We start from the raw sequence: 288,358 nt of genomic DNA on the forward strand, positions 1-288,358 counted from the left end.
AAGAAAAAAGAATTGTTTAAGTGAGACTAAAAGTGCCAGAGTTTGCCAGGAAAGAGTGCAACTTAGAGGAGAGGGGAACTGTGTAGTTGCGAAGAAGGTAGGAGCTAGGCTGAGCGGGAATGGCATGAGGGGAGGAGAGGGGGACTGAACAAGAAGGAGGACTGAAAGCAGATGCTAAAACTAGAACAGTTGTGGGCAAATTGGGACAATTGGTCACTCTAAGAGTGCCCCAACTGGCTCCTAAATGAGGGCAGCACAGGAAATCTTTTGTTACCCTAGTCACTCCCCTTGCAGAGTGAAGATGTGCTGTGTATACATCCGAATGCATTGCACTGGCAAAGTGAGCAACTGCAAGGGTTAAAATTCATGTTCACTCTAGCTGTTTATTCCAGTGACGGTGTCCTGGAGCATCTTGCCAGGGTGCTAGTGTTGGGCTCAATAGCTTCCTTTGGGGTGACCACCTCTCCCTCCCAACCCCTGCTGAGACCTCCTAAAGTGATTTTGAAGCTTATTTCTTTGAAGAGCTTCTTAGCAATTCCCTCACTGCTATTTCAATCCCCCTCCCACCGTTGTGTTAAACAGTACTGCAGGGGACTTCACAAAACTGGCTGGCTTCAGGGATGGTGAACAAGGGCTACCTTTAAAAAGTAGGCCAGAGGTGGCTGAGGGATTGCCTATTAGGAACAGACTGGAGGTATGCTGCCCTCTTGTACCTTCACAATCTCTTTTTTACAAAAAGAGAAGTATGGGTGGGATATATTGGGTTTACAAAAATAGCACAGAGAAAATCCTTCTGAAATCATGGGGAAAGGCCCATGGTTATGCTTTAAATTGAATAAATTGAGTAGTCTTAGCTGTACCCCTGAAAGCCCTCATAATTGTTCTCGATTTTTTCTTAATATCAGCCATTAACTAGGGGGCAGCTATAGTGCATTCTGAATTAAAGCAGTAGTTTTCAAAGTGTGGTCCCTGGACCACCAGCAGCATTGTTAGAAATGCAAATTATCTGGTCTCACCCAGACTTACTGAATCAGAAAATCTGAGAATGGGGTCCAGCAATTTGTGTTTTGACAAGGCTTCCATGTGATTCTGATACAGGTTTATGTTTGAGAAGTGGATTACAGAGACTATGTCCTTAGAAGGTTCTATAAAGAAGAAGTTGTCCAGAGCCTGCCCTCTGATGCAGGATGAACAGGAAAATGGCAAGGCGAAGAAACTTGTCCTAACCACTGAGCCATTGTGGGGGTGGGGTTGACAGTTGCTTAGTAAAACAGGTCGTGTGACAGGAAAGAAAGCCTACTAACAGAGAAGAGTAAAATCAAATACAATCAGAATGACTAAGCAGTGGCCAAGCCAATTAACTCACGTCATTACAAAATTAGAAAGTCATTATTCAAATGACTGTAATTACTAATACATACCTACATAACAAGGAATTGTATGATATGAATTGAATTTTTTAATATGCTGTATTTGCTTTCACCTTGGAGATGTGGCTTTTGTGAAAACATTGTGTCTAGTAAGCTATGGTCAGTCCTTGATTGAAACTGTGTGTTGACAGGAAAACAGAAACTTGCTGAATTTTAAAAAGATGATTTGGCTGTTACAGTTTTATTTTCTTGGAATTACATGGTAAAGAATGACAGATGTCAAAAATGTGAAAAAAGTTATGATCTTAGTTATAATCTTATCGACCATAAGAACAACAGCAACAATAATCATAACTACAATTACTATTTATTGAATGCCTACTATGTGCAGACACTGCTGTGTGTTTGACAGTAGGGATAAAGTTATAGATAACCAGACATGATCCTTTCCCTATGAAACAGTGGTTGCCAACCTTGACTACACGTTAGATGCACCAGGGAACCATTAAAAAATAGCGATGCCCAGGCCCCGCCTCCAGCAATGCTGATTTAGTTAGTCTAGAGGGGGACTCGGGAGTTGGGATTTTCACAAAGTTCTCCAGTGAATCTAATGTGCAGCCAGAATTGAGAATCCCTGGTATGGTGGAAGACTTAAGCATGTAGATAATGAATTACAATAGCTTTAAGTGATATGAAGAAAAAGTTTAGAATGCTGTGAGGAGAGCCAGCTACTATGGGGTTCATGAAAGGGGTCTCTGAGGCGTCCTTGAAGAAGTGACTTTCAGCTGGGATCTGCAGGCTGAGTGGAAAATAGCTAAGCAAAGGGAAGGGGAGGAGAGTAAAAAACACTGTCTTAGGGCCCAGTGCCAGGGGAAGAATGGAGAAGTGAGGGCCGAAAGGAGGCCAAAAGTGGGGGAAGCGTGGTGATAAGAGAGGCTGGGAATCTGGGAAGGGGCAGAACATACAAGACCTCTGGGTTATGTGAAGAATTTGGGTCTTTATTCTAAAGTAATGGGAAGCTATGAAGTGTTTTAAGTAACTAGTGAGTGATGTGATCATATAGACACTTTATGAAGATCACTCTGGCTGCAGTGTGGAATGCAAATTGACAAGAGGAAGACCAGTTAGGAACCTGCTGTGGGAGGTGGTGTTGGTTGGACTAAGAAGGTAGCAGTGTGATGGAGAGGGATGAGTGGGCATCAGAATCTTTGGGAAGCAGAATCCAGGGCTGCACACAAGTTCTCAGTAACATTTGCTGAATGAGTGGGTTGCTTGGATATGAAGGGCGAGGGTGAGGAAGGAATGGAGGATGATGCCTTGTTCTTGGTATCACAACTGGTTGAGTAGTAGAGATGTTCAGTAAGCTATGGATGTTGAGCTATGGAAAGCCGGAGGAGGAACAGGTTTGAGGAGAAGGGGAAAAGCATGAATTCTGTTTGGGCAAACGGGTTTGAAGTGCCTGTGAGTCATCCAAGCTGAAAAGTCAAGGAGGCCGCTGAAAGGGCAAGAATACATATGTCTGGGGGCCAGCCTAGTTGCCTAGTGGTTAAGTTCAGCGTGCTCCACTTCGGCAGCCTGGGTTCAGTTTTCAGATGTGGACTTACACCACTCATTGGCGGCCATGCTGTAGCAATGACCCACATACAAAATAGAGGAAGATTGGCAACAGATGTTAGCTCAGGGCAAATCTTCCTAAACAAAAAAAAGAAAAAAAAAAGACATATGTCTGGACTAAATTTGAGTTAGAGTGTTTCCCACATAGAGACAGTAATAACTGACGGTTGAGGCCAGTTGGGTTCACCCTAACCACTCTACTCATTAGCTCACTATGTCTTCACACTGACTTCCCAAAGTAAGTGATGGGTGTTTTTAAAATTTCAGTCTAGAGAATGAAAATTTAGAAAGGTTAAGTAACTTGCCCAAGTCACATAGCTGGTAAGAGACAGGTTGAGATTCCATCCTTCTGGATCATTACATCATCATAAATAAGGAGACGCATTATTACCTAATGATACTGCCTCTCTTTAGTGAGAGTGACTCATTCTCAGAGACAATGTAGAGTTAACCATACTTACTTAGAAAGGACCAGCTTTATGTATAGTTCCTTCTATTATAAACATATCATTTGAGTCTATTACTCTTGGTAATTCAGTGAGAAAATATTCTGTGGAGTTTATGACAAAGCTCTGTGATCCAGATTTGTGATTTACTGCCCAAACATCTGTCTTCTTGTTTCCTACAGTACATGCAAACTGAAGTTGAGATTGCCTGGCAGCTCACTAAGAATAGTCAGAACCATGGAATCAAGAAGTTAAAACACACTTGGAATAATCCAATAAATTTTCCCCTTTTATTGATAGAAAACATTGTTTACTAAAAATTCAAATCGATCTTATCCATTCATTTATTCAAGTGACATATGGAATACTGACATAGGCCAGACCCTTTGCTGTTTTCTGGAGATCTGAAAGGTTCACTCTTTTCTCAAGGTACTCAGTCCCATAGAGGAGATTAACATAGGTTACAGGCCATTATAGCATTGTGGGAGGGATGCTATGAGACAGATGCTGGGAGGGCATTTAATCCGTCATTAGAGGAGGGGTAAGAGGCTTTTAGGAAGACTTCCTGGAAGTGGTGACACAAACAGATTACCCTCAGCCTCAACTTCCTCATAAGGTGGAGTTACATATAAACAGAAAGGAGGAAGGAAAAGTATTTCAGGAAGAAGAAAGAAGCAGGAACATTGTACAAGGCATGAAGATATGAAAAAGAAGGGCCAAGTTAGAGACTAACACCTTGAATTATACTGGATTGTGGGGGGCATGGACTTAAAATTGTTGTTAAAGAGTTTAACTTTTATTCTGAGATGGGAATCAGTGAAGAAGTTCACACTAGTGGGGTTGTATAATCAGGTTTGCATTTTTAGGATGAGTGTGCTAGCTCCAAAGTAGAGGATGGATTGGAAGGGGAAGAACTTAGATGTGGGGAGGCCTCTGCAGAAGCTGTTGTAGGAGTCCAGACAAGAAATAAAGAGATAAATGAAAGGATTTAGTGGGTTGAATCAATAAACTTGGAGTTTGATTGGAGGGAGAAAGAGGAGTCTAGTGGGACTGGGGTCATGCTGGTGACCTTCTCTGAGCAGACTGTGCAGAAAAATTGGCATGGGAAAGAAAGTTCAGTTTTAGGCATGGTGATTTTGGCTGTAGAAAATCAAAGCAGGTATGTCCAGTAGATGACTAGAATTATAGATTTGGAGCTCAAGAGAAAGTCCTGGACTGGAGATACAGATCAGGGAGTCATCCCCGTAGAAATTAGAGTCATCACCATTTAGTCGGGTGTCTGTATATGAAGTGAGACGAGCCAAGCTTCCAAGATGGAGCACTGTGGACCATCCCTATTTCAAAGGTATGCTGAGAAAGAGAAGCCAGCAAAGTAGGAGTGAGAGAAGTAGGAGGACTACTAGAAGAGCCTGCTGTCGTGGGAACCAGGAAAGGAGAGAGTTTATGTAGTAAGAAGTCAACAGCGTCACATTCTACAGGAAACCTCAGTACTGAAAAGCATCCACCGGCTATTTGTGTGCGTGGCTTTAGTGGAATGGTGGGACAGAGCCAGGTGTGGTGGATCAAGGAGTGAGTGGGTGGTGAGGAGGTAGAGTTTAGGAACGAACAGAGTACAAGGAGAAAAAAAACAGTTAGAGGAAGTCAAATCCTAAGAACTGGTGTGGCATGGATCAGCTCACTGGGGATGCTGGAGGGAGAGCCCTGCAGGCGAGCAAAGTGAAACGAACATACCAGCACCATATGAAGCTCTAAGAAGAGAGGAAGTAGCCTTTCCCCACCCAGTCCTGAGAGAATAGGTAGAGGGGGGACCCAATAATGTCTTTGTTGTCTAACTTAACTATCCCATCCCTAAAGATGGGTCTACCAGTGTGTCCTTCCCAGAGGTCAGTTCTAGGCTACAAAGGCTTTCCCAGAAAGTATAAAATTTTCCTCTTCAACTCATGTGTTCCCTGGAGTCTTTGGGTTTGCAGGAATTTCTGTAAAGAATTTCAGCTATTTTAGCCATCATTTCCAAGACCGTAATGTATGCTTGCTTTTTTGTGGTATCCTGAGCTTTTGCTAAGGTGGAGACACTTTCCCCTCCACTCAGAACATTATTATAATTCCAAAGAAGAGAAAGCATATGGAATCACTCTTGTCTGCTTTGGCTCCCCAAGTCTGAATCCTTATCTGGCTGCACCCCTCCTACTTCTGTGAGTCTGAGCAAATCAGAAAAGTAGACCACCTGAGTGTGAGCAAGAAGTACACAGAATGTGCTGTATATGTGGCTCCTGTGGTCTCTGTGTTGCATCTATATTCTACAGGAGCCTATGTCTTATAGGGAAAGGCAATGTATTTCACCTTGTGGAATGAAAAAATTAGAACCCCGTGAAACCAAACATGCAGAAGATGAGTATATAAGGCATAATATCCATTTATTGTTTAATAATGACCAGCTCATTTTTTTACCCTGCAGAAAACTCGTGGAAAGATAGCTTGATGAACATGAAATCACAGTGGCGGAAGTTAGTTTGATTATCTTAGAGGGGTCATCCTTCATCACTATGGAGAAAGATCTTTCATGGAAATGGCATACTTAACTCCATGGCCAAGGTACCTTCTCTCTCGAGACCATGCTAGAGATAAACTGCACTGACCAATTCTTTTAGTTGCCTTTTCACTCCATGCAGATGACCACACCTCACCATATTCACACATTCTTTCTTCATTCAGGGTACAAAATTGAGTAGGGCACTACTTTCTTAGTCAAATTCTGGATGTGAGGAAATGCTCAAGTCACAAGACATTTTTTTTTAAGTGTAGGTGATTTTGGTAGGAACTGCTGTCTGTTATGTATTGGACTTACAGTTTTGCTCTAGGAGGACACTCCTTTCTCCAAGATCCAGGGACCTTTCTGTAACCTCTCCTGCCTTCCACTTCACTAAATGAGTACAGAAAATATGCTTTAAAAAAATCTAGAGGACTCTTAGATTGTCCCTCCCAAATTTCAGTTGTATCTATTCCTTAATCAATTTAAGATTGAGTTCTCATATAAGTATCTAAAGTGCAGATACTCTGTGTTGATGGTTGAAGAGAGAGCTAGCTGCTTAGATACTAGATGAAATATGACAAAGTTACCATGGACATTTAGAAACTTGACCATATCTTATCCAGAGAGCTGTTCCCTCTTGGATTGATACATAACAGCAGAGGTGCCTGAGAGGAGGTGCCAAATTTCCCTCAAAATGAAGCTTTGAATCCACCCAAAGCCTGGCCAAGTGAGACCTAATGATTCTGCCCTAAAAAATATGAAAGAGATGACATTGATCTCAGAAAAATGAATGAGTGGAGACCTGGCGACAGCTGCTTGGATTAATCAGGTTGGTGAGTGGCTGGCAGGGTGGTAGAGTGGGCAGAGAATCAGCAAAGTCAACATCAAACCACCAACGCACAGCTTCCCATTTACCCAATACTCATCTTCTAGGCTCCTAGCATCTTTGCCACTTTACTCCAAACTGGAAACCCTCTGTAAATTTTTCTCTTCAACTCAAAGCCTTTGGGATCTCAGGAATTTCTATTAAGAATTTAAAATTGTTCAAAGAATTAAGAAAGGAAGAGGGGGCTGGCCCCATGGCCAAGTGGTTAAGTTTGCACACTCTGCTGTGGCGGCCCAGGGTTTCACAGATTCGTATCCTGGGTGTGGACATGGCACCTCTCATCAAGCCATGCTGAGGCGGCGTCCCACATGCCACAACTAGAAGGACTCACAACTGAAAATATGAAACTATGTATGAGGGGGCTTTGGGGAGAAAAAGGAAAAAATAAAATCTTTAAAAAAAACAGGAAGAGAGTGTGGGGGACTGGAATTGGCCACCCCAAGATATGTCTCTTTGGCATGAGGATTATTTTGGGCTGGTTACTTTTAAAAACTGTAAACAGGAAAAGAAACTCTGAAAAGTAGAATTTACTTACCCTTTGTTAAGAGACACTTACATTTGTAAAGGAAATCTCCATCTGTAAAAGTGTCTCCCTCTCTGTACCAGGAAGAAGAAGCGATGACCTTATCTCTAGAAACTTTTTTTTTTTAAAGATTTTTATTTTTCCTTTTTTTCCCAAATCCCCCCAGCACATAGTTGTGTATTTTTAGTTGTGGGTCCTTCTAGTTGTGGCATGTGGGATGCCACCTCAGCATGGCTTGATGATCAGTGTCCTGTCCACGCCCAGGATTTGAACGGGCAAAACCCTGGGCCACTGAACCAGAGCGTGCGAACTTAACCACTCGGCCACAGGGCTGGCCTTTTATCTTTTTTTTTCTCTTGAGGAAGATTAGCCCTGAGCTAACATCTGCTGCCAATCCTCCTCTTTTTGCTGAGGAAGACTGGCTCTGAGCTAACATCTGTGCCCATCTTCCTCTATTTTATATGTGGGATGCCTGCTACAGCATGGCTTGCCAAGCAGTGCCATGTCTGCACCTGGGATCCAAACCAGCAAACCCCAGGCCGCTGAAGCAGAATGTGCGCACTTAACCGCTGTGCCACCAGGCTGGCCCCTAGAAACTCTTAATCAATGCAGAAGGCAAGGAGTCAAGTCTGCATAATAACCTGACTCTTTTTTATTGTACTTGTTTGGTAATCTCCCATAACTGACTCCCCACAACTGCAACATCCTCCTTTGTCTTTAGCTGAACGTGTTATTTAAGATGAGAACTTTCCACTGTTTGGTGAGTTGCTCAGTTTGCCTGAGCCTCTCCCATGTATACATGTTATAAAGCTTTGTTTAATTTTCTCCTGTTATTCTGTCTCATGTGAATTTAAGTTGATGTCTGGCCAGAAGGACCCAGAGCGGGTAGAGGTACTGTCTTTCTCCCTGCAAGAGGGAAGGAGGAGAGGAAGAAAGAGAACAAAGAATGGTGAAAGAAGGGGTTGGGGGAGTAAGGAAGGTCATATGGTAAAATATTTTAGGAATTGCTCAGTGCAGGAGGAAGGACTGCTGAACTTGGGGAGACCTGCTTGCAGGGTTGGCCCTTGGCTGCTGTCTGGAGCTTAGATTTGGAGAGGGTTCTCACCATTCTGATAATTGATGGGGATGGCTTGCTGTGCCTAGACTATTTGTGCAAGTAGTGTGGCTTGTGCTGGGCACCTGCTTTCCTTCTGGGAGTCTGGAATATTGGTGTATGCTGGATGGCAGGTGCCTATGTGACTGGCCCCATGTGAGAGCCCTGGGTGCTGGGTCTCTGATGAGCTTCCCTGGTAGACAACATTTCACACGTATTGTCACATCTCATTGCTGGGGGAATTAATTGTGTCATGTGGTCTCCACTGGGAAAAGACCCTTGGAAGCTTTTGCCTGTTACCCCATACTTCTTTTCTCTTTGCTGATTTTGCTTCATATCCTTTCACTGTAATAAATCTTAACCATGAGTATGACTGTATGCTGAGTCCTTAGAGTCTTCCTAGTGAATCTGTATCTCTCCAGAGATGTCTATGCCTTGACCCAGTGGGAACATACTATACACATTGTTCCACATGTTGCTTTTCACATATAAAATGTTTTGAAGATAGTTTGCATCAACTCTCATAGATTTCAACCTTTGTCATGCCTGCATAGTATTATGTATAACTGTACTAGAATTTATGTATCCAGACCTCAATTAATAAGACCTTTACTCATTTTTAGTGTTGCTATTACAAATAATGCTGCATTGAATGTCCCTCTACATGCATCTTTTCATACATTCATAAATATTATCAGCAGGTTAAATTCCTAGAAGTAGAATTCTTGAGTCAAAGCATATATGTACTTTTGCTCTTTGATAGATATTGCAAAATTGCCCCCCACCAAAGAGGTTATATGAGTTTTTACTCCCCCCAACATGTAAGAAGTGCCTGTCTCCCCACATCCTTGTCAATATATACAATTTCTTTTTGAATTTTCAGTAGAATTCACCCTTTTTAAGTGTGTGGTTCCGTGAATTTTAACAAATGTATTTAGTCATTAACTACCACCACAATCAAGAGAGTATTTCCGTCATCTCAAAAAGTTCCCTTGTGGCCCTTTGTGGTCAATTTCCTGTCCCTGAACCTCTGCCCACTGATCTGATTTCTGTCCTTAGTTTTGCCTTTTCCAGAATATTATATAAATGAAATACAGTACATAGGCTTTTGAGTCTGGCTTCTTTCACTTAGCATAATGCTTCTGAGATTCATCTATGTTGTTACATTTATCAGTAGATTATTCTCTTTTCATTGCTGAGTAAATTTCCATTGTATGGTTGTATCACAATTTGGGTACATTCACTAGTTGATGTGCTTTTGGGTTGTTTCAAGTTTTGGGCGATGAATAAAGCTGTTAGAAATATTTAGGTATAGGTTGTTGTTTGGACATATCTCTTCACTCTTCTTGGGTAAAGGCCTAAGAGTCGGATTGCCTGGTGATATGGTAAGTGTATGTTTAACTTCGTAAGAAGCCACCAAACCATTTCCAGAGTGTCTGTGCCATTTTACATCCCTAGCAGCAATGTACGAGAGTTCCAGTTGTTCCACATGCTTGCCAACATTTGATATTGTCGGTATTGTTTTTTTAATTTTGGCCATTCTAATAATTATGTAATAATATTATATATATTTATCAAACTTTTAAAAAACTTTGCTATTCTAATCTCACAAGGTTGTAATCTATCATAACATTAATAAAAAAATAAATAAAAAAAGAAAGCTTAACAATCTAAAAAAAAAACTTTGCTATTCTGAAAAGTGATAAAAGATATCTCGTTACTTTTTCATTTACATTTCTTTAAAGGTAATCAGAATACATTTAATATGTTGAGAATATATTTCTTTTTTCTTTGAATTGCCTATTCATGTTTTTTTGCCCATTTTTCTATTACACGGGTTAATCATTTTCTTAATGATTTCTAATGACTCTATATTAAGGAAACCAATTATTTCATAGTTGTTGCAAACATTTTCCCCAGTTTGTCATTTTTTCCTTTGTATATGGCATATTTTGCTGCAGAAATATTTTTATGTTGCTTCTGACTTTTATACCTCTTAGGTACAAAAATGAGGAGATAGAAATGAGAGAACTTGTGAATGTGAGGTGTAGAAGATGGGGGAATGTAAGGCTAGGCAGCCTGGGTGAATCAGTTCACCTCACCTCACCCTGACCCCCACGCTAGTGATATATGGCTGGAACATTTCTCAGTCTTTCTCACTGGCTACGAATAACCAAGGCTTGTTAACAAATGCAGCTGCTTTGAGAAAGGGTAGAGTTCCCAGGGCACAATTCTTTGTTTTCAGATGAGGAAGAGGATTTGTTTAGTGGAACCAATGTACTTATTTCAGGGCCTATCAATATACGAGATTGTTACACTTGTTGGCTGGGACAGGAGAATTCCTGTCTGCAGTCTCAGTGATATCACTTGCCGGAAACAACCCTCCTCCTTGCCAACCCTATACTTGAATATAGGATTCCATGGTAACCACAAAGGCCTATTGTGCTCTGTGTAATTTATCGGCAAGAGAATTGAGGAGAGGCCAGAAGGGGTGTGGGTGAGGAGGTAGATGGTGTGGTGGGGGGGGGGGAGAGAGGGGGAGAGCGAGGGAAGGGGACGCCTTTGCTTCCTTATTTCCAAAACACGGAGCTCCTGTTGGCATTTGACTTTTGAGTCATTAACATTTTTAGAGTCAGGCACATCAAGTGTGAAGTCACTTACTTGTTGCTGATCTGAGAAGAGCACAACCCACAGCAAGAGCTGTGTGGTGGGGAACGTGGGGTTGGCAGAGTCTGATTTGGACGAAGAGGTTGTTCTGCACTCCCACGCCTGTTTCCGCTGCCTGGGTGTCACTGGATGGGCTCTTCCCATGCAAAGCTGAGCCTCTAAGTGGTCCACTCAGGATCAGCCAGGCTACTTTGTTAAAATGAATGCACTCCTTTTCTAACTAAAGAGCTGTGAACTCAGAATAACCAGCTAATTAACATTTTAAAGAGTAGAAATAAAAGATCATAAATGAAAGCAAATAACTTTCTCTAAAGTTGGTGGCTCAAGATGTCAGTGGAACAGGACAGAGGTTATTTACTCAATTACCATCTCTCTACCTCTCTTTCCAGTCCCATCCCCACCTCTCCTGTAAGCCCCCTTATTCTCTGCCTCTGTCTTCTTGCTGTCTCCCCCAAGCCTGTGTTCATCTTGTTTTCCTTCCCTCTCCTTTGCCTTTTAGCTAACTGGTCATCATTGAGGCCTTGAAATTCATTTTTAGCATTTGTGTATTTATGAAATAGAATAAGATCTTTCCGTGTGAACAGAACTTTGGGCAAGTTCTTTTGCATTGAGTCAACTGAGAAGGACCGAGCTGAGTAGTTTTCATACGTCCCTAATGCAGGGCAGTGGCTGAGGCAGTGGTGTGGAGTTGTGAGACTTGGGTCAGATCCGTGCTCTGCCATTTATAAGATGTATGGCTTTGAGCAAGTCCCTTAACCTCCCTTAGAATCACAATCTCAGCCTCTGCCACTTAGCTGCAAGCTTCTAACTATCAGAGACCAAAGGCTCCATACTTTAAAAGGTACAGCATTGTCTGGTGCCATCAGTGACAACAGCCTAGACAACCCTTCCAGCCAAATCCTCAAAGTCAGTCACTTTTCACTTCTGGATGAGGAGATTGGCTCCCACATATAGCACTAGTACCATGCACCAGGCAGTGTACTAGCCTCAAGTCATGTAGCGTAGGGTAGGGTGATGGTTAAAAGCCTGGTCTCTGGACCCAGAATACCTGTGTTTAATTCCTGGTCCCAACATTTACATCAGAGTAACTTTGTGCAACTTACTTAACTTCTCTGTGACTTAGTTTCCTCATCTGTAAAGTGACAATAATAGTGATGATAATAGTACCTGTAATTATGACCTTATTTAGAAATAGGGCCTTGGGCCGGCCTGGTGGCACATTGGTTAAGTACGCACGTTCCACTTTGGTGGCCTGGGGCTCGCTGGTTCAGATCCTGGGTGTGGACATGGCACCACTTGGCAAGCCATGCTGTGGTAGGCGTCCCACATATAAAGTAGAGGAAGATGAGCACGGATGTTAGCTCAGGGCCAGGGTTCCTCAGCAAAAAGAGGAGGATTGGCAGTAGTTAGCTCAGGGCTAATCTTCTTCAAAAAAAAAAAAAAAAAGAAAGAAAGAAAGATATAGGGCCTTTGCAGATGTAATTAAAGATCTTGAGATAAGATCATTTTGGATTTAGGGTGGGCCCCAAATCCAATGACTGGTGTTCTGATAAGAGAAAGAAGAGGGAAATTTGACATACAGACACAGGAACACGCAGAAAGAGGCAGACTGGAGTGATGCAGCCACAAGCCAAGGAACTTCAGGAGCCACTAGAAGCTGGAAGACACAAGAAAGGAATCTCCTCCAGAGCCTTTGTGCCTATTAACACCTTGATTCTGGACTGCTGGCCTCCAGAACTGTGAGAGAATAAATTTCTGTTGTTTGAAGTCACCAAGTTTGTGGTAATTTGCTGTGGCAGCCCTAGGAAACTGGTACAGGTGATAACAGTACATCTGCCTCACAGGCTTGCAGTGAGGGTACATTATTTGCTCTATTTAGAGTGCTAAGAGCAGAATCTGGAACACAGTGAGGGCTCTTTAAGTGTAGGTTCTTGTGTATTGTTAGCTCATTGAATATTACCTGGCAACGCTATTAAGTAGGTACTGTTATGACTCCCATTTTGCACATGGGGAAATGGAGCCTTAGAGAGACTGAGCAAAGGTGTGCTTTGGATTCTGCTCTAGCTGGAGCCTCCCCGCAGAAATCTGTGTGGCTTTCTGCTGATGGATCCTGGTGACTGTTGGCTCGGCAACCCCAATGATGATGGTCTCTCAGCAAAGATTGTCTAGTCTTGAGCCACCAAGACCAGAAGGTATAGAGAAGACCTCCTATGTGATGATGTTTACTCCTCCTGGATGCGGCTTCTCAGCCCTGCTCTTGGCACAAGCTCTGCTCCAACAGAGCCAGGCTCTGTCCACACTTGGCTGTGTGGTTGTCCTATGACCTGACCTCATTGTGGCAGCCTCAGCACCTCATCACAAGAGGCAGGGGTGTGCTACCTACAAGGCCAAGCCCTCCCTCTTCAAGAACTTCAAAGGCCCCCAATAGTTCCTTGTTTACCCCTATGATGTTGAGTCTAGATTATACAAATGACTAGAAGTAAGTCAGATCACTTAGAGTAAGGCAAAGCCCTCACTGGAACCTGCAAGCAAGCACCCCAGTTACCCCATGACCATTTCTTACTATTCTCCCCCTCATCACTCTTCCAGCCACACTAGCCACCTGGTTAGGCACTGTCTCACCTCAGGGCCTTTGCACACGCAGTTCTGGTTGCCTTAAATGCTCTTGCCCAAGAGGTATGTATGCTTTCTCCTTACTCCTTTGACTCTTAGGACCACCATCTCAGAGAGGCCTTTCCTAATCACCCTATTCATCCTCTTCACCTTTCCTGCTTTTTCCCCCTCCTTAGCACTTATAATTATGTAACATAAATTTTACTTATCTTGTTTATTGTCTTTTCCTCCAAATTAGAATATAAGCACCATGAGGATGGGGATGTTTGTCTATTTTGTTCACTGCTATAGCTCAGAACCTAGGGCAGGTCTAGTGCATAGTATAATGTATTCAATCAATTTTTTTGTGTGTGTGTGGAAGATTAGCCCTGAGCTAACATCTGCTGCCAATCCTTCTCTTTTCACTGAGGAAGACTAGCCCTGAGCTAACATCCATGCCCATCTTCCTCTACTTTATACGGGGGACACCTACCCCAGCATGGCTTGCCAAACAGTGCCATGTCCGCACCGGTATCCAAACCGGTGAACCCCAGGCTGCCAAAGTGGAACATGAGAACTTAACTGCTGTGCCACCGGGCTGGCCCCATCAATAAATAATTTTTGAATGACTAATTGAAAGAATGAATGAAGCACAGCTCCTCCCCAACAACTGTAGAACTCCCAAACTGAAATGGTTCAGTCCATTAAATATCTAGAGGTAGCACATGAAGAGAGAACTACCAGAACAATTGAGCTTTGAAGCATATGGAGGGGAACATAGCCTCCTATTGCACTTGATTTTGAAGGAGACAAGGAAAAAGACTTGGTGGAGAAAGAGGGGAATGGAATTCCAAGTGAAGGATATCTCAGATATTTTCCAGGAAAAGTCAGAATCCAAAATTCATTTATTCATGAATGAACTGGGTATACAGCAATGACCAGGGTAGAAAAAAAGTCCCTGTACTCAGGGAACTTACATTCTAGTGGTAATAATGTCAGGCATTGTGAGCTTGGACACAAACATCTGCTTATTGGAATGGTGAGATGGGAAGGGCTTAAATTTCTGAAGGGCTGACAGGCCAGGTAGACCAGTGTGGCTTTCATCTGGCAAGCAGTAGGAAGCTACCTTAGATTCTTGATCAGAAAGAGCCCTGGGAATGTCGCTTATGGATGATTTCTGCAGCCCCATGACAGATGGATTCTGATAGGGAAGGGACTTAGAAAGGGTGGGAGACACCAAAAAGGGCTGTTACAGAAGAGGTGGGGGTGACTGGAATAGGTGGATATCTTCATAAAAGAGAAAGGATAAAAGCAACTGAGCACAGATCTTGCCCTGAATGTGAGAACAATCTAAATACGTGTCACCAAGAAGAACTTCCTGATGGAGAGGAAAGAAGATGGTAGAGATGGTGCAGACTTTGACTGTGTGGGTTGGGGGAATGGTGAGGGCAGATTAGAACCAGTCCCCTGAGCTTCAGTGATTATTCCATCACTGGCTGTGCAAACACAGGAAGGACCACAGCAGTCCACTGACGTTTACTTGCCAGTGCTTGTCTATGTTGGCTGTTTTGTTTCTATGTGACAAGCCAAGCTTAGTCCAGATGTGACCCATCAGAAATTGGAAGTGGTCTGACTCTGGTGAGTCACGCTCATCTGCAAAGCAAAGCTTCTGTTGTGTTTGCCTGAAACCCATCATATCCGTCAACACTAAATCTTTTTATTAATGGAGTAAAATTTTAAGGTATTATATCTTTGATACCATGAAGTAGAATGCTGGGATTTCTCTGTTCAGCAGAATTTTGAATAAGAACAAAATTAATTTTATTTCTTTATTTTAATATTTATTTTAATATTTAAATTTATCTTTATCTTAATAGGATGCTAATTGTGCATGTCATGATGGATGTTTCTGAAAGAATCAGGTCTTTTTATGTTTTTTTTTTGTTTGTTTCTTTTGTCTCTGATATAACAACTGGCTTGAAATAAGTGTTCTCTCAAAGTTTGAGTTTCTTTCAGTTTTGTCTCTGTCAAGTGAAGAGCTGAGGTTTCTACCTGGCTCTTTCACCTTAAACAGAAAAACCTTCTTACTTGTCACATGAAAGGAAGAAAATGGGAGAGAAGTGGCAGTCTTGAATTCTCCAGTATAGTATGGCAATTCAAAGGAAGACAAATCAACACTTTGCCATTAGATATGTTTTTTAAAAATGTTTCTTGAAATTGTTTTTTGAAATGCAGTTTCCCATTGAATGATAGAAACCACATTTCTGTTATCCAAAAGGCAAGTGAAGGGCTTTTCCAGGGGAAGACAGTCATTGTGAATTTTCCATAACAGAACTTGACTGTAGCAGTCACAGCATCTGAAAGATGGGGGCCCAAGAAGAGGAGGCAGTTACCAAAGTGATTTCCTTTTTATGAGCACAGCCCGGATAAGTCCATCTGGACCCCCACATCTAGACCCACTTCCTAAGAAGAGCCTGGCTTCCTGCATGTGATAAAAGCTTTAGAAGACTACCTGCCATAGTCCATAGAAAACGTGGTATTTTAATTACTTCTCTCTGGGTAATCTAATTGGTTACATGAGAAGCAAACTTAGCCATTATTTTTTTCATAATAAAGCTTTTGAAAATTGTATATGAAAAATTCCTAAACTTTCTCTCTGATTTCTTATATTTTTAATAAGACAAGTATGATGAAAGGCTTGAATATGTTCTAATAATATGGATATCATTGCAAAAGCTGGGCATATGTGGAAAAGTACACTTCCCACTATTCAGGGATAATAATGCGTTAGTAAATATTCCTTATTTATTCATTAGGAAAAGAAACAGAGTCACTTCAAGCTGTTTCCCACCTCAGGGCTCTTGCAGTTGCTGTTCCCTCTTCCTGGGAAGTTCTTACTACTTCTTGTAGCTGGTGTTTTCTCATCATCCAGGTCTTAGCTCAAATGTCACCTTCTCAGAGAGGCTTTCCTGACCCTCAGTTGAATCCTCCCACCCCAAATCTGCTACAAGTCACTGTATAACATTCCTGGGTTTTAATTTCTTCTTAGCACTTATGACCTGAAGTCACTTATTTATGTACTTCTTTTATGGTTCTTCGCAACTAGATTGTGAACTCCAAAGAGCAGGGGCCTCGTTGGTCTTTTTCATTGGATACTAAGATTAGTGTCCAAATAGATATGGAAGAAAAATGAGGTAGCAGAATTGTCATATTTATGAAAACAAAAGAACTAAATAGGTAGACCTTTTGAACAGCTCGAGGGAGTGACGCATTCAGAATTCCATTATAGTAGAAACACTGCTGCCATGTGCTGCCAGTGGGTTTTAGATTTGTAATTGTTCATTTAAAGCAAATGTTTCTATGAACTGTGCTTGTCAATATCACAACTTTGGGAACCGAGATAGGTAGTACCTAGGGGGCTCTTTTCCAGGTTGCGGAGCCCTAGCATCAAACAGGACATTTCTGCCACACTAGTCGTATCAGGATGTTTTGGCTTCAAGTTATTAAAATCCTTACTCTAACTAGGTCAAAGCACAAGATTCATGGGAGGACTGGATCAGGGTTGGTTATTTTAGCAGCTTAAAATGCCATCAAGGATTCAAGTTATCTCCATCTCTCTGCTCTGCCATCATTGGATGTCATCTCATCCAGGCAGAACAATGTCTGAGGAAGAAGAGAGAGCGCTTCCTTTCTTTTCCTAGACTTGCCCCAGCGGCCTTCCTCCAGGGTCTCATGGACTATTTTCGGGTACTTATCCATTCTTGAACCAATCACTGGTGAAGGAATGAGATTATGCAGAATAATCAGGCCCTTCCTTGAGCTGAGGTTGTAGCTCTTTCCTATGAGGCATGTGGGCTGCTTAGCAGGCATCTGAACAAAATTGAGGTTCTTTGGGGAGCAGAGAAGGGGGAAGTGCTGTATATTTCATTTATTGATCCTTTTTTTGGGAAGCAATAGATAATGGTGTTGTTAAAACTTTTTCTCTTGAGTTTTGTACTCTTTGACGGTTAAAGACTGGTTCAAGATTCTGGAGGTTGATGCAGACTGGAGACCCATACAGTTACAGTCCATTGGATGAAGTTCAAGCTTCTGCTCAAGAGCCTGAGGAGGAGCTCCCATTTCAGCCTGCAGCTGCTGCTGCTGACCAGGAGGGGAAGAGGAGGAGGAGACTTGGGCTCCTCTTTCAGCTGTTTTAATCCCATGCCCTATCCTTAGAGAAGTGCAATCTGTTCTGCAGCGCCCATCTCATTTCCACATGCTGCTTTATTACTTTGTCCTATCCTTCCTCCCCAAAGCTTAAGGAAAAAGTTTGGGAGTTTGAGAGAGGAAGAGAGTGAGTTGTTAGAATGGAGAGAATGGGGCAACCATTCCATTTCCTGTTTACCTCTGCTATATGCTCTGTTCTGATCAAAGTAACTTTTGCCTTTTATATAATTCTCCTCTTGGAGCTTTTTTATGTACCATGATGGAGTGAGACTAAGAACAGAATAGATAAGATAATGTAAATGATGACCTGAAATGTTCAAAACTCCACAGCCTCTACGCATTACCAATTACTTAACATGTAAGTGTGGTTGGAATGCAAAGGCTGTGTCAAGACAGCAAGTGTCCTGGAGTAGTGAGACTCTGATGTCTGATCATATATTCTGAATACTTTTTAACATCTTCAATATTTTGTGATGGATTTTAAAAATGAGGAGGGCTAGTCTTGCTTTTTGTTATTTTTCACTTGTACCTTGATAGAGATGCATGACCTATTAAACAAACTGCCAATTAGGGATTCTTCCCTATCCTCATTCCATATCTGATCACTGACCAAATCTGTCTATTCACCTTACCACAGCCACTAACTAAGTCTTGGCCCTTATCAGAGTACAGACAAATCCTTTTGTTATTGAATTATTTCCCAATTACTTCACAGATATCTCATGGATAAAGATGAACTTTTATCTATCTTTGATGTCTCCATGTAGCTACCACAAGACCATACAGAAAGGGGAGGAAAATCAATGTCTGTTGATTTCTTATTTTCTCTTCTGCTTTTGGTTTTAGATTCTGAACTGAAGAGATTTTGTTCCAGAAATCTACTGGTCATCCTTGGCTTCTCCTTTATCCTGGCTGTGGTTGCTTTGCTTGCTGTGGGGTTGACCCAGAATAAATCATTGCCAGAAAATCTTAAGGTAATTCAAATCTGTGTGTTTGTGTGTGTTTATGAGGGAGGCCGGGAGGGGCCAGCAGATAGAGGGAGGTTATGGTGACTCAGACCATACAGGAGGAGGTGAGGTTCTGGCAGCCCAGGAGCTAGTCAATATCCATTGAATTAGGAGAGTAAAATGGAAACAGATGCTCATTCTGGAAGAGGGTGTGCCTTGAGTCAATTAGTGGTGGGAAGAGAATTGTCTTATAATTATTCAGCAAATTAATTAAATCGATCGTCTAACTGAAACAAATACTTTATTCACCACATCCAGATCTGTGTTGTACTGTGCTGATATCCTACAATCTAGTATAATCTGTACTTCTCACTCATAGTTTCACTGTGGATATGTCATAACACTGCACTCTGTTCTTCTTTCTCCATAATTATCACAATCACCAAAATAACATTTATTAGACAGCTCTATATAAAGTACTTTGGAAGTCAAAGATTGTGGAGAAGACTTGTTCCTCATCTCCAAAATATTAAAGATATTAAATATTAAATAATATTAAAGCAGCAAAATCAATTAAAAAACCCCAGAGAACACATACATGTATCAAATATAGTAGTTTGAAATGAACTCATGGATGGACAGATTTCCTGTGGAATTTCCACATTTGAAGAGCTGGTTAATGTCATTAAAAATAATTGGGGTTGTTAACTCTGTTGTGATTTAGTTCTGCTTCCTTTCAAATTCATCAAAGTAAAATTTGAAAGACATGAATATCTCACAAGTACTTTGTAATATGGTCCTTATTTTGTTTAATCCATTAATTTAAAAGCATGGTAAATTTAAATTTATATGATAAATACACCATTTGAAACTTTCATTGAAATTACAGTAAATAAATCTGCAAGGGCCCAGAATATACCAATATGCTAATTAATTAGCACGTATGTACTGTGGGCAGTGACATAGCCAGAAGTTAACTGGACCATGGAGGCCCTGGAATACATGTGAAGAAGTATATTTTCTTGTATTTGAAGACACTAAACTGTGAGCCTGGAAAGACGGAAGCATATGCCAAGCCTCTGAAACTTCTGCCACCCATCCAGATCACTTGCTCTATAGCAGAGGCCTGGATGTTACATTGGCTTCAGTTTGACATAAAAATTCAACTCGGTGGGGCTGTGCACAGCAGCCCCTTTGTCAGCATGGAAGGCTGATACTTTCTCATTGTCAGTGGTTTCTTGCCTTTTAATATTGAGTGATGTCGGCTTTCTTGGCAAAACCTCACTCACAGTTGAAGCCTAATGACATCTCAGTTCTGCTGTTTGTTTGCCAGCTCCAAAAGTACATGATTGCCTTCTTGATTTGACCTTTTCACATGTTCATTATTGCATCATTGGAGAGGAGGACTGCCTAGGAGGCAAAAGCCATGAGACTTGAGCTCTGTGTTCCCTCTGTGTTCCCAAGACTGAATACTTGCGGTCATGGGTGACCTTCTCTCATTCTCAGTGGTAGTCTTCAAGTCTGTTGTGATTCATGTTCTTGTGTTGGCCTGGTAAAATGGAACAAGTTCTTTAGCATTCTTTAAATAAAAGCTATGAATATCTGAAGAACAGATACTGGCATCTGAACTGAATCTTTATAGTAATATCACTGGTTTATTTTACGCAAAGATCATTTTATACATTCCAACTAGTCATTTGTTGAGGTTATACACTAATTTTAATAAGATGCCTGGCATATATTGAGGGCAAAAATATTTTAGGAACTTGTCTTTGCTGATGGCTTTAAGCTACGTAGGCTGTCCAATTTGATAGTCATTAGCCACATGTAGCTCTTTCAACTTAAGTTAATTAAAATCAAATCAAAGAGAAAACTTTGTCCCTCAGTTGCACTAGCTACATTTCAAGTGCTCAAGAGCCTCAAGTGGCTGGTGGCTACTAAATCAGACAGTGCAGACATAAAGCATTTCCATTCCTGCAGAAAGTTCTGTTGGACATTGCTACTTTAGAGCATACTCTTTGATAATATCTCTGAAATAATTCAAAACTAAGTTTGATGCGTTAGCGGTATGATAAAACATTTTATAAAATCTAAAACAAGGATCAACAAATGAGACTTTTTTCTTGTGTAGTTTATAAGCTAATAACCAAGATCATCCCAAATATCATGAGCTACTAAATGGTTTTGAGTAGTGTGTTGGAATAAATGTATTTCCTTCCAAAAATGATGATAAAAAGATAACATTTATTTGGATATTTGTACCTGGTACATTTGTTTTAAAAACACACATCATCTCTTTACGACCATACCTCATTCAGCATCTCTTCATTCATTTGTTCATAAACTTAGGCATCAACAATTATTTTATTAAGTGTCTGTGTCGGGCATGGGGCTACACAATTGGGAAGCCAATATAGATATGATTGAGCTTACAGCCTGGATAAGTAAACACATCTAATAGATGACACAAATTATTAATTACAATTGTTATGATGGCCACCAAATGAAAGTTTTGGAGGCCAGGGAAGTCCTCCCTGAAAGAAATAATATCTGAGGGATTATTAGAAGTTAGCAGGGAAGAGATAGATAAAGAGTATTCCAGGTAAAGGCAAGTAAGTACAAGAATCTCACAGCAGGAGGTAGTTGGATACCTCCCAGAAACTGGTTGGCCAGCAAGAGTGGGCCATCAGTTGGATAAGGATGGTGAGGGAGGTGGTGCAGGTATGGCTTTGCAAGACAGGGTGAGGATTTTAGTTTTAATCCTAAGAGCAATGGCAAGCCAGTGACATGATCAGATTTGTGTTTTGAAAAGATCACTTTGGCTGCAATGAATTAGAGGGGGGATAAAAGCAGATGTAGGAGATTAGGTAAGAGACTATTACAGTAGTTTGGAAGGAGGGGAAGATTTTGAGTTCAACTTTTGAGGAATTGTTTTTGAGGTACTGGACATCCAAGAGGAAATGTCAAAGAAGCAATTGGATAATCAGATCTGGATGGCAGAGAAGAGAAATGTAGACCTGCACTGCTCAATAGAAATATAATGCAAGACACATTTTAATTTTTCTAGGAGTCAGATTTTAAAAAAGTAGAAGGAAAGAGGTGAAATTAATTTTAATAATATATTTTATGTAATCCAATACATCCAAAATATTATCATTCAACATTTCATCAAAATAAAGAATTTTTTTTTTATTTTTGAGGAAGATTAGCCCTGAGCTAACATCTGCTGCCAATCCTCCTCCTTTTGCTGAGGAAGACTGGCCCTGAGCTAACATCTGTGCCCATCTTCCTCTACTTTATATGTGGGATGCCTACCACAGCATGGCTTGTGAAGTGGTGCCATGTCCAAACTCGGGATCCGAACTGATGAACCCGGGGCCACCAAAGTGGAATGTGTGCACTTAACTGCTGCGCCACTGGGCTGGCCCCAAAATAAAGAATTACTGATGAAATATTTTACATTCTTTTTTTCATCCTATATTCAAATTCCACTGTGATTTTTAACTTAAAGCACATCTCAGGCCAGCCCTGGTGACCTAGTGGTTAAGTTTGTTGTGTTTTGTTTTGGCAGCCTGAGTTTGGTTCCTGGGCATGAACCTACACCACTCATCTGTCAGTGGCCATGCTGTGGTGGTGGCTCACATAAAAAAGAGGAAGATTAGCAACAAATGTTAGCTCAGGGCAAATCTCGCTCAGCAAAAAAAAAAAACACAACCAGACTAGCATTTCGAGTGCTCAGTAGCCACATGTGGCTAGCGGCTACCTTATTGGACAGCACAGATCTAGACTAAAGATATGTCTGTGATGTCATTGATGTATTGAAGCCTTAGAAATGGATTAGATCATAGGAAGGGGGTAAAATGTGAGAAGAGAAGAGGGTAAGGACCAAGTCCTGAGGGATTCTATCATTTAAAGGTTGAATAGTAAAGGAATTCCTCCTAAAGCATAGTGATGACATTATTTTATATAGTGCTTTGCAGTTTATAAATCGTTTCCATTTTTTCTTCCCAGGAGTGCTGTCAAGAATAAAAGATTATCCTCATTTTATAGATGATAAAATGAGTGTCTTCAAGGTTCTCTTGAGCTAGGTATAGGTGAGGCTAGGACTAGAACCCAGTTTTCTGACCCAAAGACTAATGTTCTTTCCATTTGTCTGAGTTTTTCCAAATGACACATCCTAATAACAGAAATTGAACGCAGGATGTTTATTTTGGGAAATGATCCCAAGGAAACAGAGAAAGAGGGCATTATGAGTAGATCACCACATTGGGCACCTGAGGCTTGATCCCACTAGGACCCTCTGAAGAGCTGTGGAGAGAGCACTTCAGAATCGTCTGCCTTGGGGATTGATCCCCTGGTTCTCATCCTCTGTTGGTCAAGGGTTGCCCCATTGGGTGTTAACTCTCTGGCACTTCCAGGTTTACACATCTGTCAGAGGGGCTGTGTGGGTACCATGGGTGACCTAACAGGAGAGAAGTCCCTGGGCTGAGCGATGAGAAGGTACAGCTGGTCCTGGAGTAAAAAGTTGGCCAAGAAGATGTGCAGTGGCCACAAGAGGTAGCTGAAGCATCACTGCACCTGTTGCTTTTCGTGGAAGAGTCATTTGTACAAAGAGTTCCAATACATTAGAGACATATTAATACATGAAAGTCCAGAAGAAGGAGCCACCAGTTGTGCCTGGTCACATGAAGACTTCATGGAGGAGGCGGCCTTGGGGCCAAGTAATAAGGGACACTAAGGAGTGGGTGTCTCATCCATTAAATTGCAGTAGTGCTCAAGCCTGTTCCATATTAGAAGCACCTGGGGAGCTTTTAAAAAAATACTCGTGTCTGGGCCCTACCCTAAGGTCAATTAAATCAGAATCTTTAGGGGTGAAGCCCAGGCATTGGTGTGTTTTAAAAGCTTCCCAGGTGATTCTAACGAGCAGCCATGATTGCAAACCACTGCTTTGAAGGCTTTCAGTCAGGGAGGTGATCCCCAGATTTACGTTCCCAGGAGTCCTTTCATCTGGAGAGCAGATTTGAAGAGGAGAGACCAGTTAGGATGCTCCTAGGCTGTCTAAACTGCCTTTAGACAAGGCAGATGAGACTGGAATTAAGCTATTGGCAGGGGGGTGAGGGGATAATGTCAGAGACACTTAGGTTGACCAGATCTTAGTAATCAAATTCCTTTTAAGATCAAGATGGAACACCTTGGGACAATAATGTTGAGAACAACCTCTGCATGCTTCTATTTAAAGGGTGGTGGCCATAAGCGTCTCTTGGTGCAACTTCATAGATGGATAGACTTCCAGCTGTCTCTCTACCACTTCCTCTGATTCCTCATCCCTGTTCTCCTTGCAGGGATAATTCTTCTGCCTGCCCAGAGTGCGACACAACATGGGCCTTGGACTCACACTGCCTGGGGTTGAACCCCAGCTTTGCTCTTACAGTCCCAGGACTTAAGCTCTCTGAGCCTCAGTTTCTCCACTTGTAAGATGGAAGTGATAATTGATATCTTGTAGACTACTGTAAGAAGTAACTGGGATAAAGTAAATCCAAATGCAAATTGCAGAGCCGAAGTCCTGGCCCACTGTGGACACTCAATGATTGGTAGCTCATATATTATCATCTTTGCCACCTGTCTACCTGGTGACAAACTGCCACTTACCTGTATCCCCAGTTCTTCCATCTGACTTGCCTTTGTCTAGCCCAGCTCAGGTCAGCCCTCCAGTCCTGATGATCCAGTCTTGTTATCTTCCTGTCTGACCCAGTTTGGGTTCAGCCTTTCTGGGGAGGTGATAGCCTTAGGCCTGGGCCACATCTGGCAAAGCACAGAACTCTTTATTGTACTGATGTGGTTACTTGCCCAGCTACCAGCAACCTGGCAAGGTTGTAAGCATATTGAGAACAGAGACTGGGTTTCATTTGTCTTTGCATACATTTTATTATTCATTCACTCAGTTCATTCATTTAATAAATAGTCATTGACCATCTATTCTATTTTAGGCCGTAGGGATATAGCAGTAAGCAAGAATGGCAAAGGCCTTAACCGTTATGGAGCTTATAATCTAGTGGAAGGAGATAATCATTAATCAAATAATCACAAAGTAAATGTTAAATTACAACCAGCACAGCATATGACTTGGGTGGTTGCCTCATAGAAGTTTGCTGACTCAATGAATAGAATGAGCATCTTGAACAAGTAAAGCTGGTCTCTCCTTGGATGTGAAGAGCATGGGAAGGACCAGCCTGATGGCAGGGTTTGTCAGTGTGGGAGGCAGGCCCTGCCTCAGGATCCCCTAGAGATCTTGGTTCCCATTCTCACCCCCAGAGCCTACTCATTTCAAACCTCCGGGCTGCAGGGCCTGGGAATCTACATGTTTAACAGGCACCCTGGGGCATTCTCATGCCATTAGTCTGGGAACTACTGCCCTCTAGATACGCGATGGCCATTTAAAAAAGACATAGGCCTTAATGAACTGAAGAATCATTAGCTGTCCCTAAATTTCCCTTGGGAAAGTGCCTTTGTCCTGGTGGATGTGGGGAGAGAGGTAGCTTTGAGGTCTGCCTGGTTCACCACTTCCTTAATTGCCTGCTCGTCACTGAACACTAGCAGTTAGCAAGTTGTCAGACATTCCTTTTAGCACAAACGTTCTACATTCTGGCGCACACAGAGCCCCACAGGGTTCTCTCGGAGGCAGCAGACTACCCTCATACCAAAACACATGCCTTCATTAAAAGCTGCCACTTTTGTGGAATGCCAGCTTAGGGACCAGAAGGCTTTTATTTCAATCCGAGATCTGCTACTTTCTAGCTGTGAGACTTTGGGCAAGTAAATTCCTGTCTCTAGGCCTCAGTTTCCTTATTGTGTAAAATGGAGATAGTACCTACTTGGAAGATGGTTGTGAGGATTAAATGGAATAATACCTGTGACTCACTTATCAGATCCCTCAGTGAAAGCCAGCTGTCAACACTGTTTTGAGGGAGATGATTTCTAGGGAAAACCCTTACCTGTAGTGTGTTATGGTTACTAAGCTAGCACTCCCGGGATTTCCAGCTGCTGCTAGAGTGATGACCTGTCCCCATGCCTCTGCTTTTTCCTAAGGAACTAAAAGTACTGTTCTTAGATAAGCATTTGAAATTTTATCTTTTTATGGAGAATTTGGAAGGATTTGCTCCAAGTTTCAACCTAAAATACTCCTGGAAAATATCTATATTATTTTTACTCCACTGGATTTTAACATCTGGTTTAAAAAACAACACCTGGAGATGGATGGTGGTGATGGTTGCCCAACAATATGAATATACTTAATGCCACAGAAGTGTACACTTAAAAATGGTTAAAATGGTCCATGTTATGTTCTGTCTATTTTAACATAGGTTAAAAAATGAAAACAACAAAACTGTGGTTTGTATTTTAAGGGTCTAGTTACTCCAATTAAAGAAAAAAGTAAGAAAAAAAAAGGTCTCTAATTGTTTATAGGCCTTTCCTGCATCACTGTAGCTAATGGAGACCTGATTTGTTTAAAGAGTACTAGAGTCACATTCAAAGGATAAGCTTTGTTTATTCAAAAGGACTCACTGAGACAGACTGATGAGGTTGCCAAAGTTATGTTAAAGCCACAGGGACTTTTAAGAAAGATTCACAACTGATATGTCTGAAGGGAGCAAAAGAATTATCACACTATTGCCCATGTTACGTGGCTTACGGGGTTTTTTGGGTGGGATGGTAGTGGTGGTGGAACTCAACACCAATGGCACTCTTTATATTAGACTGTGAATATTAACCTCTTTTTGGACTGGAAGGAGTTTAGGAACCATATAGTTCTAACCCCTCTCCTTCATTCATTTGATTCAGCAATTGTCTGTCAACTTCTTCTTTGTGCCAGACATACAGTAGGATATATACCATGGTGGGTGCTGGATATACCACGGTAAGCAAAACAGACCTGCCCTAATGTAACTTACAATCTAATAGAGAAGACAGACATTAATCAAATAGCCACATAAATATGTTAATTGCACCTTGAGGTAAGTGCTGTCTTTAGAGGAAAAATACAAGCAGTCTAAGACTTGGATTAGGAGGGTAGAATTGAATCTGAGAAGTTCAGAGAAGCTTGGGATCTCAGGTAAGGGGCTTTCTGGGCAAAGGCTCTGGAACAGAAGCCATGTGGCCCGTAGGAGAAGTGAGAGCAGACCAGTGTGAAGGCAGTGTTTTCTGCATGAGAAGACTCAGAGCAGAGGGTTGAACATCCCACTTCTGCAGAGCCAGGAACAGAAGTAGATCATCTGATGCTCCAGTTTTCTCTCTTTCCACATCTAGGGAGACTTACCCAGAAGCCTGGACCTATGACATTTGTGCAGGTAGAATTATTTTCATCCTAAGGCCACCTCCACATGGCCTCCAGTCTCTGTGAGCTCAGGGTCTGTTGCCATCCACATCTTCAGGTCTACACCAACGCCCCTACATTGGTGTCTCCATGAACCAAGCAAGGTCATTTCTACTGTTCCTTCTTCTAGATCACTGCTTCTGTTCAGTTGACACAGCTCATGAAGATCAGTTATGATCACTAAAATCATATGTATGATCAAAACTAACAAGACAAAGTTGTAGGCATAGTAAGATTACAACTATATAAAAATTATCATGCATTTAAAAAATACTGGAAGGAAATAAATAAAAATAACAGTGAAATCCAGTTGGTGGAATCAATTTTTTTTTCTGCTTCCCTTCATTTTCTAGATGCTATTTGATAAATTTTTAGTACTCTCAAAATAGAAAGTAATATTGAAATTATAATACTAAAGGAATGTCAGATTTCTTCCTCATCACCCAAATCTTTGATTTTTCTTTAATGTGGAAGACATACTTTTTGAAATATTTTAAATATGAGTTTAAACATTGGGTAAACACGCTAGCATGGCAAGACAGCATTTCTGTAGGGTAGAGATTTTATTTAAAACAGAATTCTGTTGTCACTGAGTCTGGGTTTCTCCCACTGTCAGACTTCTCTGAAGTATTCACTACCTAGTGGGTTCTTGAGCCCAGGAGAGAGAAAGCATGCAGCATTCTCCAAACTTCTGGGAAGGTTTATTCACGCAGATCCTTGCAGACTTATTGCTTTCTGGAATACACATTGGGAAATGCTGGTGTGGTGAAAGAGAACAAAAGGTGGTGGCTACCTGGGCTCTGGATCTGTTAAGGCATTAACTATCCGTCCCCGTTAGGCAAGTCCTTAAACTGTTCTGGACACACTGTCTCATCTATAAAATGAGAAGATTAGATGGAATGAACTCTAGCTCTAAAATGGGCCAGCTATGAAAAAGGAGTGAATATGCTGACAGTTTTATAACAACAAAAGGCAAATTCCCAAAATGCTCAAACTGAGAGTTTTCAGACAATCAAGCTTTATCTGTCCTTCAGGCAGTAAGCGATGCCAGTGTTTTATTCTGCAAACCATTTTAGAAGACAAAAAACATTTGGCACAATTCAACAGGTTAGTATTCCAGTCTGCTGTATACACAAGGTGAAATGTCCTCAGTTCCTGTGTTAAAGTATGCTCTATCCCCTTCTCAACCACTTGCCAAATGAAAATGTAGTAAAATCTTTCATTTCTCAACCACCACACTGTGTAAGACCTTCGAGAAACAGACTGATAGAAGCAAGCCTGGTTCCTCTGCTCTATTTGAAGAGTGACTTTCATGTCAACAATGTCAGACAGACTAGAACGTCCTGATTCCAGATAAAGGCTGCTTGCTGCTTCTGCCTCACTACCTTTTATCATATGCTGCTGTGGTTGGAACATTTTCTGGCAGGAAGAATTCAGGGGCCCTGCTAGGGAACAAGAGAGTTTTCTGCTGTGTAATCCTTGAGCCTCTTTCTCTGCCATGGGAGGTTTCCCATGGGTCCAAAGGCCCCAGAACTCAGTCAGATCCCTCTCTGCCCACAACAGTCACCACCTTAAGCCAATTCTTGGTTTCCTCTCACTGCAAATCTAGCTGCAGAGGAGTCTGTCCAGCTTTCTTCCTCGCCATGCCTGAAGCAAGTATGCAGGCCTTTTTCTTTGTAAGGGCATAATGCTAACTACCACAGGGAATCCCTGCCGTGCCTCACAAGACGGAGAACACTGGGGGGGTTATGGAGGATCAAGGATCCTCACCCCACCAGCATGGTGATACTCTCTGGTCTGTGGTGAAATGGAATAAAGCTTGATGCCTTGAGAGGCTCTACTTTTACCTATTCCCAGTGGTCTGGAAAGATCTTTTGAATCCTCACTACTGTCTCCTTTTCTCCCCGGAGGTTCTTAGGTTCTTACCATGTGCTAAGACAATATGAAGGGATATATATAAAACAGCTACTGAATTAAGCATTATCAATGGCAGACCACCTTTTGGGGTCCACAGCTCAAATGAGCCGCAAAGTGTGAGGAGAGTAGTTGGCTCACATTTCAGAAGTGCCTCCTCTGCTTCTCTTCCTTTACTTCCCTGTTTACTTTCCTCCATGCTTTTCTCTAGTATAGGGATGATAAATAAAGAGTCATGTGCCACCATGCTCTCCTCAGAAGCCCATGGCAGACTTCGTTATTCAATCATGGCATTTTTTTTCCTGATTAAACCCAGGGATATAAGCAAAGATGAATATCAACTGATCAAAACAGGCGTTTGTCTATCAGTCTACTCCTGGGTAAACACCCCAAAAAAATGGGAGCTCATGTCCCTAAAATGACATGTACAGGAATGTTTCTGGCGGCTATTTTCCTAATAGTCCCAATCTGGAAACAACTCAAATGTCCATCAACAGTAGAATAGATACAAATATAGTATATGCACATAACGAAATATTCTACAGCAATGAAAAAAGCTGAACTACAGACACACTCAGTTTGAATGCATCTTAGAGACATAGTATAGAGTGAAAGAAGTTAGACATAAAGGAAGCACACTATGTCAGTCCATTTACTGCAGTTCAAAAACAGACGAAACTCATCTATGGTGATAGAAGTTAAGACAGTGGTTACCCATGGGGGCAACTGACTGAAAGGGGCACCAGGAAGCCTTCTGGGGACTAGAAAATGTTCTGTGTCTTGATCTTGGTGATAGTTTATATGGATGTGCACATATGCAAAAATTCATTGGGATGCACACCTAAGATTTGCACACTTTGCTATAGTTATCCCTCATTAAAAGTTCTTACAGGGCCAGCCTGGTGGTGCAGCAGTTAAGTGCACATTCCGCTTTGGTGGCCCGGGGTTCACTGGTTCAGATCCTGGGTGTGGACATGGCACCGCTTGGCAAGTGTGGTAGGTGTCCCCCATATAAAGTAGAGGAAGATGAGCACGGATGTTAGCTCAGGGCCAGTCTTCCTCAGCAAAAAGAGGAGGATTGGCAGAAGATGTTAGCTCAGGGCTAATCTTCCTCAAAAAAAAAAAAGTTCTTATAAGGGGGCATCAATTTGAAAGCTATTGTCCAGCTCTTGTTCCTATATTTCTCTGATAAGGAGCATAAGGTCTTGAGTCTGACTCTGATCCAGATCCAGGCTCTGTCACCTATTAGCTGTGTATCTTGAGTAAATTACTTAACTTCTTTTTCGCCTCTGTGGGGGAGAAAACTAGTACCTACTTTACAGCACTGTTCTGAGGGCTAAGTCAGATAATTCTTGTAAAATGCTTCATACAACGCCTACCTGGTACATTTCATGTTCTCCTGAAATGTGAGGTGGTGACTTTGTTCTTCTCCCGTTCTCCTCTGACCATTTAGTTCTTCCTTGTGCTGTCTTTTTTCCTCTTCTCCTACCTTTTTTCTTCCTTTCATCTCCCCCTACTCTTAAGAGCCAAAAACATGAAGTTAAAGTACATAGCTTTTAAATTTTATTTAATACAATTTACAGGTTTTTGTAATTAAAAAGCAAGCACACTTAGGATCTTCCATGTCTCTCTTCCAAAGCCCAGGCCACATTCAATCCCCTATCTGGGGGCTTGGACACAGGCATCAGTAGCATTTGCAGCTCTCCAGGTGATTCTCATGATGCTGATGTGCATACAAGTTTGGGAACCACGGGATGAATGGCTTTCTATTTCCTGCATATTGCCTCAGCTATTTCAGCATATGGTTCTGAATCTTGACTGCACATTAGAATCACCTGAGAAGCTTTTAAACGATACCAATGCTCGGGCCCCACCTAGGGTAAGGCCTGGATATTTCTAATGTGCAACCAGTATTGAGGGCCACTGTTCTAGAGGAGTTGGTGTCTTGGTAGATCTTGTGATCAGGACAACTCCAGGCGCACATGCCCCCCTCACCCATGTTCCTCTTGAATTAAAATACTTTCTCCTCATGTTTCTGAAAACTCCTATCTTTGCCTTTTTTCAGTTGCAAGCTGAATATGGAGAAGAATGATGTAATGTTGATAAGTTCTTGGTTTGTTTTGTCCTCAGTATGGGATTGTACTGGATGCGGGCTCTTCTCACACGAGTTTATACATCTATACGTGGCCAGCAGAAAAGGAGAATGACACAGGGGTGGTGCATCAGATAGAAGAATGCAAGGTAAAAGGTAAGATGAGGAAAAGGGGAAGGGGAGACAGTGGGGCGGGAGAACGTGAAAGGTGTATGGCAGGTGGAACACACGGGAAAAAGGAAGTCAAGTGAAGCACATATTGGAGCTGCTATTGTTGTTATTTTATTATCATTATAAAAATAATACTGAAATCAGTTCTTAATGATCAAGCCCTTGAAGAATAAGCAAACTTACAAATAATTGAGTAATAGTAACTCCCATCAACGAGACACTTTTGTGTGTCATGCACCAACTAAGTGCTGAAAATACGTTATTTGATCTTCACAATCTCCCTTTGAGGTATGTATTATTTTTCGCATTTTTTAAAATGAGGGCACTGAGTTTGAGAGAGGTTATACCACCTTATTTAAAGTTGCTTAAGCTAGTAAGTGATAGAACTGGGGTTCAAATGGAGATGTGCCTAACTTCGAACCACGTCTTAGCCAGTGGTTCTCAAATTTGAATCTGCTTCAGAGCCACCTGTAGGGTTGGTTACAGCGCCTAGGCCCCACCCCTAGAGTTTCTGATTCAGGAGGTCTGGGATGAGCCCTCAGAATCTGCATTTCTAATAAGTTCCCAGGAAATGATGCTGCTGGTCCATAGCTAGCTAAAGGCTTTCAAAAATTTCTTCCGAGCTGTAGATTAGAGGACAAGGATTAAGAGAAGCAGTTCTATGGACCCTAGGCAGAGAAGGCCAAATCATAGATTTTTAGGGTTGGAAAAGGACCTTGTGGATCATTTAAATCTTGTTTTACAGAGAAGGAAGAAAACCCTGGAAGACTAGTGACTTGCAAGTAGCAATAGAACCAGGACAAGAATCAGGGTCTCCTGACTGCAGTCCGGGCTTCCTGCTGCTCTGAATCACTGGGTTACATAGTCATTTATTTTCCTGGTTAGTTGTCTTTTAAGGTCACAAAACAAGTTAGAGTTGTTGACAGTTCAGTTCTTTTCACTTCTTCCCATCCAACACCCCAGCATGCACCCAGTGTTACCACAACGCACCATCATCTCTCTGACCATTCTCTCTTGGCCTTTTGAGCCAGGGACCCATTGTTTATTTTTACTCAGACAGGTAACCTAGACCCCAGAAGATAACTGACTTTTAATTGTGTGACCTGTAGGGTCTACTAGTTTTCATAGTTTGTCAAAAAAGCAGTCACGAGGAGATGTTTCCAAGAGAGCAAATAATTCTACCCAGCAGCCTGATGGCCTTAGACTTTGGGCCCCATGAATTCTGAGACAGTAATTCAAGCATTTCTTAAATCCCAAATCTCTCATTTTATTGACTTCTATTTAATTCACTGCTTCTATTTTTCAAAGTGTTGTTGTTGTTGTTTTAATCTAGTATATATCCATCTTCTGAGATTCACCCTGGGTATCTGTCCTAACCAATGCAGTCATTTTCCCCTCTCCAAAGAGAAAGTCTCAAATATTTAGATAAAAGGTGAGTTTAAAGCCACCAATTCTTAAAGGCCAGACTTTTGGAATCAAAACAGTTAGCTGATAAGTTAGAGCTAATTTTCTCTTTATGGTTAAGTAAATAGGCTGTTTAAAAACCTGTGGATAATATGGATAACATATTTGGATAGTTATCTTAAAACAAATCCTCACTATAAATAGCATTGATGGTATAGATGTTCATCTTAAAGTGAGCTGAAATTATTAAATGTTAACTTCAAAAAGCTTAGGGAATCTTGGCTCTAACCCTTTCCATAGCAGCACTTAGTTTTGCTCTAAAACTGTAAAAGCAATTTTACTAGGGAGGCAGGGTATCAGAGTAGAAAAATCACTTAGGAGACATGGATTCTATTCCTGTTTCTTCTAACAAAGTGTCAACGCAAATAATCAAAATTGGAGTGAGTTTATTATGAGCCAGATCTGAGGCCCATATAGCCCGGAAGAGTCCTTTCACAAAGGAATGGAGCACTCCAAAGGAGTAGGGGTTGAGAGATACACGTCAAAGAGCATGTATCACATATGATTACAAAGTCCCTTTTACAATAGCCATGATTGCTTTGCTGGCACAGTATTTCACACAGCAGTTGATGAACACAGCAGGTAGCAGGTCTGTGGTCTCAGCTGGGTGGTCACGGGGTGAATGCAGCAGGCCAGATATCAATCCTTAGTTTAGGGAGAGATGCTTATCCATAAGAAAATGCTAATGTGGGGGAAGTTACAGTCTTATCTTTAAGGGCATTATTCTTGTCTTTGGGACATAGTAAATATTTAAAGCAGATATACAATGTATGCTTTCTGGCCACGTCAGGCCCTTTTGGGAAAACAAGTTCAGGCCAAATTAGTTTTACAGCAAATGGCTTACTCATATACTTCAGTATATCCTATTGCTTGTCATTTATTTCTCAAAAAGAAAAAACTCCACTTCACAAATTTTAGGGGACTGGTCGTGATCACATAGCTAGTTAGTAGCAGTTTCTATCTTTTAAGTAAAAGCCAGTGTGCCTGGTGTTTATTTTAATTTTTGTTTTAAATGTCATATTTCTCCTTTCAGGTCTTCTAGGAATTAGTGTTGTTAATTATAACTTGTGGAAGAAACATCAAAAAGAAGCTTTATATAGTACTATCTATAAGATCCCCCTTAAAATCTGAGACCAGTTAGGAAGGTTATGCAACTGAATGTGAAAATTGCACCATCCAGTGGCAAATTATTGAACAGCAGACAGACCCAGCCCAAGGTCTGAAAAGTCCTATGAAGGCGAGGTTCAGTGAGTTATCCTCTGAGTACAACAACCTAATATATATCACATCAAGAAATTGTCTTCTTGAATTTGCTCAAAAAACACCAGTAATTTGCTCTAATATTGTCAAGGTTATGTCCTATACTTTTAAAAAATATTGTCATCTGCTTCTACATCTTTCCCTAGGTCCTGGAATCTCAAAATATGCTCAAAAAGTAAATGACATAGACCTTTATCTGGCTGCATGCATGGGAAGAGCCAGGGAAGTGGTTCCACAGTCCCAGCACCAAGAGACACCTGTTTACCTGGGAGCCACGGCAGGCATGCGGTTGCTCAGGTACAGCAGCACGTAGGGATCAACAGTGGCTGGGAGTTGGAGTTGGCAGTGCAAAAGCCTCTGAAGTTATGGGAGAAAGCCACACTTGCCTAAGACCCCAAATTCTAAACATCGTAAATGTCCACACCTAAGAAAGAAAATCTCATTAAGTGGGTAAAACTCCCAAACTCTTACTGTGAGTAATGGTGGAAATTTCAGTGTTGAAAAAGCCCTCTTGCCCATCTCCCCACAGGGAATTCAAATAGGTGAGGGCACAAAGAGAGAAAGACTGAGCCTATATATTCTGGGATTTGGGGCTACAGATTTAGCCATTCAATATCTGTGAGGAGGAAGACCAGAGGAGACTCATGGGTGTCCCAAGACATAAATAATCACAACTAGCACATCTTTATTTCTCACCACTTAGTACTTGTGTGCATTATTTGTTTGTTTGTTCTTCATTCATTCAGCATGTACTGACTGCCTACTCTGTCCTGGGATATGGAAGTAGGTGCCTTCAACCCTCAAGGAGATCAGAGTTTCAATACAGGGTGATCAATTCTTTAAGAGAAGAGTGCACAGAGCTGCTATGGGAGCACACTTGGCCCTGCCAGAATGGGAGGAGGTCAGGAAGACTTACCAGAGGAGGGGACATATGAGCTGAATCATGAAGGATGAGTTGGAGAGTTGGAGAAGGGCACTACTGGCAGACCAGACAGTGTGCTTTCCATAACCCATGTTTACTCAGCACCTGTTATGTGTCAGGCATTGTTCTAAGTCCTAGGGATGCAGCAGTGAAGAGGACAAAGTCCCTGCCTTCCTGGAGCTTGTGTTCTAATAGATGTGCAAAGGCAGGGATGTGTAAGAGACCAGGGCATGTTCAGAGGACTAGAAATAGTTCTGCACGGATAGAACATAGAGGGCACAGAGTAAAATAATAAAAATGAGGAGGAGGAGGAGGATGGCAGCTTGTATTTGTTGAGCCCTTGCTTTGTTCTTGGCATGTGCTTTTAATTTATTCATCAAAACTCTATGAAATAAGAGGTATTATTAACTATTTTTAACCAGATAAGGAAGCTGTGGCTTACAAATGTTAAGTAACTTATCCAAAGTCACACACCTGGTAAGTGGTAGAGCCAGGATTCTGAGTGGGATTCTGAGAAGGCAGCGTCCAGATCACAAAGTGCCTTGTGGGCCACGCTAGGGAGTTCATCTGGGAGATAATGGGAAGCCATTAAAGGGTGTTACACAACTGGTGACACTGGAAAAGAAGGTGGACTGGAGGGGAGGAAAACTAGGGGTAAGGGGGCTGTTTGGGAGGGTATGGAAGCCGTACTGATGAGAGATTACAGGGTTCTAGTGCAGTTGGAAGGCAGCATCCTCTGACAAAGGCTGTCCATGTTGCATAGCCCAAATCCTGGAAGCAATTACATCCCATCTTTATTATGACAACTTTCGAAGGTTCCCTCTAGGTCTCTCAAATAGACCCAGGAACTGAAGCACAATATGAGGAAGATTTTTTTTCTGATCTGACACCAAAGGAGGTTGGGTATCTGTCCCAGGACATTTGCCACCTGGTGTCTACTAGAACCCTAATTAAAAAACCTCAAACAGAGCCTGGCTATGTAAACAGCTAGGAGCCACCAGCAATGGCTAATGTAGCATTCAGCGCTCACTGTGGTGATCAAACAACACCTAGTTGCCACTGCCACAGTCATTTAAATGACTTTGATGATTTTTAAGAGCCAGGGAAAACATTGAAAATGGCATTTCAGGAAGACCAACCCATGCAGGGATTGGAAGGATTTGGATTTGGAGAGAGGCAGCCAAAAGACTAGTTCTGCCTCCCCCAAAAGGAGGGCCCTTCAGATAGCAATGTGTGGAGATCTCCATCTCTCTGTTTATTTTAGTGACTTATGGTTCACTTCCCAGGAGAACTGACTGGAAGCTGTGGCTAAAATGGGTAGTTGTTGGGGCCGGCCCAGTGGCACAGCGGTTAAGTTTGCAAGTTCCGCTTCAGCGGCCCAGGGTTCACTGGTTTGGATCCCGGGTGTGGACATAGCACCACTTGGCAAGCCACGCTGTGGTAGGCGTCCCACATATAAAGTAGAGGAAGATGGGCACGGATGTTAGCTCAGGGCCGGTCTTCCTCAGCAAAAAGAGGAGGATTAGCAGGAGTTAGCTCAGGGCTAATCTTCCTCAAATAAATAAATAAATAAATAAAATAAAATAGGTACTTGCAGTTATTAAAACGAAACCAGTAATTCAGCTCTTCCTTTGTGCAGGATAGAAAACGAACCATTGGCAAACAGGGTCCTGAATACGGTGGTGAAGAGCCTTAGCAGGTACCCCTTTGACTTCCAGGGTGCCAGAATCATCACTGGCCAAGAAGAAGGCGCCTATGGCTGGATTACTATCAACTATCTTCTGGGCAAATTCACTCAGGTGACTATCTCAAGGACCCATGGAGGTGGCCCCCTGGAGGCCAATGCCATCAATATCTCAGGCACTACTTGGATTGCTAGCCAGAATGAATGATGGATGAATGAGCAAATTAATTTACCCCCACATTTGCAAGGGTCACCAAATGTATAATTCTCTTAAAAGAACTTTTACTTTTAGAAAATAAAGAAGCCCTATCTTCACGTTAGGTAGACATAGAGGAAATTAAAAATCTTTCATTAGAAATAAGAATAGGAGGGGCCAATGCAGTGGCGCAGCAGTTAAGTTCGCATGTTCTGCTTCAGCAGTCCGGGGTTCGCCAGGTCGGATCCCGGGTGCAGACATGGCACTGCTTGGCAAGCCATGCTGTGGTAGGCGTCCCTCATATAAAGTAGAGGAAGATGAGCACGGATGTTAGCTCAGGGCAGTCTTCCTCAGCAAAAAGAGGAGGATTGGCAGTAGTTAGCTCAGGGCTAATCTTCCCCACCCCCCCAAAAAAAGGTATAAAAAAAAATAAGAATAGCTGGGGCGGGCCCCTTGGCCGAGTGGTTGGGTTTGCTCGCTCTGCTTCAGCGGCCCAGGGTTTCACCAGTTCAGGACCTGGGCGTGGACATGGCACTGCTCATCAAGCCACGCTGGGGCGGCGTCCCACATGCCACAACTAGAAGGACCTACAACTAGAATATACAACTATGTACCAGGGGCCTCTGGGAAGAAAAAGGAAAAGTAAAATCTTTAAAAAAAATAAGAAGAATAGCTAATATTTGCCTCATGCTATGCATCTTGTGCTGTTAAGCACTTTTCATGTACTGTCTGATTTCATCTTCAGAACAACTGTATGAGGTGTTCTTTCACGTTAGAGCCCCAAATTGAGGCCTGCAAAGGTAATTATTCTGCTCAAGGTCACAGCTAATGAGCAAATAAGTGGGGATTTGAACTTCAGTCGTTTGGACCCCAGCCCCCTTCTTCGTGAAGACTGGCTATACTGCTTCTATGTTGCTTCCGTCTGAGCTACGTCTTTGAAGCCCTTCTTTTCTTGCTGTTGATCTGAGGTGGACTTAGGAACTTCCAGCGAGCTTTGTGTCACCCCTATGCCCCTGTTCCTTTGCCTTAGGGAGTACCTGAGTCCAAGAAATAGTGATCCAGAGACTTCCATTGGTGACTGTTCTCTCTTTCAGAAATTGCGATGGCTCAACCTGATGCCAAAGGGAGACGATACTCAGGGAACCTATGGAGCTTTAGACCTTGGGGGAGCCTCTACACAAATCACTTTTGTGCCCCAAAACAAGAGCATTGAGTCTCCAGACAATGCTCTGCACTTTCGCCTGTATGGCAAGGACTACAGTATATACACACACAGCTTCTTGTGCTATGGGAAGGATCAAGCACTCATGCAGAAACTGGCCAAGGACATTCAGGCAAGTATAACTGAATCCAGACCTGCCCTCCCCACATCTGGGCTACCAGCCCCCACATCCTGTTGTTTTCTCTGTCTACTTCAGTAATTGGTCTGAAGTTGGTTACTGTACTTTCCAAACCTTTCCAGGCAGGATATCTAAGCACATCTGGTAGACCCCTACGATATTCCCTCCAGACATCACCTCCTATGTTTGTTTACTGTACTATCTCCAAGGACATGACTCGAATCCTTTCTCAGGAAATAATTGCTTACCCCTGTAGGGCTGACAATGAAAATTATATGCTAGTCTATTGTTGGGGGGTGGGTGTGTGCAATTTATAAATTCTTTACTACTTTTTAATTTCCATTTCCTACAAACTGCATTTTGAAGGCAAGAAAAGTTAAACATACTCAAAATCATGTGACTACCAGGCACTTTCTGACAAACACACACAGAGCAAGGATGGCACATGCAGCTGTTCCCTAACCCCACTGAAAGGACAGCCAGTTCTCTGCTCCCCTCCAAAGTGCCTTCTCTGGTTCTCAGAAGCACTGTCAATAAGACGACCACCAAGGGGGTAGGTGCAGCTGAGAGATGCCTACTGAGCCTATGTGTCTCTAATCCACAGCAGCCCCTTTCTTCACTTGAACATAGTAGGCTGGGGGTTAAAAAACATTTTGATAATCCTGGTTAAAGGATCTAAGGTATCTCCAGCTCTCAGAGCTTCTGATTTTTTGCTTGGAGGTGGGGGCAGGGGTGTAGGCAGACTCCTGGAGAGCTACCTCAGGTTAAAGTTGTGAGAGCCTTGAGAGTTTTCCTTGTGAATCCGCTTCTAACTATGTGATTAGTTCTCAGGAACAATCCAGGCTAATGGCATTTCTGGGCTCAGCTTTAACTATATTAGCTTTCTATGAATAGCGAAAGTTCATTTACATCTGATACCCCTTCTGTGCCTGTTAGACAAATCTGACTATTCTCAAGGGTGAACAAGGCAGAGCAGGGGCATACTGATGCTAATGCTGAGTGCTGGGACGTGTATAATTCCTACACATTAATGAAGTCACACTGGTACTTTTCTGCCCAGAGAATTCGTACATGATGTCTTCAAGTGATTTTTCCATTCAGGGTACAAATGGAACCCTCAGGGACCCATGTTTTCATCCTGGATATGAGAAGGTAATGAACATAAGTGACCTTTACAAGAGCCCCTGTACCAAGAGATTTGAGACAACTCTTCCGTTTCATCAGTTTCAAATCCAGGGCACTGGAAACTATCAACAATGCCAACAAAGCATCCTTCAACTCTTCAACACTAGTTACTGTCCTTACTCTCGATGTTCCTTTGATGGGGTTTTCTTGCCACCACTTGAAGGGGATTTTGGGGTAAGTTTCTGAAATGGTAAGGTATATTGGTTAGGATGATTTTGGCTATAAGTTATAGAATATGTGCCTACAAAGGGTTTAAATAATAAGATTTACTTTTCTTTCACATGATGATAAGCCTTCAGGTAGATAATTCAGGGTTGGTTCTTCAGCTTAACAATGTCAGGACTTGTGATCAGCTTTTTCATTTTCTTTTTGGCCTTCTTGTGGTGCTAAGATGGGAGCTACTGCTCTAAGTTTCCATCTTCACGTGCAAAGCCAAAGCAGGAAAGGAGGAGGTTTCTCTTGCATACATCTCTCTCCAATTTCACAAAAGTGCAAACAAACATCATTTCAGATGCCACTGGCCAGAATCTGGTGAAATGCTCACTTCTAAACCAATCTGTGATAAAGAGGAATGGATTAACATGGTTGGTTTAGACTAATCATTGTTCATGCCCTGGAACTGGGGAATCTTTCCCGAGCATATTGCTTTCCACTACCTGGGTAAATCAGGACTCTGGGAGTCAGAAGAAGGGGCTGACTGTTGAGTAGTCCCCCAATAGGATCTGCCTCAGGTGGCTTCTCAGATGTCAGAAGAGAGAGAAGCAGCAGTTAGATGTCTCTGCTGATGGTTTTCCTCTATAAAGACATTTAGGAAGTAGAAACTCAGAAATCCCAGGAAACATTGAAGATATTCACATTTTGACTATTTGAATCCCAACTCCAAATTCCTTCTTTTCTTTTTTTTTTTTTTTTTTTTTTTAAGATTTTATTTTTTCCTTTTTCTCCCCAAAGCCCCCCGGTGCATAGTTGTGTATTCTTCGTTGTGGGTTCTTCTAGTTGTGGCATGTGGGACGCTGCCTCAGAGTGGTCTGACGAGCAGTGCCATGTCCGCGCCCAGGATTCGAACCAATGAAACACTGGGCCGCCTGCAGCGGAGCGCGCGAACTTAACCACTCGGCCACGGGGCCAGCCCCTCCAAATTCCTTCTTTTCTAAATGACTCCAGATTAAGATAAAATATGTAAACAGAGTTAGAAGAGGTTCCCTTAATCTACTCATTGTTCAAATGTCATATTTTGGTCCTGGAGATTAAGCATTAACATAATCACAGTTTAGTATATTGTAAAATTAGCTACCATCAATCACGTGCCAATTATTGACTATGCACTATATATACATTATCTCACTTAATCACTTAAGATATCATTCAAAGAAACAAGCACTTTTGTCTGCCTTCACACTCTGTCCCATTTTCAGAAAACAGATCAGCCTGGAAGGAAGGAGGTCCAAGTCTCCTTCAGGACCCCAGCAGGAGAGTTCCTCTCAAGGTCTCCTGCCCCAGCCTAATGTCACAGAGAGCTCCCTGGAGAGAGCACAGGCCTGTAGTAATCATACCTGGTTTAAATGCTGACTCTGCCACTTGTGAACTATATGAGCTCTTCATTCCCTTGGTACCTGGGAAAACAACAATGGGTAGTACTGTGAATCCAGGCTTACCTGAACCATGGCACAGGGTACACTTCCCTTTCCCCTCAAGGTTCCTGAAGGAAATACAGGACAATGATTGGCAAAGTAATATTAGGTTATTAGTTGGCTTCAAATACAAATTCAAAACAAACTAGAACTTCACCTGGATGCCCTATAACTGGGCTGGCACTGGCTGCCCATCTTGGGCTTTTTTGGGCCAAGGCCCTTGTCTTGAATCCAGCTTCTGGAAGAGAAAGGAGGCAGGGAGGAAAGACACAAAAGGGAGGAAGGTGGCCAGGGATGCTGGACAGCCAACGGCCATTTCCATTCCAGTCACTGCTAAGAAGTACAACTGAAGGAAAAGGAATATACTCTTGTGTGTTGACTTTTTAAAACTTTTCTGAAATTTTTGCCTCCTGGGAAACGTGGCTCGATTCCTGCCTTCAAGCTTGAGCAAACCCTTCTTTCTTGGGAGGCAGGGTGGCGGTGGAATTTCTTGCCTTTGAAGTGATTCCTCCAACCAAGGTAGGAGGAGGAGTTGGAAAAGGTTGGAGGAGCCTTGAGCTCCCCCTGGAGGCTTTTCTCTTGGGTCCCTTAGTCCCTCACTGAAATTGTTCTTGCAGCCTTCTGAATCTCAATTTGGCAATCTCTTTAGATTAGCTCACTGCCTTCCTCTGAATAGGATCTTTCTTCTCTGAATATAGCCCTTAAGGTCAGCACTGTACCTGGACCTGTTCCTGGTCTGGCAGTTTCTAATTCACGTTTGTCCCCTCTGTAATTTCTTCCTAAAGTCTAAAGATTTTTTTTGGCTGTTTCCTCATATATAAAATGAGGACAGATATACGTATCTCAGTGGTAGTTGTGAGCAAAAAGCAATAGTAAACGTCTGGTAAGTGTCTAACAGCCAGCTCTTTGAGATGGAGGGGCTGACTTGTGGCATTTGCCAATTTGCATGGTACAAGTACTCCCACCATGGCCTATTTTGACATCAACCTGACATTAACTGGCTCTCAAAAATCCTGAAATTTTAACAATCAGCTCTGGTGAGTGGGTAGGAGCCAGCTCTAGCACATCATTGAAAATAACAAACAGCTAATTATCATACCCTAGTACCAGGTGGGACCTTAAAAAGGTTACTTCTTCCTCTCAGTCCTCATTCTAGGCTGTCATTCCTGCAGGAAATCCCCAACGCTAAGTCCTGCATTTTGCAGCATATCTATTTGTAACACAAAAATCCAGTTGCATTCCCATTATTTCCAAGACAAGTTAGCCTGGGTATTCTCCAGCCACAGAGAATTTACAGGGAAGGGAATTTTTTTCCACAATTGCATGCTGCACTCATGATCTAACTCTTAGTTTGTAGAAGAATATTAAAAACTGTCAGTATTCTCGTCAGTTGGGCTACACTGTAGCCTTGGTTGCTAGACAGAAACCAATTTGCAGGCGAATTAGAAACATCAAAAAGGAAGAGGGAACATCTGTGGAGAATTACTTATGAGGTCACATAGGAATTTTTTAAAAGATCACATTGTACTGTTTATATAAAAAAGAAAGGTTATAAACAAATTCAATAGGGAACTAGAATTAAAGAACATCAAAAATTTATTTATTTACATATGTATACGTGTGTGTGTGTGTGTGTGTATGTGTGTATTTAGCTCTGAGCTTCCTAGTAGCCAAGGAAAAAAATAAGACAATCAGATACACACTTTTTATTATACCCAGCATACCAGGCCCTAGGGCAAAGCAAAGCTATTCCAAAAGTGAAACCCAAAGATATTTTACACAGAAGATTTTATTAGATAATGTCTTTGACCACATTTTTTAAAAACTTTTTATTGAGATTATGATAGTTTACAACCTTGTGGAACTTCAGTTGTGCATTGTTGTTTGTCAGTCATGCTGTAGGTGTACCACTTCACCCTTTGTGCCCACCCCCCACCCCCCTTTCCCCTAGTGACCACTAATCTGTTCTCTTTGTCTACATGTTTAACTTCCACCTATGAGTGGAGTCATACAGAGATTGCCTGTCTCTATCTGGCTTATTTCACTTAACATTTAATACCCTCAAGGTCCATCCACGTTGTTGCAAATGGGACAATTTTATACTTTTTTATGGCTGAGTAGTATTCCATTTTATATATATATACTCTATCTTCTTTATCCAATTAACAGTTGATGGGCACTTAGGTTGCTTCCACATCTTGGGTATTGTAAATACTGCTGCAATGAACATAGGGGTGCATGGGACTTTTGGAATGGATGATTTCAAGCTCTTTGGATAGATACCCAGTAATGGGATGGCTGGGTCATATGGTATTTGTATTTTTAATTTTTTTGAGAAATCTCCACGTTGTTTTCCATGGTGGCTGCACCAGTTTGCATTCCCACCAGCAGTGTATGAGGGTTCCTTTTTCTCCACAACCTCTCCAACATTTGTTACTTTTTGTTTTGGTTATTTTTGTCATTCTAACGGGTGTAAGGTGATATCTTAGTGTAGTTTTGATTTGCATTTCCCTGATGATCAGTGATGATGAGCATCTTTTCATGTGCCTATTGGACATCTGTATATCTTCTTTGGAGAAATGTCTGTTCATGTCCCCTGCCCACTTTTTGATCAGGTTGTTTGATTTTTTGTCGTTGAGTTGTGTGAGTTCTTCATATAGTATGGAGATTAACCCTTTGTCAGATATATGACTTGAAAATATTTTCTCCCAATTGGTGGGTTGTTTTTTGGTTTCAATCCTGTTTTCCCTTGCCTTGAAGAAGCGCTTTTGTCTGATGAAGTCTCACTTGTTTATTCTTTCTGTTGTTTCCCTTGTCTGAGAAGACATGGTGTCCGAAAAGTTCCTTTTGATACTGATGTCAAAGAGTGTACTGCCTATATTTTCTTCTAGAAGCCTTATGGTTTCAGGTCTTACCTTTAGATCTTTGATCCATTTTGAGTTTGTTTTTGTGAATGGTGAAAAAGCATGGTCAATTTTCATTCTTTTACATGTGGCTGTCCAGTTTTCTCAGCACCATTTGTTGAAGAGACTTTCTTTTCTCCATTGTAGGCCCTCAGCTCCTTTGTTGAAGATTAGCTGTCCACAGATGTGTGGTTTTATTTCTGGGCTTTCAATTCTGTTCCATTGATCTGTACACCTGTTTTTGTACCAGTACCATGCTGTTTTACTATAGCTTTGTAGTATGTTTTGAAGTCAGGGATTGTGATGCCTCTGGCTTTGTTCTTCTTTCTTAGGATTGTTTTAGCAATTTGGGGTCTTTGGTTGCCCCATATCAATTTTAGGATTCTTTGTTCTATTTCTGTAAAGAATGTCATTGGGATAATGTTGAATCTGTAGATTGCTTTAGGTAGTAAGGACATTTTAACTATGTTTATTCTTCCAATCCATGTGCATGGAATGTCTTTCCATCTCTTTATGTCATCATCAATTTCTTTCAGGAAAGTCTTGTAGTTTTCGTTGTATAGGTCTTTCACTTCCTTGGTTAAATTTACCCCAAGGTGTTTTATTCTTTTTGTTGCAGTTGTGAATGGGATTGTGTTCTTGAGTTCTTTTTCTGTTAGTTCGTTGTTAGAGTATAGAAATGCTACTGATTTATGTATGTTGATTTTATACCCTGCAACTTTGCTGTAGTGTTGATTATTTCTAATAGTTTTCCAATGGATTCTTTGGGGTTTTCTATATATAAGATCATGGCATCTGCAAACAGTGAGAGTTTCACTTCTTCATTGCCTATTTGGATTCCTTTTATTTCTTTTTCCTGCCTAACTGCTCTGGCCAACACCTCCAGTACTGTGTCGAATAAGAGTGGTGAGAGTGGACATGCTTGTCTTGTTCCTGTTCTCAGAGGGATGGCTTTCAGTTTATCCCCATTGAGTATGATGTTGGCTGTGGGTTTGTCATATATGCCTTTATTATGTTGAGGTACTTTCCTTCTATACCCATTGTATTGAGAGTTTTTATCATAAATGGATGTTGGATCTTGTCGAATGCTTTCTCTGCGTCTATTGAGATGATCATGTGGCTTTTGTTTCTCATTTTGTTGATGTGGTGTATCACACTGATTGACTTGCGGTTTTGAACCATCCATGTGTCCCTGGTATAAATCCCACTTGATCATGGTGTATGATCTTTTTAATGTATTACTGTATTTGGTTTGCCAGAATTTTGTTGAGGATTTTTGCATCGATGTTCATCAGTGATACTGGCCTGTAGTTTTCATTCTTTGTGTTGTCCTTGTCTGGTTTTAGGATCAGGGTGATGTTGGCTTCATAGAATGTGTTAGGGAGTGCTCCATCTTCCTCAATTTTCTGGAATACTTTGAGAAGGATAGGTATTGAATCTCCTTTGAATGTTTGGTAGAATTCTCCGGAGAAGCCGTCTGGGCCTGGACTTTTATTTTTGGTTTGACCACATTTTTTAAAATTGCAATTTCTTACAGCAACTTTAACCCAGAGGCATAATATTAAAAAGCCAACTCAGTGATAGCAATTCAGTGATAGACTGAGGCAATATAGGTTTTTGATACTCAACGTGATAGAAAGAAAGAATTCAGAGTAGCTGGAAGAGGGGAGAGACAGATATCCTTCAAATCATCTTCCATAAATATTACTTATCTAAGCTAGCAATTGAAAGAAGATGAGGAGCTGATCTTTTGAGGCTATGTTCTCCGAAGATGGCCTAGAGTGTTCCTATTCTGAGTTGCTGCTTAAATATGGACCATAGGTTATAGACACCAATCAAGTAAATGTTTATAAAGTAAGATTGATTCCTAATATGGAAATTAAGGATCCAATCACAGATTTTGATCTCAGTGGTAGGCCTAGCATCGCACTTGCACCAAAAGGCAAAATTAGGAATTCCTGGAGCTGAGTCAGCATTTCCCTCAAGAATTGCTTTTGGAATCGTTCTGGCAAAAGATCATCTGATAGATTGAGTCTCCAAAGTCCTACCCTAAGAGTAAGATCAGGATGATTTTTTTAAAAAAAAGACTTTTAAAGAGTTACCTACCACAGCCACAGGAAGAAACTTGGTGATGTGTCCTTGAACCATCTGATTTTGAGCAGTGTATCTTCCTGGGCTATTAAAAGAAGGTCGGTTCGTCATTCAGTGTAATTCTTGGGATTAAAAATGGAAGCATTCTGAATAAGGTTAAGGTTTCTTTTTCATTATACAATATATGTAAATCAAGGAAAAAATATTCACTCTAAACCCTATCATTCCATCCCATCAGCACTTTATTTTTCTGGGTTTAATTCCAGTGCACATTGATATAAGCAATATTTCACTCTAGAAGAGACTTTTCCAAGGGATGAGGCCAGCTTAGGTGTTAAACCCAATCAGGTGGATTTCTGAAGAACACATGCAGACAGGAAAACTACCACTTAGGCTCTGACACATGGAAAACATTCAAAAAAGACTGACAGGTAGATGGGATGAAAACATAAATGAATATGACTATGAATGAACTGGTCCTGGAGCAGGGGAAGAGAAACAGATGACCTTATTCTGGAGCACAACTGTCTAAGAAAGAAAGGTGAATAGACACATTCCCAACTCAACCAGCAGGATTTGCCCTTGACTCTAAGACTTGATCTCTACCGTGGCTGCAGAGAAATAGTCTATTTCCATATATGTGTTTTTTGGAGTATAAAAGTAACATGATTATCTTAGAAAGTTTTAAAATGTATAAAGGAGAAGAGATTTAAAACATTAATTCAAATTTGACTCAGGTGTTTGTAATAGTTAGCAGGCCATATTTGTTAGAAGGCCATATTTATTTTATTTTCTATTCCTTACATAATGGCACTGTTATATGGTTGCATATGGCTTATTTGATTCTATTTTGAGAGAGGACTCTAAATCACAACCTGCACAGTCAAGGCAACAGCTAGAAGCAAAATACTGAGGCTGTCTAGACCAGTCATTTGTGTGTGTGTGTGTGTGTGTGTGTGTGGTAAAATATACATAACAGAAAATTTACCATTTTAACTACTTTTAAGTATACAGTTCTGTAGCATTAAGTACATTTACATTATTGTACAACCATCCATCTCTAGAACTTTTTCACCTTCCCAGACAGAAATTCTACCCATTAAACAAAACACCAACTCCCTATTTCTCTTTCCCTTCAGTCCCTGGCAACCACCATTCTACCTTCTTTTTTTTTTTAAAGATTTTATTTTTCCTTTTTCTCCCCAAAGCACCCCAGTACATAGTTGTGTATTTTCAGTTGTGGCATGCGGGATGCCGCCTCAGCATGGCCGGACGAGCGGTGCTATGTCTACACCCAGGATTCAAACCCGTGAAACCCTAGGCTGCTGAAGCAGAGCACGTGAACTTAACCACTCGGCCACAGGGCCGGCCCCCCATTCTACTTTCTATTGCTATGAATATGTATTCCAGATACCGCACATAAGTGGAACCATACAACATTTGTCCTTTTGTGACTGATGTATTTGACTTAGCATAATGTCTTCAATAGACCAGTCATTCTTAACTCTTCAAGGGATCATAAGACTCTTTGGAGAATGCAATGAAAGCTAAGGATCACAGCATCCATTTATGATAAAAACTCTGAATAAAATGGGTATAGAAGGAAAATGCCTCCACATAACAAAGGCCATATATGACACACTCACACCTAATATCATTCTCAATGGAGAAAACTGAAAGCTATCCCTTTAAGAACAGGAACCAGACAAGGATGCCCACTTTCACCACTCTTATTTAACAAAGTATTGGAAGTCCTAGCTAGAGAAATCAGGCAAAAAAAAGAAATAAAAAGGATCCAGATTTGAAAGGAAGAAGTGAAACTGTCAGTACTTGCAGATGACATGATTTTATATATAGAAAACTCTAAAGAATCTGCCAAAAAAGTTTTAGAAATAATAAATGAATACTGTAAAGTTGCAGGATACAAAAATAACATACAAAAATCAGTTGCGTTTCTATACACTAAAAACAAAGTACCAGAAAGAGAAATTAAGAATACAATCCTATTTACAACTGCAACAAAAAGAATAAAATACCTAAGAAAGAACTTAACCAAAGAGGTGAAAGATCTGTACACTGAAAATTATAAAACATTGTTGAAGGAAATTCAGGAAGACACAAAGAAATGGAAAGATTCCATGCTCTTGGATTGGAAGAATTAACATACTTAAAATGTCCGTACTTCCTAAAGCAATCTGCAGATTCAATGCAGTCCCTATCAAAGTTCCAACAACAAATTTCACAGAAATAGAACAAAGAATCCTAAAATTTATATGGAACAACAACAGACCCTGAATAGCTAAAGCAATCCTGAGAAGAAAGAACAAAGCTGGAGGTATCGAACTCCCTGATTTCAAAATATACTACAAAGCTATAGTAACCAAAACAGCATGGTACTGGCACAAAAAGAGATCAATGGAACAGAATCGAGAGCCCAGAAATAAACCCACACGTCTACGGACAGCTAATTTTTGACAAAGGTGCCAAGAACATACAATGGAGAAAAGAAAGTCTCTTCAGTAAATGATGTTGAGAAAACTGGATAACCACATGCTAAAGAATGAAAGTAGACCATTCCCTTACACCATGCACAAAAATCAACTCAAAATGGATTAACGACTTGAATGTAAGACCTGAAACCATGAACCTTCTAGAAGAAAACATAGGCAGTACGCTCTTTGACATTGGTCTTACCAGCATATTTTTAAGTACCATGTCTGACTGGGCAAGGGAAATAATAGGAAAAATAAACAAATGGGACTACATCAAACTGAAAAGCTTCTGCACAGCGAAGGAAACCATCAACAAAACAAAAAGACAACCTAACAATTGAGAGAAGATATTTGCAAACCATATAACTGAAAAGGGGTTAATATCCAAAACATATAAAGAACTCATACATGTCAACAACAACAAAAATAACAATCCAATTAAAAAATGGGTAAAAGATCTGAACAGACATTTCTCCAAGGAAGATATACAGATGGCCAACAGGCACATGAAAAGATGTTCATCATCACTAACTATCAGGGAAATGCAAATTAAAACTACAATGAGATATCACCTCACTCCTGTCAGAGTGGCTATAATAAATAAGACAGGAAATAGCAAATATTGGAGAGGATGTGGAGAAAAGGGAACTCTCATACACTGCTGGTGGGAGTGCAAACTGGTGCAGCCACTATGGAAAACAATAGGGAGATTCCTCAAAAAAATTAATAGAACCACCATACAATCTAGCTATTCCACTGCTGAGAATTTATCCAAAGTACATGAAAACACGAATGCATAAAGATATATGCACCCCTATGTTCACGGCAGCATTATTCACAATAGCCAAGACTTGGAAGCAACCTAGGTGCCCATCAAGGGACAAATGGATAAAGATGTGGTATATATACACAATGGAATACTACCCAGCCATAAGAAACAATGAAATCTCGCCATTTGTGACAACATGGATGGATCTTGAGGGTATTATGCTAAAAAAAAATAAGTCAGAGGGAGAAAGTCAAATACCGCATGATCTCACTCATAAATAGAGGGTAAAAAGAACAACAACCACATAGAGACAGAGATTGGATTGGTGGTTACCAGGAGGGAAAGGGGGAGCGAGGAGGGCAAAAGGGTGATTAGGCACATGTGTGTGGTGATGGATGATAATTAGTCTCTGGGTGGTGCGCATGATGGAATCTACACAGAATTGAAATATAATGATGTACATCTGAAATTTATATATTGTTACAAACCAATGTTACCGCAATAAAAAAAAAGACAGCTAAGGATCTTGCAAGCAGAAAAATGTATATATAAAGGTATATCAAAATTTTTGCATAAAGTTAAAAAGACGTCATCATCCCTTGAGGTAGACCCATGAATCCAGTGTTAAGAGCCTTTAATTTAGAACGAAAAGTACACAGAAACTAGAGATTAAAGTAGAACCATGAGCCCAAGCAGGGCAGTGGCTGGGATTAAATGCCACACAAGTGTCAGAAGTGAAATCTATTTAGAAGTACTGAGAGCAAATACAGACACATAGTCCAGAGACAGATGACCCTGAAATTGATGCTACTTCTGCCTCTAAAATTTTTCTTGCAAGGGCAGGGCCAACCTAATATCTAGTAATACAAGCAGATAGGCCATGTTAGAGAAGCAAGTTAGAATGAGTAATCAAGTTAGAATGGAGGTTGGGGAACATGTCAAATGGTCAGTTTGGGCCAGAATCTTGAGACTAGACTAATGCCTAGTCCTTCTATGACTACAAATGCTTCATTTAATCTTTACTCCAAAATACTATCAGTATGTTTTTGAGTAGATCTTTGGAAAATGGTTTAACAAACCTTTTTTCTTCCTTTATGGACAAATTTGGCTTTGGGTTAACTTTCTGGACTTGTTTTCCAGGAAACCTGATAAAGGCGGAATGTCAGTTACATTACCAGACAGCAGTTCTTTTTTTTTTTTTTCTTTTTGGTGAGGAAATTGGCCCTGAGCTAACATCTGTTGCCAATCTTCCTATATTTTGTATGTGGAACGCTGCAACAGCATGGCTTGATGAGCAGTGTGTAGGTCTACACCTGGGATCCAAACCCACAAACCCCAGGCCACCGAAGCAGAGTGTGCGAACTTAACCACTATGCCACTGGGCCAGCCCCTCAGATAACAGTTCTTAACGATAAAAATGACCCCTGAAATAAACTGCATCTGGACTGGAAGAAATTATAAATCAACTATCCCTACTCTGTGGCTTCCCTAATCTTCATAAAGGCTCTATATATGTGAAATATATAACAAAAGTCTTTATCTCTATAACACTTATCATTGGTCATACTGTTATTTATTTGAGTTCTGCTGCCTTCCACTAGAGGGCAGGGATTTTCATGTTTCAGTGATCACTACTGATCACTACAGTGATCAGTACTCAGTAAATATTTGTTGAATGAATGATATGCAGCCAAAAGTCAGGGAAGAGAGAAAGTGAAAAAAAAATGGCTTTTAGTTTTGGTAGTTAGGAGGTTACCAGTGATTTTAATGAGCACAGTTTCAGAAGCCATGTCAGAATGGACTAAGGCCTCCTTGGGAGATGCTTCAAAATTGGGGGAGCAGGGAAGGTAGGCGGGTAACTGATATTAGAAGAAGGAAAAAAATTTGAGAGAGGATAGAATACTGGACTAAGACTAACTCAATTAAATTGAACAGGAAGACATGTATTGGGTATTGTCTCTATAGGTCGACATGTCTGTGTCCCCAACTATGTCCTGAGACCCTGGATGGCAGGGATGGTGTCTTTTTCATCTTTTCATGTCTGGGCCTGCCAGAGTGCCTGGAATATTGTAGATGCTCAGTAAAATAACTTTAGCATTTGGGCTATTCTAGGGAGAACCATGCATGCATAGAAGGCTGGAGGTGGGAAAGAATGAAGCCTGTTAGAGGCCTGCAAGTAGTTCAGTGGGTTTCCCTGTGGTCCAGGCAAGAGGCTTGCCTCTGGTATTCTAGAATACAAAAGTGGAACCAAAACAGGAGAGCATAGGCCCCAGCTCCCAAATTACTTACTCATAGAAGCACATGTGTTCATGCATTTTTGTTCATGCCACCATCCAGAACATATTTTGCATAAAGCATAGTACTCTTTTCTGACATGGACTCTGTGTGCTCAGGATGTGGTTTATTATTAAGCCCAAAGTGTTGGCAGCTATTCTGACATGTTTCTTATCTAAAAATAATGGTGTTTCCAGCTTCCTCTTCCCTTATTCACCTCTTTGTAAGAGCTTGGCAGTTAAAAGTTTATGATGAGCTAGAAATGGGATATTTCTGGACTTCTTTCAATGTCAGCTTAGCTTTCTCAGGCAGCTCTGATGTTTCAAACCATGCTGAGATCGTTTCCCTTTTGGTATCAGAATCTGAAGGAAAAGTCACCAGTTCACTGTCTTTGAATCAGAGGTTTAAGATGAACTGTGGATGCTATCCAGTGATCCATACACTTCTGTAAGCTGTTCTAGATATATTCTCAGCAACTTGGGAGGGACTCTGTTTTGTTATCTTTATTGATATTAATAGATTCTGCATTAATCTGTCCTTAGCCACAGTTGAACTCTTAAACTACAAAATCTTAGTGTTGGAAGGAATTTTAGCACATATGCTATCTAACCTCCTATCTCATGCAGAAATACCGTCTATCCTACCATATCCCCAGTAGGAGGTTTCCCAAATGTTGGGGTATCTATAATGACAGAAAGCACACTACATCACAAAACCTTTCATTTTATCTTAGAAAAGTTTTAATTTTTAGAAAGTTACTTTTGTTGGGCTGAGTGTAGCCACTTTCAAATTTTGTTATGTTTCAGCTTTTTGAATCTACCCAAAATAAATCTAAACTAGTAAATCTTCCCTTCTAACTAGTAAATCTAAATCCGTTTGCTTAACACTCATTACTGTTATTTCAATTACCTTAGTCATCTTTCTTAAAATTATTTGTATATTCTACTTCTTGGAGGTAGCTGATGGCTTTTCTCCCAAAGCTTAAAGATCATCTTTCGATCTTTAGATGCCTTTGTTTAAGGTTTATGACCCATAAACTCAAGTTTCTATAGTGCAGGAAAATGGTGGTGATTTTAGGAAGACCGAGGATGAAGATATGGTTCAGGGGTTTGGAAAGACAATAATTCCAGGCTGTGGAGGAACTGTATAGCCCTGTTTAGGGGGTCATATAAAGGACCATTTTTGGGACTCAGAAATAGAACATATTTTAAGCTCTAGGGTAAAAAAAAGTTATCTCCTGCAGTTGTAAAGTGATCCAACCTTTTTGAAAGAGAATCTGACAAGATATATATAGATATTTAAAACATACTCACCTCTGCTTTTTAAAATTGAGGTCTAATATATCTGCAGTAAAGTGTGCACATTTTAAAGCCAGAGATTGATAGTTTTTAAGGGATATACCTATGAGCTCATCATCTAGATGAAAACAGAGAATATTCCCAGAACCCTAAAAGGCTCCCTTGTCCACTCTCTCAATTGATAAGGCCCCTGCAAGGATAACTACCACTCTGACATCTATCACTATATAGTGCTACCAATTCAGAATCAGAGTGTGTATTCTTTTGCATGTGGCTTCTTTCACTCAGTATTGTCTGAGATTTGCCTATGTTGTTGCATTTAACAGTAGTTCACCTTTCATTGCAATGTAGTATTCCTTTGCATGAATACACTAAAATTTATCTATCCATTCTATATTCTATACATATATATTCTCAAACATTTATGAACATTTGAGTTGTTTCCATTTGGGGGCTATTATGAACTACTGTATGAACATTCTTGTTCATGTCTTTTAGTGGATATTTCCAGTTATAAAATATATTTATCCCAACAAAATTATCCCAAGGCAAAGGTGCAAAGATGCATGTACATTGTAGCATTGTTTATAATAGTGAAATATTAAAAAGCCTAAGTACTCATGAATAGGAGATTAAATAAATTATGATATATCCATACACAGAAACCTTTTATAGTCATTTAAATGGGTGAGGTAAAATCTACATGGAAACCTGCCCATGATGTATTATAGTCAAGTGAAACAAAGCAGGATTATAAAACATTGTGTCTAGTATGATCACATTTAGGTAAAAATATATACATATACTTTAATATTTTACATATATTTGCTGTAGATATTAAATAATAAGTTATTAGAAGTGTTTTTCTCTAGGCAGTGGTTAGGTTAAGGAGAGACTTTCATTTTTAACTTATAATATTCAAATTCTATACAATAAACATGTGTTTAGTTTTGAATAAGCCAGAATTTTAAAGATATTTCTATTTTTAAGGAAAAGAAGTGAAGAGGACAACTTTCATGTGTTGAGAAGTGAATGGAAGCAAGATTCTGAGATGCTAAAGGGAGGCTTCTGAAGGTCAGGGGAAAATTTTCAAGAGTCCATGGCATGAGAGCTTTGAATGTAGAGGGTCACGTGAACCAGGAGGCCCCGCTGACTTGATTGCTATGTATCCCACTGAAGGCTCAATATTTTGCTAAATGTACCTCATAGAAATTTTCTGTTTTTTTAAAAAAATAACTTTTACTTACTTTAAAAAGCAATGTTACACCTCAGCAAAAGCAAGAGAATTTCTAAGTGCTTAACTCATTAAGCCGTTTGTTGGTAGAAGGGGTTGTAGGAGTAATTTCAGAAAGTCTTTTGAAATGTAACAATTTAAGGAAATATTTATTATAAAAATGAACACATGCTTATTACTAAAAAACTGTATAAAAAGTTTAAAGATCCAACTATATGTTGTCTACAAGATCCAACCATATGCTACCTATAAGAGACTCACTTTCGATTTAAGGACACAAGTAGGCGGAAAGTGAAGGGATGGAGAAAGATATTCCATGCAAATGGCAACCAAAAGAAAGCCAGGGTGGCTATACTTATATCAGACAAGATAGATTTTAAGTCAAAAATTGTCACAAGAGACAAAGAAGGACACTATATAATGATAAAAGGGTCAATTCACAAGGAAGACACAACAATTATAAATATATATGCACCCTAAATCAGAGCACCTGAATATTTAAAGCAAACATTGACAGAACTGATGGGAGAAATAGACAGCAATACAATAATAGTAGGAGACTTCAATACCTCACTTTCAATAATGGATAGAACAACCAGATAGAAAATCAACAAAGGAAGAGCAGACGTGAACAACACTATAGGTCAAGTGGACTCAACAGACAAATACAGAACATTCCACCCAAAGCAGCAGAATATACATTCTTCTCAAGTATGCATGGAACATTCTCTAAGATAGATAACATGTTAGGTCGCAAAACAAGTCTTAAAAATTTAAGGAGACTGAAATCATACTAAGTATCTTTTCTGACCACAATGGAATGAAACTAGAAATCAATAGCAGAATAAAACTGGAAAATTCACAAATATGTGGAAATTAACCAACACACTTTCAACAACTAAAATCCTCAACAAAAGACTAGCAAACTGAATTCAACAGTTAATTCAACATTAAAAGGATCATATACCATGACTAAGTGGGATTGTACCCCTAAGATGCAATGATGGTTTAGTATACAAAAATCAGTTAATGTCATATATACCATATTAATAGAATAAAGGATAGAAATCCCATGATCATCTCAACAGATGCAGAAAAAATGTAAGACAAAATTTAGCACTCTTTTATGATAAAAACACTGAACAAACTAGGAATAGAAAGAAATTACCTCAACATAATAAAAGCCATATATGAAAAACACAGCTAACATCATACTCAATGGTGAAAACTGAAAGCTTTTCTTCTAAGATCAGGCACAAAGCAAGGATGCCCACTTTCACCACTTCTATTCAACATATTACTGGAAGTTCTAGCCAGAGCAATTAGGCAAGAAGAAATAAAAGGCATCCAGGTCAGAAAGGAAGAAGTAAAACTGTGTCTGTTTGCCTATCATGTGATCTCATATAAAGAAAACCCGAAAGATTTTACACATAAACACACACACACACACACACACACACCCACCCTGTTAGAACTAATAAATGAATTCAGTAAAGTTGCATGATACAAAATCAACATACAAAATTCAGTTACATTTCCATACACTAACATGAACTATCTGAAAAGGAATTTATGAAAACAAGCCCATGTACAATAACATCAAAAAGGATAGGGGCTGACCCCGTGGACAAGTGGTTAAGTTCGTGTGCTCCTCTTTGGTGGCCCAGAGTTCTCTGGTTTGGATCCTGGGTGCAGACCTAGCACTGCTCATCAAGCCATGCTGAGGCGGCGTCCCACATAGAGAAACTAGAAGAACCTGCAACTAGGATATACAACTATGTACTGGGAGGCTTTGGGGAGAAGAAGGAAAAAAAGAGGAAGATTGGCAACAGATGTTAGCTCAGAGCCAATCTTCCTTAAAAAAAAAGAGTAAAGTGCACAATTCAGTGATTAAAAAAAGAAGAAAACAGGAATAAAAACTAAGGAGGTGAAAGACTTGTGCACTGAAAACTACAAAACACTGATGAAAGAAATAAAAGAAGATACAAATGGAAAAACAAGTCATGTTCATGGATGACTTAATATTGTTAAAATGTCCATACTACTGAAAGTGTTCTACAAATTCAATGCAATCCCCATCAAAATCCCAGTGGCATTTTTGACTGAAATAGACAAAAATATATACAAAATTTATTTGCAAGCACAAAAGACCTTTAATAGCCAAAACAGTCTTAAGAAAGAAGAACAAACCTGGAAGCATCACACTTCCTGATTTCAAAATATATTACAAAGCAATAGTAATTAAAACAGTATGGTACTGGCATAAAGACAGACATATGACCAATGGAATAGAATAGAGAGCCCAGAAATAAATCCACATGTAAATGATCAACTGATCTTTGACAAGGGCGCCAGGAATACACAACAGGGAAAAGATAGTTTCTTCAATAAATGGTGTTGAGAAAACTGGATAGCCACATGCAAAAGAATGAAATTGAACCCCTATCTTACACCATACAGAAAAATCAGCTCAAATGGATTGAAGATTTAAACACAAGACTGGAAACTAAAATTCCTAGAAGAAAACACAGGGTAAACGTTTCATGACATTGGTTGTGGCAATGATTTAATGAATATGATGCCAAAAGCTCAGGCACCGAAGGCAAAAACAGACAAGTGGGACTACATCAACCTAAAAAGCTTCTGCACAGCAAAGAAAACAATCAACAGAGTGAAAAGCAGCCTACAGAATGGGAGAAAATATTTGTAAATCATGTATCAGACAAGAGGTTAATTTCCCAAATTTATAAGGAACTCCTACAGCTCAATAGCAAGAGAAATTAACCCAATTAAAAAATGGGCTAAATACTTGTATACACATTTCTCCAAAGACGACATACAAATGGCCAACAGGTATATGAAAAGATGCTCAACATCACTAATCATCAGGGAAATGCAAATCAAAACCACAATGAGATATCATCTTATATCTGTTAGGATGGCCATTATCAAAAAAACAAAAAAACAACAAGTGTGGTGAGGATGTGGAGAAAATGGAACCCTTGTACAGTGTTGGTGGGAATGCAAAAACGGTGCAGCTGCTATGGAAAACAGTATGGAGATTCCTCAAAAAATTAAAAATACAACTACCATATGATCCAGCAATCTCCCTTTTGGGTATTTTATCCAAAAGAATTGAAATCAGGATCTGGAAGAGATATTAGCACTCTAATGTTCATTGCAGCACTATTCACAATAGCCAAGATGTGGAAACAACGTAAAAGTCTATTGATGGGTATTGACAGATGAATGGATAGAGAAAATAGAGTCTATACATACAATAGAATATCATTCAGCCTTAAGAAGAAGGAAATCGTGGGGCTGGTCCCATGGCCGAGTGGTTAAGTTCGCACGCTCTGCTTCGGTGGCCCAGGGTTTCGCCATTCGGATCCTGGGAGCCGACATGGCAACACTCATGAGGCCATGTTGAGGCAGCATCCCACATGCCACAACTAGAAGGATCCACAACTAAAAAAAAATATATATATATATACACAACTATATACAGGGGGGCTTTGGGGAGAAAAAGCAGAAAAAAAAAAAAGAAAAGAAGATTGGCAACAGTTGTTAGCTCGAGTGCCAATCTTTAAAAAAAAAAAAAGGAAATCCTGTGATATATGACAGAAATGAACCTTGAAGACATGCTAGGTGAAATAAGCCAGTCGCAAAAGGACAAATTCTGCATGATTCCATTTATATGAGGTATCTAAAATAATAAACCTCATAGACTCAAGAGAGTAGAATGGTTGCCAGGAGCTGGTGAGAGGGGGAAATGGAGAGTTGCTAATCAATGGGCATAAAGTTTCACTATGTAAGATGATTAAGTTCTAGAGATCTGATGTACAACATTATCCCTAAAGATTATAATACTGTATTGTACACTTTAACATTTATTACGAGAGATATGTTAAATGTTCTTATACAATAACAAAATTTTAAAGTAAAAATGAGAAAGTCCACCCCTCCCTCCTGTCCCACAATCAGTTCACTAGAAGAAAACACTCTTTAATAGTTTTAATTACTGGGGGGAGCCCTCCAGTCATTAGCTATGCATATCATAGCAATCCATTCTCTGGATATATTCAGTCTCTCAATCAACAGAGATTCACCAAGTGTTTCTTAGATTCTAGTCAATGCTCTAGGAACTAGAGAGAGAGAGCGGTTTTCTGTCACTTAAACATTTATAGAGCTCTTCCGTGTCCCAAGTGCCATGTTAGTGCTGCAGATTCAGCTAAGAACAAGGCAGATGTGGTCCCTGCCATCAGGGAACTGGCATTCTAGAAAGCAGGCAGACAAGAGACCACAAATGCAAACCAACCAAAGCAAATCGGACTGTGGCAACTGCTGGGAAGAAAGAAACAGAGTCTTATGAAGGGGAATAACAGAGGGTCCTAGTCTAGATGGGTGATTGGAAGACTTCTCTGAGGAGATGTGGAAGTCAAGGGAATTCTAACATAAGGAAGAGCAAGTGTGCAACCCTGGGCAGGGGGGTGGGAGTGGGGAGGGAACCTTGGGAGTGACTGAAGGCCAGGGTAGCTGGGGTGTGGTGGGCAAGGTGGGCAGGGGTATGAGATGGTATTGGCAAGGTGGGAAGGGTTGGAGCATGCCTGGCCTTGAGAGGCCTGGTAGAGTTTGGAGTTTATTCTTGGTATAATTAGGAGTCACTAAAAGCCTTAAGCAGAGGAGTGATATGACCAAATTTGTTTTTAAAAGATTCCTGTGACTGCCATGTGCAGGATGGATTGGAACAGGTCTAGAAAGGTAATGTGGAGACCAAATAAGAGGCCATTGCAGTGTCCACACAAGAGATGATGGTGGCTTGGGTTAAGATGGTAGAAATAGGGCCACACCAAGATCTTGTTCTGCAACTGGCATACAATATTTAAAGTGTTGGAATTCCCAAGTTCAAGGGATGTGGAGGCTGTCTTTCAGAGCTCCTAGGGAGCTCAACTTCCTCAAAGGAATCGGCATACCAGTCCAGGGGCTAAATGTCCAGAGGTACTTATAGCAACATTGCTCATAGGCAGAAATACTGTAATCAAAGGAATGCCCACCAGTAGGGAGTTGTTGAGTGAATTATGATACATTCACACCAGGGACTCTTACGAAGCCATTAGAGTGTTCCCTGCTGACTTGGAGAGATTTCCACAAAGGATTGTTGGATAAGAAAAGCAGCATGCAGAATATGTTTAAAATTTCATTTAAAAAACAAATCCTTTATATATGTGTGCTTGTATGATTATATGAGCAATGTGGAAAAAGATGGAGGCTTCATATTAAGTTGGGCTCCCATTGAAACTAGAAGTAGAGGAGAAAATTAAGCCAGGAAATAAATGAAAAAGCAAGGAAAAGTTATTAAAAGGACAAATACACTCACACTTATTCATTTTTGTTAAATTAGATATGTTATATATCTACAAAAATATTTTTTTAAATAATGCATTTTTGGGGCGAGCCCAGTGGCGCAGTGGTTAAGTTCGCATGTTCCGCTTCAGCGGCCCGGGGTTTGCCAGTTTGGATCCCGGGTGCGGACATGGCACCACTTGGCACGCCATGCTATGGTAGGCGTCCCACATATAAAGTAGAGGAAGATGGGCACAGATGTTAGCTCAGGGACAGTCTTCCTCAGCAAAAAGAGGAGGATTGGCAGCAGTTAGCTCAGGGCTGATCTTCCTCAGAAAAAAAAAAAAAGTTAAAAAAAAAAGAAAAGAAAGAATGCATTTTTTTAAGAAGCTGACATTGGACTTATTTTGGCTGGAATTGAAGTATAAACCCTGTTTGCAGCAGGAGCTTGCCTGGTAGAGATAGCTTTCCTATTCTCTGAGTCAGAATTGAGCTCCCAGTGGGATCCCCACTAACTCCTGTTTCTTTGCCCTCTGGAAGCCTGTTTCTTTGCCCTCCTGTATCTTTGCTCATGAGAATTACATAGGAATGTTGCTTGGCTTGTTTGAGAATCACATTTCTTTTCTACTTTCACTTCTCGTTTAGTAACTTTACAGAAGACAAAATATAATCCCTAATCCAAACCACTCCTAGCACAGGGAAAGCTTTTGTCCCCCTCCGACAATCACAGGAGACTCCTTGACGCCACCCAGAGCCTAGCACGCAGAGCTCTCAGTGTGTTTGTCGAGTAAACAAATGATGTGCTCCTATGACATCCAAAGTGATTTCCCCTAAAAACTGGCACCATTTAGGGCACGGGAGAGAAAAACCACTAGAGCTGGGATTTGAGTTGCCTCATCTAGCAAGCTCTGCTCAATTATTTTCTCCTCTTTAAATTCATGCCATATTAAAAGGGTCAAAAAGGCAGCTAGAGGGTGGTTTAAAGTATAATAAAAATTATATGTATGTATTAGAGTGAAGGAAAAATGATTAGAAGCCTATATATCATATTTAATAGTCGTCTCCAAGTGGTAGAATTTTGGGTCATTTTAATAGAATGTTTTATTTTTTACTCACTTGTACTTTTAACTTTTTCAGTAGTTCTCATGCATGATGATAATAATGATTTTTAAAAACTTTTCAGTTGTGTCTAGCTCCTGACAGACCTGCAATAAATATTTGATAAATAAAGCTTGGCTATTTAAAGAAAGCAGTACATGTACATTATAGAAAATAGGCTTTAAAAAGCACAAATAAAAAGGAAAAAAAGTATAATTTTGCCATTCAGAGATAACTCAATACCTTTATATAGAATTTTCCAGTTTTTATTTATTAAAAAATTCATATATAATAGCTTTTTGAAGATGGGATTTTTGTAACCTCTTCCTCTTCTCTTCTCTTCCCCCATCTTTCTTTCTCCCTGAATCTACCATTAAAATTATAGAGAAAATTAGCTACCAGGTGGCTTGGAAATGCATGTCAGCAGCAAAGTGACCCCTCTTCCAGGAAGGACACAGCTCTTGGGTCTGGAATATCACATGGTCCATTAATTCACTCAACAGAGATTTCCAGGCACCTTCACTAGGGGTTTGGCCTTCTGGAGAGTAAGTTAGTGTCACTTTGTGTTGGACACAGAGAAAAACTCTGCATTTTTCTCTTGCAGGCATTTTCAGCTTTTTACTATGTGATGGAGTTTTTAAACTTTACATCGGGGGAAACTCCCTCCCAGGAAAAGGTGATGGACAAGATGAAGGAGTTCTGCTCTCTGCGCTGGGAAGAGGTATGTCCTTCTCTTATATCTCATCGGCCAGGACCAGCTGGAAAAACAAGGTGCAGGATTAGAGGCCCTGGAAGCTCGCTCAGAAAGGACTGCATCTGGCAGAAATTCTGAAACATTTCCGGGGATGGAATTGCAGGGGGAGACCCAGATCCTCGATTGTTGAGATGGGTGTTATGACTCAGTTTTTCCAACTGCATTGCCCATCCATATGGAAAGCATAGTTTTTGTCAAGTGCCCTGTTACAGGGTATCTCTTTTCTTTTTCTGCTTACTTCAACATGAGGAAGGAGTGCTTTTCTGGTGTGACTTGAGTTTGGGAATGTCCCTTGTAGAACCTTTGGCAGAGAGAGAACTAACAACTGTTAAGCATATATTATATGCTGAAAAGTGGGCTAGATGCTTTATACATGCTATATTGTGCTGCCTGTCCCTGCTTTAGCAGGGGAAATAATGCAAACTGCACCCACTGATGTCCAGCAGGGTGCCCCAAATCCTTGGGTCCCTGAGGTAGAGAGGCTAGGAAAGTGAGTGGAGGGGGCAGTTCACACTTGTCTTCTGATAGGTTAATTAGAGGGCTGGTGAAAGTCTTTTGGCAACCGGAACATAACGACTTTTCCACTCTGAAAATCTGGTCATCCAAGATATGGTTAGCCCAAGAGAACAATGTTGTAAAATTCTATGTATAATAACTAGGTATTTCTCAGTATACTCTGGGTCCTGACATTCAACCTCATGGACTTTCAGCCTTTCTAGGGCAGTGCATCCCATTCTTCAAGATTTGCCATGCCCCTTCATCTGGGGGGGTGGTGAGGGGGAATGGGTGAGGAGGAGAGAACCTGGTACTGTCCCACGGCCCTGGGAATAGAAAAGAGAGAGGGGCAGAGAGGAGAATGAGGAGGGCAGACTATCCTCCCGTTTGGAGAGCACATAGTATTGAGTCCACAAGCATTAAAATGATCAATTCTGGACTGATGAACCAGGTGGATGTCTTTGGCTTCTATATTATTGGCTACTATCATAATTAATCCTTAGCAGGTTAGACTGCATAGCCAATGTACAGCTTTCCAGAAAGAGGAGGGAGGTGGGAATGTTGAAGAATTCAGGGAAATTAGGCCCAAATGGCATTTCCTCAAGGGATAAGCCAGCCTTCAAGAACCTATGGGGTTGCAGCATTTTCAAGTCGGACCCAAGTAGATTCTTAGAATTCTGTATCCCACTGTGGATTTTTGTTTGGAAGGCCCACTGAAACTACATCAAATGGGAAAAGAGGTCTTTCCACAAAGGAAAAGCAGAGTGCAGTTACTGAAAGAAAAGGGACCTGGATAGGCAAAGTCAACTGATGTCACACCAAGGTCGCAGGAGAATGTCACATGCAGATGAACTGATCAAAGAGTAATTTCCAGGACTGTGATAAAAAGACAGGTTCCAAGCTGGGTCATTCAAAGAATTCCATCAGAGCAGGATGAGGCAGGCTAGGTGTGGACTTAGTCTTCCAGAGATTGGGGACTGACAGAAGCCAAGTAAGAAACAAATCCCAGGCAGCAGTTAGGGTTTAGAGACGGATGTTCTTTGGGAGGAGAAAGAAATCTGGGCAAAAGGGGGTTGGGCAGGCAGCCAGGAGACCCTACATACAAAACATCTGGCATAATTCCTAGTACATGATCTATGCTTAACAAATGTTAGTTCTCCTCTGCCCAAGGTGTCCAGGAGGGAACGCCTATCGCAAGGGCTGACAAGTAGGGCAGCAAACAGAACTCTGGGCTGAGCTAGAGATGTCCTGGCCTGTTGCCCTCTAATTGAGGGCAGGAGAAGAGCAGAGCAAACTGTGGGCATCTGGGTATATATTTACAACAGCCAGGAGAGGTAAGGGCAAGTGTCGGCAGGCAGCCCTTCATATTTTCATTTGGCAGTAGGGTGAGTAAACACATGAAGGACTCAAGAAGACCCCTTTGCATGACTCAAATGCCCCAAAAAAGGATGTCAGGTAAGGACAGGGGACAGAAGGTGAGATGTTGGCACTTTGCTTTAGTAGTTCTGAGCAAAGTGCTTCCTAAACTGTATTCCAGAGCTGTGTTTCTCAAACTTTACTGTATACAGGATCACCTGGGGATCATATTAAAGAGCACATTTGGCACTGGTAGTTCTGGGGTGAGGACTCTCAAGCTCCCAGGGGATGCTGATGCAGAGTGGCAAGGCTTTTTATGACAGTATTTCCTAAGATGCTTATAAAGAGCATATGGAAAACTCTGATTGAACAAAGATTAACAAATTCATTCATGTAAGACTTGTTACAGCTTTTAATATGCTAATGTAATTGTGAAATTCAAGTTCACAAGGGGTGAAAAGGTACACATTCAGTGTTTCTAAACCTGCTAGACCACAGACACTACTTTTTTCTTAGAGCACTTATTGCTATCTCATAGAGCCCCGTGGAGGAAAGGTTTCCTGAACAGACCTTCAACTATAGACCCCTGAGCCCACTGAAGGAGTGAGGCACCACTCCCAAAGCCCTCTGGAGAGGCCAACTCTCAGGGCCGTGTGAGCTGGGGCATTCTCCTTTCTTGATCAGCTCTAATAGTGAAAAAGAGGGATATGGAGAGGTGCGTGTTGTACAAGTATGATATTTCCTTCACTTCACTTCCAGCTGAAGACAAATTTTGGTGCAGTGAAGGAGAAGTACCTGAGTGAATATTGCTTTTCTGGCACCTACATCCTCTCTCTCCTTCTGAACGGCTATCATTTCACAGCTGATTCCTGGAAGCATATTCATTTCATGGGCAAGGTAATTTGCGTACTTGCTGGGTTGGGGAGAGGTTGGGTGATAGTGACTGAAGCAGCTTTGGGCTTGAAAGGGGTAGGAATCAACCTGATTTAATTTTTGGCCTGATGTCCTGTTCTACCACTTCATCTCTAATCCAAGCCGGCATTTTGTGTCAAGCCCTCCTGGGTATGTCTACCAGCCAGTTGTGGGTATCCTATCTAAGGAGAGCTACCTGCATTTTCAGCCTTGCCTTTCTGTTTACACAACAGTGACTAATTCCTTATAAAACAAAAAAATGAGATATTAAAGTAACACAATAGTATTTCAGAAGTAGCCACAGAGATTCTGTGTGCTGACTTCATTTCATCCCAAAGGCCCCTTCCACAAATCTGGAAAGGGTGATGCACGGTTTCTTATAAGAGATGAAGGCCTTGTTAGTTGTAACTTCAAGGTTGACCAATCTGGAAGCTCAGTGTGAAGAACGGGATGAGTGGCTGTGAATGGGGGTCTTTGCTTAGAAACCAGGTTTGGCGGGAGCCTTAAAGAAGCAATCTCACTGTTGTGCTTTACCATAGCGCCACCTGCAGGCAGTCAGGCACAGAGAAACATTTACGCCAGCTGCGGGACTCATGGGCAACTCATACTTGATGAAAAATATCAAGAGCAGTGTTTGTCTACCTTTTAAACTCATACCACTAGTGGCAAAAACAATTTACCTCCTTCATTAAATACAGTGATTTCAAGCAAAACAAAGCATTGCGGCAGAGGGCTGTAGCAGCCTTGAGGATGCTAGTTTCATTACACTCTTGTCAATACTGACCTTGCTAATTCAGACGCAAATCTTTTCGTTGTTTTAATATCCCAGTATTCCTGCCAGTTCATCACAGTTTATTTTGTCTACTTAAAAGATATGTCTATGTCAAACATACAAGTTATTTATGTTCTTTGAACTCCAAAAAATGGTCCAATATTTCTAAACCCTAGATGATAACTCCTCTAACTATGGAGCCTTCCTTGACACATGCAGTCAGATAAGTTCCAGTACCCCATAAAGGGAAGTGGACCTTTTACAAATTATTCATTTCCAGTACTGGTAAGGGTTATGAGGAAAAGAGCATTTCCACATATTACTGGCTGGAATATAAACTTGCACAACCTTTGGGGAGACTGTTTTGGCAATATGTACTAAGAACCTTAAAATACGTACATCATTTTATCCAATTATTCCATTTCTAGGATTTATATATAATTGGATAAAGTGAGTAAAAATAAATGTTTAAGGCACTTCATGCCAGTGACGTAGAAATCCCTTAAGAGACATGGGATGATGTTTATAAGGTATTGTTGAGTGAATAATTCTACATACAGTTTAATCCCATTTTTTGTAAGAAAAAACATGCACAGAGAGGACTGAAAGGATATGTCACAAAATGATCATAGCAGCTTCTGAGTGGTGAAGTACAGGCGGCAGAGTCAGAGCATGTTTTATCTCACGCATATGTATAGTCTTCCAACTTCCATAAAGGAAGATTGACTTGCAGGGATTATTCCCCAGTTTTTCCCTAGTTAAATCATAAGCAGTCCTGGTTTTGTATGTATGAGACTCCTGGGCCTGAGATACATGTAAAAGGCCAGGGACAATCACTGTTCTCTCATCCTCTGCCTGCTTCCTGTCACCTCCCAGCCCCTCAACGTTCACACAAAAACAAGAGGAAGGTAAATCTCCCAAGGCCTATTTGAATTAAATTCTTCTAGGGAAGAGAAGTGGGCTGTCAGTCTCCAAACTCCCCTCTGAATTTTGGGAATACAGTAGTGAGGCTCCAAACTCTTCTTAATCGCTTGCTCCTGCTCCGTTTTCCCCACTACCATATTTCCAGTTTAGAATAGAGAGGTAATCCATTTAGAGAACTGAACTTGGTGCTCTCCACCTCCTGGTTGCTCAGTGTTATGGAGAGGACTGCATGAAAGCTCATTTAATACTTGCACCAGAAACAACAGACTTTCCCCACTGTTTGCAGATCAGGAGCAGCGACGTCGGGTGGACTTTGGGCTACATGCTAAACCTGACCAACATGATCCCAGCTGAGCAGCCGTCGTCTACACCTCTTCCCCACTCCACCTATATCTTCCTCATGGTCCTCTTCTCCCTGATCCTGGTCATAGTGATTGTCATAGCCATGTCTGTCTTTCGCAAGCCTTCGTATTTCTGGAAAGACACAGTATAGCAGGAGCAACTGAAATCTGCTGGCTGGAGTGAGAAAAAAACTTCCAGGGAGCACGTTCCTCCACAGTGGTGTACAAGATCATCCTTCCTTGCTCACCAAGGCCTGTCTTGACCAGCATGAAGCTTCCTTGGCTTTTGCTGAAGCCTCTCATGGGAGGTATTCGCCACCTTCTGCCTCAAGGCCTTTCTGGCAGACACTGTCTCTTTTGTGAGTCTTTCTCAACTCCCCTCTCTTTTGTACTGTGTGCTTGTGTAGGTCTTAAAGACCTGCCACCTTTCATGATCTTTGCTTTATAAAAGAACAAGAGTGACTTTGTCCAGAAGAACTGAGAGTCCTGAGTCCTGTGCTGGAAGTTGCGCTGGCTAAAAGCATCATCTCAGGAACTGTTCTGTTTGTATTCTTACAGACCCTTTCTCTCTCCTGTTTCCTATTATTAAGAAAGCCATACAATGCCTTTGGAGAGGGCAGACACACATCCAATTCCCAGCCTGCCCTTTGTATGAGAGAATTTTCTAGACTAGGCAAATATGTGCTAGGGCCAAAGAGTCTTGCAAGGGAATTTATGTGCTTGTGCAGTTAATATAATACTTAAGCCAATCCAAAACAGGGATGTGGATGAGTGACATATTCCTTGGTGATATCAACATGCTACAGAGTGGAACACCCAGACCAGAGAAAAGCTGATGTACATACAGGCATTCAGATATCAGGGCATACTACATGGTAGGTGTATACATGTCAGGAAGAAAAATACAGCTACAAACAGGGTTGGGAAAATGCATTCTCTGATGCATCTATTGGGGTTTTACTTTTATTGTGGTAAAATGTGTACAGCATAAAATTCACCATTTTAACATGTACAATTTGGTGGCATTTAGTACATTCACAAAGTCATGCAATCATCACCGCTATCTAATTTCAGAATACTTTCATCACCAAGAAATTGGCTGGAGACAAGACCATCCCTGGGTAGGCCTGAACCACCAGCCTTTCAGTTAATAGCCAAACATGCTAACCAATTGCACCACAAGGATGCTCACTGAGTTTTAAAGCCATGCCATATGTTATTGTCCCAGGGTTTGATTTGGTGAGAGCTGCATTAATGTAGAGTGGCATGCCTGTTCGTTGTCATGGTGTTTACACATCAAAATGTGCCAGAAGCCAGATCTTAAAGTGTTGTTGGCCACCCCTGTCACACAAGTATGGGCTCTATTTACTTCCTCCATGGAATATTTTATGGGAGAAGCAGCAGCTACGGAGCTCGTCACAGAAACATTAAGAGACCCTGTGCCTTCTTCCTTTAGGGACTGTTGTTAAGAGTTGCCTGTTGAGAGGATGCAGTGGTGATGTGTCTGACCTTGTCCCAGGCTCTTCATCTCTGGATCTGGGAACTGACTGTTGAGCTGCTGCAGAGTGGAGGGGAAGGAAAACCTCTTCCACAAAATAGCAGCCAAATGTCCCTATATCTCTTGAACAATCAAGTCATTTTTGACAACATCCAGGTGACTATAAGCTGAATAAAGCTGTGGACAGAAACTTTTTTTCTGCTACTCACAACTGAACTTGCTGTACCTCGATTAGGAATGAGAAGCCAAATTAGGACACAGTTAAACTCTCTTAGTGGTAGTTGGTTCTATCATTATAGCTAGTATTTACTGAGCATTTGTTGTAAACCATGCTCTGCGCTCAACTGCATTACATTCATTTTCTCATTTAATCCTCACAATACTCAGAAGGGTAGCTACTAGCACTCCCACTTCCTAGAAACAGAAACTGAGGCTCGGAGAGGTTAAGTCCCTTGCCTAAATGGCTTGGCTAAAGCCTGGCATGCACTTCACCATTATTTTCTCTCCCAAATATACTAGACTGTCTCCATATGACTTCTAAGCACACACGTAACTCTGCGTGAATACAGGGCTTATGGGCATGACCTGTTCCCTGATGGACTTGAGATGTAACAGTGCTTTAAGTCCACAAAGGCCGTCATGGCAACATCAAGATTCTGTTCATGTATTTTGCATTGTAACATATGTGGCATATGATGCTAATCAATGATTCCCATACTCCTGGCTTCTTAATTACACTGCTTGCTTACTGCACAGCAGTTAAGCATCAAATAAACAGTAGTTGATGATAATGATGAAAATAAAAGGTCTATTTATTAATAGAGCCAATAGCAGCCCCTTTAATCCTTATGTCTGCATATACAAAAGACTGTCATGCACATTATTCTGATCCTAAATCAAACCCCAAGGGTGTAAGTGTTATTTCCATACACAAACTAGTACATGGCAGAGTGGATACTCAAAACCCATGTCTTCTGCTCCAAGTTTACTGCTCATTCTTTTCTAAACACTGCCCCTCAGCAAGTTGGAATTAGAATTCACAAGTTTCCTTCAGTAAACACTGAAATATTTTCTTATTCCATTTCTGTCTTGTTGCCTGGGTCCAAAAAAAAAAAAACCCTTTAAGGTATTCGGGAGCCAAACTCCACTTGTTAAAAAATCTCAAATCATGGAGCCGATCAGCAGGCACAACCTAATCTCATTTCTGTTGGAGGGAAAGTTAGTTTTGAGGCAGATCTGAGAATCTGCTTTGGGCCAGTCTGGATGAGGAAAACCAAATAAAATGGATCACTATCAGCTAATTTTAATATTGGCTTGGCCACTGGTTATAAGTGATTACAGTTACCTCCTGGACTTTCACCCAAACTTGGTTCTGGTGATCACATTCCTTTAGGTGGTGGGAAACTTTTTTTATGAACTCATGGGGCAAAAATTAGAAGCTGTTACTTCTGTAGATCAAAGAATTAAGTTACTTAATTAGGCTGTGTATGTATGTGTGTGTGTGTGTGTGTGTGTGTGACAGAGAGAGAGAGAAATACAAAAGTTTCACCTTACCTAATTCTTAAATTAATAAGAAATATAAAATGCAATATGAATAAAAGTTTTTAAAAAGTATACTTCATTTTGATTTGTATCGATCAAGATCTCTATAAGAAAAACATGGCACAAGCATACTGGATAACAAGGGGGGTTTTAATAAAGTGACTATATCCAAAATATTATCATTTCAACACATAATATAAAAATATTAATGAGATATTTGTTTTTCCATATTAAGTTTTTGAAATCTATTGCGTGTATTACATTTACAGCACATCTTAATCAGGACTAGCTACATTTCAAGTGCTCAACAGCTGTGTGTGACAAGTGGCCACCCTATTGGACAACACATGTCTAAAAATACATTCAAAGCTAAAAAGAGATCGGCAATAATCCTTTATCTTTCTCTTAAGGAGGGGATTTCCTTTTAACAGAGATACTAAAACGTTCTTGACAGTATTTATTATATATGAAGTTTAACATTATTTTTAAACAAGCTTTTAAGAGCCAAGCTCAGAATTTCACTTTATTCTTCAGGTTTTGTTGCCTTTTTTGTGAAGGCAGAGATCCCTGTTATTCAAGGCCAAGAAGCCTGATGAAAGACTTTTGGAAAATTTAATCTGTACTCAAAGATAATACAAGATAATTTTGATGCCTATATTCTATAGTCAAAATGTAAATTTGAATATTAAAATAAAGATTAGTCTCTTAATAGCTCACAGAGCAAAGTTTACCATATAATAGTAAAATTACTGTTAAAATATATTCTCATTTATTGTCAGTTGGAAGATGAGCTGAATTTCACCCAAATTGGTCTGGTCCCTCTCTGATTCATATCCTAGTAGCTGGTATCTTGTTAGAACATGACAGTTGCTCATAGTTAGCTGTGCTCACTAACCATATGCTTCTTTCAGCTGGTGTTAGTTTTATTTTTTAAATTTCTTACAACGACCTCAAAGTTTCAGTGGTTCAGCACAGTAAACACTGATTTTCATGTTTGTGGGTCTGCAAGTCAGCTGAGTAGCTCTACTTCAGGCAGTAGGTCTGGTTCAGGCCTGCTCCATATATCTCACATTCTCCTTGTCTGGTGGCTTCCTGAGCCATGTTCTCACGATGAATAGCAGGGGCACAAGAGAGTGAGAGCAAACACAGGATGCCTGTTAAAGCCTTGGCCAGGACGCGCTCCCTGTCACTTCCACCCACATCGTATTAACCAAAATAAGTGATATGACCAAGCCCAACATTAGCAAGTTGGAGAAACACTGGGAGGGATGGCAGTGTCATATGGCAAAGGACATGGGTGATTAATTCTAACACAGTAAAGGATTGAAGCATTGGACACAATGATTCAATCTAGCATGTGTCTCATTAGCTAAAACATAAACTATGTTTTCAGTAAATGACAATCTACTTATCTTGCCAAGGAATGTTCTTTTTTAAAAATGTCATTACTTCTAAGACGACATTGATCTGCAGCTTCTTTCCACAGCCTGAAGCAGGATGCTCCGGCAGCTCCCAAATTAGCCTCACATTCGAAAAGGGTAGATTTCCTAAGAGACCATGCATCTATTTATTTTCCTTATGTTATATGTTTAGAACAATGTATAGTTAACTACCTAAGTTATTATTTGCACGTGAATCTAATACAACTGAACACAATTGTGGTTTTTTTAAAGATTGGCCCTGAGCTAACAGCTGTTGCCAACCTTTTTTTTTTTTTTCCTTCTTCTCCCCAAATCCTCCCAGTACATAGTTGTATATTCTAGTTGTAGGTCCCTCTGGTTGTGCTATGTGGGACGCTGCCTCAGCATGGCCTGACGAGCAGTGCTAGTTCCACACCCAGGATCTAAACTGGCAAAACCCTGGGCCGCTGAAGCAGAGCACACAAACTAAACCACTTGGCCACAGGGCCAGCCCCTGAACACAGTTGGTTTTATCACAGGTATAATGGAATTTTTAATAATGAGGACAGGAGTATCTCCATGAGCCTTCTCTTTAGAAAAGTAGCATTTAAGACTGTACATGTGATAAAAGCATTGCTATATTTTTGCATTTTATTTTATAACATTGCTATTCTTTTGCATTTCTCTATTTTAAATTAATTTCTAGATTTAAATTGTTGATACAATGATGGTATCACCCTCATCAGCACCTGAGTTGACTTTTTGTCTTTATATCCCTTTTGCATGTATGTTGAATAGCAAAGCTCATCAGAGAACATGGGCTAGTCAATGACAAGTGAGATACAGTCACCTAAGAAACAACATCACTCGTTATAATGAAGTTCTAAGAAGAAAGGGGAGGAAAGTCTTGGGAGCTAGGTAGGGAATAGTGTGTATTTAGGATGACCTCAACTGAACTCTGTCTTTCCTCCTAAACCTGCCCTTACTCCTGCATTTTATCATAATTAATGCTACTACTGTGTCAAGTAACCAAGATGAGAATCAGCTTCATCAACAGGACTGGCCCATTCTGCCTTTGCAACATTGTTCATTTTGATTCCCCTTTCCAATCTTACTGTACCACCCCAGTAAAGACCTGATACCAGGAATGGTGGTCTTGTCTCCAATCTATTACTGCCAGATTAATCTTTATAAAAAGCAGGCTTAATCACTTTGCTCCCCAACTAAAACTGCTGGTGGCTTTCCACTGCCTACAAAATAAGATCAAACTCTCTTACAGACATTCAAGCCCTGTGATCCATGCCTAGAAGCTCTCTCCAGGCTTACATCCTACTCCACCCCTCTGACGTTTCCTACACTCCAGCCAGGGTAGACTGATCCTTCACCCGACACTGTTCAAGTTATTTGTTCAACCTGCAACACCTCTGCCCTGCTCTACCTTCAAAGCTCAGCATAAACACCCCTTCCTCAGTGAAGTCTTCTCCAAAACTCCAAGCTAGAAAAAACTGCTTCCTCCCTGTGCTCCCACACCCTTTGCCTGGGCCTCCATTAGAGCACTCCGACCATCTTGTTAAGTGTTTGGGTTAAGCTCCTTGGGGGCAAGAATATGTGACCTATTTCCCTCTGAAAAGTTGGGCTCAGGGGTCCTTTAGCGGGAACTAAGGTAATAGTCCTAGTTAGTCTCCCCATCCACTGCCAGGCAAGTTGGTCCATGCCACTATTTCTGCTTCAGTATCCTTCTTTATGTTATCTCTCAACATGGTCATCCTCTTCCTCCAGTTTTCAAGGACCAGCTCAACTCCTGATTCTTCAATGAAGGCTTCTTTGATTACTCACAATGAACTTTTACTTCTGGACCATGAATTTAGTTTCTGTATAGCTCACCACAAAACACATGATTGTACATATTATTAAAGTAGAATTTTAAGGATTAGAACGCACCTTAAAAGGTCATGCTTATCAAAATTTAATGTGCATCTGACTCACTCAGGGATCTTGTTGAGATAAAAATTATTTAATTTTAATTAATAAAAAATGATTCAGTAGGTCTGGGGTGAAGCCAAGATTCTACATTTCTAACAAGCTGCCATGTAATGCCAGTAGTACTGTCTAGGGACCACACTTTGGGTATCAAAGATGTGGACTACTTTACCATTCTGTGATAGTTTCTTCTACTGGCTCTCAGATAAGTGGTGATCTACTATCTGACGGCTGTACATAATTTGGCAGCTTGTTCCACAGTGGGCCAGCTCAACTGCCACTTAAAAAACTTATTCCTTCTCTTACACGACAATCCTCAAGTGTTTCTTTTTTCGTCAGTTTCCTGTACCTAAGGAAATTTCTGTTTACCCTGCCCTCTGCCTTTGGGGAGCTACTCCCTTGCACTCAGTGAGATCCTGTGTACCTCAGAGTGATTTCTCCCAGTCTTCTGTCTTGCCTCTAGCTTTCCGTATACTACCGCTGTGCTCTTGGGGAGAGGCCCACAGGAAAGAGCTGGTAGGTGAACCATAATGCAAGCTACATGCAACCTTTAAAAATTCAAGTTCAGCTGGTTTCTTTTATCTCTGTCTAGGATGGCTTTTTCCTTCTCCTGTCACTCTACCAGGGATGAAAGAGCTAGTCACTTTCAGGAATTTAGTTATGATGGGTTTTTAAACACTATGATTTTGTTGTTTAACCTGCTCAGTGGAAGCTACAATCTCTTACCATATGCACACAATAATTATTTGTAAAATGAATAAATGAATCATAAATTATTTTTTTACAAAGTTTGCAACCAGAAATGCAATTCATTAGCATATATAACTAAAAACAGACCTTCAAGAAATCAAATAGATTTCTAGTTTTGAAAAAGCAATAATTATATGTACTCCACATTGTTAGTTTCCTTATATTTATAAATACTCTTACAAAAAATTAAAAGATGTTGATGGCTAATTTTATAATAACAAAAGTTGCCTTTTGACATACAAGTTATTTTTTTGTTGTGAAATGATTTTTGGCCCAGTAACAATGAAAAAGGGGCAAATACAGATAAACAGTGGGCAGTTTTTAAAGCAAACTGCTCAGCACCAATTGCAGTTTTTCTTCATGGTAAATCAGAGTATTCCCTTTCTCTTCAGCTCCGCAATCTACAAGCATACCATAATTGTAATCAGTAGGTTAAAAATATGATCTTTTGTGCTGTTCCATATCTCTTATACTTTTACCTCTATAATAGTCAACTGAACCATCTTCTTGGAATACACGTGAAAATGGAAGTCCCTGTGAAGAATATGGCGTGAATATGCTCTGTCTCCTGCAGTTAAATCCATTTGAAGGATGTATTCTTTGATTATCTTCTGGAAAGATCAGTCTAACAATATAACAGAAACAAGTTATTTTTAACTTTTTCAATTTTCAAACATAAACAAAAGTAGAATCATATAATATACATCCACATGCCCATTACAGAACTTCATCAACTATCATCTTTTGGCCAATCTGGCAGAAACAAGTATTAATTATAATCACAGATAGAACAGGATTCAAACTTCAGCGAGGGCATTGTGCTAAAAGAAGAAAGAAGTAAATGGAATATTTTACTAGCAGTCAAATGGTGAAGGCAGACAGAATCACTGCATGAGGAAACACAGTGAAAGTAAACAGAGGGTTAAGGTCTTTAATTGTATAGAAGGATGCACTTTGCCTGAAACGAGGTAGACACATTTTATAGGCCCCTCTTCATCCTGCAGGGAGAATTAGGACAACAGATGGAAGTCCCCCTGAAGAATGGGAGGTGAATATGCTTTGTCTTTTTTTGGTGTAGCAACAAATCAATGGGTTATGTTACTTATATATAGACAATCTCTTCTAGAATATTTAATACTGAGAAGCTGAAGAAGCTAATGAATCACCTATTTTAAATTGTAATGTTTGCTTTTCATGTATGTTTAAACCTAATACCTCTCTTTTAATAAGCCTCTACTAAAATACTCATTTGTGGGATAATTCTAGCAGGTTGTTTTTGGCAATAGGGTCAATCTTCCTCTTTCTGCTTGGGGAAGATTGTTGCTGAGCTAACATCTATGCCAATCTTCCTCTATTCTGTATGTGGGATGCCGTCTCAGCATGGCTTGACGAGCAGTGTTTAGGTCCGCATCCATGATCTGATCCCGTGAACCCTGGGCTGCCGAAGCAGAGCATGCAAACTTAACCACTAAGCCACCAGGCAGTCCTAGCAGGTTTTTAATGTAGGTATTTGATAGTGTCTATAAAGAACTCTATTTTTTTTCCTGTTGCAGTTCCTTTTTATCCAAATTGCTAATATGCTATGTTACTTAGGCCTGTCAGCTGCAGGTAAGTTAAAAGGAAGAGGGCAGGAAGAATCCTGTCTTGGCTGTCATCTGCCTTTTCTCCTCTTAAACCAAGGTTTCTTTCGATCTATCTAAATTTTTCCCTTAAGTCTCTCCACTTGAGTGGAATACCTTTAAGCCATTTAATCCTGTCTACAGTAGATGAATAAATTAGCGAAGTAAGCAAAACTAGGTAATTTGAAACAAAAAATCCAACCTGATTTCTATTAAGTAGTTTAATATAAATCAGTATGGAATATCCTTTTCTACAGAAACCTAGACTCTTTCACAGAGGATACTTGGAACCCTGACCCTGCATTGGTACTGAGTGACAAGATGGGGGAGAAAAAGGAAGCCAAAAAGGCATTTTCTTTTGCATGCCCTCTTATGAATATTATAATTCTCCCAACCCAGATCATCATCAGCAATAGAGAGGTTGTTCTAAGGGAAGTGAGAGATTTTTATTGACCAACCTTGTCTTTTATCTTGTCCAATGGAAGACAGTGGGCTGGGGTTAGGATGTAGATTTATAATCATGGAATAGAGCTAAATTATCATAAAGGGAAAGAAGCTTAAGTTTCTGGTTTAACTGGTACCAACTGCTAGCCCCTGGAAATCCAGGTGCAGATCAACTGATTACTTCGTTTTATAACCCCAAACCATAAGTGATGGTCATTTCAAAAGGTCATGGCCAGGACCTGCAGAGGTTACACAGAACCCTGAATACATGTGAATTCATGTTTTCTAACATGTTTACATGTCACTGGTAGTGATTAGGGATAGCTTGGTTGAAAAAGATGGTTTCACAGCTAAATCAATATTTCTCCCTTATTTCTGCCTCTGCAATTATCAGTGTCGAAGTTCCTCTGAAATGAAGAAAGTGAGGAAGATAGATGAGCTGTTGGTAGAAAAGTTATGAGAGAAAAAAGAATAGTTTCTCAAGAAAAACAAGATAACTCATACTAGGTTCAGGCAAGAGTTCACATGCATCCATATGAATGTAGCATCCATATGCCACATGTAGCATAATGTTATATAACTGGAAAAAACATTCCAAATCAGAAAAAAAGGCACGTAATAACTTTCCCTATATATAACTCTTCATCTCCTTTCTCAAACCTTCTCTCTCTTTTGATGGCCTTTTTTTTTTGCTGAGGAAGATTTGCCCTGAGCTAACATCTGTGCCAATCTTCCTCTATTTCGTATGTGGGTTGCTGCCACAGCATGGCTGATGAGTGGTGTAGATCCATGCCTGGGATCCAAACCTGCAAACCTGGGCAGCCAAAGCAGAGTGCACTGAACTTCACCACTAGGACATTGGGCCAGCCCCAAGTGATGGTCTTATTTTCTATTCCAGCACACTACTCTTTTCCTGGCTTCTCTTTTTATTTCCATCCCTTTTTATAGCCTTTCTTCCTTATCTTGTTCTTTCCCTTTAGGACTTCATGCTTTACCTTTCTCCTTCTTGTCTTGCACTTCAATTTCAGTGGGGTCAGTGCTCTCCTGATGCTTCCACCTAATGACAAAGATAAAAAATTACTGAATGACATAAAAAAGCACTACTGGGTTACGTATGTTAAAAATAACTTTGTAGCACATCTAAAAGAATATTTTAAAAAAATCCTTGTCTAAAAATCATGGTATTTCCATGAAAAATCTGTTTCTGATACTTTTTACTTCAAACTTATAGTTAAGAATTAAACTATTTAAATCTAATTTGTTGTATTTACTTCAATCCTGGGAAATAAAGGTAAATTTCTAATTCATAGCAATCAGAAATAAGCCTTTATTATAAATTGAATCTATACAAGAACAAATCTGAATTTTAGTTTTGGGTGATAATTTATACCACTTGGAATGTTTATACAAATACTCTAATTTGAAAGAAGTCCAAGTGTTTTGTTGGAATCAAGTACCATTCCTCACTGTACAAAACAAAATGACTCACTTATCTAAATTCCAATCAGGATTTATGTTATCAGGAGTTGCGTGGTTATGAGAAGATCTTGATCTTTGTAAAGATGTTTCCTGTTCAAAGTCCAGCTGTTCCAATAGCATCTGTTCTTGTGGATCACTAGGCTGGCTGTTACAGTAGGACACTTGCCTTGGTCTGGTTCTGCTGTTGAAATCAAAACTTCTTAACTTCATTTGTTTTTGAAACTTTTGAAAGGGTGGTAGTCTTTGCCCATGACTTCTATGAACATTTTCAATGGTATATCTCTGAGAAGTCATTGTTGGAATGGTCACGTAAAGGTCCCAGTCTGTGCTCTGATGCTTCATCAGCATATTCTACATCTTCCAAATTCATTTCATCATGAGAACAGTGCTGGCGGAAAGGTTTTTGCCTTTGAAAACCACCTGTATTGAGGTAATTAAAACCTTGCACAGGTAAGTCCTGGTCCTGAAAATCACCATGAGGTGGGTATTCATGGTGGTTAGACAAGGTCGTCGTTTTTGTCCCCGGCTTCTGTTAACAAAACCAAAATCTTTTGTTGGAAAGTGTTCCCAAAAGTTACTATAGGCCTGATGGTTCTGAACAGAATGTCTCCTTTGTCCACAAAGCTTGCTAACAAAATCAAAATCATCTTCAGCATCTGGTTCATGGAAGTCACTGTGAGGGGGGTGACCGTGAAATAGTCTTGGTCTTGTTCCAGGTACTTTGTTATTGAAATCTGTTTCCTCTTGGGAGACATCGTAACACTGGTGATTAGCAAAAAATGAACATCTTGGTCCTGGTTCTTTTTTACCAATATCCCAATTTCTCAGGGGTCTCCTTTTGGGCATGCTGTCACAACACTGGTGTTTATAAAAATCTCCACACCTCTGGGCAGGTCCACTACTGACATAATCATAATCCTTTATTTGTACATATTTTGAGGCTGCTGATCATTAAGAAGGCTTGACCTTTTCCCAGACTTGTGGGGGGAAAATATGCTATAAATGCTTAGTATTTTAAGAATAAATAAAGGGTAAAAGCTATGCTATTAGCAAAATCGCCCTTTATTCAGTTCAACAGGACATAATTTTGTTGTGATATCCCCTAAATTGGATTGTGCCTCATTTTAATTTTTCTCCTTTGTGTGTCTGCTTATAAGCCCAAAATACTCTTTTGCAAGTATCAACTTGTAAATTTCCAAACAAAAGTATGCTGGGGTTAAACAGTAAATTTTTTCCTAAAAACTGGTGAAGAATGCATTTCACAGCATCTCTTCATTTAAAGGAATATGTCATAACCAGATCACTTTTACCACAATTTACCTGATAGGTTAAGGAAGTAATCTTACAAGTAGAGCTGATGACATGCTGGATTACTGTACTGACGTCATGTCAGAAGAAATAATAAAAAACATATATGGATTTTTATATAATTACTCCTAAGAACTATTAACAGAGCTTATAATGTAAAATATTTAATTAAATAATACATGTGAGCTGTTTCCAATTTTTGACCATTATAAATAAAGCCGCTACAAATGAGCATTCATGTCAGGGTTTTGTGTGAAAAAAAGTTTTCACTTCTCCAGGATAAATGCCCAAGAGTATAACTGCTGAGTCATATGATAAAACTATTTTTAGTTTTATAGGGAACTACAAAACTGTTTTATAACATAAAAAATACACCAACTTGAAAAATAGTTAAAAAGAGGAATAGATAGCATTTAGAATGAAAAAAAGATAACTATTAAAAAATCCAGGATAAGATACTATAATTGACTACAAAGTTATAACTTTGCTTCCTAGCAACAAAGAACAAAAAGGAAAGTTTCATTAAAAACAAACAAAAAAACCCCAAGGTAACCAAAAATAAAGAACAAAAAATCCCCAATAATGTTTGAAAAAACAATGACCAGAAGTTGGTTCTGGCACTAACTTCTAAGAGAGATTTTTCACAAGGGTTTTATTCATAAGGAACAGGAACGTAAATAGCTATTTTGAATAGTGAAAATAAATGCTTTCTTAGAATGGAAGCTCAGAGATTACGTGAAAGAGAGATTGTGTCAAGGCAGCTATGAAATGCCATGGTAAGCTGAAGAGTTCTGTACACCACCTCATATATTTTATGCATATCCTGTGATGCTAGCTAATGTCTAACACATTGCCTGGCACTGCTCAAGTATTCCTTCTCCTGGGGAAGAGAAAAATCAGAACTGTTTAGGTGGCAAAATGCTTCACATTTTGAGGTGAGAATTGAGGCTGAAAGAACAATAAAGTGGAAGAATAGCCCATTAATATCTATTCTAACTTGTATTAAATCAGTCCACAGTAGACAGTTTCAATTTATTGGAAATAACAGTTACATAATATTTGTTTTTCAAAAAACGAAACCAAATACAAATACCAAACATTCCTCATGATTTAAAATAATACTGCATATTCTGAAATTTAAGTTTATAGAGAAAAATGTCAGTAAAGAGTGTAAAAACTTTTTAAAGTAAAGATAGAGAAAAAACATTTCAAGATAATTTTTAAATTGTCTCTATCAGTTTATCAAGATGAATATATACGTCACAGAAGAAATTCTAGTACCATTTGATGGCCTTAATTCACTTCTGATATACTGGTAGAATAAATACAATCTATCACTTAGAATAATAGCATTTTAAATTTTGAAGGGATCATAGAGGTTACCTAGTTCAATATTTGCCAAATAGTTTGGAGAACATTAGTATCCAATATTGTATTAATTTTTGTTCTGTAGGGGAAAAAAAGAGTTCTGTGGAAATAAGTTGGGGAAATGCTGGGTTTAATAAAATTGAATGAATTTCTTTGCTTCAGGAATTCTAAGGGCTTTTCATAAGCTAATATTCATGGTGATAGCAGTTTGTGTTCCCAAAACTTATTTGACTTAAAGAAAACCTCTTTTTATTCCTGTAAAACTAATAATATCTCATGAAGTACTAGTTTCATATGTTCTTAGAATACAGCTTAAGAAAACCTAACTGATCTGGTCCAATTGCTTTATTTTACAAATTAAACAACAGTGGCCTGAAAAGGTTATGTCACTTGCTCTAGATTACATACAATTCGTTAAGTGGCACAGCTAAGGTCTGAAGGCAAATTTCCTGATTCCAAGTCCCATGGGTTTTTTCCCCCTCCTACCATTATCCAAGAATATGCTTCATAACTTTCATAAAATATTCATCTAAAATCTTGTTAATTTCACCCATGAAAGTATTCATTTGGGGGTCAATCCCCGGATTCTGCCATTGAGTTGGATGGGGGATTTGCATCTTCATCAGAATCCTAGACATCCACTCCAAGGTTACTGGAGGAAAAATATCAAAAAGAAATTTTAAATTCAATCATAAACAGGGTCATAGGCTTTTAGACACGTTAAGTTGAGCACAAAATAAGGTGGGAAAAAAAACAAATCTGCACACCATTTGCATCTTAGAAAAATCTACGGATATTTTGCAATTTTGCCTTAGTGGAAAGAATAAAACTTAAGAATTATGAGGTAAAAGTCATCAGGCAAACAAAATTTTAGAGAGAAATTTCATCTGTTAGGATGTAAACATTATCTCCTATGGCCAAGAGATCATAAAAATTAAGGGCTTAAGGAATGGGCAGTAAGAGGAAAGTTAATAGAAGAGATAAAGAGGGAGTGGGAATAAGGTCAGGGGTCCTAAAGTACTGAACACCAGACTTACCTAACTCCACTCTTCCATATCCCTTCTCTGAGCACCCATACTTTCACTATCTGAAATTACCTTATTTGTTGATTGCCTTTCTCCAGCACCATCCATCCATTCATTGATTCATCCATTCAGCGAGTATCTCTCAGGTGCCCAAGATGTGCCAGGCACTGTTTACACACTTAGAAATACAGGTAATGACCAAATCAGGCATTCCTTGCTCTCAAAGGAGAGACAGACCATAAACAAGTAAATAAAAGATATCATTTCTGCTTAAAAGGATCTTTTCGAATACCATGTCTTCTCAGACAAGGGAAACGACAGCGAAAATAAACAAGTGAGACTTCATCAGAGCTTCTGCAAGGCAAAAGAAACTAGGATCAAAACAAAACGACAACCCACCAATTGGGAGAAAATATTTGCAAATCATATATATACAAGGAACTCACACAACTGAACAACAAAAAAACAGCCCAATCAAAAAATGGGCGGAAGATATGAACAGACATTTTTCCAAAGAAGATATACAGATGGCCAATAAGCATGTGAAAAGATGTTCGACATCACTAATCATCAGGGAAATGCAAATCAAAACTCTAGTCAGATACCACCTTTTGCCTGTTAAAATGGCTATAATCACTAAGACTAAAAATAAGAAATGTTGGAGAGGGTGTGGAGAAAAGGGAATGCTCATACACTGCTGGTGGGAATGCAAACTAGTGCAGCCACTATGGAAAACAGTATGGAGATTCCTCAGAGAACTAAAAATAGTGACCCAGCCATCCCACAACTGGATATCTATCCAAACAACTTGAAATCAACAATCCAAAGTAAGCTGTGTACCCCTATGTTCATTGCAGCACTATTCACAATAGCTAAGACATGGAAGCAATCCAAGTGCCCATCGACTGACAATTGCATAAAGAAGATGTGGTGTACATATACACAATGGAATACTATTCAGCCATAAAAAAGACAAAATCATCCCATTTGCAACAACATGGATGGACCTGGAGGGTATTATGTTAAGCGAAATATGCCAGACTGAGAAAGACAAACACCATATGACTTCACTCATATGGTGTTACCAGGGGAAGGGGGGTGAGGGTAGGCACAAGGGGTGAAGGAGAGTACTTATATGGTGACAGCCAAGAAATAATGTACAACTGAAATTCACAATGATGTAAACTATTATGAACTCAATAAAAAAATTCTAAAAAACCCAAAACAAGCAAACAAACAAAATTAACTAAAAATGACTCAAAGACCTAAATTTAAGAGCTAAACCAATAAAACTCTCAGAAGAAAACTTTGGGGAAAAGCTTCATGACTTTGGATTTGGCAATGATTTCTACACAGGCAACAAATGAAAAAATGGATAAATTAGACTTCATCAAAATTAAAAACCTTTGTGCATCAAAGGATACTATCAAGAAAGTAAAAAGGCAACCCTCAGAATGGGAGAAAATATTAGCAAATCATATATCTGATGAGGAATTAATATCAAGAATATATAAAGAACTCCTACAACTCAACAAGAGAAACAAACAGGATTTGAATAGACATTTCTCCAAAGAAGATATGCAAATGGCCAATTAGCACATGAAAAGATGGACACATAACTTCTAGTCATTTTGTTGTTGTTGTTGTTGTTAGTACCATCGAGTTGAATCCAACTCCTAGTGATCCTGTGTACAACAGACTGGAACCCTACCCAGTCTTTTTGCACCATCCTCTCATCTTTAGGCACCATAGCAAGCAATGATCTGCTGCTATTCACAGGATTTTCATGGCCAATTTTTTCGGAAGTGGGTGGCTAGGTCCTTCTTCCTAGTCTGTCTTAGTCTGGAAGCTCTGCTGAAACCTGACCACCATGGGTGACCCTGCTGGTATTTGAAATACTGGTGGCATAGCCTTCAGGATCCCAGCAACATGCAGCTGCTACAGTATGATAACCAACAGTTAGGTGGTGTGGTTCCCTGAGCGGGAAACGAACCCTGGGTGCAGCATTGAGAACACTGTATCTTAATCACTAAGACCACCAAACTAGTCATTAGAGAAACGCAAATCAAAACCACAATGAGATATCACTTCATTTCCATTAGAATAGGTATTAAAAGAAACAAAATAAAACCCAGAAAATAACAAGTGTTGATAAGGACATGGAGAAATTGGAACTCTTGTGCATTGCTGTGGGAAATATCAAATGGGGTAGCCACTATGGATAAAAGTATGACAGTTCCCCAAAAAATTAAACATAAAATTACCATATGATCCAGCAATTCCATTTCTAAGTATATACCCCAAAGAATTGAAAGCAGGGATTTGAACAGATATTCATATATTAATATTCATAGTAGCATTATTCACAATGGCCAAAAGGTAGAAACAACCCAGATGTCTACTGACAAATTAATGGATAAACAAAATGTGGTATATACATACAATGGAATATTATTCAGCCATAAAAAGGAATGAAATCCTGATATATGCTACAACACAGATGAACTTTGAAGATAGTATGCTAAGTGAAATAAGCCAGATACAAAAGGACAAATGTCTGATTCCACTTACATGAAGTACCTAGAGTAGTCAAATTCATAAAGACAGAAAGTAGACTAAAGGTTACCAGGGGCTGGGCAGAGGGAGGAAGGCAGAATTACTGTTTAATGGGTAGAGAATTTGTTTCAAATGATGAAAAAATTCTGGAAATGCACAATGGTGATGGTTGCACAACATTGTGAATATACTTAATGCCACTGGATTGTACACTTAAAAATTGTTAAAATGGTGGGGCTGGCCCCGTGGCCGAGTGGTTAAGTTCGCGCGCTCTGCTGCAGGCGGCCCAGTGTTTCGTTGGTTCGAATCCTGGGCGTGGACATGGCACTGCTCATCAAACCATGCTGAGGCAGCATCCCACATGCCACAACTAGAAGGACCCACAAGGAAGAGTATACAACTGTGTACCCGGGGGCTTTGGGGAGAAAAAGGAAAAAATAAAATCTTTAAAAAAAAAAAATTGTTAAAATGGTAAATTTTCTGTTATATTTTACCACATTAAAAAAAAATCACACACACACACAAAGATATCATTTTTTATAGTAATAACTGTTTTGTAGGAAATCCAAGATAACGCAATAGACAGTGACTGGGGGAAAGAGACACTATTAAATAAGATAGTCAGGGAAAGGCTGGCTCTCTGAGGTGGTGATATTTGAACTGAGAAGTCAGCCATAAAAAGATAGACCATTCCAGGTAGTGGGAAGAGCAGTGCAAAATCCCTTCATATAAGGCCCTGCAAGTCCACACAAAGACTCACAAGAATCATGAGGAAGGGAGCTGGTCTGTCTTGTTCACTGCTGTTTCCTCAGAGCCAAGCAGAGTGCCAGGACACAGTAGGTACTGCATAAATACTTGTGGAATGGAAAGGAATGGATAGTGTGTCCTGTATCATAGCACTTAACACTTAATTATATTTGCTGGTTTACTTAACTGTCCCCTTGAGGGCAAGGGCTCTTCCCAACGTCTGTAGCCTGTGTTTAGTACATGCCTGGCATACAGAGATGCTTAACAGAATCGCTGAGCAGCATATAAGAGATGTTGAGTGAATATTGTATCCTTATTAGAGAAGATAAAATTAAACGGAAGGTATTCTTTAGGAATGCCCTACTGCATTTATGCTAAAAGATACTTCAGATTTTTGTATTGTTCCAATGTTGTTTAGTTTCAAAAAGTAGAAAACAAACATCTAGACGTATTATAAAAGCAATCTTCTAAGGGATAAAGGCCAGAGAAGAAGGCAGGAAAAATTATATCTTAGAGTCTAGAAATAGCAATCACGACCTTATTAGGATATTAATATCAATATGAGTTCAAAAAGTTAAGTCTTTAAAATTCTAGTAAAAGGTTGCTAGTGCTGTTAATTTTCTGGTACACATGCCATCTATTGGGAAGAACATTTCCTCAGGTAAGGGCTATAAACAAGCACAAGCAAAAGGTTTCAAAGGGAAGATAAACAGAAGATTTAAGTGAGCAGCTCTTATAAGAAATAAGAAATGAGGTGATCAGTAAGTTTTCCTCCTAGCGTACTTGAATAAACAGTGGGAAGGAAATCCCTAGCTCTCAGGCCAAATTCAGTTTTTGGTTTAATTTTATTTATCCCTATTAAACACTGAAAGACCTTAATGCTTTAGTGCATTAGAGAACAAAATAAATTATAGAACAAAATTCTAAAAAATGAATATAAAACAGTCATTCTTTTTATGAGCTATTATATAAACTTTTCCAAATATCTATGATTTGAAAAGAAAACGTTCCTTAGGTAAGTTTGAGATTTTGTATGAAGTTCAGGTGACAAAGACTTGGGGGTCATCTGGTAGAAGTGACAGCTGAAGTGACAAGACAATGGAGTATAGGAATAAAAGCAGCAAGCAGAAGACGGAGTCTTATAAAACATCTGTAGCGAGAAGGAAGAGGAGGAGACAGGTGATTGAGAGCTATGGGATAATTAAGAGGCAAACTTGGATAATACTGTATCCAAAATACAAAATTTAAAGGATATGTACAGAGTAATTAATGACGCCAGATGCTGCAAAGAAAAGCTGCAGAATTTGGCTAGGTTGTTGTTGATCTCTGAGAAGGCAATTTTAATTAAACAGTAAAAACAAACTGGATACATTTAAGAGAATGAGAACATAGTGATCGTAGACAAGGTATTTTTAGAAATTTGATAACGGATCAAGAGAATGGAATGGTAGTTTGTACAAGGTAGTAAAATCCAACAGAACCCTTCTAGGGTTTTTATTTTTTGCATACGTAAGATATACAACTTGATGATTTGACATATGCATACACTGTGAAATAATCACTATAATTAAGCTAATTAACATACCCATCACCTCACAGTTAGCTTGTGTGTGTGTGTGTGTGGTGAGAACACTTAGGATTTACCCTCTTCACAAATTTCAAGTACGTGGTAAAGTATTGTTACCTATAGTCACCCTACTATACATTAGATCTCCAGAACTTGTTCATCTTGCAGAACTGCAACTTTGTACCTTTTGACCAACAACTTATAACCACCATTCTACGCTCTGCTTCTATGAGTTTGACTATTTTAGATTATGCATATAAGTGAGATCATACAGCATTTGTCTTTTTGTATCTGGCTTATTACACTTAGCATAATGTTCTCTAGGTCCATTCATGTTGTCAGAAATGCCAGATTTCTGTTTTTTGGGGGGTTTTTTGCTGAGGAAGATGTGCCCTGAGCTAACACCTGCTGCCAATCTTCCTCTATTTTGTATGTGGGTTGCTGCCACAGCATGAGTGCCAAGTGGTGTAGGTCTGCGTCTGGGATCCGAACCCACGAACCTGGGCCAACAAAGTGAACTGCACTGAACTCAATCACTATGCCACAGAGGCCCAGCCCCTCTTTTTTCTTTTTTTAAGGATGAATAATATTCCATTGTATGTATATACCACATTTTCTTTATCCATTAATCCATTGATGGATATTTAGGTTGTTTTCATATCTGGGCTATTGGGAATAATGCTGCTGTGAAAACAGGAGTGCAGGTATCTCTTTGAGATCCTAATTTCAATCCCTTTGGATAAACACTCAGGAGTGGGTTTGCTGGTTCACATGGTAGTTCCATTTTAACTTTCTGAGGACCTTCTATACTGTTTTCCATAGTGGCTGTACCAATTTACATTCCCACCAACAGTGTACCAGGGTTCCCTTTTCTCCACATCCTCAGTTATCTTTTGCTTTTTTAATAATAGCCATCCCAACCGGTGTGAAGTGATATCTTACTGTGGTTTTGGTTTGCATTTCCCTGATGATCAGTGATGTTGAGCATCTTTTCATTTACCTGTTGGCTCATTTGTATGTCTTCTTTGGAGAAATGTCTACTCAGGTCCTCTGCCCATTTTTTATTTTTTGCTATTGAGTTGTATGAGTGCCTTATATCTTTTGGATATTAACCCCTTACCACATAAGTGGTTTGCAAATATTTTCTCCCATTCTGTAGGGTGCCTTTTCAATTTGTTGATTGTTTCCTTTGCTGTGCAGAAGGTTTTTACTTTGATGTAGTCTCACTTGTTTATTTTTGCTTTTGTTGCCTGTGCTTTTGGTGTCTTATCAAAGAAATTATTGACAAGGCCAGTGTCAAGGAGCTTTTTCCCTATGTTTTCTTCTAGGACTTTTATAGTTTGGGGACTTATACTTGTCTTTAATCCATTTTGAGTTCGTTTTTGTGAGTGGTGTAAGACAGGGGTCCACTTTCATTCTTTTGCATGTGGATATCCAGTGTTCCCAGCACTGTTTATTAAAGAGACTATCCTTTCCCCACTGTGTGCTCTTGGTGCCCTCATCAAAAGCTAGTTGACTGCATATGTGTGGGTTTATTTCTGGGGTGTCTATTTTGTTCTATTGGTCTATATGCCTATCTTCATGCCAGTAACATACTGCTTTGATTACTGCAGCTTTGTAATAAAATTTGAAATCAGGAAGTGTGATACCTCTGGCTTTGTTCTTTTTTCTCAAGATTGCTTTAACTATTTGAGGTCTTTTGTGTTTCCATATAAATTTTTAGGGCTTTTTTTCTATTTCTATGAAAAATGCCATTGAAATTTGATAGGGATTGCATTGAATATAGGTATGTTTTAAAGCAAGATAAAAGTGGCAATGGAGATTTAAGATATGAGAAGGGAAAATGATAGTGACAATGAGATCCTAGAGTTAAAAAGTAATCATATTCTATAGAGATAGAAGGTAAAAGAAATAAAAGGGAAAATTTTTCTAAGAACGAAGCAGAGACTACTAAAAAGAGAAGAGGGGTAGTAATATATGAGAATGACAATTAGACTTTATTGCCAATAATCAGAAACTCTACTGTAAAGAAGCAATCTGAATGAGGTAATAAGCAGAAAGCCATTCTTAATTTAGGAACACAAAATGTATTTTGTATACTAATCATCAGGAAAATGTAAATTAAAACCATGATGAGATACCATTTCACACCCACTAAAACAATAAATAAAAAGGATAGACAATAAGTACTGGCAAGAATGTAAAGTAACGGGAAACCTTACTTTGGAAAACAGATGAGCAGTTTCTTAAAAAGTTAAGTATGGAGGCTGGCTCCATGGCCAAGTGGTTAAGTTTGTGTGCTGTGCTTCTGTGGCCCAGGGTTTTGCTGGTTCAGATCCTGGGTGTGGACCTAGCACCACTCATCAAGCCATGCTGAGGGGATGTTCCACATAGCACAACTAGAATATACAACTATGTAGTGGGGGGTGCCTTTTGGGAGGAGAAGAAAAAAAAAGAAAAGAAGAAGATTGACAACAGATGTTATCGCAGGTGCCAATCTTTAAAAAAAAAAAGTTAAGCAGGATTCTGCCATTTGTGACAACATGGATGGATATTGAGGGCATTACGCTAAGTGAAATAAGTCAGAAAGAGAAAAACAAATACTATTTGATCTCTTTTATATATAGGATCTAAAAATGCCAAACTCATAGAAACAGAGTGGAATGGTGGTTGCCAGGGGCTGGGTGGTGGGGAAAACGGGCGATGATGGCCTAAGGGTACAAACTTCCAGTGATAAGATGAAGAAACTCTGGAGATCTCACGTACAGCAAGGGGACTGTAGTTAACAACACTATATTATATACTTGAAAGTTGCTAAGACAATAGATCTTAAAATGTTCTTACCATACACCAAAAAAAGGTAATTATGTGAGGTGACAAAGATGTTAACTAACCTTATTGTGGTAATTATTGAACAATATATACGTGTATCAAATCATCACGTTGTACATTTTAATCTTATACAATGTTATACGTCAATTATATGTCAATAAAGCTGGGGAAAAAAAGTTAAGCATAAGTTTACCATACGACCCAGCAACCCCACTCCTAGATATTTATCCATGAAAAATGAAAACATATATCCACATAAAGACTTCCACGAGAATGTTCTTAGTGGCATTGTTGACAATATCCAAAAATTGGCAACAACCTAAATGTCCATCAATTCATCAATCAACCGATAAGGAGATAGAAAAAATGTGGTGTATCCATATAATGGAATATTATCCAGCAATAAAAAGGAACCAGTGACTGATATATGCTATGGCACAGATGAACTTCAAAAACATTATGCTAGGGGCCGGCCCTGTGGCTGAGTGGTTAAGTTCGCCCTCTCTCCTTCAGCAGCCCAGGGTTTCGCTGGTTCAGATCCTGGGTGCGGCCATGGGCACCATTCATCAAGCCATGCTGAGGCGGCGTCCCACATGCCACAACTAGAAGGACCACAACTAAAAATACACAACTATGTACCAGGGGGCTTTGGGGAGAAAAGGAAAAATAAAATCTTTAAAAAAAACCAAAAACAGGGGCTGGCCCCGTGGCCGAGCGGTTAAGTTCGCGCGCTCCGCTGCAGGCGGCCCAGTGTTTCGTTGGTTCGAATCCTGGGCGCGGACATGACACTGCTCATCAAACCACGCTGAGGCAGCGTCCCACATGCCACAACTAGCAGGACCCACAACAAAGAATATACAACTATGTACCGGGGGGCTTTGGGAAGAAAAAGGAAAAAATAAAATCTAAAAAAAAAAAAAAAAAACCAAAAACAAAAAAAACATTATGCCAAATGAAAGAAGCCAAACACAAGAGACTATATATTCTATGATTCCATTTATATGACATGTCCAGAAAAGGCAAATATATAAAGACAAAAAGGAGATTAGTGGTTGCCTGGGGTTGGGGCATGGGGATTAACAGTTAATGAATGTGAGGGATCTTATTAGGGTGATGCAAGTATTTTACAGCTGATTTACAGTGATAGATACACAATCTGGTATATTTATTAAAAATCACTGAATTCTGCCCTTGAAATGAGTGAACTGTATTGTATGTAAAATATGTTACGATCAAAAAGTTGTTAAAATATATTATGTGTAACTTAGTTTGTCCATTAAATAACCAATTTAAATTATCTCAATTAAAAAGAAATTTACAAATTGAATCTAAATGACTTAAATTTTTCTGACAAAGAAAATTAGAAAATCCCTCATGCCTGAAAACACAGACAATAGTAAAACTAAGTAAAATCAAGCAATGTTTTCCGCATTTTAGTGTTCCTGATTCCTTTTAACAAATATAGAAGGCCTGAAGACAACAGAAATTTCGAGTTTCAGGGAGCTTCAGAGTTTGTTTGATTTAAATCCCTCAGTTTACTCCTGAGGTAACTGTGACAGGAAAAAGACTTGACCAAGGTCACCCAGCAAGGCACTAGCAGAACTAGACAAAGAACTCAGCTCTCCTGACTTCCAATCTAACGTTGTGGAACCTCCCATGTTTTCAGAACAGAAACCGAGAAAAATAACCCAAATTGATGGTGCTGTGTATTTTGGTACTGCTATAAATATTCTTGAGCTTCACTCTAGGAGGCAGTTAAGTTACTTGAAACAGCTTGATTCTTTCAAGTCTTGCTTGATTTATTAGTAAGCTCAGCACAGTGCTCAGTTTAGGGCTAATTATTCCCCAACACTGAGACAAGAAGCTACCGAGTAATCTGTAAATTTTGAGGTTTTCCAACTTGGCTGGTGGGAAGAGGCACTATTCCTGGCTCTGTGTGAGCACTGTTCCCTCTAATCTTCTAGTCGTTCTTTCCCCTGCCTCGGGAGTTTCCTCACATGCAGGGAGCCAGTCTGCAGATCTGCAGAGTTCTCTTCATGCAGCTAGCTCCTCTCCAGCACTTGCTGCATTGTCTCTCTGGACTCAGTTCTGTCTCCTTAATTTAGGGTATCCATCTAGCTCTGCCATGATTCCCCCTTTCCTGTGCCATGACCTGGAAACTCTCTCAACGCAGTAAACTGGGGCAATCGTAGTCATCTCATCTGTCTCTCATTTCTCAGAGATCACTGTCCTTCATTGTCTGATAGCCAATTTCTTGAAAATTGTTGTTTCATAGATATTTCTCTGCGTTTTTGGGTGTTTAGTTGTTTGTTAGGTGGGACGGTAAATCTGGTTCCTGTTACTTATCATGGCTGGAAGCAGAAGTCCTAATGTTATCACATTTTCTGTTCTGAAATCTTGGGTCTAAGAATTCTCCTACTTTATTGGCTAATAATAAAAATTCCTCTCCTTTCAATAGCCTTTTGTTTTACTTTTATCTGTTCTCATAATTAGAAACACAATTAAACTCATAAATAACTCAGTGAGAAATACTTGGCAAAAATAAATGCTTGATTTAAGTATTGTAACTACTATGTCCATTTTTACATAAAAATCCTTTTATCACACACAGCACACAAAGAAATTGTAGCATTATGAACATCTAAGCTGAAAACAGTCTTTCATCTCCTAAAATTAATATTGTATAGAGGTGTGGTGTCAGGAAGATGGAGGGTGAGGAGGTCCTAATGCTTGTCTCTCCCACAAAAACAACAAAAGCAATAAATAACTCCCAACTGACAAAAATAGCTCTGAGAAAGCTCTGGACTACAACGAAGCAGCAGCAGAAATCCTGTGGATTTCAAAAACTGAAGATGGCCACATAGAAAAGAAAACGAGGATGCTCACATAGAAAGGCGTAGAAAGCATTTTACCTGCGTCACCCCATCCCCCAGTCCAGAGCAGCTTGGTGCCAAGGGGGGATCCTGTTGGAGGGATTTCACTCCACAGGGAAAAGGAGAGCAGAAGAACCCCAGCAAACCTTACCACTGTAGACTTTTGCGCACTGTTGGTGGGAATGTAAATTGGTATAGCCATTATGGAAAACAGTATGGCGGTTTCTCAAACAATTAAAAATAGAACTAACATACGATCCAGCAATCCCACCTCTGGAATTTCCAAAGGAAACGAAATCATCATCTTAAAGAGATATCTGCACTCCTATGTTCATTGCAGCATTATTTCCAAGAGCCAAAATATGAAAATAAGCTAAAAGTCATTCAATGTATGAATATCATAAAGAAAAAGTGGTATACATAAACACACACACACATGCATATGTATACACACACAATAGGATATTATTTAGCCATAAAAAAGGAGATCCTGCCATTTGCAACAAAGTGGATGAATCTGGAGGGCATTATGCTAACTGAAATAAGCCAAAGAGAGAAAGACAAATACTTTCTGGTATCAGTTATATGAAGAATCTTAAAAAAAAAGGCTGATTTCAGAGAATAGAATTGTGGTTGCTGAAGGCTGGGGGAGGGGGAAATGGGGAGATGTAGTTCAGAAGTTATAAGAAGACTAAATTCTGAGGATTTAATGTATAGCATGATGACTATAGTTAATAATATGGCATTGTATACTTGAAAATTGCTGAGAGTAGATCTTAAGCAGTCTTACCACACACAAAAAGAGTTAACGATGAGGTAATGGATGTATTAATTATCTTAATCTTGGTAATCATTCCACAACGTACATCAAATCATCACATTGTACACACTTCAAATATTCACAATTATACCTGTCAACTATTCCTCAATAAAGTTGGAAAAATATTGTATAAATATTAAATTAAAAATGCTTTTAAGTCTTTTGCCATTAGCTCTAATTTTAGCTTCTGGAGCTACATATATACTTGTATACTTCAAATACAAATACCAGAAGTGTTTATGTCCCATTTAACCCTTTCTGCATTCTCTTTCTGCATACTTGGAATTCATTTCTATAAAAGCAATAACCAATGAAAATTTTGTTCATTGCATTTTTGAGCCAAGGGGCACCTAAAAAATCTACTTCCAATTGTTCTCTTTGCAAAGGTCAAAAACCAAAGTGCTGAGAGAATGTATCTGCCCCACTGCTCTATGACAGGAGAGAAGAGACTAGGTTATTACCCAACTCGGGTTTTCAGTGATTTAAAATGTGATATATGGAATTGAACTCAATACTTGAAATGTGGCGGAACCACCTACATGTATAGTAAAACTACGATTTTCTGTGACCTCAATTTGAAACTTTGAATGTCAACCTTTAAAAGTACATTAGCTTTTTCATCAGCTGCATCATACTGTATCAAGTAAAATTCCCTGCTTTTTTTCATACGAACTACTAAGACAGGCCTCCATGTCTTACCAGTACAGTTTAAAAAGAAATCAACAATTGTAGGATGATACTTCTATCTCTATAAACTTCATTATATTGGTTTCAGCTCAGCATTTTGTCCTATCAATTTCAATTTGGAAACCTAAGTTTATTATATTGATTCCCAAATGTGGCCTATTGGCAACAGAATCACTTTGTGTGCATAAAAAACTTAAAAATTCCGGGGCCCACTTCAGAGATTCTGATTCACCAGGTGTAAGGTAAGCCAAGGAAGGCTACATTTAACAAGCCTCGAGTAATCCCCAGACAGCATACTTGGGAATCACTGTTCTTTCATGTCCATTAATCGAAAAACCCGAAAACAGGTGTTCAAACAAATACACATAGATGAATGTTCACAGCAGCGCTATTCACAACTGCAAAAAGGTGGAAACAGCCTGAATGTCCACTGACAGACAAATAAGCAAATTGTTGCATATACACACAATGGAACATTACTCAGCCATAAAAAGAAATGAAGTACTGATACATGGTATACATGGATGAACCTTGAAAACATTACGTTAAGTGAAGAAGCCAGGCACAAAATGTCATATATCGTAGGATTCCATTTATATGAATTATCAAGGGTAGGTAAATCCACAGAGACAGAACACAGATTGGTAGCTGCTAGGGTTTGGGGAAAGAGATAATGGGGAGCAGATGCTTAATGGATATGGAGTTTCTTTGGGGGAGATAAAGAGGTTTTTCTCAGTGGATAAAGATGGTAGTTACACAACATTGTGAGTATACTAAATGCCACTCAATTGTTCGTTCTATCTATCTATCTATCTATCTATCATCCATCTATCTATCTATCTATCTATCTATCTATTTTTGCTGAGGAAGATTCACCCTGAGCTAACATCTGTTGCCAACCTTCCTCTTTTTTTTTTTTTTAAAGATTTTATTCTTTTCCTTTTTCTCCCCAAAGCTCCCCAGTACATAGTTGTATATTCTTCGTTGTGGGTCCTTCTAGTTGTGGCATATGGGACGCCGCCTCAACGTGGTCTGATGAGCAGTGCCATGTCCGCGCCCAGGATTCGAACCAACGAAACACTGGGCCGCCTGCAGCAGAGTGCATGAACTTAACCACTCGGCCATGGGGCCAGCCCCAACCTTCCTCTTTTTTTAAATATTAATTAATTTATTTATTTTTGGTGAGGAAGATTGTCCCTGAGCTAACACCCGTGCCAATCTTCCTCTACTTTATATGTAAGGTGCTGCCTTACACACCTTACACATCACACACAGCATGGTGTGATGAGTGGTGTGTAGGTCCACTCCTGGGATGAAAACCCCCTAAACCCAGGCTGCCAAAGTGGATGGTGTGAATTTAACCACTATGCCACCGAACCGGCCCCTAAGTGATCTATTTCTGTAAATGAAGTTTTATTGGAATACAGCCTTGCCTATTTGTCTATGTTGTCTATGGCTGCTTTCAGGCTACAATGGCAGATTTGAGTGGTTGTGACAGAGAACATACGGCCTGCAAGCCTAAAATATTTACTATCTGGTCTTTTAAGAAACAGTTTACTGACCCTGTATAGAATACACTATCTTCAGGGCCAAACAAGGTTCACACTGAAGCAAAGACTCAAATGGAAAAGGCAAGAAAAAACAGCAAGCCCATAGTCACAGTGCCCCATGTGAAGAGTTTCTGCAATATTCGAATCTTAAACTGAAGAACTGAGTGGACAATGGTTAGGTGTTTGCAAATTTAGTGAGAATAACATCAGTGAACACTGAGACCTGTAACAGGGAGGTATTTAGCCGAAATCTGGCTGGCTATAAAAATATTTACTAAAACTTTGGGAGAAAGCTTTTACTTTCTCCAAGTCTAAAATTCTCATTAAACACACTGCTTTGGGAGAGTAGGTAGGATTTTCTGTGCACCAGCTGAACTCTAGGAGAGTTAAAATGTAGAAGGTGAACTAGAAATACCTTCCTTTTATGAGTGATGAATCATAACATCTTTTTAAAAAAGAATTAGCAATTAGCTCAAAGGGAGGTGAGGCAGAAAACTTTCAGACTTCGCTTTCATCTTGACTGCTAAACTTCAAAGAATAGCTTAAAATAATCAGAAATCTACACCTTCCCCTTTAAAAATGTTTTCATAAGAAATTGTATCTTCAGACTCTAAATTTAAAGTCTTTGAAAGCAAGGATCTAAGTGTGTATGAATTTGGTGTATGAATTTCAAGAGTTTTTCAAAGTATGATCAGATTAAAGAATTTTCAGGAAAACGGTAAAGAGGGCCACAATTTCTCTCCAATAAAATTCTCTCTACTCCACACTGCCTTTCCCCTTATACAGATATCAACTGTTACAGTGCCGAGTTAAGTAGAGGTATGGAACTAGCAGGAAGGGACTTAGGTCTTTATTTCAATCTTGGAGCTCATAAAGTCTTTCCAAAAGTAACTTTCTCTTAAATTGGTTCAGTCTGGGCATTGCTTTACATCTGTGATGTGGAGGATGCTCCAAGGACAAGAAAATCTCCTATGTTTTTTGCCAATCAATAGTCTCTGGCTAAATTTACATTGTCCTAGGCTCTTAAGAGCCAAGACTCTGGGGAAGTGGGTCACACTTACGTGGTGATTTGTATAAGATGACAATATGTCGCTCGGTCTCACTATTTGCAGGTATTCTGCAAAGGCCTTTAAAGCATGGAATAGCACAGATAGTGTATTACTGCTTAAATTCTGGAAGGGTTGTCTTATACTCATAGTGATGAGCAAACAGACCCTATAGTTCCCTGTAGGTGTGATCACATTTATCCTCTTTCTACTTATTGCCAGATTTCTCTAACAAGTGGTCTACAACTGCTCATTTTATTACCTCTGCATTTTCTCTCCATTCACTTTTCTTTTATCTATTTAACGAACAACAGCACTAGAGGAGTGTTAAATAGTTTGAATTTACAGCCAAACTAACATAGTTTGGTTACAATACTCATCAGTTCAGGAGGGGAAGCTGTTGAAAACTGTCCAAGTTGGGAATTATCATAATCGCAGAATGGAGAGTCAAGGGAATGACCGAATCTAGGGCCCGGTGAGGACACTGAAGACAGCTGACAACAGGGTCCACACTGAGCAGGGTCACAAGTGAAATCTAATATCCACATGGCTTGCTCCCTTTCTTCCTTCAGGTTTTTAGCCACATGTCACTTTCTCAGTGAGGCTTTCCCTGATGATCCCTTTAAATCTGAACCTTACCCTACCACCCTGACATTTTCTACTCCCCTTCCTTGATTTACTTTCTTCCATGGCACTTATCACCCTTTCACAAGCTATATGTTTTACTTACTTAAGTTGTTTATTGTTTCTCTCCCACTAAAATGTAAGCTCTGTAAAGGAAGGGGTTTTTAGTCCATTCTGTTCACTGCTGTATCAGCAACACCCAGAATGGTGCCTAGAATATACCAGACATTCAATAAACATTTGCTGAATTACTGAATTTCAATTTCAAAGTGAATAAACAAGCAAATTGTAGCTTAGCCAATCTTTTTAAGTTTATGTCCAACTAACTTGTTTGATGCAGTTTTTAAATAAAGTAGGCACAGGCTTTCCTGCCAAAGAAAAATATGCTTTTCTATGATAATATATAATCTTAGTATCATGAAACAGTACAGACCTCAAGAAGCAACTGCATCTTTTATCTATTTACTTTTAAAATAAATGGCTTAATATCCAGTATGCTGCTATTTCTAAAGGGCAACCTCAAAATATTACAATAGATTATCATCAATAGCTCCATCAAGGAAGTCAAATCATTTACTTACTTAGAGGTACATTTTTCAGTTTACTCAGCTTGGCAGTCCAGGAATTAGAGCTAGTCAATTTATATGGACTAGCACATTGGTTCCCAGTCTTGGGAAGCTTTTAAAAATCAAACTCCTGGGCCGGCCCTGTGGCGTAGTGATTAAGTTCACACACTCCACTTTGGCGGCTCAGGGTTCACAGGTTCAGATCCCAGGTGTGGACCTACACACTGCTCATCAAGCCATACTGTGGTAGTGTCCTACATACAAAATAGAGGAAGATTGCCACTGATGTTAGCTCAGGGACAATCTTCCTCAAGGAAAAAGAGGAAGATTGGCAACAGATGTTAGCTCAGGGTCAATCTTCCTTATCAAAAAAAAAAAAAAAAAAGGCAGTCATCCCAAATCCTCCTCCTCCCGCCTAAAAAAAAAAAATCAAATTCCTGACACCCCTCCTCCCCATACTAAACCTGTTAAATTAGTAGCTCATATGGTGGGGCCCAGGAATCTGTCTATTTAAAACATTCTCCAGCTGATTCTGCTATATTGCCAAGTTCAGAACCTACCATTTAGAAGAGGCATCCCAAGGATCCTCTTATATGGTCAAGGTGACTGAATGATAATACCTGTATACTTAAAGCTTTTCCAGTTCAAAATAATTTCTTTCATGCCCTACAATGCCAAATTTCAGAGATACAAAGTCTGAACTTTTTGACAGACAACAATGGTAGATTTGTAACTATGATTAACATTCTTTCTCTAAAGATAATTTTCTAAACATAAAAATTAGTTATGGCCATAACTCAGTATCCTAATGATAAAATTAGTTATCTTTTGTTTTTTATATTTAACAATGAAAATTGTGATAAAGTTATAATTCAAGAAATCTGGAAAGGATAAAAGAGAAACTTTTCTGGGGCTGGCCCCGTGGCCGAATGGTTAAGTTCGCGCGCTCCGCTGCAGGCAGCCCAGTGTTTCGTTGGTTCAAATCCTGGGTGCGGACATGGTACTGCTCATCAAACCACGCTGAGGCAGCGTCCCACGTGCCACAACTAGAAGGACCCACAACGAAGAATATACAACTATGTACTGGGGGGCTTTGGGGAGAAAAAGGAAAAAAATAAAATCTTTAAAAAAAAAAAAAGAGAAACTTTTCTAAAGGAATAAGTTTCTTGGATAAGATACTACTCACAAATGAGGTTTACAATTTACCTTCTCATGGGCCGAGTTTTGAGATTCTTCAAGCATGCACATCCATCTATTTGATGATCCTGGGCCTCACCAAAAGCTGAAAATAATCAGTGAAGGAGTAATGTTCATCAAACAAAATTAATGAGATAAATTATGTGAGAAGATCCTTGGATTTCTCTAACCAACCAACAGATTACGTAATAAAATGATGTATTACGGTAGCAGTGATGAGAATCTAAAAATCTAGATAGAAATATTTAATATAAAAACATTACTACCTTAATTTTTAAGGTTCCTATTTTTTCTTTTCTTTTTTTTTAAGTAAATGGCTATACTAAAAATCCAATTAAAATGTATTAAGTTGAAAAGGTGCTAACGGAAAAGCAAAATAATGTAGAATAAAGAAGAAAAAAAGCATTATTATCTATATTATGATCCATATTCTTTTATATGGAACTAGACATTTTTATAACACTAGTTTTTGCTTTTAGCTGAACTTTATAAAAATACCTTGAATTGTTATATCTGGATCCCAGCCTTCAACATCAATAAGGTACCTAAATAAAAATACCATTTCAATTTTACAGGATAAATAAGGCCAAATTTTGAAATTTTCTTCTCAAGAATACAAACTTGAAAATATAGCACCTATATCATTCTTACCTACATATAAGACATCCTGTTCTCTTAATTCCATTAGTACAATGAACTCCAATAAGTTTATCTATAAAATGCAAGGAAACATTAAAAAGCATGAAAAGATAATTAAGATAAGAATAGTACAAGAAAAGAACATTTTACACACAATTTATAATAATTTTCAATTAAAATATCTACCACTGGCAGAATTCTTAAATTTCAATCTAATATGTTAAAGGGACACTATCAAAGATTCAGGAAAAAAATAGGCTTTCTGTATTGACCCTATAGTATTAAAGGTGAATTTTTTAAGTTAATCAAATAAAAGACAAAGTTTATATCATATTCATGAATAACATGCTTCAAACATTATTCAGAAAGAAATAATTTTAAGCATATTTTTTTATCTTAATTGCCCTTGCATTCAATGAAATGTACTAACACTTTCTGGTTACTGGAAATGTCTCTGACACCATTTCTCCTCTGAGGCACCTTATCTGATATACAGTTGAAGAACTAAAAGTAAGATGAGTCTACCCACCTGTGTGGATGGGCCAGGAACGTTTTTATTCATGGCCAAGGTGGCCTATCTTAGAGAGTTCCCCTACCCATGAGGTAAAGTTTGAACACTTCCCTAGAGAAGATGGGTTTTGAGAGGCATATTCATCTCCTGGTTATCATTTCTGGGGAAATTTTTCATTAAGATTCATGCTCTAGTTTTTTCTTCACTGGTGTTTACCTTACATTCATCTGTCCTATGCTCCTAGTCCCCAGAGCTCCTCTCAAGAGTTCATTTGCACCTCTCTACAGGACCATGTGTGAAGATTTAGGAAGCATTTGTTTAGTGTCTGCTAGGACACTGTTTTCAAGTGACAAAAAGTTAAAACCCAAATTTCCAGATCTTTCAATTACTTTCAAATACCGTAAATTTCTGTGTGAACATATCTCTTATATTATATGTTTATTAGAGATTTTAGACACCTGTTTCCATTACCTATTTTGTAGCTTGGTTGGGATCTCCCCAGCTTTGCAGTTGCCGAAAGCAGGACAGAATCTTAAGAAACAGTAGTTGTCAAGGATTTGAAGAGAAAAAACAAAGAAATAAAAAAAACAAGACAGCTAGAATGCTGAAAAACATTTAGACAGGTAAAAGAAAAGTGAGGAAAACATTATCATAGAAGCCAAGAGAAAAGCTTTAAAGAAGGAATGAACAACAGAGGTTAAACTTAGAGATTCAAGCAAGATAGAAATGGAAAACTATTCTTTGAATTTCTACAGCCCTCTAATTGAACAACAGTTAGAATAAGAATCTTTTTAGTGAATGAGAATGGAAGAAATAAGAACAAGTGGAGACAACTCTTCTGAAAGTGTAATCAGGAAAGGAAGGAAACAGAGAGAGAAAGAATTAAGGTTGCAAGATGGAGAAGAGTGTATTATTTTAAGAGAGAGGAGAGGCCTGTGCATGTTTATATGTTGATATTATAGAAGTGAGAATACCTGAAAAACTTCTTAGAGAAGGCAGGATTGGAGATAATATCCAGCAGAGAGAGAGAATTGGTCTGTATTTCTTAGGAAAGCAGAGGAAAGGAAGAATACACAAATATGGATACAAATAAGTGAGACAGGGACATCATACCTGATGTCCTCTATTTTCACTGAGAAGTGGGAAGCAATGTTACTGCTGACAGTGAGGAAGATGAATGTGGCATAGGGGCAAGATTTGGAAGCAGAAGAGCGAGCTGACCAGGAACAAGGAGAAGACTGCTAATCAGCATTGAGAACCTAGTTGAAACCCTTAACCATCAGTCTGTTGTGACAGCCATCCATACTGTGGAGGTATTTTTTCTAAAATGCAAGAGAAGAGAAGGAGGACTGTTGGATTAAGCCAGGGTTGAGTATTTGCATTGAAGTTTAGAGAATAATTCTTAAAGATCTATTGGTGACTAACTTTTGGAATGGGATTAAAAAGGGATGTGGATCTTTTCAGCCTAAATATGAATTTTTTTCTTTTTCCAGATTTTTTTTTCTCCACTTGGTTTTTCAAATTAAGAAGCTAAGATCACATCAATGTTCTAGTCTCCAGTGCATCACAAGCTTTTTGGTATCATAGACTAAAATGTAACTTTATATTGCTCAACAGAAGAGAGTAGGAACAATGTTCGGATTCATTAAATCTGTCTTCCTAAGATAAATAGTTGAACTAACAGCAATTAGTACCCCCTCCCCTCTGCCTAATCTTTGGAGGAAATAAGCTTATAAAGCTTTTTTGACTTTCTGGAACAGATACTGTAAAAACTAGAAGCCCTGGGTCCAGAATAAGAGTGCTGCCGTTGGCATAATAACCAGCCTGAAACCCTGAAACCAGTTCTACTGCTCAGGCTCTTTCTGAACAGCTGGTTAAAGAGGAGTCATTAGCAATAAATCTGAAATAAGCCACTTGCCCAAGAAGTAAGCTTGGTCTCCTGAAATTCTTCTTCCCTAAGGCCAGGAGACTAGGTAGGTGATACCAATTTCATCTTTTTCTTTCTGTTCATTCATCCAAAAAATGGGTTTCTTGTCCTTTTACATTTGTGGGTGTAAAAAAATTGCTTAATTCAGGAGATTCATGCAGGTACATAAGGGAGAATTGGTATCTGTTGTAATTATTGAGCCCATGTAATTCGTTCTGTAGCAAGCAGGTATAGGGAAAGGAGAAGGAGAGAGAAGTTAAGACAGCTAAAGGAGTTGGGAAAGAAGAGCTGATTTTATCAGCCAGTGGGCCAGGAAGGGTATAGGACATGAAAGAAACCCAGAGGGACTGACAGACTGGGAGAGAAAGGAAGGGGTCCAAAGAGAATTAGATCTAGCAGGAGTAAGAGAATGAGAAATTATAAGAGTGCACGTGGCAGTCAGAGAAATCTACACTAGAGATATTCTGTCCATAAGCAGCATTTGTTAGCCACTGAGATTAATTCTGGGTACACTCTAGTTTACTAGGTTTGAAGTTTAGTAGCTCTAATGATCTTTTATCTAATGATAAAAGAGGAAATCAGTAGAGTGAAGACATAGATGTGGCCGGATTACCTCTGAAGTATTCTGATCTATTGTGAAGCCTCTACCAGAGATGAAGGTAAGTCATTGACCATTAAGCATCAAAAACATTTGAATAACACTGTTTTTTTAAAAAAAGCTTTTAAAATTATGACAGTAATACTTATTCATTGAAAAAAAACCTTAAACCATAGAAAGTATAAATAAGAAAACAAAAATCACAGGTAATCAGATACCAATATTAATATTCTGATGTTTATCCTTTCGGATGTGCTTGTACATGTTATTTATAAATAAAATTATGCAATGATATTGTCATTTAAAAATGCCTCACAAGCAGGCTGGCCCCATGGCCCAGTGGTTAAGTTCACACATTCCACTTTGGTGGCCCAGAATTCGCTGGTTTGGATCCTGGGCGTGGACATGGCCCCATCAGGCCATCATCATCAGACCATGCTGAGGCGGTGTCCCACACAGCATAACCAGAGACACCCACAACTAGAATAAACAACTATGTACTGGGGGGCTTTGGGGAGAAGAAAATAAAAAGAAAGAAGAAGATCGGCAACAGATATTAGCTGATGTACCAATCTTTAAAAAAAAACAAACTACTACCAGATCTTGAAAGCCCAAGCAAGGTTTCTTTCGACTCCTTGGTTCGCTGAGCCTGCAGCACACTACATCATGTTTAAGTGGTCTACAATAATTTCTACTGAAATAATCTTTATCACTTAAGCAAAAACATTTTTATTATATTAAAGATTGTTAATTACCATTTTCTGCATTTTCCCAATGGAACTTTCTGACCCACTTTTTGAACTGCAGAATAGTAGCATTATTAGGGACTTCAAGTCCAACAGTGTAAAGTTTTTTTTATAATGAATACTCTTAGGCAAATCCTAGAAACAAAGGAAAATAGAATGTAACAATCATACATTATTGAAAACAAATTCCTCAACCCAATAAAACTCACAATTAGGTGTTTCTTTTGCTGAGGAAGATCTGCCCTGAGCTAACATCTGTGCCAATCTTCCTCTATTTTGTATGTGGGTCACCACAGCATGGCGGCCCACGAGTGGTGTAGGTCCGTACCCAGGAACCAAACCCGGGCCACCAAAGTGGAGGGTGCTGAACTTAACCACTAGGCCATGGGGCCAGCCCCCACAATTCAGTATTTTTTAAATTAGGTACAATGTTTATATCAAAGCCACACTTTAGATCAATTTGTGTAGAACTCTTTTGCAGTCTACATGAAAGAAGCTATAAAATAAGCCCAATTCCTAGCAGCCAATGATAGTCATGAGTTAAGGAATCAAGTGATTAAGCAGACACAGGATCAACCTAATATACAAGCTTAAAGTGTTAACTCCACAGTTGGTGTTGAGGATTCTAGGTGTCAATTAGGGCTATGTTTAGTAAGCCTGTTTTAAAGTGGTTACATGTTTCCCTAACGGATTCTAAAATTTGCAAGAGAGTCTAAAGTGGCAGGTTCTAAGAACAAAAGGACTAATCTCATCATTTAAGTAAAATCAATTAATCAATTAACAACATTCAATTAAAGAATGCCAAGGTGGCATTTAAGCCTAAATGCCTAAGAACAGATCCCAGGAGCAGATAATATATTAGGAAAAATAAGGATAATGACCCTTGAACAATTATATGATGAACAAAACAACTGGTTATATATGTGGCAGTTCAGTAGTGGCTGTAAATGCAAGGCCTTGAAGAGGAGATAGATTGTTGGACAAGGGCGGAGAGAAAAAAATTCCAAGTTTATGGAACAATTTGAGGCACAGAATCAAGAATGAGTATAAAATGTTCCTGAGATATACCTAACTAGAGGGGATGGTATGTTGTAAGGGACTGAGAAGAGCAAGGTGAGAAGGGGGCCAGATTAAACTGGACCTTGAAAGACAGGGAGAGGAGTTTACATGTGATACTTTAACGGCAGACGAAGTGAAGAGACGGCAGAGAGAAGTGAAGAATTTTTTTAGGAAGGAAATGGAATTGGCATGAAAATTATGTTTAAGGACAACTAATCAAAGAATAAAAAAAGAGCAGTTGTTGAATAAACAGGTAAAAGACCTGGAGACTTCATGACACATGTCAGAAGAAAAAATCTACAGGTTTTAGCCTTTGACCTGATGTAGGATACCAGGAAGACAGAGAACTCAAGGAATTTGAACGTGATTGACAGGCTAAGTATTGGTGCTTTCAGGAGAAATAGGGAAATTGGAGAGATTGCTAATGTGTATTTCTGGGAAGGCGTGGTATGGAAGCAAAGAAATGATGGTATGTTTAGTTTCGTGTATGTTGAAATATGAAATGGCAGCAAGGTATCCAAGACAGAATGTCTCCTAATCAGGGCAGGAATGACAGATGACATCTTTGATGGCAGCAATCCAATTGAAAAGCAAGGTCCAAGAGTTCTTTTCCTCTAGAGCAAGGTTTTAAAACTCTTGCTCTCGGTGCTGGCCCAGTGGTGCAGCGGTTAAGTTCACACACTCCGCTTCTCAGCAGCCCGGGGTTCGCCAGTTCGGATCCCGGGTGCGGACACGGCACCGCTTGGCAAGCTATGCTGTGGTAGGCGTCCCACATATAAAGTAGAGGAAGATGGGCACGGATGTTAGCTGAGGGCCAGGCTTCCTCAGCAAAAAGAGGAGGACTGGCAGTATTTAGCTCAGGGCTAATCTTCCTCAAAAAACAAACAAACAAAAAAACTCTTGCTCTCCAAAGTCCTACTGTCCCTAAGATTGGAGATGGGGAGGGGAGGACTGGTGAGTGATGATGAGGCCTAGTGGATCCTTAATCTCCTGCTCCAACCAGCACAACTCCCTGTTTATTTTCTTTACATAACGGGCTTCAGAGCAAGATTTAGTTGAAAGGATTTTGCTGCTAAAGAAAGTTCAAAAAACACTGTTGTAGAGTAATACCTATCTCGCATTTTTCCTTTTCTTTATCCTTTTCTCTTTTGCTCTCTTTTCTATCTATTGCTGTTTTTCCCCCTTTATTTTGTTGCCTTGCTCCCCTTTTTCTTTTCTTTTCTATTTCCATCTACATTTCTTTCTTTTAGTTATTTTGTCCTCTTAAAAGAATAAAATTCTGTTTTTTTCCCTCTCTGTACAATCCATGATTTCAGAAAAACGATACTGTATGATTGTGTGAAGGATTAAGAAGATCTCTAGATCACACACGGGAAATTCTGAAATTTATATTAAAATAACCAAGAGAGTATCTCAATTCACCTTCCAAATGCAGTATTAAAAAATCTTTTCTATTACAAGACCTATCCATGATAACAAAATACATGTGTAACTTTACCTTAACTTCATAATATCTTGTGGTGTATGTTAAATCGGTAATTAATCCAAGCTCCACATTTAGTGCTTTTATTGCACTAATTAAGTCTTTTGGTGTAAACTTCTGGGTTGGACTAAGTCTCTGATTAACTACCTATAATGAAAAATGAACAATAAGGTTACAAAATACAGATAAAATGTAAATTAATAACAGAATAAACAAGGAAAAAAAATATAAGAAGGTAAAAAGAATCAGTGAAAACTTTCATAGCTTTAAAAACATTGGCAAAACTTTTAACTAATTAGAGCTGTGAGATGAGCCTAAACACACTTACATCCTTTGCTTCAGTGATTTCCTGTCTAGGAAATTATCCTAAGGCAATTATCAGAGACATGGGGGGAAAAGAGATTGGGTATAAGGACATTCACTGCGCCAGTATTTATAATGGTAAAAACACTTTGTACAAAGGGGTCCAAAACAAAGGATTACAAGTAAATGCTGCAATTTATGAAGTTTTGAGGAGCTTTAGAAAAATAATCTGCTATTATCTCTCCTCAGAATAATTAAAAGAAATTGTGAATTCCTGGTTATTTCCTTGAAGCATGTTCAGTTTGCAAGATATCTAAGGGCTTTCTGGGTCCCCTAAAGTGATGGGTGAAGAACCTGCACTGAAGCCTGAACCTCAGGGGCTGCATGAGATCTCCACAGATACATAAAACACACATACTGTATGTCCATAAAATATCTTATAACTCACAGAGTGGTGCTGTCCAACACAAATATCACACAAGCCACCTATGTAATTTAAAATTTTCTAGTAGCCATATTAAAAAAGTAAAAAAGAAACAGATGAAACTAATTTTAACATTTTAACTCAATATATCTAAAATATTATTTCAACATGAAATTAATAAAAAATTGTTGAGAATTTTATTTTTTACTAAGCCTTCAATATCTGGTGTATATTTTACACTTAGATCACATCTCAGTTTGGATTAGCCACATTTCAAGTCTCAATAGCCACATGTGGTTAGTGGCTACCATACTGGAAAGCACAGTCTTAGAGTATTCCACATCTCCTCCAAAGAGTCTCAAGGCCTACAGCCACTGGTTCTGGAAGTACAACAAAGAGGAGCTAATTAAAACTTTCTACGTTAGCTGGTTTAGTTTAGAATCTACGTGAGGACTTTCCTAAGAAACCTCTTCAGGCTGTGTTCATCTTCAGAAATTCAGGAAGTGCCTCATTCAACTAATATTAATGGGTTTGATTCTAATAAAATTCTTCCCAATTAGCAAAAATCAAATTTGCTCTAGTTGACATCCCTAACTTTCTATATGAGGATATCATCTCCTTCATAATTAAAATAAAAAGTTTAAATAGGTTTGATGTCTTGTGACAGCCCTCCTTCCCTCTTGTCTCCCTAAATTTCCAGCAGGAGAGGCAGCTGTGGTATCATGAGGTGAACTCTGGAGAGTCATAAGAAGTGAGTACAAGTCTTAGTTCCATTATTACCTTGTTGTGTGACCTCAGAGAAGTCACTAAAGCCCTCTGGGCCCTGGGTTATGTATCTTTAAAATAAGGTGAATTGACTCTATCAGTGATTCCCAACCTAGCTACTCACCATAATCAACAGAAGGAACTTAAAAAAAACCAAAAGAGTGGGGCCATTAACTCAGGGCCAATCTTCCTCAAGCAAAAAGAGGAAGATGGGCAACAGATATTAGCTCAGGACCAATCTTCCTCACCAAAAAACCCCCAAAAAACAAAAGTTTCTAGACACCACCATGAGCTACTGAAACAGTTCTCTGGGGGGTGGAGTCCAGGAACCATTTTTAAGCTGACCTAGTGATTCAAAGGCAGCCAGAGAAGGTAGTCTCAGACTAGTATTTGGAAACCACTGCACTGATTTACCCTTTTATGCACCTTAGCTCTAAAATTAGCTATGTATAGAAGTATGTATGATAATTTCCTCTTTCAAACATCCTAATCTGAAGTCCGAAGGCTGAATTAGACAAAGAAAATCATATTCACTTTCTATTAGTTTGAGGCATTTAGAATAGACATCTAAAATGAAGTGAGCCTTATTCTTATTCTCTATGTGTTAGCCTCATTCTGCTTCCAAAGATTTGAATGATCTTTAATTCAGTAACTAAATATAAGATCAGAAGTTAAACTAGTTGCAAATAAATGTAGCTGCAAATAAATATATAAAGCAGATATTTCACTCATGAATTACCAAGACCTGATTATATACTACTTGAGAGTGTTCTGCAAGCCCTTCCTTCACCTTTCTTTATACTATCTTCCTCCTCGCCTCTACCTTATGAATAAGTTAGTTGGGAATACACTTCCCTTATAGTTACCCAAATTAGCTGATTTGCAATTTGAACTTCTTTGCTCCAAAGGAATAGAAAAAACCCTCTATATCTGCTCAAAGCTGATCAACCAAATCATCTGTTCTCTTTCCCCAAAATGTCCAGAACTTAAAAGGACCTGCAGAACATGAGGAAGTACGCTTCTGACGACTATTAATCTGACTTTAGGTGAAGGTAGGTACCATTTATAGAAAGCTTAATGGCCAATCACAAAATAATCCTGTCTAGAGATACAATCAAGGTCATTAGCTATACTAACAAGGAAGGGGGAAAAACCCTGAGAAACAGGTCAAAGTCTTGGATCCTGTTGCTGTAGCTGACCCTGTCAGTGCCTTGCCCATTCCCCTTAGCATGTTCCAGGCATGTTGCAGCATCCTACAGAAAGCACCCGGGACTATCTACCTGAGGGCTTTCTCTGGTCTGTGCATGCACAGGGTAGGACAGAGAAGTTTTAATGCCTGCAAGAAAAGCCCTCAGTCAAAGATAGATGACAATATGAGGATAAATACCCTAACTTCCTCATCCCTTGAGTTGGATATCTCTGAAGTGTATTCTAAACTATCTGAGTCCCGTAGAGATATTGAGCTTGTCCAAAGTGATAACCTGAGACAACACATCCTTTACTGGCTTCCTTCACTGTCCTGTTTCACGCATGCCATCATTCCCTCACTGGTGCTTCCTGAGATCACCTCCCTAATAAACCACTTGAATTCAAATGCTTGTCTCAGGGTCTGCTTGGGGGGAACCCAAATTAAGACCACTTATAAAATTAGAATCCAAAATACAGGTTGGTCTACAGTGAGAGTTACAGTTAAAACACATACATTCACACAAGGGAAGTCACAGAATGCATACTATTGGGACAGCAGCAAAGATCCTTGTGATTAAGGTCAGAGGCTTAGAAATCACCAGATCAACATGGGCTTGAGTCCCAGTTCTATCACTATTAGCTATATAATTTGGACAAGTTACTTTCCTCTCTAAGCTTCAGTTTCAATATCTTAGACTTCATCATAGAACTGTTGTGAGGATTATTAGCTATATAATTAGCTATAGCTAATAATCCACTATTAGCTATATAATTTGGACAAGTTACTTTCCTCTCTAAGCTTCAGTTTCAACATCTTATACTTACATCATAGAACTGTTGTGAGGATTAAATGGGATAAATGCACAAATGTCTAATACAGGATCCAGTGCCTATTAACCTATACATAAATGGCAGGTAAGTGTTTTCTTACATCGAAGTGGAGAAGTGGAAGTCTGCTTCATTAATGAGCTACACTGACTGAACTATAGGCATCTGGAAAGGACTGCTTAGAGGGCACACATAAGATACAGGCTAAAAAGTGGAGAGATGTAACTCCTTGTCACCAAGGACTTCAAACATTTCAAGAAGGGACTATCCTGCTTTGCTCCACTGGGTTTTTTTGAGGAAGATTAGCCCTGACCTAACATCTACCACCAATCCTCCTCTTTTTGCTGAGGAAGACTGGCCCTGAGCTAACATCTGTGTCTATCTTCCTCCACTTTATGTGTGGGACACCTGCCACAGCATGGCTTGACAAGCAGTGTGTAGATCTGCACCCGGGATCCAGACTGGCAAACCCTGGGCCGCTAAAGCAGAATGCATGAACTTAACCGCTGCGCCACCAGGCTGGCCCCTCCACTGGAATTTTTGCATCAAATCCAATTTGAAATAAAGTATTAACCATGAATTGAAAATAATTTTGTAGTAGAGTTCTCACTAAAGTAATCTGGCAGGATTTTTTTCAATCAAATAGTAATCAGAATTAATCCAAGATTCTTAGAGTATAATTACAACATTAGAGTTAGGAGGGATCTTGGAATTGAGGCTCTCAAAGATTCAATTACTTGTCCAATGTCACAGGCTAAATGGCTGTCAAGATTTTAACCCAGAAATTTTCATCTTTATCCAGCTCATGATACCAGGCTGCCTTGTTTGATTAAATACTCATTTTTCTCCTAGATATGAAGGTTCTAAGTTTCCATGTTTATATTAAACAAAGAAGAATAAAGAATTTTTAAAATGTTATCAAATGTCAAACATGGATTACCTGGTGGTAAATATATAATTTTGGTCAGTGTCTATAAACTTAGCAGCATGCTCCTAGACCGTATCTGTTAGTGCTCTCCATGGTGTGTGCTGATGGTACAACGGGTTTGATATTTGTATTACATGGTCAATAAGACAAAACTGCAGTTAGCATAATGTACTACAAAGCCAAATATAAATTTTAAAAATTAATTCAATTTGGCAATAAAAAGAAAGAAACTACTAGTACATGCTGCAACATAGATGAACCTTGAAGACATGCTAAGTGAAAGAAGCTAGTCACAAAAGGCCACATATTGTACGATTGCAATTATATGAAATGTCCAGAATTGGCAAATCTACAAAGACAGAAAGTAGATTAGTGGTTGTAAGGGGTCGGGGGAGGGAAAAATAAAGAGTGACTGCTAATAGGTACAAGGCTTCTTTTTGAGATGATAAAAATAATCTGGAATTAGTAGTGATGATTACATAACTATGAATATACTGAAAACCACTGAATACTGTAAACTGTATACTTTACAAGGGTGGGTTTTACAGTACAGGAATTCTCTCTCAGCGTGTAACAAACGTAACCTAAAGACCACTGGAAAAAAAAATCCGAGTTAAATCAGGAGTCAAGTATAAAAGATTCTGAACTGTGTGTTCATATTCCTAACGTCTGAGAAAGTAAGAGAAACTAAAGCTGCCATGGTTCTGAGGCCATATAAAACATGGCATGGGTTTCACGTATCTTTTACTTTTTAGGAAATGCTATACAAAGGATTTGACAAATTAATAAAAGAATGCCAATTTTTTTATGTGGGGACGGTACTAAAACCAACTTTATTTTTGGATTATAACTTTTAAATAGGTAGCATACTATAAAAAACAAAAATAACATTAGGATTAATTAAAGAGATCTTCTCTCAAAACAGTATTTAATCTTGTTAAATCTGTTTTCAATAAAATAAGTTTAACGGTTAAAAAATTAATTCAACTTGGCAATAAAAAGAAACTAAATATGATACATGCTACAACATGGATGAACCTTGAAAACATTATGCTGAAGAATCCAGTCACAAAAGACACACATTGTGTCATTCCTTTTGTATGAAATGTCCAGAACAGTCAAATCTATGAAGAGAGAAAGCAGATTGGTGGTTGCCTAGGGTGGAGGGTGAGAGTGAGGGAGAAAGAAGAGTGACTGCTACTGGGCATGGGTTTCTATTTTTGGGAAGGGGATGATAAAAATGTTCTAAAATTGTGGTGACAGCTGCACAACTCCACGAATATACTAAAAACCACTGAAATATATATTTCAAATAGGTGAATTTTATGTTATGTGAATTATATATCAATAAAGCTGTTATTAAAAAATTTTCAAAACCACTGTCTTATACAAGCATGAACAATTAATAACTATATGTGTGAAAAAGTTTATTGTTAATCTCCATAACGTCAAACATTTGCTTGAAACTTACATTCACGTTTTTACACAGAAAAGCATAACACTAAGTAAACGTGGATCACATTAGTCTCAATTCTTCTCATTATGAGACAGATAAGAAAATACTATACATACTCCCTTTAAAGGAACTTTAAAAGCAATAAATTGGGTTCCAGGTAGAGGATGTCCAATGGCGTCACAGTCTTCCACCTGTAACAAAAGTAAACAACTACAATTATAACTAAAATATTTTAATGACTCAAGAAGGTAAACAAAAAAGCCATTTTTAAATAAATAGAGCCTAATTTGTTGGTTTGTTGCTTTCTTAGTGCTATCATACATGAAATTTTAATTTACTGCTTCCTCTCTCTCAAAAAAAACCCCAACAATTTAAGGTTTTACATATACATAGCACTTCTACAGTAAATAAGGGAGCACCCATTCCTAATATAAATTTTCAACACACAAAACAATATTTTCTTGTGCAACAGTAAGAGAAGGAAAATAGTTAATGAATTTTACATCATTTTCACTATTAATATATTAAATAAAGAGTGGTAATAGATATTAAATGTGGGAACAATAAGAGTAAAATATGAAAAACTACAATGTTTTAATAAATGGTTAGGAAACAAAATCATTTACTCAACATGATTATTTTAGAGATGTTTTAATTTCTGACTAATCTTGGTTAAAGAACTATAGTTCATTAACTTTAAACATCTTTGTTTACCTATGATGACTTATCATGAATAACAAAGAGAAATCTGGTATCAAAAATCATTCTTTGTCATATAAAAAATTATTCCCTAAGTTATGTTTGATAAATTCCAATTATAACATAGATTTCTTAAATAAGCACTTTTAATTCCCTACTTCTCCAGCTTCACTTTTGCACCATGCTTCCCTCTTCCAGGCTCTGGCTTCATTCTATTTCATTTATTCAGCCCTTCCAATGCTCTCTGCTATTCCTTCTACCCACCATCCACCCCATTTCACCCCCTCAATCACCCTCAAAATTTCAGTTTAAATATCAGTTTTCAGGAAAGCCTTTGACATCCATCCACCTACTCCCACTAGACACACCTTTCACCTTCCTTATGGCACTTAACAGTCTGTAATTACACACATAATTTTGTGGTTTTTTGACAAACAGTGGTTTCTCTCTCTATCATAAACTCTGTGAGAGTGACTGTCTGTCTTTCCTCACTCAGTACAGTGCCTACGACACAGCAGATGCTCTATAAATATTAAATAAATTTGGCTTTATAAAATTACTATTTAATGTACTGAAGTGCTTACTTCAATCAATATTAAAAAAGTAATTTATGTATTATTTGTATATATTTTATTTACAGGTAAAAAACAATCTCATCATAATCATAAAAACCAACATTTAAGACTCTCAGAGTCAAATGTCACCTAGATACTGTCATTAAGCAAAATCATTGATTCATTGTTTTGTATCCTCCTCTAATTCTTATGAAACTTAGTTCTCTATCATTCATTTAGCAATTTATCACAATACTGTATTGGATTTTTAGCTAAATTTTATCACATCGTTCCTCTGCTTAAAATCTTTCAATGGTTTTCTTCAGTCTATGCAAGACACACAAGACCTCTCTGACAATCTGGCTTTTCTGACCCACCTGAGGTCATTTTCCCATGCTGAGCAACTTGTCCCATTCTAAACATGTCATGTTTTCTCTTGCTTCTGATCCTCTGCATACCCCTTCTTTCAGGATAGAACTTCCCCATTTCCCCCTGGCCTACCTCTTCTCCAAGTTAACTTCATTGGTTTGTGACACTTTCCCTCATGAACTACATGTCATCCCTCCAGAACCATCAACACTTCTAGAACAATCAAAAAGGTAAGGTTGTGGCCTTTTGGGGTTTTTTTTTGTTTTGCATTTTTTAAACAAGCAATTTGCCTGCAATATTATCCTGAGTCCTGATACCCTACACCTCACATACCTATGTCAAAAGTTAGTATAATAAGAAAGATAAAGAAATATCTAACTTCACATTTGGTATTTGGTGGGAAAATTTTTAAAAAGAACATACACTTGATATGTTAAGTTTTAGACTATGATATATTCAAATTTAAGAAATTCCTCTTTTAAATAGACATTATCCAGTCTGAAGAACAGACAGCAAAAGAATGAAGAAAAATTAACAGAGATTCAGAAAGCTGTGGGACACCATCAAGTTCACTAACATATATGTAATGTGACTCCCAGAAAGAGAAGAGAGGAATAAAGAGCTGGACAAAAATATTTGAAGAAATAATGGCATAAAACTTATCAAATGTGATGAAAACCTTCAACTAAACACCTGAGAAGCTTACTTAACTACAAATAGGCTCAACTCAAAGAGATATACACCAAGACACATAGTCAGACTGTTGAAAAACAAAGATGAAGGAAAAACCTTGAAAACAACAAGAGAAAACAACACATCACATATAAGGGAATCTCAATAAGATTAACAACTAACTTCCCATCAGGAATAATGAAGGTCAGAAGGCAGCGAATGACATTCAAATGCAGAAAGGAAAACTACCATCAACCAAGAATTCTATATCCAGCAAAACTATCTTTCAGAACGAGTGATTACTATGTTCCAGCAGTCCTTTCCTTTGCAAGAATAGAAATTAGATTTTGATAATTTATAAGAATTGAAAAACACAGTTTCTCAAGTTTTTAAATACAACTGAAATGCCACCAAAATCCAATAACAAAGCAATAATGTTGAAATAGGTTTCTTTCTCTTTAGAAATTAGAAAATGACTTCTATCAAAAGTCATTATAAACAAAAGGCCCATTTTTGCCTTTAAATAACTAACTCTGATAATTTTACTTGTGACATATAAGATAATTTCTTTGATGGTATTCTTCCCTGTGGAATGAGATGCTCTTCAATACTTATGACATTTATCCTTTTCTCAACAGTACATCTAATTCCACTATCATAAATGACATTCCTTTGTGACTATGATAATTCCACAAACATGTTCATCTTTGGTTTTGACATCCAGCAGAGAGCTATTCCTCAAGCATTAACAATACAAGGAAGTATGGAAGTAATATGGAAGAAATTTTAGACTGTTCTGTCCTAAAAAAGTCCCCTTTGAGTTCTTCCTCTCTGAACAGCCATTTCTATTAACTCAATGAATCATATAATTCCACAAGCTATTATATGTCTTAATCTCTAAATTTTTTTCTGATGTCTTATCCCTACAACAAATACTCTAAGCTCCTTTAAGACAGAAAGAATTTATGCTTCCTTTATATCCCCAAAGAGCACTTGGCATGGCAGTATGCATACAGTATATTCAATAAACTTTTCAGTTTACAGAAGATACATTAAGATGTGGGCATAAAAGCACCAACAGAGGGCTGCCTCAGTGGCATAGTGATTAAGTTTACATGCTCCGCCACCAGTTCGGACCCTGGGCACGGACCCACGCACCACTTATCAAGCCACACTGTGGCAGGTGTCTCACATATAAAATAGAGGAAGATGGGCACAGACATTAGCTCAGGACCAATCTTCCTCAGCAAAAAGAGGATTGGTGGCAGGTGTTAGCTTAGGGCTAATCTTCCTCAAAAAAAAAACACCAAAAACAAATATTTCCCTGAGCCATAAACCAAACTAAAAACCAAGTAGCAATATCTTACTTGCTTGAAACAGTGTCTATACCACATACCAAACAAATAAGCAATCAAACAAATAAATGCAAAGTATAAATAAGTGAGGTCATTTCACTAATGCTGATTAGCCATCTCCGGAACCAGAGCTCAACCACATTCTGGTGACAATTGAAAAGTAGTTAGAAGTAATAACAATTTACATTCCCAGACTTTCACTTCTCTCAGAAGCTTTCATGGATATCATCTCATTTATTTCTCATATGGCACTATATGAGATAGCGTATTTTTTAGGGAGGTATTATTTATCCCCACTTGAGAGATGGAAAAAATGAGGCCAAGATTGATTGGAATTGCCTAGTATCACACCAAATTAATGGTAAAGTCAAGACTTGAATCTTGGTCCTGTCACTCCTCTTCTAAGGCACATTCTATATCTGGGGCAAAAGAGGTAGAAAAGTGTAGGAAACTCTTTGTTCAGGAAGGAAGGGGGGATTCACCCTTGAACTTTTAGCTTTTTAGAGAGAGCAATATACTCTCCAAGCAATGAGAAGGAACTAAAAAAGATGAAGCATCCACCCCAGGGTGGAAGTTTAAGCTTTTTAGAGTTTCTTCCTGATTCCTGTGCTATTTTCTTAGAATACTGTGCCTGATTCTATTTTTTAAAAATCCCCCACATCACAACCTTATCACAGATGCCTATGAAAATAAAATTTGCTTAGCATTTGCATTTGTAAAGGACACATATTTTTAGATAAATTGTTACCTACCCTGCTAGGTCCTCATTACATTCTCATTCTCTGATTAAATGAATACATATTTGTTCCTATTCTATAGAAAAGGAAACTAAAGCAAATTATTATAAAATTATTCACCCAAAGTTATACACCTCAGTAGCTGGAGAGGTAAGACTAGGATAGAATCCAAAGTACTCCCATTTCAATGGTTTCTAACCTTCTAAAGCGTCTTTAATACAAACATTTAAAAATGTCTTAATCCTTCTATACTGTAGGAGCAGCTACACTTTTAAAAGACGATTACAACTAGGATTTCTTTTTTCTAAAGTATTTTACCCAAATCACCCATAACTTAGCATATAAATAAATTAATTTTTCATCTAAACAAATATTCGGTCACTGGTAGCAAGGGATGTTTTCTAAGAAGGCAGAGGATTATTAGGAAAGTTAAAATCAGCCTTCAAGTCAAGACTTTACCTGCCAAGTTTTGAATCCCTCTTGAAAACCTGTACATTTTTAGTCTGTACCACCTCCTTGGCTAAAATGTTCCATGAATTTTCTACTCACTGGACGAAGGAGTAGGTGGAGAAAGAGAAGGCTGGTTCACAGAAAAGGAACAGAGGCTGCAATGACAGAGTTACAAAACAACTGACACATTGGAGGAGGATGGGTAGTGAAATTCAGTGATTAGAGCACAGGAAAGTGGTGTGAGATCAAAAGCAAAGGTCTTTTGGGACCCATCCCTTTGCTTAAACCCTTCAATCTCTTAGTTAACCTTAGTAATTGTAACAACTTTCTATCGATCTCCTTTTCGTTCTTACCACTTCACTCTAACCTTATCACTTCACCCCTGGATAAGTGCAGTGGTCTCTCATGTGTCTCCTCTGCCTTTCAGATCCCACCCTCCCACCCCCACCACAATTTATTCCACCTGCTATCTATCTCACCGTTATAGAAACCTTCTGTAAATACTGTTACTACAGGGTAAATTCAAGTCTGCCGAGACCCCTTCAGAGCCCTATATTATACAGCCTTATCCCACAAATTGAATCTTACCTTTCATCACAGATCCCACCTGTCTCCCAGTCTAGCAGGTCTCCATCGGAACCCACAAATATATGAAGTGTTTTGTGCCTTTCCCTAGGCTCTTGACCATCTAAATTAGGGTTCTGCAACTGGGCACTAATGACATTTTGGGCTGAACAATTCCTTGTTGTGGGGGCTGTCTTGTGCTCCATAGGATATTTAGTAGCATCCATGGCCTCTACCCACTAAATGCTCCAAGTTGTGACAACCAAGTACGTCTCCAGACATTGTGAAATGTCTCCTGTGGAAAACAAGTGCCCCTGGTTGAGAAGCACCAATCTCAATCCAAGTCTTGCTTCAAGCCTTAACTCAAGTCCTATAAGAAACCTCCAATCAACGTAGCCCATAGCCATCTCTCCCTTTTCTAAAGCTATATGAAATGCCTATTGATATGCAAGACAAATTTTTTTCAACGTTTCTTGACTATATGTTCCATCAACACTAGACTTCATGTATATTATATCTTTACAACTGAAATCATTTAGGTATGAAAAAGTATCATATATTAATAATTCCAAATGGTAGATCATGCTCAAATAACCTCAGAATACAACTACGTGAACTTTTAAAGATCCTGAGGAAGTTGAAAATTAACCAATCAGCAAATGTGCTAATTCGTGTAAGTATTCAGGTGAATAATCAGACAGAGGCATCAAGTCTTAACTGCTTTTTTCTTTTATTCGAAGCCATTTCAAACATAGGATTTCATTCTACTTCTTATCCCACTCTATAATCCAGTTATCAAAGGTTTTGGTTAACGCCGCAGTAACTTAAGATTTTACACTGTACTGAAATGCCAGACGTTCAACTTAATTTAGTTTACATTTAACTAATTTCACAAAGAATTTTAAGCCATTAAAATACAAATAAAATATAAGTAGAAAATCAAGAACATGTAAACATCAAAAAATACAGATCATAAAGGCCAGTTTAGATGTTGACTGAATTTCATATTTGCCTCTCAGAAAAGCAAAAAGAGAAAGCATTTATACATTATACAATATTTATAAAATATCAAAAAAGAATCAGGCAATACCAAAAAGCAAACATTTTCTATTACTGAATCCTAAAAGAAATCATTCATATCACTGGGAACAACATTCTTCATGACTGAGTATGACTTGGTGAAAATAATTCTTCAAAGAATTAAGGAATATAGTCCAAGTACATAAATTGTGATTGGTTCAGCTTGATCCATCAGGAGGAATGAATGGACTGCACACCCTTGAATTGATCTTCTGTAATAACACTTCTTCTGGTCAAGCTTTTGAGGAAAAATGAAGGACAATTCTGGATCCTACTCTCTCACAGGAATCTGGTGTGCTGTTTTATAGTGCTTGTTGACATGGATCCATACAACTTGAAGGCTTTATATCCAGATCACAGATATAAAGTCAAACCCACAGCATCTAGCACACAGTAAGTGGTGACTATTTCTTCTTAAATCCAGACAGACAATGGGATTGGTACCTTACTGAGCAAGTTAAGGAGCTAGAACTCTCGCCTAGATAGAGGACAAAGCCACCTACACAATGAAAATGCTTAAGTAAGTGCTTGACAGAGTTCTATTCCATAAAGGAGTGGCTCTCTACCAGAGGGATACATAAGAATTTCAAAAACTCTTTACAGAAATGTTAGACATCTTGGTCTCAATCTATGCAAGCTACACCAGAACTGCCAAAAGTGGGGCCTACACAAATGTATTCTGGAAATATTTTGATGGGCATTGCTACAGGACACAGTTAAAAGTAGTTTTGGACTGGAAAATGTCATTCTTTACAGTTGTAAAGACTGCAATGGAAGAATCTCAGTGAATTTCGTCACGAAGAACTTAGCTTCAAAACGTACCCCCAGAATGACTAACCAAACTGACCTAGCTGCATGGAAGTATTTGTTGTGAAGCAAATGAATTTTGAAGAACGTGTGATGTAGTCAGTTAATTTTAAAAGAGTTGACACTAAAATTTTTTCTGATATAGCTACCAAGCCTAATGGCCTCTTGAGGCTACGCCTGTTTTGCAAAAGTAACAGTATGTTATCAGTGTACTGAAGATAATTATGCAAGGGAATATGCAAACACTGCTTTAAAAGTTTTAAATTGTTAGATACATATTAAAAAGAATCCAGAATACAGTCTTATTTTGCACTTTTCAAAATATGTATTTGATCTGCCAAGATATTTGATGGCTTCTTCGAGTTCTACTTCCCCCACGCTTTTCCCCTGCAAAACAAGCACACAAAATGAGAGAGAGAAGAAAAAACGCCCATTCTACAATGAGAAAGGAACTGTGTTTTAGTATGCTGCCAAAATCAATAGTTTGCAATAAATCTTTTGTGATTTTTATCTTTGTTACTTAAAATAAAAGCAAACTGACAAACTTATATAACAAACAGGACAGGTTTTGTAGGAGCATCAATAATATGAGGTGTATGTTAAGTTTACATTCTTTATATCATAACCAATTACTGCCTACTGCTATAAAGGTCAATGTAAGTGGTATACAATAAAACATTAAATTTGACAGATCTTTCCACAAAATTAAATAGGTATAGGAATGATCATCAGTACAGTTATATTTGAACCTGATTTGCTTTTCATTAAAAAAAATGAATTGAGAAGGAAGTTAGCATAGTTTTATTGGGCAACACTAATAAAAATTAGGGTCTAAAATTGAACATAAAAAATTACCCATATTATTACAGCATCTACTTCACAATACAAAAACTCAGATTTATGCAAAGAAAATCAAGTTCCAATTGTACAGCAATTAGAACTCATATGAAAGCTCTATGTGCCACATGCTTTAAAAAAACGTATCAAAAACAGGTATTACAAACAACATACAGTTGCTGAAATTGAGAGGGGTGAATAAATACTTTGTTCAATTCCAAGACATTAACTGCTGACTTTAAATTTTCCTAAGTCACATTCTTCTTGCCAGGCCAGAAATCAGGTAAGTTTATGGCAAACTCGGGTGCTTACTACTGACTTGATCAGGGAGAGTCAGCCAACCTAACATTCAATTCTGTATGGTAATCAGCTGCCTTTATCGACAGGTTCATCTGCACAATGCCATTATTTCTCTAAGTTAGGGGAGATCAACTACCCATTAGGGCACTTCCAATCCTATGGAGAAATGTCAGCAATAAGGTGTGCCAAGTTCTCTTTTGGGGCCTCAAATGGGACTCTCCCTCAACCACTAAATGAAAAAGAATGGTAAATGTAAAAGAATCCCTTTGAAAATCATCCACCTCTCCTTCTATCTCTTTCTCACAATCACGATTAACAGTCTCACTGAAAAACTGAATTGAAGAGTAAGAGAGAGGTCTTGCTAAAGAAGGAGCAATAGTAGGGGCCAGCTCCGTGGCCGAGTGGTTAAGTTCGTGCGCTCCGCTGCAGCGGCCCAGGGTTCGGATCCTGGGCGCGGACATGGCACCACGCATCAGGCTACGTTGAGGCGGCGTCCCGCATCCCACAACTAGAAGGACCTGCAACTAAGATATACACTACGTACAGGGGGGTTTGGGAAGATAAAGCTGGAAAAAAAAAAAAAAAAGAAGATTGGCAACAGTTGTTAGCTCAGGTGCCAATCTTAAAAAAATAAAAAATAAATTAAAAAAAAGGAGCAACAGTAAATCTAAACTTCAATTAGTTTTTGTCCTGTTTGTTATATAAGTTTGAGTCAGTTTGCTTTTATTTTAACAAAGATAAAAATCACAAAAGATTTATTGCAAACTATTGATTTTGGCAGTATACTAAAACACAGTTCCTTTCCAATTGTAGAACGAGCATTTTTTCTTCTCTCTCTCATTTTGTGTGCTTGTTTTGCAGGGGAAGAGCGTGGGGGAAGTAGAAGCTAGTCTCTTGTGTCAATATAGTGAAACTTCAATTAAAATAGATTTTCTGGATTCCTTTCCAGAGATGGATTCAACAACTCTGTGATGAGGTCAGGAATCTGCATTTTAAATAAGTACTCCTGGTAATTCTGACGCTGGTAGTCCAAGGACAACACTGAACAAAGAAGGTCCATGGACAAGTAGTACACTGCCAGGTAGCCCAGTCCATTTTAGGCAGATTGAAGAACAGAAACAAGGTATGAAGACATCAATGTGTATGGTGTGCCTGGGAAACAGGTGCTTAAGTCCCTTAACCTTACTGGTCCTCATTTTCCCCATCTGATAAGTGAAGAGTTGGACCACACTGTCTCTCAGGTCCTTCCCAAAGTTAATATGTGATCATCACCCAAAATATCCAGGAATCACGGTTCACTGTTACCTGAAGATACTGTGCTAATTGCTACTCATTTATTCACTCAACAAACTTTTATAAGTACTAACGAATGAAGAGATTCAAACCTCAAACAGTGTTTAGTCTGGTGCAGAGACAGGCAAGTAATTACCACACAGTGTCACAGGGGAAGGAATTAGGTATGGCATCACAAAGAAAGTAACACTTGATGGGGTCGGCCTGGTGGCAAAGAGATTAAGTTCGCGCACTCTGCTTTGGCGGCCCTGGAGTTTGCCGATTCAGATCCTGGGTACGCACCTAGGCACTGCTTATCAAGCCACGCTGTGGCAGGCATCCCACACATAAAATAGAGGAAGATAGGCACAGATGTTTGCTCAGGGCCAATCTTCCTAAAAAAAAAAAAGGAAAGTAACACTTCAGCAGAAACTTTATGGGGGAGAAGGGGTGGCATTCCAGCAAGCAATAGCACATGCAAAGGCATTGAGGCATGATGCCACATGCTGTGTCCAGGATACAAAAAGCAGTTTGGGATGGCTGTAATACAATGTGCATGCCCCAGAGTGGTGGAAAATGAAGCTTTGGAAGAAAGGAGACACCTCATAGATGCCAGGCAAAGAGCTCAGATTTTATCATACAGAGGGACTGATAGCAGGGGATCAGGCCTGCATTTTAAGGAGACAGTTCTGGTGATAGGGTAAAGAATGAACCAGAAGGGGGCAACCTGGAGACAAGGAAATCAATTAGGAGGCTACTGTCAAGAGATGACGGCTGATAAAGCACAGCAATGACGATAAAGATAGGCTTCAAAGAATAGCTGTTTAGGATTCAGTTTCAAATAACCTGATGACTGTGTGTGGGATATTTAAAAAAAATGAAATTTCAGAATTGTTCTTAGTTTGAACTTTGGTGACAATAGATACTGGCTTCATTCAAAAAATAGGAAATACAGAGAATAAGTTTTGTGAGGCAAGGTTGGTTTTAAACTCCACACATTTTGGGTGCTTTGGACACTTGGGTAAGGGTGTCACAGACAGTCTGGAGCTTGGGTAAGGAGTCTGGGCTAAGGACAGATTTGAGAATCATTATCCTATAGACTGTAGTTGAAGCTATGAGACGAGCCAAGAGAACACAAAATGAAAGGAGAAAAGGATCAAGGACAAAATCCTAGAGAACAACAGTTAAGGGGTGGACAGAGGAGGAGTTTTGGGTTTTTTGCTTTTTGCTCTTCTTAAGATGAACTTGAGTACTTTATATGCCAAAGAGGAGAACTTAAAAAATCCGAGAAAAAGAGATTAGAGCAAGACCCAGAGGAATTGGGATAGAAAATTAAAAGTGATCTAAGAGGTGGGAGAAGAACAGTAGAAACTGATGTTAGAGAAACCAAGGAAGGAAACTTCAAGACTGGGAAGTTGTCTCTCTACAGAGCTAAGTGCATTTTCGGAGGTCTAACAAGACACACTGGATTTGGCAACTAGAAAGTCCTTGGCGGCACAACAGGTGATGGAAGCCAGAACACTGTGGATGGAGGAGCTAACAGGTAAGGAGGGAGGGGAGAGATTACTCCTTCTACGAGTTTGGCTGTGAAGGAGAGGAAAGAAAGAGAGCAGAAATCAGAAAATAATCCAAGTGGAGGAGTTTTCTTTTTGCGAGAAAGGGGAGGTGAAGCCAGTGCCGGGAGGTGGGAAAAGGTTATATTAAAGATGAAGAAAGGTTAAATGATGTCTCCCAGGGGAGTAAGAATGAATGGAGGGGCTGGCCCTGTGGCCAAGTGGTTAAGTTCGCGTGCTCCACTGCAGGCGGCCCAGTGTTTTGTTGGTTCGAATCCTGGGCGCGGACATGGCACTGCTCATCAAACCACGCTGAGGCAGTGTCCCACATGCCACAACTAGAAGGACCCACAACAAAGAATATACAACTATGTACTGGGGGGCTTTGGGGAGAAAAAGGAAAAAGATAAAATCTTAAAAAAAAAAAGAATGAATGGAATCTAGGACACATATAGGATCAGCTGTGGATAGGAAAAAAGTGTACCTCTGCATCTGAGACAGGAGAGAAGGATATCTGCTGATGAAGCTGGCAGTCAGTGTTGCAGTTCCTGTGTGAGAGTCTATTTCCTCTGAAAAAGCAAAGCCAGCCGCTGAAAGTACAAGGTCAAAAGTGGGGTAGAAGGTTTAAGGAATGATAAAAGTTAGAACAGTTGCTGTGGGCGGGAAAGGAAAAGAAAGGCTGAGCTACCTTATGGAGCATGACATACTGTCATAGCAATAACCTAGTTGTGTGATTTTCACTTCTAGAATTTAGTTACTTTTATATATATATAAGTTGAAAAAGCAAATGGCTAAGAGTAGAGAGCATGCTGGAGAAAGTGGAAGAAAGACAACAGCCAAGGGAATTTTAGATACTGGTGTGAGTAAATAATGAACCAAGTGGTGTGGCTAGACAAGAAAGAAAGTTAACCTAGGTAGAGGCTAATGATGATAAAAGCATAGTCAAGGGACAGGGTCTTCATGAGGTCAGAGATTAAGTATAGAAAAATATGGAAGAGGGAGAAAGAGATGAAAGAAAAAGAGGGAGGAGAGAAGAATGCTAGAATTTAGGATTTTTAACATTGAACAGTTTTAGATGTTATGGTCCTGCAGACAGTCAGTCATGGCAGTAAGTTAAGGGATGCCGAAACTGTGATGCTCATGAAATTATTTGGGTGGTTACCAAGTATGATAGAAACAAGAAGCAGGGTGGGATTTACTAATCTCCAAATCTTAAACGAAACTTTCAGAATACTGTTTCAGTGTCAAGCTGCCAGAGACACTGGACTTTATTTGGTTACTAAGGTTAAACATCAGTATTAGTTTTGGTGACTATACCATTAAAACTCTAAGAAACTCAGGCAACCAAAAAGATTAACCATGTTTATACTCTTCTGTCATTAATATATACATTCAGAAAATAAATTGAATCTTAAAAACTCATGAAAGACTCACACGAGGTAACTGTAAATTTCAAAGGAGAATTAACGATTACTCCCTTGAAGCATGAAAGATATAGTGTGGAACACAGGGCAGTATTTTAATTTCTAGATAATACGTTTATAGAATAAGGCTTAAAAATATAGATCGGTTCTGGGGCCGGCCCAGTGGTGCAGCAGTTAAGCGCGCACATTCCGCTTCAGCAGCCTGGGGTTTGCCGGTTCGGATCCCGGGTACAGACATGGCAACACTTGGCAAGCCATGCTGTGGTAGGCATCCCACATATAAAGTGGAGGAAGATGGGCACGGATGTTAGCTCAGGGCCAGTCTTCCTCAGCAAAAAGAGGAGGATTGGCAGCAGATGTTAGCTCAGGGCTAATCTTCCTCAAAAAAATAAAACCCTTTAGAAATCCATGGGAAAATTAATTTTTATTTCAAAAAATAATTGCAGACCATCTGACTCCAAATTCAGCTGACTGTAATAATTCAAATCTGATAGTGTTCAAATTAAGTTTGTTAAGCAGCAAGGTTTAGCAAAGGTCATTTCTCATCCTCTCTCTCTCATATCTTTTACTCCCTTCATCCCTACCCTTACCACCCCCTCTAAACAAAACTCATGTCAAAACATTCTATAATTTAAAAGGGCAATTGTACATTTTTTTTATTCTTTCCTAAATCTATCCTAACCAGAGTATCTCTTGTCTGTGGACATATGTATTTTCTTTTTTTCGTTTTTGTGAGGAAGATGGTCCCTGAGCTAACATCCATGCCAACCTTCCTCTACTTTGTAAATGGGACACCACCACAGCATGGCTTGATGAGCAGTGTATAGGTCCATGCCTGGGATCTGAACTTGCAATGCCCAGGCTGCCGAAGCAGAGCATGCAAACTTAACCACTATGCCACCGGGCTGGCCCCCCCTTTTTTTTTGAACTTTGGGAAGAGAGATCATTGGGAGGTAAAAGTAAATCTAAATCCCCAGATAAGAAAATTGATGCTTTAGAGTTACTGCAACTAATGTGTTTAACGGCTTTACAGTTTACAAAACACTTTCATATTTCACTGTCACATTTCACCATAATCCGAGGTGGGAGGTAGGACAGGGAATACTATGATCACCTAGGTTGTACAGGTGACAAAACTGCAGCTCACTGAGTTAAGGGACTCCAGGGATATTTGAGGTGGATTCATCTTCTAAGGTTGATGTCATGAAGGTAACAGTGTTTAGTTTCTGTTTTTTGGGGGGGTTTTTTTGGTTTTTTGCTGAGGAAGATTGACCCTGAGCTAACACCCGTTGCTAATCCTCCCACTTTTTTTGGTATGTGAGCCACTGCCACAGCATGGCCAGACGAGTGGGGTAGGTCCATGCCTGGGAACCGAACCTGGGCTGCCAAAGCAGAGTGCACCAAACTTAACCACTAGGCAACTAGGGCTTGCCCAGTAACCATGTTTTTTGACAAAAGAGTCCTTCACAGCACTGTCTGGCTGGACTCAATATGACATTTTATTCTAGGAACAAGTAATACCATAAGTTAAGGTCCTTCCTCACACTTACCCTTTACAGCTGGAGTTGCAAATTCAAATGCCAGGCAGGTTAACACACAAAGTAAAACATGCCCCAAATAAAGAAATGATAAAATGATAAAAGGCAACTGACAGTAAGCCTCAGTGCCGGAGAGGCTTAGAGGAGGATGGTTGAAGAACTACAGAGACTTTTTCTTCCTAAAGACAGCTACAAATCACTTACAATGACCATTGCCTTCTATGACTGCCATGCACAGATCTGATTTTTCTAAATCTGATTTTTCAAGAAGTCTAGATTTTTATGTGAAATCTCCTGACCCATAAATGACAGAAACTGAAGAAAAAAACAAAAGAAAAAAAGAACTGAATCCAAATAATTTAGCAAGTGAGATGTGGGCCAACAGTATGAGATATCTGCGGGACTGATACTGCTTCCCCCAAAAGACAAAATACTCTTTAAACTTGAAAATACTTAGAGTTGATTTTTTTTACCCCTCTAAACTACAAGCTGTCTGGTGGTAGATCTCAAATTCTGCACGACCTCAATTTAGCCAGTTCATTATTTGGGCTGATACACTTCATAACACTTCGATGTAGTGATCGTAATACATCCCAGTAAATACATGCTTCACGTATTTTGTAAAACACGTACTACTGTACGATGATAATTCCAGAAGTCAGGTGTACTTACGGAACACCACAGATTACATGTTATTTGCACATGCACACATATTCTATTTAGCCCATAATGTTGCTACGTAAAGAAAGTATTTCTTAACTTTTTCCTTCTTTCTCCACTAGATTGTTCCTAAATTCCTACACTGGAAGAACTCTAGAAAATCAAAACGGGAGACCCAACAAGGATTTTATTTAAAATGACACTCTGGCCACATGATTTCGAGGCTCGGACACCTTTAGTGCTGTGCAGTTGTTTCAGATTCTAAGGTGAGTAGAACTTCTATTTCTACTTATGCCATAATGGATCAATATCACTTGAAACACTTTTTTTGCAGCAGCAGTTTCTTCACTTCCACATCTCCCCTTTCCCAAATATACAAGGTCGTTAGAAGTTTTAAACACTAAGTTTCTCTAGAATTAAAGCGCCAAGCACAGCGCCTGACATAGAAGGCAGCTAATCGACATTTGTCGAACGTTTGAGTGAACGAAAGCCTACCCAACCGCGCTGTGCTGCCTCCTGTGCGAGCAAGTTCGCTAACTTCATCCCCGCCAGAGATTCCCAGGGCAAATTTCAAACCACAGAATCGTTTATTTAACTCGTTATTTTAACATGGGGTGACTCACTGGGATAAGAAAATAAACAAATGTAGGCTGTTTCGCTTATTATGCAAAGATGACATGACACGAGTGAGCATGTCCAGCATGCCTTATTTTGACTTTTAAAAGGATTAAATTGCTTAACTAATAGCAAAAAAAAGAACCGCCGGCACAGGTAGGGCGGTCTTCGGGATGCCACATGCAAAGCGCTTCAAATCAAAGAACCTCTCCCCTCCCGATAAGGCAGAGGCGGCGGGAGAGCGGAGGCGCGCCCCGCATGCCCGTCAGAGGCTCGACGGCGCGGGCGACGGCTCGTCCACGGCGGGCTCGGGAGCATCCTCCCCCGGGAACGCCCGCTCCTCTGGCGACGCCGCTGGTCGCCGCGGGCCCGCGCCGGCCGGGAAGCTTGCGGCGGATACTCACCCGTCAGGGACACTGTTCGTCTTCACCATGGCTCCCACGACCCAAGCCACCCTGCTCTCAGGTTTCTTCCAGAACTGACGCCGGGGCACCTGTGGTCACTGGGGCACACACCCAGGCGGCGGGTGGCCAACGCCGGCGGCTCCCGCCAGGCGCGCTAGGCAGTAGCGGACTCCGGCACCTCAATTCGACCCACAAGCCCAGGCATCGAGCGAACCGACTAGCGCACATAAGTTTCCCGAAGACGCACACTCGGAACCTGGCCGGCCGAGGGGCCGCATTGCGCATGCTCCTGGACCGCCTTGACGTCAAGCCCCGAGGAGCGAGCGCACCGCTGGAGGCGGGCGGGGGGCGTGGGTGCGGACGTCAGGAACGGTGCGGGGCGGTTGGTGACCTCTCGTAGCCGGCGGTAAATGGTGCGTCCTGCCTTGGCTGCCTAGACATAGCAAACGTGCACAGTCCGTCAAGGTGAATGTAGTACTGCCCGTTAAAGCCCCCCTGACCCTTACCTGTCAGACACTCCAGTCTTTTGTTTGGTTGGAGCCCTACTCTTAAAAAAACCAGTGGAGGGGCCCCGGTAACCAGGGCCACACCCGCACGGGCTGCTGGGACTTGTAGTCCCCAGGACTTGGCCGACCTGTCAGTCATCCTCTTTGGGAGTTGATAACCAACTCCATTTCACAGCATTCGAGAGCAATGCTTGATTTGCATCAAATCCGGGTCCATATTACTTTTTCAGTGCCTACTGTGGGCTGAACACCTTGCTAGGATTGGCGGAGGGTAGATGAGTTCATGCTTCCAGCCCTCGTCCTCACTTGAGGGTAAGTCGAAAGATGAACTTATGAGGTAGAATGTAGTGAACAAAAATTACGTGTAATCAGTGCCACTTGGGCTCATAGAAAGGCCAGAGTCAGAAAAACCTTCCTGGAAGATGTGGGGTTTGAATAAGGCCTTGAAACGTGGAATGCTCTAATAAGGGGGAAGTTGTACAAATCAAAGGACGGAGGTGGCAGGGAGTATAAAGAAGAGTTGGATCTGACTGTAGTCGAAGGTTTATGTTGGAGAGTGGGGAGCAGGGCTTAGGTGGGGAAGTGGACACGAGGGCCTTTTGGTCTCACTTTCAGAAAGGGCTTCCTCTTTGAATTTCTCTGCAATAGAGACTATAAGTATAGGCACAGAGAGACATCTCTCTGGTTTAAATAAGAGACAACATCACAGGACTTGTGTCCAGTTTCTGGACCTCAAGGCCCTTGTTGTTCTATGGATTAATGCATTTTTATAAATCCTGTAATTAACTTGTGAGTAGCAGAATTTTATTACACATATGTGTGTTAGATATAAATTTTCAAAATATGTTACAGTTTTTGAAACCTGTTTTGGCATTTATTTCTTCAATTTTTGCATACCGGAAGTCTCAAGGGAAGTGGACCCAAATCTTTCTTGACCTACGGGAGCAGGTTATGATGATTTGGGGCTTAGTCTTCAGAGCAGTGGATGATTTAGTTTTGACGCCTTTCAAGGACATATGTAAATTCACAGATCAGAAAAATCCTTTGTCAGGCTACTTGTTCCTAGTTTTTTATTTTAGAAAATAAGATCAGTTAACTAAAAGATAGTCATTTTCAAACTTGTCAGGTAATGGAACACCTGGAAGTCATGATGCTTTTTGTAAGATACTGTGAAATAATGCTATGTCACACTTAACTAATTGTGGAACTTTTTTGTTAAATTTCACCTTTTCCATATCCTAGTACTGGTAGAGGGTTGCTGGTGACATATTTAATAAATTTTGATTTTCACAAAATGCTATTTGCTGCCTTAATTTTATCAAAACTTTGAGATTTTAATTTTTTGGCATAGTATTCCAATTCAACTTAAAGAAGTCTGGAAGAGTGTGATTTGAGAAACACTGCTATAGGGGAGCAGGGAAACACTGCTATAGGGAATTCTGTATTCATTCATATAGGATGAATCCTATCAGAAAGGATTCATCATACCATGTGCAATAGATAAACTTAGATGAAGGTAAAAGTGGATTTTGAACTGAATTGAGTTCTGCTAAGGAAGGATAGTGGGTTAATACATTTGGAAAGATTTACAGCAAGAGCTGGGGGAAAACTAAAGGAAAAACAAATTTCTACTTAGCTCATGACTGGCAAGCCAATGTGTGTCTGCTTGCTCTTTCCACTCCAACTGCACATTAGTTTGGTTACTATGTACAGTTGTTATTTAAGGAGTCTTTTGTTGTTCTATTTCTTATTAGATATTATTAGATATCTAATATTATTAGATACCAGAATATGCATTTTATGACCATTTTATACACTAGAGATTTTTCTGTAATTTTATTCTGCTTACACTCCTGAAACCAAATGGCATGTGATGGAAGTAAGCAAGGTGAGTGAATGTTAAATTAACACACAACGTAAAATAGGCTTTAGGAAATTTCGTTTCAGGAATCACCATAGTGCTAAAAGCATTGTGGGATAAATTCGCAGAACCCAGGGATTTCTAAATGCTAAGCAAGAGGCAAATGTTTATGCACATAAAATTGCCTTCCGTTTGCCGTGGATCAGAAAAGATTGAATGAACTATTTGACTTTAATTCTCAGGCTTTGACTCTGGACCTCCAGGTCATCTGATACAAAAATAGCTAATTCTCAACTTCCTTATCTTTTAGAAAAAGCTTTAACTGCAACAATTGTAAATTAGCAATATCCTCAAAGAAAAGATTGGGTTTAACTGTTGGAGCCAGTTTTCTAACACAGAAAGTTGAATTGCTGTAAGAAGGTAAGAGTCTGAGTCATAATTTTTTATTCCTTCGACATGAGATTTTCAATAGAGTAAAGGCAATTTTCATACAGATCTTCAAGTTTATCTAATATTTCATGTATAATCATTTATTTGTCTTGTATCATTTATGGAATGAAAAATGAACTAGGGTAGAAATATCTCCAGGTCTGCAAAAAAACACCTGATTAATAATTTCGTCTACAATAAGGTTTTATTTGATAATTTATTATAATTTAACTATCTGTAGGATGTGCCACTGGTAATGTCCCTAGCTTAGCAGACAAAATTTGCAAGTGTAGGCATCAGTATTGATTTGAAGTTTGTTTTAGAAGTTCTTGCAGATGGGAAAGTAAATTCAAAATTCTCTTTTCCCAGCATCCTATTCCTGTTGTGTCTCATCTTGGTATGTTGGTAAGAAGAATCTTAAAGGTGCTGATTCTTTTAAAAAATCCTTAAATCAATCTCTTAAATACCTTTTTTTCCTGATAAAACAAAGAATTTAGCTAACTTAGACCTGATTCCCTTCCGTTCCAAGTCCATTCAGTATTTTTAATCATGTTCTGGACCTCTCACCTGAATGTCCTGTAAGCATCAATAAGCAACACCTGGAACTGAACTCGTTAATCCCTACGTCAGCTACCTTCCTGCTTTGACAATACTCAGAGTGACCCTACTTCTCAGGTGCTCAATCCCAAAACCTGGGAGTCTTTGATTCTCCCCTGACTTTGTCTTACACATCCATTTGCTCACCACATCCAGTGAATTCTACCTCTTAAATGAATCTTTCTCCACACTCCATTCCCACTTCCATTTTTTTGATTCACATCTCTAGCATCTTTCATCAAACCTATTATAATGGCCTCTTAACCCACTCCCTGCCTTCCGGGAGTATTTCTATGTTTAATCACATCTTTTTTTTCTCACTAAAGTTTTACAGTTTTGCTGGGGAGGGGGATTCCCCCATATTTTAATTGAAGTTATTCCTAGGTATTTTGGAACTTTTTTGTATTGCTATTATGAAAGTGATCTTTCGCTATTGTGTTAGAATAGAGAGAAACTATTACCTTTGACATATATTCTCTTGTGTTCTGCCACTTAACGACTTTCTAATTATGTCCAAACTTTTTTGATTGAAAGTTTTGAGTTTTCTATGTAGAAAGGCCTATCCTCTACAAAAAATAAAAATGTTGTCTTCTCCTTTAGTTATACTTCTGACTTCTTTTACATGTCTTACTACATTCACCAGAATTTCTGTTAAATACTAAAAGTGATCAACTACTAAATACTAAAGTTGACAATGTATTTCTTTGTTTAGTTTTTAGTTAAATTAAAAAATTTAAATAGCATACTGTTATCTCAATATCACAATAGTTGTTTTCTTTCAGTAATATATCATTCTTAAGAATATTTTTTATTTATTTAGAAAGTGGAAATGAAAGAATCATCATGAAAAACATCTCAAAGAGAAAAGAAGATATTAAAAAAAAAGTAAAGTACTAATGGAGTTTATAAGGATTTTGATTATACTAAATAGTCTAATATAATGTAGGATAATCCTGAAAAATGCTATAATTTGGTTCTTTATACAAATCATACAGTTCATATGTTGAAAAAATAACAATAAGAGAGCTTAGGGATGAATTATACTCTGGTCTGTCAGTTATATAGTAAAGAGCATTAGAGGTGAGTTATTTATGTATTTACTTATTTATTTGGTTTTGTAAAGTTAATTTTTATTGAGTTAATGATAGGTTACAATCTTGTGAAATTTCAGTTGTACATTATTGTTTGTCCGTTGTGTTGTAGGTGCACCCCTTCACCCTTTGTGCCCACCCCCACTCCCCCTTTCCCCTGGTAGCCACTAATCTGTTCTCTTTCTCCACATGTTTAACTTCCACCTATGAGTGGATTCATACAGAGATTGTCCTTCTCTATGTGGCTTATTTCACTTAACATAATTCCCTCAAGGTCCATCCATGTTGTTGTGAATGGGACGATTTTATTCTTTTTTATGGCTGAGTAGTATTCCATTGTATATATATACATTTCTTCTTTATCCAATCATCAGTTGATGGGCACTTAGGTTGCTTCCACGTCTTGGCTATTGTAAATAATGCTGCAATGAACATTGGGGTGCATGGGACTTTTGGAATTGCTGACTTCAAGCTCTTTGGATAGATACCCAGTAGTGGGATGGCTGGGTCACATGGTATTCCTATTTTTAATTTTTGAGAAATCTCCATACTGTTTTCCACGGTGGCTGCACCAGTTTGCATGCCCACCAGCAGTGTATGAGGGTTCCTTTTTCTCCACAACCTCTCCAACATTTGTTACTTTTTGTTTTGGTTATTTTTGTCATTCTAACGGGTGTAAGGTGATATCCTAGTGTAGTTTTGATTTGCATTTCCCTGATGATCAGCGATGATGAGCATCTTTTCATGTGCCTATTGGCCATCCGTATATCTTCTTTGGAGAAATGTCTGTTCATGTCCCCTGCCCACTTTTTGATCGGGTTGTTTGATTTTTTGTTGTTGGGTTGTGTGAGTTCTTTATATAGTATGGAGATTAACCCTTTGTCAGATATATGACTTGCAAATATTTTTTCCCAATTGGTGGGTTGTTTTTTGGTTTCAATCCTATTTTCCTTTGCCTTCAAGAAACTCTTTAGCCTGATGAAGTCCCATTTGTTTATTCTTTCTAATATTTCCCTTGTCTGAGAAGACATGGTACCCGAAAAGATCCTTGAAATATTGATGTCAAAGAGTGTACTGCCTATATTTTCTTCTAGAAGGCTTATGGTTTCAGGTCTTACCTTTAGGCCTTCGATCCATTTTGAATGGTCAATTTTCATTCTTTTACATGTGGCTTTCCAGTTTTCCCAGCACCATTTGTTGAAAAGACTTTTTTTCTCCATTGTAGGCCCTCAGCTCCTTTGTTGAAGATTAGCTGTCCATAGATGTGTGGTTTTATTTCTGGGCTTTCAATTCTGTTCCATTGATCTGTGCAGCTGTTTTTGTACCAGTACCATGCTGTTTTGATTAGTATAGCTTTGTAGTATGTTTTGAAGTCAGGGATTGTGATGCCTCCAGCTTTGTTCTTTTTTCTCAGGATTGCTTTAGCAATTTGGGGTCTTTTGTTGCCCCATATGAATTTTAGGATTCTTTGTTCTATTTCTGTAAAGAATGTCGTTGGGATTCTGATTGGGATTGCATTGAATCTGTAGATTTCTTTAGGTAGTATGGACATTTTAACATTTAATGTTTATTAATGTTTATTTAATGTTTATTCTTCCAATCTATGTCTTTCCATCTCTTTATGTCATCATCCATTTCTTTCAGAAAAGCCTTGTAGTTTTCATTGTATACGTCTTTCACTTCCTTAGTTAAATTCACCCTGAGGTATTTTATTCTTTTTGTTGCAATTTGAATTGTATTGTGTTCTTGAGTTCTTTTTCTGTTAGTTCGTTATTAGAGTATAGAAATGCTACTGATTTATGTATGTTGATTTTATACCCTGCAACTTTGCTGTAGTTGTTGATTATTTCTAATAGTTTTCCAATGGATTCTTTGGGGTTTTCTATATATAAGATCATGGCATCTGCAAACAGTGAGAGTTTCACTTCTTCCCTCCCTATTTGGATTCCTTTTATTCCTTTTTCTTGCCTAATTGCTCTGGCTAAAACCTCCAGTACTATGTTGAATAAGAGTGGTGATAGAGGGCATGCTTGTTTTGTTCCTGTTTTCAAGGGGATGGCGCTCAGATTTTGCCCATTGAGTATGATGTTGGCTGTGGGTTTGTCGTATATGGCCTTTATTATGTTGAGGTACTTTCCTTCTATCCCCATTTTATAGAGAGTTTTTTTTTATCATAAATGGCTGTTGGATCTTGTCAAATGCTTTCTCTGCATCTATTGAGATGATCATGTGGTGTTTTTATTCCTCAGTTTGTTGATGTGGTGTATCACGTTGATTGATTTGTGGATGTTGAACCATCCCTGTGTCCCTAGTATGAATCCCACTTGACCATGATGTATGATCTTTTTAATGAATTCCTGAATTTGGGTTGCCAAAATTTTGTTGAGAACTTTTGCATCTATGTTCATCAGCGATATTGGCCTGTAGTTCTCCTTTTTCATGCTGTCCTTGTCAGACTTTGGTATCAGTGTGATGTTGGCCTCGTAGAATGTGTTAGGAAGTGATCCATCTTCCCTAATTTTTTGGAATAGCTTGAAAAGGATAGGCATTAAATCCTCTCTGAAAGTTTGGTAGAATTCCCCAGGAAAGCCATCTGGTCCTGGGGTTTTATTCTTTGGGATACTTTTGATGGTTGTTTCAATCTCTTTCCTTGTGATTGGTCTGTTCAGATTGTCTGCTTCTTCTTGACTTAGCTTTGGGAGATGGTAAGAGTCTAAGAATTTATCCATTTCCTCTAGGTTATCCATTTTGTTGGCATATGGTTTTTCGTAGTATTCTCTTATAATCCGTTGTATTTCTGCAGAGTCTGTTGTTATTTCTCCTCTTTCATTTCTCATTTTGTTTATTTGAGCTTTCTCTCTTTTTTTCTTTGTAAGTCTGGCTAGGGGTTTGTCAATTTTATTTATCTTCTCAACGAACCAGCTGTTTGTTTCATTGATCCTTTCTACTGCCTTTTTTGTTTCAATAGCATTTATTTCTGCTCTGATTTTTATTATTTCTCTCCTGCTGACTTTGGGCTTTGTTTGTTCTTCTTTTTCTAATTCACTTAGGTGTAGTTTGAGATTGCTTATTTGGATTTTTCTTGTTTCTTAAGGTGTGCCTGTATTGGGATGAATTTCCCTCTTAATCCAGCTTTTGCTGTATCCCATGTGAGTTGGTATGGCATGTTATCATTTTAATTTGTCTCCAGATATTTTTTGATTTCTTCAATGATCCATTGCTTGTTCAATAGCATATTGTTTAGTCTCCACATCTTTGTCTCTTTCTCAGCTTTTATTGTAATGAATTTCTAGCTTTATAGCATTATGATCAGAGAGGATGCTTGTTATTATTTCAATTTTTTTAAGTTTATAGAGGCTTGCCTTGTTTCCCAACATATGGTCTATGCTTGAGAATGTTCCATGCGCAGTTGAGAAGAATGTGTATTCTGCTGTTTTGGGATGGAGTGTTCTATATATGTCTATTAAGTCCAACTGTTTTAGCTTTTCATTTAATTCCACTGTTTCCTTGTCAATTTTCTGTCTGGATGATCTGTCCATTGATGTGAGTGGGGCGTTGAGGTCCCCTACTATTATTGTGTTATTTTGATATCTTCTTTTAGGTTTATTGATAGTTACTTTATGAACTTTGGTGCTTTTGTGTTGGGTGCATAGATATTTATAAGCGTTATTTCTTCTTGATGTAGTGTCCCTTTGATCATTATATATTGACCCTCTATGTCTCTCTTTACCTGCCTTATTTTGAAATCTACTTTGTTGGATATAAGTATTGCAACGCCTGCTTTCTTTTGTTTGCTATTAGCTTGGAGTATTGTCTTCCACCCCTTCACTCTGAGCCTGTGTCTATCCTTGGAGCTGAGGTGTGTTTCCTGGAGGCAACAAATTGTTGGATCTTGGTCTTTAATCCATCTTGCCACTCTTTGTCTTTTTATTGGAGAGTTCAGTCCGTTTACGTTGAGGGTGATTATTGATGCATGAGGGCTTAATGCTGTCATTCTGTCACTCGTTTTTCGGTTTTCCTGCATTTCCTTTGCTTCTCGTCCTGTGTGTTTTGATCTACCTAGTGACTTCTGCAGTTTCTTATGCTGGGTTTATTAGCTTTTTCCTTATTTATGTTTTGTGTCTCTGTTCTGTTTTTCAGTTTAGTGGCTACCCTGAAGTTTGTATTCAGAATCTTGTGCATAACATAGTCCATTTTCTGGTGGCCTCTTATTTCCTTAGTCTAAACTGATTCAGTCCCTTTCCTCCTCCCCTCCTAAGTTACTATTTTCATCTCCTATTCCAACTCGTGTTGTGAGTTTGTTGTTAAAGTGATAAGATTGTCTTTGTTTTTGGTGTTTTCCTTACCTTTATCCTAATGGTATAGTTGAATATTTGCTATCCTATTCTGATTATATTTGTCTCTTTACTCTATGTTTTGTGACCCCTTTCTCCCTTTTTTTCTTTTTTCAGGTTTGAGGGCCTTCTTGAGGGTTTCTTGTAGGGCGGATCTCAGGACTACGAAGTCACTTAGCTTTTGTTTGTCTGGGAAAGATTTAATTTCTCCCTCATATCTGAAGGATATGTTTGCTGGATAGAATATGCTTGGCTGAAGATTTTTATCTTTTAAAGTTTTGAATATGTCGTTCCAATCTCTCCTAGCTTGTAAGATTTCTGAGAGAAATCTGCTGAAAGTGTGATAGGGGTTCCTTTGTAGGTTATTTTGTTCTGCCTTGCTGCCCTGAAAATTGTTTCTTTGTCATTCATTTTTGCCTGTTTTACTACTATATGCCTTGCAGTAGGTCTGTTTACATTGACAGATCTAGGAGAGCTGAAAGCTTCCTTCACACACATTTCTCTCTCATTCCCTAGATTGGGAAGATCTCTGCTATTATTTCTTTGAGCACGCTTTCTGCTCCATTCTCCTTTTCTTCGCCTTCAGGTATACCTATAATTCTTATGTTGCATTTCCTCATTGTGTCAGCTGTTTCTCAGAGATTTTCCTCATTTCTTTTTAGTCCTCTCTCTCTTCCTCTGTCTGCTGCCATTCAACCTATCTATCTTCGATTATGCTAATTTGCTTCTCTGTGGTGTCCACACGGGCATTCAGGGAATCCATATTCTGTTTTATCTGATCCATTATATTTTTCATCTCTAGTATTTCTGGTTGATTTTTCTTTATAGTTTCAATCTCTTTGGTGAAGTAACTCCAGAACTCATTGACTTGTTTCTCTATATTTTCCTTTACCTCATTGAGTTTTTTGATGACAACTATTCTGAATTCATTGTCATTTAGTTTACTTATTTCCAAGTCCTCAGGACATGTTTCTGTGTTTTTATTGTTTTCCTTCTGGTCTGGAGTTTTTATGAATTGTTTGATGCTAGAACAGTTTTTCCACATAGTGATATTATTCGGTTGCAGCTATAGCCTGTCGCCACTAGATGGGGGTCGAGAGACGCATATTCTGAGCCCTCCGCCTTCGGCCAAGATGGCGCGGCACAGCGCGGGTTGGGGGGAGCATGTTTTCTTTTGCACGCAGTCTCCTGTTTCCGATCAGCTCTCCCTATCTGGTCTCCTGGGGTCTTGGCTTGATGAGGTCACCCCATGTGAAAGCTTTCACCCCATTAGAGCGCCTCCCTCTAGGCTGAAAAGGCCCTGGGGAATCCTGGGTGATCCTGCAGATGTGCGACCCCTCCCCCATTCCTTCCCTCATGGAGCCTCCAGGCACAGCAATCCCAGTCTTTAGGGGAGGGGGCGAAGTTCTCTCTTACCCCGTTCCAGCTCCTCTGAGGGGGGCTCCAGCCTCTTTGTCCTCTGTCGTTTGGCTGCTGTGAGTCTCCGAGGATTCCTGTGCTGTTAGAATATTTTTTGTTGGAATAAAGTTGCTCCTTTTTGTTGTATGTTGGAGGGGAGAGAGTCCCAGGTAAGCTCACTCTGCCATGATGCTGACATCACTCTTATTTATTTCTTTACTTAAATATTAATTTATTTATCTGTTCTCTCAGCTAGCCAGCAATTCATTCCCTGCTTTACTCAAAAAAACAGTTTTTCCTTTTTTAGTCAGTGAGTGAAACATATATAGGACCAGTATGTTAGAGTAACTCCAATTAAGATTCATATTATGGGGCTTGCCCAGTGACATAGTGATTGGGTTCACATGCTCTGCTTTGGCAGCCTGGGTTTTGATGGTTTGGATCCTGGGCACGGACCTACACACCACTTATCAAGCCATGCTGTGGCAGTGTCCTGATACAAAATAGAGGAAGATTGGCACAGATATTAGTTCAGAGACAATCTTCCACTAGCAAAAAGAGGAAGATTTGCAACAGATGTTAGCTCCGAGACAATCTTCTTCACTAAAAAAATAAAATAAAAAAGATTCATATTTTATCCCCGCCTTCTAGATGGGGATGAGAAGTTATGAAAAAGTATCCAGAATCCTGGGAATGCTGAGTGGGATTATTGCAAATTAAAGGGAGATCTCATAAATCACTTGCCAGTGTTGATGTTCCTCACACCCTTGAGGGTTGCTGTGCCTTGGGCAAAAGTAGAATTAGATATTTTTATGTTGAGGAAAGTACTGAAGGTTTAATAATAACAGAACATCTTAGTTCTTGTTGACCTTATTCAATAGTTCTTAAGTATGGTACAGGGACCACTGGTGGATTTTGAAGTTCTTTTAGAAAGTCTTTAGACTAGGCTCTTATTGTGGTAATGTCTTTACTGTGATTATGTCAATACTCTGCTTTGGCTTTAAACATGAATCCATGTTTTTGCTGTGGTTGGAAAACCGATGTGTCTCTGCTTACTCTTTCCACTCAAACTGCACATTAGTTTGATTACTATGTACAATTGTTATTTAAGGAGTCTTTTGTTCTTCTATTTCTTAAACTTAAAATGAAAAACAAACTCATAATCCATATCTTTCTAAAAAAGGATTTAACATTGCTGGTATGATTTAATTTTAGAATATTGAAATTTAAAAAACTGTAAAACAAGTAAATGCTCATTTTAACATATCAAGTTTTTGATAATAGTAGGACATTTAATTAGAAATACCAGTAAGCAGCTAGAAATAGGGTATTCAGGAGAGCAGTCAAGGTTGGAGACAGATTTGGAAAGCCATGGGAATAAGTGTACTCTCCAAAGCCTTGAAATGTGGCTACATTTAAGCTATGAGAAGTGTGACTACTAATGGATACAGAGAATAAGTGGTTAGAGAGGTGGAAGGGTGGAGGACAAGGATATAGAAAGTTTTCAGAAAATAAAGGTGCCCAACATTATCAGATGCTATGGAGTAATCAAGTAATAGCTAACACTGATAGTGTTGAGTTTCAAAATATTTTCATGTGTTTAATCTCATTTGACCCTCCTAAAAGATAAATAAAGTAGACAATATATGAACATTAAGAACTAACCATGGGATTTTACCATTAAATGTCCTTTTTGATGTTAGAACAATTTCTGAAATTTAAGAAAACAGGCAAAGGATATGAATTGACTTTCAAAGGGCTGATAAACTTGTGAAAAGATGTTCAATGCCAAAACAAAAAAGATGCAAGGTAACCTCCCCCTCTCTTTCACAGATATCAGAAGAGTTAGATAATGTTGCAGTAGAAGAAAATGTAGACAAGCCTGTCCAAAAAGGTTCTCAATAAGTATACTACAACTCTGATACTATTGGTTTCTATTTTTAAAAGATGTAAATGACTAATGCTATCTAGGGTCTTAGCTGGGAACACAAGTTTCTTAAGGGATGAGTTCACATAGAAACTAAACTTTCTGGGTAATACAAGGTGGGCATAAGGAAATACATAGTAAAGTCAGTGCATGTAATAAAACTAAGTTTTGAAGGGCCCACCCTGTGGCATAGTCATCAAGTTCAGTGTGCTCTGCTTCTGTGGCTCGGGTTTTCAGGTTTGGATGCTGGGCATGGACCTACACCACTCATCAGCCATAAGGTAGTGGCAACCCACATACAAAATAGGGGAAGATTGGCACAGATGTTAGCTCCGGGCTAATCTTCCTCGAGCAAAAAACAAGAAAACCACTGAGTTCTCTCTGCAAACATGGAGAATTCACTGGTGCTTGAGACTGTTAAACTGTGTTACATCATAACATACATAGATATAGAACTTGCTTCAGGAAGCTCTAGACTTTGGGGATAAAAATACATAATGGTTGAACTCTGGTTCATTCATCCAGCAAATATTTATTGAGCTCCTACTATGTGCCATCTGCCATTCTAAGTTCTGGGAATAGAGTATAAACAAACCAATGAGTAATTTTTAAATTATACCAAGGCATACTGAGTTAAGAATAAGGAGTCTCATGACCTATTTAGCTTTATACTTACCCTTTATTTCCACCATCCTCTGTGCAACCTTTAAGTATGCAAAGGCAGGGAGACAAAAAAGAAAAATGCACGACAGAATGACCAATAGGTCCTCTATTTTCTGCTGTACCTAGGCCTGCACAACCCCTGTCTTTCTCAGTTCATCTGATGGATCATCTGATGAATGAGCAGAAAATAACACATGACTGAGTGCACATGACAGCTGGAGTCTTCTTTATGTACTACAAGACTAATTTCCTTTGAGAAGTGGCAGAAGTAGGAGTCAGCAGTATTATACTGATTTTACAAAACTGACATAAGTAGTAAAAAGGGTACCTAGCTAAAATGGGTACCACTCTTCCTTTCTGATTCCTTTCTCTCCAGCTTAATCAAATTGAAGTAACCTACCTTTGATATTTGTATATTCTGTAGAGCAGTCTATACAGAATATGACTGTTCTTATGGATTTTTTCCCTGAAATGAAGAAGACAAAGATTTGCTCATCTGAGCTTTTTTTTGTGGCTTGACTATGAAGAAGGACTCTAGCCAATAGCTGAGGATGCAGAGGGTAGGGAAAAAGTCTCAAAAAGAAACAAAATTCAGCCCTGACTGTGCATGAAGTGTTTATTCCAGATGGAAAATGGAGAAGGGACATCTGTTGGTCTTAGATTCTAAGCTCTCATGGAGAATGACCTAGTCTTCATAATTGTCATAATCCTTAGAAATGCATGCAGTTTAGCTTAATAAGTGTTTTTGCTGCTATTGCTGTTTAATTATGTTATAAGAAAGTGTCATGACTCTGTATTATGTTGGCTTCCTGACAGATTTAGATGCAGAAGAAAATCAAAACATAATAGAAACATTGAGAGGCAAAGTAAGAGAAAAGCTAAAAAATGCTAAGGTAATGCTTATTTATTCTTTCCTGTTTTCAAATTTACTGTTTACATGCAACATGTATCATAATAAACTTTTCTTTGTTAAAAAAGAGCCAAAATCCAGTCTTAATATAACTCCTTAAATCCAAAAAGCTTCAAGTTCTTTCCTATGCTTTTTTTTAAACCTACAGCCAGGAAAAGTTAAGTGATTTGGTCATGGTAATGCTACATGACATCTCAGGGGAAAACATGTACATACTTGTTAAAAGAAAAACATTGAGCAGCCTTGATAGTTGAACAAAAGACTTAAGAGCACAATTATCTCTTCATCTGTGAAATTATGTTTTCTATACCATTTATTAATGTTGTGTTTCAGATTAATCAAGGTGAAAAGTCTTCAAGTCAGCTGCTCATTGATAATAAGATATATCAACAGTCGAAGGTGAATAACTATTTTTTACTTTTTGAACAGATTTATTGAGATGTACTTTACATAGCAAAAACTCAACCGTTTTAAGTATATGATTCAATGATTTTTAGTAAACTTACAGAATTATGCAATCAACACTATAATCCAATTTTAGAATATTTTTGTCACTCCAAAATTATCCCTTACATAAGCCAATTTGTAGTCACTCCTTGTTCCTATTTGACATTATTTTTTATCCTAAAAAAATTATAATAAAATATTATAGGTGATCCCCGACTTACAGATTTTGTTCTAAAATTCAATGTGTCATCACATATTTGAAACTTGAAATGACAGAACAACTGATATTTTGGGGAAACTGTATTATTTAGAGTAAAAGCTAAGCAGTTTTGGTAAAAAGATCCAAAGTAAAATGTCTTAAGATAGAAGTTTTATTTCTCTCTAGTGTAACAGTTAGGTAGTCTAGGTTACTAGGAGAGTTCTGCCATCTTCAAAACATGGTTTCCATCTCTGAGTCCAATGGCAAAGCTCCCGTGTCTTCATTTGCTGGCCAAAGGGAAGGGAGAAGGAAAGAACTGGAGGATTGCAGATTGATCTCTTATAGGACAAGACCTGCAAGTTGTACACGTTATTTCCACTAAAGGAATGTTGGAAAAATGTCCAGGTATCCAGCTAAAAGTAGATTCTTTTATTAGAGATGGAGGAAAAGACAATAATTAACAACTAGTCATTTCTGCCAGAAGCAATGAGAGTATTTAACGCTACAAATTTTTATATGCAAGGATTGTTTTTTGTTTGTTTTGTTTTGAACTCGTCTTTGTCCCCTCCACAGTGCCCCTCTTGAGTACTTAGTAAAAATTATTTTAATTAAATTTAAAAGTAAAAGCAGACTAAAAAAAAGATGTCTGTGTACATGTTATTCATTCAACAAATGAATGAAGTGTGCCTAAATTGGATGTAACTTAATATGAATAGTAAAAACTTGGAAGTTTGTCAAGGTCAGTACATTGAGTGTCAAGAAAAGAGGTGAACAGGAAGTGAAATTGAACTTTAAGAATCTCCATACCAAATACTAGATAGGGATATCTGCTCAGGAAGTTGAGGATTTTAGTAAGTGTTTGTTTCAAAGAGCAGAGATGAAGGAAAGTAGAAGTGTAAACAGTCATGCAGTGCATAACAACATTTAGGTCAACGACAGACCACGTATACAATAGTGGTCCCATAAGATGAGTACCATATAGCCTCGGTGTCTAGTAGGCTATACCATCTACGTTTAAGTAAGTACTGTAGGGGAGGAAGAAATTTTCCTCTGCCCTTCTAGGTTCTAGCTGGTCTAAGAATTAAATTGACATGAGGCAGATTAACAGGAGAAAAACAAACAAAAGTTTAGGAACATGGAAACGTGGGAGAAACCCAGGAAAACCAAGTAACTAGCCAAAATGGCCAAAACCCTCACCTTAAATACCATCCTCAGCTAAAGACAGAAGAAGGTGTTGGGGGCGAGGAGAGCCAGCGACTTCAAAGGGAAGGAAGGCAATTCACAGGTAGGTGAAAAGGAGCAAATGTTTGGAAAACAAGTGTTTGTTTGGCAACACAGAAACAGAAGAAGACAGAAAGGAGCCCAGTAAACTGGCTTTTCTAGGTTCCTCCCTGTCTACCACCTAGTTCATGTTATGTGAAGGTGATAGCTTGCTTCCTGAGACAGGTTTTTTTAACCTGAATTCTTTCAGACAGTTAAGGGGGGGGTAACAAGAAAAATTTTCTGAGTCTCATTTCTTAAAAATAATCAGCCTGAAATAATTCTCATGTTAAATAGACATATTTTGGGGTGGCAAATTTTTTTCCCCTTCAGTACACTCTGTGATTTTGTATGATGATGAAATTGCCTGTGACACATTTCTCAGAGTGTATCGCCGTCATTAAGTGACACATGACTGTACTAACAATTTATACATGCAGCATTGTTACAAGGTGAGTAACTTTTAAAGTTAATGTGTCAGCTAAATTGTAGATACAAGCAGGATATTAGGTAAGCTTTTGTATTTTACATATTTTTTAATTCTTTGACTCCTAGTGACTATAAGGTTTACTTTTTATTATAGAATTAATTGGTCTCCCAAGCCTCCCTAAAAATAGTTCATTTTAATATGTATGTGAGAAAGAAGTAATAAGTGATTTACATTTAAGATTCAGACTTTATAGTATTGAAAAATGAGAGCTTATTTATCAGCAAGTTTGTTGCTAAGAATATGCCACGTCTAATACTTTAAAGGGGGGTCAGCCCTGTGGTGTAGTGGTTAAAAGTTCAGCCATGCTCCGCTTCAGTGGCTTGAGTTTGCAGGTTCAGATCCTGTACACGGACCTACACAACTTGTCAACCATGCTGTGGCAGTGACCCATATACAAAATAGAGGAAGATGGGCACAGATGTTAGCTCAGGGCTAATCTTCCTTAAGCAATAAAAGAGGAAGATTGGCAACAGACGTTAGCTCAGGGCAAATCTTCCTCAGTAAAAGAAATACTTTACCTCTGATTCCACAAAAAATTGTAGGTGGGAACACCACCTTGTGTGTGAGCACACACATGCATTAGAGCACCCAAAAACAGGGAGAGGAAAAAAGAATTCGCCCTGAGCCCACATTTTGATCAAACTGTGTATGGTAATGCTCTTAATACTCTGATTAGAGTGAAGAGAGAGTTCCGGAAGATGAAGAATATTTGGAATACTTTATTCTGTTTTTTATTGCAGTTAGTAGAACTTTAAAAACAAAACAAAACACAAAAAATTCATGAACCAAACAGACTCAAAAGTAAATATAACTTGACGTTGTCTCTTCTGCTGTTCCTGTTCGTGAATACCAGTTGCTACTTACCGTATTACAGAAAAGTATTTCTTTCCTTATAAGCAGAAAAAGTATTCGTTTCAGCACTGAATACTGGTTGGCTGTTGTTTAACCCACAGACTGCAGTCACGTTGGATGAAGATCTTTCATTTTTCATTCTGAGTGGTGAAGAGGGCTCAGCTTTGGGCCAGTCTTCAGAGCAGGTTGGATTTGTTCCCCTTCCTCCCACATCCTCATTCCCGGGAAAGATAACTCTTCATTAAATGCATAGAATAAAATACTTGGATGGGAGATGAAATTTTGATCACTGAGCCACCTTCTTCTCTTTGGATTGAGAAGCTCTTTTAATAATTCCTAACATTTATTGAGTGCTTACTGGATGCCTAATTACATACTAAATTTTTATGGTGGATTGTATCATTCAATCCTTATACTAACCCTGTGAGACAGGCATTATTACCATCTCTGTTTTATAGGTGAGGAAACTGAGGCACACAGGGTAAGCATTGATAGAGCTGGGAAGTATAAGCTGTCAGCTCCAAAGCCTGTATTTTCTTTTTCTTTTGTTGTTCCTGTCCTTCTCTCCAAGTACCCTACATTTTTCTCCGTAATCTCTGTTACTCTATTCCCATTCTTCATCCCTCCTAGTCTAGTCCCAGACCCTTCTAATTTCCATCAGTTCTTCCCAGGTCCTCTCAAACTCTTCAGCCCCCTGTTATTCCCTGGTTGTCCTTTGCTCCAGTGCTAGTCAGTCTCACTGGTCTTTCCCCGTCTCCTCCTGATGTGTCAGCCTCATTGCTCTCCCCATCTGCTCCTGTTCCTCTGTACTTTGTCCAGTCCCTCTCTGCTTTCAAATCTTTCCACAGTTTCCTTGAGCCCCCTCTTGCAGGACCACCTATTCCCCAGGGTTCTACCTAATGTCTTCCAACACCTCAGACATTTCCAGATCCCACAGGTCTTCTTTTTGAGGCCCTGTTGGACCCCATTTGCCTTCCTGCTTACTTCCAAGTCTCTTCCATTCTCCTTTCTTTGTATCCTGCTCCAGGCCTTTCATTCCTTTTTTTATTTTTGTTTTTTCCACAATAAAAAAACTTTATCTTTTAAATTTTTGAACAAAGTTTATACATTATAAAAAATTAATGCAGAAAACCATGAGGAAGAAAAGTGAAAGTCACGTGAAATGCCACTGGTTTGAGATAAACCACTATCATCATTTTTTTCATACCTTTCTCTATGCTTATGCCCATACATGCACACACAGACTTTATATAAATGGAATCATAGTAGTAAACGGGAATTCCATTTTTCATTGCTCAGCCAAACCTTGGTGTCATCCTTGGTTCCTCTTTTAGTGACATGCCTCATATCCAGTTCATCACAAATTCTTTTGCTTCTACCTTCAAAGTATTCCGGAATCTGACCCACTTTCACTACCTCCACTGGTACAACCCTAGTCTAAACTACCACAACCTCTCATCTGGATCATTGCTATAGTCTCCCTCTGTTTTCTTGATTGCCCCAACAGTCTATTTTCTATACCTTACAGTAGTCAGAATGATTCTATTAAAATCTAAGACACACCATTCTTTTGCTTATACCTTCTGATGGTTTCCTATCTCACTCAAAATAAAAGCTAAAGTCCTTACAGGAGCCTCCTAAGCCTACATGACCTGGCTCCCTTGGTACCTCTCTGACTTCATTTCTTACTACTTTCCCCTTCTCCCTACCCAACTTTAGCCCCGTTGGCCTCCTTGTTATCCCTCACAGCATGCTCCTGCCTTAGGGACTTTATACCTTTTAACTGTCTAGAAAGCTTTTCTCTCATCCTCATGCTCTCTCCCTCACTACTTTTGGTCTGCTGTTCAAATGACACATAATTAAAGATACTGTTCCTGACAACCCTATCTAAAATAGCACCCCCAACCCACCCAGCCTAGTGTTCTCTATCCCCTTATCTTACTTTATTTTTCTTCATAACACTTTTCACTGCCTAGCGTATATTTCTATGTGTGTTTGTTTATTTTCTTCCTGGAACATATTAGTCACTCAATGAATATTTGAATGAATATTGAATAAATGAGTATCAAATATGTGTGTGGTCTTCCCATTTGCCCGAACTCTTACAGTCCATGATATGGGTTAAGGAATGAGCTTTTCTGGGAAAAGGGGAGAAGGTCCACCCAGCAGAGTGCACCAGGACCAGGCGCTGTGGTTATGGCTGCTTTTTCTTCTCCTAGGCAGACATGAGAGAAATCAGGTTAGTGGGGCAAATAGACTACTTGGGCATGAGGAAGTCTGGGTGTAGATGCGGGTTGTTTAGAGGAGTTGCCTGGAAAAGTCATCCGTCCTATAGCTGGTGACTTTGGGGCCCATGGGAAACTATTGTCCTCATCACAGGGAGCAGAGAGCTACTGTTTTGTGGGAGGCTGAGTTTGACTGCGGCCTCTTCCTGCTGGGAGAAAGCGGAGTCCTGGTTCCAAATATGTTGTCTGGGCAGTCCAGAGTCAGGTCCAAGGTTACTTTCAGACAGTTCTGCTTATCACACTACAGTTAACAAGGCGGTTTCTGTGAGATGGGGGCCTATCTCTTTTTTACCACATCATACTCAGGTGTATCCATCTGTACTTATGCATGGAAAGTTAGTTGGATGCCTTCTCACCTAATATTCCCTCTCACACAATAGCTAACAGCACAGACACTGCTCAGCTGTGAGCTGTGTAGTGAAAACCAAGAATGTGATCTGGGGTACAGCTGGCCTTACGTTAAGTGAGGAATAGTTGGTCAGATAGGGTTTATACAGGCTGAGATCATAGCTTGTCCCAGGCTAAAAATATAGGCAGATTGAGTAGGGTAGGGTTCATAAAAGAAACCTATATCATCATAAAGAACTGGGGTCCAAGATGAGGGCCTGACATTCTCAGCTATCATGGCAGACCCTAGCTCTGAAGGCAGGTTGAAAGCCCTGGCCCACGCCAGGGGTGCTGTAAAGGAAGCTTGGTAATAGGTGCTCCAGCTGGAACAAAGAGCCTCTTTTTGTCTATGATTGGAATCCTCAAAAAAAACTCCTGTGTGAGGATCCCCAAATCTTGCTCCTAGATGTCAGTGTCATACCTTGTTTAAATTCTGACCAAGATACCACAAAGACATCTGTATATGAAATATTTTCTTGATGTCATGACAGGGATAGGAGAGGGGGTATGATAATATGATGAGTTGATATGAACCTAGGTGATGCTTAACTATGTTACTTACTTAATTTTGACAGAGTTGATCAAGGCCATGTAAGTTTCTCTCTTCAAACAAATTCTGTGGGTAATTCTTTTTATTTACCCCTAAATGTTTGTTTTTGAAAATTGAGGGGTTTTTGTCTGTATGACTCACACACTCTGTCCCTTCTCTCTTTCAATATATGTAGATTTTAAGTTAGACAAGTAAAGTCATCTAATTTTGTATGACATTTTTGAGGTGATATAAAAGTATATATTTTTATATTTAGTAAAGTATCCATTTCAATACCTGTATTCAGATTTTATATATACTTATTTCAGAATTTCACTATAATCATTCTGCCGTAGGTTTTATGTTGAGTCTTTACTTTTCTTTCTTTTTTTTCTTAAATACCATCCAGAAAACAGCATGACTGCTCCACATCACTTTAAGTAGTATTGCTTTATGAATGGTGGAAAAAAATGGGGCTTAAGACTGCGTGGCTTGATGTCTCTGGACTTTGTCCTATACGGAATTCTCAGTAGTTGAAATATCATAGTCCAGTATCTCAGAACATCTTCCAGAGGAGAGGAGAGCTTGAATTATAGTTCCTTTTCAGTAGTCTTTCATTGAGAATTGCAAAGAAGGCTATAAAAAATCATATTGCATACTATTAAGCCTTAAATGAGTTCCTCTATAGGTTCAATGAAATTTCATTATAACACAGTTTCAGCTTGAACTTGAACTGGGTAGTGTGGATCAGAAAGATAACTCACAGCAAGGTCCCAGTACATTTCATTTATCTGTGTATTAATCATTGGGGACAAGCACATATACCTATTTTTCTTTTTGGTACTCAACAAAGATCAGTAATGATATTTACAGCAAATGTTTTTCACTTGGTGGTAATTTACAGAACTTCTCTGAGGGCCAAGATGAAGATTTTATGGAAGAAGTAATTTTTCCAGATTTACTTGAAATAAAAGCTGCTGAATATGAAGACTATAGAGAACGCATCAAAAAACAACAGGCAAATATTTTTGTGCCAAGTAGTTCTCCAGGTAAAGGTTTTTTACAGTAAAATATTCAAGTCATTAGTGAATCATATTATAAAATAATAGCTTCTTTATATGCTGGATAGATAAAGAGTACTGATATAAAATTATAGAAAGATTTCTACATTTATTCTTCATGCCTTCTCTAAGTTTAAGGGAATTGATTAAAAGAACTCATTCATTGCATATATGTTTTTTTTTCTTCTAGACTTTAAAATTATTTAGTGATAATTCCCTTTTGCTTCTTGTTTGGTCAATACAGTTTAATATTTTGGACTTTTCTTGGTTTTTTTGCTAAGGAAGATTTGCCCTGAGCTAATATCTGTTGCCAATCCTCCTCTTCCCCTGCCCGTGCCCCGCCGACTTGAGGAACATTAGTCCTGAGCTAACATCTGTGCCAGTCTTCTTCTATTTTGCATGTGGGTTGCTGCCACGGCGTGGCTGATGAGTGGTCTGGGTCCATGCCCAGGATCCAAACCTGCCAACCCAGGCAGCCAAAGTGGAGCACACTGAACTTAAACTATGGCACAGGGCCGGCCCAATATTTTGGACTTTAAAGTAATATCTAGTTTTGTTATTAAGTGGTCAACCAGCGTAAACTGCCAAAAGATATGATGCCACGCATTTTGGAAGATGAAGGATTCTATATTCAGAGAAAGCCAGAAATATATAAAAAGACCTGCAACAAAATGGAAAATCGTCTGCTTAAACTAGAAGAGGTAAGTGCACCAAGTTAAACTACTCACTGATAGTATGTGACATTTGTTTTTAGTAAAATATTTAATATATTTCTTAAATGTTTTTGATAGGGAAAGTGTTGGTTTGAAGAAAGTGGAGAGATAATGTCATTACCGTCGCCTATTAGACAGTCATGGAATTTTAGAGTCAACTTAAGCAAGGAAACTTTCAATCCAGCACTGAAGACCATATATAAGAAGGTAACCATCAGCAGTTGATTTGTAATTATGGTTAGAATTCTTGTAATATCAATTATAACTTATGTTTTTGTGGTAATTCACTCTTTAATGATATTAGTAAGTCTAGTAATGGCAAAACTGTGATGAAATGTTAAATAGCGGTTAAAATTATGTTTTTGAGGAATATTTAATGATATGAGGAAGTGCTCAAAATAAAATGTGAGGTAAAAAAAGCAGAACTTAAAATTATATATGATGCTAATTTATAAAAATAGATAGTGAATGAATGAATTTATCAATAAATGGATAAGTACATACATATATGTGTATATAGATAAAAACACTGAAAAATATATCAAAGTTAGTAATTATCTCTGGATAGTAAGACATAGAAGTATTTTTATTTTATTTATATTCTTGTCTACTTTCTGAATTTCAAAAATGAATGTATATTATACTTATAATCAAAGAAACAAATTTTTTATGTATTCTAAAAGACATTATGAAAATTAGTAGTCCATTAACCTAATGAGACGAAATGTTTAGACAGAAATAGTTATATTATAAAATTGTCTTGAAAAGCTTTAAATCAGAGCTATGTACAAAAACTTAATTGCCCATTCACTTCCCTTAACCATTCTATATATGGGAAATAAGGCTGTAAGTTTATACAAAGTGGAAATAAGTGGACAAAATAAAAAAATAATAATAAAAGAATAAAAGAAGAAGGAGGGAAAATCTCTGGTACTTATCTTCTTGTTCTTTCCTGTTACATGGCATAACTTTTACACTTTATGGTGACAATGGTGTTTTTTTTTTTGCTTTTTTGTAAATTTTGCTTAAGACAATAGCACACAGATTTTTTTTTTTAAGATTTTATTTTTTTCCTTTTTCTCCCCAAAGCCCCCTGGGACATAGTTGTATATTCTTCGTTGTGGGTCCTTCTAGTTGTGACATGTGGGACGCTGCCTCAGCGTGGCTTGATGAGCAGTGCCATGTCCGTTCCCAGGATTCGAACCAACGAAACACTGGGCTGCCTGCAGCAGAGCACACGAACTTAACCACTCAGCCATGGGGCCAGCCCTGAGCACACAGATATTTTAACATAATTATCTGAGACCATTGCTCTTGGCAAGAGAGGTCCTTGAAACAATGGCAGTTTGTTGAATGAATGAATGAATGAACGAGTGAATGAACAGAAAGTTGATAACAAGTAAATGCAAAATATACAAGTTTTGGAGAAATATTAACCACCATTCCAGGTTAACCTTTATAATCATCCAGAGTCCCGAGTTGGAAACTACTGGGCTAACCAAGTGACTTTTTCCTTCAGTGTGTCTTTTCTAGCTTCATCCAAGCACAATTTTAGTATTCTATGGACTCTTAGAGTTGGGAATAAATGTAAATGTCACTTCACCAAACAGCTAAACTGAGTATTAAAATTCATCCTGTAGAATTCTTAATGGGTAATGTTCTGGAATTTGTGTCAGATAAATGCCTCTGCCTACCGTTCTCTTCTAATCTTCTCCACATTTTTTACTCTGCCCAGCTAGCCTTGGAGGCAAGGCTCATCTGGGGTTTCTCACCAGAGTAAAAGAAATATAAGGCAACTGAAGCAGAGACAATAGCTGCCTGAGTATCAAAGTCCTGTCTTTGCTTTTGCCCCTGCCAGGTACTGTGATACCCTGTTTTACCTCTGCTACCCCAGGTCTCTTTTGCTTGTTGTTTGCTGACTGGTTTTGCCTGACCATTTGACTATGCCCTTTGCTATACTTCCTCGTCTAGGACTCCTCTTATATATTTACCTAGATTTTATCAGCTTGGATGTTTTTGTGCTTTTATCTGGGCTTTGATTCATTGTTGCCTGGATCTTTGTGCTTTTGGTCTAACACACTTATCTAGTTCTAGAAGTTCACTTAATCCCCGCAATCAACTGCTGCTTATAACCTATGTCAAGGAACTTACCACCTCCTGAGAGAATTCATTCAGTGTTAGCCAGTTCTAATTGTTTATTGTTTTCTGTGTTGAATTAAAATCTGCCTCCTAGATGACTAATATTCATCTAAACATTAAAAAACTCATAAAGTACTTCACCTATGTGACAGCTCTTCAAATATTTGAAGCCTATGGTCGCTTCCACTTTTAGCTTTTGCTCTCCGGTCTAAACTCACTTCCTTTGACTGTTGTTGGATATTCCACCACCTCAGTTACCCTCCTCTTGCTCCTGAGCACCACAGTCATTAGGTACTGAATTGGACAGAACCAAGGGCAGAGGCTCGTGTCATTCCAATAGAAACCCAAAGCAAGTAACCAACACAGTTGCTGAATCTGCTTAACAAGACAGGCATCTCTAGCTTAGCAACTTTAATTTCCAAAAGTTCACTTATAATTTGGTTGTTTAAAACTGAAACTGTCTATTTCCTTCCTAGTTTTGCCTGGTTGATCACCAGTTTACTACTGATTAACCAGATATTATAGGTGGAATCAAGAGCAGGGTCCTCTTCTTGAGGTGGCCCTCACATAGAAAATAGAGACTTACAAGATAAGGATAAAACAAAAAGAAGCTTCATGGCTGTTCCCTGGCCTCCTCTCAACCCAATGAGGAAAAAGAAGAAGATTCCTAGTTCAGGAAAGGGTAGAGAGGGTGAGATGTAGGCATCATCCTGGTGACCTACAGTCCTTGAGAAGCCCTGGATCTGCCACACCAGGTCAGAGGTAGGACAGCAGTTTTTTCAGTGTAATAGCAATGGCACAGACTGGAGGACGTGTTCTATTACACTAGACTGATCCAGAGAGAGGGTTCACGCTGCCCTTTTTAGGAGGATGCACTCATGGGCTCTTATCAAGAGTGGCTAGGCAATCATGAATTAGGCTGTACATGCTAAGTAATCCACTAACCCTCTCAAATTATATTACTAAAAACCGATCACCTGCGTATTCAAACATATGTGCTTAAATTCAAAGTAGAGTACTAAAACATAGTTGAATCATTTTGTATGTAATCTGAAGTCTACAGATTTCATCTCATCTGGCGTCCAAATGGAGATAGTCTCACCTATAAGGAAAGATGATCTCCTAATAAGTTAGCATTTGCTTAAAGGGTCCAAACCCCTCCAGGGAATTTTCCAGAGGGTTACCAACATATTCTCCTAGGAACAATGTTTTAATAAGGGTTTGCCATTTAACTCTGGCCCCCAGATGACTTAGATCATCTTGTAGTCGAACTATTCACCCAAGAGTTCTAAACACCATTTGTCATAGTATTTTTATAAGAAATTATTTTGAGGTTTATAACTTGAAAATCTAACTTCTACTAGCACGCAATAGTAAAGTGGATGACAATAATTTATAGCAAAATGATTAAAATGCTGTAATATAAATATATTTTATGAAACCAAGGGCCATAATCGATTTCAAGGAAGAAGGGTCAAATTATTGTTTTTTACTTTTCTGTATCTCTTAATTTTCTTGTAATCAACATGTTACTTTTATAAGGAGTTACTTATAATTTCAAAAGAAATAGAATCAAGTTAACATTGTGTACATATTTTTCCTTAAAAGGCAGTGAAATCTGATCTAGAAAGCTCTATTAGGAACAAAATGGAAGGTCAAAGGGAATTCTATCAATTAGATCTCAACATTGTGGGTTTGCAGTTCAGCCATCATCCTCTCTTCAATCAAGAACAAGTATTATGTGCTAGGCTGCTCCAACTTTATGAGCGCTTCCAGGACAGGCAGCAACAGAATTTACCTCAGCTGCTTTCTGAGAAGGTGAGAATGGCTTTCACTATATTTATGGAGCTGAACCTTTAATATTTAAAGAGAAAACAAACTTCTTAACACAGGGCAAATTATCATGGAACATTTTCCCTTAGCACTTTAAATATTTAGCTAGTTAGAACAATGGTTGCTTTCAGTTTTTCTGAAAAGAAACTGTAGGAGTTCATTGGCCAGGGAGGCAACCTCAAACATCCTGCAGAATATTTCGCGCTTACAAATGGTTTACTAATCAGTGGTATTCAAAGACCTTAATTCACTTGATTGAATTTTCATGTAGCAATTGTGTGGGAGAACTTAATAAATGAAGTCCATGCATTAATAATGTCAGAATATTTCCTAAAACAAATATGGAATATTTGGACTTTTAGTATAATATGGCCATTGTTTCCATGAATAGAGGAACCAAATCGGAAATTAAGGTGTTTAACCACTCCCCATTCATGACACTTCGGTCATTTCCTTTTTTTTTTTTTTTTTTAACTGAGGAAGGTTAGCCCTGAGCTAACATCTGTGCCAGTCTTCCTCTATTTTGTATGTGGGTCACTGCCACAACATGGCTGCTGACAAGTGGTGTAGGTCTGCACCTGGGAACTAAACCTGGGCCACTGAAGCAGAGCATGCCAAACTTAACCACTAGGCCATGGGGGCGGCCCCTCATTTCTACTTTTTTTATGATTGCAAATAATAAAGCAGTGAACATCCTTGTATCTATATATTTGAGCATGCATATGAAAATTTGTGAGGCTAGATTCCTAGAAATGAAATTGCTTGGTCAAGGGTATGGGTTCATGAAGTTTAAATTTTATTAGATAGTGATGAATTGCCTTTCCAAAATAGTTTTTCCAATTTGAATTTCCACTGGCAGTATAGGACAGAGCCCACTTCCCAGAGTCCTTACCAAGTAGTTGATATTATTTGCCCATTTTTCTGTTGCTTTGTATATCTTTAACTAATTACTCTGTAAGTTTAAAATATATATAAATGTATATTCTGGATGTAAGTCTATAAAAGATGTACAGTCATGAGTCGCTTAATGATGGGGATATGTTCTGAGAAATGTGTTGTTACGCGGTTTTGTTGTTGTGTGAACATCATACAGTGAACTTACACAAACCTAGATAGTATAGCCTACTACACACCTAGACTGTATGGTTCTAATCTCATGGGACCACCGTCGTATGTGTGACCCATCATTGACAGAAACGTCATTATGCAGCTTATGGCTGTGTATCTTTTGAATATGTTTTATATATTTTTGTTCTATTCTGTTACTTGCTTTTTCACTTATTTTTCATATCTCTTGGAAAATATTTTATGAGGTCAAATCTGTTACTCTTTTTACCTGTGGATTTTAGGTTTTGTTGTTTGCTTCCGAAGCTTCCTAAGACCTTCTCTACCCCAAGTGTATTAATCAGCATGCCTTTGGTTGCAATTCACAGAAAACTCTCTTTCAATTGCTTTAAACAATGAGGAAAAGATATTACTTGCTATATCAAAATTTCCAAGTTAGGGCAGCTCTAGAGTTGTTTATTTGATGACTTACTATCATTAACAACACTAGCTTTTTTGTCTCTTTCTAATCTTCGTCTTCAGCAAGTTGACTTGATTAGCTCCTCTCATGGGAACTTACAGAGTGGCTGCTCCAGTTGAAGGCATGCTGGCCACATACACAATATGCAGCATAGCATCTTAGTTTGAGAGCCCTCTCCAACCTCTCCCCCACACCTCAGCAGATTTCCCCTCATGTCTCATTGACTAGAACTATATCACATGATCATGCCTAAACCAGTCACTGGAAAGAAGAATGAAATTGCTACAAATGTCTAGACTAATCGGGGTTTACCTCTGAAGCACGTGGAAGAAGATTGAGCAATTGAACAAGATTAGGTTCTGTCAACCAAGAGAAATGATCATTTGAGGGCAACCAATAGTGTCTGACAGGTCAAAATTATAAAGATATATTTCTATATATTCTAATAATATGTGTGTGTCTATGTGTGTTTGTGTGTGTGTGTAATTTCTAGCCTTTTCTTCTATCTAGAGTTTATATCTATGTCTTTTAAGCTTAGGCTCCAACTCAGTTTCATTCCTCCCCAAAAGTTAGCTTCATATCCAAACACCATAATTGTTCTACCGATTTAAAATTCTGCCTTTATCTTAAACCAGCTTCACATATTTACATAGATGTGTTTAAGGATTATGTATTCCACTTTATATTGATCTAGTCCTACCCTGTTTTAATTACTATATTTAATTATTAAATTATGATGTAGTAGGACAAGTGCCTCCTCATTGTATTTTTCTAGAATATTTTTGGATACTCTTATAGATTTGATCTTCCATACGAACCTTATAATTAGTTTGTCAACTTCTATTTTAAAAATTCTATTACCATTTTTGTTGTGATTGCATTATATCAATTTTGAAAGAAATTTTATCTTTATAAAAATTGGGTTTCGGGGCCGGCCTGGTGGCGCAGCTGTGAAGTTCGCACGTTCCGATTCTCAGCAGCCTGGGGTTCGCCAGTTCAGATCCTGGGTGCGGACATGGCACCGCTTGGCAAAAGCCATGCTGTGGTAGGTGTCTCACATATAAAAAGTACAGGAAGATGGGCATGGATGTTAGCTCAGGGCCAGTCTTCCTCAGCAAAAAGGAGGATTGGCAGTAGTTAGCTCAGAGCTAATCTTCCTCAAAAAAAAAAAAATTGGGTTTCTTCATTCAGGAATATAGTGTCTTCCCATTTATTGATTCTCTTATGTCTTCCAGTAAAAGTTTACATGAATTGGCTTTAGTCCTGGAGTTGCCACAAACTGACACTAACTGTGACAGATTTCTCCTGCACATGTTTTAGGGTATAGTTTCCTCTAGTTTTATTTCTCTATGGATATTCTCTGTGGATATTTCTCTCTGTTTTATACTTTCCTAGGTATATTTCGTTCTTTTCATTTTATTTTTTCTTGTTTTCCTATGATATTATGCATTTATTCTTTTACAAAGAGATACAGATCTAGATATAGTTATAAATATGTATATATAGATATGGATGTGACAACGGCAATGGATATAGATAAAGACAGACTATCTTTTCTGTAACCATAAGATTTTAGGTAGAAAATAAGGTGGAGTCCTGTGCTCAGTCTGCCATCTTTATTGATTGGCATTTGTTTATATTAATTGATGAATTGATTACCTAGAAGATTCAATGTATAATGTTTATTTCTTAGATGGATATTGAGGTTCTTCTCAATTCTGCCCCAAGGTGCTTATATGAAATATAGTTTGGAAGACAAGACAGTAATACGCAAAATTTATACACTTGTGCTTCTGCTGCACACACCTAGTCTGCAGATGAATTGGACTGATGGTAACAGGTAGATGAAATGTACCAAAAAAGCTCATTTTTTTATTGTAGTAATACTGCTTTATAACATTATATAAATTTCAGGTGTGCATCATTATATATTTCAATTTCTGTGTAGATTACATCATGTTCACCACCCAAAGACTAATTACAATCCATCACCACACACATGTGCCTAATCACCCCTTTCACTTTCCTCCCTCCCCCTTCCCCTCTGGTAACCACTGGTCCAATCTCTGTTTCTATATGTTTGTTTGTTGTTGTTTTTATCTTGTACTGATGAGTGAGATCATATGGTATTTGACTTTCTCCCTCTGACTTATTTCACTTAACATAATAATGGACCCTCATGGTCCATCCATGTTGTCACAAGTGGCCGGATTTCATCATTTCTTATGGCTGAGTAGTATTCCACTGTGTGTACAAAAACACTCTTTTCTTTGTTGTAGCTTAAAGCACTGACAAATGCTACCAAATTAGCAAATGAAAATTTGGAAATAAGCCAGCTGACCAGAAAGTCTTTACAAGATTATTATTGGCAGATAAGGTACGTTTGGGGCCATTCATGTATTTGTCAAGCATGTATTAAGTAACTTCTGTAGACAGAGTACTGCACTTGCTATGGAAGATACAAAATAAGAATATGACAGGCTGGCCTTGTGGTGCAGTGGTTAAGTTCGCACGTTCCGCTTTGATGGCCCGGGGTTCGCCAGTTCGGATCCTGGGTGCAGACATGGCACCGCTTGGCAAGCCATGCTGTGGTAGGCATCCCACATATAGAGTAGAGGAAGATGGGCACGGATGTTAGCTCAGGGCCAGTCTTCCTCAGCAAAAAGAGGAGGATTGGCAGTAGTTACCTCAGAGCTAATCTTCCTCAAAAAAAAAAAAAAGAAAATAACAATATCCTTACTCTTTAGGCAATTGCAGAAATGGTTCCAGCCTTTCGAAAAGACCTATCATTGTGTAAAAATATTTCACAGAAGTGTAACATGAAAGTAGTTGTAGTTTTAATATCCATTGATTTTTTTTTTTTTTAAGATTTTATTTTTTCCTTTTTCTCCCCAAAGCCCCCCGGTACATAGTTGTGTATTCTTCGTTGTGGGTCCTTCTAGTTGTGGCATGTGGGACACTGCCTCAGCGTGGTTTGATGAGCAGTGCCATGTCCGCGCCCAGGATTCGAACTAACGAAACACTGGGCCGCCTGCAGCGGAGTGCGCGAACTTAACCACTCGGCCACGGGGCCAGCCCCTAATATCCATTGATTTTTAAAAAACAATTAAAAATGAGTTTAATACTTTTTAATTGACTTGCATTATATTATTGTCAACTGTTTGTATATATTTGAAAGTCTACAAACACATATGTGCAAGATATGTTATTAATTCAGACTACAGACAATACTTGAAGGGCATATAGATTTAAGGACAGCTGTAAAAAAAACATAGTCTAGGACCGGCCCATGGCTGAGTGGTTAACTTTGTGCACTCCGCTTCAGTGGCCCAGGGTTTTGCGGTTCAGATCCTTGGTGCAGACATTGGCACTGCTCATCAAACCATGCTGAGGTGCCATCCCACATACCACAACTAGAAGGATACACAACTAAAATATACAACTCTTTACTGGGGGGCTTTGGGGAGAAGGAAAAATAAAATCTTTAAAAGAACAAAAACATAGTCTACAAGTTGGGAACCATTGGCTTGTAGACTAATTGGGAAGAGAAGTTAGGAAAGTATGAAATAACTGGAAAAATAATTCCAAGATAAAACATATTTATGTGTCAAGGAATCTCCAAACATAGGAAAACTCACTCAGAGGTAATTATTGGGCAGAAAGTTCAGCTATGCACAAAGATATAACAATTGTCTGTAAATGAGAGTGATTTGATAGTTAAAGAATTTCCCTGACTCCCTACCCATTGACTTGACATGGTTCTACAAACTTTTAATCACTAGGGGTATCAGTTGATTTAAATAACTGGTTTCCTAGAATAACCTAGTTAAGGGCAAACAATATTATTTGAGAAAGTTGACGTGTGCCTTGCACAAGGCCTGGTGCATAGTTGAGTACTCAATAAATATTAGTTGAATGAATGAATGAATAGAAGTTATCAGTGTTTACAGAATGATAAATTAGTACTATTTATAAGATTAACTAAAACTTAAGGCAAAGAACAGTCATTGGTATAATGAACATCGAGCGAATAAACTTTAATGCAGGAAAAAGAAAAGTGGGCTTTAGATGGGGTCCAATGGTGGTGAATAGAGGCAACTACTATGTGTGTGTGTGTCTGTGTGTATGTGTATGGGAGGATCACTGAGGTGGTTATTGCTTTTATTAAAGCAGAGAAAAGGCAGTGTAATAGATTTCCATTCAGGAAAATTTGGGGAGTGGTGTTGAAATGCTGCACAGGGTAGTTTGTGGACATTTGAAAACCATTTCTACTAGAAAAGATATGCACATGAAATACAGTTAACTAAGAATGGCACATATGTATTTAACCTTTAACAACTGTCTAGTAGGTACCGAGTACCCACAATCACCTGATCCAGAAAAGAAATCTACAAGTCATTCGTGACCCCTCTCTTTACCTCTCTTTTCATCCCTCACATCCAACCATAACTGTTCCTACTGAGTCTGTTTTATTTCAGGTCTTTATCCCATAGCCTGACTACTCAAATAATCTCCTAAAATACCTCCCTTTAACCCAAGCTGCATATTGAAACCAGAGTGATTTTTTCTAAATAGGTTAAACCATATTAGTGGCTTCCTATTACCTTCAAGATAACATTCAGTAGCTTTAGCCTGATCTATAAGGCACTGCATAACCTTACTCCTGCTTACCTCTCCAGCCTCATGTTAGGAGCTCTCTGCCTTGGAAATTTATAGTCCAGGGCCTTAAATGGGCTATGCTTTCTGGGTTTTTTTGTTTTTGTTTTTTTGGGGTTTTTTTTAAGAAGATTAGCCCTGAGCTAATATCTGCTGCCAATTCTCTTCTTTTTGCTGAGGAAGACTGGCCCTGAGCTAACATCCATGCCCATCTTGCTCTACTTTATATGTGGGATGCCTACCACAGCATGGCTTGCCAAGCAGTGCCATGTCTGCACCCGGGATCCGAACCGGCAAGCGCCAGGCCGCCGAAGTGGAACGTGCGCACTTAACCACTGCGCCACCGGGTTGGCCCCTGGGCTATGCTTTCTAATATCTGTATATCTTTGTTTTAATGCCTCTTGTTTCTACAACGTTATTTTATTGTTTTCTGCCTAACACCTAGTCAACATACACATTTTATTTAATTCCATGTTACTTTCTCAGGGAGGCTCTTACTTGCCCATTAGGTTAGATTAAATTTTCTTTCTTTGTATACTCACATAGCACTTATGTATTTGCCCTTTCATAATATTCATCACATTTGTAATTACTTGTTCTGTCTTTTTCCCTGCTGGGATATTAGTTACCAGCACCTAAAATACTTCCTCCAACATAATAGATATCTGTTATGTATTTATTGATTTGAATCGAGTGTCACATACTCCATGAAGTCTTTCCTTACTATTGTCTGCCATTGTCTTATTTATGCCCACACTCTAGCTTGCATGTGCTTCTATCATAACACGTATGACATTTTATTGCATTGATTAATTTACGTGTCTGTAAGCTTCTTGAACCCAGAGAGCATGTCTTTTTATCTTTTTATCCCCTCTTAGCCAGCACAGTGCCTGGCAAGTAGTAAGCACCCAATAAATACTTACTAAGTAAATGAATGGCAATAGGCTTCTATTTCTAGCAGTATGGTAGACTAGATTCCTTGAATGACCCTTTTAGTGAAAACAACTAAAAATGTCTGGTAAAAGACGAATATTATCTTTAGAGACATATTGCTGAAATGGCAAGAAGGTAAGGAATCCGCAAAAGCCAAAAACAAAGTGAAAGGAGAAATCCTAAAAATTAGAGATTTTACATTGAGGATATTTGTTAAGCACTAGTAATCCGGAGCTAACATTCAAGTGACTTCATGGAGTGCCAGAGACAGAAGATAAAGCCAAGTTTAACTTAATTGGAAAGTCTAATAGGAAATCACTATATAATGGGTGTTAAACCTCATGAAAGGAAGAATGTAAACGGGATAACAAATGAACTTGTCTTTGACCTTTACTCTAGGCAGGAGGGGAAAAATACTCCTTTGAAAAGTCATAATCACAAGCCCACAATCATGCAGATTTATGACCTGAATTTACACTACTTATGTGGTCTAAAATCTCAGATTTAGAATTTAACTTAAAATAGCCCCAGGTTGGTAGTGACACCAGACAATTGGCAAAGCCAATAAGTAGTCTTTCTAGAAGAACACAACTTTAACCCTAGCTCAGAGATATTCCAAAGATGTGAAATTCTAAGGAACATGAGTTTACAAACAGAAATAAGTCAGGAAGGATTGATGAGCAAAGAAAGTAGTGAATATGTGGGTAATTCTTAATGAGCAATGATGTAATGATGTCTTCTGGGGTATAAAAATATAGAGAGAGTTAAAATATAAAGCTTCTAGAGTGGAGTGAACAATGGAGGAGGGTAAATGTAATTAAAGATACCTGCATTGACCGGGAGGAAAGTAAAGGTAGAGCTTAATGTTAGACTTTGATAAATCAAGGACTTAGATTTTACCTTATAACCTCTAAAGGAAAAGAATAAAAAGATATAGTTTCCAAATCAATAGAAGAGGAAAATGGCATAGTAAGAAAATACTCAACCAGTCTAAAAGAAGGCAAGAAAAGAGAGAAAAAGGAACATAGAAACAGATGTGACAGGTAGAAAGCATAAAAGAAAATGGTGGAGTTAAACCTAAATGTATCTAAATGGATTAAGTGCTCCATTTTTATCTAGATTGATAGACTGGATTAAAATTAAAAAAACAAAATCCAATTATATGTTATTTACAAGGGACTTATCTAGAACATAAGGATATAGAAAGATAGAGAATAAAAATAGTGGAAAAAATATGCCACACAAACACTAACAAAATAAAGCTGGCATAGCTATGTTAATGTAAGATAAAATAAATATTTAAGGCAAAAAGCTTTACTGGAGATGAAGAGGGCCACATCAAAATGATGTGGGTTAATTCACATATATTCGTATATATGTGTGTGTGTGTGTATATATATATGTATATATGTATAGCTAAGTTGAGATGATTCCAGGAATGCTAGGATGATTTAACATTAGAAAATCAATCAGTGTAATTTGTCACACTAATAATTTGTTTGCAACGTCATGAAATACAATAAGCATCTTTTTAAGCAGTACATTACTTCAAAATACAAATAATATGCTCACACTACCCATCAGGCAAAGTACCTCTAAATTTGAAGCAATGGTTCTAATTGTTAATCTGAAAAAAGTATAATAAGTGCACTACAGAATGTCCAGAATACCTGGAAATATATAGATTTTAGCAGAGCACTTTTGAATAGTGAAAAATCTGTAAGTTATATAAGAGTGAATCTCTAAATGGAATTTCAGTCTCTATATCAAGATGTGGGTAAAATGAAAAAAAATCGTAAGATGGGAAGTCCAGCAGATTTAGTGGAATACATTCTTCCAGGCCATTTTTAATGACTTGTAGTGCTAATCCATCAACATCTTTTTGATCTACCGTAATTATTGTAGTAATACAAAACAGCTCTATGACTTAGAAAGGGAAAAGGACTTCTCTCTACTGCACAGTATGTTACGGACTTGGAAACAGATAAAATCCCTTCGACAACGGCAAGGGTTTACAAGCACCCCAATAAAGTTACAGTTTCAGAGGTGAGTGGCTCTCTATTTGTTCTTATAGGTCTGCTGAGGAACTACCCATGAATCACTGGGAATTCACAGTAACTGGGAGAAAATCCAGAAGCTAGACTACTATTTGATGTAGTCAACAAAGGACTTGTATCTTGAATATATAAACAATTCTTACAAATTAATAAGACAACTCGATTAAAAACTGGGCAAAAGATTTGAACAGACACTTCGCCAAAGAAGAATGGCAAATTTGAACACATGAAAAGATGCTCAACATCATGTCATGTCAATAGATAAATGTAAATTAAAACCACAATGGGATATACTACACACCTATTAGAATGGCTAAAACCCAAAACAAAACAAAAAAGAAAAGAAAGACAATAACAAATGCTGGCAAGGATGCTGATCAATAAGAACTCTCATTGCTGGTGGGAGTGCAACATGGGAAAGCCACTTTGGAAACAGTTTGGCACTTTCTTATAAAGTTAAACATAGACCTAGAAATCATACTCCTAGGTAAAACGTGTAAGTCATAAAAACATGTCTAGTGGAGGAGATAGTTACGATTAAAAACTATGCTTAATCATGTAAGCTGTTTGTGAACTCACAGTGAAATAACTGGTTCCTTCCCCACAACCCATTATCCTGGGTCTTTGTTTTTCAAAACTGTAAAAGATGAGTGTAATTTCAGGCAGTTAAGAAAGATATTTAACTTTTGATTTTTTTCCTGCTGCAATGGTTTAGAAAGTCCTTCTGACAGTTTCTAAACCTAACCCAGCATGGAACTTTGTTTATCTTAGACACCTAAGTTCATGTAAACTTTCTGTCTTGCCTTTAATCCTTTAAACCAGTCAATACACCCATGCATTAAGAACCTCTCCTCAGAAAAGGAGAGCCACAGATGCCATAAGCTTCCTCAGAACACCAGCTCTGGGCCAATATTGCCTGCTCGTCACCTACTCTTTTTCTCACTACTATGTACTCTAATCTCGTGTGAGGCCCTTTGCATTTGTTCATCCTTAGATTTAACATTCGACCTTCCCAGTGGACTTTGGCTTGGGTTTGTGTCTCCAGTTTACTTCTGGTAGAGGACTTCTGAACTAAATCCCACAGCGACAGTGACAAGGTTGGCCCCAGCAGGGCTAGCCCCAGCTACCTTAAATTGGGGCATTTAGTTTGAGCAGTTAAAGTATCGTTCTGATCAACTAGAAAAGCTGTATGTTTGAAGATGCTCCTGGGAACTCTGTTTCGTGGCCAAGTTAACCACTAGTGACTTCACCACAAGCCTCCGTCTTGTGAACCCTAACTGAATAAGCCTATAGCCAGACTTACAGGAAAGACAGTACTTATGACAAGAAAGCCTGGGACCTAGAGCTTACATTACCTTTTCCTCACGTATTTTTGTTTTGTGCATATTGAATTTGACCAGTATTGGGTCTGGGTTTTCAACACAGGTAGTCTGATCTCAAGCTGTGTAATATCTACACTAGATTCCCTGTATTTTATTTCAGAAGACAAAAAACATATGATATTCTTAAAATAGCTTTAATGAGATATAATTCACGTACTGTACAGTTGACCCATTTAAAGTGTACAGTTCGATGGTTTTTAGTATATTCACAGAGTTGTGTAACCATCACCACAATTTAACATTTTATTACATTCTAGTCGTCACCTCTCACATGTGTGGACGTATGTTTTTATTTCTTTGGGGTGTATACCTAGGAACGGAATTGCTGGGTCATATGGCACGTCTAGGCTTAACATTTTGAGGAACTGTTAGGCTGTTTTCCAAAGCAGCTGCACCATTTTATATTCCCAACAGAGCATATTTTATCAAAGAATCTCCTTTTTAAAACATTAAAATTAAAAAGCAAATTTTTTTGCTGAAAAGAATAAAGCCCTGAGCTATCAGGAAAAGTCGTCCCAGATCAATTATTTTCTGAAGGTGTTCCAGGTAACTGGGATTTTGCTGGACTACTAACAAAAGAGGAATAATAATAATACCTACTTCATAGGGTTGTTGTGAGTATTAAATGAATTAATATGTGTAGAGTATTCAGAACATTGCCTGGCATGTACTTAGTAAGTACTATATAGGAGTTACCTAGTATCTAGCAGTAGTATAGTAATGTCTGAACTGCTTACTGTTTATGCATAAATACCAAGGAGTATAACTGGGATTTACCACTTAATAGCACTGTGGTCACCTGCCCTTATACATGGCATGTTCTCACAGCATAAAAAACATGAGAGGAAGAAAAATGAGAGGAAACATGGTGTGTGTCCTTAATTTTATATCTTCCTTCCCCCTTGGTTACTTATTCTCACCAGAGAAAATGTTACTTGATGGCTTTAAAAAGGGCTATAAACACTAATGGTAAATTTACTGGGTAGGGAGAAATCTGTGAAAACTGAGAACAAACTTATGAAGTTTTTAAAAATATATATGTAAGTTTGTCATATTGATAATTTCCTTGAGATGTAAAATTATTTGTTGTAAGAGATTACATGTTTGTGTGTATGTGTGTGTGTGTGTGTGTGCGCGCGTGTGTGTGTTTTGGCGAGACCTCTAGTAACTCTCAAAGACTTCCATTATTTCTGCTTTAAATAACTCTATTTATTATTAATTAGGATAAGAATGAATAAACGTGATGAGGAAGAACTGTCAGGAATGTCTGAGACTGAGAAGAAAATGGAAGGAAAAGTTTTCAAGAATGGGGAAAAGCAGGAGGTATTTATATTGCAAAATAAAATTCAACATATCTTAACTAGTTATAATATTAAATTGTTTGGTAGAATAGGAAATTTTGGTATTCGTAACAGTTACCCAACAAAATGACAAATGTAAGAAATAGAAGTTTAATTTTAAGGGTAATTATCCTAAGCAATAAACTTACATTGTAAATTATATACTTATTTTTTTTGTTTCTAGAGCCTCTCATATTTAGCTTCAGAACTTGAAGAAACAGATATTGAAAGAAGAAAGCCAGTTACCTTGATGCCACAACTTTCTTTCACTGCAGAATTAACAAACTTTTCCAAGTGTTCGATGTAAGCATTTTTAAAGGATTATTTCTTCATTATATATTGTCTTTTAATTGGATTGTTTTAAGTAATAATGTTAGATTTCTTGAGTGAGTACCATATGCCGGGCACTTTGCTAAGTTTTTTTTATACATGTGCACATTTAGTTGCCACCATAGCTCTATGGTATTATCCTCAGACTTAGAGATGGGGGTTTTAAGCTTATGGAAGGTTAAGTTGCCCAGGGTCACCCTTCTAATTCATGACTGAGGTGGGACATAAACCAGTTTGGTTGATGGTTGGTTTTTGTTTTCTTATGGTAGGAATTTTTGTTCAGGTATAACAATAGGTGGGATATAAAGCCATTGCAAAAAATAAGATAATACAGTTGCTCTTGCTTGTTAAGGGACCCCTTTTCTTTCATAGAAAGTATTCTGTATTGAGAGGGGCCTCTGGGCAATTTTCTACTTCGACACAAACTTCTTTCCTTCCCAGTTGTGACTTCTTTGAGTTGTAATGTTTTCTCCCTGCTCACAGGACATTTGTGCAAAAACAGATATCATAGAGATCCCCATCTCTGCCATCTCCAGGCCTGTGGATCTCATCTCCCTTAAAGAAGAAATGGCAACTCAGAGCACTGAACTAGGTCCAACTTTTCAACATCTCTCTCCCATGAGACACTTCATACCAGTTCATCTTTGAGTACTGTGAATGTGCGTCATTTAGCACAGTGTTAGAAGTGGGTACTTAATAAATATTCGTATCCACTAAATGAATGAATGGATGGTTAAATTTTAACATGAACATAAAGGGTAGCAGACACAAAAGCACAGTTATCACTACCCTCCTCTGACGAGAGAGGTGCAGCAGTGAGGCTCTCTTTACTTGTTCTACACGTACTTCCACAAAGGGGCCGACATACTTTATTATGTAAGACACACGTTAAAAAAGGACCATCTAGGGGCCGGCCCGGTGGCGCAGTGGTTAAGTGCGCACATTCCGCTTCTTGGTGGCCCGGGGTTCGCTGGGTCGGATACTGGGTGCGGACATGGCACCGCTTGGCAAAAGCCATGCTATGGTAGGCATCCCACATATAAAGTAGAGGGAGATGGGCACGGATGTTAGCTCAGGGCCACTCTTCTTCAGCAAAAGGAGGAGGGTTGGCAGTAGTTAGCTCAGGGCTAATCTTCCTCAAAATAAAAGGACCATCTAAATGAGGACAAGAGAACAGGAGCCATAAAATGGAAGTTGGAAGTAAAGAGGAGAAAGAGAAGGAGGAAAACATTTGTGCTGGAGAGGCTAGACTAAAACTTAGTGGAAGTCAAGGCAAACGGAAATATGATGCTTTACATCTTTTCAAAATTGTTGCTATTCTGTGGCATTGCTGTCATTATGCATTTGAAATGTCCCATTGCATAAGAATTGATTCTCTGGAAGAGAATAATATACTGATGTCAAGGATAGAAATCAAGGAGTACAGGGATTAAAGAAGAATTAAAGAGTTTACAGGTGAAGAAAAAGGTAAGATTTCCTGAAGATAAATATAATCCTGAATTAAGGAATTTCCATAATCAGTTCATGAGCTCATTATTAAAACTGCTTTCAGGGGCTGGCCTGGTGGCGCAGTGGTTATGTGCGCATGTTCTGCTTTGGCAGCCTGGTGTCCGCTGGTTTGGATCCCGGGTGTGGACATGGCACCGCTCATCAAGCCATGCTGTGGCAGGCGTCCCACCTATAAGGTGGAGGAGGATGGGCGCAGATGTTGGCTCAGGGCTGGTCTTCCTCAGCAAAAAGAGGAGAATTGGCAGATGTTAGCTCAGGGCTGATGTTCTGCAAAAAAAACAAAACAAAACTACTTTCAAAGGGAAACGTAAAGGACAAATTTTCCTAAACTATTTCTCTAACGGTAATTGGGAGAGTGGTCAGAAGAGGCTAACAGGAAGATAGGAAAAGTAAGTAATCTTGTGTCCCATAACACTCTGAGAAGTTTACAGAGAAGATGGGCTGATATGGGGGCAGGGTGATCCTGGGCCCATAGGATGATTAGGATGGAGAACAGAGGGAGATTTTATGTTTCAACCTAAGGATTATCTTCCAACCAGTCTTCTCCTTTCTGAAAAAGAGGATCAAGTCTTAAACATGATTAGGTCAGTTGCCTTGCAGTCAGAAGATATTCACTAAATGTTGGTTGAGTGAATGAACGAATGAGTAAATGGATGGAAGACTCTTTTTAGGAGTTTCACATCACTCAAGGGATCCATTTATTCCCCAACAAGTGTTTTCCTAGAAGCCCCAGGGAAATAACCTCTGGCTTGCCTCTCTGATCTTTGGGTTCAGAGAAAGAATGTCCTGGAGAAAAAGGGTGTACAACCTAAAGCCTAAAGGGATTTACAAAGACCTTTAAAGGGACACAGTAATCCTATTGACTTAGAGCTACATCCTTGATGTTATTGAAAACATGGTATGTGTGCATGTGTGTGTCTTTTAAAAGTTAGAAAATATTTTTGAATTCTTGATTCAAGCTCCCCCACTCCCATTCCTAAGTCCCTCAGTTTTCTCCTCTCGTAAGACATCTTATTATGGGTAAGTGCTGTAATCTCTTTAAGTTATAGTTTAGTAAAGTAAATAGCTGAATGATTTATAGTACCTTGATTTTATGTTTCTTTCCATTTTTGAGTGAATATCTTTCTTTAAAAACATTTGACTGCGTAGGAGAGGCTTTTATCCACATATAGGGACGTGTTATTGGGCTTAAAGATACCATTTGACCTCTAAAAAGAGCATATTTTAAGATGCTAAGGTATGTTTTGAAAAGAACAGTATTTTATATCCGTTTTGCTTTTCAAGGGTCCTTTAAAGGTTTATTTATTTTTAGGCATGAACAAAAGAGGAGAGCCAAAATTCAGAAGCTTAAATATTTTATTAAAATATGGTACAACGATAAACAGGTTTCTCGTACTTCAGTATCTTCCCTACAGTGTGATTTTAAAGTCATGTTTCAGCAAATTTTCAATATTCAGTTAATATGTTGGCCTGAAACAATTTGCTTGGAGGTATGCCATTGTCATTTACTTCTGTACCTTATTTTATGCCATACTTAATTTAAAATTTCTTGTTAGCTACTGTTATATATGATAAGTAATCACTTTTATATTAAGAGATGACTAATCTATATGGGTAGACAAGATATTTATAAATAATGTATTTATAATCCATCATAGTCTTTTATACTATAAGCACAAATTTATTTGATTTATGGTTTCTCTAAATACTTAGTTTCCTTCCTGCTAAAATTCTGCCAACCATGGATGTGCAGTGTTACCGTTCATTTGGTATTGAGGTAGAAGAGAGCTGTTTAAACTATAATGAGTAGTACAGCTATTAGAAGTCTCGAATGATTTCTCCAAATTGCCCCAGCCCTGGTTTGGTGATTTCAGTCTCTTGCTGTATTTGTTGTTTGTCTTTTCTTGCATTTTGGATCCCTTTAAGAATGGATGAAAGAACAAACACGCAACAGACCCCTGATCCCTGTCCAGAGACCCACACCATAAGAACCCCTGCACTAAAAGAAGAAGCAAATAGAATGATAGAGAAAAATTAGAGACAGTAAAGAAGTCTAGACAAGAGGTCTTAATAGCTAATATGGGGTTGAACTTGCATCTGCACCTGACAGAAAAGTTATGAGGGAATAAAGATTTGCGTATGTGAGCATGGGGTGGAGTTTGAGGAGCGGGGAGAGGATTATGATTACAAATCTAAATCAAAGTTATTTTTACAATGCTTAAAATAATTTTGTTCTATCCCCGGTCAGAGGCTGTATTCATTTTGTTCATTTGTGCTATCAAGTTTCTATCGTCTTACAATGTACCTCTGTTGAAATGCCTATTTAAAAAATATACTGACTGTACTTTCGTACTATCGTACCTAAAATAAATTATGATATAATAATGCAACCACTTTAAAATCTGCCCCCCTCAAAGTAGATAAATGTGTATTTTGAATCCTTCATCTTCCCATCACTGAGCACATGATCCTAACACACTAAGGGGCAAGGAAAGAAAGGAATCTATCCATGGATAAATTGCACCATTAGCAGCTGCAAAAATTGCAAAATAAATCTATACATCCTAGCCTAACAGATTCTAACCTACATTTCTAATTTTATTTGTTTATTAATTATTGAGGTAACATTGGTCTATAATGTTATATAAATTTCAGGTGTACATCATTATATTTTGACTTCTGTACAGACTACATGGTGTTCACCACTAGAAGTCTGGTTGCCGTCCATCACCGTACAAATGTGGCCCTTTACCCTTTCACCCTCCCCCACTCTCGCCTTCCCCCTCGGGTAATCACCAATCTATTCTCTATATCTATGTGTTTGTTGTTGTTGTTGTTTTATCTTCCACATGTTAGCTTGGAATATCTTTCCATTTCTTTCTGTCTTATTTGATTTCTTTCAACGTTTTATAGTTTTCAGTGTACAGGTCTTTCACCTCCTTGGTTAAATTTATTCCTAGATATTTTATTCCTTTTGTTGTGATTTCTGGGATTGTAAATGGGATTGTATTCTTGGTTTATCTTTCTGCTGTTTCATTGTTAGTGTATAGAAACACAACTGATTTTTGTATGTTGATTTTCTACCCTGCAACTTTACTGAATTAATTTATTATTTCTAATAGTTTTTTGGTGGATTCTTTAGGGTTTTTGATATATAAAATCATGTCATCTGCAAATAGTGACAGTTTTACTTCTTCCTTTCCAATTTGGATCCCTTTTATTTCTTTTTGTTGCCTAATTGTTCTGGCTAGGACTTCCAATACTATGTTGAATAAGAGTGGCAAAAGTGAGTATCCTTGTCTTGTTCCTGTCCTTATAGGAATAGCTTTCAGTTTTTCACCATTGAATATGATGTTAGGGGCCAGCCTGGTAGCGCAGTGGTTAAGTTCGCATGTTCTGCTTCTTGGCGGCCTGGGGTTCGCGGGTTCGGATCCCGGGAGCGGACATGACACTGCTTGTCAAAAAGCCATGCTGTGGTAGGCGTCCCATACATAAAGTAGAGGAAGATGGGCATGGATGTTAGTTCAGGGCCAGTCTTCCTCAGAAAAAAAAAAAGAGGATTGGCAGCAGTTAGCTCAGGGCTAATCTTCTTCTTCAAAAAAAGTGAATATGATGTTAACTGTGGTTTGTCATGTGTGGCCTTTATTATGTTGAGGGACTTTCCTTCTATACTCATTGTATTGACAGTTTTTATCATAAATGGGTGCTGAATCTTTTTTTTTTTTTGAGGAAGATTAGCCCTGAGCTAACATCTGCCACCAATCCTCATCTTTTTTTTTTTCTGAGGAAGACTGGCCCTGAGCTAACCTCCATGCCCATCTGCCTCTACTTTATATATGGGAAGCCTGCCACAGCATGGCTTGACAAGCAGCATGTAGGTCCACACCCAGAATCGACTGGTGAACCCCAGGCTGCCAAAGTGGAACATGTGAACTTAACCGCTGCACCAGCGGGCTGGCCCCTGGATGCTGAATCTTGTCAAATGCTTTCTCTGATCTCTTGAGATGATGATGTGATTTTTATTCTTCATTTTGTTAAGGTGGTGTGTCACGTTAATTGATTTGTGGATGTTGAACCATCCTGGCATCCCTGGGATAAATCCCACTTGATTATGATATATGATCCTTTTAATGTATTGTTGTATTCGATTTGCTAACATTTTGTTGAGAGTTTTTGCATTTGTGTTCATCAGTGATATTGCCCTGTAATTTTCTTTTTTTGTGTTGTTCTTGTCTGGTTTGGTATCAGGGTAATGTTGGCCTCTTAAAATGAGTTAGGAAGCATCCCCTCCTCTTCAGTTTTCTCAAAGAGTTTGAGAAGGATAAGTATTAAGTCTTCTTTGACTGTTTGGTGGAATTTAGTGGGAAAGCCACCTGGTCCTGCACTTTTGTTTTTTGGGAGGTTTTTGATTACTGTTTCAATCTCCTTACTAGTGATGAGTGTACTCAGATTATTTTGTATTGATTCGGTTTTGGAATGTTGTATAATTCTAAGAATTTATTCATTTCTTCTAAGTTATCCAAATTTGTTGGTGTATAGCTTTTCATAGTATTCTCTTGTAATTCTTTGTATTTCTGTGGTATCTGTTGTAATTTCTTTTCTTTTTTTTCTAATTTTATTTATTTGAGCCTTCTCTATTTTTTTCTTAGTGAGTCTAGCTAAGGATTTGTCAATTTTGTTTACCTTTTTAGCTCTTAGTTTCGTTCATCTTCTCTATTGTCTTTTTAGTCTCTGTTTCATTTATTTCCACTTTGATTTTCATTCTTTCCTTCCTTCTACTGATTTTGCACTTTGTTCTTTTTCTGGTTCCTTTAGGTGTAATGTAAGATTGTTTGAGATTTTTTTTCTTGTTTCTTGAGGTAGGCCTGTATTGCTATAAACTCCCCTCTTAATCACTTTTCCTGTGTCCCGTAGATTTTCATATATTTTATTTTCATTTGTCTATAGGTATTTTTTTAATTTCTCCTTTGATTTCTTCGTTGACCCAATAGTTGTTTAGTAGTATTTTGTTTACTCTCCATGTATTTGTGATTTTTCCAGTATTCTTGTAGTTCATTTCTATTTTCATACCATTGTGGTCAGAAAAGATGCTTGCTATTATTTCATTCTTTTTAAATTTATTGAGACTTGTTTTGTGACCTGATACGTGATCTGTCCTGGAGAATGTTCCATGTGCATTTGAAAAGAATGTATATTCTGCAGTTTAGGGATGGAATGTTTTGTATATGTCTATTAAGTCTGTCTAGTCTCATGTGTCATTTAAGGCCAGTGTTTCCTTAATGATCATCTGTCTGAATGATCTATCCATTGGTGTGAGTGTGGTGTTAAAGTCCCCTAGTATTATTGTGCTACTGTCAGTTTCTCCTTTTATGTCTGTTAATATTTGCTTTCTGTATATAGATGCTCCTGTGTTAACAGGGTACATAGATATTCACAAGTATTATATCCTCTTGTTGAATTGTTCCCTTTATCATTATGCAGTGCCCTTCTTTGTCTCTTGTTACAGATTTTGTTTTAAAGCCTATTTTGTCTGATATAAGTATTGCTATCCCAGCTTTCTTTTCATTTCCAATTGCATGGAATATCTTTTTCCATTCCTTCACTTTCAGTCTACATGTGTCTTTAGATTTCAAGTGTATCTCTTGTATGCAGCATATATATGGGTCTTGTTTTTTAATCTATTCAGCTGCTCTTTGTCTTTTGATTGGAGCATTTAGTCCATTTACATTTAAAGTAATTATTGATAGGTATGTACTTATGGCCATTTTGTTACTTTTTAATGGTTGATTTGTAGTTCTTCTCTGTTCCTTTCTTCTTCTCTTACTCTCTTCCCTTGTGATTTGATTTTCTTTAGTGTTATGTTTGAGTTCCTTTCTCTTTATTTTTGTGTATTTATTATAGGTTTCTGTTTTGTGGTTACCATGAGGTTCATATGTAATAACCTAGGTATATAGCAATCTGTGTTAAGTTGATGGTCTCTTAAGTTTGACTTCATACTAAAAGCCCTACACACTTTTACTCCCACACCATTTTATTTTTTTGACATCATATTTTACCTCTTATAATTTTGTGTATCCCTTACCCTCTTATTGTAGGAATCTAGGTAACTTTAGCGCTTTTGTCCTTTGACCATCGTGCTAACTTTATAGACAGGTGGTCCACTACCTTTACTATATATTTGCCTTTACCAGTGATATTTTTTCTTTGATAATTTTTTAATTTCTATTTGTGGCCTTTTCTTTTCCACTTAAAGAAATCCCTTTAACATTTCTTGTAAGGCCGATTTGGTGGGGATGAACTCCTTTAGTTTTTGCTTATCTGGAAAACTCTTTATCTCTCCTTCTATTCTGAATGATAACCTTGCCAGGTAGAGTATTCCTGGTTGCAGGTTTTTTCCTTTCAGCACATTGAATATATCGTGCCGCTCCCTTGTGGACTGTAAATTTTCTTCTGAAAAAATCAGCTGATAGCCTTATGGACTTTCCCTTGTACATAACTTGTTGCTTTTCTCTCGCAGCTTTTAAGATTCTCTCTTTATCTTTAATTCTTGAAATTTTAATTATAATGTGTCTTGGTGTAGATCTCTTTGTGTTCCTCTTGTTTGGTCTTCTCTGTGTTTCCTCAATCTAGATGTCTGCTTCCTCCCCCAGGTTAGGGAAGTTTTCAGCTGTTATTTCTTCAAATAAGTTCTCTGTGCCTTTGTCTCTCTCTTCTCCTTCTGGGACACCTATAATGTGAATGTTAGTACACTTGATGTTGTCCCAGAGGTCCCTTAAACTGTCCTTGTTCTTTTTAATTTTTTCTTTCTTCTGTTCAGCTTGGGTGATTTCCTCTACTATGTCATCCGGATTGCTGATCTGTTCTTTTGTGTCATCTGCTCTGCTCTTGGTTCCCTCTAGTGAAGTTTTCAATTCAGTTATTGTATTCTTCAGCTCCTGTTGGTTTTTTTTTATATTTTCTAATTCTTTGTTGAAGTTCTCGCTGTGTTCATCTATTCTTCTCCCGAGTTCAGTGAGTATCCTTATGACCGTTAGTTTTGTACTCTTTATCAGGTAGATTGTTTATCTCTGTTTTGTTTAGTTCTTTTCCTGAGCATTTGTCCTGTTCTTTTATTTGGAACATATCCCTTTGTCTCCTCATTTTGCCAATTTCTCTGTGCTTATTTCCATGTATTAGGGAGATAAGCTACATTTCCTGATCTCAGAAATGTGGCCTTATTTAGGAGATGTCTTATGTGGCTCAGCAGCATGCTCCCCTCTTATTACTCATGCCAAAAGTTCCAGGGGTGTCCCTGTGTGGGTTACATGTGCCTTTCTGTTGTGGTGGGGCTGCTATTGCTTTGGGCATGTGGATAGGCTGGGCTATCTGGTATTTTTGTGCTGGTTTCCAGGTCTAGTCTGTGCATGGGCTGGTTTGCCTTTCCTTGAAGTTCTGTAGTTTTCCTGGGCTTTTTCTCCATTGGTTTTAAAAGCCAGGCATTTTGGGGTCTCATCTCTCTTATGCTGGATCTAAGGACTGGGATACCTAATGTGGAGCTCAAATCCACCACTCCCTCTGGGAAAAGCTCTGTACTTTTGAGAGAGCTCCCACCTGTGAAGTGCCACAGCTAAAGTGTGTTTTTCCCTTGGCAGGACTGTATCTCTGCATCTTCTATCCCTCTCTGTGTTGTCCCTTATTATGGAGGTTCTTTTCATCCACTTTCCAGAACTCTCTCAGAGGAGATTGTTCCACAGGTAAAGGTAGGCTTGTTGTGTCCATGGGAGGAGGTGAGCTCAGGATCCTCCTATGCCACCATCTTCCAAACTCTATCTCTAATTCACTTCTTACCATTCCTCTTTACTATTCTTTACTTTAGCCAAACTGAACAGCTTGTTTTTTTCCCATATATCCTTGTAGTTTCCTACTTTTGAGCTTTTGAACATTCTACTTCCTCCACCTATAATGCCCATTTTCATTCTTGACACTCCATCTCAATCACACAATAGTGTTGATAGCTGCCAGCAAGGGACAAGTCTGTCTCCTGGGAGACTTTTCCAAGTGGAATTCTCTACCTTTACATTTACTCCTATCCAGGATCTGGCCTCCAGCCCTGCAGTCTCAGAAACTGGATTTGCCAGTCTGCTGAGAATGCATCTACATACCCTAAACAAATTCATAAGGCTGATGTGTAAAATCAGAAAGCCAACTCAACATTTGAATATATTAATCACTTCATTGTCTCTTTTTAGTTAGCTAATTTACTGATTTACAATAAGAAACTTCTTCAACAGAACTGAGTACTTTACTTTAAGTCTGTGAGCTATAACTCCTACAAAACTTTCTGTATTAGGGATGCCTTTGTCAAAGGGACCAGTGTGTTGGCTTAAATTCACTCTTACAGTGACAGCATTTAGATGACCAGAAGAAGTATTTGCCTCTTTGATTTTCCTTTTTCTCTGCGTTCTTAGTTAATCAATCATCTTTTTGATTGGCACATTCTTTATTATCTTTCAAGTAACATCTCCTCACTCCCCTAGTTTCCTTCTCTTAGAGTACATATCACTGTTTCACCAAACACTGATATATGCAGTATAGGTCAAAATAAGATTTTTCTATTGAAAAAAAATTAGGTTTCTAGTTATGGTAGTAATGGAATTGTAATAGAAAGCACAGCATACAGAATCAGAAGGCCTGGGTTTAGGACCCAATAGACATCTATGGAACTGTCTACTCAGCAACTCCCTTACTCCTTCTTCTGGGACTTTTCCTCCTCCCCACCACAACCTCGTAGCTTGTTTAACCTTTCCTTGGATTCCATGAGCCAATGAGTCTCCTTTTTTTTTTTTTTTTTAAAGATTTTATTTTTTCCTTTTTCTCCCCAAAGCCCCCCAGTACACAGTTGTATACTCTTCGTTGTGGGTCCTTCTAGTTGTGGCATGTGGGACGCTGCCTCAGCGTGGTCTGATGAGCAGTGCCATGTCCGCGCCCAGGATTCGAACTAGTGAAACACTGGGCCGCCTGCAGCGGAGCGCACGAACTTAACCACTCGGCCACGGGGCCAGCCCCGAGTCTCCTTTTTTCCTAAGCATTCAACCTGGATTTCTATCACTTTTAATAAAAACTAATATACTGTAGTTTCATATAGAAACTCCATTTCTTTATTTATAAAATGGGAAGAATAGTACCTATTTCCTATAATTTTTATCAGCTTTAAATGAGATAAAGAACTTTGAAAGTGCTACACAAAAGTAAGTTATTCAGGTATTGTGTTATATGTACCTATATTCACAGAACTATATTTGTAATCCTTTTATTCAGTTAATTCTTTGAAACCAGTAAAAGGCAATATACTTTTTTTTTAATTTTGACATTTTATTTTATTTATTTATTTATTTTTGAGGAAGATTAGCCCTGAGCTAACATCTGCTGCCAATCCTCCTCTTTTTGCTGAGGAAGACTGGCCCTGAGCTAACATCTGTGCCCATCTTCCTCTACTTTATATGTGGGATGCCTACCACAGCATGGCTTGCCAAGCGGTGCCATGTCTGCACCCGGGATCTCAACCAGCAAACCCCAGGCCATCGAAGTGGAATGTGCAAACTTAACCGCTGCGCCACCGGGCTGGCTCCCATTATACTTTTAAGGACATGTGATTCTCTGCTTTTTTCATAATCATGTGGATGAAATGCCATAGAGCAATACCTATTTGATATTCTAGTATTTTTTAAAAAAGAGAAAAATGTATTATTGAGGTTCCTTATTTTAGCTTTTCTTTCCATTTTGTACTTTCAGTGAGTTATCAATCTTTTTTTTATATTTAGGTTTATGAAATAAGTAAAAGGACACGCTTACTGGCAAAACTATATATACCTTTACCTAACAACACAGAGCTGAAAAGCAAAACTGTTTTGGAATATGTAGAATTTAGCTCTGATGAGCTGGTCATACCTGCTTATGGAGGAGTAGGAAGCAGTAAGTTTATTAAAAATGTTTCTTCCCCCCTATTTTCTTCATGAATTCCATATCCTGAATGACCCCGGGTTATTTACATGAGTAAAGAATCCTATATTTACAATATTAGGCTAAAAGTGAATTAAATTCTTTTTTCAGATGTTAAACTAAATTTTTTAAAACTTTATCTTGAATCAGATCTTTGGGAAATCTAAAATTTGGAATTAGCACCTGCGCTTTTCCTAGGTCATTTGAGACAAGAGCACTATGCTCTCGGGAACGTGAGCTCTGCTCCTGAGTGGACAGACTGCTCTGCCTCTGCTTCTCCTTTAGTGAAGCCTAAAGATGCTCCAGGATGTGTCGATTCATCTTTGAACTGAATAGGGAAAGGAGGAAGAGCAGGAGAGAGAAAGAAAGAGAGAAAAGGAGAGAGGAAAGAAGAAAGGATATTTCTATCCACTTGTTTTTCAATTGATTTTACTCCTCATGCAATTAAATTTAGTTAGCACGTCTGTAAGAACACTGCCATTCCTCCCTTTCTCCCCCAGATTCCTTCTCTTTAGCCTTCCTAGGAGTTTTGTAACTGTTTGTTTCCATCTGGTGAAAAGGAAGAATGTATGAACGAGTGAGCAAGGAGGAGAGAGAAGAAAAGAAGTGGGCAAAAGAACCTGCAGAGAGAATGAGGGAGGAATATAGTCTGCTTAGAGTTCAGATGAAGCAGAAAAACGGAGTTGTAGAGACCCAGGATAAAAGATTCAGGGTGAAATATGTAGGGAACACTAAGAACTTCGCAAAAGTTTCAAGGAATGTTGTTAAGCTCTCTGGAGAATGAAAAAGAAAATGAGGAGAAGGAGAAGACTCAGGAATGTAGGGAAAAGGGACAAAGAGTAGCTTTTCTGCCTCTTTTTCTGCTGTCAGTGGTCGTTTCTTGCTGGGAGCTACTCCTAGAAAGAAGGGTTAAAAAACTTCTGGTCATAAGAGGAGGAAAATAGAGATGTTCATCGCATGTATTCAGATCAGTATTTTCCTCTCTCTTTTGTAGTCTGTTTGAAGTAGTCTGCCTTAAGGTATCTTAGATGGGAGATAAGGCAAGGTCTAAGATTAGAGTCTGGGGTCAGCACAGAACTAACTTCCTTTGTGTTCCTGGGGTTCCACAAGTAAAAGTCAGGAAAAAAATCTACGATGTGCTCAAACTGCTTTTAAAAAAATTCATATATTTTTAATGTCGCTATAAACAGATGTGCCCTTTCTTCTTGAGGGAAACGGAACTGAAGAACTTTGTCTTTTGACATCAGGAAAACTAAGCTATTCTCTATCATGGGCCTTAGATGAAAATGGTATTCCTCTGACACCTATGTCACAGTCATTAAGATCTGCTTACTGCAGGTAATAAACTTTCCTAGAGGAAATGGGATTAATTTCTAGGTCACACCCACAAATAGGATTACTAGAAATAAGAAAGGTAAAATTCTATAAAAATGATAATCCTGCCTTGTGTATGGTGCTATGTTTGAGTAAAATCGTAAATATAAAGGGCCAAGTGGATTCCATCATTTAAAAATTACTGAATGATGATAACGAAAAGATGGCCTTTCCCCTCCCCATCTAAACAACATTTTTAAGAAAGATTGCTATTCCAATTATATGACATTATGGAAAAGGCAGAACTATTGAGACAGTAAAAATATCAGTGGTTGCCAGGGATTAGGAGGAGAGAGGGATGAATGGGCAGAGCACACAGGATTTTTAGGGCGGTGAAACTACCCTGTGTGATACTATAATTGTGGATACGTGTCATTACATATTCATCAAAACTCATAGACTGTACAACACCAAGAGTAAGCCCTAATATAAACTGTGGACTTTGAATGATAATGATGCGTCACTGTAGGTTCATAGATCGTAACAAATGCAACTGTTTTATTGCAACAAATGTAATAAATTATAACTCTAGTGCAGGATGTTGATAGTTGGGGAGGCTGGGCATATGTGGGGGGTAAGGGGCATATGGAAACTCTGCACTTTCTCATCAGTTTTGCTATAAACCTAAAATAGATCTTAAAAAATAAAGTCTATTTTAAAAATAAAATAATAAAAATTTAAAAAATTTCCACAAATAACTTGGATTAAACAGAAAATCAAAACTGAGATTAGAGACTATTTAAAAAATAACAATGAGAACACTATATATAAAACCAGTGGCATATGACCAAAGTCATAGTACGAGTTCATAAATACTTTTCTTGGTAAATAAGAGTTTTAGAGAAAAAAAACCCTGAACTAAATGTCAGTAGCATTCAACAGTTGACATTGAGAAAACTGAGGTAGTGGATGTAGATTACTTTTCAAGAAGTTTGACAGAAAAAGAGGCTGAAAATAAGAGACACAACATAAGCAAGGTATGGCTTTCTTAAAAATTGGGGCAGTCCTTGTCTTCTTACAAGGTGATGGGATCCATGGAAAAAGAGTCAGAATATATTAGAGAGAGTATGAGATCCTTCAAAGTCAGGAAGATATTGAGCCAAAACACAAATGAGTAGTTATAGTTCTGGAAGAAATATCTTTTCTTCAAATCAGAGAACGAGACAGAAATCACTAGGAAGATGGAATTATAATTTTAATTTTGATGGATGTCCTTGTTTTGCTAAGTAAAAGAGGTCATCTTCTTAGAGACCTGGAGAAGGGCATTTTAGGACAAAAATGGAAAATTAATAAAGGTAATTCATTTTGGAGCTGGTCAATAAGCTTTTAATACCCAACCATTATTTTCTTGTATTTCTTAGTATTTCCCTAGCATAGTCCCCACTGCAGCTGTTTCCAGTCTTTGTCTCATCATACTAGTCTATGCTTTATTCTTGGAGTCAGATGCTTATTCTCCTCACTCTAAAGCTAACTTTTATACAGGTAATTGGGAACTTTCCTTTGTCTCCTTTAGGATTCTGCTAACATATTTATAGCTTTTTCTTACATTATCTTCAACTTTTCCATCTCCCTAGTACGCTGTTAGTCTTTTATATCAAAGAAACCAAGAAAAATCCGAGCATTTAATTAAACCCTAAAAACCCTTTTTGGCTGTTTTTCCTGCCCAAGTCCTCATTCTTGTGGTCTGCTGGTTTGCATACATTGCCTCCACTTTTTGTTCACACATTCCCTCCCTAATCCAACTCACTTATTCCTGAAGGCTACCAGTGACCTCCTGGCCATATTCATTGGCCTGTCCTCATCCTTTTGCTTCTTGAAGTCTCTTCTCTCATAGCTTCTGTGATGCTGCACTTAGCAGTTCCAGTTACTTGGGGACTCAAGTTTACAAAAGATTGAGAGCAGTTCTGTGAAAGATTGGGACAGCTCACAGATTTCAACAGGGATTGAATTGCAGGAGAGGTTTTCAAAGTCCAGAGATCTCTCTTAGAAAGTTGTCTTGAAGTAGAACTTTACAGCTGGGGCCTCTGAGATCAGAGAGGGAGGCTAACAGAACTCTACAGCTGTGGGAGCTGAAGGGCTGGTGCTGAGCAGTGGTTCTAGGAACCTAGGATGGGTGCTCCAAATGGCAAGACTGACTTGTGAGAGTCAAAACATGGAGCTAAAGGAGATCCAAACAAAATATTTGTTTATTCACTGATTTTATTATGCATTCATTCATCAAATACTAGCAGAGCTGCAAATAAAGCAGTGAAGCAAAAGAAGATCTTAGAATGCTAATACCACATTAAGCACACCTCTCCAATCTCAATTATTGTTATTGTTGTCTAGAGTTTTTGTTTAACACATTTTAAAACATAAAACAGCTTTTCTTACACTTATAGTTAATTTTCTGACGTGGTTAATTGGCTGTTATGTTTGCCCCTATCTCTTATCTCCCCCACTTTCATTCTGGATTTACTTTTCTTTCTAAAAGCCTGCTCCTTTAGTGATTCTTTCAGTCAATTTCTGTAGCTAGCAAATTTGTTTAGTCTTTGTATATATGAAAATATCTTTATTTTGTCATCACTCTTGTAATAGTTTAGGTGGGTATAAAATTTGAGGCTGATATTTATTTTCCCTTACCACTTTACCAGCCTTTACCACTTTGAAGCTGTAATCGCATTATCTTCTGGGATTTGTCATTGCTGCTCTCAGTCTAAATGTTGGTGTTTTGTAGACAGTCTGTCTTTTCTCCCTGGTAACTTTAAAATTTTTTGCTTAGTTCACAGAGAGAGAAAGCCAGGGGCTGAGGGGACGGAAGAATGGGGAGTTATCGTTTAGTGGGTACAGAGTTTCTGTTTGGAATGATGAATAAATTCTGGAAATAGATAGTGATGGTGGTAGTACAACACTGTGAGTATACTTAATGCCACTGAATTATGTTACTTGCTTGGCATTTGGTTGTGCAGGAGGGGGTGCAGATGACAGAGGGGTTTTGCCACAGCCCACAGCTGAACACCTAGAGGGCAGCTGCAGGAATCATTATAGCAAGGGCAAGAGATGTTATGAGGTTTTTATTACTTTCCCTGAGGCAGAAATCCTGGGACTAAATTGAAATCCAATTACAACTTTTTTTTTTTTTAGGCTGTAAGGGAATAAGTTTCTCTCTCTAATCTATTCATTAACATTTAAGCTTTGCCTCAAGCTTTGTTTTCTAAAGGACCTGGGCTAAGACTGTTCCCAGGAGAAGGAAAATTTTTTACTAGATGTCAAGAGTGTCAAGCTCTAGAGATTTCTTATTACAAAGGCATCAAAATTGTTCAAATATGAGGGCAGAAATAGAAATTAAAGAAAGGAAGAATACTTAAACTTCACGTATTTGTAGTTTTGCTTACATCCTATCATACTAGGCATTGGCTTTGTTAGCCATAGCTTCCAAAGACTCATCGTAGAAATATGAATAGATATTGTTGGAAAATAGACTGTGTAAAATATGTCTCCATGTTTGGGCTAAGACATAAATGAATCTGAGTCAGAACTGTATTTCTGGAATCTCAGTTTATAGACTGGAATTTTTCTTGAGTACTTTATAGAAAGGATCTTAGAAATTTTCTGGTCCAAATCCCTCTAATTATATGTGATGAGACAAATCATCTATGAGAAGAAAGATTAAATAACTGGAATAATTGATGGCTCTAAAGAAACCCTTACTGTTTAGGGTTGAATTCCTTCTGCACTTAGCCTGTAGCTGAGGTCACTAAGAAAGCATTATGAGTCTAGCCTATCTTTGTAGCTCTCCAGCTTCTGAAGATGGCCTCATATGACCAAAGATACTCTTCTGGCACATCCTTCCCAGTTAATTGTATTACACTATAGAATGTTTCAACTGTAAAGATATAGCCTAAAGATTCTTTTTCTATTGTGGACTTGATTAATTTTGCTTAAGCAAACATCTTGGTTAAATTTCAATATCGTGCATCCTACGGAAAGAAGATATTTAATAAGTTAGTATACTCAGGGTTTACAGAATACATCCAATAAGTTCTATTCACTTCACCATCTACTATGTTTTAGCTACTGCACAGAGTGGAGATGACAAAGATGAATATTTACAGACTTTACCCTTAAGAAGCTTACTGTCTCTTAAGGGATGGGAGTAGACATTTATCAAAGAGCTAGGATACAAGTTAGAAGGTGAGAAGAACCAGGAGAGATATCACATCTAAACCTGTTTTATCTTTAAATGCAGGGGATAGATAGGTTTTACCTTGTATAACAGATGTGTAACCTGCATATTGTATGCAAATTCACAAAATATTTTTCTTTATGTTAGTGTGTTAAGGAATGTAGATGCCAGAAGTGTTCCTGGTATTCCATGTCTTGTTAATGCACAGAAGCTTTTTGAATGGGCAAATGAAGTCAAAATTGACCCAAATAATCCAGAATATTCTGATTTAATGGAATTTATTATGGTAAGTTATAGCAAATATCAATACTGTAAATATATTCTATTTCCTAAACTCTACCCCCTTATACTCCTCCCTAGTTTGCTTTATATTTTTCTAGGCACTAGGAGACGTGTAAAGGTAAATCTGACAGGTACAGTTTTCAACCAGTTTATAGTATTGTAAAGACACTTAGAAACTCAGCAACTGACATAATTACTACTTTAGGCCTGACAGTTGGTACTCTGCCATTACTTAGCAGCCTGCAGTACATCCTGCAGGCGAACCTTCAGGCTGAGTAGATATGTGTTATACACCTACTGAGTGCCAATCACACTGTGAGATGCTAGGGATACAGAGATGACTTACAGACACACTCCTTCCCTCAAAGACTCCTCATCTATTCCCTTCTCCTACTCTTGCTTAGGGCTGACTGAACTGCTCTGCGTACCCTGAACATGCTTTCTCCATACCTTCATTCATGCCATTCCCTCTGCCTAGAAGAGCACCTACAGTGACTATCTTACCCATGCTGCAAGTCTGATAAATGTTTCCCCGGTAACCTCAATTAGATGTGAACTCTTCTTGCCTTGCCCTCCTGTTAACTATTTTTTTCTTTTTATAAATTCTTATGGCTCTGATGTCATTCTGCCCTTTACTGTAGTTATTCATTTCTGTGTTTTATCTTGCCTAGTGGAACTACAGCTAATAAATCTTTGTCTCTCTTAGGGCAACTAGCACTCTTCCTTGCATGTACCTTGTACCGATATTTGCATTTATTGAATAAAGCACTTCATGAATAGATTATTGTAATTAAGTTTCCCTGGATCAGAGCTTCCCATCTGATGTTCTGAACTGGTTACAGGTGTACAGAAATATTGGTTTTCTCTCAACTCTTAGGGCAAACAGATATGAACTATGAACAGTCTCATCTTTTAACCCAATGTGCAAGCAGATATTTTCATTTTCTTTATAAGTCATGACCAGGAAAAGATTGGGAAGCCATGTAGGCCAGATTCTGTTTTGGTTTTTTTTTCAGCTTCTATCTCTGTACAGATTAAATTGCTCCATTTCTTACTTATATGGAAACTCTCACATCTCATGGTTGAGAGGAAAAAACAGTGTTTTGAAATAATTATTGAATTTTAAAGAATATTTTAAGTAAAGACTTTATATTATTTATGTTTTACAGTATATGAAACATAAAGGGCAGGATATTCCAAAGTATTTTCGTCTTGAACAGTTGCAAGATGAGTTTAACTTGGTTTCTGAAGAGGAGATGAAAAAAAGTAAACGTTTCCAGCTATTGCAACTTAGAAATGCAGGTCAATTAGATGTTTTCCTTCTGCAGCAAATGCCCCTCTATGATAGAGAGATTCCAGATTTAGTCTTCCAGGTATTTGCTTTCTATTTGAATATGGCTTATTGTGTAAGTTAATATTTTGCTGCTTTATATCTATCTTAATTTCTTTTTTCTTTTTTTTTTTTAGGAAGATTAGCCCTGAGCTAACATCTGCGGCCAATCCTCCTCTTTTTGCTGAGGAAGACTGTCCCTGAGCTAACATTCATGCCCATCTTCCTCTACTTTATATGTGGGACGCCTACCACAGCATGGCTTGTCAAGCGGTGCCATGTCCACACCAAGGATCCAAACCAGCGAACCCCGGGCCACCAAAGCAGAATGTGGGAACTTAACCGCTCCACCCCCGGGCTGGCCCCTCTTTTCTTTTTTTAACTGATACAATCTGTAGATTTTTTTCCCCTTCTCTTCAGGCATTAAAAGTGTACAGATCAGGGGCCAGCCCTGCGGCCGAGTGATTAAGTTCACAGACTCCGCTTCAGCAGCCCGTGGTTTCGCTGGTTCGGATCTTGGGCGCGGACATGGCACCACTCATCAGGCCACGCTGTGGCGGTGTCCCACATGCCACAACTGGAAGGACCCCCAACTAAAACATGCAACTATATACTGGGGGGATTTGTGGAGAAAGAGCAGGAAAAAAAAAAAAGATTGGCAACAGTTGTTAGCTCAGGTGCCAATTTTTAAAAAAAAATGTGCAGATCTCCCAAATTCCAGAAAGTCCTTAGCTTGACTTTGCAACTTAATTGTTGTCCAGACAACCTACTTCACAGCCAAAATCCTTTAAATATATTCTAAATTTATGTAAATACTATATTTTTGTTATTGTAAAAGTCATCACCAGTTTAAAAGCAACTTTGGGGGACAAGGGAGAGAAACACTGCTGAATTAAACTTGCGCATTGATTATAAAGCACATCTCAGTTTCAGAAACTTTAATGTGGGAAAAAAAAGAAAGAAAGAAGTTAGTCTCAGGCTGCATGGTGATGGTGTACAGGAGCCTGCCAGCACCAGCTGGTGAGAGCCTATTGTGTGCATCTCTTCCCAACTCCACCGTCAGTGACTTCATATTGGTTGCTTTAAATTTGTTTCTGGGGGAATATTTACACCATAAATCAGCAAATGCTACAAATGGGGCTTCACCTCCAAATCCCAGAGAACTGGTTTTAAACATTTACCAGCACGTCTCTGGTCTTAAATAGTGGAATTATAAGAGCTGATTTCTGTAGAAATAACCCATTGTAGTAATCCTAGCACTTGAGCTTGCTAAGAGATGGTTTGAGAAGAAAGGAATTAGTGTTCCACCTCTAAAGAAAAGGCCTGTGCAGTAGAATCATCAGTCTGGGGTGATGTTGGCCAACTTAGATAAAGATAGTAGATTCTGAGGAAGGGTATTGAGGTTTATACATCTTATGAGTCAGAAAGAGTGAATGAATGCCTTTAGCTAAAATAGATTATAATAGGTTTATTAATTTAACTTTGGTGAATTATTATCAATTGATAAGAAAAAAACTGATAAACTCTTTGCTATTTGTTTTCATTTTATTCTTGACTGAAGGGGAATTGCAGTAAGCCACTTAACATTAAAAACAGTAAAAATTACTTAAAAGAATAATATATATTTGGGGCAGCCCAGTGGCGTAGTGGTTAGAAAAGTTCGCACGCTCTACTTTGGTGGCTTGGGGTTTGCAGGTTTGGATCCCAGACGTGGACTTACGCACCCCTGGTCAAGCCACGCTGTGGTGGCATCCCAGATAAAGTAGAGGAAGATTGGCACAGATGTTAGCTCAGAGCCAATCTTACACACACACACACAAAAAAAGATTTTAAAAAGATAGTATATGTTTGTTCTTGTTGCCACTGAGCTATCCTTTAGCTTTTATACCCTAATTTAGAGGAGACACAAACAAAACTATACATGACTCATTACATTTAAAATTCAAGTTGTAATGGGAGGATATTCATAGGCTAAACTAACTGGATTATCTGAGAAAACTTTTTGGTGTGGCTCAGATGTGAAAAGGAAAATGCAAATTAATGAATTTTCAATGACAGTGTCATGGCACCACCAGTTAGCACATAAAGATAGGATTTACAGATAATTTGTTATTTTCACAAATATGGATACATAGAAATATATGTATTCACAAACAGACCATTTGGTATTTGGCTTCAGAAAGCATTTCTCAACTTTTAATTATGGTTAATCTCCGGTTTTGAGACTTTAAGAATTTCAGTCAGTAAACTGCAGTGGAAAGGCCTTGGCTTAGAAGAGCTGGAAAGTTCTTCAGTTTCCTCATGCTGCTTCTCTCGATGATTGAAGTCAATTCTACAGTTCCATAAACTACTACAGGCAAAACACAATGCTCAGCATAATTGAGGGATATAGCATCAGTATGAGCGTATGAGCCTATCACTTATGAGCATAGGTATAAAATTACTAATAAAATTTTAACAAATTGAAAAGCAATGTGTTGTGTATAAATATATAATTACACACCATAATCTAGTAGGGTTTACTTCCAAATTACAAAGCCAATTTAATTACACAAATTATTGCTGTAATTTACCACATTAACAGAATTAAGGAAGGAAAAAATATTCTTCTCTTAATAAATGCCCAAGAGGCATTTAATAAATTCAGTGCTCATTCATGATGAAAGCTTTTAGCATCCTAGAATCAGAAGAGAACTTCGTTAAACCTTCTTTAAACTGGTTAAGAATGTTTCAGGGGCGGGCCCGGTGGTATAGCGGTTAAGTGCACACGTTCCACTTCAGCGGCCCGGGGTTCGCCGGTTCAGATCCCGGGTGCGGACATGGCACTGTTTGTCAAGCCATGCTGTGGTAGGCGTCCCACATGTAAAGTAGAGGAAGATGGGCATGGATGTTAGCTCAGGGCCAGTCTTCCTCAGCAAAAAGAGGATTGGCAGCAGTTAGCTCAGGGCTAATCTTCCTCAAAAAAAAAAAAAGACTTTAGATTAATTTGTTTATGAGAAATAGAAAAACAAGTTAAATGGCACAACAAGGAAACAGACAAATTTGGAATGTGGAACAACTGGCTAGCAAGTACAACTGTTTTGATCTTTTAAAAAAGTCATCATTTTTTAAAAAGAAGGCAGAGTATTCTAGATTAAGAGACCAAAGAGACTTAACCAAAGGTAACACATGATCCTTAATTAGATCTTGGCTTTAGGGGAAAAAAACAGCAATTGGTAAAATTTGGCTAGGGTTGAATATTAGATAATATAAGGAAGTTGTTAATTTTGTTGTCTGTGATTGTGGCGTTGTGGTTGTGTAGAAGTATGTCCTTAGCTCCTGGAGATTCATGCTGAAGTATTTATTTAGGAATGAAGTGTCATGGTGTCTGTAATTTACTTTGAGATATTTTAGCCAAAACAATTAAAAATAAGTAAAAGGCAGATTAAGCAAATATGGCAAAATATTAATTACTTAATTTAGAAGGTGGGTATATGGATTTGAACATTCTTTCTAATTTTCTATGTTTGAAAAATTTGAGGAAAGGTTCAAGACAAAAAATAAATAGCACTCTACACCCCAGTTAAAAACCCACTAAAAATGTCACTTAACAAAGATACTCCTTGCGATAGCAATAAAAGATACTCCTTGCAACAGCAATAAAAACTTCAAGATACATAGGAATATATTTAACAAAAGATATGCAAGAACTTAATGGATAAAATTATCAAACATTTTTGATGATGTAAAAAAGAATCTGAATAAATGTTCACTGATAGGAAGACTCATCATTGTAAGATGGAAGTTCTCCCCAATTACTCTGTAATTGTAGTAATGCAATTCCAAACCAGTGAAATAGAACAGATTCAGACCTCACAAAAGAAAGAAAACCGTGTGTAATGAAGATTACATGTGAAAAGGAAAACTTTAAATGGCTATCTTAATCTTAGGATATGAAAATATTTCTTAAACAAACCACAGAAAGTATAAATTGTAAAGAAAAAGATTAATAAAGTTGATAATATTAAAATTAAAGCCTCACAGATTAGGAAAAGATATTTGCAATACACATAACAAAATAATATCCAGAGTATTTAAATAACTCATAAATTAACACTTTAAAAAGTAAAGTGATATAAAATATTAATATAATTTATCATTAAGTGAAAGCTGTTACTTTCCAACAGAATTAATTTCAAGATTTCTTGTGGATAATTAGAAGAACAAATAAATTACTTTCAGATCGTCGTGTTTATTGTAACATGACTGAAAGTTCTAAAGTATCTCCTTCATTATTTTTGTCTGGTCTTTAAAGATATCTATAATGTAAAATGATTTCCATGTGTATTAGGGGTGTATCCCACAAATGCAGATATAACAGATGCAGATTTATTTTAAATTTTATAGATGAAACATCCTGACAAGCAATCTTATACCAACTGCTGGATGTAAACTTAAAGTTATTGATTATAGTCAGCACATCTTGACTACTTACTGTGTGCCACGCACTTCACAGATATTGTTTCAGTTAAGTCTCACAACAATCCTGCGACACAGGTATTATTATTGTTATTACAGAAGAAGAAACTGAGGTCTGCTGTAGTTAATCAACTTTCTCCCAAACCACACAGTTAGTAAATAAATGGCAGGGTCAACTTGAACCCAGAATTGCTAGCCTCCAGAGCCCACTGTCTTGACCATTGTACTATACTACTTTTCATTTGTTTTGTTTTTAGCAATGGCCAGATAAATGCATGCATGAAGAATATTTCTCTACCATCTTCACATTTTTCTCATAATTTTCTCAATTGCAAGTTTTTCCTCAATCATTGCTCTATTTTAAAAGGTAAATGGACCTCATCCTAGAAGCAAACAAAATATAGTCATAAAATGTTCTTAGCTAATTCTCAGTGGGAGAAACTGAAATAAATGTTTTCTTCTTTCCATGCCAGAGTATTGCCAGTGTCTCGTGCACATGAACAGAAATGAAGTTAATATTTTGTTGCAGCATGTCATATCTGAGCTCCATTACATTCACGAAGTGAAACTAACTTAATTCTCTGTTTAGGAATATGAAAGTCAGATAGAGAAGGATATGTCCATTTCAGATGTGAATTCTATTACTGCGCAAAGGATTAATTCTGCCAATTTTCTGAAAAAGGTAACAACAACGAAAGAGTAATATCAATATGTTTGCATTTACTTTTGTGAAAACTGATCTGTTGGATGCCTGGTACCAGAGAATTAGATGGACAAGTCTACTTACTCATCACCTCTTTCTGATCACTGAGGGGTTTTCTGTTCTGTTCAGACTTCCTTTTCAGAGAGAGTTACTTACCATCTGTAAATGTACACTGTTGATGTACATTGTTGATGCGGAGGTTACTTCAGTTGAGAGAAAGCTCATTATTAAAGTACATCCCAAATTCTTCTGTTTAAACATGAACATTAAAGACTTCCCATCTCTCAGGGCTGTTTCTGTGGTCAAGTGGTTAAGTTCATGCACTCTGCTTAGGCAGCCCAGAGCTTCACCAGTTCGGATCTTGGGCACAGACATGGCACCACTCATCAGGCCAGGATGAGACGGCATCCCACATAGCACAACTAGAAGGACCTACAACTAGAATATACAACTATGTATTTGGGGGATTTGGGGAGAAGAAGAAGGGAAAAAAAAAGATTGGCAACAGATGTTAGCTCAGGTGCCAATCTTAAAAAAAAGAAAAAGAAAAAGGCTTCCCATCTCTCTCTGTTTTTTTTTTGTTGGTGAGGAAGATTGCCCTGAGCTAATATCTTTGCCAATCTTCCTCTTTTTGTGTGAGGAAGATTGTCCGTGAGCCAACTTCTGTGCCAGTCTTCCTCTGTTTTGTATGTGGGATGCCGCCGTAGCATGGCTTGATAAGTGATGTGTAGGTCTCTGCCTGGGATCTGAACCTGTGAACTCCGGGATGCTGAAGCAGAGTGCACAAACTTAACCACTATGCCACCAGGCTGGCCCCAACTTCCCATCTCTTTTTGATTCTAAAAGTAGACTTTGAGAAATACACCAGCATTTTGCCAGAATCCCTACTTTTACTAGTAACTCAGTAATGTGGTAGACCACAGCAGTTGAGGGGATGAAAGGATGAAGGAGTTACCAGGAGACAGGAGGAAGTATTAGAGAAAGACATAGACTTCAATACAAAGTCAGTATTTACAAACCAACCTAGCAAAGCCTAAACCAGTTTTAAGGTGGAATTCCTCACTGAATTTCATTCCTGGTTTCTTTCCACTGACCCCTTATCAGCCCTGGTCTAAGCTTCTGGCCTGCGGGGACTTTATCTGTAGATCTGCGGTACCCAGCACAGTGCCCTTCACTCAGAAAATGTTGATAAATGTTTGAGAAATTAATAAAGTAAGGGATAAAACCGCAAGGGCTGAGAGGGTTTCTAAAACTTCTGCAAGAGTAGGATCTCACCTAAGTACATAGCCTTTGCTGTAGAGCATCAGAGCAGCCTTCTAGGGTAATTTGAAAAGAAGCAAAGAGCCATGGAAGGTTCTAAGAGATACACACCAGATCCTCATGAGGTCAGGTGAGAAGCAACCTTGTGTAACTAGAAGAGCCCCAGGCAGGTGTATGAAGACCTGTTCTGACTACCCTGGGTGTCTTTGGGCAAGTAACCTATTCACTGAGCCCCCGTTTCTTCTTGTGTCAAAATAGACAGTGATGACGCCCACTTTGCTTTACTTCCTATGTAATGGGCAAATGAGATAAAACCTCAAGTGCTATCCCAGTTTGTACTCATTTTACTATGAGAGGGTGGTGGAAATGCAGACCACTGTAGCTGTCCTGGGCTTGAAAGAGCTCCTCCCATTTGTCACTGGCAGGAGTTTTTTCCGTTCACCCCTGCCCCTCGTACCTCTTCTCTACTACTTCTATATTAAAAAAAAAAAATTGGGATGTGCTTTAATAATGAGTTTTCTGTCTTAGGAAATAAAGAGGTGTTCTTACTTATGAGAAAAGAGAGCACACATCCTTATCCCTTCTCTTCTTTCTTTATGTATGAGGAAGCCCAAGAGGGAGGGCAGCAGAGGATCAGAATGGGGGTAAGAAAGCAAATGTCTGAGGAGGCTTGAACTTCATATAGGAGTGCTGGGAAGGAGTGTTAAGAAAATTTTGTGATTAGATTTCAGCTCCATGTGAAGACTTCTTTGCTGTCTGAGGATAGTTTTAAAACTACAAGTTCAAGGGATAATTATTTTAATTACAGATACTGGAAAGGTTTGACCCTGGCCGCCTCTTAGGGCCCCAGGTGTTTAAATCCTGCTGTGGAAGGAACTCATGGAACTGGGAGTTATGTACATTAAACTTTGTGCTGTGTTACTGGGGTCAGTGGTGTCTGAGGCCAGGATTGCAACAGTAAAGAATGGAGTCCCAGCAGTCTCAAGGGTTATTAGATAAAGTTGTGCTGAAACGTGTGCATCTCCTCATTCTGTCCCTTTCATTAATTTATTCAATAAATATTTATTGAGCATCTGCTATGAATCAGGCATTATACTAGACATTGGAATTATAGCAGTAAACAAAACTGAGTGAAACCCCTGACTGCCTGGAGGAAGTCATTCTAGTGGGGGAAGTCAGATAATGAACAAAACATTAGTAGGTTAGAGAGTGATATGTGCTATGAAAAATAAAGTAGGGAGAGAGGACAAAAGTTCTCTTCGAGGGGGGTGGGGGCTTAGTGTATTTATATGTAGCAGCGTGAGGTGCAATTTTAAGTAAGGTGATCAAGGAAAACCCATGAAAAAGTAACACTTCAGCAAAAGACTTGAAGGAGAGAGCTAGCCATGGAGTTTTTGTGGAAGAAGAACATTCCAGGCTGATGGAACCACATGTGAAAACTGTGAGGAAAGAGCACGCCTGGCCTTTAGAACGAATAGCAAGGAGCCGAGTCTGTCTGATGTCAAGAGAGCAAGGGAGAGCGAGTGGGAGAGGGAGAGAAATGTGGGGTCAGAGGGGTGTGTTTCACCGTCAGGGGAAACAATTTGTTGCCCATATGAGGGTAATATTTAGGAGTTATATTTTTCCCATTCTTCTCCTACCCACCCCATTTTCCTACCCTAAGCAGATCATTAGGCCCTAGGTAACATTGTCTCTGGGATGATTTGTGGCAGGACAGAAAGCAGAAATTGCCTCCAGACACACCTCTTCCCAGTTTCGTGTTTGAAAGCCTAAACCTGTTGTGAAGGATAGGGTTAGAGGAGAAAGGGAGGGATTTCCTCAGACTAAAAGGAAGAATTTCACAGTCCTTGGAGGAACCAAGGTCTGTGAGTTCTGCAGATAGCAAGGGCTCAGGGGAATGACTCCCTTCAAGCACTGAATATCTTGCCAAACTGACAGAATGAGAGCTTCAAGTCAGAATAGGATTGACTCAAAGGAAATACAGAAATGTGATCACATTTCTTGAGTTTATGGATCAAGATTTATAGTCCATTATAATCGGCTGTTGTAGAAACGTATTCACAGGGTAACCATCTCCTTTGGTGAAGACTAGTTCTGTCCACGTAAACTGTGAGTTAGGTGGAAAAACAGATGAGAGCAGAGTTTAAGATGACATGAAGTGGATATGGCAGGACAAAAAAAATGGAATGAAAGAAACTTGCTTTGGTGTGACATTAATGTGAGAGTTAGGAATAATTTTAATAATGGTAACAAACAGAACCATATTTTCACTTCTCTAATCCCCCTTTCCATTCATTGCTTGCAAAAATTAAGAGTGAAAAATAGTGGCACCAGTAGCATTGTAAATACTTAATCTTAAAATATAAGCTATTTGTTTCTCTAAATTCTAAATTTTTTTGTAGATGAGAAGGTTGGTAATGAAAAGAATTGTCAAAGTTAGCAAATTTAACTTATCAGACGTTGTGGCTGATTATGAAGAAATTGTATCTGCAAGGTACATGCTAAAAATTATTATTTAAATATTAAATATAAAGCTTTAAGCTAATACCTTCAAAGTCCTCTAATAAATTCTCTATTTTTATATTAAGTTACATGTCAAAAGATGCCATTACAAAACATAAAGTGAAATATATTGACTGAAAATATATTTAGACTTTTTTTTTTAAATAGAGACGTTTTTGTTTGTTTGTTTTGCTGGGAAAGATTTGCCCTGAGCTAACATCTGTTGCCAATCTTCCTGGGTTTTTTTTTCCCCTGCCCAGAGCCCCAGTACCTAGTTGTATATTCTAGTTGTAGGTCCTTCTAGTTCTTCTGTGTGAGCTGCCGCCACAGCATGGCCACTAACAGACGAGTGGTGTGGTTCCGCACCTGGGAACTGAACCCAGGCTGCTGAAGTGGAACGTGCCAAATTTTAACCACTAGGCCATCAGGGCTGGCTCTGGACATTTTTAAATTGCATTTTGTGTATATCTATACAATATACATTTTCAATTGTATAATATTTAGTTTTTACTCTCTCCTTGTTGATGGTTTTTGTGGTAAAAAAAGCAAAATAAAAGAAATAATCTTTGTCGCAAAGTAGTTTTGTCCTAAGATTTTCTTGTCCTGAGATTGCTACCGGAAAATTCATTGCTATTAGCTCCACACACTAAGCCTATAATCTCCCGCTTTCAAAACTGAATCCTCAGGGGCCAGCCCGGTGGTATAGTGGTTAAGTTTGCACACTCCACTTTGGTGGCCTGGGGTTCACTGGTTCCATCCAAGGCATGGACCTATGCACTGCTTATCAAGCCATGCTGTGGCAGGCGTCCCATATATAAAGTAGAGGAAGATGGGCACCGATGTTAGCTCAGGGCCAGTCTTCCTTAGCAAAAAGAGGAGGATTGGCAGCAGATGTTAGCTCAGGTCTAATCTTCCTCAAAAAAACCCCCAGAAAACCTGAATCCTCAGCCATAAAAGGGTGCTGTGATCCAGCAGTTCGGGGAGCCTTTGGCGGAGGTAACTCAATCCTCATACTGTCCTATCTGTGAAACTTAGTGATAGGAGCAGGAGTAGGGATGCATGTTTCTGGGACTCCTCCCTGGGGCTACTTGCAGATTCCTAGTATTACCAATAAGGTTTTAATTGGCTCAGGATGTTGAAATCTATTGTGTTTTATTTTCAGTCTTTGGGGGAAAGTGGGCAACCATAATGCCATACTTCCATGGATTTGTGTTGCCAGGCTGGCAGCGTGTGTAACTAATAACTCCTGTTTCAGAGCCATGGAAAAAAGTTGAGTATCTAACCACTTTCAAGAGAATGATTCCTGAAAAATGAATAATTTTCTGAAAGAGCATCATGTTTCATGGAATTACCTCTCCATGCTCTTGTCTGTTCTTGGACCGTGTGCTCAAAGGGCTCAGAGCAATCACATTCTCTCTTAACATGAGAGTGAACATAGCATCTCTCCTATGCTCCAAAAAAGATTCCTTCCTTGGGTTTAAGACAACTCTGTCTCCTCTCCACAATGGAGAGAATATGGTTCAGAATAATGGCCTTATTTACAATAATTAATTTAAAAACTGATATCTTTAGAACTAAGTTATCTGTGTATATGCGGCTGATCACTTTTTACTCTTTAGCCAGTTGACACATGCCATTTGTAAGCTTGTTGAACGACGAAGAAAGTTAAAGCCGTGGAGGAAAGAAAGGAAAAAAGTGGCAGCACAGACTGTCTGTGATGGAGATATTAAGATTCTTGTCAGAATACTGAGGGCTTATAATATTCCTACCAGGAAAACAACAGTTAGTAGGTAAGGAAATACGCACCAATTTTTAGGGTTGCAGAAGATCTATCTTAAATTTAAATTTCTGTACTGTTCTATTTGTAAAACCGTCACTGCCATGTATTAAGTTTTTCAGAAGTTTGAGATACCCAAAGTAACTTTCACACATATATTTTTGGGTACTATCAAATAAATGTCTTTTGTCCCTATTCCGAATATTGAAAACACGTGAAGCTCCTGCTGCCACCTGCGCTATTCTCTGCCCCTGGCCCCTCTCAGGACTGGAAGTAGAAAACTGGAGAGAGTAGGCTCTGTTTTGGACTTGTCATTTTAGGTGACTTCTGCAAAAATCAGATCTTACCCATCTCTCCTGCGGGCACTCAGTGGGCTGTTGTGTGAAATAAGGACATATTAAAATCACCATCATTTTCTATAATCATCAATTTGTAAAAGAAAGAATAATGTTAACACCAAAAATAGGAAGGATATAATATCGAAGTATCACTTGGCTTACTTTTGTCCGTTTGCTGAGGACGAGTGAAAACTTTGTCGTAGACTGGATATAGTGCGTAGTTCAGCATTTAGGAGCCACTCTCCCACAGCAGTGGTTATCAAATATTTAGCTGTAACCACCTGTGATATGAAGATCCAGAGCAAACTCTGTAAGATCCAGGGTAACTGAATTACGTATCTCCTTAAGCATAGGCAGAAAGCTGCCCTCTTCCACCAATATTAAAATTAATTAAAGTGTATGTTTCTATATTGTTTTTCCTGAAGAGCCTTGGATATGCCAACTTATTTGATGTCACCAATGTCTCACCTCAGACATAAAGAAACAATCCAATCAGTAGCCTCAGATGAGATCTTAAATGAGGTAAGTATTTAACACTTCTATAAACTTGCATTTTGATTATGTTGGCCCTGAATTGCAAGAGGCTTCTAATTGGTCTCTCCATCTCTAATCTCTTGGGCTTCCAGTGTACTTTCCGTAACACAGTTGAAGGTGCTCTTTATAAAATGTAATTATAGCCGTTTCATTCCCTGCTCTGCTGTTCTCAGGCTCTGTAGAATAGGGTACAAATTCCTCCTTAGAATGCCTACAAAAGTCCATAATGATCTGGTCCTTAACTGCCAGTCAGTCACATCTCTCTCCATCCCACAGCAGTCTCATATCATACTACTGCTTGTTCTAGAAGGCTTCTGTGCATGCCCTTTCCTTTGCCTGGAATGGCCTCCTCACAGCTCCATGTTATTGGCCATATGAACTATTAGTTAATGTTTCAAAGCTCAAGCAGGGGCTGGCCCCGTGGCCGAGGGGTTAAGTTCACGCACTCCACTGCGGGCGGCCCAGTGTTTCGTTGGTTCGAATCCTGGGCGCAGACGTGGCACTGCTCATCAAACCACGCTAAGGCAGCGTCCCACATGCCACAACTAGAAGGACCCACAACGAAGAATATACAGCTACGTACTGGGGGGCTTTGGGGAGAAAAAGGAAAAAAATAAAATCTTTAAAAAAATTTTAAAAAAGCCCAAGCAATATTTTCTCCAATCCTTGTCCTCACCTCAGAAAGTTCATCATTTCCTCTCCTGAGTAGCTATTATACCTTGAATATATTTCTTTTATTGCTCACATTTCATCACCAATTATTTGTTTACCTGTTTATTTTCCCGATAGACTATAAAATCCTTAAAGGAAAGTTCCGTTTATCTTTGGATCCTAGAAAAGCACCAGATATTGAATAGGACCAATAAATGTTTATTAAATGAGTGAATGAATCATGGGTGTTTGAAAAACCAGAAAAAGTCAGCCATCCAGTTGTTGGCCAGTAACAAGTAATTTCCTAGTCCTCTACCTGTTATCAACTATATGAAATATTACAAAAATCTAGTCAGTGTTTATTAATGTGTTTCAGGATACTGTACACCCTTTTGTGGAAGTTTCCTTTCAACACACTGTGTACCAAACCAGTACTGCAAGTGGATCTCATCCATGCTGGAACGAAGAAATTAAAGTAGATTTTATGTAAGTTGGAATCTGTTTTTCCTTAGCTCCTAAAAAAAGAGCAATAACAAAATTATTTTCTTAAGCCATTTATGGAAAATAATGGTTGAGATAGGTTTTATTTTTTCAGCTTTTTAATTATGAAATATTTCTAACATAGATATTAATATATATAATGTATACATTAATGTAGGTTCTGAGGAAAAATAATAAAATGAATTCCTGTGTACCTACCATCCAGCTTAAAAAATAGAATATTACCAATGCATTTGATGGCCCCTCTGTGCCAATACCTAATTGTTTTCCCTTTCCTTCCCCCCCGAGGTAACAGCCATGGATTTGTGTTTATCATTCCCTCTCTTCCTTTATGATTTTACATAAAATCATATGTATTATTTACTTGTGGATGTTTTTCCACCTTATATAAATTGAATCATCTTTTGTATTCTTTACTCAATTATTCTGAGAGTCATCCATGTAGGTACTTGTGGCTCTTCTTCCCTCCCTCGCTCCCTCCCTCCTTCCCTTGCTTACTTCCTCCCTCCCTCCCTTTCTTCTCCCTCCCTTCCTTTATTTTCACTTCTCCATAGTATTCCAATGTATTAAAATGCCATAATTTATTTATACTTTGTCCTGTTGATGCACATTTGGCTTGTTTTAATGTTTTGCTACTACAGATAATGTTGCTCTGAACATTCTTGTCTTCTGGAGCACACGTGCAAGAGTTTCTTTTTAAGACTGTATCTTCCAACCTTTTTTGTGCACTAGAATCACCTGTCGGTCTTCTTGGAACAGATTGCTGGGCCCCCTCCACAGTTTCTAATTCAGTAGGTCTGAGGAAGAGCCTGATAATCCCATTTCTAACAAGTTCCCAGGTGTTGCTGATGTTACTGGTCAGGGAACACTTTGAGAACGTCTGCTCTGGGATGTACGTCTGGGACGGGAATTGCTAGGTTGTAGTTGAATTCAGCTTCAGGTTTACTAGATAACACCAAAGTGTTTTCTAAAGTGTTTGAACTGATATACACTCCCAACAGCAGTATATGAAAGTTCCTATTGTGCCATATCTTCAATAATATTTCTTATTTTTAAAATTATTTTTTCTAATATGGTGGATCTAAAATGATATTCTCCTTGTAGTTTAGTTTACATCCTCTGATTTCTAATGTGACTGAGTTTCTTTTTTATTTCCATCCTTTAAAAAGCGACAGACTTTCTTTTAAGAGCAGTTTTAGGGTCACTGTGAAATTGGGCAGAAAGGGCAGAGAGTTCTCATATACCCTTTCCTCACAACATACACACACAGCCTCCCTCGACATCAGTGTGGTAGACTTGTTACAAGCGATGGACTAATGTTGACAAATTGTCAACCAAAGTCCACAGTTTACATTAGGGTTCACTCTTTGTGTTGTATTCTGTGGTTTTTGACATATGTGTAAGGACATGTATACACCACTATAGTATCATACAGCAGTTTCACTGCCCTAAAAATGCCTTGTGCTTCACCTGTTTATCCCTTCATCCTTATTCTGGAACCACTGGCAACCACTGATATTTTTACTGCCTCCATAGTTTTGCCTTCTCCAAGATGTTGTTGCCTTATTCAGGGTTCTCCAGAGAAACAGAACCAAATAGGATGTGTGTCTGTCTGTCTGTTTGTCTCCCTCTCTCTCCCTCTCCCCTTACTCTCTCATATATAGTAATAATAAATAGCTAGTAATAATAAATAGTAAATAGTAATTAGCCTTGTGAGTTCTGCTTTGGAGGAGAAATTGTGGTGAAATTTGAGGAAAGTTTGAGTAGAATACAAAATGGAAGGTAATGCAGGACTTCAGTGATTTAAGGGATATACTAAGTTGAAATACTCAAAAATGTCTTGAGGATGACAGTTATCATTTCTCTTGCTATGTATATAGCACCAATTCCTTAAAATAAATCTCTCTCATATGTATATAATGTAAGCCTTAGAGATCTTCTGTACAACATTATAATTGTAGTCAACAATAATATGTATAGTCAACAACAATAACATATTATACACTTCTTTACTCTTTTTTTCTTTTTTTGAGGAAGATTAGCCCTGAGCTAACATCTGCTGCCAATCCTCCTCTTTTTGTTGAGGAAGACTGTCCCTGAGCTAACATCCATGCCCATCTTCCTCTACTTTATATGTGGGACACCTACCACAGCATGGCTTGCCAAGCAGTGCCATGTTCGCACCCGAGATCTGAACCGGCAAACCCCAGGCTGCCAAAGCGGAACATGCGCACTTAACCGCTGTGCCACTGGGCCAGCCCCACACTTCCTTACTCTTAAATCGATTTTGAGTTGATTTTTGTCTCTGGTGTAAGATAAGGGTTCAATTTGATTCTTTTGGATGTAGATAGTTTTACTGACACCATTTGTTGAAGATTATCCTTCCACATTGTGTATTCTTGGCACCCTTGTCAAAGATTAGTTGACCTGACATAGATGCAGGGATTTATGTCTGGGCCGTTTGTTCTGTTCCATTGGTTTGTATGTCTGTCTTTATGCCAGTACCATGCTGTTTTGGTTACTGTAGCTTTGTAATATATTTTGAAATCAGGAAGTGTGATACCTCCAGCTTTGTTCTTTCTCAGGATTCATATTTGATGCTAAAGCAGTATAAATAGGTTTTTGTTACTGGAAATAAAGTGTACTGATCAAGGCAAATTTGAAATGTAGAACTTAAAATTGTTCTCTAAGTTCAAATAGCAGTTTTCACTTGTCACTTCCTGTACATCTTTGGCTCTCACTGGGATGAAGGAAATATAAGGAATTGTCGGTCGCATCTGTTATCAAAGTCCTTTCTCTTTTCTTGATGCCCTTTCCCCCTTCTCCTGCCAATTCTGTTCAGCTCCTTCGATTTTTACAGATCACATGGTTCCTGACTTTGCTTGGTTCTTTAATACATGGCTCTGACTTTTTAACTCCTAAATTTCTCCTAGTTCTTGAATACCAACCTTTTAGTCCCTGGACCTTGGGCTTCTTGTGTTGCTTTTCCTTCCAGCATCTGTGTTCTTGACCTTGACTCTTCGTGAGCGGGTCCTGATTCCCAGGATGAAACAATCTGTCTATTCCCTTCAACCTCCAGCTACTCTCTTCCCTACAAGATTATATAAAAAAAGTACTGGTTATAGGCTCTAACCAGGAAGCTCCATAGTTATTCAGTCACTTTCCAAGCAAACTAACAGCTTTGAGGGCCCAGATGCAAGCTGTGGGAGCACAGAACCTCCAACCACCAGTACCTTCTCCAGTCGTTCCTTGCTTTGACAGAATCCCACCACTCTCACACCTATCCTGCTGAAGGAAATTATCTGTACTACATGAATATTCATGTCCCAGCCACCACTCCTCAACATGAAGGCCTCGAGACCCTAATCAGGATTTGCAAGGAAAGAGAGACCCTGTTTATACCATTATTTTAACTTGGGAGGAAAAAAACAAATAGACCAGTATACCTTGGAATTTTGTTAGCTTAGATGCTATGGATACTTCTACTGTTAGCAGAAATCAGTTCTTTTCTTCCAGATTCAACACAGGCTCAATTGTATTTTCAGAGTTTTGGGCCAGAGATCTTAAACAGATACCCTTGTTATTTGGCCACCTGTCTAGACCTTATACTTGTTGCTTTGCCTTGTTCTCTGACATTTGCTTACCTGCCTTTTTACTCTTTCTGTGTGAAGGGAAATATTGATTGAAAGGAAAATATATTATATTATTTAATGTTAAGTAATTAGTATATAAATTATTAGTATACTAGGTCACTAGACACATTTAGAGTACAAGCAAGGGTTCAGCTAAGGCAAAATCATTCAGCTACCACTTTTTGTTGCCTCAGATACAAGAGCTCTATCCCCCAGTCCACGTGACATTCTAGTGAGTAAAAACCACATGCAAATGGGATAGATAGTAATAGTAAATAAATAGTAAATAGTAATTAACCTTGTGAACTCTACTTTGGAGGAGAAATTGTGATGAAATTTGAGGAAAGTTTGAGTAGATACACAATACAAGACAATGCAGGACTTGAATGATTTAAAGAATAAACTAAGTTGACATACTGAAAAATGTCTTGAGGATGACAGTTATCATTTCTCCTGCTAGCATAGTGTTGTAAGTATACATTGCCCCCGCTGTCCTGCCTCAGGTCATTGCAAATGAAAGGGAACTCTTGAAGGAGCACGGCAGGGAAGTCACCTTCTCACTTAGAAATATAAGGAAGCTTCAACTTAAAACTGTTCTCTAAACTCAACTAACATTTTTCAGTTGTCACTGTCTGTAGATCTCAGAAAGTTATACAAACTGTTGGAGATCCTTTGAAATAGTATGGTTGCTTGCTTAAGCATCAAACTTCAACAAATAATGTCAGTGGTAATTGGTATAGTGAAAAGAGCTTCACCTTTAGAGTCAGTCAGAACTGGGTTCAGATTAGGGCTCAGGCACTTGGGGTGGCATTACCTTAAGCAGGTTATTTAACTTCTCTGAGCTGTTGGAAGTTTGGTTAAAATCCAGTGCACAAGCTGGAGCTGAGAGTGGAAATTCGTTGCTTGTAATATACTATACTATCCTTCCAGCTACCTTCAAAAATGTATCCAATCAAGTAAGCCATCAGCAGACAGCTTGCAAAATGAAATGCACTCCACTATCCCAATTTCTGGTTAGAAAAAATAAATGTGGGAAAGAGGATAAGCTCCATGGTTAAACAGTCATTCTTTTAGCTGAGAGCTAAAAAGCAGTTTAACTGTGTGTGTGAAATACCAGAAACTAGCAGAATTTAAGATAATTGGAAAGTCTTAATGCACTACACTACAGATAATTTATTCGCAATGGATGGCTGTAGTGAAATGTGTAGCTGCTTCACATTTAAACATTTTTATTTTTCTTGCAAATTACCTTAAGAGAGATATAAGATAAACTACAAAGAACATACTGGCTCCAATGAAAGATAGCAGTCGTCTTCAAAGTACATAGCTTTTTCTTAGCTTACACTTTATAAAAAAAAAGGAACACAAGTAATTTTATAGTCCTTTATGAATAATGCTCTAATAAAATAAATTAAGCATTTAAATATGTTTTTCTTATTTACAGCTCGCCAGGACGTGATTATAGCTTCTCAAGCTTATCTAAAATAAAAGATAACATTTATATCAACATTTTTGATGAAATGATTGTTGAAAAACATGAGGTAAAGTAGAATAATTATAATAATCAATGTTGAAATAATTCTAAGGTCAGACTGAAGTCTAGTAACATATTTGTAAATTTGCTTTTAGATGCAATATGTCCATTTTTTAAACAGGATTTGGGGCAACTTGAAGTTAAATCAGACGTATGACAAGTCAGTTCAAAACTAACAGAGATAAACCACCTATAGGAAGAGGAGGGGTAAATATACTAAGAATTTGGGAGAAGCAGATTTCTGCAATTGAACGTTACATTTAAATGTGAGCTTCCCAGCAGCCAAGAAAGAAAGATAAACAAAAATGGATTATATATTTCTCATTGTCTGTACAAAAAAATATACCACTTCTACAAAAGAGATGAAATTATTCCTAGGACAAAACCCAGTTCTGTTCAATATAATTTTAAAAATTACTGAATGTCTTCCTCATAGATAAATGAAAGTTCCTGACACAATGTCTGGTGCCATAGCAAGCTCTAAGAGAATTGTTAGTTTCTTTTCTACTGAACTTGGCACTAAGTATAAAGGTGCATATCCATTATACCTCCTCTCTCGGGGCTCTCATTAAATGCTTTAATGTAAAGGTTTATCAAATTCTATGGCAATACTATCAAAGCAGCAATTAATTCTACCTGCAGGGACTGGGGATGAGAATCAAAAAAGTCAAACTAGACCTTGAAGCATGATTCAGGAAAGTGCCTTCTATAAGAACTACTGAGAAACGAAAGGCAATGTCTTCCAACCCAGTTTTCCGGGAGATACAGACAGATAGTCTTATCAAAACATTTCCATCAACTCTTGATAAAGGCTGAGGGTACAATATTAAACAGTAATTGGTGATGGCTATTCTCCAAGGAGTTAAACCGAGTAGTTTTCTGATTATGTAAACTGATAGTGGGTAGAGCTTGGAAAACCCAAAAGAACTCCTAACAGACTTTCTCTCTCAAAAGTTAATTATTTCAATGATCAGTTTGGCCAGAATTGAAATAGCAGTCGATTAACAGTTAAATTCTTGCAAGTGCTTTGTGTTGTTTTTCACTGAAATCCATATGCTTTAGGTATCAGACTTACATGTGACAACTTAGGCATGCTGTTTAGAAAAAGAAAGGGCCTGGCTTATATTCTTGCCCTCTTGTCATGGATTTGGTTGCAAGGTAACTATGGGCCAAAACATTCCATTTTCTCATAAAAGACCAGAGCTAGGCTGAACCCTGAGATGACCACCCAGTTGAAAGAAGGTTTTGGTCTGTCATTGACCTATGATATTCGTTAGAAAACAGTTTCTTCCCATGCCGCAATTTTCCTCTCTTTTCTGTGTGTTTTTTCTTCCTGCTATCAACTATTTCTTACTTCCTATGTGTCTCCCCTTCATTAGTTTCTTGCTAGCAGGAAGCTGAGGACTTGGAAGTCTTACAGACGTGTGGCCTATATTTAGCACTGGGCATGAAAGAGCTGGACTGAACTGCGTTTGGAGCTCGCAAAGCAAGCCCAGGGCACAGCTCCAGATTTGGAGCGTATGTTTACTGAAACTGTAACAAAAATCCTGACGGTCACAAAAAGAACTTAAACTAATCTAATACTTGGTTGTTGGTTTAAATGTGGTTTTTTTCTTTTTTAATTTGAGGAAGGTTAGCCCTGAGCTAACATCCATGCCTGTCTTCCTCTACTTTATATGTGGGATGCCTGCCACAGCATGGCTTGCCAAGTATGTCCGCACCTGGGATCCGAACCAACGAACCCCGGGCTGCTGAAGCGAAACGAGCAAACTTAACTGCTGTGCCACCAGGCTGGCCCCCTAAATGTTTTATTTAAAAAAGAAAAATTAGTTATTTTCAAGATTTTAAAATTCATTAGCATATAATTGTTCAGCAGTTTGTTATAATTTTTGACCTGCTATTATCTACCCTCTTCTTATTACTAACTTTATCCAAGTGTGTTTTTCTATTTTTTCTGATTTAATTTGGAAGAGATTTGCCTATTTTTTAAAGAACCAATATAGAAGTTGATCTTAAATTCTACTCTTCTTGTGTTTTCTATTCGTTTATTTCAGCTTGTATTTTTGTTGTTCTTTCTCCTGATTTCCTTGAGACTATAATTTTTGTACTTAGTTTGGCCAAATGAGTTAAATGTCTAGTTTGTTCAGTCTCTCTCTCTCATAAATAATGAAAACATTTTAAGACTATGAATTTATCTCTAAAAACATCTGAGACTGTATCTTTTATAGTATTAGGTTACTTATTATTTTCATTTTTTATTTTCTATATGTTTTTATTATGTTTATATTTTCCTTGACCTCATAGTTATGTAATATTATGCTTTTACTTTTTCAAATGTTTGAGTGACTTTAGTGTAAACTTTGATTTTAAATTCTAGTTTTATTACATTGTAGCCAAAGTGGCTTTGTAGTTTTTAATAATTGGTGCTGTGATTTTTGAAAAAAAAAACCCTTGAAAATGTTTTATTTCTGAGGTTTAATTTTAACTGTATGCTTCTTCTAGAGTTTACAAACCACTTCAGGTAAGTTGAGATTATTCAGATGCAAGAAACTCAACCCTAGATTGCTTAATTAAATTTGTATTGACAAACTTATTCTGGTAAACATTTTGCTTTCTATCCAAGGGAAAATAAATAGTAGCAACAACAGGCTAAAATGGAAAGAATGCCAGTGCTTCAGATCAAGAAACTGGATATTGTTAGCATCACCCCAGAAGCCTCTTTTGTGCTCTTTCCAAGTCACTTCCTCCCCAAGAGTAACTAGTATCTTAATTTCTAACAGCATAGATTGGGTATTGCTTATTTTTGAACTTTGTATGATTGAAATCTCATACAGTATGCGTCCGTTTGTGAATGGCTTATTTCTCTCTACATTGTGTTTCTGGGAGTCATCTGGAATGTTGCATTTAGCAATAGTTCATTGATTCTCATTGCTGTATAGTACATTATTGTAGGAATATATAGCAACTTTTTAATGCATCTATTGTTGATAGATAATTTGCTTCTTTCTAGTTATTGGCTCTGACAAATAATACTGATATAAATATACTTGTACATGTCTTCAGGAAATATACCTATGCACTTCCATTGGACTTGTACTTAGGAGTGAAATTACTAGCTCTTGGATTGTGTATATGCTCAGCTTTAGCAGTTTAATGCCAAACAGTCTAAAATGGTTGTGTCAATTTATACTTCCACCAGCAGTTTATGAGGGTTCTAGTTGCTCCACATCCTTGCCGTTACCTGGCATTGTCTGATTTTTTCATTTCAGCCATATTGATGAAAGTGTAGTCATATCACCTTGTGGTTTTAATTTGCATTTTCATGATAACTAATGAAACTGAGCACCGTTTTCTATGTTTATTCGCGATTTTGATATCCTTTTTTCTGAAAGATCTGTTCAAGTATTTTGCTCATTTTTCCACTGATTTATAACAGTTCCTTGTATAGTCCAGATATGAGTATTGTCAGATATGCATAATATTTTTCCCACTCTGGCTTGTCTTTTTTGCTTTCTTCATACATCTTTGGATGAAAAGAAAATCGTGATTTAATATAGTACAATACAGTGAATGGTGGTGCCTTTTTGGTCCTCTTTAAGAAATATTTGCCCACTTAAAATCATGAAGATATTATCCTGTGGTTGCTTCTAAAAACTGTATCATTTTACCTTTCATGTTTAGATCTAAAACCCAAATGGAATTGATTTTTGTGTGTCTGTGAGGTAGAGGGTCAAGATTTACTTTTCTCCCATAAGGATCTTCAGTTGACCCAGCACCATTTATAGAAAGGATCATCCCTTCGCCCACTTCCCTACAAAGTTACCCTTTGTTATAATTCTGGTAACTGTATAAATGTGTTTTATTTCTGGACTCTCTGTTCTGTTCTGTTGGCCTATTCATCTGTCCTTGCATTGATACCACACTGTCTTGATTACTAAAGCTTTGCTATAAATCTTGATATCTAGAAATCTAAATCTTTGAGCTTTGTTTTTCTTCCTTAAGATTGCTTTGGCTGTTCTTAGCCCTTTGCATTTCTATATAAATATTAGAATCAGCTTGTAGTTTTCGAAAACAAGACAAAATCTGCTAGGATTTTTATTAGGATGGATTGAATATATACATCAATTTGATTAGAATTGACATCTTTACAATATTGATCTTTCCAATCCACATACATGGTATATGTCTCCTCTCCTTCTTTAATTATCTCTGTATTAGTCAGGGTTCTCCAGTGAAACAGAACCAATAGGATATATAGAGATATATAAAAGAAAATTTATTATGGGAATTGGCTCACGGGATTATGGAGGCTGAGATATACCGCAATATGCCGTCTGCAAACTGGAGAGCCAGGAAAGCCGGTGGAGTAATTCAGTCCAAGTTCAAAGGCCTGAGAAGAAGGAGATTGCTAGTCTAAGTCCCAGAATCTGAAGCCCCCGAGAACCAGGAGCTTCAGTGTCCAAAGGTAGGAGAAGATGCATGTCATAGCTCAAGAAGAGAGAGGATTTGTCCTTCCTCCGCCTTTTTGTTGTATTTTCCTGTCCTCAGAGGATTGGATGATTCCGCCCACGTTGGTGAGGGTGATCTTCTTTAATCAGTCTGTTGATTCAAGTGCTAATGTTTTTGGAAACACCCTCACAGACACACCCAGAAATAATGTTTTGCAAGCTATCTGGGCATCCCTTAGCTCAGTCAAGTTGATGCATAAAATTAACCAACACAATCTTCTTTTCCCAGTTTGCAGCATGATGGGGCTTAAGCATGGTCTATAATCAATTGTAATATTCTAAACAGACCAAAATAATAAATTTCTCTTTCCACACAGATGGTTGGCCTCTTGTTTACTTCTTTAATTACAAGGTCACAGAATTATAAGGCATATTTGGACGAAGGCTAAAGTAGGGATAGGAAAGAAAGGAAATCAAACCAATCTTGCAAATCTGAAATTCCCATAATAAAGGTGACTAGCACCTTGGGAAAAATAAACAATCTGTAAACTAGCATAAAAAAGGTAACTACCAAGCAATCAGAATTGGTCTATCAGTGCAATCATTTCTCAAAAGAGAGATCTTTCTTAGGAACCGATCTGGGCTCAGAATACTGCTTGTTAGATCAGAGAAACCTGAATTACATGGTTTTAAGGGCTTAAGTTGAGATAGCCTCGTGGCTCACCTTTTTCCAATAGGCATGCCATGCGGTTAAAATTACTCAGCCATGTCAACAAACCTGCATCTTTTTGATTGTGTTATATCAACCATAAAACTTCATCTCCTTTTCTGATTGACCTAGCATCCATGATGCTAATCTCCTCTTTGAATGAGTCATCATTATTTCAATGTATTTTCACTACCATTTAACATCTTTAAAATGTTGTTAATGGTGGTGATGTCTTTGGGAGTTGAGTTAAGGTAATTTTCATTCTTTTCTCTGTATTCTTTAGTGTATTTTCAAAGTTTGCTATACTGAGCATATCTACTATAATAAAAGTATATACATTAAAAATGTTTTACATTGTTTATTAACATATAGGAAGACATCTTAATTTACATAAGAAGAAGCCTTTCCCTGACAAGGCAGCCTTCTTGGAGCCATGGTTGGGAGTTCTTTATCATTTGGGCCCCTAGTACACAGTTCATTTCACCAAGCCATTAGTCCCAACTCTATGGTTGACAATTAACGTATAAAGCTGTTACTCCTAATAACAAGATAAGGGAGCCTATTGGGCAAAGTGGGTTGCACCCTAAGAAATCACATCCCAGGACAAAAATTAAAGATTTTTTTCAGTAATTCAGATATTTGTTATTTCTGTCTTTAAAAAGCAAAAAGTGCACAAATGCTCTTTGGATGGGGATAACATAGAAATGTATTTATACATTTCAATACATAAAAGTAATGAATGCATGAAGATTGGTTCATGTGTTTCTTTGTGAGTTCAGAGCAAACCCCACCCCCCCGTCACATCCAGACTCCACCTTGCCCCATGGCCACCACTGCAGTGTTGGTGGGAGTGATACTGGCCCTGATATCATTTCCCCTACATTAAACCCAGCATATATATAAGCACCCTTTCCCTGCTTACTCCCTGGCTCCAGAATCCACTGTCTGCCATGGAGACAAATAGCCAGGGTCACCCACCTGGATTCCTTATCATCTCCTCCTCCCTGCAAACAGCATCCCAAGGCTGAATGCAGGCTGGTGGAAAAGCTTGGACCACCAAGGCCACTGACTCCCCCCACCTCTCTACAAACAGCCGCATTCCTCACACACCTTTAGAACCTCCCATCTTTCAGGGAGACGAGATGAAATGAGACAAATTTGAGGGCTCGCTCTCATCTCCCAGCTGATGTCACCTGAAATAAAAACCCTTTCTTTGCCATAAGCCTGGCGTTCCAGTTTTTATTTGGCCCCTCTTGTGTGGCAGGTAAAGAACCTGTTTGTAGGCGGTAACAGAAGCACCACTCTCAGGGGTCTCAATCCACACTGTCTTTGCATGTTGAAGGGATTATTTTGATTTGCAAGATGATAGAGATATACAACATCTCACAAATATCTCAGATTTATTTAAAAGCCCTAATCATTAGGGGCCAAACCAATCACAGCAGGAGCCCCACTTCAACCATTTAACCATCCGAGTGACTGGCCCTGCTTCAACTTATGCCAATATGTTGCAGATTAAGCATATGTTATAGCTCAAGAATATTAAGTCTTATTTTTATCATTTGCTATAAACAATTCCTATATTAATAGATTCCTTAGCTATTGCTGCATATATAATTCACATTGATGGTCTTAAAATTCTTTCACTGCTTCTCAGAAACAATGCATAGAGAACTTATTTTAAAGTGAACCCCAATAGAGGTGTAATCTATATCCTGAGACAAGGTAGATCTAGGAAGCCTGCAGTGTCCCTGGGACCTGGGGTGGAAAGATTAATGCAGTTGAGGTCACATCAGTCAGAAGTCCAAGACCTTAATTGCTACAAAAACTACCCAAGTGTACCTGTTACCTTTTCGATTAGAGCCACACAGTCCACCTTGCTTAGCTCTGTTGTTGCTGGTCAGCCTCTGGATTTAAGACCCTTCTAGTATTCCCTGATAAGCGGAAGGGATAACTTGTCAAGTGCAGAGTTATAAGGAACCCCACATGTCTAAAGGCAATAGTTATGAGCTGAAGTCAGGAATCAGGGGTGTTGGTGGCTTTTATTCAAACTTCAGCCCTTCCCAGCTGCAGGTAAACAGCAGGGAGAGCAGAAGGAGAAAGAGATCAGATAAGATACGGGAGCATTTACTTTTGCAAGGTCTTTGCATTTCTAACCTTGACCATCTACAAGTGGCTTATTAGCTGTATTTCTTTAATTTCTTAATTGTTGCTCTAGATTTTACAATATATTCTTTACCACAATCTATCTTTGTGTATTATACCACTTCACATATAGTGTAAGAACATGATATTAACACTTCCATATCCCCCTTCTGTGCTTTCTGTTAGTAGCATTATGCATTTTAGTTACACCTATGTATTAACTCCACAAGAGGTCATTATTTTTGCTTTAAATAGTCAATTATCTTTTAAAGAAATTAAAAAGTGAGAAAAAATATCTTTTGCCCTTTGGGTTTTTTTTTAGAAAGAGAGAATAATTTTTTATACTTACATGCAAGTTTTTGAAATTATTCATCACATGATATAAAGTAATTAATAGAAAAATTATTTATTTAAATAGAATGACTGTTTCAAGAGCTGCAGTGGTCATTCATATATAAGAAAGAATTGGCTTGGATCCATTGTCTTCCCTTTCTCTGCTCTTCTGCAACAATCTGAGGTAATAGAAAATGATTCTTTGCTAATTATTCTGTGTTTTTACCTCTGGCTTATAGAAACACTTACCGTTGTCTTTGAATCAGATTCTGTGACTGGCAGGTTGGTAGGTCAGTTAAAATGATCCTATATTTGAGAGCTCCTGGGGTGTTGGAGTGTTTGAAGGTTTTAGCTGTCTATAGAACAGGAGATGCCCACAAATTTATTTCTTATGTCTTCTGAGTATTCATTCGTAAAGAATAGGACAGCTAGGGGCCGGCCCCGTGGCCAAGTGGTTAAGTTCATGTGTTGCACTTTGGTGGCCCAGGGTTTCGGCGGTTCGGATCCTGGGCACGGACATGGCAACCACTCATCAGGTCACACTGAGGTGGCATCCCACATAGCACAACAAGAAGGACCCACAACTAGAATATACAACTATATCCTGGGGGGGTTTTGGGGGAAGACAAAGAAGGAAAAAAAAAGGAAGATTGGCAACAGATGTTAGCTCAGGTTCCAATCTTAAAAAAAATAAGACAGCTAGACTTAGGTTTTAAAGCAACATTTATATTTGTATATAATAGTTTTATAGCACCAGATTCACAAATGTTGTGATTAATGATGTTGCTTTGTAACCATGAGTTCCAGGAGTTTCGGCTCCTCAGCATTGTTTATTGATAATGCTGATGTGGATGATTGCACCTGTCTCTGTGATACCCCCAGAAGGCTCTGCTGTTGGGTTGTTTAGCAAGAATATGCCTACATAATCAGCAAAATATTAAAAGCCCAGCCTAGACTCCATTTTAGGCTTTGTTGCTTACTTACAGAGCTATCCTAGATACAGAAGATTCAGAAATGGATTTGCTGCCTCAAGGAGTTCACTGTCCGTAGAAGAAAACTAACATTTCAGTACAACATGATAATGCTGTAGAGCTTTGATAGGGGCATGAAATAGGTACTATGAGAACGTACAGTAGGGAGTACCTTACTCTTCCTGGATTGGAGGGGGTTGTGGGGGATGGTGTTCAGAAGGCTTGGGAGTGGGTAAGAGGAGAATGAAAGGTCAGGGAAGTATTTACAGAGGTGATAACTTTTGAATCAAGTCCCTAAAGATGAGTTGGTCAAGCAAACTCACGCATTTGATTCCGAAGGAATTACGTGTGTCTCAGTTAGCCCTGCGTTCGGCCGTATGCAACAGAAAACCTGATTAGCAGTGGGTGAGGTTAAGAGGTCTAGTTATCTCACCTAAAAAGAAGTCTAGATGCCAGTGCAGCAGCTCAAGAATATCATCAAGGATCCAAGCTCCTTTTGTCTTTCTGTTCTGGTGCTTATTATATGGCTTTCGTCCTCATAATTGCAAATTGTTCACTGCACTTCCAACCTCACATTCCTGTTGCAGACAGGAGGAAGTAAAACAGAGACTTCCCCCAGAAAACCCTGTCAGACTTCTTACCTTTTATTTATGTGACTTGGCTGCTACATGGCTGTCATGTTGCCATCTAAAACTGTTGGTAAGAAAGGAGAGAATGGATATTAGGAAGGAGAGTAGAAATGTCTGCAAAATACGCATTCACAGGAAGTCATGAGGGAGCATTTTGCAGATGTAAGTGCTGCAAATAAAGAGCAATAGAGACTTAAGCTGTTGGAAGTACAGGGCTTCCTACATTTGTAAATCCCTGAGGCTGTCTCTCAGTCTCAGGCCAGACTCTAGGAAAGAGAGGTAGTTAAGAATGTGAGCTTCAAAGGTGGGCAAACCTGGGCTGTAATTCTGGCTTCACTACTCATTAGATGTGTGATCTTGTACAAATTACTTAAGTCCTCTGAGCCCTAATTTCCTCATCTATGGAGATAAGAGCAGTATGTACCTTATTAAATGATATGATCTATATGAAGCACTTGGCACAGTGCCTTGCACATAATAAGGGCTCAATAATTATTAGCTATTGTTAATAGTTATTATTATTGTAAATTATCTTGTCCCTCCTAACACATACACACACAAGATCTCTCCTCTTGTGGACCTCTGAGTTGTTACATTTTTTTTTTCTACACCCAGTGCAAAATGTAACGTGGTCTTTTAGCCTCTTCCCTGAGCTTGAAGTAGATTGTCTAAGAGCTTTTATCACTCTGGTACAGTAACTTGCTTCCTCATTTCATCCCTTTCTTATTCCTGCCCTCTCCACACAGTACGTATTAGACAGGGACCCAGGGTGTCAAAGGTGCCTGTGAACAGCTCGCCGTGGAGAAGCTGATCATCCTTGTACAAGTGTATATTAGTAGAACCAACTTGTACCTTTGCAAGCCTGTTTCCTCCTATGGAGAAGACTGAGCTGGGCTGTACTATATTTGACTGATGTTTATTTTCATCACGTAGAATCTATTATATTGATATGTTCTTTCAGGTTAGTGGAACATTTCAAGTAAATATTCCACCAGTTTTGCTTGGGTATACTTGGCGTAAGACTTATGTGTCTCCTAAAGAAGATTATAATGGGCAGAATTTAAGAGAATGTGCCTTCTTAAATATTTTTGCTACCATTGAACCTCAAATATCGTATGTCACCTGTAATCCAGAACTAGACAAGGTAAGTTTTACAGTGAGTTATTTTTATATACACTATCAAAGAAGTGAAAACTATTTTAAAAACTAGTAATAATTTTGAAACTGGCAAAAATGAACATTGGTTCTTGATATTTTCCTGTAGGAACAATATGATACGATGTTGAAATATTTTAAACTTGATTCTAGTTTTCAGATCAAATTGATGTTTTGGAGAGAGCACGGATTTTTAAGAGAAATTGTAAGGCACTGTTTCCCAAGCGAAGAATCATAACTACGGTTTTTAATGATGAAGGGATACAGATCTTAGTAACAAGATATATCAAGGCATTAAATCCACCTCAACAACTCCTGGATATATTTCTTCATGATTCGAACGCAACACTTGTAAGTTATATTTATTTCAGTAGCTTTGTGGAGATATAATTGATATACCATGTATTTCACCCATCTAAAGTGTGCGAATCAGTGGTTTTTAGTATATTCACAGAGTTGTGCAACCATCGCTACAGTACATTTTAGAACATTTTCATCAGTCTAAATTTATATTTATTTTAACTTGTTTACTTTTTTTATATTAACTTTGAGTATAACTTTCTTACTAAAATTGTTTTACCTTCAAAGACAGTTTCCTGAGAGAGAAACCATCTGTGTTGCAATCTGTCCTCCTGAGCCCCAGATGAAAGAAAACGTTTCTCCCTGATCCCCTTCTTTTCTGCCCAGTTGGACTGGAGGGTCACTGTTGCCACACCAGTCACAAGACTACAATAGCTTTCCAACTTTTCTACCAAACTTTGAAGAACGACAGAAAAATTCCTTTGACTTCTAGGCAAAATAAAAGGTTATGTTCTTAAAGGGGTTCTGTCCTTCTAAAGATTGCTTCTTGTTGTATGTGGGAATGAAGAAACTATGTTCTATTTTGCTCTGTAAACCACCAGCATAACACTTCCCACCCCATTCCTCTGTGGCTTTGTGCACATCTATTTACCAGCTGACAAAAGAGACACTCAAAATTTAATTTCATATAAAATGAAACTTTATTCATTATAGGCTCAAAAAGAGGACATAGCTCCTTCCATTTTGAGAAAGGAAAATATGAAATCAGAAATATAATGCTCCCCCTGAAAAAGAAAATAAGCTTTGATTAAAGGATGTCTATGAAAAATCACTTATGCCTTTTATTTATTCAGGTTTGATCAAGTCTTTTGGCTTTCCTCAGAACATTTATATTATTTGTCCATTGAAGCTCCCTTAGGTGGATTCTTGAAGCTAAAATCAAAAGCCCTAATTTAGGTTGCCTTTTCCTACACTCTGCTTTTCCGTCACGGGTCTCTTCCTGCCCTTGTTTCCTGCCCCCCAAAGTCCAAGGACATAGTAATGCTCTCAGATTTCTTTCAGAGACAATCTTTGTCTTTTTAAAAAAATATAAATCCCAGCTCCTTTGCTTACCAAGGACTGCGAACTATGTTTAGTTAATTGCATGAGTCAGAAACATGACCAGTGTAGGTGGTCATAACAGTATATAAATGGTGGCTATTGTAAATCAGTGAAAATGTTAGTGAACTTCCTGTGTTAATTCATTTTTTATTTGTATCCCTTCCTCCTTTCCTCCTTTAGTCTGAGTCCTTGTCTCCAGACCTGTAGGGGGAACAATCCACAGTATAACTTCTGTTGTTTGAGAAAGCAGACCACCAAAATCTACTTGCTGCTTATATTAACAAAAATAATCCTGATAGGCTTTGAACCTAGAAGCAAATCAAACTTTTGCCATTCTTCATCTTTGTTCAATTTTTTAACAGTTATGTTTTAAAGGATATATGTAATATATCATGTTTAAAATTTTAATAATTTATTACAATGAAATGTAGTGGTTAACAGGCATGCTCTGGAGTCAGGCTAACCTGGGCTTATTCCCAGAGACCCCATATATTGTGTTAGCTGTGTGACCCTGGGCAAGTTGTCTTAGCACTCTAAGCTTGTTTCCTCCTCTGTAAAACAAAAATAATAATAGTATGTACTTCATAGGCTTGTAGGATACACTAAATGTGATGATAACGCATGTGAAGTACTGTGCTTAGTGATGGGCATATAATATGCACTCAATAAATGTCAGTTAATATTATTCTAGGACCTCATTGCTCGCTTTGTATCTTTGATTCCTATTATGCCTGATACACTGGATGAAAATGATGGTTTTGATATATGGATGACATCAGAGGTAACAAATTACATTTTATAATTAAAAGGTATAGTATTTATTGCTTGCTTTAAAAAAAAAAAGATTGGTACCTGAGCTAACGACTGTTGCCAATCTTCTTTCTTTTTTTTTCTTCCCAAATCCCCCCCAGTACATAGTTGCATATTTCAGTTGTGGTCCTTCTAGTTGTAGCATGTGGGATACTGCCTCAGCGTGGCCTGATGAGAGGCGCCGTGTCTGCGCCCACGATCCAAACCGGCGAAACCCTGGGCCGCCAAAGCGGAGCGCACGAACTTAACCACTGGACCATGGAGCCAGCCCCTACTTGCTTTTTTTTAAAAGAAAGCTTTTAAGAAACTATTATGCACTTACGTAGTACATTGCCTTGTGAAATTTGAAAGCATTTGATAATTTAATACATCATTTTCAGCGCTATAAGAATTCATAGAAATAATTCTTAAAGACCAAAAATCTTACTCAACATTATAATTGATAGCTCATTGATATTTTGAGTCGACAGGAATTCCAGGAGTATAATATGACATTCTTCAGAGAGCAGTATGGCTTGTCACTGTCAGACCTGAAGTCTAGGGCAAATACCACCACTTCCCAGCAGCTTTCCCCAGTCTCCCCATGTCTGAATGAAGAGCTTGTATAGCAGTGTTCTTCCTTAGCACTTGGATTAAAATTCTCCTTAGACTGGTTGCCAAATAACAAACAGGCCCCATGCAATATTTGGAACGTATACTAAAAAATTGTTTGTTTAGGGGCCAGCCCGGTGGTGCAGCGGTTAAGTGCGCATGTTCCGCTTCGGCAGCCCGCAGTTTGCAGGTTCTGATCCCGGGTGCGGACCTATGCACCATTTGTCAAGCCATGCTGTGGCAGGTGTCCCACATAAAATAGAGGAAGATGGGCACGGATGTTAGCTCAGGGCCAGTCTTCCTCAGGAAAAAGAGGAGGATTGGCAGCAGATATTAGGTCAGGGCTAATCTTCCTCAAAAAAAAAAACCCAAAAACAAACAAACAAAAAATTATTTGTTTATCTGAAATCCAAATTTAACTGGACACCTATTTTCCCCCCCAAATCTGGCAACCCTAATTAGAATACTTCTTCCATTCCACCTTAAATTATATTTAGTTGCGTATATATTGACCCCATACTGTTACTCTGTGCCTATACATCCCAAGTTTAATTTCTTTGACTGAAGAGGCAGACTTGATTATTATTTATGTTTATATTCATCACTTGTACACTGATTTAAATTTAGCAAGCATTCGATAAATATTTTTAATTGGAAAATGCTAGTATGGTGGGAGCCTAAGAGAGGGACACTTTCCATCTGGAACTAATAGTCCTGGTGATTTTCTAGAAGTTTTAGAGGCTCGATTTGAGCTGAAATGGATTTAGGGGGCACAGGGCTAACTTAATAGGTCAGCTGCCCTGCCTTCTGTTAAGTGGGAACAAGGAAGACACAAACGTGGGGTCCCAGTGATTCAGTGACTCAGATCTGGTAGAACTCCAAAAGGTGTGATTAACTCTAGACTTTTGAGACTCTCTGAATTAATCAGAATATGTTCAGGGGTATTATGATCCTGCAGAACATTAAAAGACAGCCTCCAAAATAGCTAAAAATAACCATAAAAATAACCATTCAGGCAAATACTAGTACTCCCAACTCCCCGCCCCCCCCCCATCCAAACAGTACCCATAATCAAGAGGTTACAGTAGGCATGGGATTCCTCTTGGCTAATGTCTTCCCATTGACATGAACTCATTGGCCATGGAATGCCTACGAGTGTGTGACTAATTAAATTGTCACAAGACAGGAGTTATTTTCTCCTACCTAACATAGTCTTTGAAATCAAAGAAACCTTGGTTCAATTCCTGCTTCAACCGCTTAATAGCTGGGTGACCTAAGATAAGTTGTTTAGCTTCTGTGGACCTCAGTTTCCTTGTCTGTGTCCTACAGGGGTTTTGAAAGGATAACATATACAACGTATCTAGATGGAACTCAGTACATTAGTTACCTACTCTTATTCATTCCCTCTTCCTCTTGTGAAATCCAGTCAGGGGAACCTCCTTGGCTTGACACTGAAGACTACTCACATTCTCCCCTTCACTCTTTTGTTCACACTTCTCTTTCAGAGGAGTCAAGTTACCATCCACCTTAACCTCCATCCCTCACCATCATGTTCAGCTGGTGTGTACTGATGTGGCCATATCAGTTGTTAAAACATTGAAATACTTCCATATTGATTGGCAAATAGTCACTGCCATGACTGAGGTCCCCCTCCCCAATCTCCCTGGCCCCCACAACCCTTTCTCTGAGACTATAATGAACTGGAAAGCACATGTCCCATCTAAATGGTGCAGCTGCTACCAAGCAACAACAGATTATTGCCATATGAATATCTGGGCCCATATATGTTGTTAGAGCTTTTGATTTTTCAAGAGAAGCCAGAAATCCAGAATTTTATATGAGATCTTCCAATTTTTAAAAACATTCCAGGGGCCAAATAAAACACACCTCTCATCTAGAACTATAGACCACCAGTCTGCCACCTCTGCTGTGCTTTTCTCCTCCTGTTACAACTGCTTCACCAGTCACCCTATATTTGATTACACCCAGCACAGCTGTTCAGCTCTTTCAGTTGAAGAAGTTTCAATCACTCATCCTGATTGGGCTCCAACTCAGATCTCTTCCTCTCTTTGAGGTGAGAGCACTATATTGATATAGGACAGAGTATAGCTCCAGTGACCAAAGGATCCCCTCCTCCAAAATACTGAGATGTCCTATCAGATGAGGTTTTTAAAATGCCAGTCCGTATGTCCCTTTTTGCCTAGGACAGTTTAATATTTGTCCTAAACAAAAATGTCCCATTTTGGATAAATCATTTGGTCGCTTACACAGTATCCACACTAATTGTCCTTTGAAAAAGATGACCCCTGTGTTCCAAGTTAATATTCTCTCCTTCTAATGCCCCAGTGTTTTATCCGGCAAAAGGTACCAGAGCTTTCAGCTTTGCAGTCATCTTAGTGACCTGGTAAGAAATATGTGTGCTTGAAACTGGAGGAAGTAGAGGGGCTCTAAATCTGTTGGATGCTTGCATTACTCATCGTTCTTTTCCTTTTTTCTCTGTTCTTTTGCTTTGTTTTGCCTTAGCGCTGCATCAGCTTGGCTATTGGAAACAAGGAGGAGCATGCCATACTTCTCTGTAATTTCTTTCTGTATTTTGGAAAGAAAGCTTTGGTCCTCCTGGGAACCTCAATGTTGGAAGTAAGTGCTGGAGTTAATATTTAAATAGTGTAAACAAGACTAATCAGCTTTCGGCTGCATGATTAAAAGACTTCAACCCCAGGCTTCCATCTTTTCACAAGCTAGGTAGGGAATTTCATGGGCAAAAACTTATTTAGGAGAATAATATTGGTTCATCAAAATTTCTGCAATGTAAAGAATGACTTCCTTTTGTTTTTCTTCTTTGTAAAATAGTACTAGTGCTACATCGGGGGGTTACTAGAAATATTAAATTACATGATAAATATGTGGCAGTGATAGCAGCACCTGGTTCAAGGCACGTAATAAACGGTGGTGGTGGTGGTGGTGGTGTGGCTTACAGTAGTAGCTGGAGTGGTTGTTAACCATCGTCACCACCGGCATCTTTATATGTTTCTAATACTGTATTTTAAGATCCTGAAGAAATACTTCTCCCTATTCTCCACTGTTCAGTTCTCAGTTGTACAAGAAGTGGGCCAGAAATTAAATTTTGCCTACCTGAAATTTTTACAACTTAATAGTATATTCCTGAGTTTATACCTCCAGAAAGCTGTCTTCTTTTGGGCTGTTTCTATTTCTACCACAAATATCTTGATAAGTATCAAAATTTCCAGCTTGGTTTATGGTTTTTGTCATGGTCACTTATTTCTCTACATTCCCTTGGCAAAGCTTATTATTTCTGTCATGTTTGTTAACTAAAAGCCTGTGGTTAATTTCCCCCGTATGATTCCCCCGCTGTAGTTTTAAGTGCCACTAGATGGCAGTAAACAGTCAACAATAGTTCAACAAACATTGCATTTGTACCTGTAACTCGCACAGTGGGTGGCAGCCCTCAGCTGTGTGGTTGAGGCGAAGCCTCCTCTTTACTGTAGAGAAGATGAACACGGTGACAAAGAGCAAGGCTCTGGAGTTAGGGAGACCAGGCTGCACAGCACAGTTAAGAATATGGGTTTGGGGGTCAGAGAGGGTTTTAAAACCCAGCAATGCCGTTTACTAGATGTATGATTGCAGCCTTGTTTACTTCTCTGAGCCTCAGCTGTCTCCTCCACAAACAGCAATATACCCTTTACTCTTACCCTGGACAAGCCCCATACCCTCTGATTCTTCATCTGAAAGATAGACATAATCATCATCCCTACCTCACAGAATTTGGAGTGAATGAAAGTGAGAAAATTAGTATGAATGCTGAGAATGCTGAGTACAGTACCTGATGTACATAAATACTCAATAAATGTTAAATAGTCTTTTTATTGTTTCCTGAAATTTTTATTCTTTGCTAAGAAAGGTTTATGCTTCAAAAGATACATGTAGAGCAAAACGATAACATAATGACTACTTTTATTCCTCAGTTTCCTATATACTTTCTCTCTAGCCTTTAATTCCAGATCTTGTTCTCAAAATCAATTTAGTGGCTTTTTAACTTCACTTGATTTTTCAGAGCCCTAGGCAAGTTTCCATTCCCTAACCCTGCGTGGTGTTTCACCCTCAGTCTTCAAGTATATTCTACTCAGAGCTAGTCCATATAGCATCTTTGTGTGAATTAGACAAAGGGCCCCTACCTCAGAACACGTTAGTACCAGCTGTTGAGAAATTGTCATAGTACGCTGCTTTTATTAGAACAACATATTTTATTGCCATGAGGGTACATCCTGCAGGACCATTCATGGCAGCGCTGGCTCAAAATGTCTCTCATTTGAATCCTCATGCTAGCCTGGGCCTGAGGATTTCTGGAGCTTTGGCTTTTTCCCTTTTCAAAAAAATTTTAAAGGTCCTAAAAAAGGCTTTTAGAAGTCAAAGATATCACATGCTTACATAAAATTTCCACATACAGAAATGAGTTAAATCAGTCACCACCAAAAATGACTAACTCTTTTCCCTCATACAGGGGCATGTGGCTTATGTATTAACTCAAGAAACTGATGAATATTTGCTTTGGAATCCATTGACTGGGCAATGTCATAAGCAGTTTGACTCATTTTGTCCCTTACAAAGTGTAGACTGTTTGTTTGATGATGGAAATGTAAGTATATGGGGGAAAAAAAATCTTATTTTGAGTTATCTCCTCAAGTGTCAAACCAGTGGTCCTCTAGCCTGGCTATACGTTAGAATCATGTGGGGAACTCTGAAGAAAATACAGATGTTCAATTAGAATCCCCGAGGTGTGGGGCCAGAGAAATCTTTTATCCCTAAAGCCCCCCCAGGTGATTCTGTAGTGCCTCCAAGGCTGAGAACCAATGAGCAGTCGAATGTTCACATACCTGTGGAGTCTCTTTACCTCCTACCTCAAAGCCTCCTTTGGCTTCCACCACTTCATTGCGTAGTAGGACTATACAGTTTTGCTCCATCCTAACCAGCTATGGGCTTTGTGCTCCCGTGGGCCTATACTGATTTTATGTAAATATTTTTATAGGTCTGGTTTAATATTCAACGAAATAATACACCAGTGGCTGTACATTTTGACTATTCAAAGGAAAGTTTCTGGAAACAGTTGCTTCCAAAAAGTTTTCAAGGGACAAAAGCACAAAGCATACAGGTAAATAATAATTTTCCAGGTGTGTCTGCATCAAAGTTACTATTGGTGCTTATCTTAACTAGTTGTGACAGCTCTTGTTATGTTTATATAGCTGATTGGTTATTGAATTATTTGGCAATATTAGTGAAATCTAGTTTTCTCTGCCATCCAGCCCAAGTTTGGGCTTTTCTGATCCCTGTCCTCTACTTGCAGAAAAGAGGAATTGAGAAGAAGTTATCATCTTAAGTGTGAATTTAGATTTTGAAATAAAATTTTTTAAGTGTTCATCCGAAAACATAAAATATAATGTCAAGATAGTATAGTAAGTTCTTACTTTGGCCTAGCCCTTTGGCTCCACATCCATGGCAATGATATAATACAAAAATTGAAAAACAAAAGGCTTATCTGGGCTCCAAACCATGATAGTTATCTCATGGTATAGAAACAGGTTAGAAATACTAGCAGTGAGTAGGGCTGAAAGAGGGATGGCAGCAAGGTCTGAAAACGCTTCATGAAATCCAGGGAACCAGAGCCTGTCTCACTTTTTGAAGCCAGGGACCATGATAGGGCTCCCTTACTTCGCTCCTCTTGAAAGAAGATGGGGAAGAAAAACTGCAGACTCACTGCCTGGGGCTCAGGAAGCAGGAGACCAAAGCACAGACCTGAGATCAGGAGCCAACCTAGTCACCAGATGGCTCAGCCAGTGAATCTGTGAGGTACTCAGTATCGGTTTGGGAAGGCATCCCAAATTCCATTTCAACAGCTATTTCTGGATCAAAGGCCATGGTTTAGCAGGGTGCCGGCAATTGCAAAATCCAAAAACTAGGAGCTGTAAGCCCAGAGGAAAAGAGAGAGAGGGGATGAGAAGAGAAAAAGAACAGTAGAAAAACAGGCAGAAGACAATTCATAGAAGCAGAAATTCAAAACGCTCAATCTCACTCATAATCAGGGAAATACCATTTAAACAATAGAACACTATTTCACATGCGTAAGATCGGCAAAAATCTTTTTAAAAGTGTGATCATACCAAATACTGGCAAAGAGGCAGAGAAACAGCAGGAGCATAAATTGCTATAAACACTTTGGAAAGCAGCACGGTGATGTCTAGTAAAGCTCAAGATGCTGAACCCTTGATCTACAAATTCAACTTCTAATTATATGCCCTACAGGAACATGCATAGAGAGACAGGTACAACAATGTTCGTTACAGAATTCCTTGAAATAGCAAAAAAAAATTGGAAACAATTCATCAACCAGAAAATGGATACATGAGTTGTGAAGTACTCATACTGTGAAATCTTCTATTCAGCAGTAAAAAAAAGTCTGAACCAACTTACAGTAGTTCTCAACTTGATTGTATGTCCATTACATCAGAATCTCTGAGGGTAGAACCCACCCATCAGTATTATTTAAAGCTCCCCAGGTGATGCCAATTTGCAGCCAAGGTTGAGAAGCATTGACCTAGAGCCATGTATATCAACATGAATGAATATAAAAAATGTAATGTTAGGCAAAATTATGTGTGAAACATATAATACAAAACCATTCATATGGAATTTGAAAACTATATGTTGTTTATGTATATATAGATATATAGTGATAGTATAAAAGCATTCATAGGAATGATAAAAAGCAAATTTAGGTTAAAGTTTACTTTTGGGGAGAGGAAAAAAAGGAATGAGATCAGGGAGCAGTATACAGAGTACTTAAAGTCTATCTGTAGGGTTTTACTTCTTCTTTAAAAATCTAAAACAAACACGAAAGAATGCAAAGATTAGATATAGCTAGGTGGTAGGCATGTCAGGTGGCTGTTCAGTACGTTATTCTCTATGCTTGTCTGTATTTTTGTGGCAGTTCACAACATCAGAAAGAATGCATGCTGGTTGTAGGGGGAGAAAAATCAAACAGTACCAGAGTGTATAACATGAAGAGTTTCTTGCTTCTTCAACATCTTTTTCCCCACTCTCTAAGAAATGACCACTGTCAGTAGTTTCTTGTGCATCCTTCTAAACATTCTCCATGCAGATGTAAGCATATATATAATATATACATTCATACATATACATACATTTTTATATATTTCTTGTTTGTAAAGTCCTTTTAAAGAAGGGGAATCATGCTTATCTCTCTTGAGCAAACCACATTTACAGCATCCACAGGCCATGCTTTGCTTTTCCCATCCCAAAGTTGTGACTGAAGCACTGCTGCCCCCTAGAAGGAGAATGATATATTTAGAGATGAGGTTTTTTGTTTACTGTTACTCAATCTCTTATTCATTCAGGTAATTTTTTTGAGGGCCTGCTCTGAGCCAGCGCTATGTTGGGTATAGGTACCACAAGGAAAAAGATGTGTCTCAGCATTCTCGGGGCTTGTGTTGTAGACGAGGAAACAGAAGGAAGCAAGCACTGGCAGTACAGAGTGATAAGTGCTGTTAAAAAAGAAATGAATTGTGCTTTGGGGAGCAAGCTCACAGCAGGAGGACCTGAAGGGAAGGGGAGTTGCAGGGACTTCCTGGAAAAAAAGGTGATGAGCAGCAGAATGAGGAAGGGTGAGCAGGAGCTGGCCTAGATGGAATGGTCCCAGCAGAGAGCAAGAACAGCAGGCAGGAAGACCTGCAGTGGCACGGAGATGTCTGTCAAGGAGCTGAAAGGCCAGCGCTGCCAGGGAGTGAGCAGAGATGAGCTCAGGGTGAGCAGAGACCTGTTAAGTATTGTGGCCTTTATCCTCAGGGCAGTCAGAAGCCAACGTCACCAAGGCAAGGGCTGTCACCCTCAAAATTGTGTTTTTTTTGTTTTTTTTTTAATGATTTTTATTTTTTTCCTTTTTCTCCCCAAAGCCCCCCGGTACATACTTTTATATTCTTCGTTGTGGGTCCTTCTAGTTGTGGCATATGGGACGCTGCCTCAGCGTGGTTTGATGAGCAGCGCCATGTCCGCGCCCAGGATTCGAACCAACAAAACACTGGGCCTCCTGCAGTGGAGCGCGCAAACTTAACCACTCGGCCACGGGGCCAGCCCCCAAAATTGTGTTTTTAAAAGCCATTCTGGCTGAGGGTGGAAGCTAACCCTTTTGCCAAGTTGAATCTATAAATGTAAAACTCATAGTTGCATTTGACTTGTATCTCTACTGATTTCTTTCCTGTGGGTTAATGGCCTTCGGTCTTCTGCCTTGCCACACACATACCAGAATAAACCACTATCTATAGTAAACACTGTTTTTTTTTAATCATAATTGAGAACACAAATTTGAGTGTGTATGATGAGAACATAGGTATTCAGAGATGGAGTTAACAGGGAAATCCTCTTGAAGTTTTAAAGGATATGAATTCCCTGAAAGAAAGGGGCCTTTGCCAGAAAAGGAAAGTGGACTAACACCCCATTAATTTATCAAGTCATTATAACCCAGGCCTCTTTTTCAGGCCTAAATGTGGCCTAATTAATCTACAGGAGTTGCCAGGATGGGGTGGGGGTAGTCACCTAGGGGAAGGGAAGTATTTTGGAGGGGCAGACAATAGTTGGTGACAGCAGTCAGGGAATTCAGTCTCCCTGTCCTGTCTGGGATAGTTGGTGGCTCCTGCAAGATAACCCTGGGGTTCATATTTCCCTTTCTTCAGTGTCTCTCATCTCCTGCCGTGTTCTATTGTGGGGAAACTCCCTGTGTCTGAGCCTGTTCTCTAATCTAGAGGTTCTCCAACCACGGCAGTCATCAGAACCACCTGGAGGGCTCGTTGAAACACAGATTGCTGGGCCTTACCCCCAGAGTATATGATTCAGTGGGTCTGAGGTGGGGGCCGAGAATTTGTATCTCTAACAAGTTTCCAGGTCTGAGGTTGCTGGTCTGGGGGCCACCATTTGGGAGCCAGTGGCTTAGAGCATCACCTGACCGACCGAGACTTTTCAAATCACTCCTTTCTCAGCTCAGAAATACCCAGAGTAAAAACTGTCTAAACCGAAACCTAGCCCCTCACTCTGGTCTATGTGAACCTTGCAGGGAGGGGAGGGCTGGGTTGGGGGTAGTGGTGGACTTGAGAAGTCGTCCCCTCCTCCCAGCAAATCCTGCTCAGGGGGAGAACATGGGGGGACATGGTAGAGAATTGCTGTCTGCTGTTGGTGGGGTGCTGGAGCAAAGGGGCAGACAAGGGAGATTGAAACGGACTCTGTGTGTCTGCATGTTTGTGTGTATGTGTTTGTGTGTATGTGTGTGTTTGTGTGTGCGCTTGCACATGCATGCGAACACAAAGACCTGGCTCCTGCCAGCTGAAAGAAATGAATACTCAATCAAAGAAAGAAGATAATAAGTTATGTTACAAGAGTATTAATAACAATCATGTCTGATGTTTATTGAGAAACATGTGCCAGACTTTACATGTATTAGTTTATTTTAAAATCTTCACAAGACCCCAGAGAAGTAGGCACTATTGTTGTCCGTCTTTGAAAGACGTGGTAACTGAGACTCAGAGAGGTTAAGTAACTCGACCAAGGTCACAGTTAATAAGTAGAAGAGGCCAGTGCAGCTGCCAGAGATTATCTGGTGGAATCAATAAGCCTGGCAAATGCTTGTTTGAATAAATGAGTGGGGGCAGCAGATCTGTCTTACCCATGAAAAGTATCTTTTGTAAATCCGTTCCCCCTCCCGTGCTCTGGTGAAGTATTATTAAAATCAAAGAAAACACTGGGATCTGTGTTTGTGCCTCTTGGATTGAATGTTTTTGCCACATGAGACTGATTCGGGTTCCCCCTCATTACAGTTAGCACTCCTGGGGTGACTGTGGTATAAAAATGGTCTCCCGAGGATATTTTCTAACTTTCAGTTTTCTGTATTTCAGCCTGAAGAAATAATTTATTCTGATACTAATAAAAGCATGGTAGAAGATCTGAAGAACAGGTACGATCTTTCTTTACGCATTATGATTACCGTGTTTTCTCCCTAACCTCTCTTTCAGCCACTTGCAGTTCTCTAACCCAGTCTCTCGAAATACCTATTAGATCCAGCAACAGAAGCATGAAATGGAGATTATAATCCTTACTTCCAGTGAGTCATCTGTCTCTTGGTACATGCATGGAAAAACAGCCCCTCTGCCAATCAGGACACTCCTGAAAAGACAGACCAAATTAAAAATGGTCGCTTTTGAACAACATTGTGAGCAACTGTAGGGAAGCCCCCCCCCACACACACCTGTTGGGTCTGGAGTAATAATAATGCAGTAGCTAATACTTTTTGAAAGGACATGAAGATAAATGGCCCACAAGTTGGGGTATGGTAAAAACATCCAAGTTGGGAGGTAGAAATGTCAAAACTGGCCCTCCTAGGCTCTCCCCCCTTCCCCAAACACACACGCACATACACAAGTGCCCTACGGAGTTGTTCTGTCAAGCCAAAGGCTTACAACCTTTGCAGCAGGCCTCACTCCTACTCCAGATGTGTCAGAAGCTTCTAGATCTGACTGCCTCCAGTGACTCATGCTGACTCAGCACGCTGGCATGTAAGCCACTACTAGCTAATCAAAACAGAGGAAGACGAAAATCATGTTGCCACTCGCTTCTCTCACTAGCACACAACCCCCACCTCTTAGTCTCCTTCCTCTTCCCCAGTTCTTAACAAAAAAGGAAGAAATGCAGTAGGGAAATGGTTTCCAACTCTGGTTCTCATCAGAATCGCTTCTAGAATTATTTAAAAACACAGGTGCCAGGCTCCCAGACCAGACCTGTTGAATCCATATCTGGAGGTGAAACATTTCGGTAAAGTCCTACAGATGATTCTGATGCATAGCCACTACTGAGACTCTCTGCGAACTCCAAACTACTCAGTTACACTATAGACTCAGCCAAGAGGAGACTCCCAGGGGCTTCTTCTGCAGTACACACTGCTCCTGCACAGAGGAGAGGCTTCCCAGGAGGGCCCCATCAACCAACCCGCACTGTGCTCCACTTCTCTCACCTCCCCAGAACAGTTCATTACCAGGGACTGTTTTAGGGGCTGGTTATACAGGCAAAAATCCCTGCCCTTATGGAGCCTCCATTCTGGTAGGGGAAACTGATGATCGTACTTATCCATCCAGTGCCTCATTTCCTCCCAACTCTGCTTGCTGAATTAGCTGATCTAATACACCTATCCCTGCTAACATTATCCTAGACCAGATGGCTGAATTTTTGTAAAGGCAGTTTCTTGGAAACACAATGTTTTATGTCAGAGGAGGGTCTCGGAGAATAGAAATGTCAGCCCAGTAATCAGACGGTAGGTGTTACCAGTAGGCAGCTGCCTACACACAGGTAACTGGAAAAGAGATGTGCCTTTGAGATCTAATTACTAGCTACTTCGGGCAGCTTCTTGCTTTCCCAAGCTAAGCAAGAGCCTGCTTCTCCCAGACTTGACTAATGTGAATGATGGCAGATATCCCTAGCCATAGTGGTCTGGTTTCCTCCTAAGTCAAAAAAATTTCATTCTCATACTTGAGTACAAGTGACAAAAACTCTTTTCACATTTATTAAATGAGTTATAATTTGTCATGAAATAATCTTTGCATTCTTACCTTAGGATTGAAAGGACTCTGAAATGTAAAATAATGGAATGGCGACCCAAACAGCCAACACGTTGGAATCGGCAATGTACTTTTATTTTACAACAAATCCTTCCTAAGCTAGAACTTGGTGCTGGAAGCTTGGTTTTATCTGAAGAAAAGAGTGAATTTGAAAGACTACTACAATTTTATTGGGTTTGTATATGATTTAATGCGTTAATGACATTGTTTTATAAATGCTGTTAATTGTCAGATAATAGAAATCTTTAGTATCCCTGAAATGCCTTTTATCTTGATTCTAGACAATGGATACTATGGCATTGAAATGCATTTACTTATGGACCGAGAAATTTCAAATGTAGTGAACAACTATTACCCTGACCACATTGCATGACATTTTCTTGAAACCAGCCATGTGTTTTATGATGTATGAACCACAAGCTTTGGAAAGAGATGCCCAAAAGGAAACCATCTGCAATTACGAAACTAAAAAAATAATCTCTAGATGGTAGTAATAGAATGGCTTCCTGATCCTTGGTTCTGGGCAAGAGAACTCCAGGCAAGCTTTAATATCTTCTGTATGCAGATTACTCTCAAATTTGTACAGGCAGCCTGGACTTCTCTCCTGACCTCCTCTCTGATATATTCACCAACACAGTTGATATCGTCCTGGATGGTAAAAAGGCATTTCAAACTCAACAAGTCTATAACCAAACATGGTGGGCATTTGGTGTATTGTTAGTGTCCTTCTTTTCTTTCCCTACCCTACCCCCAGTGCTGGGAATCCTCTCACTAACTCTTCCCTATGAACTGGTCCAGTAGGTTTTTGAAAGCCTCAGCTTCCCAAGAGTGAGATTCCTTCCCCTACCATCCCATAAACTAGAAGATGTCTCCTAAGGAAACCCTCTGAGAGAAGGAAGGAAGGAATCTGTTGGCAGTTGGGGACTTAGGCTGCCAGGGACGGATCTGCAGGCACTGCTCATTCATGAATAGGGAGGAAGCTGTTTTATTTTGCTTTCTTTTAATAGAATTATGGGGTAAACCGACAAGCAAAGCATAAATCTAAGCCAAAGTTTAAAATTTGGAATTCCTTTGTAAAATTGTCGACTATTTAATAACACAATCATAAGCTTGGGCTGAATCCTGCAGCTTGGGTTCAAAACCTGTCTCAACCACTCACCAGCTTTAACCAAGTTACCTAACTTCTCTATATTTTCTACCCCATTGGGCGAGATAAACAGGGATAAAAATAGTTATCTGTTTCGTGGTTGTGGTGAGGATTAAGTGAGCTAATACCATAGCATCCAGCACTTAGCAAGCGTTTAATAAATGTTAATTATTTATTTGTGTCGTACAGTGCCAGGCATTGTACTAGGCACTGGGGTTATGACAGTAAACAAGATAGATACAGCCTTGTGCATTCACAGAGACTACGGGCTAGAGAGACAGACCAGAAAACATGTATTAAGTAAGCTCAGGAAGAACAGTGTACTATACAACCATATGGAAGAGCACATGAACAGATCTAAAGATCAGGCTTGAAAGAAGTTGATGATTCTTGTCTGTGTATTCTTAAATAGATAATTTTACAGAGGACCTTATTCCATAATCCTTTAATCTTGTCACATAGTTGCCACTTAATAAATATAAACTGCATCAATGTTAAATAAATTCTTCCGAAATGCTCACTTAAATCCCTCATCTGTAGGATCAAGTAATTTCCTTGGCAGTTTGCTATTCTAGAAAGGATGCAAGTATGTGGAATGCTAAGTGTGCAGGCCCTAGCATCAGATACACTGTAAAGTGAGGATTATAATAGAACCTACTTCCTAGGGTCATTTGAGGATTAGATATGAATATAAAGCATTTAGCACTGTACCTAGAATATAGTAAGCACCCATGAAACATCATTATTATTTTATGACTATCATTTCTTGAGGCTTCTGTCATCTTTTTGCATACAGTAATTCCCAGTTACCTACATGATTGTAACATGGGTTTGCGTGTTGTTCTGTCTCTGGTCTAGGTCGCAGGATTTCCTATCCAGATGCCGTACACTGATGTACAGTCAGTTATTGATGCCGTATATCAAACTGGCATTCACTCCTCTGAATTTCCCCAGACAGAATTTGCTCTAGCTGTATACATTCACCCATATCCAAACAACATATTATCTGTGTGGGTCTATTTGGCTTCCTTAGCTCGACATCAGTGAAAAGGAAGAAGGAAAAAGGAAAAGATAATACTATGAGCCCGCAACCCAGGATCAAACAAAACTTTCCTGGAACTTTGGGATTTTGCTACTTATCCTCAAGCCTAGCCAAGTGCAAGCTCAGTTTTTGGTTCACTTACAGAGTTGGACACCATGGAGACTTTTTCGCTGAGTCTTTGGGGACAAGTCTAGATGACCTCCTCACTGGAGACCTCTACATGGAGGACCCTTTGGGAGGTCTAGCAGCCTTGGGTCACTTTCTACAGTAGATCTTATTCTGGGAAAGAAGCAATTCTGGCCTCTCCATTTAAAGACAATATTACTCAGTTGTGGGCCTCACACCTCCTCCATCAAAATCACCTGGTGAGCCTTGTTGAAAATACAGATTCCCACATCCCACCCAAGACCTGCCGAATCAGAACTTCTGGAAGTGGAGCTCCAGAACCTACATTATTTTAATGAGTTCCCCAAGTAATTCTGATGACCTGTTGAGAGTGAGCACCCTGCCTTATAGAATGTTGTCATTACTAAAATGAGGCCGGTACATTTGATGTTGGTTCTGGTGCAATTCCAGGGAGAAGTTATTCACGTAGAAACGTAAGGTCATTGCCTCTCAAAAGATTATTTCACTGGTTAAGAATAGGAGGAAGATCTGCCATGTTGGGTTGAGGGCTGAGGTTAGCTTCCGGAGGCTTCTCAAAAGTTTTCACTTGGGATGCTCCTGACCTGAAGTCCTTTCAGCTCCAAGTATTTGGAAGAGACTCCCAGGAAACGATCAACATGCTTTCCTGATTCTGTGAGAAAATGCTCTTACTAAATCTCAGGGCCCCTTTTTTCCTTAGTGAGTGGCACCCCCATTCTGCCTCTGGCACTTTTCTGCTGCTTTCCTTTCCCAAGGGTGGCCCCAAAGAGGCCTGTCTAGATCCTAGGAGCCCCTCAAGAAAGAGTGGACAGGGACCTAAGAAGGAAGCACTGTACTTTTTTGTATTTGATTGTTCATGCTTCATTGAGAAAAGTATTTATATAGTTTGCTTAAATGTTACATAACTTTGTTTTTTTTTAATCAAAGGATACAGATTTCCAAAGGCTGATGAGAGCAGTTTTATATGAGGTAGTGGTAAGAGAAAGAAAATTCACTCCTCCCATTGCAGGAGCGTGGGGTTTCTTGGGTCACTCTCACAAGCAGACAGCAGAGGCCCCAAATTCACCTTTAAGGAACCCTCAGTCTGTAACCTCTCCCCCAGTACACCTTCATAGGCTGGTGCCAGAGAAGACCTCATTTATTCGCAGTGATGTTAATCTTGGACCAAACTTAAGATTACTAGAAGAGTAAAAAACAGTACAGATGTGGGTGAAGAGAAGGTTTTTTTCTCCAAGGTTAAAACCTAATAGTGTGTGTCTTCTGGCATGCATAAGAAAATGGATTAGGATTTTTGTTTTTATTTGAATGTTTGTGTCTAAACGCTATATGAAGTTTTGTTGTTAACAAGTCTCCCATATTGATTGGGGTAGCAGAAAATTATATCTATGGAGAGACGAGGTTGCCAAAGAAATGCTGAATTCATGTAGTTCCTTTCTGTGGCACTTTGAATGTTTACATAGCTATTTTGTTAGTTGGTTATGGTTTCAGAATTGATAGGTCCCTTAAGCATAAGGCAGAAAATGTTCATAGGCAAGCACAGAGGACCTTTCTGTATTATATGCATTTTTTTTGCATGTGTCTATGTTTCTCAACTAAAATTTTTTCTTGAAAATTGTGTATTGTCTGTAATGAACCATTTTTTCATTTGACTGTTTTAAAAATACATGATTTCAAATGTAACATATAATTTTAATGTTCTTTAAATCATTCCACAAATAATTACAGAGCATCCACCATGTACCAGCCACTTCAGTGTGTGCTGGGTACTGCAGTGAAAAGACAAAGGTCCTCCCCCTGCAAAGCTTCCATTCTTACGGGGGGACAGGCCATAAGCAGATACACACGAGTAAGTGAGATCATTTCAGGGTGGATGAGTGCCATGAAGGAAACAAACAGGACAGCATGATGGAGAAGGACTTTGGTGGAGATGGAGGGCATAAGCAGAATAGTCAGGAAAGGCCTCTCAAAGCAGAAAATGTTTGTGCTGAGATTTAAAAGATGATTTATCAATTAGAATTGCATTCAGTTGCATGTAACAGAAACCTAATCACAGTAGCTTAACCAAATAGGGATTACTTTTTTACAGAACTGCCAAGTCCAGAGGAGGCAGTCCAAGCCCGGTACAGAGACTTTATGATGGCAATGGTGCACTAGTCTTCATCCATCTTCTTGACCATCTCTAAGGAGGCTTCTGTCCTCTAGCTCAGTGGCTCTCAAACTTCAGCATGCATAAGAATCACCTGAAGAGCCTGTTGAAACAGATTGCTCAGCCCTACCCTCAGAGTTTCCGATTCAATGGATCTGGGGTGGGGCCTGATAATAGGCATTTGTAACAAGTCCCCAGGTGATACTGAGACTGCTGATCTGGGAACCACGCTTTGAGAACCTTGGCTCTCGCCTCACAAGCATTTTCATGGCAAGAAAATGCAGAAAGAGAACAGGGGGTAGACTTTGCAGCTGATTTGGCTCTTTTAAAAAGCTTCTGAGGAGGCCATGCCCAGTAACTTCTACTTATATCCCATTGGCCAGAATTGCGTCACTCCTAGTTGCAAAAGAGGCTGGGAGAGCAAGTATTTTAAATGGACGTATTGCTCTTCTTGGGTCAGTGTTCTCTTGGTGAAATCAGTGTTCTCTTAGTGAGGAAGGAAGGGAGGATGGCTATTGGGTAGGCATGTGTGGCATTCACTGAGCAGATAGTGTAAGTTCTAGTCCAAGAGTCAGCAGGCTCAAGACCCATGATGCACCAGTGTTTCAGCTTGAGTCTGAAGGCAGAAAAAGACCTATGTCCCAGCTCAAAGCAGTCAAGCGGGAGGAGTTCCCTCTGACTCACAGTCAGCCTTTTTGTTTTATTCAGGCCTTCAACTGATCGAATGAGGGCTACCTACATTCTGGAGGTATAATACTGTGATATAATAAATACATATTTAGTCCTTGTTCCCAGTTCCTGACACAAAGCTTCTAAAACCCTTGGAATTTCCTGAGTGATAGGAAAGATAGAGGAGTATCTTTTGATATTCATAATAAGTTATTTTCAAACATGCCTGAGTTTATGCTAATAAGGTGGCTCTTGGTGGGCCCGTAGATAGCTTCAGAGTAGGGGCTGGAACCAGCCATGTGTTTAGAGGGTAAGAACTTTCATCCCTATCCCTTGACCTCTGGGGAGGGGAGAAGAGCTGGAGATTGTTAATTACCAATGGCTGATAATTTAATCAATCATGCCTACATAATGGAACTTCCATAAAACCCCTAAACAACGGGGTTCAGAGAGTTTCTGGGTTGGTGAACACACTGAGGTGCTGGGACGGTGACCTGCCCAGAGAAGGCATGGAAGCTCCACAGCCCTTCCACATACCTTGCCCTATGCATCTCTTTCATCTGGCTGTTCCTGAGTTGTATTCTTTATAATAAACCAGTAATAGTAAGTAAAGCGTTTTCCTGAGTCCTGTGAGCTGTTCTAGCAAATTATCAAACCGAAGTAGGGTGTGATGGGAACCCTTGATTTAGAGCTGGTCAGTCAGAAGTATGGGAGGCCCAGGACATGGAATTCATGTCTAGAGTAGGCAGTCTTGTGGAACTGAGTCCTTAATTTGTGGGATCTGACACTCCAGGTAGATAGTGTCAGAACTGAATTGAATTGTAGAACCATCAATTGGCGTCTAGAGAGTTGGTGAATTGGTTAGTGTGAGGAGAAAACCCACATATTTAGTCTCAGAAGTGTCGTGCATAAAAACAGATCATAGTAGGAGAGCAATATGCTTCACTTAGTCTATTGATTCAAATGTTAATCTCATCCAAAAACACCCTCACAGATGCACCCAGAATAATGTTTGATCAAATATCTGAGCACCTGGTGTCCTAGTCAAGTTGATGTGTAAAATTAACCATCACAACTATCTTACCCAGAAGTGGAGCATTATCATATAGTATTTTAAAATTTGGAATGCCTCTTTGTAGATTTCAGATTATAAATTTCTACGTATTCTGGCCCCCATTTTAAAAAATAGCCGTAAAAACCATCCTTAACATTCTGCCTTCTACTAAGGCAGTTTGGAAATGTGATCTAGGAACTCTTCCCTCTCAAGCTCATAACAGGTATGATTTATCTTTATATGACCACTCTAACTGCTAGGTGGTGAATATTTTGGAGAAGAGCAGGTGTAGTGGTAATAAGACCAGTTAAGAAAGTACTGTACAAGTCCAAGTGAGAGATGATGGTGCCTTGAGCTAGGATGTCCAGAGTGGACACCAATAGTAGTTGTAGTGAGTTGAATAGTGCCCCCAGCAAAATTTGTGTCTATCCAGAACCTTAGAATGTAACCTTATTTAGAAACAGGGTCTGCGCAGATGTAATTAGTTAAGATGAGGTCATACTGGATTAGGGTGGGCCCTAAATCCAATGAGTGGTGTCCTTACAAGCAGAGGACAGGACACAGACACAGAGAGGAAGGCTATGTGAAGAGGGAGGCAGAGATTTGAAGGATGCAGCTACAAGCCAAGGAACACCAAGGATTGCTGGGAGCTGCCACAAACTAGGAAGAGGCAAGGAAGGATTCTTCTCTTGAGCCTTCAGAGGAGCCTGCTGACACCTTGATTTCAGACTTCTAGCCTCCAGAACTGTGAGAGAATAAATTCCTGTTGTTTTGAGCCACTCAGTTTTATAGGAAACTAATACAGTATAGACCAATTCAAGATATATGTTGGAGGTAGAACCAACAGAGCTATACACATGAAAAATACTTCTGAAATATCAAAAAAAAAAAGTAAAGAAGAAATGCCAGATTTTCTTTGGAAATAACTCAACTTCAGTTGAGTTAGATATCACAGATTGAACACAGATTTTATCTCTGCTCCTTCTCAAGTGGACCACAAGGGTGAATAAAAGCTTGGAAACTGGAAAGTAGATAGATACATGATAACCAATTTGCCAGACCAGAGAAAGCTGAAAATAAAGTGCCTCCAGCCTCAGGGATGTTGGGAGTATTGGAAAGCAACAGGAACCTCAGAAAGACTCAAGCCCTAGGACACTTTAAACATGGAGGTAGGAGTAGAGACATGAGGTGAGCTGAAAATAGAAGGATTGGTTAAAAGTCTTTAAAAGGAATGACTAAACCATAAAATCTCTCCCTTTCACCCTTTGTAGTCAGGCCACTCCACCTACCAACACTATAAGACTGGAAATTTATTTTCTAAAGTGGTTGGACTGTGGAGAAGGGGGTAGTCTACTGAGAACAGAGAGATTATGTGAAAGTCTCATTACTGTATAGTGACAATAGTCTTCTAGGCTGCTTCTCCATGTAGCCTCCAAATGTTATCAGCCAGTCTTATACTCCCTCCCTATCCCCTGGCAGAAAATTAGAGGATTCTGCTTGGAGGGAATGACCTATCAAGGAGAAAAGATTTGGGGTGGGAGGATTTCTTATCTAGGGATTTCCCCAAATACACTCAGAGATTCTAATAACTTTTTTAAAGCCTCACTTGTAAATTTGAACTGACAGCCAAAGACCACCACACATCTGAGGAAACCCTCTAGTATGTGAATCAAAGATGAAAACAAATAAAAGAAACCATGATGAAACGGAGACAATGAATGTAGAGACAAGAAAAATGTATTTAAAAGATAACTTTAATGTCCTTAGAGTAATAAGAGAAAATATTGTATCTGTAACACGAGAATAGGATACTAAATAAAAAAAAATCTGAGAACATGAAAAATCTATTGGAAAATAGTAGAAAATTTAAAATCCAATTAAAAAGTCCACAATAAGAGTTTATGTTTTGAAAGTTGTGGAAATCTCCCCAAAAGGGAACAAAAGGACAAAGGGAGGGATAATAGGCAAGCAAAAATAAGAAATTTAGATCAGCTTAGGAGATCCAAGATCTGAATAATATGAGTTTCAGAAAGCAAGAAATGAGAAAATGGAAGAGAACAAATTACTAAAGAAATGATTCCAGGAAATCTCCAGAACTGAAGTTTCTAAGTCTCAGATTAAAGACCCCACTGAGTGCCCAGAATAATGAATGAAAAATGACCCATACCAAAATACATCATTGTAAAACCAGATCACTGAGGACATAGAAAAATCTAGATAGAATAGGTTTCAGGTTTTTTATAACAAGAATCAGAACAGCATCAGATTTCCCAATAAGAACACTGGAAGTTAGCAGACATTAGAGCATGCTTTCAAAATTATGAAGGGAAATGGTTTCTAGTTTAGAATTTCATACCTAGCCAAACAACCAAGTGTGAGGGTAGATTGAAGATATTTTCAGGTTATACAAGGTCTCAAAGATTTGCCTCCCAGGCACTCTTTCTCAGAAAGCTACTAGGGTATATAAACCAAGGAAAAGAAAAACATAGGATCCTGGAAACAGGGACCTACCCCAGGTTAGGCAGCTGTCTATCAGCTCTAGAGAGAACCCATCAATATTGGAGCTGGAGGGTTGGGATAGATGAGTCCCGGAGGATAAATCAAGAAGGGAGAGACAGAACTAGTAGATTATCTGATAGGCTTACTGTTTTGAAAGTTGAATTGAGGCATTTTACAGAGCTATCGGAGGATGCAGGAAACTTAGATGTAGACTTGAAGAAAGCCAAACAAAGAAGAAAAGAGAAAAGATTTCAGGAAAACAAAAAGAAAAGTAATAATTATAGGACACCATGTGACTCGACTGTGAACAATGTTTATGTAGTCCTCACAATGCAAACAACTGAAAAGTGATGTAAACAAAAATGTGTCAAAGTCATATTAGGGAGATGGAGGAAGGGGGAAATGTGTCTGTGAAAGGTAACGTAAAGCATCTAAATCTTCATTTTCCAGGACAATATGTTAATATGTTAAAAATGACAAATCAAAATCATAATATAAACATGTTATTTTGAAAGATGATAGCAAACACTGTGAAAAATAGCTAAAAGAGTTCAAAGTTGTTACTACCTTGGAATGGGACTTGGGAGTGGAGGTAGGGAACAAGGAACTCTGGCTCTTCATTATATGCCTTTAGAAATATTTGACTTTTTTTTTTCCTGAGGAAGATTCACCCTGAGCTAACATCTGTGCTAATCTTCCTCTGTTTCGTATGTGGGTCACTGCCACAGCACGACTGCTGATGAGTGGTGTAGGTCTGCGCTGGGGAACAGAACCTGGGCCACCAAAGCTGAGTGCACCGAACTTAACCACTAGGCCATGGGGCTGGTCCCCAGAAATATTTGACTTCTTAATGGGTGTACATGAATTACCTTGATGCACTTTAAATTTAAAACCTTTAAAACTGGATAATGATCAGAGCCTTATGGGGAGTGTTGGGCCTCTTTGCCTACAGAAGTCTGCAACATGTGTGAGGCAAGAGCAAAGAACCTAAAATGTTAGTCAGAAGCAATCTCATTCATCACTCAGTTCACTTTATAGATGATGAACCTGAGTCTCAGAGGAGGGAAATGACCTGCCTAAGATCACTCCACTAGGAAGCAGCAAATCAAGAACCAAGGACCAGAGCCCAGGGCTTCTGGCTTCCAGTCCTTTGTATCCAGTGGAATATTATGTAACCACTGAAAGGAATCCTGGGTGTTCTGTTATGGAATGTCCACCAAAATATATTACGTGACAAAAGCTGAGTACACAACAGAGAGTGTAATGTGCTACCATTTGTGCACAAAATGGGGCAAAGGGGTTATACACATGCATGGTTATAAATACGTAGATATCCTTGGAAGGGCACAAAATAGTAATAATGTTGCTTCCAGGAAGGACTGGGATGAGGAAGGGAGGGAGACTTGCTAGTCTCTGTAGACAGTCTTCTACCGTCTAGACTGTTTTACCTTTTGCATGCATTCATTTGAAAAAATTAAACAATTTAAAATCAGTGGCTTTTCACTGCCTAAGGTTCAGTGAATTACAAAAACTCTCCAAAGAATCTGGTCCCACTCTCATCTCTTGCCAAACCCATCTTGTGCCTTATGCTGCAGGCACACTGGCCTCTTTCCTTACTCTGCCTTATGTAGAAGTTCTGCCTTTTTTATTTCCATCCTTTCATACCTTTGTTGATCACTACTTCTGAGACTTGGAATGTCCTTCCTGTCTCCTCTTCACTCCAGGCACACACTAGCCTCCTGTTCATTCCAAGCATGCTTTCTCCTTAGGTCTTTGCATTTGCTGTTCCCTCTGCCTGGAACACTTAGCCACCAGAAATCTGCATGCTCCCTCACCTCCCTCAGACTCTGCACGCCTCACCTTCATAAAACAATGCTCACCTACTGTCAACTTCTATTCCCTTTTTCCATTTATTTTTCTTCACAGTATTTGTCACCATGTGACTTTGTTGTTGTTAATTTATTTCCCTCTCCCCACTAGAATATAAACTCTATGAGAGCAGACTTTATTTTATATAGGAATTAAGTACATACCTAATTGTGTCCAACTTGCCCTAAAGGAATTAATGAAGAAATTATAATAAACCTGAATTTTGTATTTTAGGGATTTATAATCTAAGACACACTTGGCAAATTATATATATTCACACACACATTAATCTATAAAATGAATGAAATTAAAGTTCTTTCATCATATGAGGCAAATCCAGAAAATAGTGAGAATGATTTCCGAATATCTCCCAGTGAATAACTTTAACATCTTCAAAGTAGAAACCATGACAGGCAACCTGCTTATTACACTGATGATTATAGTCTGTGACCCATTTTTCTGAAAGGGTTCTTACAGGGGCCCTGGACATTTAAGTTATTGGGAAGCCAAATTACTGTCATAAAGTTGCTTAGTGCACATGAATCGCAACTTGAGGAGGCAGATACTATTTAAAAGTCATTGTAAATGACATGGAGCTTCTAGCCTGAAGTGTCCATCTCCTCTCTAGGGAACCCCTGCAACTGAGATAGACCAGGGCAGCCTCTCCCTGGACAATGCTGGGCTAGACTGGACTCTGCCTATGTTTCTGGGTTTTCCTTATCTTGCCTTTGTTCCTGTAGCCCTATTCTCCTGGGCGTAAGGATGGTCTCACCTGGCTCACATACAAATCTGCAGCTCTTCTTCAAGTCTATGAAGATGTCATTGTGATAAATAAAACTCAGATTCATGTAACGTATTCAGCATTTTATAGAAGCTCTTTATCATGCATTTTGTGGGACAAAGGATTCCGAGTAAAAGGAACAGGGGTCCGTGATTTCTTTTTTAATATTAAAAGAGGTTGATCTTCATTCTCAGAAAAGTGAAGATCACTGTCCTGGGCTAGCCATCCACTTCTGTTGTGATATCCCACCAAACAGGTTAAAATACAATGGATTAGATTTCTGCTAATCACATGTCAGGTCTCACACCACCTTAATCGATGTTGGAGTGTTTCCACAGTTTTGTAGTGTCCTGATTTACGACCTCACATAGTCAACTACATCGACTACGGATTTGACAAACTAGGTTACTAAAGGTTCATTCAAAGCTCTTGAGAATGTCTAAAGCAAAGGAAATAAGGACGGAAAAGAGATTAATTAGGTTTCTAGAAGGAGGAGTAGGTTTTGAGGTGGAATTTAAGAGAGTAGAATTTCAGAGCAGTTTAGGGGCTGCGGAAACAGCCAAAGCACATATGGATGGACCGATAATCCCATTGAGCAGCCCCTAGAATGTATGAGGCTGTTGTAATGTGAGATGAGGCAGATTGAATCCCTGCTGTGAAGGGTTTTCAACGCCAAGCTGAGGCATCACTTTCCTCCGCGGGCTTCGGGGAGCCATCCAAAGTTCTCAGCAGGTGAGTGGCATGACCGGATTGGCCACCGGAATGATGATCCACGTTAGCATTTCTCCGGCGCTCTCTTCTGACCTCCGCCCGCCCCTCAGGCCGGCCTCGCGGTAGGTGGTGTTGGGGCTCTCGGGGAACACGAGGCGCGGTCGCGCCGGGGCTGCCAGAGACTCTGCCCCGGCCCGGCTGGAGCCGGCGAGCCGCCGCCGGGCGCTGCACCTGGGCCCGGCCCGCCGCCGATTGGACGGCTGGGGGGAGGGGGAGGGTGACCCGGCTGTATCGCGAGACGAGATTGGCAGCGGCGGGGCCGCATGTGCCCCCGCGCTGGCTTTGTACGCGGAGCCGCCTGCCGGTCCTTTAACAATGGGCGGCGCGAGCGCCCAGGCGCTGGGCCCGAGCTGAGGCCGGCGCTTCGCGGCCGACTCTCCGCAGCATGAGCGGGGCCGGCGTCCCCCGCACAGCAGCGGGGCTGGGGCTGTGAGCGCCGCGGTTCCGGGTAAGGGAGGCCGCCGTGGGGACGGCAGGCCTGGGCTGGGCGCGGGGCACCGGACCCGCCTGGCCCGGCCTTTTGTTCGCCTTTCTGGGGCCGCGCGATCCCGTGCGCTCCTCAGGAAGAGAGGGCGGCGGCCTGGGTGCGCGCCGGGCCCGGCCGGGCCGCGGGGAGGCTCCCGGGGAGGAGGAGCGCCCGGCCGTCTGGCCGCGGGGACCGGAGCCAGGCGGGCATTCGTCTCCGGCTTTCTCCGCGGGGGGTTTTCCCCTCAGGGGGCTGTGATTGGTGTCAGGTCCCCCCGCTCCTCAGGGCCGGTAGGAGAGTTCGGGCCGGGACACGGGGAGCCGAAGCCGGCCCGCCCCGTCCCGCTCTCCCGAGCGCGCCCCCGGTCCGCGCCTTGGGCGCTCCGGCCCGAGTTGGCCGCCTCTTGCCCGGCACCCAGTCGGGCAGTTCCCCAGGTGAGCCAGCTCCCCGGCCTGGGTAGCTTGGGCCTCCCGTGCGGCGTCAGGGAGTTGTTTGGAGCGGTGCTGGTTTTAGGAGAGTCAGGTGAAGATGAACAGCCGCCCAGGGTGGCCTGAGGTCACACCCCTCGGGGACGGGGCGCGAGGGGTCGCGTGGAGGGAGCTGGCCGTGACCGCGTCTGGGTTGTGTCTTCCAGACTGAAGTTGCCGCGTCTGGCCAGGCGCGCCGCCCGGTCCCATGGAGCTGGAGGGGCAGTGGTGGCGGGGACAGCTGGCTGCCGATATTCATCAAGCGCTTCGGTACAAGGTAACCCTGATGTCCTCACCTTTCCGTCCGTGTCTCGTGCCCGTTGATATGAATCTCGGCCCCCTGGGAAGGCCGTCGGATTCTTTAACTACTATTTTCCTAACCAGAAAAGGCGAGTTTGCTTATTTGCTCGAGGTTAATTAGCTTCTTAGGTTCTTGCCTAGGATGTATCAGAACCTGCAACTAAAGAGGAGGGGGGTGGGGCGTGGTAGTTGGGAGACGGAAGGGACATTCTGATCTTGTTTCCAGGTGGAACATGGATTTGATATTGTATTTCAAAAGAGATGTGCGCTGGCTTTTTATTGGGCAGAGCAGCCCTCCTTGTTCTATAGTTGTTGCGCAGCTGTCTGTTATGTCACGTTTGTACACAGATAAATTCCCCAGCCTTCCCACTAACTTGCTGTGAGACTTCGGACAAGTTACTTAATTTTCTATTTCCCAATTTTCTCATCTGTGAAATGAATAATAATAGAACGTGCTTTTTGGAGCAATTGTGAAAATTAAGTAAGTTAAGACTACCTATGCTTAGAACAGTGTTTGGCGTAGTAAGCACTAAGAAAGTGATAACTCTCATTATTCTCCACCCTGGAGACTGCAAGATTTAGGGCTGTTTACAAATCCTTAAGGTAGAAGAAGTTAACTGTTTCTTCCAGCTAATATCAAAGGCAGAAAGTAGATCTAGTATAAAAGATATTGGGGAAAAAACACACTTTTCTGGCACAATGCAAAGTTTGTGTATTGCTGCTCTTAAGTAACAGTTTTACTCTGTACTGTACATCACATCTCAGCTAAATGGGTCAGCTCTGCCCCTTTGATAACGAGAAGAGACACCAGATCCAAAATATCTCTAACTTGAAGTAGTTTCCCCATGGATAGAGAGAGCCCTTCGTTATGTATAGAAAATGAAAGAAGCAGAACAGCTGACTCTTTAATAAAAAGGATACTGATTGTTGGAAATAAGAGATCCTGGGATGATAATGAACTTGTATCTTGATTTTTTTTAACCAGGTTAAGTAGATTAGAAAACCTAATTCGTACATTGTTATAATTGTATCCTTTTCTAAGGTTTGAGATTTCTAAATGCTACGCATTAATTCTGACATTCAGTCTCTTAGACACACTAAATACACATCAGCCCCTAAGAGGTTGTTTGTACCACAGAAAAGTCTCAGCTGTGGAATGGTTCTCTGGAATGTTGAGAGAGTTACACGTTTTCCACTTTGAAAATTGTCCAGATACTTTTGATTTTTTTTTTCCTTTGGCAGATGTCATCTTTCAGTTTTAAATGTTCTCCTTTTGTGTCAGCTTTTTACCCCTCTAGTATGTGCTGAAATTATTTGATGTTAATGATACTTTTTTTTTTGACATGAAACTTAAAAGATGTTTCTTGGTGATTTCCATCATTTTTGATTCTGATATTTTATGTGTAATTTTAATCCTGAGTAATTGCCTGAATTACTTTTGTCAGTTGAGGTTGAAGGTGGATTTTTTTCCCCCAGCAGATTTGTTGAATACTTTTGTATATTAGACTCTGGGGAGGATCCAAGGAATAAGACACAACCCTGTATAAAGTTGCTTACGAACTATGAGAGGATGAGATACTGCAGGGTCTAAAGGAATGCCACTGAAAAGTATCTTGGGCCACCTGTGGCTTGCTACCCTGGGGTTGTCTTTATTTTATCTTTAAGCATGTGTAAGCCACATTTCTTGTGATTTGGCACAATGGCCACGCTTATTAAAAATGTATGTTAATTAGCAAAACTTGAATATATGGAACTGGAGAGACTACTGTTTGTAGTACACTGAAGTCAGGGAAAGTTGAAATGAACTTTTCTCAGAGAAGTTTGTTAATTCCAGATTATTAGTTAGGTGTTTTAGTTGGATAATCATATGCTTATTTATTTATTTAACATATTTGAGTGCCTACAGTGTACAAGGTGCTATGCCAGGTGTTAGAGTGGTAACAGTGAATGAGACAGACATGATCGTTGCCTTTATGGAGTCTAATCTCATAATTCAGAGCATCTGAATTTAGGTCTTCCTTTGGGCAGTTGCCATTTGGACACCATGGAAGATGTTCTATGTTTAGACTCAAGGTTTATGGAGGAATAATTGGTATAAGTAGCATTGTATCTACTAGGGAAGAGTAAAAATTACAACAAATAGAAATCCTCTTCAATCCCAATTGCCAACTATACTGTTTTTGTAAAATACAGTTATCTCCCCCAAAAAAGAAAAACTCTACCAGGCAGCTGTTTTCTTATACCCTTGTGTCGTCGTCTTTTTTTTCTCATTGTTTTGCTATGTATACTAGGTCTCAGGATGTTTGAGGAAGTATTTTCAAGTCTTTATGACAGATGGGAACAATGTTTGTGAGAAACATTAAGAAAGTATACCTCAGAGTTGTACTTAACACTTGTGAATATTCCTTCTCTGCCTTTATTTCCATCTGGCTGGACAGTTAACTCATTCTGGAAAGGGGATGACATTTGGGGTGGTGAGCTGATGAGGACTTGAGACTGGAGATGGAGATGACATGTTCTCTCTCTGTGTGCTTTGGTCCTGTGGGACCCTGAGAAGCAGATCAAACAAGAATCTTCAATTCTAGAGGATCGAGAATAAACATTAGAAAAGGCTCATAAGCTGAGAGAAGCATAGGTCATTTTCTCAGGCTTGTATAACTGCATTACCTGTGCAAAGAGAACTAAATCTGACATCCATCTGGTAAGCACTTGTACTTTATCATTTAAAATAATGTAAAGAGAGTGTATTGGACACATTGTTAAAATTCTCCTAGTGATGGCCTTGCCTTTGTTTTGTCTTCATTTAGGAAAGTTGACATAGTTAAAAATAAAATCCATCAGTGTTTTCTAGCTATGTTTCCCAGTGAGTCTTTACGACCTTGTTCAGGCCTCTTTTACAGAAAGCCAACTCTGGCTTTGTTTTTTCCCAACACCCCACCCCCTGAGCTGGGTTACATCTCCCTTCTCAGTGTTACTATAATACCCTGTGATTACTATATTATAATAATTTCTGTATTTTGGTTCACCTGCTAGAGAAAAGCTTCAGACCATTTTCCAGCTTTTATCCCTGGGGTTAGCACAGTGTCTGCTGCATGGGAGATGCTCAATAAATGTCATGTGATGACAGCAAAGAAAGGTGAAGTTCAAAATTATAGCTCATTTATACTGTTGTAGAGATCTCCAGAAGTGGTAAAGAAGAAAAAAATCCTGGGGGCTGCTTGAGAAATCAGCATGTTCCCTTTATTTAGAGAAGTTAATATTTTTTTCTCTTATCTTCAAAGAGCCAAGCAAGCCTAAGCCAATTTTTTCCCCTCAGTAGCATTTGTTTATGCTTTTCTTACTTATACAAAAATTTAAAACATAAAATGGTCCATTGGCCTATCTCCCAAGTAACTCCTATTACTATTTTTTAAAAATTTTAAGTGATGCATGTGGTTAAAAAAAATTTTCAGATAGTATAGGAGGATTTAAAATAAGCTTTCCCCAACAGTCATATTCCCTGATCTCCTAAGGTTACCACCATCAGTTTTTTTACTGAAAAGATACTCAATAAATTAGTATATCTGCAAATATTATTTTTTTGTTGATATAAGAGGTCATAATATCTCTTTACTGTTCTGTACCCTCTTCCCACTCCAACTTCACTCACTTTATCAAATTTTTCCATATCAACACATAAAGGTCTACTGTTCTTTTAATGTCCACATTGAATTGATGTCCCATAGTTTATCAGTTCCCTGTTGATGGACATCAAGCTTTTTTTTATTTTTAAACAACTAGATACACATGCAGTTGTAAGAAATGATACAGAGAGATCTCCTATACCCTTTACCCAGTTTCCCCCAGTGGTAATATCTTCCAAAACTATAGTACAATTATTACAACCAGGATATTGACATTGATATAGTCAAGACACAGAACGTTTTCTATCACCACAAGGATCTCTTTTATAGCCACACTCTTTCATTAAAAACTTGATTATAGGGGCCGACCCCGTGGCTGAGTAGGTAAGTTCACACGCTCTGCTTCTGTGGCCTGGGGTTTCGCCAGTTCAGATCCCGGGCGCGGAATAGCACCGCTTATCAAGCCATGCTGAGGCAGCATCCCACATAGCACAACCAGAGGCATTGACAACTAGAAATATACAACTATGTACTGGGGGTCTTTGGAGGAGAAGAAAGAAGGAAAAAACCCCACAAAAACAAAAAAGATTGGCAACATATGTTAGCTCAGGTGCCAGTCTTTTAAAAAAACCTTTATTATAAAAGTTATCTTTTTATAGCCACAGCCACTTCCCTCCCACCCTCATTCCCCACTTTAACTCCTGACTACCACTCATCTGTTCATTTCTGTAAGTTTGTTTCAAGAATGCTATATAAATGGAATTATACAGTATGTGAGCTTTTGGGATGGGCTCTATTCACTCAGCGTAACTGTCTGGAGATCCACCCAGGTTGTTGGACATCAAACTTTTTTATTCCACTATTTTGCTATTAAAAATAGTGCTGCAAAGGACCTCCTTATATGTAGGGTAAATTCCTAGGCCTAGTGTTGCTATGTTAAAGGATATCTGCAAGCTGCATTTTAAAATATTTATGTTACCTGATTGCCCTCCAAAAGGTTATATCAGTTGTCAACCTGACCAGTAATATGTGGGAGTTCTATTTCCACTCTTGATAGCGTAAACAATAATTAATAAAATGTAAACTGGTAAGTGAAAAACTATGATTCTTTAATTTGGAATTAGATGAGGCATCTTTTTATGTTTTTGGCCCTATTTTATTTTTCCTGTGAACTGTCTGTTCATAATTGTTGCCTTTTTCTTATTGATTTGTAAGAGCTCTCTAAATAATAAAGAAATAGTACTTTGTCCTATGTGTCAGAAATATTTATTAAATTCACCTGTTCTTCTCTGATTTGAAGTGCCACTGTTATCAAATAGGTTCTCCTATCTAAGAAAAAGGAATGTCTTTCCATATTTACAATTCTTCCTTATTCCTTCAAAATTTTAATGTTATCTTCATATAGGGCTAGCATATATAAATTTATTTCTAGGTGTTTTGATTTTTATAGTTACTGTATATGGAATCTCCTATTTCCTAACCAGTTATTAGTATACAGAAAAGCTATTGATTTTTTAAGTTAATTTTGTAAACAGCCACCTGACTGAATTCTTACTGTTTCTTTTTTTTTCCTGTTGATTTTTCTTGTTTTTTCTGGATATAAATTCTATCATCTGAAAAATAATAATTTTGTTCCTGAAAGTGACTTTCAATTCTTGCTTTCCAATAGTTAAACCTTTTCTTTCCTTTTTCTATTTGGATGGGTTAGTATTCACAGAACAATATTAAATAATACTGCAATAGTAGGCCCTCGAATGCTAATCCTTCTATTATTTCACCTCCAAGTGAGATGCTGGCTCTTACATTTGAGATTCCTTTAGCTTGCCTCCCACCTTCCCTCCCTTCTTTCATCAGAGAAATATATGTCTATTATTTCTCCCAGGGTCACCTTTGTCCAGATGTTATTTTGACATCTACCAAGATGATTGTGCCTATTTAACCATCTTTGCATTCCTGGGAGGTACTACAATTGATGATGTATTCTTTGGATACATTACTAAATTACGTTGGCTAATACTTGATCTAAAATTTTATATCTTATTAAGTTTGATGTGTAACTTCCATTTTTTTTGTTTATTGTTGTAAAATGTGCACAACATAAAATTTACCATTTAAACCGTTTTGAGGGTACAGTTCACTGACATTAGGTACAGTCACCTTGTGCTATCATCACCACTATCCATCTTAAGAACTTTTTCATCTTCCCAAACTGAAACTCCATATCCATTAAACAGTAACTCCTCATTTTCCTTGCCCTTCAGCCCCTAGTAACCACAATTCTACTCTTTGTCTCTATGACTTTGACCATTCTAGGTATCACATAGAAGTGGAATCACACAATAGTTGTTTTTTTGTGTCTGGCTTATTTCGCATAGCATACTGTTTCTTAAGGTTCATCCGTGTTGTAGCATATATCAGTTCATTTCTTTTTAAAGCTCAATAATATTCCATTGTAGGTATATACCACATTTAGTTTATCCATTCATTCATTGATGGACACTTAGGTTTTTTGTTTCCACCTTTTGGCTATTATGAGGAATGCTGCTATGAACAGGGATGTACAAGTATCTGAGTCCCTACTTTCAGTTCTTTTGGGTATATACCCACAAGTGGAATTGCTGGATCATATGGTGATTCTATGTTTAATTTTTTCTAGGAATTGGTACTATTATTCATAGTAGCTGCATGATTTTATATTCCCACCAATACACAGGGGTTCCAGTTCCTCCACATCCTTGTCAATACTTATTTTCTGTTTTCTGTTTTGAGAATAGCAATCCTAATGGATGTGAAGTGGTATCTCATAATGAGTTTGATTTGCATTTCTCTAATGATTAGTGATGTTGAGCATCTTTATATGTGCTTATTGGCCATTTGTATATCTTCTTTGGAGAAATGTTTATACAAGTTCTTTGCCCAATTTTCAATTGCCTTGTTTGTTTTTTGTTGTTGAGTTATATATATAAAAGAGTTCTTTATATAATCTGGATATTAACTCCTTATCAAATATGTGATTTGCGAGTCTTTTCTCCCATTCTGTGGGTTGCCTTTTCACTCTGTTGATATTGTCCTTTGATGCACAAAAGTTTTTAATTTTGATGAGGTCTAATTTCTCTATTTTTCTTTCTTTCTTTTTTTTGCCTACGCTTTCAGGGTCATATCCGTGTTACTTCCTTCTATTGTGATACCTGTCGAGTTTAGTATTGGTATTATGCTGACCTCATAAAATGAATTTAGAACCTTTCTGTCTTTCTCTATGCTCTGGAAATACTTTAATAGTATAGAAATTTTTTAATTCTTAGACAATGAGCTCATATAGTTCTGAGATTGAACAGTGACAATGGGAAAAATTTTAGGTGTATGAAAGGATGGTGGCAAAGGAGAGATCATAAAACTGCTGAAAGGGAAACATGATTAGAAGATGCTAGTGGCTGAATACTAGTCTCTACCTTCCACATCCCTGCAAGCCTGATATAGTATGTGACACAGGAGGAACCTATCTACTTATCTGTTGCCTTCTAACCAAAAGCTTTGGTTAGGATGTTTTTCTGAAAACATTACGTAGGAAAAACAGGATTCCCTTATTAAAAATCTTTCTGGAATATATCCAGTAATGCAGGAAACACCTTGGCCATGTCAGAGGTAGTTAAGAATAAGGAGAAAAGTTTGGTTTTAAATTTTAGATACCACTTATTATCCTTCCACTCAGCTTTTTCATTTTTGTGTTTCACTCAATAAAAGTGTGTTTTAGGCACTTTTAACACTAATATATTAGGAAAAAATGTCATCTTAGCATTGTGGGAATACTTCTCTTACAGGCTATTTAGACTAAATGCTGTTCCTCTTGATTTAGGAGCTGAAGTTGCCCTCCTACAAAGGCCAGTCCCCTCAACTAAGTCTCAGAAGGTATTTTGCTGACTTGATTGCCATTGTGAGCAATCGCTTCACACTTTGCCCTTCTGCCCGACATCTTGCTGTCTATTTGCTGGACCTGTTTATGGATCGGTATGACATCTCTATCCAGCAGCTGCATTTAGTTGCACTTTCCTGTCTGCTTCTAGCAAGTAAGTATGAATGATCTACATGACCGGGAATTTCCATTGTTTATAATAAAATAAATTTATGTAGAACTCAGTGAAATATTACCAAATTCCATTCATTCCAGTTTACTAGTATCAGAAAGTTTATGTTGAAAGTGCTTCTTGGCACAATAATTCTTAACCAGACATTAAAAAGTGGCTCTGGAGTCCTTTATAAACATTATGCGCCTAAGCCATGCATACTGAAGATTCTGATACAACTCCCTAGGCTACTCCAGATCTACTGATTCAGAATCTACATCATGAAGCCTGGGTATTTTTTAACTTTTTAAAAGTTCCAGGGGGCTGGCCCCGTGGCTGAGTGGTTAAGTTCGCACGCTCCGCTGTAGGCGGCCCAGTGTTTCGTTGGTTTGAATCCTGGGTGTGGACATGGCACTGCTCATCAGATCACGCTGAGGCAGCATCTCACATGCTACAACTAGAAGGACCCACAACGAAGAATATACAACTATGTACCGGGGGGCGTTGAGGAGAAAAAGGAAAAAAATAAAATCTTTAAAAAAAAAAGTTCCAAAGGTGATTCTGAGGTACCCTTCCAATTGAGAACCACTGCCTGAAAGCAGCAGTTCTCAACCAGGAGCATTTGTGCCACCCAGGGGATACTTGTGATACTTGTCAATGTGTGGAGACAGTTTGTGTTGTTGTCACAACCTGAGAGGATGCTATTAGCATCTAGTGACTAGAGACCTGGCATGCTGCTAAACATCTACAGTACCCAGGACAGCCCCCCGCTCAGCAAAGAATTATCTGGCCCAAAATGTCAATGTAGCTGAGGTTGAGAAACTCTGTCTAAAAGGTATTGTACTCTTGTATTGTTAGAATACCTTCTACTGACTATGTAATGAGTTGGCTTAATGAACTGAAGGTTCACGTGCAACTGCTACAAATGTGAAAACCTTTGCTTACGCCTTAGGCACAACTATGAAGTAGGCTGCAAGGTAGAATCTGATATAACCATATTTGTTCCCCAATGCAGAATGTTCTGTTCACCCTTTTGGTGCCTCTATCTCTTAACGTCTTCCTCCAACTCATTTCGTCATTTGTTAGTACCCTAACTGAAGAAAAAGAGGGTGAGTAAAGGGATTGAACTTGAGTTTTTCTTTTTTTAGTAATGTGAAAAGGTTGTATTTGGTATTGAATCCATTATGTAGTTTTTATATTATTCATGTCATTACAATAGAAATTTAAGCCCCACTTCCAAGTAGTATGTAGAAATAGCTACTGCTTTCACCTCTAACCCCCACTTGAGGATATGGGATCCAGTGTTGCTGCTGTTAAGGAACATTCTGCCTACATCCTGCCATCAGAGTTCTTTCTAAAACACCTTTGTGCTTTGACTGCAATAAACCTAAAACCAAATGCAGGCTGTGTGAGGTCATTTGTGGTACTAATCTCTTCTCAGATTTTCTTTTGCTACCCTTATTCTTCCTTTGATCTGATGACTTCAACTACATACTTTGTCTCCTTGAAGTCTTTTTGTAAGTTATTTTAAATTCTTTGTAGACCAGGCTGAATATAAATAAACACAGCCCCAGTGATGATTTCCCACTGCTTGTGGGTTAAGGTAGAAACTTGTTAATGTAACATTTAGAACATTTCATCTGGACCCGCCACCTTTCCAGTCTCATCTTCCAACCCTATCCATGTGCACCTTGAGCCAAATTCTTATCAGAATACTATCTATTTCCTGAAAATCTACATTTCTCCTTTAATCTGTTGTCCTCTAAGATCCAGACACATTGCCTGCTCCTCTTCCCCCCAACCTGAAAGCCAGCGAGGTAATGTTTGTACATTTATAATTAACCTTTAATTTAACCTTTAACTAAGGTTTCATTCTCATAAGCAGTCATGTATACTATTCTGTATGTGTTTCATCACTGACTGTGAAGCCCTTTGTGGTTTAATAGTTTGCATAGGATTGGAAAAACCCATACTTGACACATCAGATGTGTGAGAATCTACATGGAATGGCTTCTTGTTATCTTACAGAATGTTAGTTTTTTATAGGATCAGTTTATAGTAGAGAGACACTGGAAATCAGATATGCAAGTTAAGTTATTTTAAAAACTTGGGATCATTAATAAAAAATAATTTTTTGCCTTCTGTGGCTATCACTGTCCTACTACTACCAAGCCCCAGCTGCTCTACGCCTGCAATTCTTAAAGTGTGGTGTGGGCCAAGAGGGAGACTCCTCTTGGTAGACAGTGAAATTATGAGTGATGCATAGTCAGTTCATAGGCTGACTTACATATGTGACTAAAGTTTACTTACTAGTAACAATGAATTAGGGGTTACTTAACTAGATATTCATAAACAACATGTTACTAACAAAGTCCACTGAGGACTCTAGTTGAATAATCTGATAAGAATTCTGACCACCATGCAGTGCTTGGCATTGCTGCCAACTTCCTGTAATTTCCACTGTTTGGGGAAAGGTTACTTTATTTGTGTACCATCTTAGGTTGGTTGGGATGGAGTTTTCAATTGTTCATGTTTTTAAATTATCTATTACTGTTAGTTTAAGGTCTTGATCAGAGTATTTTATTGAAGATTATTTGATTTAATCTATGTGGTAATATGTAATTACTTTTGGCTCATTCTCCAGGAACTAGGCTTTAGGATTTGTATTTACTGTGGTCCAGATATGAATTGTTTATCATGCGTTACCGAAAGAGTCAGATACCTCCTCTCTTTGTTCTGTTGACATCCCCTGACCCTTCTTTCCCTGAGAGAAAAGAATTGCTTTTACATTGTTCTTTTCCCACCGGAGAATGGGACAGTGTGAGACAGGTATCTCCCAGGGTCTCAGCCCCACCCAAGTAGGCAGTGGTCAAGAATTCAAGCTATCAGATCTATACTAGGATCAGGAGTCAAAGAGGCTGGCCCTTAGCAGCTGGCTGCAGTCTCTCCTCCCTCCAGTCTGTAACTTTACTACAACAGAAGTGCTTAGGATGCTTATAAACTGGTAGTCTGTTTTCAGTATCTGATGTCTGTTTTAAATTTGTGGAGTTCATTCTAGTGTTTCTCACATTCTTACACTCTATCTTCTTATGTTTGGATACCAATGGCAGCTCTCCAATTAGTTATTATAAACTTTATTCAAATAATGCTTCTCTCCTCACAGAATGATTGAATTCTGTATGTCCCCCTCCCCCACCTGCTCCCTACTTTGGGATGGACAGCCTGCTGTATAAAAGTGGAGAACAGCTTACAGCTGATAGGACTGAGTGACAGTTGGATTCCAGATATTAAACAGGTTGGGAGGTTGTTGGTAGTTTGGCCAAAGATGGAGCACAGCTTGTAAGTTCCAGGTACTAATGTGTATCCAGCTGCCTGAGTGTCTACACTATTAGCGGTAGGAAGAAAGGACTTGGAGATTATCTCTGATTGGAGAGTGGTGTGTAGTGTTTTAGAGTGGGGATTGTAGTGATGGATTTCCTAGGTTTGAATCTCTTGTCAGCAATATGAATTTCAACAACCCTTGAGTCTCGGATTACTTCTCTATAAAATAGAGACACTTATCTTACAAAGTTGTTTGGAGGATCATGTAGGGTAGTATGCTTAAAAGCACATAGGAAATTGAAACATAAAAGCATCATAATGATTAATTCCTCCGTAAGCTAGTCTGTAATCTTTAGTCTGGCTTTCTACTCCTAAAGGTTCTGCTCATTCCAGAAAAGACTGATTTATCCTGGGAAATTCTAAAATTCACCTCTTTGACGTGTATACCCTGGCTCCCTTGGCTTCTGTGATCAGCAGTGAACTTGGAGAGCATAGAAGAGATGGAAGCAATCTTGGAAATAGGGCTTTTGATAATTTGCTCAAGGTCTTATGTAACTAAGAAATGATTTTAGAGTCAAGATGAAGCCAAAAATGAGATTGTGGGCTTTTTAGCAATAAAAATTTGGGATAAGTTCTTGTTTCTCCTTGCTTACCAATACTAGGTTGACAAAGCTTTTTACTTTACTATCTGATAGGTGAAAAATTCTGTCTCACAGTTGATTTTATTTACTTCTCAACTTTTAATGAGAATAGAACCTGTTTTTTCTATGAATTGCCTCTTCCTGTTCCTTACCCATTTTTCTATTACACTGATAGTGTTACAAATTTGTGAGAATTTTAAGGATGACTTTTTTCCTACTTCGTAATAAAAGAATAGAATGTGGGTTGGCAGAGCTCAAACTGACATCTGATCCTTGCCCTACTAGCACATACCTGCCGTTTACTGCTGGCTTTGAAAATGTGCTGGTTTCCACGTCTGATCTGAACATTTCCTATAAAGGAAAGACAACCTGATGTTTTGTTTCTGTGGCTTCTAATTCTTTATTTTCTGGGAAGCAGATGTGAATTTTCTGTGCCCTTATTTCCTGTTTGGGGCCTTTATCAATATAATCACATGGCTTCTGGTATTTCCTTTCAATTGAAGAAACTGATTTGTGTGATCTGTATGTGGTATTGTGGATAAGTAGATTTAAAATACCCATGCACGTATGTTCAGCACAACAAAAACTATGGATATGAATGCAGCTATTCATTGACACTGTCACACATTTTAAAATCCTTTATGATCCATGCATCCGAGTATTTATATCACTGTATGATGAAAGAGTTCCAAAAAACTTAAACCTGAATTGAAATCCCAAGTATGGTTATTTACGCATATGCAGGTTATTTTTAACTTTGCAGATCAAGATGCAAAGCCTTTCACACTTGTAATAGCCAAATACTTTATAAACATAGAAACCCCATAGATGCTTAACAATATAGAAGTCCTATCTGTTCTGGTAGTTGTTGCCCCCATATAACTCAGTGCAATTCTTTGGTCTAGAAGTGCAGATTTGGAAATCCAAACATAAGTCTTCCTTTTGCCCTCCATTTTTAGTTTGGCTCAACTTATTTGACTTTAAATTAATTGGCCAACCTCACTACCTTGGTTTCTTGAGCTGTGAAATTGTTCATATAATTTTGTTTTTGATGTTGAAAGTTTCAAGGAGATAATATGAAATGTCCTTGATCCTTGAATTAAACAGTGAATTATGGTGTATTAATTTCTTCAAAGGAATTTCAAGCATGATATAAATAAACTCATTAATTTTTATATGTTCCTTTGAAGTGTACTGTCAGTATTGCTGCTGCTACACAAATGCAGGGCACTTTGAAAGCCTTAATGATTCTTTAAGAGGGACTGAAGTAAATTCCTAGGTCATTTTCCTTCTGAAAAATTCCACTCTTATACTGAGAACAGCGGGCTCCTCTCCTATATTTTTACACAGTGATGATGCTGGATAACTATGTCATAAAGACCACTTTAATGCTTCCAGCCGTATCTGCTACTGGCAAAACTTGTGAAATTCATCTTTATGTGATTTGAATTGGGAAGGGCTATCTAGATTCTTGAAAAGTCTGAATTATGTAAGGTTTTCTTGGATCAACTCCTACCTGCAGTAATATTTAGTTAAGACCGGTTTAGATCTAAAGAAGTTCAAAATTTTTGGAGCAAGAGAGAAATTCTGAGCTTCTTAGGGCTTAAACTCTTTTTAAGGTCATGAGCTTAGAGTCTCCTAGCATAGGAGACAAAACCTTCTACCCCAGTTTCCCCTTCCTCAGCAGAGACCAAGGTAGTCAGCAGTGCTTTTCCCCAGCCCTAAGGCAGGCCGGCTTGAACAAACTCCACTGGCTCCAGTACACAGACCATCTGGGCTAAGCGACCCTGGCCACTACCATTTGTTCTAGTGACTTCAATGTGGTGTAAACCCATACTTCCGGAAGACATTCATAGAGAAACTTGTCTGCTTTCTACTAATTTGGCAGTCTTTCTGGCTCCTCTCCAACAAAATATTTTTAAATGGATAAAATAAAATTATAAGATTTCCAAGGAAACCAAATATATTAAAACAGTTGTCAAAATAGTAAAACAAATTTTTTTATATAGTAATATGGAACATATTCTAACAACTGTAATTTTGAACAAGTATAAAAGCAATTGTGAGAAATCTATAATTGTAATATGACTGTATTAAATCTCAACATAAAATAGAACATAATAGTAGGAGGCAGAAGGCTTTAGTTATAATTTCCCTTTGTCTGTGGGCTGCCACAGAACAAAGACCCAAAGAGACTTGAAGACAACTCTTTGGTTCTGTTACTACAACTGGAAAATCATAATAGTACTTGATAGTTTTAATTTTCTGCAGCCATAAGTTCTAGAAATACCTAAAATGAATGATTTATATATAATAAGATTCTTGCTTGGAAATGAAAGTGTCAGATGGTACATAATATAGAAAAATGATTTTGGGTTGGAGAGGGAATTTTGTTCCTCAGCTGTACATATGGATGAGTATTTGCTGAAAAGAAGTTAATGCCTTCAAATAATGAAGTTCGGCCATCAGATCGTCTTTACTCCTATTCTGCTTTGAGTTAAGGGGATATAAAAGTGGGTATAAAGTATCCTCTCCCTCCTTTTTTGTAACAGACTTAGCGCGGAAATCAGAAGAAAAGGGATAGGTTCTTTTTAGGGATAGGGAATGAGAGTGCTTGTGTTAGATATTCACCCAGTTTTTTCCTCCTAATCTATCTATGAATTGAGATTGTGCTGAAAATATGCCATGATGAAAGACGTGAAGCTTAGCTATTTTTGATTTCAGATAACTCTGTGACAGTAAATTCTTTGAACTTTCTTCTATTCTAAAATAAAATAATTTCTTCTACCATACACCCCCAAAAAGAAATTTCCTGAAAAGATTTAGCTGGTGAGATTTGAGAGATACGTTCATTGGCACATAATTTTTGTTACACATTAAGACATAGATAAAAATGTTTACATGTTTTTTTTTTTTTAGGGGGAGGGTAAAGGGTGGGAGGCAGAGGCACTGGGAAAGAAAACATGCAAATACGAGAACCATAAGAGTTCTGGCACAAGTGTAGCTGCCCAAGGTAGGGGAAAGAATGTCTTTGGATCTAAATCTTTGCAATAAGACAACAAATCCCATTTAAGTGACTAGACCTATAATGATCACTTGCCTAATATTTTCCCTCTCTGTTTTTTTTTCTCCCTTTAAAGGTAAATTTGAAGAAAAAGAAGATAGTGTGCCTAAGCTGGAGCAGCTCAACAGCCTGGGTTGTATGACTAATATGAATTTAGTATTAACGAAACAAAATTTGCTACATATGGAACTACTATTATTAGAAACCTTTCAGTGGAACCTCTGCCTTCCAACAGCCGCCCATTTCATCGAGTACTATCTCTCCGAAGCAGTACACGAAACGGATCTTCATGATGGCTGGCCAATGATTTGCTTGGAAAAAACTAAACTCTACATGGCCAAGTATGCAGATTACTTCCTGGAAGTATCTTTACAAGGTGAGTTGTTGTGGATGCTAGTAAGTGATTTTTGAGCTTGTGACTTGTATATTCTGTTGCTTAAGTTCATTTCTGATGTCTCCACAGATTATGCCTTTCTAAATTATGCACCTTCTTTAGTAGCTGCTGCATGTGTGGCTTCTTCAAGGATTATACTTCGTCTTTCTCCAACGTGGCCTACAAGACTGCATCGTCTTACTGCTTACTCCTGGGATTTCTTAGTGCAGTGCATTGAACGGCTATTGATGTAAGCTTCATTGTTCTTGTGTTTGTAATTTCTCATTAATATTTTTCTTCATGTATAAGGTTCCTAAAAACAACTCAAAAGCACAGAGCTTTTAGGATATTTGCTCTGACAGCTGCTAGTTACCATGAGCTCTATGAGTAGTACTTGGCAGAAGGGGACCCCCTTTTGGCTGTTACACAGTTAGAGGTTGTCATTGTTGGTATGATTCTGGGTACATGATAAGGATTCTGGTACATGTGAGCCCATAACTCTGAGATCAGTCCAGGCAAGTCTTGCCCCATTCCCCATTTCCACTTTGAATTGTGGGGCCACCAGGATGTCACCAAAGTGGCAGCTGCATTTAAGTGCTCATTTTGGATATATACGCCAAGCTGGAAATAGTCCTCACAGTTATCAGCAGCCAGTTCCCAAAGTTTGTACCAAAGGAAGGAGCTTTTAGAAGGATGAATGAAATCTCACCATTGTTGAAATTACGGTCGCAGTGACTGCTACCTAGGCAGTGGGGCAATCCATGGAGTCAGCTGTTAGTTAAGAAGTTGCCGGGGTGGGGCTGGCCCAGTAGCACAGCGGTTAAGTTCGCACGTTCCACTTCAGTGGCCTGGGGTTCGCCGGTTTGGATCCTGGGTGCGGAGATGGCACTGCTTGGCAAGCCATGCTGTGGCAGGTGTCCCACATATAAAGTAGAGGAAGATGGGCACAGATGTTAGCTCAGGGCCAGTCTTCCTCAGCAAAAAGAGGAGGATTGGCAGCAGTTAGCTCAGGGCTAATCCTGCTCAAAAAAAAAAAAAAATTGGAGGTGGTGTATGACTTTCTTGCAAATTCTTCTTAAGTAATGTTATTGATAGTTTCCTTTCTCTCCATGTTGTAGTGCTCATGATAATGATGTGAAAGAAGCAAACAAACAGAGAGGACAGGCAGGACCTCAGCCAGCACAACTAAGTGTGTTCCAGACAGCCTCCCAGCCCTCGCGGCCAGTTCACTTTCAGCAACCTCAGTATCTCCATCAGACGCATCAGACCTCACTGCAGTATCGCCATCCTGTATCGGAACAACCAGGCTGTCAGCAGATTGTATCTACCACACACACCTCATCTTACACACTACAGACGTGTCCTGCTGGCTTCCAAACCAGTGTTCAGGGCCTTGGGCATGTGCAGACTGGTGTTGGGATGTCACTGGCAATACCAGTAGAAGTTAAGCCCTGTCTGAATGTTTCTTATAACCGGAGTTATCAGATAAATGAACATTACCCATGCATTACTCCATGCTTTGAAAGGTGATTTTATGCGAAGTTAATACCTGACCCAGACTGTTTGTGACTTGAAGCTCTGGGGCAAGCTTTTTGTAAACTTCTCTTCGAAAGGAAAGGGATCTAAGTTACATCAGAACTCTTCAGATACCAGCACCAGGAAGATGGAATATCCCTTTCGATGCACCATGAATACCTGGGAGGACTAAGCAAACAGTTTCTGTGTGTATGTCAAATCCTGTTAAAACAAATCCCTGTTTGACAAAAATTTTCAGGCCCCAGCTGATGGTCCAAATATTTCAAAAATACTCAATACTACAGAAAATCTGGACAGACTCCAATTCACTATTTTGAGATTTGACCTGTGGTGGGCTCTGCCTAATGTTGGCTTATATGTCAGAGACTAATGTTTATCTGTGGACTTGCCAAACAGTCTTTTTATGAAGGAAAGTTACAGTATTAATTTTTGAAGAGATCTTTTTTTATTCTGCAGTTTTGAGTTATATTTTTGATCTACAAATGAATTTTTGACTAAGTTTAAACTCATGAATTGCTATGCTATACCAATCTGTGCAGTAAAAAAATTTTTTTTAGATGATTCTATATAACTTCCTATCACAGACAGTATAGGCATCTGGATTTATGTACTAAAAATTAAGGGTGGATTAGATGTCTTGTCTTAAAGTCATGGTCATAAATTTTTGTTGTTTTTTTCCCCCTAAGTGATCAACCTCAATTGTTTAGAATTAAAACACATTTAACTCAGGGAATTTGTACTACTTGGAAACACTTAACTGTAACGCAACATGCTTTGGGAATGTTATAGTATGAACTACCTTTATAACATAGGTTAAAATACTCCTGCTAGGATGTATTTTCAAATGAGAACCTAATTGTAGCTTAGAATGAATGAATTGGTGGTTCCTGTCATTCATAATACATATATAGGTTTTGCATTTCTCAGTGCAATCAATGATTTATACTCAGATTTGATATTACTCTAAAAACTTTTACCAAGAGCAGGCATAACTGTAAAATGTCAGTACCAGAATAAAGTCCTGTGAGTTTATTTTGAAGTGGAATGTGGCCAGGGTAGTTCCAGGTTGTGCTAGAGCAGCACTTTGTTACGTGGAAGACAGGTTTTATAAGCAACTTTTGAATCCAGATAGTGGAAGCAGGCAAAAGCGCTGATGACTAAATTTCAGTAGTTACTTTCATGAGATTGGCCCCAGAATGGCCCTGGGACATTTCACTGCACTGGGAATGAGTGAAAACAGCAATAGTAAGTCGCTACAGCAAGGGCAATTTGGGAGATAAAGAGATTGGAGGGAATAAACTTAAAAAGAAAAAAAAATCATTGTAATAACTGAAACTGTATCCATTGTGCTCTTATCTGTGGGAGAAGAGAGATGTGGTGGAGGGAAGCTTTCTGATTGAACAGTTAGTAAGGTGTGTCTTTTTGTTGGTGTTTTTTTAAAGATAGCACTTGAATAGAAGGGAAACTGCATGGCAGGTATGTGCCTGCCACAATATGCATTGAAGACAAACATATTATTATAAAGTTGTTGTGGGTATGCAGCAGGAGTCTCAGTAATCAAGCCAATGGCTTTCGTTAGGAAGGGAAGGGACTCAACACAGTGATGGACCGATCCAGATGACTCCAGTGGATGAATGCGGGTGGGTGCTTCTGCCAGTGAGAATTCTTAGAGAATGTCCTTTCCTTATAAGAAGGATAACTTTTATAATTAGAATACATAGGGCATGATGTGGATTTATTAGTCTGGTAGATAAAACCACTCAGGTGAGAACACTCACTCATGGCAGTTTTCAGACATGAAAATTGTTTTCTGAAAGTATCACTTTTCCTCTTTACAGAAGGCTGCTAATTGGATTTTGGTAGTTCTTACCTCAAGTGAACTTGAATTATTTGGGGGAAAGTGGGTTCAAAAGAGACTGTGTCTTTCACATTCACATTCAGAACCCAGCAACCTGGAGTCCCATTTTCAGTATTTTAACTACCTCAATAATACTATGAATGTAAGATACTGGGATAGAGATCCCAACTTGAAACAACAGCCGGTGCCTATGGTAATTTAATGTCTTGTCAGATGCTTTTATTGATTGGTTTAAATGTCATTCTTGTTATAGAAGAATATGCCTTTTAAAAAAACCTTGTAATAACACTTTCCCAGTTTATATTTAAAAAAGCTAAAGAACACTGGATTAATTTTGAGGGGGGTAAAATAAAATAAATAATTGGTTACTATTGCTGCATACCCAGGGTGGGGTGGGATGGGGTGGTCGGAGAACCAGAACTATTTTTAAAGCATTAGGTTTCAATATAAATACAACTCACAACTGCTAGCTTTGGGGGTTGGGGGTGGGAGGAATTGTGTGGGTTTTATTTTGTTTAATTTATTGATTAGTCTTTAAAGTAGGTCTTTTTTGGGGTTTGTTTTTTTTTTTTTTTGAGATTACCGGACCATCACTAAATGTGTACTGTGAAGAGATTAATGATATGTATAAAGGGCTTTACCAAAGTCCACTAAATAAACACTACTCAAGTACAGACTGCAAACCAAAATGTATCTGTGTTATGACATTAATTGCAAATAGCGAGTATGGTGCTAAAGTCTACACCAATGGAATTAGATGAGTGCTATGCACTTAATTTTAAAATAAAACTAGTTTTCAGTAAAATGGTTTTGGTGTTTTGTTTTAAATATAAATTTGATGTAGATTTGCAGCTTCATTGAACCATATCATAGAAATCAGACTTGGAATCATAATTATACTAAGTATACGCCATCCAGGTGTAGAATATAACTGTAGTGGTGGGAAACATTTATCCATTTATTATGTATTCCATACTGAGCATCAAAGTCCACAAAAGTATATTGGACACAGCTTTTGGCCTTTTGAGCTTAAAGTCAGTTGTTAGTGCATTAACAACTGCAGCTTCTAATTTATTAAACCAGCATGCAATCTTCAGAAAATTTGAAGTCTGATCTTAAAAGTGGGGGCACAAAATGGTCAAGAGTGTGAGAGAACAGCGTCAACAGTGAGTGATAATGGTTTGTTTGCCTAAGTATAAATATCATTTGCTACTTAATTCAACTTAAAACTTAGAATTTGTTTTGAAGAGTAAATTTTTAATAGGTTTGTATGTGTGGGTTAGGAATTTTACATCCTTCAAAAGCATTTTAAGATTAATTCTGTGTAGTGTCACTTGCTCTGGGTTAGCCACAGTTAGTGCCAGGGTTAGCAACAGCCCTCGAGAGAGTCAGTTACTATACAATGTTCTTTAAGGCTGAATTTAAGAGAAAGAGCAACAAGCATTCCAAACCAAGACAGGTAGCTTTACATTGAGGTGATTCTGAACCCCATGTGACGAGTTTATTTTCATCAACAACTGCTCGACCACACAGTGAAAGACCTGGCTCCCTAGCCTCAAGCAGCTTACATTTAGCTTGATAGAACTAGCACACCTTGAAGCTGTTAGAATGGTATAGTCTGGAACTCAGTTTATCTTCATTTAGGGGTCACTTAACGTCCATTTAAAAATCCTTTAGATTAAAAAAAAAAGTAACAAGTACAGTCAGTTCAAAGCATCAAGACTAGGCTCTAGCTTCCTATGGGAAGGGTACCTATTGTTACCCTGCTTCTACCTGACTACCACTCTTTTTTTTAAACTTTTCTTTTAGGGCAGTTTTAGGTTCACAGCAAAATTGAGAGGAAGGTACAGAGATTTCCTGTGTACTCTCTGGCCCCACACCTGCACAAACCCCCCCCCCCCCACACACACACACTAACAACATCCCCCACCAGAGTTGTAAATTTGTTACAACTGATGAACATACGTTGCCACATCATAATCGAACAAAGTCCACAGTCTACATTATGGTTCACTTTTTTTTTTTTTGAGGAAGATTAGCACTGAGCTAACTGCTGCCAATCCTCTTTTTGCTGAGGAAGACTGGCCCAGAGCTAACATCTGTGCCCATCCTCCTCTACTTTATATGTGGGACGCCTACCACAGCATGGCTTGCCAAGCGGTGCCATGTCCACACCCAGGATCGGAGCTGGTGAACCCTGGGCTGCCGAAGCGGAACGTGCAAACTTAACCACTGCACCACCAGGCCGGCCCCTATGGATGGTTCACTCTTGGTGGTGTACATTCTATGAGTTTAGGCAAATTTATAATGGCATGAGTCCATCATTAGGGTATCATACCGAGTATTTTCACTGTTTAAAAATACTGCGTCCTGCCTCTTCATCCCTCTCCATGCCATTTCCCCCCACCCAACCCCTGGCAACCACTGATCTTTATATTGTCTCCATAGTTTTGCCTTTTCGACAGTGTCATCCAGGTGGGGTCATACAGTATGTAGCCTTTTCAGATTGGCTTCTTTTACTTAGTGATACGTATTTAAAGTCCCCTCATGCCTTTTCTTGGTTTGCTAGCTCTTTTTAGCACTGAATAATATTCCATTGTCTGGGTGGACCTCAGTTTATTCATCTACTCACCTACTGAAGGACATCTTGGTAGCTTCCAAGTTTCAGCAATTATGACTAAAGCTGCTATAAACATCATGTGCAGGTTTTACTGTGGACATAAGTCTTGAGTTCCTTTGGGTAAATACCAAGGAGCCAAGATTGCTGGATCGTAGGGTAAGAGTATGTTTAGTTTTGTAAGAAACTGCCCAACTGTCTTCCAAAGTGGCAGTATCATTTTGCATTCCCACCAGCAATAAATGGGAGTTCTTTTGTGTTCATTTGTTTATTTTTTTTAATAAACATGTTTTGTATTGAAGTAACACTGGATTATAACATTATATAACTTTTAGGTGTACCTAATAGTATATTTCAAATTCTGTGTAGATTACATCATGTTCACCACCCAAAGATTAATTACAATCCATCTCCACACGTGTACCTAATCACCCCTTTTGCCTTCTTCCCTCCCCCCTTGCCCTCTGGTAACCTCCAATCCAATCTAATTGAGAGTTCTAGATGCTCCACACCCTTGTCAGCATTTGGGGTCAGTTTTCTGGATTTTGGCCATTCTAATAGGTGTGTGGTAGTATCTCATTTTAATTTGCATTTCCCTGATGACAAATGATGTAGAGCAACTTTTCATATGCTTATTTGCCATCTGTATACCTTCTTGGGTGAGGTGTCTGTTTAGGTCTTTAGCTCATTTTTTAATCAAGTTGTTTGTTTTCTTACTGATTTTTAAGAGTTCTGTGCATATTTTCAATAACAGTCCTTTATTAGATGTGTCTTTTGCAACTATTTTCTCCCAGTCTGTGGCTTATCTTCTCATTCTCTTTACATGTTTTGCAGAGCAAAAGTTTTTAATTTTTTTCTTTTTTAAAGATTGGCACCTGAGCTAACATCTGTTGCCAATCTTCTTTTTTTTTTCCTTTATCTTCTTCTTCTCCCCAAAGGCCCCCAGAACATAGTTGTATATTGTAGTTGTGAGTGCCTCTGGTTGTGCTACGTGGGACACCGCCTCAGCATGGCCTGACGAGCGGTGCCATGTCTGCGCACGGGACCCAAACCGGCAAACCCTGGGCTGCCAAAGCAGAGCACAGGAACTTAACCACTCAGGCACGGGGCCGGCCCCATAAGTTTTTAATTTTAATGAAGCCAAGCTTATCAATCTATCATTACTTATAGAAGGGAGTTACAGATACTGAAAGTCTAGCTAAATAAATAGGGAACTGAGGGTATTGTGCAATGAAAGTATTAGAAAGGTAATTATGGGAACAAAAATACAAACCTTCCTAATTATCAAAAGAAATGCTCACAGGAAACAAAGCAAGCAGTCTACGTAGTAAAATATTTTTAAAAGGTATAAATACAGAAAGTATAACAAAATAATTTAACAGAGCCTAGAACAAACATATCAAATCAATAAATGTGAATGGGCTAAACTCAACTATAAAGAGAAAAAGAATTTCAGACTGATTCACAAAGCAAAACTCAAATCTATGCTGTATAAAAGACCTACAACAAAAACAAAATGATTCAGAAGGGCTGAAGATAGAGGGATGAATAAAGAGATACTGGAAAACCTCAAACAAACAAAAAGCAAGACTGAATTCAGGCCAAAATGTATTAAAACAGACCAGAAAAAAAAAAAAAAAAAGAGTACTCTCTAATGCTAAAGGTTACAATTCACAATAAAGATGAACAGTTATGAATATCTGTGGATCAAATAATCTTGCAACAATATTAAGTAAAAACTATAGAGGATATAAAGAGGAAAAAGAAAACATAGGTAGTAAGAAATTGTATTCATCTCTCTTGGGCCATAACAGATCAGTAATTTAACAGTAAGTAAAGATATAGAAATCTTAATAACATTATGGTAGATCTAATTGACATATATTGAGAAATTCTGAGAAGGGAAGTGGTACAGACTTGGCATAACTAAGATGGACAAGATAACAAAGGACACAGACAGAGCCTGTCACCCATGCCAACAGCAAAACTCTCTCAGTCTTCTGAGAAAATTAGAAAACTGGAATGTCTTTATTTGTTGACCCATCTGGCATAATAATTTCCTTATGGTATGTTTCCTGGACACATGTATGTATTTACATAGTTCACATATTGAATATGTACTTTTGTATTCCACAGCACATCAGCAACAATTCTCTTCATGAAATTAAAATATGTCCAAATTAAAGCACATCCAAATATATTTTAGAAGAGTTGATGGTATTAAATGATATGAACACAATATATTTTAATCATTTGTCAATATTTTGAAATGATTTAAAAATGCTCTAATGAACATGTATTTTACCACTTTTCCAACAATGGGTATTATTACCAAACATTTTCATCTTTGTAAATATAAAGGAGAAAATGTCTCACTTTTTTATTAGCATTTCTTAAACTGTGAGTATAGTTGAGCATTTTTGGATCTTTATTGGCCACTTATAACTATTCTCTGAAATGCCTGTTGATTGCTTTGCCAATTCCTCTTCGGTTGTTCTAATCTTGTTTTAAAAATCCTTCCATACAGTCAGAAATTAGCCCATTAGCTGTGTCACCTGTTACAAATATTTTCACCTGTTAAATTTTTCTTTTAACCTTGCTTATACTGTTGGGAGTACATCTTCCTATCCAAGAGCAAGATATACCTTTCCATGTGTTGAAATCTTCTTTGATGACCTCAGTACAATTTTAAAGTTTTCCTCATACAGATCCTACACATTTCTTGTTATGTTTACTTCTTTTTTTTCATTACCGCAATTGTGAATGGAATTTGTTTTTCCACTATATTTTTAATCTGGTTAGTATTTGTATACATCAGTGATTTATGTCTAGAACACTATTTTGTTTTCAAGATGTCTTCAATCACACTAAAAATACATGAATACATGCTTGTGTTTTAAAAAAATTTATATGAATCAAAATTACTTAGAATAAAGAATGAGCTATTCTTTAAAAAACTTTAATTTTATAATCATCCAGAATTTACTGAATTCTGCATGTAATAAAAATAAAAAGTACTTTTTCTTTTACTTTTAATAAAATTCAGTTGCTTTCTCTGGGTTTTTCAGGTATACAATCAGATTGATAGCAAAATAATGATAATTTTACCTCCTCTTTCCAAAATGCATAGCTCTTACTTCATTTTCTCATCTCATTTTATTGGCTATTTCATTCAAAATTAAGTAACATAATGGTGTGCTGGTTGACATATTAATCTTGTGTAGGAGTAACAGTAATGTTATAGAAGGTATTTAAAATATATATTCTGACATATATCAGGCATACTAAAAGTTATAAAAATAATATATTGAATATAAGTACATAGATGCATGCATATGTATATATATGCCTTTAGTGCTTAACTTTAGATTTATTTTGTAGGCAAACACTGTTGAAGATTTTTTGATTAGAGATTAAGAAAAGATAAGGTTAGACCACATTTTAGGAAGCTGAATCTAATTAGTATCAGGAGGTATATTTACTAATTCACAATGAGAACTTCCTCTTTGCAAGCTATGTGTAAAATGAAAATCCAAGTGAATGTTAGAGGTTTGTTCATTGAGTATGAGGACAAGGGAAGGACCAGAGATGAACCTGCTGAAGCCTGCAGGACTGCGCACCACCCAGCCTTTCTCCTGTTGATGACTTGAGTCTCTTCGGAGAACACTGAGTGGCTGGTCACCACCTGTGGGACAGTGGATGGGGTGGATCTGTGTGTGAGCTGTGGCAGGGAATTTTCAAGGGTGAGGCTGGGCAAGAGCTCCTGCTTTTCAGGATCCAAACGGAGCTCAACTCCCTGGCATCTGGTAGGTGTCTGCAATGACTGTGTTTGGGTGGTGTATCAGAAGACTTGTTCCCATCTGCAGTGCCTATGCTTGTCTTTATCAGAGAAAGGGGGTTTGGTTATAAGGCCCAAAAACATATCTCAGAAACCAAAGATCTGGACTGTTCTTCCAGGAGTGTTTTTTCAGGACATTTTCTCCTGCATGAAATCAACTAAGATATAATGTAATAGCAAGAACCAAATATTTATATGACATTAACACAATTTCTGCAGTACCTCTTTCTCTAAAGCCCATCCACCAGGGATTCAAGAGGGTGGAAGTTACGACCTGAAAGCAACAGGTGATGTACGACAGCTGCCTTGCTGTCCAGACGTTTTCAAATACAATTAGTGTAAAAGGACATATCTTACATTAATGTATGCATTTAGAATTCACAGAGCTTTCTCATAGTTTTAATTTGAGAAATTTTATGAAATATAAAGGGAAAGTATTAGTTACATGTTATAGATGATGAAAATGAAAGCTCGAAGATTTTGACTGTTCAAAGTCACATAGCTAGTTAGTGGCAGAGACGGGAGTAAAGCCCAGATATGTCACCTGTTGTGCTATGCATTTTGACAACCTTCATGCTGGCTACAATCTGAAGGGAGAGAAGAAAGGATAAAATTGTTTCTTTTCTTTATGGTGTTCAATTTGCCTAGTTGTAGAATCTTAATATTAAAACATTAAAACTCACCTAATCCGATCTTCTAAATCAGCATTAGCAGATCATAAAATCGACATAGTGGGTTACAGCCAGCAAACTGAATAGAAAAGAATAGACTAGATGAGTACATTGCCCTAGGAGGTATAAGTATTGTTGTATTAAACTTGTTTTTAACTCTAGGTCACAGTCAAAAAAGCTTGAAAACACTGTTTAATCCTGGGTTCTCAAACAAAAGGGTGCATAAGAATTATCTGGACTTCAAGATCAAAAGATTCTGATTCAGTAAATCTCAAACAGGAATCAAGAACCTGCATTTTTAAAAAGCAAAATACAGGTGATTCTGATGCAGACAGTCTTGAGGCTGTACTCTGAAAAAATATGCCTTTTATAATGCAGAAACAAAGCACTTTCACTCTACATGCATGTCTTTTCCAGAAGGTTCCCAAGACATCAGGTGACATCCTTTTGCCACAGAAAGTCATCTCAGTACAGAAGTGCAGGGCTAGGTGGCACGTGCCTGCAGATTGCAGCCATGCCCTTGTATTGGTCTGCAGATTATTCCTGTACCCACCTCCATTCCTACATTTTAGGTTGCTGGGCTAGCAACATGTCCGGGAACGGTGACAACAATGGCTAAGGTCTGGATCTTTTACATAGCTAAGTGGCATCAGAAGTGAGCTAGTGTCAACATATGTCCTCAAGTGCTCTTTGATCTTAATTATTCTTAACACAACTGCTAATATTTTTATTAACTACTACTAAATTACTAGGCTTTAGGCATTGTGCTTGGCGTTAGAGGGAATACAAAGATGACTGCCCCAGAAGTCTGCACAGACAGACACCATCTCTACTCTCCATCCCAACACACTAAAGGCAATAAAGTGGCTCAGCAAATATCTTGTGTCTTTGTTTTTGGCAGAGGCGCCTGATGGATTTCAGATACCAGGGAGAAGGCTTGTTACAGTCTGAGATGATGGGATCGTATCCTCCAATTTCATACCTGTCTTCCTTCTTCCATACACCTGAGGGAAACAGTGTTCACGTCTTAAAGGGAATATAGCCTCTACTGGTCCTATTATCAAGGTATCACAAAATTATATGTCATCCTAGAAACTGTGGTCTCCAACAAGTATTAAGAAATACGTACTGAAAGGATCGTTTGGGTACATGCTGCAGTATTCACAATTACTACATTTAGGAAGACACGTTTCACGGATATTCCTCCTGGTGAGGTAGTAAGTGAAAGCAGTCTGGATTGTAGAGAGGCTCGAAGCCCTCCCTTATTCACACATCACTTTAGCTTAGCCCACTGGGTATGTTTAATTGGTTCAAAAACAACTCATTTAACTTGAGCATCTCAAAAGACGTTTGTCAAAGGGTTTAACATAGTTATTGCTGGGTAGTGGGCCTGTGGGTTGTTTTTATTTTTTCCTTTGTAACTTTGTGTTCTAACTTTCTCTACAGTAAATATGGATTACTTTTACAATTTGGAAAAATACGTTCTGTTTATTTATCTTTTCAGAGAGAATAAAAAGCTTCTCAGATCAAGTAGACTGACTCCTTCATTACGCCTCAGGAGGTTCTAGATGAAAGCCTTAGTAAGTATTTCTGTAGGTTTCTTTTTAAAAGGGTCCCATTCTCAGTGCCCAAAGAGTTGTATTACTTAGCAGCAAACAAAAGACCTGAAGGCTTTCAAGAAAGGTCATTTATTCATTCAAAAACTATAATACATCAACTTCACAATGAATCATTTCATTCTATAACTAAAGACACTCTAAGTGACCCAAAACACCTACACTGGAACCCAGAGGTCTCTGGCTAACAATAACATCCTCAAATAAAGCCCTTAAGAAGACAGTGATGTTTTTCCATTTTGGAGAGGACACATTTTCAGCATAAAACAGCTTGGAGGAGGGGAGTCCCACCCTCAGACATGTGCTCTCACTATTTCCACAAAAGCAAAATAGTTTTTGCTAACTGTCAGAAACATGATAAAATCATAGTATCCAAATTGTGTAAACAAAACATATCCTATTTGCTCCATAACAGTATAAAATCACATTATTTTCATCCAAATAGAAAGGCTTACTACCCCTCTAAATCCAAATAATTTAAGGCTTCCATTCCCACCCTACTATTTTTAATGTGGCACACCTAAGCTTTTGGAATGCCCTCTTCTGTGGGCATTTGAAGAACAATGTGCTCTGTGGAAGTGATTCCTGCATGACTGTTTCCATGGCTTTTGAAGAATTTCCCATGTATCTGGAGAAGTACTCTGATAATAGACACTACATCAAAGATTTTCCATAAGATTAGGTCTATCATGAAATTCTCTGGAGATGGTCAACCAAGGCTCCATGTACTCAAATGTCACCACTATCAATTTTTTAAAAACTCAGGTGCTGTGGAGAAAAGACTTTAGGGGAGAAAAAACCTAAAGCAAAATATTTAAAATAATCATACCTATTTATTTTGAATTTTTACTGACTAGCAGGATAGAAAAAGTCCATGCTGATATCCTATTCATCAAACCATTGTCATCATCAGAAGTAGAATTAACCTCAGAATCTGATCCATGACTTCGGAAGAGTACAGAAAACAGAACATCACAAAAGAGATCTGAAATGGCAGCGTTCTAAAGATTTTGGGGATGACACTTTCTGTCCATACTAACAGGAGTTTTCGCTGATTGTACTGAGAGTCCTTGGACGTTAAAATCTAGTTTCTCTCCTCACAACTTAATAAACACCACGGCTCCCTAAGGCACCTCCCAAGCAGGGAGCTGTGACTAAGCTTAGGGGGCATCGACGTTAATTCAAGAGCCTGTTCTAGAGCTCAGAGAGTATCCGGACAGGTGTGTGGACAAGAAGTGTATGGCGCAGACTATTACCTACCCATGCTCTCCTTCAGTCTTAGTAACAGAACCCACATTTTCAGGGGGGTACGTACGGTCACCTAGCTAAAATGACTTTCCCAACCTCTCTTTCAGTTAGGTATAGCCATGTAACTAAGTTTCAGCCAACAAAATATACATGGAAGCATGGTTTGAGACTTCGAGAAAGTCTCCTTTAAAAGAGAGGGGGAGAAACATGCCCAAGGCCACACAACCAGTAAGCAGCGGAGCTGGGATTCAAACTCGCAACTGTGTGACTCCACCGCACCCTAAGGGTGTAGTGAAATCTTGTGAACCATCTAGAGCAAAGTTGGGCAAGCTTAGATCTGCAAGCTAAAAACAATTTTTACCTTTTTAAATGGCTGGGGGCAAAAATCTAAAGAAGAATATTTTGTGGCAATTTCAGGGTCCATAACAAAGTTTCGTTGGAACACAGCCAGACTCATTCGTTTACAGATTGTCTATGGCTGCTTTTACAATGACAGAGTTGGACAGCTGTGACAAAGTTTCTACGGCCTGCAAAGCCTAAAATATTTATTATCTGATTCTTTACAAAAAAAGTGACCTTTACGAAAAAGATCCCTGACCGAGAGAAACAGAAGAGGTACGGTGCAAGTAGGGGTGCTGCCGGGTAGGGATGGTGCAACTCTGGTGGCCATTCTAGAAATCCAAGTGGGCCAGCGGATGAAGTGTCACACTGCTTAGCAAATATCAGTGTTCATAAATATTTGTTCACTTCACAAAAGAAGACTAAGTGTGGCCAATAAGCATATAAAAAGATCTTCAGCATTATGTCATCAAACGCAAATTAAAACTACAATGAGATACTACTACACATCCACTAGAATGGTTATAAGTAAAATGACTGAGTGTCGGTGAGCATGTGGAGCAGTAAGAACTCTCAGACATTGCTGGTGAGAATATAAAATGGTACAACCACTCTGTGAAAACATTTTGGCAGTTTCTTATTAAGCATCCACTTACCGCATGACTCAGCCATTTCACTTCTAGGTATCTATCGAAGAGAAACGAAAACATATGTCCAAATAAAAGCTAGCCAAAAACTGAAAACAGGGGCCGGCCCTGTGGCCGAGTAGTTAAGTTTGCGCACTCCGCTTTGGAGGCCCAAGGTTTCGCGGGTTCAGATCCTGGGCGCGGACATGGCACCACTCGTCAGGCCACGTTGAGGAGGCATCCCACATGCCACAACTAGAAGGACCCACAACTAACATATGCAACTATGTACCAGGGGGATTTGGGGAGATAAAGCAGGAAAAATAAAAAAAGATTGGCAACAGTTGTTAGCTCAGGTGCCAATCTTTAAAAAAAACTGAAAACAACTCAAATGTCCATCAATAGGTGAATGGATAGACAAATTGTGGAATAATACTCAGCAATAAAAACGAACAAACTACAGATACATAAACAACATGAATGAACATCAAAAACATGATGCCAAATGAGAGAAGCCAGACCCCAAAGAGAACATACTGTGTGATTCTATCTGTTTGGAACTCTAGGAAAGACAAGTTTATTCCACAGTGATAGATCCTCGTCACACGGATGTTACTCCCAATGGCTGCGTGGGCCAGGGACTTGGGTGTGGGGAGAACTGAGTGGGAAGGGGCACAAGGAAACCTTTTAGGGTAATATGAATGGTCTATATCTTGATTATGGCGGTGGTTACACAGGTGCATATATTTGTCCACACGTATTGAGTGTGTGCATTATATTGTATGTAAATTATACTTTAATAATTTTGATACAAAAAAGGGGCCTACTTCTTCAGGACCCAAAAATGGGGAGGAGCACAAATGTTCAGTATGGCTGTGAATCCATGCAGCATAAAAAATCCACACTGGACAGGAGAACAGAGATGAAAAGGCTACCTGCTAGAGAGAGACTTTTCTCAGTCCACAAGGAAGTGACCTCAGACAAAGTTGTCTTTCTAGGCTTCTTGCCATGGGGCCTGTATATTTGAGCCTGGGAAGGCCCAACTTTTGTCCTATATCAAGGGTTAAAAAGCTCCTGGGAAGCGAAGCCCTTAACATCTAGACCCCTGATTTTCTTTAAACTGAATAAAAAGTACTAATATTCTCTAATTCAGTTCCTCTAAAGGCACCAATCAGCAAGTTGCCCACTTAGATTCTTCATCTGGCATAGACAACACTTCCTTCAAATGTTTCTGTTGAATATAAAATGGCAGATTTACCACACTGAAAATAACATCAGTTGGTTTGATATAAGTCCCTGTGGGAAACTTGGTCCACTAAGGTAACTGGACCCCATCAGTTGGAAGTTTATGATGTAGCTGCTGGCAATTAAGTTGGTTTAGTCTCAGCTAAATCAAGGCAGTCACCTTTCCTCATAAGAAACACACTAGCTGCTCAGAAGTGAAAGAGTAACATGCCAGCCAATCTGAGACTTAGGGATGAAGTTCAATAAAATAGGCATCTGAATTTCCCTTCTGGGTAAAATTTGGATGATGGGGAAAGTTTGTGCCCTGGCCACTGAAGGTATGTTGAGATGGAGGAAGAATGGTCTTCTCTGGGGAGGGCCAGATGGAGCAGATAGTGTCTGAGGAATAACAGAAAAGTTTCTCTGAGGCTCCTCCCAGTGGAAGCCTGGAGCAACACCCAGGAGATGAGGATTATCAAGGCAGCCAAGGAAGGATTTAGATAACAAAGTATTTGGAAGCCTTTCTGGAGCAGAGAGGGGGATGGCTCCTTTATTTTGCCTCTCAACTGGGTTAGTATTAAAAAAAAAATTTTTTTTAATACCAGTTTCAAATACAACCAAGATAAATCTCTGAGAGAAATTATAACAGAATACGGCAACTCTAATCCTAAAACAATGAGACAGGCAAGGAAAACACCTTCAAACAAAAGGTAACTGGGATAATGGGAACAACAGAGAAATTTATGTCACATCTGGGTTCTTTGAGCGAACTGTGCAATTCCAGGATAAAGGTTGGGACCCTGATCAGTGATCTGTGGTGGGTGGTAGGAAAGAGGAAAAGGGGCTTAGAGTTAAGACCTCTCAGGAGACTCACGCAACTGCAGAAGAAAATGGAATTTATAAAGCTATAAACTGAATCTATTCAGTCTAGAATTCAACTGAGTGAGGGTTTCAGACCCTAGTACAAGTCCTTAAAAGAAGCCAACAAAGAATGAAGAATTCGTTCATAAATAAAAGAGGTTATGAAAACCCCGGGCAATAAGCAACAGACACTGTCAGAGTGGGAACCGCAAAAGTCATGTCAGGGATCTTCTTAAAGGACAAAGGGCAAAGCTTGCAAGAAGCCAAATAAAACTGCAGAATGCTGCAAATTATGGAAGAAGCAGTGGTGTAGCTATTGAAAGCAAAGGCTTTAAAGTGAATTAAAACCGGGTTCTAATCCAAACTCCATTATTTATCAGCTAACTTTGAGCAAGTTACTTAATCTCTTTGAGCTTTGATTTACTTTTCTGTAAAGGGGAAATAATATCTACCTTACAAGGTTGTTATAAGGATTAAGTGTATTGATTCAGATAAAGTACTTAGCGTTGTGCCTGGCACACGTTAAATGCTCAATAAACAGTATCTATTAGTACTGATAACAACTAGTATCTCATACGCTGGGAGGGGTCAATACCATTCCATTAATACAAAGAAATATTAGTGCCATAATGGATGCTATTTCCTTGTTTGAAGAATGATGAAACATCATATTAGGAATTAATGATAAATGGTATTTGGGTTCATTAGTGCCTTCATTCATTCATTTTTCCTTCAACAAATTTTTTTTAGTGCCTTTTATGTATCAGGCAATGTGTCAGCCACTGCTTAAATGTAAGTTGTACACATGATTCAGGTTGTAGAAGGTCCATATTTTGTGAACCATTGCTACAGAGACTATTTTATTAACTACTGAAAAAACTCTCAATTTTTTCCCATAGACAACTGGTTTTTAAATACTCTCCTAATCTCTTTTGAGGCTGGAGGTATTCAATAATTTCATTTATAGTGATAGTCTCTCCCTATATTGTTTTTAACACTTGATTTCTCTAGAATTTCACTATTCATTCATCCTATTCTCATTCCCATTTTCTAGTTACCTGGTAGAAGATTAATTTATTTCATCAACTCCCAAACAGCTGAAATTGCTTCTACTAGTAGCCAATTTATCATCCATGTTTCTTTAATCTTCTTTGTTTGAACTGAAGGATTTCAAATATTTTCAAAAGTGCTTTCCAACAAAAGCATGACTTTTTAATGAATCTGTAAGATCAGGAGCTTTTTAAATGTGTTGTCCATTTGTAGAACATGTAGTTTTATTCATAATCTCCTTCTACTTTTGGTGTCCACTACTCTGATCAAAGGATTGTTAGAAGACAACAAAGACACCGTAGTGGGTTCTGTTTTTGCCTATCCCAGCATCCATTTCCCCCTTCCTCCTAACAGAAATTTGATTTGTCACGTGCCCCTCACCCCACAAACCACTGGAAGCTGTCCAGCGATGGGACTTAGATGTCTAGGAGTAATTCACTCTCTTTGCCAGGGCTTGGTTCAGAAATGGGCAAATGACTAGAATCTGGCCAAGAAGGCATAAGAGGAAACTCTGCTGGGAGGCTTCCAAGTTTTTTAACAAGGTGGAGCAAACGTTGCCAGCTTTGAATGTGATGCCTGGAACTGCAGCAGCCATCTTGCTACAGCTTGATGGTGAAGTCATAATTACATACTTTCTCCCACAATTATAACACAAAGGATGGCAGAGATAGTTGGAAAGAACCTATGTCCTTGATGACATCACTGTACCAGTGAACGGAGGCAACAAACGCTGAAGCCTGCCCTACAGTTGGAGCTCTTGTTATATGAGTTAATTTTATTGTTTAATCTTCTTTGAGTCTGAATTTCTGTCACTTGGAGCCAAAAGCATTATAACTGATAAAGATTTCTTGGTACTGTTTCCTGTATTCTCCTTCATATGGCCAGATATTTGTACATTTCATTGTGTCTCCCTCAATCTTTTGGACTATCCTACTGTCTTTTAGACTTCCGAACAATCTAAGTTAAAAGATTTTTTTACGTACTCGTATAAATAGACACACACACACTCCCTATTAATTTTTCTGAAGGTTAAGACGTTTATACTTCCCACATATTTTGGAGGAGACAGGGCTCCTACTCCTATAGCTGCTAGTGCTGTTAAGGTTATGAATGCTACTGAACCATAATTTTTGAAACAAAAATAAAATTTCAGCTAATTATACCGACCCACCTGGTGCTGTAATCTATGAATGTCCTAAACCAATTAATATGAGGCAACTGTACATCTTGCAAACTCAGTCAAATGTATAGACGTAGTAAGTGTCCCTGTTATTCAAAGCTTGCTGGTGGCACTCAAGCAAGAAGCTCAACAAACCTTCACTATCCCAGAACATGTGCTGGGGAAGACAAACACCCTCTCCCTGCAGTTTTACCACAGGTATTTGTCTTTTAGGAATCATGTCCAGATTTTCATTTGGATTAGAGATGAGTACAGTTACAGAAGGGGTGACGGTAAAGGAACCACTTGGAATTATCACAAAAGAATGTTCCATTAGCTCACCCAAACAAGCTAAATAATCTCAAGCTGGGTTATAAAAATTAGTTTTACTCTTAAAATCACAGAGATATTTTCAATCTGGAGGCTGACTCTTGAAGGTCCAAGACTCAATTATCTCAAACTTGAGGCTTTAGTTGTTCATGTTCAATGTAGGTAACAGGCTTCAAGGAGGGCCTAACCTGTGGCCCAGTGTACAGTAGTGCATAACTTTTTTTTTACAGCACATATATATATATATATTTTTTTTTTAACCAGTAATCCTTATTTTACTGCCAAAAGGAATAATCAAAATTCAGTTTTTGCTAAACTATTAGCTAAAATCATATCCTATCTAATCCTGTATATTTCATATTCAAAACCAATTACCAAGTACAATCAACTTCTTCTGGTAAATTCCCATCACCACTACTTTGGTCTGATCTCACATTTGGATGACTGTTCTTCTCATCTCTACTCTGCCCGACTCTAATCCTTTCTTCAGCCTCAGCCCAAGGTGATCTCAAAACTCACATCCAACCTCAAGCCTCATCTCCTCTTCACTCTCTCCCCTGCAGCCACCCAACCTTTCCTCTAGTACTTCTTACTTAATGTTCTCTCCTATCAAGGATCCTTTGCACATTCTAGTCCTTTTATGTGGGGAACACTTTCCTTCCTTCTTAACCTAGATAACATCTAGTCAGTCTTCAGATTACTGCTTGAGCAGCATTTTAAGATGACTTCCCTAACAGTCAAATTCTCTTATTACAGACTGTCATAGAACCTTGTACTTCTTCCTATTATCCACTAAATTTGCACTTTTATATTTGCTTGTGATTATCTGGTACTAGTGATTTATTACACTAAACTATAAGCTTCATGAACAGAGGTCTGTTTTTACTCACCATTACGTGCCCACAGTTGAGCACAACAGTGGATGCTCAACATATATTTGTTAGATAAAATGGTAAACATTTTATCTCATACACAAAAGCCGCAAATGAAACATGAATCTCACCATTTTCTTTTCCCTGGTTGTTTCCAGTCATCAAAGGAAACTCAATATGGATCTTTGGCTAAAAGATTCTTCTTCTAAAAACATGTAATGAGAACATAGAGCTGGATCTTCCTAGCACCCATCCATTTTGAAGGCTGGTTGTAGAATTGAATGGCATAGAGAGACAGTGCCCAGAATGCAAATATTCTTTTACTTGTGACCACAAGATATCCACATCGGGACCATTTCCTTCTGTTGTCACTAGAAATAACTTCAACAAGTGAGGAATCACTCAGCCTCCTGTCTGCTCTCCCTCTCTGAATTTGATATCCTATCATTTGAATACTAGTAGAGGCTAGAATCCTATTCAATCTAATCTCAAAGTCATGATAGCAGCTCTATAATTTCATTTTCTCCTTTTTAAGGATGGATTAAGTCTCTTCCCTGAATTTTCTTCTCGTGACACCAATCAAGGCATACGGGAGTGTGGGTTGTGGGGAGGGAAACAGCAGTTTGTCCACCAATGTCAGGGTGGAAGAACTGGTTTACCTTAACAACTTAGAGAAAGTTTCCAATGGTTGCAAAATCTCTCTTGTAGGAAAAATTATCTTCATTTTCCTTTCTGTGGGCCTTTAAGCCTCTTGAGGAAGGTTTTTAAAAAAATGTTTTTGTAAAAGCTTCTACTAAGGTAGACTGAAGGCTCTGAGGCAAGGTCTCTTAATCTAGAGCGATAAACAGGCACTAGCAGTTGTGAAACCCTTGAAAACGTATGTTAAATTTTGACTGTATGTTTGGTGAGTGCATGTTTCCTAAGAAAGACTTCAGATATTATGTCAGACTCTCTCTAGTACCTGCACATGCCTGGCATGTGATAGATGCTTAATAAATATATAAGAGAATGAATGAAAGAGAGGCCCTTAGAGACACTGAGAATGGCCAGAGAAATAAGTTATCTGACACCAGGAAACAATGGTGTCAGAGAAGCCAGGAAGAGAAGATTTCAAGAAAGGAGAATGGTTAAACTGTCATGTGTTAAAGACAGGTCATGTCAGATAAGGTCTGAAAAGTACTCAGTGGATTTAGAAATAAAGTGGTAGCTGGAGACCTTCAAAACTGGTAGTTTCAGTTGAGGTAAAGAAATATTGCAGTTGATTGAAGAACAAATAGCAGTACAAAGTACGGAACAGTGTGGAGAGACAACTATGAACTATGTCTGTGAAGGGGAAGCAAGAAACAGAATAGAGAAGAATGAGTTGCTGTAGGAAGGTTTTATTTTTTTCTTCTAGGATAGAAAAGACCTGAGAATACCTAAATGCCAATGGGAAGGAGCCAAACAGAAGTAAAGAAACAAGGGTCCTAAAGAGCAGGACTGGGAAGGGATCCAGAGCCTTGGACCAGAAGAGGGTCACCTTTCCCATTGTGAAAGGAGGGAGGGACAGGAATGGGTACCAATAAAGTAAGTTTGAAGGTTTGGTGGCACTAATTTGAGAAAGACTCCATCTTATGGTTCCTATTTTCGCTGATGAAATGGGAAGTAAAATAATCTGCTGAGAATGAAGGAGTATGGAGGTTGGTGGACATAAGGGGGGAAGGTCTTAGGTGAGAAGAAGTTTAAAATAGCTCCTGTGGAGAATAAGAAACTGGGAAGAATTGCTAGGCAGTCACAAACAGAAATCTGTTGTGCTACAAGTTTTCTCCAGTGTGTGATTTTTCTCTAGGAAGTCTTTTAAGCAGAAAGGAGTTTCTAAGAAAAATCTACTCACCAGAGGCCACCTTCTCTCTTGAAATTGAGTAACTTAAATTCAGGTTCGGAATTGTGGTGGAAATATCATTTAGGTGAGTTTATATACAGAAATTATGGTGGATCTGATATTAAAGGTAAGAAGTTATTAGTGTTATTTTAAATACACAAAAATAAAAGTTTGCCTTTTAAAGTACCTAAGAATGGCAATGGGAAAGGTTTTTTGTACAGGGAAATGAAAACATCATCAAAACAATGCCCTAAAATAACCACTTAGAGGGCCTCACAAGTGGGCCCACAAACTCTAGCAAACAGCTCTCAAAAGCTTTATCACTTCAAGTGATCATGTCAGGGGCAACACATCCATGACAAAAAGAGGGACATTAAGAAAGAAACGCAGAGGAAAAAATTATTAGAGTGACTGTCCTCAAAAGAGATGGAGGACTCTCTCCTGTCTACTCCCTTGCTGATAAAGCCAAGTTCAGTCTTTAAAGTTCAGTAGTTACCTGGTCATCAGGCAGAGGTGATATGTCATGCTCAACCCCCCAAACTGATGCATATTCTCTAATTTTTCTTCTCCCTCTGGCTACAGACACACATAAGCAGCTGGTGGCATGAACTGTGGCATTAAATACCTAATCATTGTTATTTCCCTCTATGTTTCCTGGCTTGCCTGGAAACCTACCAAGAGGGTTAGTTCTGAACCAAGGGCTAAGAAGAGAACTTTAAGCATTCTCCATTGAAACCTCCAAATCTACTCTGTACCTAAAACCATTTTGCATCAAACTATGGAAGCAGAGAAGACAGCTGGTTTGGAAGGTAGTCTAAAGTAATAGTTAAGAACATTGTTTCTAGGGGCAAACTATTTGGGTTCATATTCTAGAGACATTACTTACTAGTAGAAACTGGGTTTTAGTTTCCTCATCTGCAAAACAGAGATAAAAATAATGCCTATTTCATAGTGCAGTTATGAAGATTAAAGGAGACAATGCAGATAACCTTAGAAGTGTTTGGAATACAGTAAGCATACAGTATATGTTAGCTATTATCATCATTTCTCATCTAGGGTTGGGTTTTACTGGGTAGGTACAACAGAAAGACAAGAGTGCAGGAGTGTAGTAGTTGACGTGATGGGAAGTGAAAAGTAGAAGAAACTGACATAGGGAGAGTAACACAGTCAAGAGCTTGGAGTTCTTGAAGCTGAACTATAGATGCATTGGAAGTCACTCAGTTAGAAAGCTGGCAAATGGGCAGAAAGTAGAAGAGTTTATTTTCATCTTTTAAGGGTGAAGCTGACATAAATGATGACAAGGTCCAGAGAGTGGGTGGCTTTGCGGAAAGATAAAAACCACTGAATTTAAGGAGGTCAAGCATCTGAAAGGCCAGGATATTGGCTGGGTTATCCACATGGAATTTTAAGTCATCTGGCTTAAAGCTGGGACATGGGGAAGAGAGGGAAACTGTAAGTCAGGTACCAAAGTCGTCAGTGAGTAAAAGGAAATACATGAGAATGACATATATGGACAGGAAGGATCAGAAAGTGATACAGTCAGATTGTGAGAGCATATATACAGATCAGAAGTGGGGAATGAGGAAGCCAACTGCTCCTCCTGATCCCACCTGAAGCTAGCTGGTAGGAGAAGGCCACAGAGACAAGGCTGCTAAATATCTCACAATGCTTAGGAAAGTCTAGCAGTGATGAACTGTCCTCTCCTATGTTAATTCTGTTGCTGCTGAGAAAGCCACCAAAGTGTGTAGAGCGCTTCCTCAAACGAGCCTGGCCATCCAAGTTCTATGAAGCCCCTCTCCCCATTTTAACATGCTCTCTAGATCTCCGGAAGGATCACTTATGTCTCTCTATACTCTGTACATACTTTCATCACGGTACGATCCATTCTTCATCGCGCTTGTATGTTTAAATGTCACTCTCACACAGGCACTTCCAGGGCAGCGGCAAGGTGTAGTCAGCTTGTCACATCTATCTCTTAACCCTGTGTAGGCACTTCATAAATGATACTTGTTAAACAAGAGACTCCTCACAGTCACCAAATTAGGAGGCAGAGCATAAAAAGAATATTCTGCCTATGAAAATGAGCCATCAAGCCATTAAGCTTTTGACTACAAAAAAGAATGATTTTCTAACAAAGATTAGAAAGGAAATACAATATTTCTTCCACCAAGTTGTAGGATAACATTTCTGAATAACCCATACTAAAAGAAGACACAGCTGAGACCTCAAAAGAAAAAAATCAGGATTTGAAGAATAAAGTTATTAGTGAACTTGGAACATCCTTTACCTTCAATATACCAAGCTAAAAACAACGAATTAGCAACATTCCATTTGCATTCCCTGTTCTCCAAAAACTTTTAATGGACTTACTTGTCCTAGAGTTTAAATGAGATGCTTATAAATTCACTTTTGCTATAGGTAAATAATGTGAGAGGGTTTTCAAATTTTGCTTCTGGTCTCCTTTCAACTGTCCCATGCCTTTCTGATTTTATTATTTTCACTCACTGAGATTGTCTCCAAATGTCAAATTTTCCAAATCATCTATATTTGATATAAATTCTTAAACATGTGGAAGAAGTATACAAAACAAAGTGAATACATCTTAGCATCTCAGCCTAGATGAATTCACAGTTGGCAGGGTGAGGGGGAGAGGTTTACTGTGATTTATTTATAGGGAAAGAGAAAGATGGAGGAAAAAGGTATAGAAATAGTAGAAATTTTAAAGAAAAAACAATTTTTGAGGTAATACAAAGCACCACCATTAGGAACTTAAAAAAATTCTTTGGTTATCGAACTCAAAGAACCTATTTGCTCCAAACTTAACAATAAATATCACTCTTCTTTCAGTTCTGCAAACCTTTAAAGGAATAAGACTTGAGCACAAACTTCTGTGAAAATCTCATAAGATGAACTATTTTATTTGGACTCATAAAATAATTTCCTGTAGGCCCTTATTCTCCTTGGGGTTTGAGGATTCAGGAAAGTATACATTTATGCAGTCTGTGCAAGGAGATAAGTACTCACAGAATTGAATACTATTCCCTCATTATTGCATAGGTAGTAACTTATTATGGAATAAAAATGAAGTTTTCCATGAAAAAGGGCCCTGAGAAAACCAAACTGATAGTGGAAATTCAGAGAAGCTGGTGGCTTATGTTCACTCAGTAATAATATGCTGTAACATGGCACAGAGTTTTATTTTAATGGCAGAAATTTTAGTAGCTACGCAAATTACTTTACTCCTGTACTTAGTATTTAAAAGCTGGGTATACAGGCAGGTATACAGGCTTTCCAAAATTCTATGGGGAAAATTATAGCTATAAACCTATTTTTAAAATTGAAAGGATTTTGATCATTCTGAATCTATCTATTATGAATATATAATAATTGCTTGTATCTCATGTTTAGATAGACCCTTGTGCTGTTTGACGTTGGTATTTTTTGTTGATTTTCTCAAATCCTTTTCTGATGATACCTCACATGTTGTTGTCTTTTCTGGTCACAATAGAACACTCAGCTGATTTACGTCCAGAGAATAGTCTACAACTCTATAACAATTCCTGTGCCTGCTTCCTGGTTCTAACTGAAAGTAGAGGCCTCATCAGACATACTATAAATGTAGTTGAGATCATTTCTTTAGTTACATTATCTTACACTTGCCCATCCCCAAACTTGAAAACTTTTCTGCCCATTCACACAGTTTTAAAATATCTTTCAATTATAGTTTATTTTCATCATTCATAACTCAGACACATTTAATACTATTTGTACATTTGGAAGGATGATATGCTTAATCACCTCCAAGATACTAATACAAATTTAATGAAGGTATCAAATAACATTTTTCCAACTTTCGTTCAAATGAAAATTTCTATATATGAAACTGTGTTCCTACACTTTAGCCAGTTTAAAAAATAAAATCAGTTCGATTCCTTGTTAAAAAGTCTATATGCCAGCATTTCTAATTTCACCATACTTGTTCAAGGAACAAACCGCACCCCAGACTTGATAACCATCAACAACAGTGAGCAGAAAAGATGTTTGGAAAGAAAGATCACTGTTTTATACCAGCTCACTTCTGAATGCAAAAAATGTTAGCAAAATATTTTTGCACTGTCAAATTCAAGTCAAACACAATTTTTTAAAAAGTTGTATTTGGAATATAAAATGAAAGATTTTCTTAATTCATTCAGCAAATATGTACTGAGCATTTACTCTACGCCAGGCATTGTTCTGGGTATTGAGATTCAGAGGTGAAAAAGACAGACATCGTTCCTAATTTTCTACTACCAAGCAGCTTATGTTTTATCTCAAATCATTTACATTAAAAAACACATAAGCCAGCAATAAAATGTTATAAAATCACAGAAGTCATAGAATCAGTGTTGAAAAGGAGCTCAGAGATCACCTGCTGTATGTCATCAATTCCGAGATGCACATTATTTTACATTTTAACATCTCTGAAATTAGCCACATCTTACAATGTGGTCAGACCAGGCAGCAATAGAGAGGGAGTTGTCACTGCTGCACTTGCACATCAAAACTTACAGAACAAGTGTCAGGGGCGTGGAAGAAAATCTGGGAGACAATGGTGAAAGGCACCCTTTTAAGGATTCTTGATAATTTAAGTTCCATTCTCATTCTTCTACCAAAGTCTTCAGTTATATGGAATGAAAGGCTCTAGAACATGGCTGTCACTTTGGGGCCATTAGCAAAGAACTTAATCTCTCTTTGCTTCAGTTTTTCCATCTGTAAAATAGGAAGTTTCATAGACCTAACTCATGATGTTACTCTAAGTATTAAGTGAGATAATGTATGCACAGGACTTAACACAGAGATTGGCATATACAGTAAGCACTCCATAAAAGTTAATTATTTGAGATCATACTTTACATCTGGTAGCAAATAATTTAAAGTGATCATCAATTACCCCACAAATATTGCTCACTATGTGAAATCCACATCTAGTTATTTGACTAAAACAGTGGAAAACTAAATAGACTGGCCAAATGTTTGAAGTGATTAATACAGTAAAAATTTCCACCTTAACAATGTTTTGTCCGGGTCCTTATGGTACTGTGCCAAGAACCCAATAGCCTTACCTGCAAGAAACCATACAAAAAGTAAGAATTTCAGGCCATCTAAGAACATCAAGTTACTAAGTACTCTAATATGTACAAATGCACTTATAAACACAATCTCAAATAATACATAAACAAGGAAAACATGTTTATAATGTATAAACAGACCATTTATTTTTGCTTTCTTTAAAATATTATTACAACTGTATAGATTAATACTAGTACAAGAACCATGAGTTTTGGAGGTTAAAATGTACCACAGGGAGACATGATTTTGCCAGAAAAGTAAGAGCAGTAACTGTTCATGATTTATATCTTACTTTCTCATCCATTACCAGCTCAGTGCTTTGCACATAATATGTAATTGTATAAACAAATTCCAGGTCCTAATGTCATCTATTTTCTCTTCAAACAACAGAATGTTCAGAGAAGAGACAAATGTCTACATTTCTTTTTTTCTTTTTTAAGCCTTTCTAGGTCAGCACTTCTAATTTTGAGAGTTTAAGTGAAAATTCAAATTATAACATGCTATATTATGTAGAGTCAATCTGTTTTAAATATTAGTTTCCATATTCTTGTTTCTATAATAATAGTAACATTCTGTATGTGTACTTTACATTATCAGCTCATTACATATTTCAGTTAAATAAGAATGGTTTCAACTGTGATTTCGAATCCAACAGACACATAGCTAAGCACTTAAAAAGTACTTTTAACTACTAGGAAATTTTAATAAATCAACTCACATTTGTTCCTGTTTCACTGGATGACAAAACCTACAGTACATCCTGCAGAGAAGAGAACTAATTCAAATTAGTATTTCTACACCTAGAATTAATGTATTTTCAGAAGCTTCTGGCAATTAAAGCCTTGTCATGAAGTACAATTCTGGCGTCTTCGTGTTTTTTCCTAAGTGCGCAGTAGCAAAGTACAATTTTCTGAATATTTTAAATATTAGCCTGCTTTCTCATACCAATCATTTTAAAAGAATGTTTTGTTAAAATCTCACAAGCACTAATACATTATCTAAACTTAAACCTTAAAAGAAAACCAACCCACGACTCAACATGTAAACTTTCCCTACTAATTCTGAAACTTAAAACTAACATTATTAGTTTGCTTATGTTTGGGATTTCAAATAAACCATCACAAACTATACTATACATATCCTAGATATTTTCGAGGATCAAAGTCTACTGCTGGGTATGGCTGGGTCGGCAGGGAAGAGGTCTATGGCCAACTCTGAGAGCCCCACGATGATTAGCATCTCTGCGGAAACGACCAAGGGGGCGGCAGCTCGAGGCTGCAATTAATGAGGCGCCCCTGATCCTCGGCCGCCGCGCGGGTAGTTACCACTGAGCTCCACCTCTCTCGGTGCTAGCCTCTGGCCCGCCCCTTCCTCCCAGGCCAGCCAACGCCTGCCTGCCCAGCTCCAAGACTGCGAGGAGTGACGGGAACAAAAACCCAGCATACAAAGAAGGCCCGGGTAGGAAGCCGGGCCCCACCCTGCCAAGAGGAGCGACTCCTCTAGAAAAACTTGGAGGCAAGTTAACAGGAAGCGCTGAGGCGGCGCAGTTCCTGAGACCGTTTGGGTTGCCCTGCCGCCCAGCAGTCTCATCCTTTGTCCTTTGAAAGGCCTCCCTGAAGCCCCCAAACTCTGAGCGCTTTCCGGGCAACTCTTGACTCGATCTCCATTGCGGTCCCTGACTGGTGGCAGCCATGATATTTACATCCGGGTATTTCGAGGAGCCGCGGCCAGAGTCTCCCGGAAGTGACGCGAGCGCGGAGGGATCCGCGTTCGGCTGGGGGAGACTGAGGTGAAGGGGCTCCCGGAAGCGGGTCCGGTAGGCACAATGGCGGTGGCGGGGCGAGGTCGGGCAGTTTATAATAACCAAGTCCTTATAAGACTTTTAACTGATCAGACATTGTGCTTAACACCAGCATTGCCATGCCATTTAATCCTTTTTCACAACAGCCCCAGGAGAAATATTATTTCCATTTTGTATACTGGGAAACTAAAGATAAGAGAGGGCCAGTGATTGGTCCAATATAGAGCTAGTATGTGATGGACCTCGTCTAATGCCGTCAATTTGGCTGCAGAACCTGCGCTTTAAGCCTCTTCCATGGTGCTTCCGTTTAGAAAAGTCCAAACCCCTGGTGCTTGGCATCTGATAAGACACTTCTTCAAGGGCTGTTCACTTTCAGCTCAGAATCCTGTTGCCCAGGGAGTGAGGCCAAGCCACAGCCGCTGTGCTTTTTACGGTGGACACAACTGTGCCTGGGTCACCTTCGCTAACCCGATGACCAGAGAATCCACTTGGTTTCCTCCCCCTTGCTTCTGCACTACAGAGTTCTTTCTTCTCCCACAGCGCAGGTTAACTGAGGAAACTGACGCTTGCTACTGTTGGGCGCTGGGAACCACTTTAAAACCGTCAGGCACTTGTAAATTCAGGACTGTTTAGACAACTCGAGGCCTGTCACCATCAGCAATACAGTCTCTGGCCTTATGGAAGGACTGACAATTATTATCCTGGACTTCATCCCAAACCAATTATGTTTCTCTGGTTTTCATTTCTTTAGATTATGACTGAGAACCAAGGCTTTGATTTTACCAGCCATCAAATAACAAACTTGGAATAGCCACTAAGGGCATATTTTTGTGAAAACAAATTATACATAGAGAAAAGCACTAACAACATCAAAATTGACAACGATAATTGGGGCCGGCCTGGTGGTGCAGCGGTTAAGTTTGCAGGTTATGCTCCAGCGGCCTGGGGTTCACTGGTTCACATCCCAGTGTGGACACGGCACAGCTCATCAAGCCATGTGTCGCAGGTGTCCCACATATAAAGTAAAGGAAGATGGGCATGGATGTTAGCTCAGGGCCATTCTTCTTCAGCAAAAAGAGGAGGATTGGCAGCAGATGTTAGCTAAGGGCTAATCTTCCTCAAAAAAAAAAAAACTGATAATGTTTGAAGAGTGGCTATTTAATCCTTTCATTTTTTTTAAGGTTGACACCTGCGCTAACAACTATTCCCAATCTTCTTTTTTTTTTCCTGCTTTTTCTCCCCAAATCCCCCCAGTATATAGTTGCATATTTTAGTTGTGGGTCCTCCTAGTTGTGGCATGTGGGGCACCACCTCAACGTGGCCTGACAAGTGGTGCCATGTCCTTGCCCAGGATCAGAACCTGCAAAACCCCGGGCCACTGAAGCAGAGCACATGAACTTAACCACTTGCCCTGGGGCCAGCCCCATTTCATTTCTTTTATTTTCTTTTTCTTCTGCTTTCTATTTTCCATATCTGCTATAAAAAAATAAACAAACTGACCATGGTACAACATAGCATGTTGTCACCTTTTGACAAACAACAGTCCTTGATACAAATCACTTAGAGGAATCCTATTTGCTTGGAAAAGCATTGGGTTTTTGTCAGGGTGTTATCAAAATACAATTTGGGGTCAGCAATCATCACAGGAAAAATGAAGCATATGAGTGAAAATTGAAGTTTTTCACATACTTTTGTATAATAATATACTACAATCCAAAGTTTTTCTTCTAAAAAAAAACGGGAGGGGGATTTGGGGTAGTTGAAATTCTGGAGAACAAGTAAAGAAAGCTATTTTTATTTCTTTGGGGTATAGCTTTAAGCAATTTATTTCAGACTCTGCGAAATAAAGGCTTCATTCTCTTTTCTACCACTATATTCTTCACATAATTGCTTTTGGGTGATCCCTCAAGCAGTGCCACAACAAGAAATACAGTGGAAAGATAGATGGGGAAAATGAGAAGGGATCAAGGGAAGAAGAAAATGCAGAGGAATAGAGGGAGCTGCTGGTTTTGGGGTTGAGGTTGCTTTGGAATTCTGAGGTAGCATGTAGCAACCTGCTCATCCAAGTCCTGGCACGAGACCAGTTGCCCCCGCAAAGGTAGATTTACACATACGATGTTTCCACTCATATACTCAGCATGCACTATGAGAACTCTTACCAAAATTCACCTTTATATTCATGCAAATTAGACATACATTTTAACAAAACTTTCAGTGACCGAATAGCAAGAAATGTAAAATAGAATCCCATAGTTTTTTCCCTCTCACCATATCATTCATTTATCCCATAACTGGATATTGAACTGGAAGTTTTGCTGGCAGCATTACAATGCAGCAACTATGAAACAAGAAAGTGAGGTCCTGACAAGATGTGTGTTTTCAAAGGAAATATCGTTATGTTAGTCTGGGTCTTCTGAGAAGCAGTTGTTAAAATGAGATTAAATGTGCAAGAGTTTTATTAGAGGAAACACTTGTGAGAGAGAATAGAGAGGGAGCCAGGGGAGGCTGGGAGAGACATCAGACTGTGATGCAAGTCTGAAACTGAGTGGAGGAGGTGGGGGGAGGTGGTGGAAGTGTCCTAAACTGCTGTACAGTCTAAGGAAGATTCAGCAAGGCTTTTGGGAATCCTTAAGCCAAAATTCAGAGGAGTCTTCCTAGGAAAGAGCCTGCCTTATTATCTGTGCTGCATTCAGCTGTTGGCTGGAGCAGCCCATGGGAAACTTGACCTATGGTGCAAATGTGGCAAAGGATTTCAGAGTGCAGCATCTGGGGCCCTTGGTCAGTTTTTCTCCCTGTATTTGGTAACCACAATCCAAGAACTGGTTTTTCAATTATTGGAACTTTTTTAAACCAGTTTCAAGGCTGAAGATGATTTTGAAAGAGGTGATTTCATGAGGAGGAGTTTTGGAGAGAGCCGTCATTATGCTTCCCCTCTCCAAGTATGGTGAGTGGAGCTTCCATGGCACTACTCAGCGAACTTAATATGTGTACCCTGGGTTTTGAGAAGTACAGTAGTGTTTGACTCACATCTGGGAAGTCCCAAGGATAGGAGAAATGGCCAGTGAGAAGTTTTGGCAGAAGAGAAAAGGAAAGTGGCTGTATGTATTGGGAATCAGCTGTCACTCCCATAGTTTGTCAGGGACAATGATGTCTGAGTGTATCTCGTGCTCCAGATGTGGGCCACATTAGAGAAGGAGAAAGCTGGCCTGAAGCCTTTTTGACTCTTGTCCAAGAGGACTGCTTGGAAGGGAGATGAGACTTCAACAGAAAGAGTCTGTGTGGTGTGGATTGTTAGAAAAACTAGAGCTATAGTTGGAGTGGTAACTGGGGGAATAGAATGCATTGCCCATCTAGAGTGACCAGCTTGTCCAAGTTTGCCTGGAACTCTCCCTGTTTCAGTACCAAGAGACCTGAGTCCCAGGAACCCCTCCCTCTGTCCCAGGCGATTCAGGATGGTTGATCATTCTACATGTCACAGGAGTTGCAGTCAGAAGACGCTCAAGCAGAGAGCCTCCAAGAACCCAAAAAAATCATCCTTGAGGGTAACAATCAAGTCGAAGTATCAAGCACGTCCAGAATATGTGAAGCCAGCTTTTGATGATGTCAGTGTTAAAGTGGATTTTATCAGAGGATAATTAGAAAATTATGCTGATCTTCTTCTCCACACTTTCCTTTTGGAATGTGTATTGGTCTTGGGCTGCCATAACAAAATGCCACAGAATGGATGGCTTAAACCACAAAAATTTATTTTCTCACAGTTCTGGAGGCTAGACATTTAAGATCAAGGTTTTGGCCAATTCAGTTTCCGGTAAGAACTCTCTTCCTGGCTTGCAGTTAGCTAGCTTCTTGCTATGTCCTCACATGGCCTTTCCTCTGTGCGTTTGTGAGGAAACGGGGAAAGGGGGGATGGGGGAGGTCTCTGGCATCTATTCTTATAAGAACACTAATCCTATCGGATCAGGGTCCCATCCCTCTGACCACATATAACCTTAATTTCTTCCTCAGAGGCCTTATCTCCAGATATAGCCACACTGGGGATTAGGGCTTCACCATATGAATTTTAGAGGGACACAAACATTCAGTAATAGGAGAATGTGACTGTGGAACACAGAGATATCTTTTTTAGGAGGGATAATGAGAATATTAGGTCTGTTTCATGCCTCACACTGTTATGGAGGAGATATGCTATGGTGACCTTGCAGCCCTGTATCTTTTTATGAACAAAAGTAAATATTATATTATATGTGGAGATCATTTGTGACACTTTTAGAGCTCTTCATACATTATTTTAATCTTATCAAGGTAAAGTTGGACGTACGCAGAGGACTGTTTTCTTCTGTCCTGCAGAGCAGAGAAATTCACAAGCTAATGCTCATACTACTGTATCCATAGAGAAATGCACAACAGACTGTGTCCCCAGTGATCAGGACTTGGACTAAATAGGGATTTAGTACACAGTGGAGCTGTTCTATATGGTGCTGCTTATATTTATGAAATTTGATATTTAAAAAAAGGTACACAGGATTGATTAGAGAATATATCTTCCTATATCTTTCTTACAGATATGAACTCAAGTAGTTGTAAGACAGCAGATCAAAAGGCCAGTACATTAAGAATGGAATACTGTAATCACTTCTCATCCTTTTGGCTGAGATCAAGTGTAAGAGTGAAATGCTTTCGGAAAAAAAAGGACATAGAATTGGATGTTGGATGTCCATCACATCCTCTTGAGTCTCTCCAGGAGGCATAGCTGTTTTTTAATTCCTTGAGGGCTTTAGTAGTCAGAACTTGGTTCAACTAGGTTCAGCTGTGAGCACAGAGTAACCAAAAGCTCCAAAATTAGTTATGTAACCCTGACATAAGTTTATTTTTTCTTTTGAGAAATCTGGATGAGAGGCTGCTCCAGTGGCATAGTGGTTGAGTTCATATGCTCTGCTTTGGCGGCCCAGGGTTCACAGATTGGGATCCTGTGTGTGGACCTACACACTGCTCATCAATCCACACTGTGGCAGCATCCCACATACAAAATAGAGGAGGATTGGTACAGATGTTAGCTCAGGGACAATCTTCTTCAAGCAAAAAAAAGAGAAAGATTGGCAATGGGTGTTAGCTCAGGGCCAATCTTTCTCACCAAAAAAAAAAAAAAAGAAGAAGACAAGAAGGAGAAAGAAAGAAATCTGGATGAAATCAGTTTGAGGTTAGTATGTTGCTTCATGGAGTGAGGATTCCAGGCTCCTGCTCTCTTGTTGCCCATCTGTGTGTAGCTTCCATTTTCCAAAGTCACTTCATGGTCCAGGATGACTGCTAGAGCTCTGGCCCTTCCAGGAAACAGGAAGGATGAAAGGATTCAAAGAAAAACACACCTCTTCCATTTAAAGACTAT

General features: G+C 38.9%; 3 protein-coding genes and 1 long non-coding RNA gene across 7 annotated transcripts in view; 3 read left to right on the top strand and 1 right to left on the bottom strand.

Annotated features, from left to right (window-relative positions):
- The window catches only part of ENTPD1 (ectonucleoside triphosphate diphosphohydrolase 1), a 98,219-nt gene extending 28,443 nt beyond the window's left edge, over window positions 1-69,776 (top strand). Inside the window, exons 2-10 of one of the 3 annotated variants that reach the window (XM_046654311.1) lie at window positions 18,774-18,901; window positions 31,290-31,407; window positions 34,293-34,443; window positions 36,708-36,867; window positions 38,043-38,282; window positions 39,513-39,647; window positions 61,211-61,327; window positions 63,971-64,108; window positions 66,106-69,776. In XM_046654311.1, coding sequence (XP_046510267.1) covers window positions 18,774-18,901; window positions 31,290-31,407; window positions 34,293-34,443; window positions 36,708-36,867; window positions 38,043-38,282; window positions 39,513-39,647; window positions 61,211-61,327; window positions 63,971-64,108; window positions 66,106-66,312 — 1,394 coding nt within the window. In that variant the 3' untranslated portion in view covers window positions 66,313-69,776. Of the gene's footprint in view, window positions 1-18,773; window positions 18,902-31,289; window positions 31,408-34,292; window positions 34,444-36,707; window positions 36,868-38,042; window positions 38,283-39,389; window positions 39,648-61,210; window positions 61,328-63,970; window positions 64,109-66,105 lie in introns of all 3 variants that reach the window. The other 2 variants (XM_046654310.1, XM_046654312.1) reach the window with 2 other exon arrangements.
- A 34,839-nt stretch (window positions 69,777-104,615) lies between these two features.
- Window positions 104,616-126,612, bottom strand: LOC124236113 (uncharacterized). Its single transcript, XR_006887646.1, has 3 exons — window positions 126,384-126,612; window positions 110,610-110,684; window positions 104,616-104,748 (listed from the first exon to the last, which is right to left on the bottom strand). It is a non-coding gene; the product is annotated as an uncharacterized LOC124236113 (long non-coding RNA).
- A 54-nt stretch (window positions 126,613-126,666) lies between these two features.
- Window positions 126,667-228,115, top strand: CC2D2B (coiled-coil and C2 domain containing 2B). Its single transcript, XM_046652824.1, has 35 exons — window positions 126,667-126,769; window positions 130,597-130,661; window positions 138,433-138,493; window positions 140,006-140,082; window positions 140,433-140,499; window positions 143,438-143,532; window positions 147,453-147,597; window positions 148,174-148,310; window positions 148,401-148,529; window positions 152,070-152,279; window positions 156,099-156,196; window positions 161,314-161,454; window positions 164,071-164,170; window positions 164,372-164,490; window positions 167,339-167,516; window positions 175,827-175,977; window positions 177,195-177,342; window positions 181,691-181,829; window positions 182,995-183,198; window positions 188,203-188,295; window positions 191,979-192,070; window positions 193,698-193,868; window positions 194,619-194,715; window positions 195,755-195,864; window positions 200,956-201,052; window positions 208,766-208,864; window positions 211,242-211,424; window positions 211,589-211,786; window positions 213,528-213,617; window positions 216,761-216,874; window positions 218,757-218,891; window positions 219,282-219,404; window positions 224,209-224,267; window positions 225,918-226,095; window positions 227,927-228,115. Exons 1-35 carry the CDS (start codon window positions 126,667-126,669, stop codon window positions 228,113-228,115), a joined length of 4,395 nt encoding a protein of 1,464 aa, XP_046508780.1.
- A 10,185-nt stretch (window positions 228,116-238,300) lies between these two features.
- On the top strand, window positions 238,301-258,547 carry CCNJ (cyclin J). 2 transcript variants are annotated; one of them, XM_046655128.1, is made up of 6 exons: window positions 238,301-238,491; window positions 239,144-239,253; window positions 246,753-246,963; window positions 254,063-254,362; window positions 254,486-254,609; window positions 255,478-258,547. In XM_046655128.1, exons 2-6 carry the CDS (start codon window positions 239,185-239,187, stop codon window positions 255,887-255,889), a joined length of 1,116 nt encoding a protein of 371 aa, XP_046511084.1. In that variant the 5' UTR covers window positions 238,301-238,491; window positions 239,144-239,184; the 3' UTR covers window positions 255,890-258,547. The 2 variants fall into 2 exon arrangements, with proteins under 2 accessions (XP_046511084.1, XP_046511083.1); XM_046655127.1 differs by having other exon boundaries at window positions 238,303-238,491; window positions 254,450-254,609.
- Window positions 258,548-288,358: the final 29,811 nt, after the last annotated feature.

This window comes from Equus quagga, chromosome 2 (genome assembly GCF_021613505.1).
Source record: "Equus quagga isolate Etosha38 chromosome 2, UCLA_HA_Equagga_1.0, whole genome shotgun sequence".
Classification (NCBI taxonomy): Eukaryota; Metazoa; Chordata; class Mammalia; order Perissodactyla; family Equidae; genus Equus; species Equus quagga.

Coding starts and splice junctions, on each gene's coding strand:
- CCNJ (XM_046655127.1), top strand. CDS start 239,185: ATGGAGCTGGAGGGGCAGTGGTGGCGGGGACAGCTGGCTGCCGATATT. Junction 239,254..246,752: donor ATCAAGCGCTTCGGTACAAG/GTAACCCTGATG, acceptor CTCTTGATTTAG/GAGCTGAAGTTGCCCTCCTA. Junction 254,363..254,449: donor CCTGGAAGTATCTTTACAAG/GTGAGTTGTTGT, acceptor ATGTCTCCACAG/ATTATGCCTTTCTAAATTAT.
- CC2D2B (XM_046652824.1), top strand. CDS start 126,667: ATGCTCCTGGACCGCCTTGACGTCAAGCCCCGAGGAGCGAGCGCACCG. Junction 138,494..140,005: donor AGACAAGCCTGTCCAAAAAG/GTTCTCAATAAG, acceptor GCTTCCTGACAG/ATTTAGATGCAGAAGAAAAT. Junction 143,533..147,452: donor TGGGCCAGTCTTCAGAGCAG/GTTGGATTTGTT, acceptor GGTAATTTACAG/AACTTCTCTGAGGGCCAAGA.